This window comes from Apodemus sylvaticus, chromosome 21 (genome assembly GCF_947179515.1).
Source record: "Apodemus sylvaticus chromosome 21, mApoSyl1.1, whole genome shotgun sequence".
Classification (NCBI taxonomy): domain Eukaryota; kingdom Metazoa; phylum Chordata; class Mammalia; order Rodentia; family Muridae; genus Apodemus; species Apodemus sylvaticus.
Genome location: NC_067492.1, coordinates 31,661,326 through 31,949,683, shown reverse-complemented (window position 1 = coordinate 31,949,683; position 288,358 = coordinate 31,661,326).

The following is a 288,358-nucleotide window of genomic DNA, read 5'->3' as shown; positions in this document are numbered from 1 at the left end:
CTGTATTAAAACAGTAACAGGACCTACTTTACTAGTGTTGCTGTGATGTGATGGAGACATTGTTTTGGTTATTGTTACTGTTTTATTATTGTTATTGTCATTTTGTCATCATCATTACCACCATCAGAAAATGTGTTTTATGTTTGTAGGCATCTTGGTCCAAGATGATTGTAATTCTAGATGTGGGTATATACTCTTGTGTTTCTTAGGTGTCTGCTCCATTCCTTAAGTCTTATTTCTACTCTGTGGATCTTAAGGGATTGGATATGTGTCCTGCTTTCATCCTGGATCTTAAGAGACTATTGTGGGTATGGCTTGGTTGGTAGGAGGTGCTTTCAAATCCCTGCCAATTGTCACCACTGTGGGTAGAATGTGTTTTCAGATATTGGGAACTGATGTGAAAGAAAGGAATTGGGCTCTGGGGTGGGGCATTGCAAAGGTCCTCAAGAAGGTATAAATAATGAGGCTCTGTGAAGTCCCTAGGAAGTAGAGGCAGAGAGGGAAGGCAGGCTTTGGCATGTGGTCTGCAACAGGGCTAGGGATTAGACTGGAAACTGTAAATGGAGAACATGAAAGAAATTGAAGTCATCTACCTGATTCCCTATTGGCCTCAACCACTCCAAGGGCTTTGTAGAAGAGAATATCTCCAGGATGGTGGCTGATACAAAGAGATTGGCTAAGGGAGGAATGCTATACGAGATCTGCTTCATCCCCAGGGAATGGGGGTAGAGAAGTAGTCCTCCAGGAAATGGTTGTGAAGCATGTGATCTACTTCAAAGCTGAGATCTTAAGGATAAGATCTGAAATTGTAAGAGAGTGGGGAAAGCAAAGATTGCCATCCTGATTGCCTGGACAGAGTGGCATGGGAGTTTCTATGGAGTACCTCCATATGTTGGCAGCTGAGAGGAAGTCACAAGTACACTTTCATACATAGTGTTAATGTTTGGCACAAATTTTAAGTACTATTTTCAGATTTCTATCATTTTTAATGATCTGGCTATATATTTAATAATTATTTTCATCAAAATGCTATCTCAAATATAATATTGGTCCAATAAGCAGTCACGGTTCCCTTCCTCTTTATATCTCCTTCAGAGACTATCTAGATTATATTCATTTGAAGTTTTAAAGTACAACATTTAATGTGTTGATTTATAGGAAAGTATTTTCAACTATAATCATTAGAATAGCCCCGTCTGTCCTCCATCTGCCCTTGGTTGTTCTACTCACCAGCTTTCTCCACAGGGGTTATTCTTCCATGTTTCTGTCTCCCTCATTCTAGTATATCCTTTGGGTCCTCTGTTTACCATATGCAGGCTAACAGCTGCAAGCAGACTGCTCTACCCTATGTGCTGGCTCATCCTGGGGTTCGAGCACATGCCCGCCCTTATTCTTCAGATCAGATAGATTGTCTTGCTCTTTGCTGCTTTCTGCACCTCCTTGCAATACTCCCTCTGGCTTAGCTGCATCCTTCCCTGAGCTTCAGCTTTGTGATAGGCCCTTCATTAAATTCTTCTCAAATGAACAAATTGAAATGGACCTTATGACTTCTGCCTGGGACTAATTGATGGGTAACAAGAAATTGCAACTCTTTACTTCAATACAAGTCAACCATATAGGTGTTTAATATGTATTTGAGAACTCAAAACCATTTACTTGTTATTAATACCACATTAAAATAAAAAATAAAACTATTGAATGCGTCCAGTAACTCCATGCCCTGTTACCTCTTAATATTGCACCTACAATTTCTGTATTTTCCTGTTTTAAAAGTCAAATCTCTGGCTTACATGAAAGTTGTTGAACCAAGATGTACCCACTATATGTGCTTTTTTTCTGAAGTGTAAAAGCTTCAGGTGGAAAATAACACATTTCTTCACACTATTCTGGTTGTTTTTAATAATCCCTCCAAATGTTGTGGTTCTCATACATGCTTGATAAAGTCCTCTTACATACGCCAGACCTCTCCATCCTTTGATATAAATGACACAAGAGATCAGAGTGGCGTTTCTCAAGTATATAATATGGACTAAAGGGGAGGGCAGGAGTTTTCTAGCATCAATAAAGAGACAATAATTAATCCAGATTTAGGTAAGTTGCTTTAAGGTAGCAAGATCGAAATCGAGCTTGGTTTTGATAATCTATGTTGGTGGGTGACCAGAGATAAATGGAGAATAGAAAAGAAGAATGGTGGTCATAATGATACTTTATTTGTGTGTGTGTTAGCAATATTGAGATGAAATGATTGTTTTTATTCTCAGTAATTATTTGAAGAAATTTTCAAATTTTCAGAACCATTAAATGAAATGTGAATTCAACAGTACATATAGAAGGCTGAAAGACACATGTGTGTCCAACTTATCTCTTACAGGGCACTCAAAACATGAAATAGAGCAAGTGTTATTTTCTGTTCTAATGCTTAAGTATTCATTGTACCTGGGTAACTACACTAAATTGAATTATACCAGGAAACACCAAGGCACAGTGCTAGGTTCATTCTCTCTCTCTCTCTCTCTCTCTCTCTCTCTCTCTCTCTCTCTCTCTCTCTCTCTCTCTCTCTGTCTCACACACACACACACACACACACACACACACACACACCTAAGAACAGCATTGATCCAGAATATATACGATTAAATCTGTTTCTGTATTTTAGTTTTCATGCTTATTCCATATTTCAAGATAGAACATTTAAAAAACAGTAGAACAAACTACAACTCATGTAAGTTAATGTTTTTGAAAAATTATTTATCAATGTGAAACAAAGCATACAATATTAACTCCAGATGTGGAAGATCAGTGGATTTAACAATTTAAATTTTTGAATCATTCAGAGACGGTTGTCTCTTGTCTGTGTCTCTCTAAACTTATATACAAAATTTTATGCAAATAACAAAATAAATGCAAGATATTTCCTTGCCCTCTCCTCCTTAGTACATTAAAAAACAGCATCTTGACTAACTTCTCAGATATTCTGTTTTTGGATATCTTTCAAAGGCCCAGCCTTTGAAGAGTAATCTGTATCTTTGTATTTTCAAAATGGTTTGGATTATAAATTAATCTAACTTATACTTATTTTAAATATTAGATATTTTTAACTGAGCATTTTTTGTGAAATAGTCTAATAGGAAAATTTGAATAGGAGTAGTAATTTTTAATTTGTTTCACATGGATACCCTAAGGAAAAATTACTCTAATCTTTCTTTTCCCACTCTTCTGAATACCACGTTTAGCATTCATTTTTAAGTAGAGGTATCCACAGTTGGTCAGAGTTTTACAAAATTCACATTTTGTAAATGAATGCCACAAGGGAATTTTCACATCTGAAATCCCCTTGATTTGAGTTTTATGGAAACTGGTTCTCATGAAAAAACCCAGCAACAACAAAATAATGTGACTGACTTTTTGCTCTTTAAAAGAAATAGCATATAAAATAATTATAACATATATGTTATATGAAATAATCCTTAACTCCATATACCCCCAACTTTGCATATAAGCATTTTTATAAACGTATGTATATATAGGGAGCAATAGCATTGAGAATCCTTGGTGTTAATAGAATAAGCAATCTTATAAATGTAAAAGTGGAGATTTGGAACAACAAAATACCCAGATAGCAAAACGCATTCTCAAAAGTAAAGAACTTCCGGGAGAATCATCATCACTGAAATCAAGCTGTACTACAAGAGCAATAGTGATCAAAACCTCATGGTCTTGGTAGAAAGACAGATACAGAGATCAACAGAATTGAATTGAAGATCCAGAAATAAATCCACACACCTACGGTTGCTTGATTTTTGACAAAGAAACCAAAACCATACAGTGGAAAAAGGACAGCATTTGCAACAAATAGTGCCAGTCTAACTGGCAGTCTGCATGTAGAAGAATGCAAATTGATTCATTTTTATCTTTTTTTACAAAGCTCATGTTAAAGTGGATCAAGGACCTCCACTTAAAACCAGATATGATGAATCAAATAGAAGGGAAAGTGGGAAAGATCCTGGAGCACATCAGCACAGGGAAAAATTTCCTGAACCGAAAAACAATGGCTCAAGCTCTAAGATCAGCAAATGACAAATGGGACCTCATGAAACTGAAAAGATTCTGTAAGTCAAAGGACACTGTCAATAGGACAAAACAGCAACCTACAGATTGGGAAAAGGTCTTTACCAACCCGACACCTGATAGAGGAGCTGATATCCAAGTTATACAAAGAACACAAGAAGTTAGACACCAGAAAAGCAAATAACCCAGTTAAAAACTAGAGTACAGAGATAAAGAAAAAAATCTCAACTGAAGAATCTCTAATAGCTAAGAACCACCTAAACAAATGTTCAATAGCCTCTTAGTCATAAGGGAAATGCAAATTAAAAGAACCCTGAGATTCCACACCATTCAGAATGGCTAAGATCAAAAACTCAGGTGACAGAAGATGCTGTCAAGGATATAGAGAAAGAGAAACACTCTTCCATTGCTTGTCAGATTGCAAGCTGATACAACCAATCAATCTGGTGGTTCTTCAGAAAATTGGAAAGACCCAGCTATACCACTCCTGGATATGTACCCAAAAGATGCTCCAACATATAACAAGGACATGTACTTCACTATGTTCATAGAAACCTTATTTATAATAATAAGAAGCCTGGTACAGTTCTATGGAGGCTTGATGCTCCAGAGAAGGGGTATGTTAGAGGGAAGAGGCAGGAGTAGGAGGGTGTGTGGGTGGGAGATCACCCTGTTAGAGGGAAAAGGGAGGGGGATTGGGTGCGGAGTTCACTGAGAGAAGGCCAGAAAGGGGAACAACATTTGAAATGTAAAAAATAAAATAATTTTTTAAAACACCATTTTACTGGAAGTAAAGCAATTTATTTTTGGATTTTCTCTCTTAGAATATACAGTGTGATCTCTTTTCCAAAAGGAATTCATATCAATTCTAACAACAGTCTTCATCACAAATATGAAGAAGCATAACATTGATGCTATGAAATACCTTTTTCTTTTAATTGACAGGCTTGGAGAGTGTTCTAGCATTGATTTTGGGGGCTAATTCCTAATTAGGAATTCACCAGTAGCTCAAAAACTGCAGAAGCTTATGTATTTGCTGCTAAACTTTTTTTTTTTACTTTCTTTCTTTTTTTGAAATGTGTTTATTTATTTATTTATTCTTTATATTTATTAGATATTTTTCTTATTTACATTTCAAATGTTATCCCCTTGCCTGGTTTCTCCCCCCAAACACCCTGTAGCCCCTCACCCCGTTCACCCACCCACCCACTCCCATCTGTCTGTCACTTCATACCCTTATTTCATGAAAGAATATGGATTCTATAAAAATATAAAGGCTGTTTATGGTTACTTATCTTTCAGAAGTAATACACATAAATCACTATTTATGTTAATTTCTATTTTAGGTTTGATTTCTTATAAGAAATTTTCACTCTCAATAGACAAGATGTTTATTCTTGAAACAAATATTTTACAAGCCATAAAATCTGTTTAAGTGGAAAGTGAATATATAGCTTTAAAATATAGTATTAACCATTTAAATGTATTTGAAAATTGTTGTATTTGAAATTTAGAACTTTTCACAGTAGTCTAACTAAAGATATAAAGTGTTCAAAAGAGAAGGGGGTACAGAGAAGTGACTCATTGTGTGTGTATGAGATACTAGGAGAGGGACAGTGTTTGGGAACTAATGAATAAATAAATAGATTTAAATTAAAAATACATTGTGCTACCTGAAGATAGTAACTTATACTTACAATTCCAATATTTAAGAAGCTGAGGCAGGAGAACTGCATGTTCCAAGGCAGCCTAGGCTACATAGCAAGGATCTATGTTAAAAGAGAAACAAGAGTGTGTATAAGAGTGATTTTTATTCTCTCCTTTTTCTTATTTGTTATTGGAGTTAATTTACCAATTTATATAATGAAAAGGAAACAAAGTTTTCAAACTGATTGTCTTGGAAAAACTGCTACAAAATGATGTTTTGAAATTTCCCAAAGCATCTAAACATGGACTTATTCTAGCAAAAGAAAATAATGGGAAAAGGAAAACAAATGATATTTTCTTATTTTTATCTGTCTTGTTGAAGAACCACATTATAGAGCACAGTTATTTTTTCCAGAGGCAGTGTGTTCTTTCTTCTTCTTCCCAATTATAGCTTTGTTTTCAGGATTTTAGTGCCCTATACATACCACAAAAATTTTAAATTTCAATGTTTTATTTGTTCATCAAAGATATATTTATCCGTAATGTGCACTAGGCTTTGTTAATGCCGGGAGTGGAGAACATATGGTCAGGCATGATTGTTATATGCTGATAGTATATCAAGGAGCATAAACATTGAATCACATGTTAAAATAAGGACTGGTCCCTGGTTCTGGAGAGACTCAGTGAAACAGTATTCGGCAAAACCAGAACAGGGAAGTGGGAAGGGGTGGGTGGGAGGACAGGGAAAGAGAAGGGGACTTAAGGGACTTTCGCGGAGTGGGGGGCTAGAAAAGGGGAAATCATTTGAAATGTAAATAAATTATATCGAATAAAAAAATAAAAATAAATAAAAATGAAAAAAAATGAGTGGCAAAGGCTGAGATGGAGAAGGAATGAAAATTAAGACTCTAGGTCTGTGACAAGGATGAGGGTTTGTAGGTGTTTGTTACCAAAGTGAGATGACTAGAGCTCCATCCCAGAATTCACATGGTGGAATGAGATAAGAGAAATGTTCTCTGATTTCCATGCCTTCAGAATTCAGTTGTCCTTTGACTCTCACTAACTGAAATTCATTATATATATGAGACATATTGTTTTAAAGAACTCCTTGGGACCTGCTTTATTTTTTCAAGGGGAAAAGGAGAAGAAGTAGGTCTGAAGAGAGGAGAAGCTGGGGAGGAGACTGTGAGGAACGAAGTGAGATGAAACTTTGGGCAGAATGTAATGTATAAGAGGAAAATAAATAATAAGAATACTAGAATGATTATAGGACTTAGAAAAAAGGCTTTCCTGTGAGGACATTCATGTTTAGAACTAATATGATCTATTTTTGACTCATAAGTACACAAGTAATGGGGGAGAGGGTCATCAATTTTCTCAGATATAAAACCTCAGAGGCTATGCTATTCTTCAGAAATTACAAAACTATATATTTGACAATTCACTTATGAACACATTTCTAGTTCATTTCTGTGTGTCTATTTGAATTTTCATGAAAAGAATAGTTTTTAATGTAGGAATTAGGCCAGACACAGACTCAACAATTTACAAGTTAATGAATTATGATTCGTATTATATATTTTTGCATGTAAGACAAATGCCACAAATGCCACTAGTCATTTGAATGTTTACGGAATTCATAGTTACAATGGGAAATAATGGAAAATGATGCCAAAAATCCACGATGGTATGCTGTTATGGCAAATGTGATTCAAAGGAATGAGATTAAAAATAAAAATGCTTAAACTGCCCAGTGATTCAATGCATGACCCTGTAAGCGAGGGAGTGAACAGCTGTAAGTAGAGTAGTCACACAAAGCCTGGAGTTATTTAGAGACCAAATAAAACTGAAAAGAGCCCAGAAACATGCCAGATGATAGGCTTCCACCAGCTGAGTTTTCTTTCTACGTTGCTGAGAGCCTCTGAGAGTAAATGAACAGGATAGGAGTATAGATCATGAGTCAGTCAATGTTAAGAAAGGCAGAGTATTCAATAAAAGAAAGCAGATAGCAAGAAAGATGGTGTGAGAAAATATTTAGCAAGAAAGCATGTCACAGTTAAATCCTTAGCAACCAGGGCATCACTCAACTATCCTCTCCAATAAAAGTAATATGCCAGGTTCTAAAGATATCTGTATGGTTACTTATTATATTTATTTAGTGTTTGACTTTGATAAATATGTGTATGTTCATTTTAAATGGTAAAGGATCCCAATTTAAGGAATTGGGTTCTATTTCAGCAATACTGTAGTAGTAATGGGACATTTTCACCCAAGTAAGCTTTTCAATATTTTTCTTTCATGATTTCACTAAATTCATAGTAATGGTCAAAGATAACAATGGATGCTAACCTGGGCTCTGATTTTTAGTCATTCAAAACTAGTTTGAGGAAAATAGATAACCTTTGTCAATGCCTTTTTTACTGAATAAGGAAAATGTGTTCAACACTAAATGCAAAGCTCAGGAAAATAAAGTCACAGTATAGTTACCAGCTAATAGCTCCATTCAGAGTGTTGAAATCTGAGAACTAGCTTTAGTATTACCTACATTTGCTGTGTTTAACTTGACCTCTTCAAGATTCAGTTTCCACATCTATGAAGTAGATTATGCTGTAAGAATTAAATTAAAATATCAGGTACTTTCAATGCTTTTGGTATTAAATAGATGTCCAAGTGCAATATTCCTATTCAGAAATGTTATTGTGGTTCCAAAGTGGTTAAAACATCATAGGAAAACATCCAAACTATTTTCATTATTGAGATAGTAAATGATGTTTTGAAAAGACTAGTAGTGTGAGAAGAGAAGGGGAAAATGAAGGCAGTTAGGAGATTTACCATGTAGGTAAGATGGTAAGTTATTGGATGTGGCGTAATATGGTAGACTGAGTCCTTTTTGATCAACTGGATGGATGTTGGTACCATTCTGAGAGGAGGAAACAGCAGGAATGGATGACAACATTTTAGGATCTTTTACCCTAGAGCTGCCTGTACGTCCAAAGAGAGCTCTATTGTCAAGAAGTTGATACATAGGTCTGTAATAGATGTAGTAGTGCTGCCACCAATAAGGAGATAACAAGAAAATACCAGGGGACAATAGGGGAGGATAAGATCATGAGTATGGAATGATTGAACTGAAAGTTTTAAGTAACTCTAACTAGACTACAATATTTCCTCATTTAGTATATATATTTAGTATATAACTTACCAATTGTATATAATAATATATTAGATGTAATAATATATACAATATATAGTAATATATTAGATGTAATAATATATATAATAGATTACTATGATTTATTTTTTCTTTGAAAGAATTGAGCTATTGGTGATAATAATCTATCTTTTTCTTTTTTGATATTTATCCTCAATTCATTTATTTTCATTAATCAGAAATGCCACATTATTTTATTTTTTGCTTTTTCCAACAATGCATATCATCCTCTGAAATGTTTACATTATACTGGGTAGTAGATATTGCACTATGATATAATTTTAATTATAGTAGTGACTAAATTTTTCAATAAATCACGGAATAGATCTAAATCCTTTGCAATTGTTGACAAAAATAATTTGTGAATCAATTATTGTACTACATGATTGTGTTTATAAATCTGGAGTCATTTTTATTAAAGAGTATTAAATTTATTGATTGACTTGAGGAAATGGAGAGTAGGTACAATATTGTTGTTCTTCCAATCAAGAATCAAAGTGTGATATATAATACTTTTGTTTCTCAAGATCTCTATTACATACTTCAAAAATTTAGTTCTCTCTCTCTCTCTCTCTCTCTCTCTCTCTCTCTCTCTCTCTTTTCCTCTCTCTTCATATAGGATTTCATTCTCCTTCTCTTCTGATTGCCAATTTTTATATTTACTACCACTTTTATAGTGTACCCTTATTTTCCAAGGTTTTCAGAATATTCTACTTTATCTATAGGGCTATATTTTTAATTAAAGCTTAGGATGAGACCCTAAGCAATACTTGTCTATTTCTTTCATCTGTGCCGAGCAAAGTAAATCATCTGTATTTGCAGTTGACAGCTTGACAACCCATATGTAAGGAGCCCAGTCTTTAAAACTTGAGCTTCACACCAAGCACTATTTTTATGGAAACATTTTTTCTTTGTTAACAGTGGGCTTGGAAATGATTGTCTTGAACTAAACATCATGATGGGAATTTTATGTATTAACATGCAATCTTTTAAATATTTTCCCTATAACATGATATGGTAATAGTCTTAACACCTATCAAACACACTATAATTACCCCCATTCAGCTGTTCTTTGGATGAAATCCTAGAATGTACAACAGCATTCTTCGAAATAATATTGTGCATAATTTTGTTCCTTTCCTACCTATTCTAGCTTACCTAGATTTAATAGACTAGACTTTTGTATTTTATTAGAGTCAGTGATTTTGATTTATGTGTAGTTTTACATACTTTACATTATTTTTACTGAATTTCTGACATATGAGAGAATTACAATGTTTATGTAACCCCCAGAAAAGATGATGGAAATAATTTTGTAATTATGCTGGTTTGAATGAGCATAGGTCTCTTAGGCTCACATATTTAATTGCTTTTTCTTTATTTGGTGAAATTGTTTAGGAAGGATTAGGCTTTGTGGCTATGTTGGAGAAGATTTGTCATTTGAGTGACATGAGCTTTCCAAAGCCCCAATTGTTGTTCTCTCTCTCTCTCTCTCTCTCTCTCTCTCTCTCTCTCACTCATTTTTACACACACAAACACACACACATAATACTTTTCTTTTGTACTCTGATTCAGTCATTTAAGGAACAAAAAGCTTAAATTCTTGGATTAACTTAGAAATATTTCATTTTATTATCTATAGCATGATATGAAATTGTGTCCTTATTACTTGTCAAACACGGTAATTTATCCTTAATATTCTCAATTACTAATTAAGTTTTTCTTAGATAGAATTGAGTTGTTTAAGCCAATCCAATTTGTAAATAGCAAAAAGGACTTATATGTTTATTAAAAGTATTCATTAAATGAGTTATAGTAAAACTAAGAATGGGAAATGAGGGATGAAATTTGGCTGATACTAAAATTGTATTTTATTCCATTTATTAACTACTCAGGATTATAACAAACTCTAATTCACCTTACTCAAAAATTACAACTCTGTGATTTTAATTAATAATTTTATATAATCTTTAGTTCCTACCATATACATATATATGTATGTATAAATCTATAAATCAATCATTTTAATAACTCATACTTTATTTGATTTTTGAAGTCAAATTCATCAAACACATTCAAAAATGTGAAGAATTTTCTTTCATACAACTGAGATATAAAGAGCAAACAAAACACATTACCATGCAAAAATATATCACTTTTAAATCTCTATTATATTGCTTGAAAATGCCATATTTAACTTATTTCAAAATATGACATCTCTCTCTGGAATTTTGCCGAATCCTATTATCTTCTTTTTCAACCATTACAATTTCCAGTATAAAAAGTAGAGATGGTTTTAACACAACCACACATGCATGTACACGTGCACACATATATGTACATACAAATCAACACAAAATACTGTATAAAAACTGACCTTATTCTGTGATACTTATTTTTAATATTTGAGTTGTGGTTGAATATTTCAATCAATGCATATATTAAATTATATTTCCCCAAATGTCCAATTAAATCTATTATATATATATATATATATCAGAGTAGATACCAGGTTAGAACTGAAGTTAAAAATGTAGGAGCTGTTAGTATAAAAATGAATATATTTCAGGAAATGAACCTTATTTCTGGTTTATTGTTTTTCTATTGCTTCATAATGAGTCATTGTTAATTAACTTTGAATGATTTCCCAATACTGAAGAGAAACAGATACCTGTTCTATTTCCCATAAAGAGTTAGCCTTGTAGTGTTTCCTGTAATGAAGGTCCAAACCCGTCAGACTGTCTTTGCTAAGAAGCGCTTCAGGTTGTACAGAACTTTGTGATATGGCAAATTAGGTGACTTATAATAAAGAAGATAACATATGCATGGAAAAGGTAGGAGAATGGTAGAGAGGGATTTAAAGTCAATAGTAGTATTAAACAAGAAGAACCCAACTCATAGAAAAAGTGAGTCCCAGGGAAGTCAGACCTATTACACAGAAAAATCTTGTCTCAAACCTGTTAGAAGTGGGAATAAAATGGTCACCGGCAGCAGAGGGAGACAGGAGAGGGGATGAGGACAGCAATAAGGGGGCTCAGGATCAAGTATGGGGAGAGAAAGAGATATGGCCAGATGGCCATAAGAATATGGAAATCTATAACTGACAGGCGTAGGGGAGTGGAGAATATCTGAAGGACATGCCTAAGACCTGTAATAGAGGAGATCCCAAGAATGATCTGGGGTGATCTTAGCTGAGACAGCATTGGGGATATGGAACCTGAAGATGCCACCTGCTATAGCCAGGCAGGAACCCCAACAGGGACACTAATCAACCCACAAAATTTTGAAATGAAGTTTCAAAGGATATGAAATGAAGTTTAAGGATACTCTGTTATGCTTGCAAACAGGAGTCTAGCATGAATGCCCTCTGAGAGGATCCACTTATCAGCTGACTCAAAAGGATGCAGAGACCAACCCAAAGAGTGGATGAACCTGGAGGACCCTTATAGAAGAGTTTGGGGAAGGATTGTGGGCCCCAAAGAAGAGAAGAATTCTACAGAAAGACCAACAGTCAGCTAACCTGTACTTTTGGAGGCTCACAGAGTCTAAACCACAAATCAAAGGATATACTTGTGCTGGACTTAGGCTCTCTGCACATTTGTAGCAAATGGGCAGCTTGGTCTTCATATGGATCCTGAAGGACCATAGCAGAAGCTACTTTAAGTGTGGCATTTTTATGCAATCTATGAATATTTTGGCTGATTTGATTTGTATCTGCCCCAGTATCATATATACATAAAATTAATCTATTATGGCTCTGTTAAAATAGAAAGTCGAATGAAAAGTATTAGAGGCTATCATGTCATCCTTAATTCAAGTAAGTTTGGGTGAAGAGGATGTTTTAAACCCTGCATGTAGAGAGCAAGCAAAAACTTTATTTTTATTAGTGGGTATTTAGTTCATCATTTATCTTCTAATCTAGAAAGGAAGTAAACTTTGGGGATAACTCCTTCAAGCAGTTAGAACATTTAAATCCCTAAATTGTAAATTTATCTCTATCAGAAATGCATACAGACTACTTGCTAGCCATCTTCTGGCAGCCAGCATGGAGTTCTTAGAGGATGCAGAAGCCAATGAGCTGCAGGCTAGATAGACAGAAATGGAGCAAACAGGAAGTACGGGTATCTACTAAAGGTAAGGTGATAAACAGAAAGGGCATTAGGTAAAAACATCGAAAGACAAGAGACTCTAAGAAGAAACCAGAGAAATTCTAAATTTCGAGAAGCTGATGTCTGTAGTGTAGGTTTGTATCTCTTTTGTCTTAGGCTAGACAGAGGCTGCTCAAACAGGGAATGAATTTCTTTTGTCCTTACAAAGTGGTAATGTTATAGATGAAATTAGAGAAAATAAAATAATCAAGTAGTTACAGAGATATAGAAAATAGCAAGACTTGGTTTTATATTAAAGCCAATTGATAGTAGTAAAGTGTTATCCTATAAGACAATGGTAAATGAATTTATGAGGTTTTAATTTCTAGGAGATAATTTCTATTCAATTATTACTCATTGTAAACACTTTATTGTGTATTTTAATACTGTGGAGTTAATGAGTTTTATATTAATATGATGGCAGAAAGTTAGTGGTTTCTGATTCTTGCAAACCAGGTTAAAACATATATTTTCATTTACTTTATTAGCACAATATTCCAATAATAGCTACAAACAAAGTGCAGAACTTATTTTTATTCTCGGTAGTGTTTTAAAACATATTTCGCTGTGATTTATTTCTTCTGACATTCAATACTGTTTGAATCATCGTTACAAGAGACCCACACCTGCTGATATGTTTCAGGAAACCAAACAACACTTTATTATTAACACATCACAGACTTTGTTTGTATCTTTGTCTCTTCCTCATTGTATGAGCCAGAAGACACGATTCCATCTGGAACTGTAAATCAGACTATATCAGGGTATTCAAAGGAGTAGCAGGACTACATTACTTGTCCTGAACAATACGTTGGTTCTCTGAATTATACCCACTGGTGCCTATGGGTACTTGAGAAACTTTTATTTTTCGAATTTATTACATTCCTTCACAACTTTCCAAAAACATATGCTCTCAAGGAAACATGTTCATTTGTAATCAGATCAATCTAAGCACAGCGTAGGTAGCCAGTCCTGTGTTCCTGGTTCCCTATCTGGTCAGCAAGAGCAAAACTGGAAAAACAGCTACTGCACAGGGAGAGCCAGGTAGACACTGTTCACTTTAAGATGCATGCATGAGGTTCCTGGATCATTTAGTCTGCAGACTCACACATAACTGAGGGTGCTATTGTTGTTTGTTTGTTTGCTTGCTTGCTTTATTACAATGCAGAAATGGATATTGTTAGCATTCTGTCTAAGCTCCACCCCACAGTTACCTGGCAACAGCCAGGTATGCTCTGCCTTGGGGAGAGAGCAGGAAGGGAATGGGGAGAGAAGGGGGAAGGGAATCAGGGAATGAGCAAGAGAGGACCAAGAGACCAAGAGAGCATGGAGAGGGGCAAGCAGCAACTTTTATAGTGGGTGGGCCCACAAGGTGTTGCCAGGTAACTGCAGGGTGGAGCTTAGACAGAATGCTAACAGATGTAAATTTCTATTAGAGAGCATTGACTTAGAGTATAGTTATTTTGTTTTTGTGTGTGTGTGTGTGTGTGTGTGTGTGTGTTTCTTAGAATACTAGATGATTTTTGTTTGCCTTTGTTGTTTTATTAGCACTATTTATTTAATATGCTAGAAAGAGTTAAACTCAAAAGTAAAGATAAACACAAATGATACATATATGCCTCAGTAATTAAAAAATGGCGTGATTTTCTCCACATACAAAAAATTAATAAATTGTTGGAGCACTTGTAAATTAGATTCAATTAAGTCGATAGTAAATAAATCACTGTTTAGAATAAGATGCCTCCATTTGCTTGACAGATTTCATAAGCCATTGTGATAATTGTCAACACTAGGAAGATTTGTAAAGACTGCAGTCTTCAGTCAGTCTTAAATAGTTTATTTCGGAATTTGCGCTTGATAGTTAAATTTTCAAGCAAAACAAAACAAATATGGGGGTTTTGACAATCCATGCAGAGTAACTTGTGATTCTTCAATATTAAACCAAGTTACTTGCTATCAATGATGCCATAAACTTAATCATTTCTATTTTATGTGGTATTTAAGAGTAACATCATCAAAAAATCAAAATATCAAAAATTGTATGAGACACAAATAAGATTGGTTACATATTATCTGGTTCTAAGATTTGTATAATTATTTGCATCTTTTGTATGCATGTTTGTCATCAACAATTAATTTTCATTTCTATAAGCCTGAAATTCAGATTTTTTTATTTCAATTGATGTGGTTTCCTTTCCAAATTAATATAGTGTTTCAAGATGCAGATACTTATGATCTCATTTGAACTCAAGTTGTTTTTGAAGACCATCATGGGTTACAGGAGCAATCAAATGTTTCATTTTCAATTAGTTGATATTTAATTTCTCAAAAATAGTCTTTTTTTACTCTAGAATGATAATAATCTCCTCCACAAAATCTTCTACAGTTTATAGGACATTTAAATCCTTAAAATTCAAATTTGATTTTGTGAGAAATGTGCACAGACAGTTCCATTCTTAGGGAATACAAGAAACAAATAGATTCAGGCATCAAGCTTTCCAAGTCCCTGCTAGATATATATTTTTGTTAGCTTTATGATTTCTGTATGTAAAATATCTGTGAAAACAATTTAAAGGAGAATGGATTTATCTTGTTTCAGGGTTCCAGAAATATCTGCTGAGTGAGTAGCGGGGCAAGAATGATGGTGTATAGTTCACCTTGTCGTTTCCAGGAAAGGGAGCCAGAGTAGTAGACTGGGATATATTGGATAGATGGATGGGATGGTATGACTCACAGGTCTCTCTGTGAGCCAATTCCTCTGGCTAGACCACACCTACCAAAGTGTCTACAATCTTCTAAGATATCTCTGCTACTGCTTGTACAGCCAACATTCAAAGAATGCTACAGTAAGACATTCAATGTTCAAGAGATTATGTATTTTGCCTGGACTAAAGTAAAATAAAGCTGAATTATTCTATTTCTAAGGCTTTTAGGACATTGAGAAAATTTAAAACTGTCATGCGTATACAGTGTTTATAAAGGGATTTTCTAGGACAAACTTTTAGTTGTCTTTAAATTGAACAAATGTTACATTATTTAGCTGAATATTTAAAGATGTAGCCTAAGAATGGTTTTAGTTTTAATTTCCTAATAGATGGTTAGTGATTGTTAGAAATGTTTTCTTTTGTTTAGCTTTTCTATTTATTTAAACAGACTATATTTGCAGAGGTTTCAGATTTACATAAAATTGGGAAGCAGGTATCTATTCTATAGCTCATGGTGTTAAATAGATGCAAAAGCTTCTGAAGAAGGAACATATCACATGATAGAAGTACATTTGTTTCAGTTGAAGAAACTAAGTTGACAAATCATCATTCAGAGTTTGCATTGGTTGTCCCTGGTACTGTGTCTTCTGTAGCTTGAAGAAGTGTACAGTGACATTTATTCTCTACTATAGCATCATACAGTGTCACTGCCCTAAAATAATGTAGGATTCTGCCTCTTCAGACTTCTTTATCCTCAACAAGTTGGCAGCCATTTTACTCCTCAAATTTTTGAACGTTCTGTAATTTCACAAAGGAGAAATGATAAAACCTTCAGCATTCACATTGTTCTTTTTTATTTGATGTATACATGTAAGTTCCTTCATCTTTTTATAGCCTGTAACTCAGTCTTTTTAATGATGAAACCTGCTTTTTTTTCCAGAGGTTATTTATATGTCCATTTACTGAATATCAATCTAGTTGCTCCTAATATTTGAAAATTTTGAATAAAATATCACCTCTATGTGAGATACATTGTGTGGATGTGTTTTCAACCACACTCTGTGAATAAATGTCAAGGAACAGAATTGTTGTGTATTGGACCGTAAGTGTCTTTAGTTTTGTAAAAAACTGTCAAATATTTTCCAAAGCATTTTTTTATTCCTACCAGTACTTGCAAATCTTGAATAGCATTTGATTTTAATCATATACTGGGCTTTTACCATTGTAATAGGTATGAAGTAGGACCTTTTTCTGTTTTAAGTTGCATTCCATTGGTCTAACATATTGTTTGTTAACTTGAAGTAATGTACAGACAGGTTTTATGCTAATTTTTAGTTTCTTATTTCTGGATTTAAGGATTCTCTGTATATTTTAGAAATTTTTGAGTAAATTTTCTTCTCATCTTTTGCATCATTCATTCATCACATAATTTTCATATTTTAGATCTATCTTGTCACTTATTTCTTCCATGATTCTTATCTTACATCAAATATTACATCACTTTTGACTCACAATTTTTACATATAGGCAACTTATAGTTTTATAATGGACTTTTGTGCTTATGGTATATGTTAGTAAATTTTATGAGTGTGTTCCAGAACTATATATAGTTCTAGAACAAAATATTGAAATAATTAATGTTTGTATTTCATGGATCTCACTGTTATAAAAAGTGAGATAAGCCCATTTTTTTTTAACTTTGCATGGTTTTAATAAGCTTTCTTTTGTAGCCAAAACTTGATTTCCATTTGCTTACCTTTAACTGGTTGGACAATGTGCTTATTCATGGGATTTCCGGCAGTCTCTAGGTTATGGCAGTTGCTTCCTGGCCTGTTCCCGGACTACTATTCATCATGACCACTCAAAACAGCAAACATACATCCTACCTTTTCTGCAAATAATTTTTGACAGTTTTTTTAATTAAATAAACTTATAGTTCTACTTGTATGCTGAGATAAATATTATTATTCTATTGTTCACTGCTTCCATTTTGTATGATTTTTAGCTGTATAGTTAATAAATGGGTCTGTGCTATCCCTGTCTTTTGTCATTTGCCTCAGAAATGTAATTTAAGTGTCAGAATTTTTTATTATGAATAGTGCTTTATAATGCAATATTTAAACTACAAATAGTCTAATTTGCCTTTCGATTTAAATTTGTTTCTCTCTCTCTCTTTCTCTCTCTCTCTCTCCATCCTTCCCTTCCTCCCTTCTTTCCTCCCTTTCTTCCTCTCCCTCTCCCTTTCTCTCTTTATAGACCAGGCTGACCTTAAATGCAAAGAGATCTTGCCTGTCTCTCTTCCTATGTACTGAAATTAATAGTTTGTGCCATCTATATTTAGAATATAAGTACTTAACTTGTTAAGCTATGCGTGTATAAATTTTATTGATAATATTAATAAGAATCCATTTCTAAAGTTAGCATTCATTTCTTTCCTTATAGGTATATAGCCTTGCATACTAATTATAACTAATTTTATATATTAGTTAAATTTGAAAATCTGTTTTATTAATCTAATACTGCTCATTAGTCTTGTATATAAATTGTTTCATGTCTCTATCAACATATGAAAATAAGTTGCAGTTCATTCTTCCTAAAATATTTACCCCAATTTTATTACATTAAAAAAGGTTTTCAGTAAATTTTGAAAGGAGTATACCAATGGTATAATATTTTGTTGTTTCTGATAAGATGTTTTATTTCAACTTTCTCCTTTGTCTTTTATATTATGTATTTTTTTTCACCTGCACATGCCTTAATCATAAATATGAGTACACTCTACAACACACACACACACACACACACACACACACACACACATGCACACATACATGCACACACACCCAGAAAATATGTAACACTAAGATAATGCTATATAGTAACTGTCATATGCAGCCCCATGTATTTGTATGGTTGGTTAGGTCTTGGAAGATGGTGATGCTTGTGGTGGTCATGAGACGTTTAGGGAAGGTGGTGTGGACTGCGGATATAGATCATTTGGGGATAATCTTAGAGAGTTATCAGTTGACCTTTGTTTCTAACTAAAGCATTATATGGACTTCCCCCCTCCCTGACTTCATTCTCTAAACTGTGAACCTGAATAAAGGTTTTTATATTCTTCCTTCTCCAGTTATCTTGTCACAAATGTTGCTAGTAAATATCATACAAGTTTACACTTCAATTTAATTGACTTAATGTGTTGAGAATTAAGGTTGAAATTTCGACATTTTTTTCACTTATATTTTTGCAAATTTGCATCATGCAAATTAAATTCAGCTTAATGTGAATAGTTACCAAGTCTGTGTCCAGAGTAGTAGGCTGCGCAGCCAGCTCAAAATGAGATTACATGGCTATTGGCTGGATCATGGAGATGTACTTATATGTCAGTTGTGAAAAGGCTAATGACCAACAGATGGCTTTAGTTTTAAAGCCTTGGAACGAAGGGTTTGAATTTAGATTATCACGTGTCAAGAATCCACAGATCATTTTGTTTTTCAGCTAAAATACAAACAAAAACAAATATTCTGTGTATATTTTTGTTGTTGCTTGTTTTTTTTGTTTTTGTTTGCTTTTGTTGTTATTTTTTGAGACTTTGCTAATCACATTACAGATGTGCACTAATGTGCACAGCTTTTTACAGGGGGCTTGGAAATTGGACTTGGGTTTCTATACTTGCACTTCAAGCACTTTACTGAGTGAGCTATCCCCCACATCCTTAAGTTTTTATTTTAGATTTCAGTAATCTGGGTGTATGAATTTTAAGGATAACTCGTAATGTGTTCACCACTATTCTTGCTCTCCTTATCATTAAAGGGATTTGCAATTTTATATAGAAAGGATTTTGACTGCATAAATTGGAAGAGAGTTATTTCAAAACATTGTTTTCCTGTATTAAAAATAGAACAAATCACTACTCTTAGGGGAATAATAAAATACCTTTCATTAATAGTGACAGTGGCTTCTGTGTTCTGTTTGTCCTATTTCTTTGGCTGTTATTCTATTAACAGAAGGTGTTTTTTGATGACCATTTGTTCAGAAATTGAGAACACAAAATGCCTAATCTAATCTTTGTCTTGACAGAGTCCCTACTAATTTCATACCGTTGACACAATCGGTGCAATTGTGATATAAGCTTGCAATGAATAGTCATGAAATGAAACAAAAGTCTGTTTCATTGACCATCTATCTATATGCATTTATTGGTTTGACAAAAATTTTTAAAATGACTTTTTGTCAAACTGAGGTTGACCTAGATCCCAGCACCTGAATCGCAAAACTGACATACATAAAGAACGATAGATTATTGCAAGAGGTGGTAGAGATAGCATAGATGTTGTCAAATGTTCCTCAAGGAAAATTGAACCAAATTGCATCCTTACTGGAACTATATGTATGAAAATGTAATGTCTTAGAAATTGGCAGACTTCTAGAACCAAATGTACCTTCTAGGAATGCATCTCAGGGAAAATTATCATTAAAGTTTTTAGTTTTAGGGTCTTCTCTGCTGGGCTTTATACAGAGATAAAATCAACCTTTCAAGTGCATAGCATTGCTTAACAGGTTCTAAGTTATGAAGAAGTCATTTTATTGTTCAAAATAATTTAATTCAAACAAGTTCAAAATAATTAAATTCCAAAGAGTTTATTTTTTATTGGTTTTCTCCTTATTCATTGATAGAATACCTGAAACATAGAATATGTTTACTCTATACTATTTAAATTGTCATTAACTAAAGCCATTCTTCATTGGTATTTACATCATTATTTTGTTTGCACCATACTCAATAGCATTTGGGATAACATGAGAGCATTTATGTAGAAGCTATATGAGTGATTTTTTTGGTGACAAAGGATTATTGTTTAAAAATGAATGGCATAATCAATTATGACAATTCTTGACTCCTGGAAAAAACAGGTATAGAAGAGCTTTGAATCTGACATAAGGGAAATATTCTCTTTTATTGAAAAATTGAGGAAAAAAGAACTCTTTAATATATAATTAAATGATGTACCACTAAAATGCATGTGGTTATAATGGTTTTAATCATTTGGGCACAGAGTTAATGGAAAATACATTTTGTCCACATTGTTTAGTACACCCAACCCTCTTGCTTTTCTTTGCTACTGAGGGAGAGAAGATAATTTCTATTTTGCACATCTTTATTAATCAAGCAAAGAAAGAGAACAGATGTGGGATACTTTAGCTGTTATAGGGATAAACAGAAGGAGATTTGCAAATTTTGGTTGTGTTGTTTTAAATGATGCCCATGAGACACTGCAGCAGAGGTAGAGGCTTTAAGGTGTAGAATACTAATGCCAGTAACATTGTTTAAAGAAAAAGTAAATGCATGGTACGTCAGTTTTATCGTACATTAATTGTACAGTCAGTCGCGTATACACTGCAGCTTGTTGTTGAAAGGGCTCATGCTTCCTATGTGTTCTTTAAGTTTGTGGAAAGGTTAAATGGAGGAATAGAGTGAAGGAGGAAAAATGGGGGGGGACAACTAAGTGCCACTTGGGGCGAATCCTATGCCAGTAGGAGCTTCCTAAAATACACACATGTGAAAGAAAGCTAAATGGAGTCACTCAATAATAGGGTCACAGTGTCCCCATAGAAATTTTTTGCCACCAAATAAAACCTCCAGTGCCAGGAAAAAGTTACATCTAGTTAAAACATAGGCCAGAGGGGCAATGTGCATGAGCTTTTCTACACAGCCTCCTTGTTGCCAGAATAATAACACGGAGACTTAATTATGACTAAATGCCTAGTCCATAATCTTTGGTTCTTTTCTGACTAGCTCATAACTTATAAAAACTGCTTATTCTATTCTATGTCTGCTACATGGCTACTTATGTCTCTTCAGGTTCATTTGTTTCCTCCTTTGAGTCCAAGGAAAAATCTAGCATTTGACTCACTCCCAGAATTCTCTTTCTCTGCCAGATGTCTCCCCTTCTATTTCATGCTCAGCTAATAAGCCATCAGCTTTTTATTGACAGGTAATGCTTACACAGTACATACGAGATTCTCTGTGCAGGGCAGCACGGAAACCCCAAAATACCCCATGCTTTTGTCATGGTAATCGGTTGCTCTCCACAAACTTATGGTGAAACCTAATAGCTGAAAACAACACAAACATACACACACACACACACAAACACACACACTCATACAGACACATAATTTATATAACTTAACATGAAAATGTAGAGTTAGTTCCTAAGTAGAACCTTCTCCATGACTGAGTAGAAGATTGTACTAGAAAGTACTCTGCCATGCTACTAGAGATAAAAGGACTACCATTAACCCAGCTACAAATTTTTTTCATCTAGAATGGTGATCTATCTTTAATGTACTATAATGAAATAGAGGCATGAATATGGGTGTAACCAGCAGCTCTATTATTTTATATAAAGTTCACTAAATGGGATTGAACACATCTTTCAATAGCTGTCCAACTGCTGCTTAGTTGGCCAAGAACCTGTGACTAGAAATAAAGGTCATTGTCTTATGGAACCAAATGCTCCTATTCTACTAAGGGCTTGGACAAATAAAATAATTCCTACTAACATTTTGTTATGTCCCCAAATCTTACTTCAGTTAACTATCATCAGAAAAGATTCCTCTTGTACTGAATGATGAATTAACATGGAAATCTATGACTAAACAATGTGCAGAGTGACAGACTTGCAAACAGTCAATCCTAAATAAGATACCTTCATCAAATACCTCCTCTCAAGACTCAGAGAGATGTGACAAATAGGAAGCAGAAAGATTGTAAGAGTAAAAATACTGCTTTCTAGACACAACAGAACTGCTATACATATGAAATCTCACAGACTATGGCAGCAGAATCAAAGCTTCCACAGCTTCAAGCAGGAAGGGTCCCAGTGCTGACAGACAGAAGTAGACTAAGGATCACACTGCTAAACAAGTATCTGTCCTCAATAGTCACCTACCTGCAAAGAAAACGTTAGGTTTTTTCTAATGGAATCTCATTTTGAATATTAATTACAAATAGAGTAGGTAACAGGCAGTAGAGGGTCAGTACAAAAAAAATAGCATGTTGTACTTTTTGGTAAACTTTTTGTCTTATTGATTCTTGCTTATTTTAATTTATTTTTTCACTATTTAGTCTTAACAGCCTTTACTTTGTACAATTTGCTTTCTTATTTTGTGTTTTTATAAGTGTTGTATGTATGTTTCTTTTTTTTTTCTTTTTCTCTTGCTATGTGCACTGCCTGGCTTTGTGTGTCAACTTGACACAGGCTGGAGTTATCACAGAAAAAGGAGTTTCAGTTGGGCAAGTGCTTCCGTGACATCCAGTTGTGGGGCATTTTCTCAATTAGTGATCAAGAGTGTAAGGCCCCATGTGGGTGGTATCATCTCTGGGTTGGCATTCTTGGGTTCTATAAGAGAGCAGGCTGAGCAAGCCAGGGGAAGCAAGCCAGTAAATAACATCCCCCCATGGCTTCTGCATCAGCTCCTGCTTCCTGAACTGCTTGAGTTCCAGTTCTGACTTCCTTTGGTGATGAACAGCTGTGAGGAAGTGTAAGCTCAATAAACCCTTTCCTCCTCAACTTGCTTCTTGGTCATGATGTTTGTGCAAGAATATTTGTTTGTTTTTTGTTTGTCTGCCTGTTTGTTTTATTTGTTACTTAGGGAGAGAGAGGGGGGAGGGAGGAGAGAAAGAGAGATAGAAAGATGAAACTTCACAGGTATGTGAAGTCAGGAAAATTCTGTGAGATGAAGAAGGAGGGATAACTAATCAGAATATATTGATACATTGTATAAAATATATTAAAAAAGATTGCAAGACTCAAAAGTTGAGGAATTTTGCTATGATATTCTGCCTCCTAAAAATACAAGAGAAACTATACTCCTTATACTTTGATACTGCACTGTTAAAACATGGTCTGAATAATGACAATATCAATAAACTTGCTAACATGAAAAGGGAAAAATCTTACAGAATCAATTTCTAGACCAAGTACTATATACAACTAATGACTGCTAAGTGATAGAGAATTAATAACTTTCAGGGACAAACCTTCTAAATGGTTATCTAAAAATAAAGTAGTCAGCCCTAAAGTTATATCCACATAAGCCACACTAAATATGCTCAATAGCTTATATTTTATACTTATGAAATAATATGTAATAATAAAACAAAAATCCATCCATTTGAAAGGAAGTGAGGAAGCATACATAATAAAGGGTTTGGAAGAAAAGTTGTAATTACAATTTCTAAATTTTAATAATTTTTTATTTAAATGCCCAATTTAAATAAATGGTATTTAATAAAGCAATTTTAATCTTCAGTAGTTAAGATTAATAATCAAACTTCTGATATATATATATATATATATAATTTTAAAACACTTGCTTTTTAAAAATATCTATTTATAAACCAGAAAATGTTAATCCAGAAATATTTCACCCATGTCTCTAATTGACTAGTTTATACAGTGTTCATAGAGTGAAGGATCAATGCCAAGACAGAGCCCAAGTATTTCCCCCCCCAAAGATTATTGCTTCTGATTTAATTTCCATGAGCCTACTGATTATATGCTTTGATTATTTTTCCCACAGCAAATAGTACAAAATATGTGGTTACAATTCCCTTTCCCTCCCCTTCACTCCCCTCCCCTCCCCTCCCCTCCCCTCCCCTCCCCTTCACTCCCCTTCCCCTCCCCTCCCCTCCCCTCCCCCCCTCCCCTCCCCTCCCCTCCCTTTCCCATCTCTCCCCTCCCCTCCCCTCCCCTCCCCTTCTCTTCCCTTCCCTTCCCTTCCTTTCCTTTCCTTACCTTTCCTTTCCTTACCTTTCCCTTCCCTCCCCTCACCTCACCTCCCCTCCCCTCCCATCCCCTCACCTCCCCTCCTCTCCCCTCGCCTCCCCTCCCCTCACCTCCCCTCCTCTCCCCTCCCCTCCCCTCCCCTCCTCTCCTCTCCTTACTTCTCCTCTCCTCTCCTTGCCTTTCCTCTTCTTTTCTTTTCTTTTTGTTTTTCTTTTCTTTTCTTGACTTTTCTCTTTCCCTATGTCTGCTTTCTCTTCCTTCCTTCCTTCCTTCCTTCCTTCCTTCCTTCCTTCCTTCTTTCCTTCCTTCTTTTGTTCCTTCCTTTCTCTCTCTCTCTCTCTCTCTCTCTCTCTCTCTCTCTCTCTTTCTTTCTTTCTTTCTTTCTCACAAGAAAGTATTTAACTGGGGCTGGCTTATAGACCATAGCTTTAGTCCATTATTTCCATGGGAAGCATGCCAGCAGAAAGGCAGACAAGGATGCTGGTGAGGTAGCTGAGACTTCTACATCTGGATAAGTATGAAGCAGGAAAAGAGACTAGACTTCCAACTTTTGAAAAAATATATGAGAAACTAGCATGAAGTATTTGTTCAGTATTCCATATGCATCTCAGTATATATCAGAAAGCTTAAAGCAATAATATTCGTTCTGTGTCTTGAATATGTATAGGTATTCTTTACTGTGAAGCACAGTTTACTTGTCATTTGTCAATTTTTCTTGAGTATACTAATAACATCACAACAGAAAGCACTACTTATCTTGGAAAGTGTATTAATTTAATAACTGCTTGTAAGTGTAGACCATAGAGAAATATGTGATGAGAAGCTACCACAGATCAAGATGGTGATGAAAATACTCAACATATATATCCTGTAGGAACAAAAATATGATTTAATAATGTTTGCATTAATATTTTTCTTCCTTGTGACATTTAATCAAAGGGAAGTTCTGAAGAACAGACAGTTCTGAAGTATACTTCATTAATCTCCCATACCTTATTAATCCAACCAGACTGAAAACTATAAATAATCATTGCAGTATGTTTATAGTAATAATAGGAGTAATGATAGCTAAGATAAGAGTATCAAAGGGGGGCTGTGGTGGCACAGGCCTTTAATCCCAGCACTTGGGAGGCAGAAACAGGTGGATTTCTGAGTTCGAGGCCAGCCTGGTCTACAGAGAAACCCTGTCTCGAAAAAACCAAAAAAAAAAAAAAGAGTATCAAAGGAAGCAGAAGTTTACATGAATACATTTTTTTTGCAACTGGCATGGCCTTGGTAGGGACAGAATGACATGGTTCCTACTCCTGGGACAGGGCTAGCAGGCGTAAGTCTCCACAAGAATTAATAGCTGCGGTTGTAGACAGAAGGCTTTTTTGTATAATAATGTACATATTTTACATTCATCCTTTAAGGAATGCCCTTCCTCTTAACATTAATGACACCATGATAATCCACAGACAGCATGAGTGAATGACAGCGAGTCGGGCCTTGTGACACAAGGAGGCAAGGTGATTTGGGGAAAGTATGCTCAAGTTACCAACAATCCTGAAAATGGTGGGTGCATAAATGTGGTCTTGCTGGTTTGACAGTGATGTCATACAAGTCATTTCACTCAATATCAAAGACTACTACACAGTGTCAGGAAAACACTATTTGTGGGATCTTTCTAAACTACCAAACAGCCTTACTGCATGTGCAGTCATCAAAAAGTATTTATTAAATTGTAAAGGAAAATAAAACACTGCCCAATTTTACATTTGGTCTTTATTTGGGGGCATGATGGTTTACATGTTAATAAAATTTAGTGACTGAGTAGCAAGCAGACAAATGCATTAAGGATTAGGTATGCAGCAAGGCAAGTCTGTCATTACTTGAAAAGCCATCAGTGTAGTTGAAAGTTCCCATAAAAGTCAAGTATTTCCCATCTCATTGCCACTAATCCTAAAATGTGGAACATTTTAAACACATGGTAGTGTTTAAATTCATAAAATATTACATTAAAAGTCTGAGAGAAGGTAAATTAGATTAAAAAATTTTCACAACTTAAAAAAGACAAAAGAAAATGTGTGCTTGCTGTCTCCTAAGAACTAAGGGACTGGGGTTAAGGGATGCTGAGTCATAGGATAATCAAAAGGAAATGTGGAGTCAATAACTGGATTGTTACGTAAAATAAAAATAAAAGACTGAACTTATGATTTACAAGCTTTCCAGATATTTAGAGATTTCCAGAGAGCTGAACATAGAGAAAGCAATGTGGAAAGCTGTCTCAAGCAGAATATAGATCATCAGCTTGGAGCACAGTTTCACTTCCAATCATTTGTTTTGCTGCTCCTAGAATCACTCTACAAGCCAAGGATGCTCCTTGGCAACACTTATTTTTTTATTGAATATTTTATATATTTAGATTTCAAATGTTATCCCCTTTCCTGGTTTTCCCTCCGGAAAACCCCTATTCCATCCTCCCTCCCCCTGCTTCTATGATGGTGATCCCCCACCCACCCATTCTCCTCCCTGTTTTGGCAACAGCTATTTAGTAAGTTCATTAGAACTCCAAATTCCAGGAAGAAGAAATTCTTTCTCTTCACTTGCATATATTTTTATTTACAAAGAGAGTAGGAAGGGAAAGGGAGGGGAAGGTGAATGCAGAAAGGATGAGGAGGGGAAGAGGAAGTGAGAGGGGGAGGCTGCAGAAAACATTCTTTTTTTTATGCATCATAAATTTTTTTATTTGATATAATTTATTTACATTTCAAATGATTTCCCGTTTTCTAGCCCCCCACTTGATCCTCAACAAAGAGGCTGAAAACATCCAATGGAAAAAAGATAGCCTTTTCAACAAATGGTGTTGGTTCAACTGGAGGTCAGCATGCAGAAGAATGCGAATTGATCCATCCTTGTCTCCTTGTACTAAGCTCAAATCCAAATGGATCAAGGACCTCCACATAAAGCCAGACACTCTGAAGCTAATAGAAAAGAAACTGGGGAAGACCCTTGAGGACATCGGTACAGGGAGAAAGTTTCTGAACAGAACACCAATAGCGTATGCTCTAAGAGCAAGAATTGACAAATGGGACCCCATAAAATTACAAAGTTTCTGTAAGGCACAGGACACCATCAAGAGGACAAATCGTCAAGCAACAAATTGGGAAAAGATCTTCACCAATCCTACATCAGATAGAGGGCTAATATCCAATATATATAAAGAACTCAAGAAGTTAGACTCCAGAAAACCGAACAGCCCTATTAAAAAATGGGGTACAGAGTTAAACAAAGAATTCTCACCTGAAGAACTTCGGATGGCGGAGAAGCATCTTAAAAAATGCTCAACTTCATTAGTCATTAGGGAAATGCAAATCAAAACAAACCTGAGATTTCATCTTACACCAGTCAGAATGGCTAAGATTAAAAATTCAGGAGACAGCAGGTGTTGGAGAGGATGTGGAGAAAGAGGAACACTCCTCCACTGCTGGTGGGGTTGCAAATTGGTACAACCACTCTGGAAATCAGTCTGGCGGTTCCTCCGAAAACTGGGCACCTCACTTCCAGAAGATCCTGCTATACCACTCCTGGGCATATACCCAGAGGATTCCCCACCATGTAATAAGGATACATGCTCTACTATGTTCATAGCAGCCCTATTTATAATTGCCAGATGCTGGAAAGAACCCAGGTATCCCTCAACAGAAGAGTGGATGCAAAAAATGTGGTATATCTACACAATGGAGTACTATTCAGCCATTAGAAACAATGAATTCATGAAATTCTTAGGCAAATGGATGGAGCTAGAGAACATCATACTAAGTGAGATAATCCAGACTCAAAAGGTGAATCATGGTATGCACTCACTAATAAGTGGATATTAACCTAGAAAACTGGAATACCCAAAACACAATCCACACATCAAATGAGGTACAAGAAGAAAGGAGGAGTGGCCCCTGGTTCTGGAAAGATTCAATGAAGCAGTATTCGGCAAAACCAGAACGGGGAAGTGGGAAGGGGTAGGTGGGAGGACAGGGGAAGAGAAGGGGGCTTACGGGACTTTCGGGGAGTGGGGGGCTAGAAAAGGGGAAATCATTTGAAATGTAAATAAATTATATCGAATAAAAAAATTATGATGCATAAAAAAAAATTACTGATTCCCCCAGATTTTCTTTTGTTGCTGAGAATGGTTTTAGCTATCCTGGGTTTTTTGTTGTTCCAGATGAATTTGATAATTGCTCTTTCTAACTCTGTGAAGAATTGAGTTGGGATTTTGATGGGTATTGCATTGAATCTGTATATTGCTTTTGGCAAAATGGCCATTTTAACTATATTGATCCATGAGCATGGGAGGTTTTCCCATTTTTTGAGGTCTTCTTCCATTTCAGTATCCCTGACCTCAAGCAATACTACAGAGCAATAGTGTTTAAAACTGCATGGTATTGGTACAGTGACAGGCAGGAGGATCAATGGAACAGGATTGAAGATCCAGAAATGAACCCACACACCTACGGCCACTTGATCCTCGACAAAGAGGCTGAAAACATCCAATGGAAAAAAGATAGCTTTTTCAACGAAAACATTCTTATTTACAAGCTGACCTCCATATCATTTCAACTTTAGAGAGCTACTACTTTTAAAGTTATTCAGTATTGCTTTATCCTTTGTTGAATTTTTCCATACTCACATAATCACACTTATTCAATTAATCTGGATATGTTTCTCTTTTCCTTTATTTCCTAGAATTTTAATGGTTTCTAAATATTTACTGGTTCAAATTCAAATATTTTAGTTGAAATTCAGTATTTGAATATATTTATTAGGTCACAAAATTGCATCTACTTTTGGGACTTTAAATGATATTTTAATGCATATGTACTGCATAGTCTTCAAGTTAAGTTAAAGATGTTGAACTTAAACATCATTACTGTTTTAGAGTAAACACTTTAAAAGTACTTCCAGCTATTTGAAACATATAGTACATTACAGGGGAGCACATATACTATGTAAGATCCAAAATAGCTATGGGCTGTGCAATGAAAATTAAATTACTATTTAACTTCTAACTTCCCATCACATTTATGCCCCCAGAGTTATCCACACATCGATTTATCCAACCCTGGTGGTGTGGCTGTGAAGTAGAGCAAGAAAAATGATTATTGGTGAACTTATATTCATACTGATTAGACGGAATTGAAAGAGGTGATCATGCAGAAGAGAAGGGAAAGATCACAACTTGAGCCAAAAGCACATAGAATTTGTGTGCAGTGACTGTCAACTGGCCCTCTGTCTGAATCTACTCTACGTTCCTGAAAACAACAGTGAAATGAAGAGAACTATCAATCAATCCATCTTAGTGAATAATACTAACGGTTTTGTGTTTAACTTGGAACTCCTGTAGAATTCAGTGAGCTAGAAAAGGGGTCACTGGAGGGGGCAGGAAGATCTTAAGCAAGTATGGTAGGTAGTAAACCGAAGGCAATGTGAATGAGAAAGAACTAGGGAGTGAGGCTTTGGTGGAGAGAGAGATGGGCCTGTAGGAACAGGAGTGTGAATGATGGATAACTAACCTTAAAGATGTTTGAAAACATTGCTATGCAGCCTGCCTAGGAAGTGGAGTAATCATCTGTATACATACCTAGCTGGAACACCTATGAATCATGATGAAAATACTAGCAATGTCCACAATTACAATAATAATAGCACTTTTATATTGGGGATAATTAGGAACTGTTTAATTGTATTTGATCTTCTCTAGGATCCTCTTGAGAGAAGAAAATTCCCATTGTGTTTTGTTCACCTAACAAACTACCTATAGCTGGGGAGGTCATAAACACAAAAGAATATACACTTTAGTTGGGACCCTGCTATTCTCCTGCACAAGATAGGAAAGCCTGCCTTCTGCCAACCTCATCTTTCCCTGTCTCTAAATTTTTCAAAACCCACCCTTGAGTGCCTGCCCAAGGGCTTAACGTTTTTACCACATATAGGCATGATCCCAGCTCCTCGTTCACAAATCATCACCCCTTGTAAAAGAGCCTCCCTTACTTTAGTCTGGGTATATGTCTCCAATAACCTCTACCCTAGAGATCAGAGCTGTCTCTCAATAAACCTGACTTCATATCCTTGAATAGGCTTGAGTTGGATTATTGGTGAACAAGCCTATTTTGTAATACTTTCATTTCCTAAGCCAGTAACAATTGTGTTTGTATATACTTGTCCTTGTATGCACAGGTGCACAAAAGAAAAGCTTCACTTTGTAATAGATGAAAGCTACTGGTTTTAGAACAGACCAAATGGATAGAAAGACTACTGGTGAAAATGAGAGAATAAAGAAATGTGGACTTCCACGCCTAACCACCATTATCTCTACAACAGAACTCATAAATTTAAGGTACAATGAAAACCATAGAGGATGGGGAAGAAATATTGTATGAGCCACAGGTCCAGGAAAGCATCTGCTAGATAGTGACTTTTAGACAAGATAGAGAAAATGTAACAATGAACTTCCAATGATATAATTTTCTGAACAAGTACCTCATGACATTTGACATGTCCATATTGGCAAAAGAAATTCTACATGTTTCCACCTCTAGCTAAAGAGCTACAGGTGATCAGTGGCTGCTAAAATGGGAAGATGGTGGCTTCCATGGAGCGATTCCCACATGGAATGTCCAATGTCAAGTGACCAGCCCTGGACAAATGTATATATTATTAAATCAAAATGGATTCAATAAGTAATTCATACATTTGCATAAACACATACACAACCAAATGAACAAACAAACAGACACACACACACACACACACACACATACAAACACACACTTCCTCCCCATTTGCTAACTTCCCTAGGTCAAGATCGTGCTGTGTAGTCTGCTGGGTTGAAGGTCATCAATAGTTTCTCTCAGCTGTGTACATCATAAACTGTAAGAAAGACATGTATGACAGGCTATAGGCATGGGTGTGACAGTGTCATGAATACATGGAGTAAGCACAACCTTCTGAGTGTATCTAACTCCACACTCCACAGGAGGAAATGCATCCCTGGTAATGTAAACCTAGTCAAGAACCCATGCTGGAGGGCCTTACATCCCCAGCAATGAGTTTACTATCATTCCAATAAGTGCTATGATATCAAACTCTTCTCTATGTGATTACCTCTCTTTCCATGGTCTACTGCAGCTCTCTGACCTCATCAGAGAAGTGTCTTTGTGCACTGGATAGTGGCTCATAGAGAAATTCACAACTGATCTGCCTTAGAGTTACCATTGCTGCGATGACATACCATGACCAAAAAGCAAACTGAGAAGAAACGGCGCTTCTTAACCTTTCTCATCACTGTTTATCACCAAAGGAAGTTAGGAACTCAAGCATAGGAGGAAGCTGGAGTCAGGAACTGATACAGAGGCCATGGAGAGTGCTACTTACAGGCTTCTTTCCCATATCTTGTTCAGCCTGCTGTCTTATAGAAACCAGGACCTCCAGTCCAGGTATGGCACCACACACAATCGGCTGAGTCCTCACTGTTCACTACTTGAGAAACAGCCTTACAGCTGGATCTCATGGAGGCATTTCCTCAACTGATGCTCCTTCCTCTCTGATTAGTCTAGCTTGTGTCAACCTCATATAAAACCAGTGAGTCCAGGATCAAAAGGTCTGGCATGTATCAGTTAGTGCTCAGCTATAAAGGGACATCTGTATTACCCCTGCACTCTATTGTCAAGGCTCAGGAAAATGTATGGATTAGAAAGCAGAGGCTGCAAGAGCCAGAAAATTGGGAGAGCAGAAGAGAAACAATGAAATCATGAATATTGCCTTAACACTCTTGAAATAGAAATTATGATCTGTGGGTTTTGGAGGAGTGTCTTAGTCAGGGTTTCTATTCCTGGACTAAACATCATGACCAAGAAGCAAGTTGGGGGGAAAGGGTTTATTCAGCTTACACTTAAAAATTACTATTTATCAACAAAGGAGGTCAGGACTGGAACTCAAGCATGTCAGGAAGCAAGAGCTGATGCAGAGAGGTCATGGAGGGATGTTTCTTACCGGCTTGCTTCCCCTGGCTTGCTCAGCTTGTTTTCATATAGAACCCAAGACCACCAGCCCAGGGATGGCACCACCCACAAGGGGCTAGGCCCTCCCCCCTTGATCACTGATTGAGAAAATGTCTTATAGCTGGATTTCATGGAGGCATTTTCTCAACTGAAACTCCTTTCTATGTTATAACTACAGCTTGTGTCAAGTTGACACATAAAAGAAGACAGTACAAGGAATTACAATGAAAAAGAATATTTAATGTATTGGCATTGAAATCTTTCAAATTCATACTTCAATTAATTAAAGTACTATATTGCTTTTATGACTTGTGCTGTGTTCTTATTCATGACAATTTATTAATAATGTTTTCCAGTCAACAAGTAGTTCTTCAGTTTAATGACTAAAATATGCAATCTTATGAGTTACATGTTCATAAAAAACACCACAGTTCATAAATTGGGTAGAAGTCAAATCTTTTTTCTAGTGCCATTTTCTAATTTTCTGTCCAAATCACACTAGCTCCAAATAAGGAAATGGATAATGTTTTCTCTTTATTCTGTTAAAGAATTTCCATAAGATTTGCTTATTTTGTCTTCTGGGTTTATATGTACTTTTCTACATAAATATAGGATTTTCTTGTGCTTAGTAAAACAAGTTTACTTTATCTTGCTCATGCTAATACTAATCTAAATAAAATTCTGAACTAAATATAAAATTTATCTACTGAAGAATTCTGAAGTTGTTTGACTTAGGAAAAACATTGTAATTCTAAGAAGGCACAGAGAATTTCCCAAGGTTTGGTTTGCTTGGCTTAGTTGTTGTTCCATAATGTTTTTGTTTTCGAATGTATTTCTCTCAAATTTTGATCTGAGGTTAAAGAGAAGACTTGGTGCTAACCAAAGCATGCCCATCTATAACCTGAGGAAAGCATCTCTGTCTTTTAGTATCTGAAGGGTTGAACACATGTAGAAGATCTATAAATTTATTTCTTCAGTTTTTTTCTTCTCTTCTGTGTCCTCTCAGTAGCATCAAGGAAAACCCCAAACTTTAGCTGTGTCAAAACAACAGGCAATTTAAACTCCAAGAAAAGCTGATCTTCAAAATAAGCAACTGATGACTAAGGACCTTAAACATTTCTTTAAGTGCTTCTTGGCATTCGAGATTCCTCTGTTGAGAATTCTCTGTTTAGCTCTGTAGCCTGTTTTTTTAATTGGGTTATTTGGATTATTAGTTCCTACATTCTTGAGCTCTTTATACATTTTGGATATTGGCTCTCTGCCCCACTAGCACACTATATTAATGAAACTCTACTGTGCTTAGACAGGAGTATAACATAACCCTTCTCTGAGAGGCTCCACCCAGTAGTTTACTGAAACAGATGTAGAGACCCAGAATTAAACATTTGAGCTCAGGGAGTCTTATGGAAGAACTGGTCTAAGGATTGATGAAGGTAATAGGGACTCTACTGGAACACCAGCTAGTTAACTAACTTGGATCCTTGGTGGCTCTGAGTCTGGACCACCAATGAAAGCCATACATGGCCTGGAACTAGACCCCCCACAAATAGGTAGCCGATGTACAGATCAGTCTTAATGTAGGTTCCCCAACAACTGGAGCAGGGGTTGTCTTTAAAGCTGTGGGCTATCTGTATATCTGGTTCCCCTAACTAGTCAGTCTTGTTTGGGTTCAGAGGCAGAGGATGTTCCTAGTCCTGTTGAGACTTGATGTGCCAGGGTAGGGAAATTCCCAGGATAGAACGCCACTCTCTCTGTGGAGAAGTGGCAGGGGGGATGGTAAAAGGGGGAGGTGGGTGTCGTAGGTCATGGCTTGGAGGTGGTACAGTAAGGAATGCAGCAGTAATCCAGATGTAAATTTAATAAAAGTAGAAAGAATGAGAGAGAGAGAGAGAGAGAGAGAGAGAGAGAGAAGAAAGAAAAAAAGAAAGAAAGAAAGAAAGAAAGAAAGAAAGAAAGAAAGAAAGAAAGAAAGAAAGAAAATGGAAAACAAAGATACCAACATAAAGAACAAACAAACAAAGAAGCAAACAAAAAACAAAGCAGCTGGCCTGAGCAGCACAGCACAGCTTACTTTCCAGGCAAAGTGCACAGGCGAGCCGACCCAAGGGTGTGAGAATAGGAGAGCTGGACCCACCAGGTGGTGGTATGGGCAAGGGAGAGATGCCTTCATGACCCCTTCATCAACACCTGTGGCAGGCAGGGATAGAAGGCTGCAAGTGTGGAGTGAAAATTTGAAAGGACAGGGAGATGTATGAGGTTGGGGGTACATGTATGAAATTCACAAAGCATCAATAAAGTTAAACACACAAGCTACAAATGAACAACGATGGCAACTTTGCAAGCAACTGTGTGAATTAGACTCACCAAGAAATTTTCGGTATGTTTTTTTTTTCCTCTTGTGTCAGAGAATCAGTAGCCTTTATTTTACAAGTCATACACGTAGCAGGAACACACTGTATGAAAAGATCTAGCCAATTTAAAGTAAGAGGCTAGAAAGCAGAAGTTAAATGTCAGACTATAGATATCATTAATCTGTACATGGAAGAATCTCAAGGAATTTATGAAAAATTTCTAATACTGATTGAGCTAAAAGTGGTAGAAGATACCATATCAGCATATAAAAATTTATACTTTTATATTGTCAGAGATCATTCATGAATAATATTTATGATAGGACCAAAGAGACATGATCTATTGATGCATGGAGAATGTACATGATCTATGTCAAAATTTACAGAACCATGATGACATAAGATTAGAATAAAGATTAACTAAACTGTAACTGTAGTTAACAAAATCTAATGAATGACTTTGAATCTCATGAAGTACTCAGGAAATATAATCTGAATAAGAATAAAGGTAGAGTCTTGGAAACAATAACAAAGCAGTTTTAGATATTTATGGAAATGTAAGGGATTAGTAAAGTAGAAATAATAGTATACAAGAAATACCTAATATTTATACAAAATAACAACAAAAAAACTAAAATAAGCATGCCAATGGACTAGATATGTTAATCAAGGTAATAGATTGCAATTCAAAACAGCTAAATAGGGTCAACTATTGATGGTGGTTATCAATGTACATATCTATATCATTCGGATTGGTACTCAAATGACGATCACACAGAATTCCTTAGAATGATGAACCACTGTGTTTTTGTTTGGCCAAATGACTCTATGTACATACTGAGGAATATCTTTAATATTCAATCAGGAAATTTAAAAGTTTATCGTTGCCTTCAAATAACTCTGAGCCTCAGACGAAACATAGGTGGACTCCTCAGACACTCTTCAAAATCTCAAACACAATGCAAAGCAGGGCAGAGAGAGGCACAGCTTTTTCCATGCATGTAGTTGTCATGGTGATTGGGAACACAGACAGTTTTACAAAATCTTTTATGCTTATTTTATGAATATATCTGATAAATTCTCCAGAATTTTTTTAAGGTTTTCATTTGTTTGTTCATTTCATTTTTAGCCCACTGTTTTCCAAAGCTGTATGTACCTTCTCAGTTGTGACTAACAAATGATTTTCACACACGTTCCTAAAAAAGAAGTTCTATATCAAGTTGGGCACAGACCTTGCTGGTCTATGAAGGAGGCAGAGAGACGCAATTGAACAAACCTTCATCAGTGGAGTATTACAAGAATTCCAACTGAGTTATTTTCTTGAGTGTTTGCTGAATTTAGAGTCATTGCTTTGTGTGGTTTTTGTGGCATTGCAGGACTTTGAAGAACATAATTAAAGCAAAGACCATAAAGTTCCTCATTCTTATTAAGATTCAGTCTTTTATTTTTGTATTTTTAATCAGTACTTCCTGGATTGCAATATGTCTTTAGTCAATTTTCAGAAAACTGACGAAGTTAGTGCTGAAACCGTCTGCCCTTGTTTTTCTTCCTTTGCTGTGGACAGTATCTTAGAAAGCCTGTGGTCCACCATTTGCTTTGATGTCACTCTTTTATCTTCACTGTATTGATCAAGTTTGCTTCCCTGTTTTACTATTTTATTGGCTTTATAATGGAGATCCCAAAAGTTACATTTTAGGCAGTAGGTGAATTGAATTTATGCCTAGAATATCATTTTCTCTCTGGACAATGAAAAGTAACATGATGTGCCCACTTTGAAGTTTCATTGTTATTTTATTTTTTAATAACACTGGAGATCAGAGAAGTTTATGGCTGTTTCCTTATCAAGTGTCTCCTAAGGAACTGAGTATGAACTACATATTTGCTAAATTTCCATCACTTCCCTCCAAGTCAGATATGAAAGTTGATGTAGATGATCCCATAAAAATAGGAAAACTATGACAAGTTTCTTATCCTTATAACAAACTGGGTGTTGGAGGTTCCTCGTATCTTCTAACTAGAACTCTTCTTTACATACCAACTTACATATAATTTGTGTTACTAGTGTTTATAATATAAATGCCTGGTTATGAGAGAAAAAAGTACCTCAGGAAAATTATACAAATTGTTTACGAAAAATAGAATTCCTTCAATGTAAATTTAAGCTGCTCTTCCAACCATTCCCAAGCCAATGTGGCTCCTGAAAGGAAAGTAACTAGGAAAAATTACTCTGGGTTCTGTTTTATTTTCTCGGTTTCCTGTGCCTCTACATAGAAACAAGGCAAGTTAATATTGATGCTTCCAGCTCTAACTCTGGGGCACACTATATGACATTCACTTCTATTTATTTGCTCTTTGCATAATTTCCTCTAATGATTGCTTGTAATTGGAAAAGACCCTGCTTTATGACCATAAAACTAGAGTGTAGGAACACAACAATCCAATGTTCTTATTTGGTAAGAACCTTAGCAAGACTACATTCTTGCTATATTCTATAAGGTACATAAGATGTACCTTTAAAACATTTAGGGTCATAGAGCTAATACATATGCGCTGTTATGAAAGCCAAAGCCCAGTGTTTAATCAATACTTAACATGCAATATTGAACTAATTCTGTCTTCATCATGCAAGGATAACAAACTTCTAAGAATCAATCTATTTGAAACCTCAGTAATCTCATCTATGTCCAGGGGAATCAAGAATACAGGGTTTGGAAAACTTTGGGAGGAATGGTGTTGAAAGACACTTGAGTCATGGTCCATGGGAATATCAAACTGGTGATCATTTACTAGTACCATCTCTACTGGCTAGCTTGCATCATGTTTGAACTATGCTTGATATTGAAAGATAAAATTCAGCCACAGTCCCACCCATCTGTGAACCTTAAAGGCTAAAATAATGATGACTTTGACACAATCTATCCATTGGTGCAACAGTTGCATAAATGTTAATGGAAGTAATCCCAATCATTTTTTTTCTTGGAACAAAAGCTCACTCCATATAATGGAACCCCTAACTGGCACAGTTAATGGGGACAAGAACATGTGTCCAGAGAGGTCATAGACCCTAGAGGACATTCAATTACTATTATTCCACTAGATGGAAATAGTATTATAATTACTCCTAATTACTTAGTGCAATATCTATATATTAATGTATCTCTCAATCCTCATCAAATCTGTTTCTTCTTGTAGCAAATGACATTTAACATAGAAACCCTCAAATTGTCACTGTGCAGAGAATAAGGGACTGTGGAGTGCTCAACCACTTCCCAAAAGATGGATTGCTCATATCTAAGGAAATTCCATCATGGAGAAGGAAAGGTAGTCCCACTATTCCTATAGACATTTTATTTTTAGTTCATTTTCAATAAACTAATTTCAATATAAATTAAGATTGCATTGCAGAAAGTTGTTTTCAGCAGCCTGTGTTATGATAAGGAATGCTAGTCTTGGCTGTATGCTCTCACGTCTGCTTCTGGTTTGCCTTTTCTCTTCATATTGTGGTTGAGTGTGTGAGCTTTCAGCTTCCTGCTACCATATCTACCTGCTGCCATGCATACTTTCACTGATCGACTTATCCTTATGCCATCATAAACCCCCAAATGGTGTTTTACTACAGATAGGAAGAATTAATGAAAAATCTTGATTTGAGTAAACAAAAGCAATATAGAGTCTCAGTGCGACATAATAGAAATAAAAGATGTTCTGATGTTCTGATCTGACATTGTAATTAGAGAAGTAAACCATTAACAATCTGGGTGTGATCCATTTATTAACTAGAAAATCTCTGAAAGTAATTACTATCTTCTTATTGGTGTTTCAGTACTGTGGGTGACCTTTCCCTAAGTGGAATTTTGTTCCACAAGAAAGAAGATCTATTCTGGCTTAAAATGTTTGAGATGGGTGGGTGACCCTCATTCCTCAACCAGGGTCCGAGCCTAACCTCTGGATATGGTCTCTAAAAGTTCTCTCTCACCTTTGTTGGGTATTTCAGCTATTGTCATCCCCAGTGGGTCCTGGGAGCCTCTTGCTTTCCTGGCATCTGGGACTTTCCAGTGGCTACCCCCAGTTCCTCATCCCCCCCCCCTTGCTACATACCTCAGAATGGCTCCTGTCTGAAGGAAACGCAGGGACAAAGAGTAGAGGAGAGACTGATGATAAGGCCATCCAGAGACTGCCACACTGGGGGATCCATCCCATATGAAGCCACCAAACCCAGATACTAGCGTGGATGAGAAAAAGTGTTTGCTAACAGGAAGGTGATATAGCTGTCTCCTGAGAGGCTATACCAGTGCCTGGCCAATACAGTTTCAGATGCTTAAAACAGAGCATTGGACAGAGCATGGAGATCCCAATGGAGGACATATGGGGAGGATTGAAGGAAATGAAAGGGTCTGCAACCCCATAGGAAGAACAATAATATCAACCAACCAGATACCCCAGAGCTCCCAGGAACTAAACCACCAACCAAAGGGTACACATGGAGAGCCCCATAGCTCCAGCTGCATATGTAGTAGAGGATGACCTTATCTGGCACAATGGGAGGCAGGCCCTTGACCCTGTGAAGGCTCAATGGCCCAAGGTATGGGTATGCTAAAGCAATGAGACAGGAGTGGGTAGGTGAGTAGGTGAGCATCTGCATAGAAGCAGAGGGACAGGAGATAGGATAGAGGGTTTTTTTGGAGAGACAATGGGAAGGGGGATAACATTTGAAATGTAAATAAATAAAATAACCAATAAAAATGGACAAAAAAGGAAATAAGAGCCATGACTAACAAAATATACATGGTCATGGGCAAAGAGGTTATCTGCTCAAATCCATGATCTTCTGGCCACTGGAAGTTTCTTTCAAACTAAAGCTGGAAAGTCTGGGCCAGGGTTAAAGGCCACTCACTGAGTTATGTACAACTATAATCCATTTATATTTGTGACTTACTATATTTGTTCAGCAAGTGAAGACCTGGGGAACAAACGCATGTAGAAAGATTTGCTTAGGAAAGCCCTGGCATAAAAAGTTTGCAATATGTTTTCTGTTAAGGTATCTCCATATAGCTATATAAATAAAATATTTATAGAAAGGACTGGCATCAGCATCTTGAATTCTCTTGGAGCTTCAGTATGCTGCAGTTATATTCAATAAAAATAGTTATTACCAATATAGGCAGACATCAACTTTAAAATGTTCATTTAGTCTAAAAAAATCATTGTTACAAAGGCTTGCTTTTAAAGTTAGAGTTCATTGTTCCATAAAACTCCTGGGTAGATTAGTGTTTGGGATTGCAGACAGCAGCCCAAACCTTATTTAAACTCAATATACTTGAGGTGCTATGGCAGTAGTATTATTTCAGTTATTTATAACAGCTATTTGAAAATGGCTTCTATTTGCAACTGAATTCTGAGTTAGATATCAAGAAGCCAGGAACAGTGCACAACACTTAGAATTTAATAACAATGAAAGCACTCCACATCAAAATTTGTGTGGTACAGCTAAAGTAGTACTTGGGAAAATGGGAAGCCTTGAACACAACTGTCACAAAACAAGAATAAGTGGAAACAATTGAGCTACCACTGTATGCAGTTGTTGAAGCATCAATAATGCATAAGGCCTTCTGTTTTGTGCTGATGAGAGTATAAAAAATCTCCAATAAACTAATGAAATTCTTGTACAAAGTCCATTTTTTCCAAATGTCTATCCCTGTGGACACACTCGGTAAGATAATGAGTGATCTATAGATTTACCAAGTATAATATCCTGAGTGCTTCAGTCAGTAAGTCAAGTCTGCAAGATTGGGTATTAAGCCAAAAATGTTAAAAAGTTGTCATAACAAATTTCAGAAATCCATGTAATTATGTAATAATATATGTTGAATTTTTCAACATACATCTTGTTCTCTCAATTAAGAGAACTGGAATGTAGAATACTAAGAAAGGATTTTCTTTACAAAATCAAAGTGTACAATTTATTATTGTTTTCTGTGCCCATGTTTCCTAGCTTCTTAGGATTTATGGGGAGATTTTGAAGATATTTTTGGAATTAGAAAACCTGATTTAGATATAATCTAGACAAGTTTGTGATGAAAAGAAGGGGTGTCAAGATAACACACACTTTTACCACTTTCCTTTTGAAAAACTATTAACATAAAGGATTAACAAAAGATCAATTCTGCCTCTAATCTTGTATCTAAATTTCATCCAACTTCACATCTATTGATTCAATAAGGTAATATTCCTCAAGGTAAGAGCTGTAATTATTTTTAACTATTATTTTATGGATAATGTTAAAAGAAATAATGGACGAGTCTAGATTAAATTAGACTAAAATTTACTTTGTTTGTAAAAATGAAGGTAAAAAGATTATTCAGACCATTTATTTCAGACAAAAGAAAAAAACTGTCCAAAATTTTTATTTTATCTCAAAAATGAAAAGTCATTGGGCTCCTTCTAAAGCACTTCTTTAAGTGTTAGCAATTAACATTAGCAGACAGAAAATTATTTTTGATAGACATTATTAAATTAGTTTCCAACTCTCAATCTTTAATTTTGTAACTAAATACTGTGAACAAAGTGACCAATAGTACCTACAATCATAGCCCCAAATGCTGCTTTTTAAAAATCTTCCTTGCTTCTACTTTGGCCTCACATTTGTAAGTAGTTTTCACAGAATAGTACTGTTTTTGAAACATATATGACTGCCTTCTGTTTTACCTTCTTAACATGTTCTGGAATAGACTTTTGGAGGAATATCATTTGAATCCTCATAATGGATGGAAGATTCTTAATTCTCTCGTGCATATTTGTATTGGGGGATAGGGGGTTTGTATTGTTATTATTATTTGTTTTTATGTATCTCGGATGAATTAGACACTGTGCTTTGAAGTATGAACATACAATAATGAATGAGGATTTAAGTTCAAATTTCATCTTGGAAATACAGTTATAGAGCTTAGGGACTCCATAATATTCAGAACTTACGGATATTCACAGAGAGTTTGGGACTCTCTGAATTGATGCTGAACTTCTTAACCACTTATGCTCAGGTTCTCGTTACTAGGCACAGACATCTCTGTTTTCCAAACATGTTTTTTCAAATTTCTGTTTTCCAAACAGTTTTTTTTTTAATTCTATGAGATTTTGTTAATGCTTAGAAATCTATTTTGGGGATTCTTCATAATTCTGGAATTATAACCCGGGTTTTCTCTTTAGAAGAATAATTAGATCACATTAGTAGTAAATGTATTTTTGGTGTGGTTATTTCTGTGGTGAAAGATAATTTGATTGTAGTTACCAGACTCTAGCTAATGGTATTTACTAATCTGTTTGCTGCAAATGATAGACCAATGGAAATAATGCTGACAGAATGATATAAGTGCAAATTATGAGGAGCCAATGTACCATATAACCCATCCTCAGCTGTTTTCCTTTTCTCTTAATAGAAGAGGAAAATTCTGTAATACAGAGTGAGCCACAGTTGATCCTTGAACATATTATAGAGTTTAGTTCACCACACATCATGAACATTATATCAGATAACATTCATTTCCACTTCTTAAGGTAGATTAGTATTTACACATTAATTAGCAATTTGAATTGGAGGGAGAGGCATTGAGTTTGAAACCAGCTATCCAAAGACTTCTGTCATAAGCCTTGCTGTCACCCAGAAATATTGAACAATAACAAGCATAACATCCAAAGCTCTCCTCCTCTCCAATTAGAACCTTGGCTCTCTTAAGTCTGACTCATAAAAAAAAATGGGCTCAAATTGACCAGAAGCATTTTACATTAGTTTTAATATCACAGGATACCTGGAGCAAGTGTTACCAAACACAGTGGGAAATAAAAGCTTCAGAAGTGAAGTGCACATAGGTTTATCTATATTGTAAAATGGTAACTAAAACTTCACAACATATTATTGTGGTAAATGTGATATATCAACTCGCCATCAAAGGAGAAACAAGCATTTTGGATATAGGAAGCATTGGTTAGAATGTGAAGTCCTTACCCCAAAACTAATTAACTCCATCAATGAATTAATTCATTTATAAATTCATTATCAAATATAAGTTATTCATCAATGAATTATAATAATAATAGGTAAATAATAATGATTCTTTATAGAGCACATAGTCTTAGTTAGGACTTCTATTAGTGTGAAAAACCATCTTGGACAAAAGCAACATGTAGGAGGGTGATCATATCTGACAGCTTGTTGTCCATCATCTAAGGAAGTCAGAGCAAGACCTTAAGACAGGAACCTGGAGGAAAGAACTGAAGCAGAGACCATGGAGTAATACTTCTTAGTAGCTTCCTTTACATGGTTGCCTCTTTTTGTACACTACTCAGTACCACTGGCCTGTGGATGACACCACTCACAGTGGGATGAGACCCGCAAATCAATTATTAATCAAGAATCACCTCACAGGCTTGTCACAGCCAGTTTAATGTGTATGTTTTTTAAGTTAAGATGCTCTCCCCTTAGGTTACTTTAGCTCATATAATAGTAACAAAACAAACGACAAAAATCTAACCAGGGTAGAGCATCTGTTTTGTTTCTATAATCTTCTTCTACGTAAAACCTGGTGTACTAGCTGGTTTTGTGGGTCAACTTGGCACAGGCTGGATTTATCACAGAGAAAGGAGCTTCAATTGGGGAAGTGTCTCCATGAGATCCAGCTGTCAGGCATTTTCTCAATTAGGGGTCAAGAGGGGAGGCCCTTGTGCGTGGTGCCATCCCTGGGCTGGTAGTCTTGGGTTCTATAAGAGAGCAGGCTGAGCAAGCCAGGGGAAGCAAGCCAGTAAGTCTACAGTCTCTGCTCCTGCTTCCTGGCCTAATTGAGCTCTAGCCCTGACTTTTTTTAGTAATAAATAGCAATGTGGAAATGTAAGCTAAGTAAATCATTTCCTCCCCAACTTGCTTCTTGATCATGTTTGTGGAGGAATAGAAACCCTGACTAAGACACCTGGCATCTGTTTCTCACAATGATAACCTCATAAGATTAGATGCCAAATGTAGTCTTGGGTATAAAATGACTGTTATATGAAATAGGGCAAAGGGCATACCAATCTTTAACTATTCACATTCCTTTTCCTATTATCCAGTTCAAATTCCTCGTTAGTATGGAAGAACAAGAGTGTATTCATGAGACTGAGGCATGAAGATAGAAAAGAGTTCTTAAATATCTTGTATTACATCTTTTCCAGTTTATCCTAACAAAAACAAAATATAGTTTTTCATGCAAGAATATGTGATCAGTTAGATACCCAGCATTACTGTATGACCTTTATCCTTGTTCTAAATATCAAACCTGAAACTTATTTACATAAAACACATGCCCAAACACCCTTATAAAAACACTTGTGGTCCATGTCTGTCACTTCTCAGATTGCAATACCATAGAATGAACCTCTGTGTGGGAGTAAAAATTTAAGAAGACATAGAATTGTTGATTTTGAATTTACCAGAGTCTCTTTTAACAAGCATTACACAAGTATCCAGACAAGGTGATGTCATTCAGTTTAACAGGGATATTGAGTAGCCTGTTCTGGTTATCATTCTGTTTTCTCGTCCATTTCTTCCTGTCATGTTCTTTTCTTATATTTTTCTTTCCATGTAGTGCATCTCTTCTCCCTTAATATCATTTTCTTGTTCTAACTTGTATTTCTCCTTTATAATGAAACTTCCATTTTCCTTCCATGACTGTAGTTTCATAAGAGAGTTTGTATGTGTGATAGAAAGAAGTAATAAGACAGTAAGTAGGAAAGACATCCAGGCATCATAAAAATAACAATAGTTTTGCTTTCACCTTCAAGTCTCGCACAGCACAAAAGGTACCGGCTGCCCTTACATAGCAACAAGGGGAAAATTGGACATGTGACTTGCCCATCCTTGACACAACACTAATAATTTATGTCCATAAACTACAATATAGAAAACAAGGCAAAGAGTTCAGTAAATGCACATTAGAGAGGAAGATATTTTGTTGTGTATTCCCATCAGCAAAGTGGGCAATAATTATAATTCTTTTAGCTTTATACAGAGTAAAAATAAAGTGTTTATGTTGGTGTTCTAGTAAATGTTTAATAAATATGTGGATGAAGATTTGGATTAGCATTGATTTTTAATGTTCAGTGATTTCAATTGTGGAAAAATTGCCACTGTATCCAATTCCAAGCTCCAAGGCTGCATTATTGCACATGCTTTTGTATGGACTAACATTTGATATAATTTATCTTTATATTATGACTCTTCTAAAACTTTATTGCTCTTCCTGTGTGACTGTGTGTTTACATGTGTCTGCTATTTGGCTCACACATGTACTAAAAGCAAAGAGACATGAAGCTCGGGTCAGCAATGGGTCTCTCGAAAGATTTGCAAAGATAATTATGAATGAAAATGTTTGACGTGAATTGAAAATTTTATGTGACAGTGAACAGTTTTCTACCCCGGGTCTATGGAATGATTGGATACTTATATAAGCTAGGTTTTTTGCTCTGGAAGGTGTTCCAAGTTTGGTTTACAGCACCAAAATGGGACAACACAAAACACAAAACCAGCCTCGTGTAGCTCTATCTTCAAGGGTTCTGCCACAATCCTTTAGCACTTTAGTACATTTGGACACACATGTGCACATACAGTCAAGCCCACATACATGCATAAACATAAATTAAATGAAATGCTTTCAAAGAAACTAAAAACAATATAGGAAAGTATTAAAATGTAATAACAATGAATTACTAAGTAGAAAATTGTTAATCATTAGAAATGTCAGTCTGTGAGCCCATGTTTCTTACTTGAAGAATGATTGTTTTGATATTTGGGCTTGTTTTATTTGCTTTCAACATCTCTATCCCCATTTCAAGAAGTGAGAATAAGGAGAAAACTTTTGTTTAGACAGAGAAACGATTTTCTAAGATACTCTGCGTTTGCAGTTGTATGACACAAATACACAAGAAATAAGTGATTACTTTCCCAAGATCTGGCAGCCACAGCACAGTCTGAACTATTCAGTGAGTTTGAAATAAATGTAATTTAAGTTGACTCGTTAATTTTCAAAACAGGCAAATCTATTTTGAGAACAATTAGCATGCAAAGGATGATAGCTATAATGGTCAAGTTACATTCTCTCCCATAGTTTAATAGACTTTAAAAGAATTAACATCTTTCCATTTCACCAGTCCGTTCTATTCTCTTTTGCAAACAATATTCCTTATTTTTAAATGAATTTACCTAGTGTGAGGCTAAGTAATGAAAATTCACTCAATAATTTTTTTTTCAAAATCAAAAAAAGAAAAAAAATAAGAAAAGAAGATCTTTCCTTCCCAATTTGTATGGATTTCCCAATGGAGTAGCTTTCAGAGAATTGTATACAACTTGATGCAACTTGTTTATATTAAGTATATAAGTTTGGAATAGTTCAATGCATAGGAGAATAATTTTGCAAGGAGTGCCAAAGAAGGGTCAATCTATATAACACACACACATAAAAGATGCTAGAACTGCAAACCTGAAAGCTTCAGAACTTCAAATGGTCTCTTAAAAAGTCATCCAAAATGGGACCACGATGGACTCTATTATTTTCCTTCATTGATTTTTCAGTTGTAATGTGACCTTGAACAAGATGGCTCTCTGCTGTAGAAACAATCCTCCAAGTCTGTGATTGCTGAAAGATACTGCCTAACAGGGCTCACTCAAAACAGGCAGGGGTGCTTCAGTAAGGGGATCGTGTGCATTGGCAGCATCTAGCCCATAGTGCTCTCTATTTAGCTAAGAGGCTGGAGAAGATGTTTTTGCTCAACTGTGCTTTGCATGGGCAAACCGATCAGATCTTTTTCTTCTAAAAGAGAATACCCTATACACTAATGCTACTATTTTCTCTATTTTTGGTAATTTTTGTGCTACACTGGTCTTTTTCTTAGTGTTTACCTCATATAACTAACAAAAGAAATATTGGTATAGAGAAGTATACCTAATTTTTCAAGTCAATTTACATAGTTTAAAGCACCAGTCAGCAATTATGCTCTGTATTATTAATCATGCTCACATGACAAGCTATAGATTATTTTTACCATGGATAGTAATTTTTTAAATGCATAGGAATGATATATGACTTGCTTTATATTAAAAATATCTGTGCTTATATGTATGCACATATGTGTTTGTGTGTACACAGACACATATATACATCAAATGTCAACTGAGATAAATATCACTGTTAAGGCAATTTACATTGGCTCCTTGATTGTGAAATATGGTCGTGATATTTCATAAAGTGTCATAAACAACTACACATATATGTTGTTAAGCTGAATTCATTAGACGTATTCGATGGAGATTTTCAGATAAAGAATCTAAATCACTTCTAGAAAAAAATAATTTTTATATACACTGCTTGTAGCTAAATAACACCTAGAATATTAATGGATCTATCAGAACAATTAAAATAATTTCATGTTAAATTCACCCATTTTTCATTAGGTCTAAATACTGACACAACTGAGATACTGTATGTTCACATGAGAGGATTCCTAAGGTGCAGAGCCCCCAAGGAGGATTTTCTGATTGTTTTCTTAACAGTCAGTGTGATTCTGAAAAGACCACACACTGGGCCACCTTCTGAGTGATTTAGAGAGAGACTACTGCTCAGAGAATAGCAATGTGTTTCATATATATTAGTGAGAATCTTTTGAGAAGAAATAGACTTGTGTTCCCGTGACTGATGCAATGACAGTGTTTGCTCATAATGCCAGCAGGGGATTAAATGTCATTTTCCCTGGGCAAGAACCTTCTTTGTGTTTCAATAGGCAACACGTCATCCAGCAGGAAGGTCTTATGAAGATGACACACCTCAGAAATGTCCTCAATCACTTGCCCTCTTTTAAAGCACGCCAATTTTTGACAAAAGACAAAGGGGAAAAAGAGTTCCCACAATTTCTTCAATTCTAGAGCTGAAAGAATGTACAATTTCAATTATGTTCTGACAAATGTATGTCAAAATTATATAGCTATTCAGTGTGGTGAAAAATGTGTGGAAAATTGCCTCATTTCTTCAGATATAATATTATCATGAAGGATATATTATATAATTTTAAATGACTCAAAATTTTAAAGATAAAAAACTTTTACATACTAAAATATTTTGTTATTTTCCTATTTAGCTTGTGTTAATTACTTTTCTTGTCATGGTGAAAAAAGTAACTCAAAGGATATCCTACGAAATTCTAACTCAGAGTGTGAGGAGATATATTCTGTCTTGCCACGGAGGTCATTATGGTAGGAACAACTGCCTTTGGTAGCTGTCCCTTCCAATGTGGTGTGCTACATCTTGACAGATTCAGAATCAGCAAGATTTGCTGTAATGAGAAACTGATCTTACAGTCAAGGTCTACCTACCCACTGTGATAAAGAGATCATAAAACCAATAGGAACCAATAGGGTTCCATCATCTCCCAATACATCACTCTTGTTTGTAGATAGCCTATTGGGGTTGTTTTATATAAAAAGCATTGACTATATATTTTACAGCTGACTACTTTCCTTAAGGGCACATGCTTAATATGTAACTAAAGAATTTTGTTATTTATGAAGCTCAAGTTTCAGAAATATAGCAGAGGAACATATAAATGATTCCAAATCCATCTTAAAAGTACATTTACAATATTAAATTAAAAATACATTTTCTCTGAAGCTTCTTAATGTGTCTTAAAATCTGCATATATAAATATACATTTATATATCAAGATACACTTTAAAATAAAATATTCCATTTTCACTCCCTGATGGAGCAGAGGGGCATTACCAGGTACTGAGATATCCCGAGTGTAAGATCTCTGGGGAAGCAAACTGCTGGGGGTCTGCCTCCTCCCAACACCTGGGCAGATCTGCGGTTTGTCTGTGTGCCAGTCAGTTGTGGATCCTGTGTCCTACGAGGTGATCAGCATTTGGAGTGACTCCTGCCTCCATTTTCACCCCCTGATGGAGCAGAGGTGCATCACCAGGTACGGAGATATCCCGAGTTTAAGATCTCTGGGGGTGAAAACTGCCTGGGAGTCTGCCTGCAATCACGACCTGGGCAGATCAGCAGTTCCTCTGTGTGTGAGCTGGTCATGGGTCCTGTGCCCTACATGGTGATCAGCATTTGGAGTGACTCCCTGCCACCATCTTCACTCCATGACAGAGCAGACAGGGAGCACTAGGTACACTGAGGCAACCAAAGTATAACATTGCTTGGGGCAAGACACAGCAGGGCTCCAATGGCACACAAGAGGAGGGCAGCACATCAGCAATCTGTGCCATGGGAAACCCAGTCATCAGTGGTGCGGAAATAGCCTTACAGGTTCACAGGAGGTTGAAGCACTAGTCAGTGACAACAAGACCAACTAACACCAGTGAGAACTAGATGGCAAAAGGCAAATGTAGGAATATTACTAACAGAAATCAAGGCAATATGGTAGAATCTGAACCCAGTGCTCCAACAACTGCGAGTCCTGGATACCCCACTACTCAAGAAAAAAATTTGGATTTAAAATCACTAGTCATGATGCTGTTAGAGGAACACATGAAGAACATAAATAAATCTCTTAAAGAAATTCAGGAGAAAACAGATAAAAAGTTAGAAACCCTTACAAGGGAAACCCAAAAATCATTTATCGAAATTCAGGAGAATATGGGTCAAAAAGATATAAGCCAATAAGGAGGAAATGCAAAAATCACATAAAGAAATACAGGAGAACTTTGGTCAACAGGCAGAAGTCATGAAAGAGGAAACACAAAAATCTCTTAAAGAATTACAGGAAAACACAAACAAGCAAGTGAAGGTACTGAGCAAAAGCATCCAGGATCGAAAAACAGGAGTAGAAACAACTAAGTAATCACAAAGGGAAACAACTTTGGAGATGGAAAACCTTGGGAAGAAATCATGGGCCATAGATGTAAATATCAACAACAGAATACAAGAGATAGAAAAAAGAATCTCAGATGCCAAAGATACTATAGAAACCATGGACTCAACAGACAAAGAAAATGCAAAATGCAAAAAGCTTGTAACCCAAAACATCCAGGAACTCCAGGACACAATGAGAAGACCAAACCTAAGGATTATAGGAATAGATAAGAGTGAAGATTTACAACTTAAAGGGCCAGCAAATATCTTCAATAAAATTATGGAAGAAAACTTCCCTAACCTAAAGAGAGAGATGCCCATGAATATACAAGAAGCCCACAGAACTCCAAACAGACTGGACCAGAAGAGAAATGCCTCCTGTCACATAATAATCAAATCCCCAAATGTACTAAACAAAGAAAGAATATTAAAGGCAGTAAGAGAAAAAGGCAAAGTAACATATAAAGGAAGACCTATCAGAATTTCACCAAACTTTTCACCAGAGACCATGAAAGCTAGAAGATTTTGAACAGATCTCATGCAGACTCTAAGAGAACACAAATGCCAGCCAAGACTACTATACTCTCAATCACTATAGATGGAGAAACCAAGATATTCCATGACAAAACCAAATTTACACAAGAACTTTTCACAAACCCAGCCCTACAAAGAATAATAGGGCGAAAAATGCAATACAAGGAGGGAAACTCTACGCTGGAAAAAGCAAGATAGTAACCGTCTTTCATCAAACGCAAAAGAAGATAACCACTCAAATATAAAATTAACATCAAAAATGACAGGAAGCAATAATCACTATTCCTTAATATCTCATAACATCAATGGACTCAATTCGCCAATAAAAAGACATAGACTAACAGACTGGTTACATAAACAGGACCCTACATTTTGCTGCATACAGGAAACACACCTCTGGGTCAAAGACAAAAACTACCTTAGAGTAAAAGGCTGGAAGACAATTCTACAAGCAAATAGTCTCAAGAAACAAGCCGGAGTAACCATTCTAATATCAGACAAAATTTACTTTCAACCTAAATCTTCAAAAGAGACACGGAAGGACACTACTTGGTTGTCAAAGGAAAAATCCACCAAGAAGAACTCTCCATTCTGAACATCTATGCTCCAAATGCAACGTACCCTCCTTCATAAAAGAAATACAATAACTGTGGGTGACTTCAACATACCACTCTCCTCAATGGACCGATCAGGAAAACAGAAACTAAACAGGGACACAGTGAAACTAATTGAAGGTTTGGGCCAATTGGATTTAACAGATATGTATATAACATTTCATCCTAAAGGAAAGAATATACCTTTTTCTTAGCACCTCATTATACCTTCTCCAAAATCGATCATATAATTGGTCACAAGACAGACCTCAACAAATATAAGAAGATCGAAATAATCCCATGCCTTCTATCAGATCACTATGGAGTAAAAGTGATCTTCAATAGCAACAAAAACAACAGAAAGTCCACATACACATGAAAACTGAACAATCCTCAATGATACTTTTGTCAAGGAAGAAATAAAGAAAGAAATCAAAGACCCTTTAGAATTTAACAAAAATGAAGGCACAACACACCCAAATCTATGGGACACAATGAAAGCAGTGCTAAGAGGAAAACTCATAGCCTTGAGTGCCTACAAAGAGAAAATGGAGAGAGCATATACTAGAAGCTTAACGGCACAACTGAAAGCCCTGGAACAAAAAGAAGCCAATTCACCCAGGTGGAGTAGAAGACAGAAAATCATCAAACTCAGGGATGAAATCAATCAAGTAGAAACAAAGAGTACCATACAAAGAATCAACAAAACCAGAAGCTGGCTCTTTGAAAAAAATCAATAAGATAGATAAACCCTTCGCCAGACTAACCAAAGGGCAAATTGGCAGTATCCAAATTAACAAAATTAGAAATGAAAAGGGGGATATAACAATAGAAACTGAGGAAATTGCAAAAATTATCTGATCCTACCACAAAAGCCTATAGTCAACACAACTGGAGAATCTGGAGGAAATGGTCAATTTCTTTGACAGATACCAAATACCAAAATTAAATCAGGATCAAATAGATCATCTAAATAGACCCATAACCCCTAAAGAAAGAGAAAGGGTCATAGAAAGCCTTCCAACCAAAAAAGGCACAGGACCAGATGGTTTTAGTGCAGAATGCTATCAGACCTTCAAAGAAGATAATACTCTTCAAAGAACACCAATACTCTTCAAACTATTCCACAAAATAGAAACAGAAAAAACACTACCCAACTAATAGCCACAATTATGCTGATACCAAAACCACACAAAGATCCAACAAAGAGAACTTCAGGCCAATTTCCCTTATGAATATCGATACAAAAATACTCAATAAAATTCTTGCCCACAGAATCCAAGAACACATCAAAACGATCATCCACGATCAAATAGGCTTCATCCCAGGGATGCAGGGATGGTTCAATATATGGAAATCCATCAATGCTCTCCACTACATAAACAAACTCAAAGAAAAAACACATAGTCATTTCATTAGATCCTGAAAAAGCATTTGACAAAATTCAGCATTCTTTCATGCTAAAAGTCTTGGAAAGAACAAGAATTCAAGGCCCATATCTAAACATAGTAAAAACAATATACAGCAAACCAGTAGCCAACATCAAACTAAATGGAGAGAAACTTAAAGCAATCCCACTAAAATCAGGGACTAGACAAGGCTGCCCCCTCTTTCCAGATCTTTTCTAAATAGTTCTTGAAGTCCTAGCTAGAGCAATTAGACAACATAAGGAGGTCCAAGGGATAGAAATTGGAAAGGAAGAAGTCAAACTATCACTTTTTGCAGATGATATGATAGTATCACACTTAAACTAATAGAAAATAAACTGGGGAAGGTGCTTGAGGACATGGGCATAGGACAAAATTTCCTGAAAAGAACACCAATAGCTTAAGCTCTAAGATCAAGAAATGACAAATGGGAGCTTAGAAAATTACCTTTCTGTAAGGCAAAGGACACTGTCAAAAGGACAAAACGTCAACCAACAGATTGCAAAAGATCTTCACCAACCCTAAATTTGACAGAGGAATACTATCAAATATATACAAAAAACTCAAGAAGTTAGACCCCAAAGAACCAAATAACCCTATTAAAAAATGGGGCACAGAGCTAAACAAAGCATTTTCACCTGAAGAACTTCGGATGACTGAGAAACACCTTAAGAAATGTTCAACATCATTAATCATTAGGGAAATGCAAATCAAAACAACCCTGAGATTTCACCTCACACCAGTCAGAATGGCTAAGGTTAAAAACTCAGGAGACAGTAGGTGTTGGCGAGGATGTGGAGAAAGAGGAACACTCCTTCACTGCTGGTAGGATTGATAAGATGTTACAACCACTTCGGAAATCTGTTTGGTAGTTCCTCAGAAAACTGGACATGACACTTGAGGAGGACCCTACTATACATCTTCTATAGTCTCTCTGGAATCCCCGAGGATTCCCCGGCATGCAATAAGAACACATGCACCACTATGATCATAGCAGCCTTATTTATAATAGCCAGAAGCTGGAAAGAACCCAAATGTCCCTCAATTGAGGAATGGATACAGAAAATGTGGTATATTTACACAATGGAATACTACTCAACAATTAAAGCAATGAATTCATGAAATTCTTAGGCAAATGGTTGGAACTGGAAAATATCATCCTAAGTGAGGTAATCCAATCACAAAAGAATACACATCGATTGCAATCACTGATAAGTGGATATTAATTAGCCCAGAAGCTCTGAATTCTCAAGACACAATTAGCATATCAAATGATACCCAAGAACAGGGAAAGAGATGGCTCTGGTTCTGAAAAGACTTGAACCAGCATTGTAGGGGAGTACCAGGACAGAGAAATGGGAGGGGATGATTGGGAAATGGGTGGAGGGAAGAGGATTTATGCGATGGATGGGGAGAGAGGAACCAGGAAAGGGGAAAGCATTCGGAATGTAAACAAAGGATATAGAAAATAAAAAAAAAATAAAAAATTAAAATTAAATATTCCAAGAGGAATAGCCAAATAAAGTAAAAGATTAAAAGTAAGAGCATTTCAAAGTCCAGTGTTACAAATTTAAATGTAATATAGTACGACAAGAATGCATTTGCACCATAATACATTTATTTTCTTTATACTATCATAGATTAGTATCTCTGAGAATTCTGGTTGGAAATTACACATATTTGTTTAAATATATAGTATGTAATGCATCTTGCTAGTCATATTCTTTGAAATAAAATTGTTCTTTGGGGAAGGAATTGTAATCCAGATAATAAAGTTTTAGATTTGTGATTTTATAGCACTTAAATTATGCATGTTGTTTTAAGGATAGATCATCTCACAATGATATTTAAGAAATAATGAATATTGAATCATGCATTCTTCTCATTTTTATTGCGTGAGAAAGTTAAACTCCTTAGCAAAAAAAAATTAGCAATAACATGATATTTTGAATTTAAAATGTTTTCATAAACAGGAGCCTGATATGGCTGTTCCCTGTGAGGTTCTACCTACCAGCACCAGACCACAATACAGATACAGATACAGCCAACCATAACACTGAGCCCAGGGACTGCAATAGAAGAGGCAGGGGGAAGAACTGAAGGAGCTGAAGGGGATTGCAGCATCATACGAAGAACAATAACAATTAACTGGACCACTCAGAGCTCACAGAGACTAAACCACTAACCAAAGATTATAATATAGGGGGGAGCCAGGACTCCAGATACATATGTAGCAGAGGAAGGGCTTAACTGACATTAATGGGAGGAGGGGGAGGCTTTATGTCCCAGCATAGGGGGATGCTAGAGGGGTGAGGCAGGAGTGGGTAAATGGGTGGAGGAACACTCTCATAGAGGAAAAGTGGAGGGGGATGAGTGAGGATAGGATAGATGGGTTGGTGGAGGGGTAACCAGGAAGGGGGTATCATTTGAAATGTAAATGAATAAAATGATTAATAAAAAAGAGATAAAAAGAAGTTAGTATTTGTGGGAGTTTTCAGCTTCTTTCAGATGGCCAATCATGTTCCTTTAATATGGATAATCTAAAGTATTAAGAGAAAGAGACAGAATGCTCTGAGAAATATGAGAAAACTCTGTATCAGCCCTCTCCCCTAAGTCCCAACACACCCAGGTTCAGGAAATATCAAAGAAGATGGAGAAGAATGTGCAGAAGTGCTAGAAGGTGGGGAGGTGTAGTACAGATTGCTCTTCTTGGAACAAGACATGACTGTTGCACACATGAAATTACAACTGTGGCTACCTGTTCATGACTTGTATGTACATGATTAAGTAGGGCCTTCCAAAGGCTCCACCCAAGTCATTGTTTTCTTTAAGGATATAGACACTAATAAGTTGATGGCTTAATCCTTGTTAATGGCTAAATCCAACTTAAATCCTTGTGGATGGCTTAATACCCATGATCATATAAGCATCATTAATTTAGCTCAGTGGATTATGAAAAAAGAGGCTACATGACTTTGGAAGCATGGTGCATCGAAACTGAGGCTAGATAGAACTGGAAGGTGGTAGGAGGGAGTTGGTATGGTCAAGATACATGATACAGATGCATAGAATTTTCATAGAATAAACAAAGGTTTTAATTTAAGACATTGAAGTATTGTGACTTTTTCAAGGCCAGGATGGCCTGCAGCTAAGTCTGAGGCCTAGCAACTAATTATAAAGATTCTGTTAAAATAGAAGAAAGAAAGAGAGAGAGAAAGAAAGAAAGAAAGAAAGAAAGAAAGAAAGAAAGAAAGAAAGAAAGAAAGAAAGAAAGAAAGAAAGGAAGGAAGGAAGGAAGAAAGAAAAGAAAGAAAGAAAAGAAAAGAAAGAAAAGAAAAAGAAAAGAAAAGAAAGAGGGAGGAAGAGAGGGGGAGAATGAAAAAAGTGAGAAGAAAGAAACAAAGAAAGAAGCAAAGAAAGAAACAAAGAGAAAGAAAGGGAATTTACATTCATGAAGTCTCAACATCATTCCCTCTTAAATAAGTGGCAAACAAGAAAAATGCCAATAGACATCTTAACATGAAGGGAGAAAGCATTGCTTGTCTTCACTATTAGAGAAAGACCTACAAGCAACCAAGTAATGCTGACAGCAGGTGGAGTGAAGATTCTTCTCTGGAAATAGACCCTCTGAAAATTAGCCTGTATGAAGTGGTCATCTCTGAGATCACATACACATACCAAATTATACAACCTAAGTAGTTTGCATTTATATATTTAAGTGTTTGTGTGTGTGCGTGTGTGCATGCGTGTGTGCATGCGTGTGTGCGTGTGTGTGTGTGTATGTGACACACACACACACACAGAGAGGGGGGAGGGAGGGAGGGAGAGGGAGGAGAGGGAGGAGAGGGAGAGGGAGAGGGAGAGGGAGAGGGAGAGGGAGAGGGAGAGGGAGAGGGAGGAGAGGGAGGAGAGGGAGAGGGAGAGGGAGGAGAGGGAGGAGAGGGAGAGGGAGAGGGAGAGGGAGAAATAGAGGGAGAGGGAGAGGGAGAGGGAGAGGGAGAGGGAGAAATAGAGGGAGAGGGAGAGGGAGAGGGAGAGGGAGCTATGGATTCCAGACAGAGCACGAGGTTAGCAGTATACTTCAGAGGGAATGGGAAGAGGAAAGAGAAAGGGAAAACAATGTATTTATATTTTAATTTCACAGAACATTTTAAAAATGTCTAGAGAGGAATGAAATAACAACATAAAACTGTAAGCCTTCTCACCCATGACCAAGCAAATGATTTACTTGTCTCTCTATGCTGACTCTTTTGGGTAGAGAAGGAATAATGGACATTTCTCTAGAGGCATCAGTTTCTCTCTGCTGGTGGAATCGCAGTTACAGTAGATAGAGATCAGTTGGTGAGTCACATGCAGTTTGGTATCAGTTGCCTTTCTACATCCTGGATGTATGTAGTTGCAAGTATACTTTTTTATGTAAATGTGTGAGGAGCCATAATGAGACAAGCTCTGAAAGATGTATAAGTACTGAAGACAAGGAGAAAGAGGAACACTCCTCCACTGCTGGTGGGGTTGCAAATTGGTACAACCACTCTGGAAATCAGTCTGGTGGTTCCTCAGAAAACTGGGCACATCACTTCCGGAGGATCCTGCTATACCACTCCTGGGCATATACCCAGAAGATTCCCCAACACGTAATAAGGATACATGCTCTACTATGTTCATAGCAGCCCTATTTATAATAGCCAGAACCTGGAAAGAACCCAGGTATCTCTCAACAGAGGAATGGACACAAAAAATGTGGTATATATGCACACTGGAGTACTATTCAGCCATTAGAAACAATGAATTCATGAAATTCTTAGGCAAATGGATGGAGCTGGAGAACATCATACTAAGTGAGGTAACCCAGTCTCAAAAGATCAATCACGGTATGCACTCACTAATAAGTGGATATTAACCTAGAAAATTGGAATACCAAAAATATAATCCACACATCAAATGATGTCCAAGAAGAATGGAGAAGTGGCCCCTGGTTCTGGAAAGACTCAGTGTAGCAGTATAGAATAATACAAGAACAGGGAAGTGGGAAGGAGTGGTTCGGGGAATAGGGGAAGGGAAGAGGGCTTATGGGACTTTCGGTGAGTGGGAGCCAGAAAATGGGAAATCATTTGAAATGTAAATAAAAAATATATCGAACAAAACAATATATATATTAAAATAATAGATAGACCACTATGACTACCACAACGACAACTACTACTACCTCTCTCTCTCTCTCTCTCTCTCTCTCTCTCTCTCTCTCTGTCTCTCTCCTTTCACGCGACTTCCTCCTCCTCTGTCTCCTGCTCTCCAATTATTAGAACTTTTCCCTTTCCCCGCTTAGGATCTTTCTGTTTTTTCCCTCTTAGATAGCTTTACATAGGAAACTTTTTACAACTTAGTAATAAACTTATTAATTTAATAATCATTTCTGAATTCTATTTTTTTGTTGTTGCTTTTGTCTCCAAAATAGTTGGAGAAGTATAATGCTTGTATTTCCCCACCCCACGGTTACCTGGCAACAGGAGTGAGTCCCCGAGCCAGTTTTCCCCTCTGCCTGTCCCACCCACCTGTTTTCTGGGTCCTACGGACCTACCACCGCCCCCACTTTTTTTCCCCACACACTTCTCATCTCATTGTATATTTCTGTTGTAGAGACTGTCTATCTTTGAAACACATAAACATAAGCCACTATTATACAATCAAAGAACTAAAATGTAACAGAGGACCCATTCCATATCTCTGCTCTTCTAATTGATGTGTTTGTAATTTACCTGATTCAGTTGAGCAACTTGTCTTAGGCACTCACTATATCAAGACTAAGGAAAGAGTCAAACATGGGACACTATGACTTCTCTCAAAGGATTTTATGTTGTAGGGAATGTGAGAATCACACATGCCCATTTTATGTGGATAGATAGATATATATAGATATATAAATATACAGATATATATAGAGAGACATATAGACATATAGATATAAAGATATAAATATACATATATAAACATATAAATTATATATATGAAGGGCAGCTACTAGAGTGCATTTTAGCAATCCTGAGTCACACTGAGAAATCTGTAGTAAAATCCTCTGAAAGGGAAAAAGGAAGAAGGAGATGACACTAGAACAGGAAATGAGCTTCCGTTCCATGGTAAATTGAAAAATAATTACCAGTTCCTGCTGTGTGCTTTCAAATCCAATCCTCTTAAAAATAACTCAACAATTTTTAAGGTTAAATATAAGAAATTCTTTAATCTTCATAATATATTCATTTTGAAAATGAATATATTTATAATTGTATGACTACTGAGTATTAAATTAAACTTTAAAATATGAAAAAATAGAATAAACTTTATTATATTCTGCACATAAGAATTAAACTGTAATTAAGATTTTTTATTTTCTTCAATTATGAGATTACTGGTGAACATATTTGTCAACTGTTGCCTCTTTACTCATTATTCTTAAAGTAATAGTACCTGCAATTAAAGAAATGTATCTGAATTATTATTTTTATAGCTCTTACAAATTAGCTCAATATTAAGCAGCATAAATGCTATTTTTGTAAAAAAACTTTTGTTTTTATTCTATTTTTCAATTGATAAAAATTATTATTAACTTTCTTCATTAGAAGTTGCATAATTCTGGTGTTTATTTTTTTCAAACACATACTCTCCAAGATTCCAAGTTACTCTTTGAGGATTGTAGAATGACATGCTGGATTTCAGTTCTGAATTTACTAAACACACATTGGCATACCTATTCCCACCCTCTCTCACTGATTTCATATTAAGGAAAAGGCTTCTGTAGATCTGACAAGCTGTATTATTGGTCTTGACATTGGCAGTATATTTGTAGATAACCTGCTTAATGCCATACTATAAGAAATCAAATTTTTTTGGGTGGCCAGGAAATGAGAGAAGTAATATAATAAGATTCAAATGCCCTATTATGACTTGAAATGATGTGGCATATCTATAAGAATTCCATTAAAATTTTAACCATTTCAAGTAGGGGAAATTCAGACAAAGAAAAACATGTATGAAGAAGGGAGAAAGTATTATTTAATGATAAATATTATGGAAGGGCTGGATATTTCCATGAATTAATATGGCTACTGAGGATATACAAAGTGACTCAGAATATCCAATTTCAATGGAGGCATAATATTCTATTCTGACATAGAAAGAGATGTTTTTGAGGTCCCAGCTCCACTGCATACATAAACACAAGTTCAAACTTTTGATAAGATTTCAAATACTATAGTAAATGACCGTATTGACTGTTTGGGTTCAACATCCATGTTTTTGAGTTCGCTTTTTACATCTATCATGAACATCGATTTTAGCTTGGCAACCAAACCAGAAGACATAGAAAAAGTCACTGTTTCATGTAGCACATGTTTAATTAATTCATCTGTTTTGGAACCTTTTAGTAACTATGACGAAATTCACGATTATCGAGTAAACAACTTGTGGTGATTTGAAAGAGCTATCTCCATGTTTCAGGTCTTTGAATACTATGTTGCTGACTCTCTAGGGAGGATACAGAGCTGCAGCCATTTCAAATTCTTTCTGTTTCTTGTTTGTGACTGAGCTGTGCACACTCACCATCCATCTCTGAATACCATATCTGCCACCTGAAGTCCACACCATTAAAAACACTAAACCTCTAACACCTTAAGTCCAAAACAAATCCCTCCTTCTTTAAATTGTCTTGGACATGGTGTCTTATCACAGGGTATGAGGAAATAATGAATACGCAATTTGTAATGAGTTTGTTTTTGGATCATGGTTCTGGGTTTATGTTTTTAGTAATTTTTCCCACTAGTTTGTCAAATTACTGAATTCAAATATTATTATAGAAATTACCTGGTCAAATTTGATGGTGGTATGGAGAGAGAGAGAGAGAGAGAGAGAGAGAGAGAGAGAGAGAGAGAGAGAGAGAGAGAGAGAGAGAGGTAAACATGCACACAATTGAGAACTTTCAGCTATTAGGCCCCAACTCTTAAAGAGTCAACCAACTCCTGATAGTGTCAGAAGTGTGTGGCAAAGTATTCAGTGCAAGGGACTTTAGAAGATACTTGAGACTAAATCAGAAAGACTACATTGCAGGGATGTTAAATCTTGTAGTTACTGATTGATGGAGTAAGAGAGTCAAAGCCCCCAAGAGAATTATTGTATTGCCTAAATGGATAGGGTCAGTGATGATTACATTTGGTTAGCTTTCTCTTCACTACAATTATTAATTACTGAAACAATGCAGGCAAAGTAGTTTTTAGCAATTGCTCTTGTAGAGATAGTCATAACTCAGAACTATTCAGTCCTTGAGGCTGCCTACAGAACATAAAATCAAAGCAAGCTTTTGTAGTTTTCATGTATAAATTTTATGTACAAAATGTCAAGTGTTTAAACAAAACAAAAGTGATACTTTAAGTTATTCTCTAAAAGAAAAGGAGCAGTTTAAATAGATTTTTGGTTTTGCTTTTCAACTTCTAGAAGCTGTTTTCCTTCTGTTTTCTTTCCCCTTTGTCATACACATGCAGAGAAGCTCTGGACAACTCAGTGTTGCTTCCAATCCACCTGATGGTCTTAGCATCCTCAGTGGCTAGTTTGGAGCTCCAGGCTTCATTAAAATATCATCCTAAGTGAGGTAACCCAATCACAGAAGAACACACTTGGAATACAGTCACTGATAAGTGGATATTAGCTCAGAAACTCTGAATATCCAAGACACAATTCACATATCAAATGACTCCCAGGAAGGAGGAAAGAGAGGTCCCTGGTCCTGAAAAGGCTTGTTCCAGCATTGTTGGGGAATACCAGGACAGAGAAGTAGGAGGAGGTTGATAGGAGAATGGGTGGAGGGAAGAGGGCTTAGGGAACTCATGGGGAGGGGGGAACTGGGAAAGGGAAAGTTATTTTGAATGTAAACAAAGAATATTGAAAATAAAAAATTATTTTAAAAAAACTGCTAGATAGGCACAGAGGGTACCTGAATTATTAGAAAAGTCTGTTACATCTGGCTGGGCAGCAGTGAACACAGGATCTGGTGGTGTCCATTCTTATACCTTAGTCACTGCCTTCTCAACAAGAGCCTCTTCCTTTTCAATCTCTTCTAGGTCCCTGTATAACTACCAATCAGGTATAACCTCCAGTCTGTGCTCATTGCAGATGATGCAACACATTTGGAAAACTTCTACGCAATAGACCCATTGAGTGAGCTCCGTTTTTGTTGAATGAGATAATAATGTCCAAATGGCATGAAGGAGAAGCTATGTTACACAAAGAAATGGTGGGAAGATTGACATGGAATGCCTCTGTGAAGGGCTAGTCATCAACCTTGGGAGCAGCCACATTAAAAAACAGTAGCTGCATGAAAGCCGCTGGATTCTGTTTAGTGAAAGTCCCAGACGTAAAACAGCCAGCATTTGAAGTGTCCCCGGTGGCATCAAAGAACATCACAACATTTTGCTGTCTAGTGTTCTGAGAGGATGACATGGACAACCATAGTGCACTCACTGGCAACCACAGCTTGAGCCGTGAGCAACTGTTTCTCCATATTTAGGTTTGTGACATAGATATCATTACTTTTTCTTCATTTTATCGATACATATCTCCATCTGCAAATCAAGCTTAGTGGTATCAAAGTAGTTTCCTGTGGCAAAGAACTGAAAGGCACCCTCCTCTGTCATCTGTAGTAATTCAAGGGCTCAGGTCATTGTGCAAGTTTACCTTTAAGAATTTATGGAAATAAATACAAAGATCACATGGACCTATCCTTGGCCTACACAGAAAAAAAAAGTTATTTTATTGAAAAGTTCTCTGAGGCTGAGCATTTGTAGTTTTTCTTTTAAGAACTAGTCCCTGGTCAGAATTGCAGAATAAATTAATACATCATAGATAGATAGATAGATAGATAGATAGATAGATAGATAGATAGATAGATAAAGAAGGAAGGAAGAAAGGAAGAAACAAAGAAAAAATGAAATGAATGAACAAATAAAAGAAACAAAGAAACAAAGAAACAAAGATAGAAACTAAGAAACAAAGAAACAAGGAAAGAAACAAAGAAAGAAAGAAATAGAAGCAATTGCCAATAAACTCTGATGTAGATAAAGAGAAATCAGAATACTTATTCACTGTTAAGAGTTCAAACTGATACAAGCCTTAGAAAACTCAGTGTGACGTTCTCCAAAAAGCTATAAATAGATTTACCTTATGACCCAGCTGTACTTCTGGACATGTTCCCAAAAGACACTGTATCCTATTACAGAGATTCTTCCTCATCCATTATTCCTTGCTGCACTACTCTCCATAGTCAGGAAGTGGATATAGTGTGATTGAACATCAAGAGATTATTGGACCATGAAAGTGTAGTAAATATATTGATTGGAATACTATTTAATGCTAAAGAAAATGAAACTTAAGGTTAATGGATAGATGAAAAATAACCATTCTGAGGTAAACTAGACTCACAAAGGCAAATATCATATTATGTTGACTTAAGTAAGAATGGCCCCCATATGCTAAGGTGTTTTGATAATTAGTCCTTAATTGGTGGTTATTTAAGGAGAATTAGGAGATTGTCTATGCTGGAGGAGGGGTGTTACTGGGGGCAAAATGTGAGGTTTTAATAGCCTCATATCATTTCATGTTAGTTCTCTGCTACATGGTTATAGATTGAGATATGAGTTCTCAACTGAGTACCATCTTTCTTGTTCTGCCATTATGGGGCCATAACCAAATAAACTAATTTTTTTCCAGAAGATAACATGATTATGCTGTTTATCATAGCAATTAAAAATTAACTAATATGGAATTTGTTACCAAGGAGTATGGTTTTACTGTGAAGAATCCAGACATACTGTTCTTTGCAGGAATATGAAAGGTTTGGGAACTATAGTCTAGAAAAGGAGATGAATGTTATTAATGTTAATGAGCCATTCTTACAGTAACCTACAAGACAGTTCAGAAAGCCTTTATGTACTATAGATGCCAGATACAATAGGTTTCTGAAGGCAGAAATACTAAGAACTATATTAGAGATTGTTCTTTTGGTATTTTGCTTTTGGTATTTTGGTATTAAAAGACTGTTAGAGATTTCTGGCTTTGTCCTAAGAACTTGCATGAAGCTAAAATGAAAAGTACTTGTCTAAGTTGTTTGGTAGACAAGATTACAAGACACCCTACTGTGGCTTTGTCATGTGATCATTTGTCTTTACTTGTTTTTAGATCTACAGTGAAAGTGAACAAGGGGTCAAGAAGAAAAGCAAAATGTACAGTTTGAATAGAGAAAGAACACCAGAAAATTTACTGTCAGAACTAAGACTTATGTGAAAGAAAAGGAGATTAAGAACATGGCTGATCCACCATGAAATAAAAAGAAAGGGGACTCAGGGCAGGACCTCACCCAGGTAAGCTTCCAAATTGCAAAGATAAAATGTCCAAGAACATTTTTGTTCCTGAAAAAATTGAGGAAAATGTGATTTCAGGACAGACCACACTCAGTAGAACCATTCGCATGGTGTTCTGGTTTTAGAGTTATGAAAAATAAATGAGAAAAGTAATTGTGGAATCTTGATCCATGGCTATATAAAGGTGCTGAGGCCAGGTATTTGGCATAGAGTTCCAGAGAGAGAACCATGGGTTTACATGACTGTAAAGCTTCAGTTTCACTTGGGACACCATGAACAAGGTAAATCTGCCAAATGGACCCTGTATACAGTGAGGAGAACAGCCTGAGAAGAGAGGCATATTTTGCAGAACAAATCTGGAAGGGTAAAGCCATCTGAGCCCTTTTGACATTGGCCTTTGGGCTATAGTAGTTGTGGGGTTTTGTTTGTTTGTTTGTTTGTTTGTTTTCTTTCTGGGTTTGGTCTTATTTTATTCTATGTTGATTATCTTAATTTCTGCCCTTTGGAACAGTAATGTATATCATGCTCCATTTCCTGTTAAAACTGTGTAGTTTGCCTTTGTATTTTACAGGAAGTTTCAATTAAGGGAATCCCTCCAGTCTAACAGATTTTGAAAGCTGGACTTTTAAACATTGTTGAGACTGAAGGAATATGGGAACTTTCAAAGATGGACTGAAAGTATCCTTCAAGAGTGAAAGGATGGCTTTTAATGAGATGGTATAGGACATTAAAGTGATCGATCTCCAGTTGGTAACTGGGGAGGACAAAGAGGTATGATCATACTGGAGGAAGTATGTGACCAAGGTCAGTCTTTGGTGTTTCAAAGACTCCCCTGTTTTGAATTAACACACTCTGCTTCTTGTTCGTGAACTGAGATGTGAGCCATCATTTGTTGCTCCAGGTCCCTGCTGCTTGCTACTTCAAGGCTGCCATTCTGCACCTTTTATCTCTCTGTAAGCACAAGCTAAGCAAATGCTTTTCCTTCAATAGGCACAAAAGTAACTGAGACATGCATGTTCTTTAACATATGTAGATACTAGCTTTGAATCTTTGGACACATGTGCCTAAACTGAAGTACTCATAGAAGTTAGAAAACAAATTGTGGCACTGGTGTATTTCAAAGGAAGAAGGATAGAAAATGAGTCGCATGAAAAAAAGGGGGAATAATAGAACAAGAAGAGTTGGATTGGTAGAGGAGGACGTATTGGAAGGGGAAGTTAAGACAAAAAGCCTGTGAAATAGTCACATAGAAACCTATTGCAGAAACTCCTAATTGCAACATATTTATGCATGCATACATTCATACATACACATACATACACATACATACATACATACATACATACATACATACATACATACATGAAGTTGAAATGGAGTTCGGAGCTTCAGCTTAGCTCAGTATTGATTGTCCTTAGCCTCCAGTTGTGCCTGGAAGCCCAGAGAGGCCTTCTCTGGGAGATTTTTTTTTAAGTTATGGCTCCACAGGCAAAGGCCCTTCCCATGTTCCTCATGGTGGTGGCAGAGGAAAGAGACAGTCCTTAGTTCCAAACTGTTTATTGGCTATTCATTATGGAAAAGGGATGCACACCTACTTCTCAGGGTGGGCCTGAGAGATTAAATACCTTTGGAAGGAAGGAACATCTGGGAAGGAAAGCTTATCAGCTAAACTCTCAAGCCTCTGAATACCTCATTAGCATCAAAAACTCTGTTTTGGGTTAGGTAACCTGTGTGGGGAGCATGGCACATGTTCCAGGCCACGACCCTGGCAGGGAGCAGAGAGTTGCCTAAATCTCAGGCTTAGTCTATGTCACTGAGTCTCCAGATCTCTGGCTGATCAATCTTATCAAGTTTCTTGTCATGGTTTGCATCAAAGGAGGGAGGGGATGAAAAAGGGAGGGATGGGGTAGATGGCAGCTATCATGATGTAAAGTGAATATATTTATATTCACTTTACATCATGATAGCTGGAACTGACCTGGAAGCTTCATCCCTACTCCTTATCATTTACAGTGATAGAATGTACCACATATGCTACCAGATTGGAACAGTTATGAATCTGAACTCCGCAAGCTCCAATACCAACCTCCATTGCAAGTCCATAGTGTAATAGCAACATGAATAGGATGAGAGTGTTTTCTGATTGAGTTTAACGTATGATACATTAGATTAAACCCTTGCTTGGTACCATTACTTGACCCAAGAAGCCATTGCTGACTAGATCATAGACCATTGAAGAGAATGTACAACTATTATTCTGCCAAATGGAAATCACAATAAACTGTACCTTGATTTCTTGCCTTTAAATTCGCAGATCAAATCATGTCTTTACCATTGAGAAGGCTTTTTTTTTTTAAATAGGCTGAAATTAATACATAGACTCACAGTTCGACACAATGCAGAGAATAAGAGGTTGTGGAATGTTCAACTTTCATTTAGACACCTATATCACATAGCTTTCCTGACACCTCCAGCCTTAGGGAATTAATGATTGACCCTCTCCCTCAATCTATTAGTAATAAAAGATTTATCGGTTAAAAGTTGTGTTCCCTGCTCCCTTCCTCTAATTGAAGGTGTTCATGTTTTGAACAGCTACTGGTGTTCAAATTACTGGGAGTTCATGTTTGGCTTAAGTTATCTTGCTTTAACTGCCATAATAACTGGAAAATCAGACCAATTATATTTTACCTACTCAAAGATTCTGCAAGGAATGGGATTAGAATTTATAATGAATAGTCTAGCCTTTATGTTATGTTTTACAATCCATGGCCAGTGAATTATAAGTATCTGAGGCTTCATCACACAGTGAAACAAGATCATGTAGTTCCACTGTTTGGTTACATTATAAATTGGGTACATAAGTGTGTCAGAATGTGTTGGTAAGTGGTTAAGTGAGCGAGTTGCTAGTGTTTACTATGCGTAAATCTGTTGCAATTGAGAGCTCTGGGAAGTTCTTGAATAATATCACCAAGCATCCACTTCTCATAATGGCAGCATTAAAGAAACACCTACCGAGAAGAAAAAATTAAAACTTTCTAAAATAGCCTAATTAGCGCAAAAACCCATTTCACTTGGAACCAAAATAGGATTTTCATTTTAATCCTTTATTAGGAGTGCTATTTTATGAATACAATCAGTCAGCATAGATTTGTGCCAAGTTAGAAATTAAAAAAAAATCAAATCATTCAAGATATATTCAAAAAGCTTCAGATCTTTAACCTTTAAAAATAAAATTACTTCTACCACTCACTACCCAGCACTGCAGCTGATTGATAAGGAACCAAGTAGAGACTGGGGAAAGGAGATTGTGTATGCTAACAGTTCCTTAGGGTACATTGTTATCACTCAGTGGGCACCATCAGTTTGAGTTCACAGTCTTACATATAAAAATCAGAATCACATACTAGGGGCAAGGTGTACCAGCTTCAGGTCAGTTTCTTGTTGAAAATGCATTGTTTACTTTATCAATGTTTGTTTGCAACTGACATAATTTAAACTGAAAGCCACAGATTCCCATTCTCTTGACATGAGTTTGATGGGGTGGGACCTGCTTTTCTTTCTCAATTACCACTGAGACTCACTCCTCACAACACTACTGGCTATGCCATTGGTCTTCATGTTGTTATCTTCCTGTTAACTATTGCAATTTAAATTTCCTCTAAAAGCTTAATGAATCAAAGGCTTTGTATCTCAAAGTGACATTCTTTAGAGAAATCAGAAACAAAGGAGACTGGGCCTAAATAGAAGTCCAGTAATTAGGTTAAATGTTCTTAGAAATTAAAAAATTTAAAAAAAACAATCAAACAAAACAAAACAAATCAAAACAAAAAACAGCTTGCTCTGTCACATCATAGGCCTAAAACAACTAGATGATTACTCAGAGAAACAGCCAAACCGAATCTTTCTCTTTTTATACTGCTTATATCACATATATTGACATAGTGACCAAAAGCTAACATATATTTAGGTCTGAGATATAAGGTTCACCTCTGTATCAATTGTAAACATTGTAAACATAAAATTGTAAACAACTTTAAGCTATGCAAAAACAGAGTTACTATTTTTAAGTCTTTATTTCCAGGACTTTCCTACAATTTGAATTTCAGTTTCTTTGATAGAGGGCGAATGTGTTGTGAGTGTGACTGTGTGTGTATCTCTCTCTCTCTCCCTCTCTCCCCTCTCTCCCTCTCTCTCTCTCTCTCTCTCTCTCTCTCCTCTCTCTCTCTCTCTCTGTGTGTATGTGTGTGTGTGTCTGTATGTGTGTGTGTGTCTCTCTGTGTGTGTTTAATATCAATTTTCTGGAATCGTTAGGACAATTTTCTATGCAGTGGACCATCTTCAAAGTTCATCAAGACAAACCTAACCTTATGAGGCAGGTGTTCTGTTAACTTTCATTGTGGAGAAAGCAAATATCAGGACAGGTGATATATCAAAGAGATGAATAACTCATGTCAAGAAGAGTATACGACTGAATTCATTATGTTTCCTTAAAGGAGCATAGGTGACTCAAAGGCTGGTGTGTCACTAAAAATCCCACTTCAGCCCGGATGAAAATCTGTGTACCCTTGAATCTCCGCATTCATGGAGAAGGTTTTCCCAGGGCAGAGTCTCTTCTTGTTAACAATTGCACATTGCGTATGTCCTCTCTGGGAGAAAGCTCATGCATCTTATAGTTTTCTGTGTTTCCTGAGGTTTTTAAGTTCCCTCAGCCTCTCAGTGGCATGAGTCTCCCAATTTCCTTCCAGAGGGTATTGTTCAATTCTGGGGAAGTAACCTCACAATACAAGATCTTAGACCTAAGCCATAATCTAGTTGATGATAGGCCTTCTCACGTTTCTAGTAAAGCAAATTAAGAGTAGAATGGAAGGTTTTATCCAAAGCCTTGGCTCTTATACTTTTTTACTGAATACACTGCAAGCTTGAGTAGATAACTTTGGTTAAATTCGTGTCTAAACACCTCTTCTCATGATGAGGGAAATGCCTTGTCTTCGAGTTTTTCTTTGTCCTTCCACATCCCTTTTAATTCCAACAGTGGTTTAGGACATTCTTTTGCCTACACCTTGTCTATCTATGTAAATTTTAGGATGGAATTTTGACAGTAGATTCTTATTAATAGGCCTTAGCTGTCATTTGGAACTGCTTCAGTTGTCTTCTCATGGCATGCTGCCCTTTACTAAGACCCAGCTACCAGCCAACATGCTGGAGGCATTATCCCAAGACAAGGGCATGCTCTCGGTAGTCACGAAAACCAGGGTAAGGCCCAGTGAACAGGTAGTAGAAGTCCCTGTCAAGACTGAGCTTGCCCTATTGCCTCTCAGCACTAGAAAGAGTACTTTTTAGCAGTCCTGGGATTTCTGTCCTGGGAGTATATTCTTTTCCTCCTGGAATTATCAGAAGGAGGACTTCTAGTCACTGCAGGGAGTGTGTGAAATTTTCTGTTTAATTGATCCTGATTTCTTCTTTCCTTCTGTGAAGTTCCACAGCCTAGGAATAATAATAAGCTTGGCAGTTTTCATACATGGCCTCTCATTCTAGACATAAGCCCCAGGCCTTCCTAAACTGTCTTCTACATTGATGACCTAAATTTTTCTAGAATTTGCGTGCAATTCACCAAGCAGCACACATTCTTGACAATAGATTTTGATAAGTGAGACTTCTAGTCAGGATTACTGTACAATTTTGATCATAGATTAAAAAATAAAAATATGTGCACAGAGAGATGTGTCCCACCAACATTAATAAATACACTGCACACACACACACACACACACACACACACACACACACACACACGCAAAGTCTGTGTATGATATTCACAGGAGGGAACATCATAGAAGGAGATTTTTATGAATAAAAATCTGCAACTGTCATGGGTGAGGAGGTGGGAGGTATCTCCAGGTGGAGACAAGGAGGATCACAAGAATCAGTGGGTATGACTTTAGCTGTAACTTATTACAGTGGGGATATAGAATCTGCAGAGGCCACCTCTTGTATCTAGAAAGGAACCCAAGTGGAACAATAGAGACACCAACCTATCCACAAAACTTTCAACCTAAAATCCTGTCTACAAGTAATATAGGCACACAGGACTGAACAGAGAAAATGGTCAACCAATAACTGATCTCACTTGAGACCCATCCCATGGGCAAGTACCAATCACAAAACACTATTAATGATACTCTGTTATGCTTGAAGATAGGAGCATGCTGTCCCCTGAGAGGTTCCACCCAGCTACTGACTCAGATACAGATACCCACAGTCAATCAGTGGATAGAGCTTAGGGACTCTTATCAGAGAATATGAGGGAGGATTTTGGGTATTGAGGGAAATAGGAATTCCACAGGAAGACCAACAGAGTCAACTAACTTGGATCCTTGGGGGATCTCAGTGTCTGAACTTCCCATCAACAAACATACACAGGCTGGATTCAGCCCTCTCCACTCATCTGTTACAAATGTGCAGCTTGACCTTCATGTGAGTCCTGAACAACAGCCCCCAAACTGTTGCCTGTATATGGGCTATATTCTATTGCCAGACTGCCTTGTCTGTCCTCAGTGGGAAAGGACACATGTAGCCTCTCCAAGACTTGCCAGGGTAAGGGAAATACAAAGGGGGGCCCTAGCCCCCACCCACCCAGAGGAGAAGGGGGAAGGGTTGAAGGATTGTGGGAGGTGGTGACCAGGAGGGGGGCAGTGAGTGAATAAGTAAAAAAAAAAATTAAAAATGGAGATTTTAATGATTAATAATATTTCACAATAAATCGTATAGTGTGTGTTAGCGAGTATTCAAACATACGTCCGATATTGAAAACTCTGTGTAGGGCATGGCAACAGTGAATAACAGCAGAAAAGTTGACATCTGAGGAGTCTCTGACACTCAGTTTAAGAACAGCACCAGGAAATTGTCCAATATGGCAGTACTTCTGAATGCTGGTGTATGTAGCACTGAGGGTTTCGCATTTCAAAGCATTTTGCAAGTAAGTACTAGAGGAGCTGATTAGGACCTTCTTTAGGCGTTTGGAAAAGACTTCTACTGGGTGTTACCCTCTGTCTTAAACACAGCCATTCCAACAAAGAGCAGCACGTGTAACTTGAAATGACCTTTCACTAGTATCAGGAAGTAAATGAGGTTTTAATTCCAATGAACGCCAGCGTTTGAATACAGCTGAAAGCGGAGGAGAGCAACCAGCTGGACGAAGAGCTCCTATTTTCTCAAGGTGCTTGGTTCAAGAATTCTACAAATTAAAGCGGAAGCAATCTAGTTAACTTTAAGGTATTTTTGAAGATTGCAACCCTCTTATCTAGGTGCCTCATTTGGTTGAGAGTATTCTTTACAGTTTCGGCATCTCTACCTAGCATTATGATATCTAGTAGTATGCAGCTAGGGTTGAAGAATATACATAAGGATGGAATGCCTGTAGCCCCCATACAGCCTCAGCTACTCATGGGGATCTCATTTTATTTTTGTTGTTCATATGATTAAAGTTGTTGCCAAAGCTAAGTATTTACATGGATATCCCTTGTAGACTTGACATTATGGTCTGCCATGAAGGTATTAAGTGTGCCCACTACACACATGGTCCATCTAATGCAATAATAAGTTGGCTGTCAAGGATGTGTATGAAATCATATTCTCCTGGCTCTTTTATCTCTTTTTTCCATTGTCCCCCTTACCACAGTCTCAGAGACCAGAGGATAAATACAGGATATTCATGTGCAACTGTAGATGACATGAGTGATTTCTAGTCTGGACTCAGCTGTGCTCTCTAGGCTAAGCTGAGAGATGCCAAGGAATGGATTGTCACTGTGTCTAGCATCTTCATTCACTGCCATTCCAGAATGAGCTACCAATTGGTATGCTGTACCACTTCTCTCATGCTGCAGTCCCTTCTAGATTGTCCAAAGGATGCAGAGGTTGGTAACTGGGCTAAATATATTGTTCTGAAGTAAGCTAACAAACCGGGCAATAGGATTCTGTTTTGAAAGTTTTTATTACTAATGTGCCAGTAGGCATGGGATGTTTTACATAAACACACAGACACACACAGACACAGACACAGACACACACACACACACACACACACACACACACACACAGAGAGAGAGAGAGAGAGAGAGAGAGAGACTCAGTCTCATACATTATGTGTCTATCTAAAGTCATACATATGCTTCTAAGGATATAAGGCAGAGGACAAGTTTGTGTAGATGATTCTTCTTCTCCACCTTTATGTTTATTCCAGAGCTACAATTCAGGACAAAAAAACTTGCATGACAAGTATGCTTACCCATAAAGCCTTGGGAATCTTAAAATCTAAAGTGGTCACCAACCTTCTTCCTTCTTTGGAATATCTATCAGTGATCAATTTCATAGCAAAGAATAAAGGGAGAATAGAAACTATCAGTGGGACATTAGGCACAATGTATTTTTAAATAAAAAGAAACTTGAGTTGTGGTTGTGGGTTCATCAGAGCGATAGAAAACCATAATCCAAGTAACCTCTGGGCCAAGTCACCTTAAATGGGTCCATCTTTTACACTTTACGTTATTTAAAAAGTATGAAAATACATACTTGGTAGGGAGTACATTGATTTGCTTGTTGGCTTGTTTGATTTTTCATAAGCCACTTTTTTTCCTCTTCCTTAAAGTGCAGTTATTTATAAAAGAGTGAAACAATTTTAAAAGCCAATACATGATGGTTTTGATACTATTTATAGAGTTTGATGTTGACTAATTAATTTAAATTAACACTACTTTCTCCAATTAGCAACATTGTGCACAGGAGAGTCAAATGGATGTTTTCATGTCACTTGATCTTTCTGTTTGTGTTCACTTTAGTTTGCATTCTATCTCAGCTGCCCCTAACAGTCTGAGGACTTTGAGCAAATGATTGTCAGTCAAAACAAGCCCAGGTAAGTCTGACAAGCAATGCATCTGGCTGCCTCCTTCTGTTTTCTTCAACACAATGGCATTACACATTATCAGAGCAAGGGTTCTGGAATAAGGCAACATCTATAAAAACCTGATTTCTCATATGTTTAGTTCTAGGATATCAGGAATCCTGAGTTGAATTATTCTAACCTTTTATATTGTCGTAATGGCATCTTACCTCCAAGCTGTGCTGTGAAAATTTAATGTGCCACTACAGAAAAATCATATAGTTTAAAAATTGATGCAGATTACATTGTCAATTGATTGTAGATATTGTTAGGAATGGGATGAAAATTACCTTAAAAAATGTACCATACTAGGAGAAAACCAACCAACCAACCAAACAAAAACAAAACAAAACAAAACAAACAAAAAAAAAACCAGAAGGGTTCTGACTGGTCAGCACTTGAAATTATTAAATATTCTTAATACTTCCTGTATATGTACAGGTGAAAACAGAAGTATTGTAACAAAACTCTTTTCCTGAAGGGACAGACGTTGTAAGGGAAAAGTAACCTGAATGTAGAACAGCAAATAAGTGTTGCGCTGTTCAGCACGGCAGATGATCTTTTGCTTCACTTTCAGGATTTCTGCACACGTATTACTGAGAGAGGATAGAACACAGCGGGCATTTTTATAAGAGCCCAAGGGAGAGGTAGAGGAAGGAGTGGAAACAGTCAGTGAACTGGGCACTCAGGAATCAAAGCATAGAACAAATTTCCAACTGAGCTTTGAGTTACGATCTCAGGAGGGAGTCTGGAATGAAAGATTAGGTAAGAAGGCCTGACTCTTGATGAGCTTTTAGGATCTTTGCAGCTTGGCCATGTTCACTTTTCTCTATTTCACCACATTAACCTTTTGGGTGACATTTTGTAATGTTCTGGAGTTTGGTCCTACCCAGGTCCCATACAGAAATAAATAGAATAGATCCTCATCTCTATTGTGGTGGTATTAGAATATATGCTATTTTGGAGGTGTTTAGGACAAACAGCATAGCTGTCATGAACTAGTCATCTCTTTTAATATGTTGGTCAACACTGAGACGTTATACATGTATTGGGAAATAGTCTCTGCTACAGATACAGACTCTGTTATTAAATTAAAATCATGCTTCCTAAATAATAGAACACAAGGCAATGAATACACATTAAAACTCTACATTCTAAGATATGTTTTTATAGAAGTACAACAGGATTAAGGGGGTACTTATTATTTCTTAAAATGCCTTGGATATAGTATTAAAATTGACTCCTAAGTACTTATCTCTATATCTGTAATACATTACTTAACCATCACCAAAAAAGCTCCTTTTTGTTGTAGTGATAAACACAGACACTCATAATTGGTCCATATACATATATGCAGATAATTATAGCATGTGTAGCCTTAAATGATAAACCTATATCAAAGACCCTCTTTCTGGGCTTGATATCACCATGGATAAGAAAAGAGAGACTTTAAGAACCATAGGTATTGGGCTGGAGAGATGACTCACCAGTTAAGAGCACCGACTGCTCTTCTGGAGTTCCTGAGTTCAAATCCCAGCAACCACAGGGTGGCCTCAGACACCCCTTCTGGAGTGTCTGAGGACAGCTACAGTGTACTTACATATAATAATAAATAAATTAATTAAAAAAAAACAACTGGGCAGTGGTGGCGCATGCCTGTAATCCCAGCACTTGGGAGCCAGAAGCAGGTGGATTTCTGAGTTTGAGGCCAGCCTGGTCTCAAACTGGTCTACAGAGTGAGTTCCAGGACAGCCAGGGCTATACAGAGAAATCCGTTCTTGAAAAAACCAAATCCCCCCCAAAATAAAACAACAACTAAATAAATAAATAAACAAAACACCCCCAAAAGAGCCATAAATTGTGTTTTATGGACATGATAGAGTACATGAACATACACCTGAACATATCGTAGTTGTGGCTACATGTACAAGATCTACACAAGATGAAGGCAGACAAAATCTCAGCATGGGTAAGTGAAGGAGTCATAAAGTTGATACCATTTGATTATAAGATATTTTTAATTGATGGCTGCTCAGAGAAAATGGGAGTAAAATAAAAGGTAGGTTTGATTAAAAAAATGAAATAAACCACCACCAACAACAAAAAATCCTGATTACCCGAATGTATAGAATTTTCAAACAATAAATTAAAAAAACAAAAAACAAAAACATGTTGAGTATTTATGCCTAGTCCCATTTTGTCCTGTGAGGCCATGTTTAGTTGACATCACTGGAAGGCCTGCTCTTTTCTGAAGGAAGACAGAGGAGCGCTGGACCTTGAGGAAACAGAAGGTTTTGGGAGACTTGGAAGGGGAAAGTGGGGTTAGGCAAAAGTCTGGATCTATTATATGAGAGAATAAAGAAAAAGAAAACATGAATTTTGGCTTTGGATGTGGTTCAAAGTTACTTTGGTACTCCTGATATCTGGGTTAGTTTGTATGCTTTTAAGTCCTCACACACACACACACATACACAAACACACACACACACACACACACACACACACACACACACACACACAAATATTCCATTTTTTCTCAGAACGTATGTATGAGAGGGTTGTACATAACTATATTGCATGGTTGGAAAGAATTATCCAAGAGTGGCATCCATCTATTTTAAAGTAAGGCATCCACTTTGAGTAGGAGAAAACATAATTATATTAAAAGCAAGAGAGGAGGGGAGTAGTGAGGCAAAATTGAAGCATATATGAAAATTTGCAAGGGAATGAGAAGGGAAATGATCCAACTCCTAGAAGCTGGTTAAAGCTTCTCACTAGCAGAGACACAAGAATTACAACATAATTAACAAGGGTGACTTGAGACCATTATCTCTTCTGTCTTCTAGTTTCCATTGCTCTGAGTAGACAGCATGAGCATGGAAAATTTGATACTGAATGATACTTAATTGGGGCTAGCTTACAGATTCTGAGGTCCAGTCCATTATCATCATGGCAGGAAGCATGGCAGCATCTAGGAAGGCATGTAGCTGAGAGGTCTACATCTTGTTCCAAAGGCACACAGGAGAAAACTGACTTCCAGGCAACTAGTAGGAGAGTCTCAAAATTCACCCACAAAATGACACTTTCTCTGCCAGGGCCACACTTACTCCAACAAGGCTATACCTCCTAATATTGTCATTGCCTGGGACAAGCATATTCAACCCACCACATCATCCCAGCTATAAATTGAAAACTTTGTAAGAATCTCACTAGAAAACCCCTCTACAGTAAAAGATATATCCTAAACACTTTGTACAATAATGATGATACGTTTTACCTTGACAATTTATAATCAAGGCACCTCTAGACTCATCCCGCAATATCATAAAGTAATAAAAGAGAAAGAAAAATGTTTTGTACCATTGTAAGATATAACTTGAAGGGCATAAATATTTCATATCTGGACAATGCTTACAGTGAGCTAAATGTAAATTAAGGGGAAGTTAGTGTCTATACAGTCTTTACAAACAACAGTAAGATAACTGACAGTAACCAGGACACAAAAAAGTCATGCTTATATGAATTACTGGAAAAGAAGAAACATGGCCAGAGCATCTGGGGAAAGCTTTAATATAAGAACTATGGACTGCAGCCCAAATCTGGCAAAGTAATGTATATCAAATAGAAATTTGAAGACTGGAGATTGGAGCTAGATAAACGGGTGTTGTAGAGTCTAGTGTTTCCAAATCCAAAACAGGACTACATACACACCTTTTTTCTCTTTTCTGGTTCCCCTGTTTTCTTCCTCCTCTTCTCCTCTTCTTTCCCCCTCCATTATAGTCTGCTCTCACCCTTCTCCTCCCTGCTCTCACCTCCTTTTCTACTCTTCCCTTCCTGTACTTATTTTCCTTCCCTCCCCTCTCTCTTCCCTTGCCTCACTTCTAATATCTCTTTCTTACTCCCCTTACCTTCTCCTTTAAATTTTGTTTTCCTTCATCTTCACTCTTTCTTTGCATTCATAATACATTCTATGTATTTTGAAGGTCTCAGAACTTCTGACACTTTTATAACAAATTCCTCCAGAAATCACTTGTCATTTATAGAGGAACATACTTTGTCATTTTTGTCTTCTTCGCTTCATTTATAGAAATTACATGGATGTTTTTTTAAACCCTAAGGAAGACAATGCAAGCTATTCTTTTAAAGTAGTATGAAAACATTGATGCATTATCATCTGTGTTCCTCAATAACACAAAATATCAATGTTCTATTTCTTAAAAGCTGGAAGCTTATTTTTATCCCTATATGTTGCTTAATGAATATGCATCATCCATTTGGAAAACAGAATACAACAAAGGTTTTTTATCTCACCTATGGCATCCATCTTTTATAAAAATATGTATTTTGGATAATTGGATAATGTAGTTGAATATCTAAGGTTTGAATTCCTTCCTTCTAGTTTAAGAAATAAACAATCAGCTCTCGAGGTTGCAAAGAAAACTGTATATAATTCCATATAATGTACAAAACTTAAGTATGTTTGTGTATAATAATTGCTCAGTGAATGGTAACTATCTCTTTGTAATTATCTAGACAGATTTTTTTCCTTGAAGGCTTACCTAATGGCATGGAAACCTTTAAAGAAAATTTCTTTCCCACAAGCCATTCTAAATGAAAACACTTTTGAAGTTTTACAAATTCCTTTTGTTATACTCTCTGAGGTTAATGTCAGTGGATGGAGAGAAAAATAATGACTTTAAGTTTGTGTAACTCCCTGGTGACACAAAATCAATCAGTCAGCTGGTTGAATGGAGTCTTTCACCTGCTCATTATACATACTGATAGAGCTAGACAGCTATTAAAATCTATTAACCTGATATTCCTCTTTAAATTGAGAAATGTGTCTAGAATGGAGGATAAAAATAATATGTAAGAAGAAAGCATAGCAGAGTTCAGATGGCCACTTGCCTCTGCTTTCCTCTCTCTCATCAGGATACATTTCTTTCATTGACATATTAAGCATTGCCTCCAGGAAAGAGGCGAATTAATTGCAGTTTCCTCAGAGAATGGCATGTGGAGTCTGGAGCTCCTCAATGTGGTTTAAACGTTCCTCCGGGTGATGTCCTCCAATTAAAATAAGTTGTTTAGAGAGTTCATCGGAAACATTTATTTATTTATTTTAAATTACCCAGTAGCAAGGGCCTCTTGGGATTCTGAAATTGAATTTGAAGAGATAGATTTATAGAAAGCATATCTTACTTGTGAGTTTTGCTCTAATATCTCTTGGTTAAACTTGTGGATTTTGTCCTGATCTATTATTATCAACTAATACATTCTTCTCAGATTTGGCATGTGTGATTTTTATGGCAGACCACAATAAAACAGATTTTGTTTTGTACGATGTATGGACTTCAGACTTGATTGACAATTTCTCTATGATGTCAGGCAGTAAAGTCTCTGAGATAACATATAGAGCAGGAGAGAACTTGAGATAAATAATCAAAATAAAAAAGATATATTTTCATTTGGAAACTGATGGAGCTTAGAGGTGTTAAAGTGGATGCATAGAGCGAAGTGATTCTTGGCAATAGGGGCAATGGAAAATAAAACCTTAAGCTGACTGTGATAAAAAAAAGATCAAAAGAAATATACTTTCATCAGTGTGAGAAAGATGTATAAAAGGTTGGTTTGTAAGAAATCTAACCTCATTTACATTTTCCACGATGACATCCAAGTATACACTGGAATCAAATTATAATTTTATTACTTGCCACTGAAAGAAAATATAACAAAAATTTATTAAAATAAATAATAACAAATAGATTTCAGAAATATTATACTTACCAAAAAGCCTGACCAAAAAAGATACAAATTCTTGTTTTAATTTATATGGTTTTACAGAACAAACAAGAACAATTATTGGTGTCATAGTTCAGAATACTAGCTGCCATTGGAACTAAGGAGAACAGCATCTTCAATATGGTGTACTGATTGTACTGTGCTGTGGGGGAAAAAAAGAAATGGGGCAGTGGTGGTGGGTCCCGCATAGGACAACTCTGTCAGGCAGACCCTGCATAGGGGAATGGGGGACAGTATAGCTTGTTCTTCATGTGGGTCCCGAACAAGTGAATCCCAAAAGATGTTGACTGTATGTGACATAGTCTTCTAGCTGATCGGCTTTGTCTGTCATCAGTTGGAGAGGAACCACCTAGCCTTGCAGAGACTTGAAATGCCAGGGAAGAGGGCTACCCAGGGGTACTCCAATCCACTCAGAGTTGAAGGGCAATGGGGATGAAGGAAGGATTGTGGGTGAGGGTGAGTGAAAGGAGGGCAGTGAGTGGGATGCAAAGTGGATTTTTTTTAAAAAAAGAAACACTCAATAAAAGAACTGCCTGCAGAATCACCATCCCAGACCTCAAGCTATACTACAGAGCAATAGTGATAAAAACTGCACATTACTGGTACAGTGACAGAAAGGTAGATCAATTGAATAGGATTGAAGACCCAGAAATGAACACTCACACCTATGATCACTTGATCTTTGACAAAGGAGCTAAAGCCGTCCAGTGGAAAAAAGACAGCATTTTCCACAAATGGTGCTGTGTCAACTGGCAGTCAACGTATAGAAGGATGCAAATTGATCCATTCTTATCTCCTTGTACAAAGCTCAAGTCCAAGTGAATCAAGGACCTCCACATAAAACCAGATACACTGAATCTGATAGAAGAGAATGTGAGGAAGAATCCAAAGCACTTGGGTACATTGAAAAATTTCCTGAACAGAACATCAATAGCTTATGCTCTAAGACCAAGAATTGACAAGTGAGACTTCATAAAATTGCAAAGCTCCTGTAAAGCAAAGGAGGACACTGGCAATAGGACAAAATGGCAACCAACAGATTGGGAAAAGATCTTTACCAATTCTACATCTGATAGAGGGCTAATATCCAATATATACAAAGAACTCATGAAGTTAGACTCCAGAGAACCAAATAACCCTATTAATAATGAGGTACAGAGATAAAAAATTCTCAACTGAGGAATACTGGGTGGCTGAGAAACACTTAAAGAAATGTTCAACATCCTTAATCATCAGGAAAATGCAAATAGAAACAATCCTGAAATATCACCTCATACCGGTCAGAATAGCCAAGATAAAAAACTCAGGGGACAGAAAATGCTGGAGAGGATGTAGAGAAAGAAAAACACTCCATTCCTGGTGGGATTGAAAGCTGGTAAAACCACTCTGGAAATCAGTTTGGTGGTTCCTCAGAAATTTGAACATAGGACCTGAGGACCTAGCAATACCACTCTTGGGCATATACCCAGAAGATGCTCCAACATGTAATGACACATGTTCCACTATGTTCATAGCAGTCTTATTTATAATAGCCAGATGTCCCTCAACAGAGGAATGGATACAGAAAATGTGGTACATTTACACAATGGAGTACAACTCAGATATTAAAAACAATGAATTCATGAAATTCTTAGGCAAATGGATGGAGCTAGAAAATATCATTCTGAGTGAGGTAACCCAATCACAAAAGAACACACACCAGCATGCACTCACTGATAAGTCGATATTAGCCCAAAAGCTCAGAATACCCAAGATACATCTCACAGACCACATGGAAAACAACAAGAAGAAGGAAGACCAAAGTGTGGTTACTTTGATCCTTATTGGAAAGTACATCAAAACACTCATGGCTCACAGCCAATCAATAGGGCAATGGAGCAGCTAGAGAGAGGACCCAAGGAGCTAAAGAGGTTTGCAGCCCAGCAGGAATAACAATAATATGTACCAACAAGTACCCTCAGAGCTCCCAGGGACTAAATCACCAAGAAAAGACTACACATGGAGGGACCCATGGCTCCAGCTACATATGTAGCAGAAGATGACCATTCCAGACATCAAGTAGAGGAGAAGCATTGGTCCTATGAAAGCCCTATTCTCCAGAATAGGGGAATTCAAGTCAGGAAATGGTGGGGAGAGTGAGTAGGAGGAGAAAGGATAGGATAGGGAGTTTTCAGAGGGGTACCACAGAAAGTGGATACCATTTGAAATATAAATAAAGCAAATATCTAATAATAATAATAAAAGAAAAATAAAATCAGATAAAAGAAAAAAAAGAAACAAAGGCAGTTTCAATTTTAATTTTTCATGAGTGCTCCCTCACTGATATACAATCAATTAAGCTACTAATTGCAAGTAATTCTTATTTACTCACTGAACAAGGAAAACAAATGTTAGACCTTGGCAAATTTCAAAGTATACTAGACCTGGACAGTATGATGTTTTTTAAATAATTTTCTTCTCAAAGGAACTAAGTGAACAAAATGAGATTGACTTATGCTTAAAATCTCATGCATAGGAGTGGACTCTTCTTTTCTACAGCAATGATGCCCAGCAGCCAGTTTCACTACACTTGCTATACACACACTCACATATAAATGCACACACACAAAGAAATACAAATATACACATACATGCACACATATACACATATACACAGAATACACATAAATACACATGCACATATACACATACATACAATACACATACATATGCACATACACACAATACATACATGCACATATACACATACATACAATACACATACATATGCACATACACACAATACAGACATGCACATATACACATACATACATACAATAGACATACATATGCACATATACACATACACACATGCACATACACATAATACCTGCATATGCAAATATACACATATATGCACATACATGTAACAATATACACATACACTCATGCACAAATACATGCAACACACACATGTACTTATACACATATACACATGCACATATACAAACACAATACACACATATGCACATATACACCTACACACACATAAACATATACATATACACACATAATACACACATACACTTATGCACATATACACATACATTCATATGCACATATAATACACACTTATATACTACACACATTCATGCATATATGCATAACCACACTCTCTCTCTCTCTCTCTCTCTCTCTCACACACACACACACACACACACACACACACACCTACCCTGATGACTGGCACAAAGAAGAATGAAGACTGTTATGAACCTTGCATAAGAAGGCATGTGCATTTTTGAAACATCCAAGATTTGGAAAGCACTAATGTAAAAACCAGGCATAAATATATATTAAAATGCTACTTGAACTAAAAAAAAGAAAAAGAAAAAGAAACACTCATCCTGTTTGCTGAAATTTGTACAATATTTCTTGAAAGAAAAATTGTAGACTTGCCTCTGGGGGTTTTAATACTAAAGGGCCCTGTGGGCTCATATATTTGAAAGCTTGGTCTTTTGGGAGTGGTGCTATGTTTTGTTGGCATAGATGTGGTCTTGATGGAAGAAGTAGGAGTTTTGAGCTTTCAAAAGCTCCAGACAGGCCCACTGTCTTGTTCTTTCTTCTGTGTGCTGGTGTGGATGTAAAATTCAGAGCTATTCTCCAGCAACATATCTGCCTGCCTGCTACTGTGCTCTACCATGAAAACAATGGACTATACTTCGGAAACTGAAAGACAGCTCCAACTAGACGTTTTTTTTGATAAACATTGCTGTGTTATAGAGTCTCTTCACAGCAATAGAGCACCGAGCAAGACACTTCGTTATCAGCTTCTCAGCATCGGTTTGTATTTTCTGCTTGGAATGTTCTGTGCACTCATCTACTTTTCTCAACTTGGTACCCAAAACAAACTTTCTGACTTCATAGATTTCCCTCCTCTCTCTCTCTCTCTCTCTCTCTCTCTCTCTCTCTCTCTCTCTCTCTCTCTCTCTCTCTCTCCCTCTCCCTCTCCCTCTCCCTCTCCCCCTCCCCTTCTCCCTCTCCCTCTCCCTCTCCCTCTCCCCCTCCCCTTCTCCCTCTCCCTCTCTCTCTGTACATATATATGTAGATATAGAGAGATAGATATAGATAGATATAAATATGTGTGTGTGTATAACTTGTGATATTAAAAAGAAAGAACAGAGAATATGCAAATAGTTATTATAAAACAAATATTTTTTCTCTTATTATAATTGTAGGATAAGATAAATCGTACCAGTTTTGTTCCAGATACAAAGGAATAAGTGTGCTCACACAGAACCTGGACTAAGACTCTTGTGGTGGTTTCTATGGATTAACAATTCCCAGGTATCCCTCAATGGAGGAATGGATACAGAAAATGTGGTATATATACACAATGGAGTACTATTCAGCAATTAAAAACAGTGAAGTCATGAATTTTTTAGGCAAATGGTTGGAACTGGAAAATATCATCCTAAGTGAGGTAATGCAATCACAAAAGAATACACATGGAATGCAATCATTGATAAGTGGATATTAATTAGCCCTGAATCTCTGAATGCTGAAGATACAATTAGCATATCAAGTGATTCCCATGAAGAAGGAAGAAGAGGGCCCTAATCCTGGAAAGGCTTGATCTAGCATTGTAGGGGAGTACCAGGACAGAGAAAAGGGAGGGGGAAAGATAGGAGAATGGATGGAGAGAAGAGGACTTATGGGACATATGGGGAGGGGGGAACTGGGAAAGGGGAAAGTTTTTTGAATGTAAACAAAGAATATAGAAAAAAAAACAATTGGATACAACCTAGAATTCCTCAGGAGAAGCAGCCTCTGTGCATGCCTGTGAGGAATTATCTGAGAGAGGTTAGTTTGTAAGTTGGTCACTGAGAGATTTTCTCATTTAAATTAATGGACATAAGGAGACTCATCTTTATTGAACACACCAATACATGGTCTGGCTCCTGGACTGATGAAACTAGGAGATCAGAGAAGTAGAAATCATTTCCCTTGATCCTAAGTTTGGATGCAATATAACCAGTTACCTCTGACTCATGTGACAAATAAATAAATAAATAAATAAATAAATAAATAAATAAATAACTTCCTTTCTTAAGATGATTTGGTCAAGATTTGTTGTCACAGTAGTAGGAAAAACAACTAATTTAATTCCTTGATCATATAGGTTAGTTGGAGATATACATATAAAGAAATACTGAAGAATTTTTAGTTTGCCTACTTTCTTATGCTCTGCTTATTTAATCTTCACAATGATATTTGTTAGTACATTTCAAGAGAGTCACTTTGGAATCACTTTCTACCCAGTGTTCTGTTGTCTGAGGAATACTCATCATGTGTAGTGTTTTTAAGGCTTATGGGCACTTGGTCTCACTTTTTAGCCTAGCCCATTCTCAGTAGAAAATTACTGCATAGTCCAGACTGCCCTCAAAATTTGATCCTTATGAATCTGCTTTCAGAGTGCAGGGATTTTTAAAATGCATCTTAATATGCATTCTTGCTAAAATTCTTAATTATTATTTTTTTAGTCTACTAAGCATATAAGCTAAAAGGCATAAGAGCCTGCATTGATCTTTTGCACAGACTCCTGGAGTTGGAATTTAGACTTATTTGATTTCCTTTCAGACAAAGGGAGGGAAGGATGGAAGAGGGGGAAGAATCGTACTCAAATGCACGAGGGAAGCCTTGATGAATGCGTAAGAAAGGTGAGGGGGTGATGTGCAATTCAGAATGGAATAAAAAGTGTCTTCTGAATAAAATTTCTTCCCTTTGAACCCAAAATATTTTAACTTTGCCTTGGAACATCTACATCCGAAGCCTCATTACTTCCTAAGACATCCAAAGTGACCTACCTCAATACTCCTTAAGATAGTGTTTCGACTTTCTCTTGAAGTCATTGAAAGCTGGGTGGCCTGTGTCGGAGGACATGGTGTGCCCATTCACTAGCAGTTAGATCAGTTAGGAGGGAATCCTTCTCCACAGAGTCCCCACTGGTGAGTGAAGAAGCATCAAATAACTTGAGTTTAAATTCTTTTTAGGTCTATTCCCTCCTAGACCTTATGTGAGCTATAGGTTGAAAGCAAACATTTCATATGTCAGTACCCCAATCATTTAGGCAATAGTATCCTTCTTTTAAAATATGGTTAAGGAAGATGTAACCTAACCTTTTCTTATTGTTCATTTCTTAAGGATGTCATCTTCCCCTCAACTGCATTAATAAGACCTAAAATTTAAATTGATGAAGTTAGATTATTTTCCCCCAAATCAATCAGTAATTATGTAAATTATCTCATAGAAGCTCCATTCTATCATTCCTCCTGTATTAGGAATATTGTATGTTCTGTCTTTGTATTCACTTTCACTTAGTATATAGAATTAATGAAAATCTGTTTTTAATTTTATATTTTAGACATAGAAGGATTCGTGTTATAGATTTGGGATTATTGCACATGTGAGTAAAATAGAAAATACTGAAAGCACTGCAAGACCATTCATTAAACACAAAGAAATGCCTATAATACCTCAAATAAATTTATTTCTTGAAAAATGAAGATGGGAAGATGGCAGTGATGTGTTAAGCATCCTTTTCCTACAATGCCTTAGACCACAATGATATGGCAGTGACCACTCCTGACAGTATATCCTTCTAATGTACATGAACATCTATGTTAATTCCTATGTATTTGGGTTCTTTAGGATGGACAATATTGAGAGGGATCTGGGCTATCAGTATTGACATTTCTGTAGTGAATCAATTAGACATTGGAAAAAATACTTTCTGAGATTTCAGCAGTTAGATGAGAATGACATTACGAGTTTTCTACAGAATTGTGGAGCCTGTACCACACAACAAAACCAGATATTCATTGAGACATAACAACACTATCTAAAGGAATATAAATACATGGTAAATATAAAAGTAAAGTAAAAAGTTAATAATAGCAACAATAATAGAGTGGTAAAATTCAATATTTGATTTTTGATGATGTTATTCATCAAAACTGCTATTGATAACACTGCATTGAAGATATTTTCCTCTTGCTTAAAGACAAAAATATCAAAATTACATTTGTATTAAACTCATTATACATATTCCCCTAGCAACCCCCATCATAAGCAGAGTGCTTTCTTTTCTAGGGAAAAATTATCAGGAAAAAAATGGCTTGGCACAACTGAATCCTATAGCTACAGATGCTCAATGAAAAGACAAATTATTTTCTGCTGAATGTTCTCACGGTTTGTATGCATGTGTTGGTGTCTCCAGCATAAGGTATCAACAAACAGTGACCTTATTTATTCTGTCAAAATTCAGAATGTGTGTTCTATCATTGGATATGTAAACATTGCTAACATACGCTGCATGATTTGAAAGGAAACAAAACAATATTTCATAAGACAGAAAAGCTTCATTTTTATTGAAACAGCACTATGGAAATTGAATAATCAAAAACCAGGGATCTGCATAGCTCGTGTGTTGTGGAGTGCATGTTGCATCCTACCTGGGGGTCTTATATAGCCTTCTGTGTAATCTGAAGCAGGCCAAACACTAGTTTCCCAAAGAAGACTACCTGGAACCAATTGACAAGGACTCTGTAGACTAAGAAAGGAGTGGCGAAAGCTCATTTAATTCATCTGGCGAGTACACACAAAGTGTTTTCACTTGCATTCCCTCATTGCCCATACCCCAAGGTAAAGTAAGGAAATGAGTGGTCCTTCCAGTCTCTAAAGGGTTTGTTTCTATCTTTTTGACATATTGTTATTTCTTGTGAAAAATAATTAAATAAAAACAAACACTTTAAAAACATTTCCATGAAGCAAGGGGTACAGCATCTGTGAAATTCCAGTTATTAATGAAAGAAGTAATGAAAAAGATATCTCTTAGAAGTTAAGGATCCTTTATAGAACAAACAACTTTGCTTATCTTTTGGTAGAAGGTTTTTCTGTATACTATTTTGAAAAATAAAAATTCCTGTTTTTACATATTTCTAATATATGTGGAAAATTTTCACTTAAGATCAAATAAGAAAGAACAAATGAAGAACAATTCTCACCTTTGAATATTGATAAATGAGTCATTTCAATAAACCACACTTTTAATTCTTATATCTTAATATGTATATATATATATATATATATATATATATATATATATATATTCATGTATATATGTGTGTGTGTGTGTCTGTGATGTATATATATATCACCTGGTATGATAAAAACATCAGTAACAAGAATAGTGTCTCTTTTTAAGTCACAGACTCTTAAACATTGGTCTTATTTATCCGATAGGGCTTGATGATAAGTCCCTATTTCCTTTTGTATTGGTTATTTTGTTTGCATTTCAAATGCTATCTCTGTTCCCAGTGTCCCCTCCGTAAACCCCGTATCCCATCCCCCTAACCCCTGCTTCTGTGAGGAAGGTCACTCACCCACCCACCCACTCCTGCCACACAACCCTAGAATTCATTGGAGCATTGAGTCTCTACAGTACTAAGGGCCTCCCATCCCACTGATGCCAGATAAGGCAATCCTCTACTACATATGCAGCTGGAGCCTTGGGTACCATCCATGTGTACTCTCTGGTTGGTGGTTTAGTCCCTGGAAGCTCTGGGGGTCTGCTTTGTTGATAATGTGATTCTTCCTATGGAGTTGCAAACCCTGTCAGCTTCTTCATTTCTTTCCTAATTCCTCCATAGTGGTCCTCATGTACAGTCCTATGGTTTGTTGCAAGCATCCATATATCTGTATTGGTCAGGCTCTAGCAGAGCCTCTTAGTAAACATCTATACCAGGCTACTATCAGCAAGCACTTCTTGGCATTAGAAAGAGTGACTGGGTTTGGTGTTTGCAGAAGGGATGGATTCCTAGGTGGGGCAGTCTCTGGATGGCCTTTTCTTCAGTCTCTGCTCCACTCTTTTTTTTTTTTAATATTTTTATTTTCTATATTCTTTGTTTACATTCCAAATGATTTCCCCTTTCCCGGATGCCCCCTCCCCATATGTCCCATAAACCTTCTTCTCTCCATCCTTTCTCACAACTTTGGGTTAATATTTTTTGAGATTGGTGGGCAGCCCCATCTCTCAAACAATAGTCGTGCCTAAGCTCTGAATATGATCTTTAGAGGTGCTCTCTTCCCTTTCTTGGGTATTTCAGCTAATGTCTTCCCTGTTGGGTCCTGGGTGCCTCTTGCTTTCCTGGCATCTGAGACATTCTAGTGGCTACCTCTGGTTCCCAAACCCCGACTTCTCCCCAATGGACATGAAAATCCTTCAATTTACTGACCTTCTGTACTTCTCCCCTCTCTCGTCCCACACTTGGGAGTAGGAGGTCTGGTGGGGTAGAGGGTTGGCGGTGGGATGATCCTCATGGAGACTGGGGTGGGAGAAGGAGGTATGGGATGTGGAAGAGTCGAAGGGTGGACCAGGAGAGGAATAAAATCTGGAGTGTAAAAAAAAAAAAAAAAAAAAAAAAAAGATTAAATAAAATTTAAAAAAAAGAAAAAAACAAAAAAAAATCCCAAAAAAGTAATAAAGTCATTACTTAAAATAGAATGTTTTAAATGTATTGTGGCATTACAGTAAATGATTATACAGATACCAAAATTTCTTCACACTGGAAAATAATGAAATATTTGACATGTTTCTATCATCCCATAATACAAAATATTTTGTACTGCTGTTATGAGAAAATAAATTTTAATTCTTTATTTTTCATAGCATTTCAATCATTGGCACATAAAAAATAAATATAAACTTCAAGGGACAAGCTGGTTGCATTAGCTGAACATAAATGTTGAATTCTTTTTAAGTGAAAATAGACTTTTCTCTCATATAGCACGTTCCAGCTACCATTTCTGCTCCAAAATTTAATGATACCAGCTTTGGATACAGGTACATAATAATGTCTTTACATTGAAGCCATCATTGTTTTTACATTGAAGCCATCATTAACAAACTTTTGGTTTTCAATTAGGCACTCTATGTGTTCACAACTACATACATAGTTAACTAAAATATATTCTATTAATACCTAGAGTTTTATTTAATAAATGAATATTATCAGTTATAATGAATGTAAATTATGCATTCTTTTGGCATTCATGCTTAAGAACAAGACCATTCCCTTGAGATTCAAATGATGATTTAGATGGATGGATTGCTATATCTTAAGTATAAATAATTTTGTCTGTATGATGCCAAACACATGATTTAAAAATACATAAAAATTTTAAAGTTTAAATAAATATCAATATAATTTAGATTTACATTATCACTTTTCAGATAGAAATTCTTGTGAGTTAGTATCCTAAGGAATAAGAAGGGATATAGCGTTTATCACACATGTCTTCAGTGCTTTATTTGACAAGTTATGGTAAATAAACAACATGTAAAAATATAAGAAAATCTGTGAATATGAGATTCTTTTGTAGTAATGAATGAATAAATTATAAAGGAGATTTAAAAGAAAGGCTTTAAAAATTAATGGTGGCCTGATTGATTATACTGTGTGTGATCTGATATAGAACTATTTAATTCTGTTCATAATAAAGGTATAAGCACCATTTATGTTACCACAAAGTATCTGATAACAGCCTTTGCTAACAGTATCAATGCATACTACCCATATTTGTAACATATTTTTTCAACTATACCTCAATGGATAATAGATAAATGCATTTTCTAATAAAAACTGCCCAATATATCATTCTGATGATCTATTAAAATGACTTCCTCACTATTCCTATATTTTCCTCTCTCTTAATTAAGAATTACAAAAAATTTTCTGTAGGGAAAATTTCCTTGAAAAACTTCTAGTGAACATAATTGAATTAAACATTATGATGCTGTACGGTGGTGGTGCACACCTGTAATCCCAGCACTTGGGAGGCAGAGGCTGGTCGATTTCTGAGTTTGAGGCCAGCCTGGTCTACACAGTGAGTTCCAGGACAGCCAGGGTTATACAGAGAAACCCTGTCTCGAAAAAACAACCAACCAACCAACCAACAAACAAACAAACAAACAAAAAACATTATAGATGTGGGGACTGGATAGATGGCTCAGCATCCAGGTGGTGGCCTTCAATTATCTGTCACACTAGTTCTAGAGCATCTGATGTGTCTAAGGCACCAGATAGACAAATAGTGCACATTCAAGCAAAACACTCCCACTTATAACATAAAATAGATAAATCTTTAAAAAGGGTAAATTTTGTAGATATATCTCTTTTATCCCTAGCCATTTCTGGTCATTTACATAAAAGAATGCTTGATTTATTAAAGACCCTTTCTGCATCTAGTGAGATGATAATATGTTTTTTTGTCTTTTGGTTTGTAGATGAATAGTGTTTCCTAAGCTAAAATTTCCTAGTCATAGTTTTTAAGTAGATAGATAGATAGATAGATAGATAGATAGATAGATAGATAGATAGAGAGAGAGAGAGATAGCATGGGGCCTACTCCTGGTCTGTTCCAATACCAAACCACAAGATGAATGTGGACTTTCATCTTGTGGTTTGTATTCATAGAACTTTATTTGAGCACATATGAATATTCATATTTGAAAATTGTATTAAAATTCTGTTAATAATATAAATACAAAGGGCATTATTTTTTACAGTGTTGGAACTGTGAGAGAAGGGAATGAGTGGCTAAGTTGAAAATTGAATCTGAAAGTATTTATTTTTATTTGACTATGATAGTAAGGAAAATTATTAAATTTTTTTGCCTGGGTCACTTTTGCAATTTTACATTTTGTTTTGAACAATTGCTATGTTTGATTGAACACTCTCAGTAATGAAAGTAAGAGCAGAGAGTGAATTGCTGTGTACCTGTCCAAACATTGTATTTTTGATCATGCTTTGATATTGAAAATAAATAAGTCAAATCCATTTGTGTCTCTCGTCTATCTCTTGAATTCCAACTATTTCATTTTTCAGCTGTCTCGAATGAGAATTAATTTTTCCTCCGCTTTCCCATAGACTGGGGATAGAGTATCTTCATGCATGAAATTTCTTCAATTTTTTCCAGAGACTCCATCTTATTGCTTCTCAGATCTAAAGGCTTTGAAGGAAGGAAAGGAATGTTACAGAATCAGCAGAAACTTCAGCAGGGGAAATACTGGGATTTTTAAGTATTCTTTTAGAAAAGAAACAATGTGGGGCTTTTTTAGTATGCTAAATTTAAATGAACAAGGTGCATATTCATCCAATTAATACCAAAGTTCCTGATAATATGTAGATTATATCAAAATCATATAAAAGAAAGTTCAATATTTCAAATAAATAGTTCACCATTTCTTCCTAGACTTCATCTTCATATATGTGTGTGTGTGTGTATGTGTGTGTGTGTGTGTGTGTGTGTGTGTGTGTATAAGAAGCATTACTTTGTATCTCAGATGTTTTTAAAAAATGTATCTCCTAAGACTTCCACTAGGAAGTAGAAACTTTTAAAAATGAATTGTAATATAGTAGTCATTGCTTCTGTTTGGAAATTTTGTGAGTATCAAATATGTAAGTAGACTTGTCTACCATCTTCTATAGAATCAGCTGTCAGATTGTTCAGAGTTCTGATCAGTCAAATGGGGATAAAAGTCTTATATAGTTTTGTTCCTAAGATATAAAAAAAAAAAACAAACCAGCAGATTAGAACATAGAATTTTACTCTTGTTCTCCTGTCTTTTTGTACTTACAGCTCAAAGCCAGGGCTGCCTATCAAAGCACAAATTAAAGACACATATAGTAGAATTGTAATGAGGAAATGTAACCTACATTACTATATCAAAGTGAAGAATTTAGGTCCAGTTCAGTAAGTATCCATCAATGACAGTCTTGATGCAGGAGTTCACTGTCAGATGTTTGCATTGTAGGATTCCTTAGCAAAGATGAGAGTGGGGTAGGCATCATTTGAAAAAGTCTCAAAGCTTGTAATCAGCTCCAGAACGTATCAGAATGATGACATGAGGATCAAGAACTACAGCAGCATGGGGTTCTTTAACAGAAGACTCGAAATTCCTGTAGAGTCAGTGGCAGAGGTCAAGAGATAAGTACACATGGACAGAAAGGAACATATCACGTGCTCAGAAATGATCCTAAAGAAGGGTGCATTCATGACTAACAAAAGCATGTGTTCTCAAAGTGTATCCTTAGGAGTTTACCATGACCATCACTTTCACAATTTTAGGATTAACAATGACTTTCAGTACATCTATTAACATCGAAATCAGATATCCCAGAATTATATCTAACTAATTAGATGATTTTAAGTGAGGCAGAACATGGAAAACTGCTAGTAATAGAATAACAGCCATCAATCAAGATCAGCATTCTTCAATGACACACATTTGAGGATGTCTAGAATGCAATTTTACTTACAGTTACTTCTTTTTGTAGGATCTACCATGCAATTAAGGTGGAAATATAAAATTTGTACACATGTTTAAGTTATGACTCAATTAACTAGAAATGGAACTTTTAGATGTATGACTTACCAATGGTTTGTTGGCTACCCTGATCTGGTCATCACTTAAGATATATATGTATGGAAATGATACTGTGTTCTATTAATATTTATAATTAGTGTGTCAAAATTATTAATATGCTAATTTTAAAACATGCACTACTTTTGGAAAAATAACAATTTTGAACAGAAGATATTTTGTATTTTACATTTTTGTCACACATAAACACACCCAAAGTCGCATTACATTTTAATCATTCTTTTAAAGATATAGCTACAGTTAACAACTTTAGTTCAACAAACAACTTTAAAGTTACTGGGCTTGGTATAATTTGCTCCTCCCATCTAACAGTTTTATTCCTCCTCAAATGTAAATGCTATATGGTATATGCTATGTGTTTGTGTGTATGTGTGTGTATGTGTGTGAGAGAGAGAGAGAGAGAGAGAGAGAGAGAGAGAGAGAAAGAGAAAGAGAAAAAAAGAGAGAGAGAAAGAGAGAGAGAGAGCAGGAAACGAATATCACAGGACTCTTATCAGTGAAAACATTGATGCATTAGTATAAATAACAAGTTTCTGAATGTGTGTGTAACTGTTGAAAGAACTTCAATAAAATGCTTTGGGTCTTGGCAAAGAGGAACATACGGTGGGATTTCTGACATTTATCACATCCTTTGCACAAACAGGGATGCATCTGACTCAGGATTAATGTAAGGTATGGTTACTAGTGCTAAAAATATTGGATAAAAGCAGATAAATCTGCCATCTGATTAAGGTTTGCCCACCCATGGTTTTCCAAATCTATGCCATGAAAATGATTTAAAAAATCCCCATGATTTAAAGACTCAAAGAGATGAGATACTAATACAGTGCAAGAAGTGGCTGTGAAAGGTAGTGCATGATTTCACAGATATCTGTTTTAGTGATCATTCAAAAGAAAGCATTAATAACTCACATTTTCTTATAAGCCAAAGCTAGGGGAAGGCACCTCTAGTGAGAAGCTTAGAGTAGATATAAGAGGATTGTAAATATGGGTTGAAAAGAGAATTTGAATCCCACATTGTAGCTCCAAGTTCTGCTTCTTCACCTCAGGGTGTCCAGGCACCCTGTACACTGAATAGGAAAGGATGAAGCCGAGCCCAGGAGGAGTGGGACAGCAGGAACCCAGAATAAGTCGGTCAGCAGGAGCCCAGAATGAGTGGGTCAGCAGGAGCCCAGAATGGCTAGGTCAGCAGTACATTGGTAGGCTGTGAGTGACAGAGGGGCAGAAAATGTTTCTCTGAGGATTTTCCTTTTGCAGCCCCTTTAGACAACAACTCTCTTGGACAATGTTCAGGGAATCAGCTTGGAGTTGTGCAAGTGTGTGTGTGTGTGTGTGTGTGTGTGTGTGTGTGTGTGTGTGTGATGTAAACACACATAAAATTTGGGGTGAACAAGGACGTCTTATACCTTGGGGAAGGGGTTATTCAAGTGAATTCGCATTGGCTGGGTCTTAAGGTACTGGGAATGCCACATTTCTATGGAGTGGCATTCTAGGTGCTTGCCAGGTAGGTTCTTACTGGGAGAAAGTTAGTTGAACCTGTAAATTTGCATGAAATAAGTGATATTTCTCAGGTAGAGGATATGGGGGCCAGGTTCCCCAGATAAGCTCAGATAGAAAAGAGGAAATCCAGCTGGAAGAGGGAGTCCTCTGTTATGCACTGAGCTCAGGGAGCTCTCTGGTGATGGTAAACTACAACTGTAATAGCAGGATTTCCCAACATGCATGCTGTGCATTATCAATTCAAGGAGAACATTAATATTATTTTGTTGCCTCTTGAAAGTTTGTCCATCATGTTTTCTTTTAAGTTATCAATAGGGGAATCATTCTAATGTGGAGGTTTTTTATGTTACTCTCTAGTTTATATAAGATTTCACTATTAGTAGCCCAGATTATAAACTCTCCCTTGACATTAAAGCCCTTCACAGGAAGAACTCGGCCAGAACTGTGTCTGATCTTTGGTATTGTACCATGAAATAATGTCCTATCTTTAATTTAAACTATGTCAGTATTTCATCAACTACTGCACACCCTCTAGTGCAATGTTTGTAGCACTAAAAGATACTTCTTCATTTTTTCAGCATCCAATTTTTAGAGATTAATAATCATAGATTATTTAGAAAAGTTAATAAAGTAACACAAGTGATTCTTGTTCTTATTAGATGTGTGTGTATATATATATATATATATATATATATATATATATATATACATAAATATATTTGGTATGATAATTATATATGTTCCCATGTGCTTCCATTTAAGTTTGATGGTTACATTGTCAATAATTGGTAACAAACACGGGTGTACAACTAAACTTGATTAGCTCTAACAATATCTTAGTCTGTATCACCTGGAAAGCACTGTAGAATTGAAGATGACTTTAAGTCAAAGTCAGAGATCAGTCAGATATAAAATGGTATTAGGAGCAGGAAATGCATCCAAAGTGAATCCAGTATTTTAAATTCTCATTCCACCTATTTTTTTTCTCACCTGAATTGAGTTTAGTCTGCAGAAAACACTTTATGAAATATACATAAAAATGAAGAATTGTTTTTCATTAATTTTAAAAAGAGGTCAATTTTATACTATTAGAAACCTGGGTTAATTAAGAGAGAGAGAGAGAGAGAGAGAGAGAGACAGAGAGAGAGAGAGAGAGAGACAGAGACAGAGAGACAGAGAGATTATAAAAATAATTCCATATAGACTTTGCCCATGACATTAAAATAAAATAATAACTAGTACATTTTTACATATTATTGACATAGATAAAAATATAATTTAATTAAAAAGATATAAAAATATACATGTTAGTACTTCTTGTTAAGATTCAGAGAATACATTTCAGAGTAACTTTTTATTTGTTTGCAGATAAGTGACTACTTCTCTGAAAGATTTCACACTTTAGGGCAATGAAACAAATCTCAAATATTGAATATTTCAGTGTGATTGACTATAAGCAAGGAAACATCAACATTCATCAAAATATCAAACTGTATATGGAATATTTTGACAAATATAAGATGAATGAAATAAAAATGAACTAAATAACAAAAAGCATTCTTGTCTTGCATGTTTAAAAGAAATGGAAATAAATATATATATATATATTAATTTCATCATATTATTACATATATGATGGTACATCTGCATATACTATAATGGAGGAGAAAAAAACTGATATTACCAGAAAAAGTAGTAGTTTTCATATAAATAGAAGTGAATTTTAAATGAATAGTTATATTCATTTAGCTGCAGTGTCAATCAGATTCTGTGTGGCATCCATATGTTTGCCAGACAATCACATATACTGAAAGAAACATAAGTAGTATCTTCATCGCTCCTGAAGACATTACATGACCACCATTAAATTAGCCATGAGAACATAAATGACAATAAAACATATGTAAAGTCATAAGTACTAGCCTTGATTTGTAGTAAACCAATCTTTTGTTTTGTTTTGTTTTTTAATTTTTTTTATTTCATTCGATATATTTTTATTTACATTTCAAATGATTTCCCATTTTCTGGTCCCCCACTCCCCGAAAGTCACATAAGCCCCCTTCCCTCCCCCTATTCTCTCACCCAACCCTTCCCACTTCCCGGTTCTGGTTTTGCCTTATACTGCTACACTAAGTCTTTCCAGAAAAAGGGACCACTCCTCTGTTCTTCTTGTACCTCATTTGATGTGTGGATTATGTTTTGGGTATTCCAGTTTTCCACGCTAATATCCACTTTTAACACCAAAAGAATAAAGAGAAAATGAGTAATAATATGTTCATTCGAATTTATGCAGTAGAAGTAGATCAGGATTAAGGTCTGACAGATTAGGCTTCACTCTGGTACACTAAAACAACCATTCATTTTTCTGTAACTTGGATCAATTCTGACATTCCCTTTAATTTTCAAATTTCTCTGTTTGAAACTAGGATAAAGGAATTGATTTGGCAGAATTATTTTTAGATTTGTAATTAAGATCTACACAAGATATAACTAATATATTGTCTGCTTTAATTCTTTTCAATTCAACAGTCAATGTATTTAAGGATTTTAAACTAGTCATTTAACAATTTTTAATATGTTTCATCTTAATTCTTTTTTCTTTCAAGCATCATGCTTTATCATTTAAATGGATAAAAGGCGAGGCTTCCCAACGGGGGACTGCAGTCTTCTTAGATGTTTTGTTTCATAATGGTGGGTTATTTCTACAGAAAGAAGATTAGCTAGGATGAGGTAGAATATTGGCTTAGACTTGGAGCTTCCAAGAAATTGTAAGAATGTAGTAATCCCCACTATTTTCATCTAATGTCATAGATTCAGAAATACCTTTTAGAATTTTTTTGCATTAAATCATGCATTTGTTGTAGAGTGGGTTTTTTCCCATTCACTCATTAAAGTGGTATGTAACATTATCTTGAACTGAAAGAAAAATGGCAACATAATAAATTGCCTGAGGATGTTCCAGGTTAGCAAGCCTAATTACATCTTCTACTTGACATTTTGTTTATGTAAATGTTATATTAGTTCTTTTTGCCCCATCCTAGTCCCTATTTCCTATGTTGACAATGTTGAGGGAAGGCACTCATGAAAAAAATGTTTAAGAATAGCTTGTGCAATAATCTGATCTTTTGGCTCCAAATGTCCCTTTTAAAACTATCTATTAAAAGTCATAAAACATGTAAGAAAGGTTTATACTAAATGTTGATATTAAAAGTTTACATTAGAATATATATTTTATATGTTTATATTAATTATATTATATACTTTATATAGGTTTATATAATTATATACTTTATATATGGTCATATTAAGTTTATATTAAAGCATATATATGTATATATATGTACATATATACATAAAGTATATATACATATATATATATAAATGTATATATATATACTTTATATATGATATTATATCTCCACAGTTTATATTTTCTCTTCAGTGAAAAGATAGAGCCGTGACAGGGTTAAACACAACAAACCTCATTTGAACTGCATCATTTTATCCTCACCTCACCCAAAATGCTAGACAACATAAGAATACAACAAAAAATTAAATATCACAGATGCTATTATTAGAATTATCTTTTTGTTCTCTTCAATTTCTTCCTGCTTAAGTTTTGTATTGAAATATCGTGTTTTTTTAATTTTTTTTATTCGATATAATTTATTTACATTTCAAATGATTTCCCCTTTTCTAGGCCCCCCACTCCCCGAAAGTCCCGTAAGCCCCCTTCTCTTCCCCTGTCCTCCCATCCACCCCTTCCCACTTCCCCGTTCTGGTTTTGCTGAATACTGTTTCACTGAGTCTTTCCAGAACCAGGGGCCACTCCTCCTTTCTTCTTGTACCTCATTTGATGTGTGGATTATGTTTTGGGTATTCCAGTTTTCTAGGTTAATATCCACTTATTAGTGAGTGCATACCATGATTCACCTTTTGAGTCTGGGTTACCTCACTGAGTATGATATTCTCTAGCTCCATCCATTTGCCTAAGAATTTCATGAATTCATTGTTTCTAATGGCTGAATAGTACTCCATTGTGTAGATATACCACATTTTTTGCATCCACTCTTCTGTTGAGGGATACCTGGGTTCTTTCCAGCATCTGGCAATTATAAATAGGGCTGCAATGAACATAGTAGAACATGTATCCTTATTACATGGTGGGGAGTCTTCTGGGTATATGCCCAGGAGTGGTATAGCAGGATCTTCTGGAAGTGAGGTGCCCAGTTTTCGGAGGAACCGCCAGACTGATTTCCAGAGTGGTTGTACCAATTTGCAACCCCACCAGCAGTGGAGGAGTGTTCCTCTTTCTCCACACCCTCTCCAACACCTGCTGTCTCCTGAATTTTTAATCTTAGCCATTCTGACTGGTGTAAGATGAAATCTTAGGGTTGTTTTGATTTGCATTTCCCTAATGACTAATGAAGTTGAGCATTTTTTAAGATGCTTCTCCGCCATCCGAAGTTCTTCAGGTGAGAATTCTTTGTTTAACTCTGTACCCCATTTTTTAATAGGGTTGTTTGGTTTTCTGTAGTCTAACTTCTTGAGTTCTTTATATATATTGAATATTAGCCCTCTATCTGATGTAGGATTGGTGAAGATCTTTTCCCAATTTGTTGGTTGCCGATTTGTCCTCTTGATGGTGTCCTTTGCCTTACAGAAACTTTGTAATTTTATGAGGTCCCACTTGTCAATTCTTGCTCTTAGAGCATACGCTATTGGTGTTCTGTTCAGAAACTTTCTCCCTGTACCGATGTCCTCAAGGGTCTTCCCCAGTTTCTTTTCTATTAGCTTCAGAGTGTCTGGCTTTATGTGGAGGTCCTTGATCCATTTGGATTTGAGCTTAGTACAAGGAGACAAGGATGGATCAATTCGCATTCTTCTGCATGCTGACCTCCAGTTGAACCAGCACCATTTGTTGAAAAGGCTATCTTTTTTCCATTGGATGTTTTCAGCCTCTTTGTCGAGGATCAAGTGGCCATAGGTGTGTGGGTTCATTTCTGGATCTTCAATCCTGTTCCATTGATCCTCCTGTCTGTCACTGTACCAATACCATGCAGTTTTTAACACTATTGCTCTGTAGTATTGCTTGAGGTCAGGGATACTGATTCCCCCAGATTTTCTTTTGTTGCTGAGAATAGTTTTAGCTATCCTGGGTTTTTTGTTGTTCCAGATGAATTTGATAATTGCTCTTTCTAACTCTGTGAAGAATTGAGTTGGGATTTTGATGGGTATTGCATTGAATCTGTATAGTGCTTTAGGCAAAATGGCCATTTTAACTATATTGATTCTACCGATCCAGGAGCATGGGAGGTTTTCCCATTTTTTGAGGTCTTCTTCCATTTCCTTCTTCAGAGTCTTGAAGTTCTTGTCATACAAATCTTTCACATGTTTGGTAAGAGTCACCCCAAGATACTTTATACTGTTTGAGGCTATTGTGAAGGGGGTCATTTCCATAATTTCTTTCTCAGCCAGCTTATCCTTTGAGTATAGGAAGGCCACTGATTTGCTTGAGTTGATTTTATAACCTGCCACTTTGCTGAAGTTGTTTATCAGCTGTAGGAGCTCTCTAGTGGAGTTCTTTGGGTCACTTAGGTAGACGATCATGTCGTCTGCAAATAATGATAGTTTGACTTCTTCCTTTCCAATTTGTATCCCTTTGACCTCCTTATGTTGTCGAATTGCCCGAGCTAGTACCTCAAGTACAATATTGAAAAGATAAGGAGAAAGGGGGCAGCCTTGTCTGGTACCTGATTTCAGTGGGATTGCTTCAAGTTTCTCTCCATCGTGTTTTAGTCTTCAATACCACTCCATTTTTTAATATAAGAAAACGATCATAGATGTTAGATAATTTGCCTACTACTGAGAATTTATAGAAAAGGTAGATATTTCTCAGGTTCTTCTATAAGATGAAACCGTACCTGAAAATTGACTTACAAATGAACGTAGGTATAGGAAGCATAGATCTCAGGATGTGGAAGATGAGGTTTTAATTCTTAAGAATAATAACATTCTTAAGAGTGCTTTGAATAGAGGAATATAATATAAAAGCAGAGGCTCTGGAGGAAAGTGACAGAAAGGAACAGAAATGAGTGTCAAACCCCCAAATATCATCACTTAATAGTCTCTTTTTAGCAAATAACTATAATAATCCTTTGCTCTGATTCTTTATAATTTGGAAACTGTTCTCATATATATGACCTAATGTAATACACAAGCTAATAAATAAAGTAATACAATCTATAAATAAGTATTAAAAAAGAAAAGGAAAAGAATCAATGAAGAAAGAATAAAGTAGCATTGTGTGCAATCATAAAAGGAGAACTTTTATTTCTTTAGTATGTTTAATTTCATACCAAGCAAATGACAGAAGGTGTCATAGGAGATGGAGGATGGCCTCTGAGAAATGTGAGTTCTGTTAGATCTACAGAAATGGAATTCAGTGTATTTCTTAATTACCTCTATATTATGCCTGTTTTTATAGAACAGTTTAAAGCAATCACCATATCTCACTGTGATGACAGGATTGTGTCTTCAGTGGGTGAAGAAATTCTTCTCATTCTTCTCATAAGTGAAGATTTCAAAGGATTCAAGGGAAAGCAGTTTGCATTAGCTGAACACTATATGTTGAATTCTTTTTTAATTGAAAACAGATTCTTCTCTCATACATTTCAACTAGTTTTTTCTCCAAATTTTAATGGGACTGGTTTTGTATACAAGCACATATATAATTTTTTTATATTTGAATCCACCAATAAGAAACTTGGAATTTTCAACTAGGTGCTATGTGGTTGCAACTGCATACCTAGATAACTAAATGTAATTATATTAGTACCTAGAGATTTATATAATAAGTGAATATTATTAATTATAGTGGTGGAATATAATTTATGTATTATTTTTACAACTTTCTTTATCCTCTTTTGTTTCTTCTCTTTCTTCTCTTTCTTTTCTTCTTCCCTCCTTCCCTTTATCCCTCCTTCCCTTCTCTGTCTCTCTGTCTCTGTCTCTGTCTCTGTCTCTGTCTCTCTCTCTCTCTCTCTCTCTCTCTCTCTCTCTCTCTTTGACAGAGTCTCACTCTATAGCCCCATATGGTCTTCAACTCATTGTGTAATCCAGACTAGCCTCTGAGCATTTAGCTGGTGTCTCAAATGAAAACTTAGTTTCTGATTATGCCTTTACCAAGATGATCATGCCTAATTATGAGCACTTCACAGAGAAATAATTGGCGGGTATTCTACATTACTTAAAATTATTTCTGAATATTGTTAATCAGTAAAAATATTCAGTAAGAAGCAATCAATAGATGATAATGATTTTATTTTAATATTTCTTAAATGTTCTGATATAGTCTTGAAAATACACCACAGAAAAATTTTATTTTCTATTTCTTAAATTCATTCCACACAAAGCAAGTTATTGTGTGCCTCCTCCATCAGTTCCCCTTCCATGTTGCAGGCCATTCTTTTGCAGTCATTTTAGCCGAGTCTTGCAGTGTTCAACAACTGCACGTCTGTGGGACACTGCTCTAGACACTAGGAAACAAAACAGAGGAAAAGCTATAAGGCCACCATCTTCTACTTGGATAATTAAAAGTGACTTGGTGGACATTGAGGACAATGGATAAGTAAGGGGTCTGAGCATAAATTGAGCTACACTTTGGAGAGACAATTTAGAAAATGCTCATTACAAAAAGGGCCAAAGTGAATACTTCTCTAGCTATGAAAAGCAACATTTGTTCTATCTCTGAGTTATTACATTTGTCTTGTCAGAAAATATAAAGTAACAAAATAAGAATCCATTAACTCCCTAGAGCTCCCTGACCCTACAAAATCGGGTTTCCTTGATCTTTAGATATACTTGATTTATAAATAAGACAACTGGACTCACATTAAAACAGGAAAAAACAAACCTCATTTTCTATAGATCTGTTTGAACTTTTCTCTTTGTAAAAATGGAGGAGGGCAAAGAAAGAGAGGGAAGTATCAAATATAAAAACTTTTTTCATTTATAAGTATCTCTGGAAATTTAGATTCATTTGTTTTAAATTGTGGTGAGTTCTCAAGAAGACGAGAAAACCATATTATACACTCACAGAAAAATATCAACAGTGAACCACACATGTAAAATCTCTGGCTCTGATTTCTGCAACACAGCTCCTAGACTATATCATTTAAAGAGTGCAGCAGCAGCATATCCAATTCACAGGCCTCCTCAGATCTCTGTTCTTCTTCTGTTTTGTGTAGATAAGTTTAAAAATTTCCAAGATAAGGTTTGGCTCTGAGCTTCTAAATGTTCATCAAAGATAACATCAAAAAAATTCAATTATGCTTCCTCTTTTTTTTTTCATTTGCCCCAAAAGGAAGAAAACCTTGCCATAATCAGTGCAGCTATTTTTAAATTGCAGGAGGGCACAGACGAAGGTACAAATTAATGAGCTGATGTCATATTAATGTAGTCTTTTTGATCTTGTAATCATGAGCTCTTTACAAATCATGTTTAGTTTCAAGATTCTGATTCGAGACTCCTGGTTGCAGACGTATAATTTAAATACCATTAAAGGGAACTCCAGATGTTTCAAGGAAACGTTTCTTGTATTTAAGAATGAAAGGAAATTTAGAAATGCTCCAAAGGAAAAAAAATCTTACTAAGTGTGCTTTCGTGGGCAGTTTGCTTCAAATTTCAAGACCTTAGATGCTCTGTTTTGATTGGTAGATTTCTTAGCTTCTTTCAGCCTTGGCATAATAGGAAAATTATACATGGTTTATAAATCTACAAAAGTAAGTCATAAAATAAAAGACCTCAGAAAAAGCTCAGGTGACAGCTTCCCGAACCTTACTATAAACAGGTTTGAGACTACACGTTTATTTTCCCTGTAGAGCCCACATCTTTCATTGTACTTCAGTCAGACATGGACTCCATGCTAATGTACCTACCAAATTAGAATTGAAACCTCACAGTGCAGGCCCTGCAGCTCTGTGATGAGTATCTACTGGCTGGTTCTCTGATCACTTCTAAATTGCCGATTCCCTCAAAGGTGTTTCTCCACAAAGCATGTTCTGCTAAATGTAGAGAAACAGAAAGAAGATAGGGAAAACTAACCTAAAAACCAATCAAAAGAATGACATTTGAAAATATTCTCCACTATAGAAAAAATCACCATAAAATGGAATTTTATACAACAATTAGGTCAAATAATAATACAGTCAGGAACTGTTCCCAGGAAAGGATACCACACATACTTGGTGAAAAAATGGAAGAGGAGGAAGAAAGAGAGAAAGAGAGAAAGAGAGAGAAGAGAGAGAAGAGAGAAAGAGAGAAAGAAAGAAAGAAAGGAAGAAAGAAAGAAAGAAAGAAAGAAAGAAAGAAAGAAAGAAAGAAAGAAAGAAAGAAAGAAAGAGAGAGAGAGAAGAAAGAAAGAAATACAGACAGGAAGGAAGGAAGAGAGAGAGAGAGAGAGAGAGAGAGAGAGAGAGAGAAGGAAGGAAGGAAGGAAGGAAGGAAGGAAGGAAGGAAGGAAGGAAGGAAGAAAGAAAGGAAGAAAGAGAAAAGGTGCTTTGTTCTCTGAATTTTCTTTATCGGGTAAGCACTGTTTATTTATTGAAGATCAGAACTTTTAGCTTAAGTGGTAGAACACTGTGTGTGTGTTTGGAACACACATTGTGATTTCTTCAAGGACCACTCAAGAAACTTTTCCCCTGTTCCATGGTGGAATTTTTCGACTATGTATGATTACAAATAAGATTATAATATTATCACAACACGAAAACACAATGTTTTGTAGCAGCCCTAGAATAAATTGCATGTGTTTTTGGAGAAAACAGAGAGATATGATGGAGAACTAATCATCTTTAAGGTCTATGAGAGTGGATATTTACTTGGATCTGTTTGAACAGTATTCAATTCAGTAGTTAGGAATATATGGTTTTTATTACCATCTCTCTTTCTTCTCTCTTTCTCTCCCCCCTCCTTCTCTCACTCCTCCTTTTGATTTAAGCTCCCATACCTTCATTTATTTTTGAAAAATATATATTTAGTAGTGAAGACCACTATTTCTTTTATATATAGTCTGTTAAAAGTTTTAGGCAATGGTCTTCTCTTACTACCAAATGAAATTGTTTTCATTCCAAATGTAAATTAAAAATAAATCAAGAAGCTAAGCATTCTTTGTAAATTATTAGACAGAATCCTAAATCAGCTCTACTGACTCACAGTTTAAAAATATAAAGGCACATGCCATTATATACACAGGTATTATTTTTTATTTATTTATTTTACTAATCATTTTGTTTGCTTACATTTCAACTGATATTCCCCTTCCCGTTTACACCTCCACAAACACTCCCATCCCCCCTCTCTCTTCCCCTTTGCCCCTATGAAGGTGCTCCTCCATCCACTTACCCATTCCCACCTCACCCATCAAGCATCCCCCTACATTGGAGCATCAAACCTACCTCCCCTCCCACTGTTGTCAGATAAAGCCATACTCTGCTACGTTTTATGGAGAAAAAAACAATAATAACAATTTTCAGCAACTTCTTCTATCGGAGGTAATAATATTTCTGTTCTACTTCCTGGTGTCTTACAAAAGCACCATTAGTCGTAGCTGATAGTTTTAAAAGAAATTCATTCCCATTTGAAGATGTGAGAATTGATCCTTTATGTCAATGATAACCAAACTACAATCATAAATGCAGAGTGATTAAGTATATATAGGGAAGACAAATATGATAGATAGCTATGGATAGATGGGGGAGGGGCACTGAAATAGTAGTATCAAGTTGTAAAAAAAGGTGGGGAAGAGGGGGATGATATGTGGATAGAAAGCTAAACTTAAAGGCTAATTGGAGGGTTGTATGGAAATATAATACAGTAGAATCTTCTTAAAATATTTATGAAGCCTTTAGAAATGCAGTCACAAAATAATGTAGAAGGCAGACCTCCAACTGGACATCTTTTATTACTAATTGAAGTTTAGAATACTGAGATCCAGTTACATCAAATTGAGTTGTTTTCCAAAGATGTCCCAGGGGAACATCCAAACAACCTCAACTGAAGCCAAGATTATAGATTGCATTCCAAAATCTGTAAGGCCCAGTTCCTCAAGACAATACATATAAAAATCATCAAACATGGAGAAGTCAACCTTGTACCTACATGGTGTTTCATCTATATGTGCTTGTGTCTTACATACATGGAATACTCTACACTCTACAAAGGGTAAAACATGAACCCCCCACCCCAGCCACAAACCATTTGATTTACCATAATGTCCTGTCTGCATGATATGCTTGGGTAATGGTGGCACAATGCTTATGGGAGGAACCAACCAATGTGTGATGTGATTTAAGGACCACTCTCCAAGATAGAACTCATATTCAGCATTGCTTGGGTGACAAAGGACCTGAGGCAAGATAAATACTATTGTCAAAGAAAGCAAAATACAACAAATCATAGGAGCAGTAATGTGACTCACAATCTGTTACACTCATAGATGCTTCCCTTGTTCAGATATCATCAATGAAGCTTTCTCCTACAGCAGATCAGAACAAATACAGAGACCTATAAATAGATATTATGCAGAGAATGAGAGGTCTTAGGACACTCAGCCTTAAAATGATTATCTTCATTGAATCTCTCCCCCTTTGGCCCAGGAAACTACTATGGAAAAGGAGGCAGAAAGATTGTCAGACCCAAAGGGGATGGAAGACACCAAGGAAAGAGCCTTTCTAAACAAAGAAGGCCTGACACACCTATGAACTAAAAGGGACTCACAGAAATCACGGGGCCCACATGAATTTTCACCAGATGGTTGTCTTGGGCTGAAATGAGTAGACACATGATCCCATCCACAATCCACAAGCAATATCCAGTTGATAATTACTTGTAAATGAAAATTTAGCTCCTCCAAATGATTATAACTGAAGGAATAAATTACTCTTAAGGGCAGGCTGTATGCTGAGCAGTGGCCAACAAAAAATGGATCCAACAGCATCATTGGAGTTTCCTTAACTTGTAATGTTGTTCCAGGGATTTTTCTATTACAAAATGATATTAATTTTTATTATATAGATAGTGATATGCATATACAGATAGATATAAACATAGGCACAAACATAAAGACAGAGACATAGATACCTAGACATAGAGAGATAGCAGTTCCTGGGTGTAGAAATCCGTGGAAATCTGCACTAATATGTTTCTTGTATCATTTCTTGGGCCCTTTTCCTTTGTTTTTGTTTTGCTTTGTTTTATTTGGGGTTTGATTTTGATTTTTTTTTTGTTCTGATTCCTACATGCTAGGTTTGTTTGTTTGTTTTGTGGTTTTGTGTTTTTTGTTTGATTTTTTTTATAATTATCATATAGAGACCAGTTTGTTTTCTAATGAGAAACAGAAAGAAGTCCAGATTGAGAAGCAATCAGGAATAATTGGGAACAAAAGAGAAAGGGAAACTGTAACCAGGATATATCATGTGATAAAAAAAAAAACATTTTCATTAAAAGGAAAATAAAATAAAATTAGATTTTCTCATAGTAAATTCTTTAATTATATATATGTACTAGATCCCAATAAATTTTGTCTATTTGTTTTATTTGAAATTTTATTTATTATAAAAAAGTCATCTAATTAAAAAGAGAAAATAATGTCTCTAATTTGATAAGGCAAGGGCAAGTATCTTGTTTGTTTAGCATTTGCAGTAAAATATTCAATACCTTTTCTTGAAATCAGCAGTATTTTTAAAAATTAGTCCTCATGCTCTCTTGAGGCGTAATATGCTTTTGTTCCTGTCCAATTTGTTATGTCTCCTAGTGTTGTCTTTCTTCACTTCATGTTTATGAACATTAATATTCAATAGTACACCATAGTTAGGCACTGTACAGTTGTGCGTCTGTGGCATGAGCAGTCACCTATCTTCATTATATTAGTCAGTACTCTCGCTTCCAGACACAAGATGGAAGCAATCCTTCAAAAGGAGAAACTGAGGAATATTAAAGGGAAGAAAAGGGGAAAGACTAATACTTCTCTTACTTGAAGATGACACTATGTCATCTTTACCATGAGCATTATGGTGCTCATGTATGATAAAAATTCAAAAGCATATTCAGCCAGGTGTGATAACATAGACCTATAATTCTTGTGCTTGGGAGATGGAGGCAGGAGATTTGTAAATCCAAGGCCAGCCTGAGCTTCAGTGATAAACCTGCCTCAAAAAGAAAAGAAAACACACACACACACACACACACACACACACACACACACACACACACTGTGAAAAAGAGTGGCACAAATAAAAATTAAAAATAATGCCTTTTTCTTTTTTTCTTTTCTTAAGATTATAATATACTTAAATCATTGTTCCATTTATTTTTGTCCCTCCAAGCCTCTTCATATATCTTCTTTCTTCAGTCCATAGCCCTGTTCCAGTAATTGCTGTTATGCATGTATGTATATGTATATAAACATATATTTCTCAATATACCCTGCTCAGCCTGTATAATGCTACTTGTGTGTATGTTATTTGAGGGCTGACCGTTTGGCATTTGATAACCAATTGGTATTTTCTAAGACTTGTCCTCCTGCTCTCTAGGTCTGAAGACTTATATATAGGCTTTTTCCTGTTCACTTTGATCTGTTTACTAATGGTGTCTTTGTTGTGGATGTGCCTGGGCTTGTATTTTGATCCTAATTCTACTCTTCTGGAGGAGCTGCAGATGAGGAGCTGCCTTGGGAACTTCTCCCCACCTTAACTTTTCAAATAAAGGCTTGAGCCAATTATTGGGCAGGAGGAGGGGGGAGGAACAGAGAGTTTGGGGGAGGAGAAAAGGATTGCCTGGGGAAGACGGAGGAGTTATGGAGGATTTTGGATGGAGATGTTGCAGAGACAGAAGCTCATGGCCTGGAGAAACCGCAAGTTATATGGGATGATATAGATGGGAATAGAGTAGTGTAGTGGAAGATCTGCCCAATCTTGGCTTATAGATCGTATTGTTACTGATTGAGTTAAGATTTCTTTTACCGGGTAATTGGTTATGTTTATAAGTATTAATATTCAATGTGCCTTAAGCATTGTACAATATTTTTCATTCCAGGTGTACCTAATATCTTGTTGGTTTATTAATTTAATTAACACTGTTCTCTTATTTGAAGTAAATTATATAGACAGACAAACTATCAAATGTATAATAGTTTGAGAATTAAAGCAACTTTGGGAAGAAGTTAATTATAGTGGTGGAGTCAAATCCACTGGACATAAGGAATGATGCTAACCCCTGGATGTTTTGTTTTTCTCTTTCTATTTCCTCATCTATTTTTGTCCATCTTTGCCATATTTAAAATTTTAAAAGCAACTCATATCTTACTGATCCATTATTCTTTTGTTACTTAGTCATGGTTCTTAAAATCTTTGAGAATAAATAAAGTTTGATTAGTAAACATGTCAGTGAATGATGGTTGTCTGTAAACAACAAGACATGCATGTCTCTCCCAAGGATTTACTCAGTTAGCCCCGAATTTAGGATGTGAGACTGCTTCAGAAATAATGTTCATTCTACACATGGGCAATTTACAATTTAATTAAAGTTCTGACAGTACCAAGTTATCAGATAGCTGAAAATGTAATCTCAGCTAAGACAAAAAACAATATTTACCAGAGTTTACTTGAATGGCTTCTTCCAGAGAAACTGTTAAAGTCAGTTATGATAAAAAATTTCAGCAGAGCTAGTCTGATTTCCCAGGAGGAAATAATTTTTACTAATCTGGTCTGGTGGAGAATGAAGGGATATGCATTATTATTAATCATTCCAATAATCTCTGCTTCCTTTAAAGTGAAATTTGATGAGAAAGATAGATCCAAAAAGAGAGTTAAAAATCCATTATATGGAATAGAATAAGACAATTGCTTACAGAAACTTTTAAGAAATCGCATCATCACTGGATCCTAGACAGGAGCATTTCTATTCCTGGGCACCCTTTAACTGTATTCCCTCCACAGAAGAATGGATACAGAAAATGTGGTACATTTACACAATGGAGTACTTCTCAGCTATTAAAAACAATGACTTTATGAAATTCGCAGGTAAATGGATGGAAATGAAAATATCATCCTATTATAAATAGGGCTGCTATGAACATAGTGAAGCATATATCCTTATTACATGCTGGGGAATCCTCTGGGTATATGCCCAGGAGTGGTTTAGCAGGATCTTTCGGAAGTGACATGCCCAGTTTTCTGAGGAACCACCAGACTGATTTACAGAGTGGTTGTACCAATTTGCAACCCCAACAGCAGTGGAGGAATGTTCCTCTTTCTCCACATCCTTGCCAACACGTGCTGTCTCCTGAGGTATAAGGTAAAATCTCAGGGTTGTTTTGATTTGCATTTCCCTGATGACTAATGAAGTTGAGCATTTTTTAAGATGTTTCTCTGCCATCCAAAGTTCTTCAGGTGAGAATTCTTTGTTTAACTCTGTACCCCATTTTTTAATAGGGTTATTTGGTTTTCTGGGGTCTAACTTCTTGAGTTCTTTGTATATATTGGATATTAGCCCTCTATCTGATGTAGGGTGGCGAAGATATTTTCCCAATTTGTTGGTTGCCAATTTGTCCTTTTGATGGTGTCCTTTGCTTTACAGAAACTTTGTAGTTTTATGAGGTCCCATTTGTCAATTCTTAATCTTAGAGCATAATCTATTGATGTTCAGGAACTTTCCCCCTCTACCGATGTCCTCAAGGGTCTTCCCCAGTTTCTTTTCTATTAGCTTCAGAGTGTCTGGGTTTATGTAGAAGTCCTTGATACATTTGGAGTTGAGCTTAGTACAAGAAAACAAGGATGGATCAATTCACATTCTTCTGCATGCTGACCTCCAGTTGAACCAGCACCATTTGTTGAAAAGGCTATCTTTTTTTCCATTGGATGTTTTCAGCCTCTTTGTCGAGGATCAAGTGGCCATAGGTGTGTGGGTTCATTTCTGGATCTTCAATCCTGTTCCATTGATCCTCCTGCCTGTCACTGTACCAATACCATGCAGTTTTCAGCCCCTTTGTCGAGGATCAAGTGGCCATAGGTGTGTGGGTTCATTTCTGGATCTTCAATTCTGTTCCATTGATCTGCCTGCCTGTCACTGTACCAATACCATGCAGTTTTTAACACTATTGCTCTGTAGTATTGCTTGAGGCCAGGGATAGCCAGAAGCTGGAAAGAACCCAGGTATCCCTCAACAGAAGAATGGATGCAAAAAATGTGGTATATCTACACAATGGAGTACTATTCAGCCATTAGAAACAATGAATTCATGAAATTCTTAGGCAAATGGATGGAGCTGGAGAACATCATACTGAGTGAGGTAACCCAGTCTCAAAAGATCAATCATGGTATGCACTCACTAATAAGTGGATATTAGCCTGGAAAACTGGAATATCCAAAACATAATCCACACATCAAATGAGGTACAAGAAGAACAGAGGAGTGGACCCTTGTTCTGGAAAGACTCAGTGTAGCAGTATAAGGCAAAACCAGAACAGGGAATTGGGAAGGGGTTGGTGAGAGAACTGGGGGAAAGAAGGGGGCTTATGTGACTTTCAGAGAGTGGGGGGCCAGAAAAGGGGAAATCATTTGAAATGTAAATAAAAAATATATCGAAGAAAAAAAAGAAAAAAAAAAGAAAATATCATCCTGAGTGAGGTAACCCACGCACAAAAGAACACATGATATGTACTCACTGGTGAGAGGATATTAGCCAAAAAGAAGCTTGGAATACCCTGGATACGACTCACAGATCATATGAAACCCAAGAAGAAAGAAGACCACACCAAAGTGTGTAAGCTACAGTTCTATTCAGAAGGGGGAAGAACATAATCTTGGGAAGTAGAGAGAGAGAGGGATCTGGGAGGGAGAAAAGAGGGGGAGCCAAAAAAGAAGTCTGGTTCATATAAGGGAGGAGATGGGAAAGAAGTATAGAGGGTCAGGATTTTGAAAGTAGGTATGTTGCAGTGGAGGAGGGAAAACTGCGTGTAACCACTAGAAAGTTCCTTATTCCAGAGACCCAAGAGATTCCCAGGACCCAACAGGGATGTCATTGTCTGAAATACCCAACAAAGGTGAGATGGAGCCTGCTGAGACCATAGCCCCTGTTTGAGAAATGAAGCCACCCACCTCAAAATATTAATCCAGAATTTCTCCTGTCTAAAGGAAATGCAGAGACAAAGAATGGAACAGAAACTAAAGGAAAAGCCATCCAGAGACTACCCCACCTCAGGATCCATCCCATCTGCAGACACCAAACCCAGACACTATCTATTGCTGATGCCAAGAAGCACTTTCCTGATAGGAACCTGGTATAGAGTGACCAATACAGATGTGGATGCATGTAGTCAAACAACAGACTGAGCATGGAGACCCCATTGGAGGAATTAGGGTTAAGAACTGAAGGAGTTAAAGGAGTTTGCAAACCCATAGGAAGAACAACAATATAAAGAAACCACCCCCCCCCAAAGCTCTCAGGAACTAAACAATCAACCACAGAGCACACATGGTGTGTGTGTTGGGGGGAACCCATGGCTCCACCTGGATAAGTAGCAGAGGATTTCCTTATCGGCATCAATGGAGGGGTTGGCCCTTGATCCTGCGGAGGCTCTATGACCCAGTGTAGAAAATGCTAGGGAGCTGAGGCAGGAGTTGGTGGGTGGATGGGTGGGTCATGTAGGCTGGTATGGGAGATAGCATAGGGGGGTTGTGGAGAGGAAACTTGGAAGGGGATAATGTTTGAAATGTAAATAAATAAAATAATACAAATATGGAAAAAATCTTTTTGACCTTTATGAAAAGTCAAGAAGCAAAGAATTTTATTCAAATTATTTTTGAAAACATATATTCATGAACAAATGTAAATAGACACACATAGACATACACATGAGATAAATGATGTGGGAGAGTTTTAATGATAGAGATATGGATATAATATAAATGATATAGTGTTAGCTTTGTTTCTTTCTTATCAGGACCTAGACTAATATAAATAATATAAATAAGATATATTTTAGTCTTATTAAACATTTATAAAACCCAATTATAGGTGGCTGTAGTGTGTGTGCGTGTGTGTGTGTGTGTGTGTGTGTTATAAAATAAAAGGGGGACATATTGTAAGTGGTCATTTTTCCTGCTCTGCATAAATAACATATTGATGAATGATTTGAGAAGAAATATAAAATAAAAAAAGAAAAGGGGAGGGAGTTGGAGAGGGAAGAGAAAAAGAAGAGTAGGGAGAGGGAGAAGAGATAATGAGAAGTGGGGAAAGAAAGAGGGAGAGAAGAAGAGAGAGGAGAGGAGTGGAGAGGGAAAGAGGGAGGAAGGAAGGGAGAGAGAAAGAAAGAAATCTATTCTCCCCCAGGCACCAGAATCCCTTGTTTCCTCTATCAGGTGATTGGACATTCCACTTTTTCATAACCTAAGGAATTCCTTTCGATATAAGGAAAGAAAAGTCAATTAAAAAAATCAATGGTAATCTTATTTTTCCTGTTGTTCTGGTTTCCATGCAAATAATCCATGATGTTCTATGGCAACGCAGACTCTGACCTGCACTGGCACACAGGTGAGACAAAGCAGCTCACATTTAAATTGTAAATATGCACAGTTGACCACTTTTGTTAGTATGATTTAGCTTGTAGAAGCTCAGAAAGTCCCCAAACTACAGATCAAATACTGTCAGATGCGGATTTGGTCATCAGCATTATTAATTTAAATACTTGTTCTTTTCCAGTAAGTATCATGGCAATTATTTTTGACTTTTGACCAAGAAGTATTCATATCAATTTTTGACTATAATTAATTCATAAATGAAAATGTTCACTTAAAAATAATCACAATATCTTTCCTCTTTCCACAATTTCAAATAATCAGGAAGATAACCCTGTACATGAATTACTAAACTATTTACCCCGGTGAAAGTAAAATGGCTGGATTTACCCATATACTACATCCTATGATAGATTATTGGCAAAAGCTTGGTCAGTCCATCTCATCACTATAGTTTTCCTCATTTCTATTTAACTGAACTTTTTTGATTAAGAAGTAGCATATAGTTCTGCAGTCATTCAATTTCTTTGGTCATTTTAAGGTTTGTTCTAATGCATTAAATATAGTGCTCAGTATACTGTGACAATTTCAGAATTCCACATTTTCTTCCCCATGGAGGACTTACGTATGCAGAGGACAAGGCCATCCTTAGTTGGCCAAGACACTTGTAGAAACATTTTGTGAGAAGAGAAGCATGACTAAAATCATCCAAGTTTCACAAAAATGAAACCTGATTATATTAACATGTGTTCTTTCACCTTTCTAGAAATGCAATAAAATAGATTGAAAATAACTGATAGAAATCTCTGCTTTCTTACAACAACATATAGTATAAAATTTAAAAGTAGAGTCAGTATCGTTTTAATGGAGATCTTTGACTCTGTCACTATCAACTGTTAGAATTTAGCTGGCTATTTCAACTGGTTCCATTTTACTGAAGTGCAACAAGAAAATATTTGAAAAAGGTTTCATACAAACTAAACATGCACAAATGTTCTTTCCATCATCTCTCTTAATGATATGTTATTTATATAGCATTTACATTATGTTGTGTGCTATAAATAATCTAATGTGATTAAAATGTATAGAAGGCTATAAAGTATATGAAAATACAATTCTAAATTATATAATGGACATGAAATTTTATGGGTTTTACTTTCAGGAAGTGGTCTTGGTAACAAAAGTTGTGTACACCAGGCAGTGAGTACATATAGCCTCTTAGATTGTCTATGCAATTTAACTAAAATATTACTTTGAAAACATTTATATTTGAGTGAGCTGTATTATTTGTCTCTATTTTATTTGTTTAAAATAACTTACCTCTCTCGGAATCACTGCAGTCATTGCCAGTTCCAATGAGGTTACCTTTAACAAAGCTGTAAGAAAGACAGTGATGGGATCTTTCTTAATATAGTTTTACTCGAGGTTCTTAGATACATATAAAATCATCCTTGTTTCTGGATCCATAATTGATGCTATGAGCCAGTTCCCAAGTGAATTTCACAGATTGCTAGTGTGAGCTGGAACATGAGTAGAATATCCAGGAACTCCAGATCATTAGCCATTTCATGGAGAGAAGCAGATGGCTACCCTAGAAGAGGGAGTTTTCACCTCCCACAGAATTTGGACACCATTACACCAAAAGGCCTAATTGTTCACAGAGTTATGTAAGAACAACTCTCAAATTGAATCTTCTGCAACTTTTCTTCTTCTCCTGATGTGTACATTCTTACATTAAATGTACTTCACCACAATGGCTCCCAACTGTAATATCATTATATCATCAAAACAGGCTGTTATCTTTGCATCTTCTGATCAGTGCTAAGTAGTATGCAGATTCCTTAATCTCTGTTGTTGTCCGGAAGTGTTCTAGTGAAGAAAACAGCTTATATGCTAGTCACTCATAATTACAACTAACTTCTTGATCTTTGAAATGATTGATATTTCAGGCTCAATACTTTGATAAGTTTTACCTTCTTATATGCTTGCAGCAATACTAACCTCTTCCTAATAAATGCAAGTAACCCTTCCTCATTTGCAAAAATCAAAATGTCTTCAAGAATCACCAAACTGTTCATTTGCTGTTCTTGGTTAAAATTTATTAATATATAAGCATATCAAGTACAAACTAGAAAAGAACAGGTGCTCACAGTATTCAAAATTTAAGAAAAAGCTGTTAGCAAATATAGAGCCAAAGTTAATTTTCTAGATTAGTATACAATAGTATTCTTTAGTATTTGCATCTGTGTACAACCTGTCAAAGTTGGTTCAGGTAGACTCTTGGTTCTTTCACCAAGATGAACATATATCATTCCAAGATATATCATGAAATATAAATTGTCCCTCTTTTGAAAAGCAATACAACAAGTAGTAGAGAAAAGAACTAGGTGCTGTATTTAAAGGGAGTGTGATTTTGGCAATTTATATTGGTATAGCAAATGATACTATGAAATGGATTATTAAGTTTTAAACTCTGGCATCCATCACTATCACACTGAATTATATTGGAAAGTGTGCGTCACACTGTCTTGGATTTTCAGGACAACTATTACAAAGGTCATGGACTGTGTAGGCAAATAAAAGGAATGGAATTTTTGTTTCTAGAATTTTGCAACTTTAGATTCCAAGATGAAGTTTGGCTAGGTTTTTTTTTTTTTTTTGAGTCCTATTTTCATTTACTGTCTTCACAACCTCTCCAAATTAAGTCTCTATGTCCTAACTTTTTGTTATAGAGCACCAATTTATCCATCCTTTGAGTGACTTTGTGTGATCTCAGCTAACAAATTAAAGTTCCTCTCTCTCCAAAAATAGTCATATTGTGAGGTAATGCATATATGAACGTAGAATGGTCTCTAACTCACATAGTTTCTGAATTATGTGATCAGAGGTGTGTACCACAAAAATGCCCCTTTATATAGCTCTTATTTGATTAAGTCAATATTATCAAACCATTCACAAGGTAGAGTTTGTGGGTACAATGAAATATGAATTATAATGAGCCTTAAAGAGGAATGATGACCTATACTTTGAATCTTAGCACTTAGAAGACTGATGCTGCGAGGTCAAAAAAACAAAGCTAGTCTAAGCTACATAGCAACTTCCAGATAATTCTAGATTATACAGTATGATCCCACCTCGAAGTCAAAACAAACAAATAAGGAAGTAAAATCTAGATAAGAGGAAGTGTGTGTACACATGTTTGTGCAAGTGCACATGTGCACACACGCACACGTGTGAGCATGTGTGTGTGTTTGTATATAAGGGAACACTGTAGAAAAGACTTGACTTTAAGAGATTTTATAGTACCTAACAAAAGAGTTTCTTTCTGGTTTCTTGTTGTGATTTCTAATGCATATGACATTACTTCAATAAGTACTTTATTAATTAATTAACTAACAATTTACCTATGAAATGCATAAAGCTTAATTACACATAACTTCCAGTCATTAATTCTCACATCTGTATTTTAAGAAACTATGTGAGTTAGAGACCATTCTACGTTCATATATGCATGCATATATATATTTATGCATATATATATGTAGATAGATAGAGAGGGATAGAGATAGAGATAGAGATAGAGATAGAGATAGAGATAGAGATAGAGATAGAGATAGAGATAGAGATAGAGATAATGATCCAGGATAGCCAATACTACACAGGAAGACCTTGTCTCAAAAATAATAACTGAAGAGAATTCTTCCTTTTGTACATTTCGACCAATGAAGTACTACAGACAACCTCCCTCCAAAAATCATAAGCCCTTGCAGTTGATTTTTGGTCTCCTCTAGAAATGAGCTGTAAGAACCTGTTGCTGAAGGCTCCACATGTTTGAGTCATAGACCATGATGAAATAATTCTCTTATAGTATGGAAGTGCCATCCATCATGGCTAGCTTTTATATTTCTGGAAGGTACTGTGCAAACTATTGAAAGAAAAGGATAACTGCAAATCATATTTTTCTTGAATCAGTGACTGGACTTGAAAGCAATGGCATAATAATGACAAAAACATCATGGGAGGAACAAGACACTTTCTTCTTAGATTTAACATCTGATCTCCCAGATGAAAACCATGCTTATCACCATTTTGGGGCCAAGAATCCATGGGAAGACAAGATATAGGCACTATGGTACCACGTAACTTTATTGTGTATTTAGATGGACAAGATATTAAAATGACTATGAAGGAGTTATTATTATAATTTATATAAATTATTATTATTAAATTTCTGAACTATAATGGGTGAAGCTTCACTTTCCATAGATGATAATCTATATAGAGATCTATAAATGGCCAAAATGCAAAGAAAAAGACTACTGAATGTTCTTCCCTGAAGGGAAAATGAATGTCATACAGCCCTCTAAAAGCTCTAGGATCATTGTGATGTAAAGCAAATACTGTAAGAACCAAAATCAGAGGATATCTCAGAAAACATCTTCTGGATATAGCAGCGGAACAATACACATGAAATCACCACAACTGCAATATTATAAAAAACCTTAAAGAAGCCCTAGGGAAACCAAACCCAACCATCAAAAAAGAAATTTTGAACACAGTTACACCCCTAGTTGTGGAGCTAGTGACATTATTAGCTGCAAACAGAGGAAGGGACAATTTCCTATAAGAGTACTACTGTACCTGTTTAAATAAACTACTCTATAGTGCAAGACCAAGAATATCTGAATAGAAAAAAAACTGTATTGAAAGATTTGTTTTTAAGACAAAAAATTGTGAGTGTAGTGAGAGGATAGATATAGGAAGAGTTGGAGAAGTAAATATGATCAATATACATTATACAAAACCCAAAATTGTAAATGAACTAATGTTTTAAAAGAAATTCATTTTATATACATTTAATAATTCAATGTTTTATGCAGTTATGTTTCTTAACTTCCCTGATTTAGTGTCTTCCTTTTTATAATATGGAAATCATATGTGATATAAAAGTACTTATGAATATTCAATACAATAATAAATTAGTGAAGCATATGCAGTATAGTGCTGTAGTGGTCTCCCAATACTATCATCTCAGCATATTTGTTGCTCCCCTCAACCAAGAGAATATAAATAAATATCTAATCATACATAGGAATGGGGAGAGATGCATTTTCACATAAACAAGTTTCTGATAATTTATTATAACTTAAGGACAGAATTTTTATGGAGACAGACATATTTTAAATTATAATTTGATTTGCTATAGCCTAGGAACCCTAAACAGATCACAAACTACAAAAACAAATATTTACAAAGACAGATGCACACAAGTGTTTCCATTAGCACTGTCTGTCCCCAGGGGACTCACCTGACCTGGAAAGGTTTCTATTCATTTTGAAAATGAAAGAAAACATACGAATTTTTCTCCTGAAGGTATTTGAGAAAACATTTCCAAAATGCCTCATTGGAAAAAAACCAGAATCCAGTCCATTGGTGTTGGGGGGCTATGTACTGTGTTGTGATAAAAGTTACGTCAGAGATGCAGACTTCTGCATACTATGCAGCAAACTGCAAAATACATTTTGTAAAGTGTAACCAGCAAGTGACTAGCAATGGAATGTTCTAGAGTTGATCAACTTTGATCCACTACTCCTTTGAGCCACTTTGTTTTGTTTTGTTGCTCAGGTTGTCTATCCAGACTTTCAGCAGTTAATTGGGCATGTAGTAGCTGCAATAAATATTGATTTAAAATAACTAAGTTGACTTCGCTCTGGTTACCTAATATGATTATGTTTCTAAGTGTCCCAAATATAACCCTGCTCTAGTTTGCCTCGTGTTGCTATTGATAAACACCATGTCCAATACAGATTTGTGGAGGAAAAGTTTTGTTTTACATTATACATCCAAGTAACAGGTCATCAGGGAGGGAAGGCAGGGACAGAGCTAAAAACATGAATGTGGAAGAGGAAATGAAGTAGAGACCTTGAAGAAATGCTACTAACTTATTCCTGCTAGTTTGCCAGTTTACTTATAAATATCAGAGCCACGTGGTGAGGAACTGCACTACCCACCGTAGGTTGAGTAGTCCAACACCAATTATCATTTTTAAATTTAATTTAATTTAATTTTTTTTTTTTTACTCATTCACTTTACATCCCCTCTCCTGATGACCCCCTTTCACAATCCTTCCCTCATCTCCTCTCCCCTTCTCCTCTGAGCAGGTAGGGGGCACCCTGGTTATACATTGACCCTGGCACTTCAAGTCCCAGAGAGGCAAGGTGCTTCTCTACCACTAAGGCCAGACAAGACAGTCCAGCTTGAAGAACATATCTCACATACAGGCAGAAGCTTTTGGGATGGCCCCTGCTCCACTCGTTCAGACCCACATGAAGACCAAGCTGCACATCTGCTACACATGTGTGGGGAGGCCAGGTCCAGCCTGTGCATGCTCTTTGGTTGGTGGATCAGACTCTGTTGGTCTTCCTGTGGAGTTCCTATCTCCTTCAGGACCACAATCCTTTCTCTAATTCATTTGTAAGAGTCTGCAAGCTCTATCTACTGTTTGGGTGTGGATATCTGCATCTGAGTCAGCTGCTAGGTACAACCTCTCAGAGGACAACATGTTCCTGTCTGTAAGCATAACCAAGTACTGTTAATAGACAACACCAATCATTAATCGAGAAAATTCCCACAAATGGCACCCACAGGCCGATCTGAGGAGACATTTCTTCATCTGAGGTTCTCTCTTCCCAAATGACTGTAGTTTACATCACACTGACAAATACTAGACAGAACAAGACTTCTGTGCTCATGACATTGATTCTTCCTCTTCAAAGCTATCTTAAATAGCTTTGTAAATAGGGCTGTAACAGTTTGGTTCCGAATTAGAAAACTTATCAGCTTGCAATGCTTGTAGCCTTGACTTTATAATATATAAATATAGACAACTCAATGACCATATTTCAAACATCTTTCTGCCTGTTTAATTGACTGTGTTCTGGTAGGAAATCACAGAATAATGGCACCTAGATATGATAAATTATAAAATAGATTTTGAGATCAGGTAAAATGAGGCTTAAAATATTCAAGCAACCTACTAAATTTCACGTTTTAATTGAGATGGTGCTATGCCTCACTACAGCACCTTCAACATTTCTTTTATTAGCAACACAAGGCTAAAAAGCACAAAGAGAAAACTGTGTGTTCAAACATAGAACTGCATCCCAAAGGTGAAAGTTTGATTGCTGATCCTTCCTAGTCCCAATAAGAATGACAAAGGGGGTCTTTAAATGTCCATTAAGTTTAAAAATCTATATGTAAAACTACATGGCAACAACAATTTGTATTTGCATTTATTTAAGTCCATCTCAAAGGATTTTCATGTGAAAGTATATGCCAAACATAAGTTTGGACGGAATATTGAAGAAGAAATGAAGACACATTGGTAGAGAAAGAGGCTCAAAATTGAATTGTGCAGTACAGTCTCTGAGTTCCCTTCCTTAATCGTTCTGTCTACTCTTATTTTTCATGATTTGTCCTGCCTAGAAAGCCTTTTAGAATCCTCTGTGGCAGTGGTGTTATTTCAATAGAGACATATCCTATATATAACAATATTTCTGAAGATCAAAGAGGTAAGGAGAAAACTGTAGATAGCTGGAGGAGAGTGATGAAGGTAAGTAGCCTGGTGGGAGAACTTATTGTGTGATTCTGTTTAATGTCAATAGACTAGGGTGAAAATGGACTTCTTTTCTTTGAGCATACATATAGGTTGATGTGCGGTGGTAACTAAAATCCATAGACGCATGAGAAACCACAGCATAAAGTAGCATTGGGAAGCAAGAAGAGAGTTCCTCTGAAGAATACAAGACTGGAATGAACCAGGAGTCAAAGATAAGTCCATGAAGTTTAAAAGTATGACATTTATCAATAAAAACTGCTACAAGATGCAAATTAAAACCGTGAGCATTGCAGATACTATCACTATATGTTTTTTTTACCCATACAGTGATTCTCTGTCCAGTGATAGCATGATCCTTTTTGAGCAACTGCATTTGTCTGCCAAATTTCATTCACACATACACACACACACACACAGACACAGACACACACACACGTGTATATATGTATATATATACATATATACACACATGTATATATATATATACATATACATATATATGTTCTTTTTCTGACACTTATGACTTTCACATACTGCTTTCCTAGAACCTACTTACATTCTATATAATCTACAGGCATTCAAAGTTTACTATATTCTGATATTTTTCTTAGACTCCTCCAGGCAGATATAAAACCCTAATTTCCATATTCTCAAAATATTTGTATTAACCTCATTTATAGAACGAATAGTGTTAGTTACAATGAATATGAATAAAACAGAAAGATATTTCTAATGTATGTGCATTTTAACCATAGAAAATGTTGTCATAGTCCTTATAAAAACAAATGGTCTGTTTGTCTCTGCATCAGATCATAGATTACTTCCAGGCAACATTGTTTTTCAATTTTCTTCCCTTTTCCTGGGACAGGCATCAGTAATCTATCGAGCGCATTTCTATAACATCAATGCAACATTTAAGTCAGAAGTCTCAATCCATAATAAATTACAAACTAGTGAAGAATAAGACTGCTGCCAGTTTCAAAAAATAACTAGCATTAAAGAAATGATCAGAAAGCTATCAGAGACTGTCACAAAAAGTAGACCGTTATTACTTCTGATTGTTCATCACTAGATGGTAACTTCCTATTGCTGAAGATATCATACACTTTGGATACAGGAAAAGGTCATGAACTGACCCCTCTTGATGATAAATTAGATGTAATATGGAAATAACTATTTGTACCCCTAGTTACTTTAGTCCATGCTTTATCAAAGCAGCAGGGAAATAAACTAATACTGTCTGCGTCTTAATAATACAGTGTCTCCATTACCTGGAAAGTGGAAAGTTGCTAAACTACAAAACTTTATCTTTTATTGAGCAGGGAGAAAGCATCAGTGTTTCTAGAGCATTATGGAAGTAAAGGATGTTTACAGTATATGTAAATATTCTTCTTATTGGTCCATTGAGATGACATTTTAGAATCTGTATATGTTATAGTGAGTACCTAAAAGGCTTGTGCATAGTGCCTATGATATAAGTGCCCTGAGCCCCAATAACTAGTCACAGTAGGAATGCATTATCCCCAGACAGTATCTTTTCTCATTTCCACACAGAAGTAGCTTTGCCCATCCATGTCTGTCCTATTTTATGGTAACTAACAATACCAAATAGTGACAAAATTCATCTACACACGAATAATGACCACCAATAAAAGCTCTGCAAAGAACAGACTTGAGGTGTAATGCAGACACATTGCTTGCTCTAATCAGTGAACCCGTGATTCTTCTAATTCCCATTGGTGCTTTTAAGGTAAGATAAAAAGATTACATTCACCACCGATGAAGTATAAAATCTCCTGGAGACTATTGCCTTTCACAGAGTAGAGAGTTATTCTCTCTCTCTCTCTCTCTCTCTCTCTCTCTCTCTCTCTCTCTCTCTCTCTCTCTCTCTCCCTCTCTCTCTGTTTCTCATAAAAGTGAAGATGATTGTTTCAGTTTTAAAAATCGGAGTTGAGAAGATTATTTTTAAGTACTAAGTAAAACCAATGAACAATTTTTTATCCTGTTATTCTAAATAGTTAATTCCAACTGAGGCTGCAAAATAAATAACGGGTAGGTACTGCCTTTTAACTTTCTGAGACATTAAACTATTCATTGACCTAGTTAAGCACTTAGCAAGGACTCTGAGAATGTGCTCTAAAATCATCCATGTTTTTTTTGGGGGGGGGTGTTTTGTTTTGTTTTGTTTTGTTTTGTTTTTTCTCTTTTTTTTCCAAGACAGGGTTTCTCTGTAGAGCCCTGGCTGTGCTGGAACTCGTGCTGTAGACCTGGCCAGCCTGAAACTCAGAAATCCCCCTGCCTCTGCCTCCCAAGTGCTGGGATTAAAGGCGTGCGCCACCACCACCCTGCTCCATGTTTTCTTTTGTTTTATTTCATTTCATTGTATTGTCCTTTGATTTGTCCTCTAACATCACTTAGTTATAAAGTGAAGAGGGCAGTATTCTTTTGCTTAGAAGAAAATATAGAGGCGCAAAGCTGAAATTACAACCTGAGAACATGTCTTAACTCCTTCTATGGGTGCTGGTTGTGAGATCTGCCATAGCAAAGCAACATCACAGACTCCTTTGCATGAAGGATGCCGTCTTTGGCTCTTCCCAATATTCCCCTAATCCATCAACCATCTACTTCTTAAACTTGCACTGAGTTCTTATTTTCAGTAATTGGGCTTTATTCTGATTTACTCCTTAACAGAGTTGAACTATTTTCAGTTTCGTCCAATGTATTTTTTTTTTGTTAAAAAAAAAAAAGCAACTAATGGTTTTGATAGTTGTGCCTTTTTCTATGACATAAAAAGTGATCAGTCAGATAAACACGATCACAAAATTGAAGAAGGCAGGCAGAGACAAATATCTCAGAACAATAATGTAGAAAATTCTATTATCTCTCAAAAAGTATAGTAGTGCACCCTTGACAGATCAGTGCACCCACAATGATTGACAGAGTAGAAATTTTGGATTTGTCCCTCACATCAATTCCAGTGGGTTATACTTCCTCTGATTACTGCCTGTTTTTATTTCAGCAACCTTTCCATATGTAATTATAAAGATAATTCAGCAGAGTCACTGTTACATCTGCCAGTTAATGAACAGCAGGTATCCACAAGGTATTCCACAAGCATCCACACCCAGCAGCCAGGCACTTTCATACATAGACATGGGAGATTATAATGCAACATGGAATGAGTGACCCGAATACGTCTTTTTCACTGCACTGAGGGTTTTATTCGTGGAAAGATTTTTTTAAGAGGTGATATTTAAAAGACTATTTTAAAGGAAAGCCTGGAATATTATTTAGTCTATAGCACAAGAACAATTGGTATGCTGAATTTACAAGAGTTATTAAGCTGAAACAGACAAACATTAAAGAGTGTGAAAGCATAATATCCTTGCAGAATGCTGAACGTTAGGAAAGATCAGGCAATAATGAACAGTGTCCTCAAAATATTTATTTATTTTTAATGACATAAGCAAAGTTAGAAGAATAGTCACATTTTCCACATATATGTACACATATGAATATCTATATACATATTTGTACTATATACATAGATGTAAATGTATTATACATATATGTATATATACATATTTATTTATAGACATGTGTGTTATATATATATGTATGTATTACACACACACACGCACACACACACACACACACACACACACACACATATATATATATATACACACACACAAACATACACATAACAGAACTTGGAATTCTAATGCTTTTAAAAGTTAATTTCCTGAGGGCTAGAGAGATGGTTCATCAGTTATGAGCACTGTATCCTCTTCCAGAGGACCTAGGTCCAATCTCAGCAACCAATGGTAGTTTGCATCTGCTGGTAGTTCAGTTCCAGGAGATATGAATTCCTCACACATGCATACATACATTCAGACATACATACACAAGTGTACATGACATAAAAGTAAATAAACCATTTCACAAACATTAAAATAGATTGAAATTCCTGAGGGAAAGAAAGAGTGGCACCAGCAAATGCTTGTTGAAGATGGAAACCCCACTACAGAAGACTAAAGACTAGGTGTCAATCACAGCATGAAAAATTTGAAGTATACCCTCTTAGACATGAATTCTGGAAGAACTACTCAGGAAGACAATAAATTAATGTGCTTTATGTGTTGAGACTTATATGGAGGGTGTTTCTTTTCCATTCTAGAGGTCACCAGCTCTTTCCCATCCCAACACCATCACTGTACAAAAGTGCTAAACATCTCCTAATTATATTCTTAAATTTACCAAGTTTCCTCGTAGCAAAATGTACCACTCACCCTGCAGAGCAGAACTGTTAAAAATTTCATCTGTAGGGGGTGTTATATAATAATTAGGATTACACAGAAAGACCCTGTCCCCCCAAAAAAATAAAAAACAACAAAACAAAACCAAAAATCAAAAACAAACAACAAAAATTAAAACAGCCAAAAAATCAAAAGACAAAAAAACCCAGAAGAACCCATGGTTATATGAAGTTGGCTACAACATGAGTCAAGTGGGTACAAAAGCCCAGTAGGCCCATGACTAGAAAGATGAGTGCGGAAAAGAAAGTATGTGATTTTGAATTATAGTTTTCTTTAGCATCAATTTCTCCAGTGGCTGGAAAGTATAAATAGTTATCTTTGTAAGTTCTGGTGTGGGGCAATAATGATGCTACTCCTCTGCTTTCTCAATGCTTAATGTATTTTTTTTGTATTATTAACCCACAGAAAATGCAATTCTCTGAATGCAAGTATATTTGAATATTGATTAGTTTTATTTTATTTTATTTTGGGGACTACTTTAAATTGTTTCTTCATATTAAGAAGATGCTGTTTTCAGTTTAGACACTAAAGAGTCTGCCAAGAGGTATGAAAGTATTTAATGCTCTTTCCATTCAAATGTACTTAGTCATCGTTAAAGTCATTGGATGGCTTTTAAAAGAAGTTTAGTTGTTGTGATGATTGACGGTTTTCTGTGCCTTTGACAACATCTTATGAAATATGCCTGGGTGGTGTACAACAGTGACAATTACTGAGATTCATAGAGTGTGATTTCTAAAGGAATATAATATGATTAAGTTGAAACCTCTGTTTTCAGGAAATGTGTTACTATATACCATTATGTAAATAATATTGGCAGATGGTCATAGTTTTTACTAAAATTCTAGTGTTTGTATTACAAAATAAACACTAATATGGTTCTGAAGGAGGAAATATACTGACAAACACATATTTTCATCTTTAAAAGAAGTATTAAGTCACTAAATAGCAGGTCTTCCAAATTCATCGAGGAATGAGAGTGGAATAAACATTAGCCTAGTGTCAAAGTTCAAATCTTTCTTATCAGCACTGGATGGCTTTTTGCAAACTTTTTATAGTTCTGATTTTCATCTAATAAGTAGAGAAGTATATTTTCTCTTGTGTCAAATTCTTCATGACTATAACAAACACCTTCCAAAAGCAACTCAGAAGATGATGGGGTTACCCAGGCTTAGCATGTCTTAAGCTGCATCAGCCCATGGTGAACAAGAGATACTGTGAGGGAGAATGTCTTGGAGGAAGGGCATGAAAGAGCGAGCTGCCCACCCAATCAATGCCAGGAAACAAATGTCCTAATGTCTAATTAAGGCAGAGTCTAAACAATCACCCAAGTCCAAATAACTCTGTCATAATATTGTCTCCAAAATCTCTGGAATTTACCCAATGAGCACTTCTGAGATCAGAGGATCTAGTCATTCCAAAATTCTATCAGAGCCAAAGCAAACAAAACAAAGACCATAAACAAGCAAGCAAGCAAGCAAACAAACAAACAAAAAAATAGGCTTCAAATTGTACTTCCATAAGAAAGTGAAATGACCAAAAAGGGATTATGAAACAAAATTTTCTGCATTAAAAAATAACTTTATGAAAGAAACAGCCAAACTGAAGTTCATTAAAAATGCAGCAAAGCTTTGATGAGGAAAGTTGCACCGAAGTTGGAGATCATTTTGAAGACATTTAAGAGAGAAACCATAGAGATGGTCACATGAAGTATTCAGCAGAGTTACTAGCACTCACTCTGCCTAAAGAAGCAGTTGTTCTTACAGGCCCTGTTCCAGTCAGCCAGAATGTTCCCTAAGGCCAGGAACAAAGCCAGCCTGACACCTGAGGAGAAGATCATTAGCAACACTGCAGCATCCATTCCGAGTTCTCCATGTAGCGCCTACGAATGCTTCAGCAGTTGTAGCAATCATGTGCTTCTCTTAGGTATGCAGTGCGCATTCCAAGTGGATGTGTGGATACACACCTGTCAAAGTTCTAAGGCCCTTGAGACAAAATTACTTCCCCAATGTTCAGCATAGTCATGATATCCACATGGCACTGGCTGGATCAAAGGAAATGTTCTACGTTCCTACGTGGGTGGCACTGAACATCAGAGGAAACTCACCTTTTATAAATGCATATTTGTTATTATTTTAAGCTTCTGGAGAGAGAGGCCTTACAATAGAAAAGAAAAAGAAACACCCAAATACCTATTTAGACATGATTCTTGGCTTTAAATGAACGTGTTATAAAAGTAATTATTATACGATATCTTATTGTAATTATTTATTTGCATTATTTCATTAATTTAATTAATAATTCTGTCTAAATGCACTTACTCTCGGAACAATTACAAGATTACCAGAGACACACTTTGCTAGTGTTAGGAAATGTGCAACAGAATAAGTTCATTTGCACATAGTTGATCCATTCTGGACACTGGCAACCAGTGAGGCTTTTGATGCCTTAGTGGTATTTAGGCATCTGTTCAGCTGTTCTCGGCTTGCCCTTTATTCTTTTCCTTCTCAAGTCTTTACTAAAATCTCTGTTTCTCTCATCTTTGTCTCCCTCCATCCCTCCAAACCTTCCCTCCTTCCTCTTCCTAAGCCACGTACTACAAAGACAAATTCAGTCACAATTGTTTCCCCATTTATTCAAAGGTTGAAATGCTGAATGTACTATTTCCCAAAATGAAATAAAATATTTGGAATCAGGAAATCATAAGATTTGTAATTAAAATAAAGGAATTACTTTTTGGATTCTAAACTCATAATGGAAAATGTGTAAGCATTATGCTTTTAAAAGAGTTTATTTTAATGACTAAGGGAAAGGGGAATACGTGAAGATAGTGGTGTCATTGATTGTCATGCACCTCCCAGAGAACTCCAAGACACTTTGATTCCCCCTCCCCCACCTTGTGGAGTTGGCCCCACTCCTACCATGATCAATTCACAGGATTTGAGCTCAATCAACCTTGCCAGTTCTTCTCACATCCTTCCTTCCTTCCTTCCTTCCTTCCTTCCTTCCTTCCTTCCTTCCTTCCTTCCTTCCTTCCTTCCTACCTTCCTTCCTTTCCTTTCCTTAAATTATTATTAATATTTTTTTACAGTCCAGTTGTTATTCCCCTCTTGGTCTGACCTCCAACAGTTCCTCATCCCATTCCTCCTCTCCACCAACCCCCCCCCCCTTTCTCCAAGAGGATTTCACACGCCCTACCACCCACCACCACCATGCCTGGCCTTCCTACTCCCTGGGGCCTCAAGTCTCTCAATAGGTGTATCTTCTCTCATTGAGGCCAGACCAGGCAGTCCACTGCTGTATATGTGTCAGGGGCCTCATATTAGCTGGTGTATGCTGCCTGGTTGGAGGCTCGGTGTCTGAGAGTTTTCGGGGATACAGGTTAACTGAGACTGCTGGTCTTCCTATGGGGTCACACTCCTCCTCAGCTTTGTCTAGCCTTTCCCTCATTCAACCACATGGTTCCTGACTTCAGTCCATTGGTTGGTTCTAAGTATCTGAAACTGTCTTGGTTAAATGCTTACTGGACCTCGCTTTGATTTTTTTTTTTATAATTTTTTATTTTCAATATTCTTTGTTTACATTCAAAATAATTTTCCCTTTCCCAGTTCTCCCCTCAACATAAGTTCCCTAAGCCCTCTTTCCTCTGCCCATTCTCCTACTGACCCCCTCTTAATTCTCTGTCCTGGTATTCCCCTACAATGCTGTAACAAGCATTTTCAGGACCAGGGATCTTTCTTTCCTCCTTCTTGGGAGTCATTTGATATGTGAATTGTGTCTTGGGTACTCAGAGTTTCTGAGCTAATATCCACTTATCAGTGACTATTCCATGTGTGTTCTTTTGTGATTGGGTTACCTCACTTAGGATGATGTTTTCCAGATCCAACCATTTGCCTAAGAGTTTCATGAATTCATTGTTTTGAATTGTTGAGTTGTAGTCCATTGTGTGTATATACCACATTTTCTGTATCCATTCCTCCTTTGAGGGACATCTGGTTTCTTTCCAGCTTCTGGCTATTATAAATAGGGCTGCTATGAATATAGTGGAGCATGTGTCCTTATTGCATGACAGTGAATCCTCTGGATATATGCCCAGAAGTGGTATTGCAGGGTCTTCTGTAAGTGTAATGCCCAGTTTTCTGAGGAACAGCCAGACAGATTTCCTGAGTGGTTGTACCAACTTGCATTCCCAGAGTGTTCCTCTTTCTCCACATCCTCGCCAACACCTACTGTCTCCTGAGTTTTTAATCTTAGCCATTCTGACAGGTGTAAGGTGAAATCTCAGGGTTGTTTTGATTTGCATTTCCCTAATGACTAATGATGTTGAAAAATTTTTAAGGTGCTTCTTAGGCATTCGAAGTTCTTCAGGTGAAAATTCTTTGTTTAGCTCTGTACCCCATTTTTAATAGGTTTATTTGGCTCTCTGGAGTTTAACTTCTTGGGTTCTTTGTATATATTAGATATTAGCCCTCTGTTGGATGTAGGGTTGGTGAAGAACCTTTCCCAATTTGTTGGTTGCTGTTTTGTCTGCTTGACAGTGTCCTTTGCCTTACAAAAACTTTGCAATTTTATGAGGTCCCATTTGTCGATTCTTGATCTTAGAGCATAAGCTATTGCTGTTCTATTCAGGAACTTTTCCCCTGTACCCATGTGCTCAAGGGTCTTCCCCAGTTTCTTTTCTATTAGTTTCAGTGTGTCTGGTTTTATGTGGAGGTCCTTGATCCACTTGGAGTTGAGCTTAGTACAAGGAGATAAGAATGGATCAATTTGTATTCTTCTGCAAGCTGACCTCCAGTTGAGCCAGCACCATTTGTTGAAAAGGTTATCTTTTTCCACTGGATGGTTTCATCTCCTTTCTCAAAGATCAAGTGACCATAGGTGTGTGGGTTCATTTCTGGGCCTTCAATCCTATTCCATTGATCTACCTGCCTGTCACTGTTCCACTACCATGCAGTTTTTAACACTATTGCTCTGTAGTACTGCTTGAGGTCCGGGATACTGATTCCCCCGGATGTTCTTTTACTGTTGAGAATAGTTTTAGCAATCCTGGGTTTCATCAAGCCCAAAAGAAGATTTTTTTTTAATAGAAAGTTGGTCTTGAAAATAGCAAAATTAGGCAGGAAAATGAACAGCCTGAAATATTGCAAAATTCTCAGTTTGGAATTACAGCAAAATATTTAGTGGAAGCAGGAGCTTTTGTGAGGGTCCAGTTGTTATAGAAAGGTTCCATTTTGTTCTGTTTGCACAGAATAAAGTTACTCTAGAGATACACGCAACTTTATAGATCTGAATTTTAAACAGTTGAGATTCTTATATCTTGGATCTGACAAGCATCCCCACACACAATCTCCCTTGAAAGCAAATCACTCACTGCCTCTAATCCAGGGCAAAGCCTCATAGGCATCAGGAATGAGAAATTCTGTTAAGTAAAATGTAACTTTGATTATTTGTATTTCTTCTAACATAATATTATAATAAAGAGAACACCATTCTATACTTTCAGCCTATCTACCAAGATAGCGAATATACCTGTTCTTCCCTTGTCTTAAGCTGGCCTTATGATTTATTTTGAATATGGTAGATGTGATATTCCTTGATGTTCAAAGATAATTAAATTAAAAAATAATCAATTAAACTGTGATGTTTTCTCTTCATGACCATCATTCAGTGAAAACTACTGAGACAAGAGACCATATCCAGACAAGGATTCTGCAATTTTAACCATTTTTCTCCCTATTTCAGTTGACATGAAAACTTTCTGAAACAAGCCATCTTAGAATGCCCTGCTGGGACCAAGAAATGAGTTGAATGAATGATGTGAATAAGTTTTTTTGGGACCATCAGGGTAACTTCCCAGCCTCTCTTCAATGGATGTGGGTATACAGTTCCTGGTACTTTTGAAACATTTTCTGTTTGAATAGACTTAATACGTGAAGGGAAAATGAAAATTATCTTCAAAATTAACTTAGTTAATAAACAACATATCTTAAAACATGGACAAGATTTACAGAAACTGTAAGGGCACATTGAAGATAAAAAAGTTTTAGGTTCTTGATTTTATAAGCCTCTTTCTTAGAGATTAGACAGGAGATGAAAACACACACTGGCAAATGAAAATTGGGACAGGATTTTGACAGAAAGGCTTTCATTAAAAAGTAAATGTACAATCACATGCAGCATGCATATTCATTTTCTTGCCATACCATAAATGTATATAGATAGCTATGTTCTAACTATAAATATAGGATGTTTTGACAGATGAGACACATATATACATATATATTTATTCCTATCAATGTTTTTAAAGCTGCCGTAGTGTCTATTGGTTACATTTCATTATCTTTTCATCATGGCATATCCTAAGAACAAATACATCTCATTTTTAAAATAAGCAAACCATTTTGCTTTCTTGTTAACCTCTGACAGTGCAAAGTAAAATGATTCATTCAGTACACACACTATGATTATTTATGAGATGCTAAGTAGATGTGTGATGTGCTAATTATTAAGAAAATGTACATTTGGAACCTGCCCAGATGTCTCTTTCATTCCCTCTTTCCCCCAGGTATAGTTGTGAAAGAACTCCAGTGTATTAGACTCTGTCTGAGTTATGCTAAAAGAAATTTGAGAGTAACACTTAAGAGAGAAGTAGCTGATCACTTGTTTAATTCCAGAACTCAGAATGCACATGCAGAAGAACTGATGATACATATTCAAGGCTAACTTTATCTTCATAGTGAGATTCTTTCTTGAAGACAAAAATGCATTATAGATTTTAACTGAGAAAAAAAATATTAAAAATAAAGTAGTGAGAATAAAATAATGTAAATTTTAATATCATGGCACAGAAATGTCCAACACTGTTTTAATGAAGAAAATAGTTTACCACCCAGTGTGAACTTTAAACACCACCAATGTGAACTGAGAACTTGACACTAATGTTTGAAGAAACCAGAAAAAAGGTTCAGCAAAGGAAGGGACATGCTATATCAAAATAATTATATAGCAATTAATTTCTTACATTTTTGTTTTTGATATATTTCACATTTTTATATGAAAGGGATGCTTTGAAATTAAAATAAGTCATTCATCTATGAGTTAAGAAACACATATTAGGTTTTACCAAACTTCCTCATGAAGGCTGCATTCTCTTATTTTTGACAATAGCCTTCATGGACAAATAACAGCGATTATAGGCAATATTCCAGAAATGTTGCTCAAAGCTTTATTTTTCCCCATGCTTGCCTGAATCCATCCTGTTTAATCTATTATTTCAACAGTTCCTATTGTGTTCATCTGTATCCAGCCTTGATCTCCAATCATTTTAATGCTTGGTTGATTTTTCCAAAACAGTGTCTTAATCATTTCACTCATTGTTTCAAAAAATGTTTGAATCTTTTGGTATCAATCTCAGAATCAAGCAAAAATCCTTCCAAGGTATTTCACAGAACTATATTTGATGTGTTTCTGCAAGCTCTATACACTTTCTTATTATATTAATGTTTTCTCATCCTGACAAGCATTGGAATTTCCTCAGGCCGCACCAGCCTACCTAAAATTCCAGTGTGCCCTGATATGTTTATATTTATTTTCCTTAGCTTGTAATTTTCTTTGTTAGAAGAGTACCTATTTGCATATCAAATCTAGATAAATGATGTTTTTTATAAAGTAATCTACCATGATTGTCATAACTTTCTAAAATTTATGTTAGACACTCTTCTGAGGCCTTCATAATTTCATTTGTAATACACTTAATTTTGTTAGAGGAGACATTATCTTTTAAGTGCAAATTTGAAGAGAGGAAGCACACATGCCTTATGACTAGCAATAGATGACCCCACACTGACATGCCATCATTGTCCAATGTGTGTTGCTGATCTTAGCACAGACTCTTGGTGCTATGCATTCTATGAACCTGGGCAAGCCTGCAAGATATGCTTCTAGTACTATTATATGGAGGATTGTCACTCCTTAAATATTTGTGTGTTATCTGCACATTGGTTTGCCCCTTCCATCTAATACTTTCTCATTGCATTAACTAGGTAGAATTATATGACATCTATGCATATACTTGCCCTGATATTGATCTGATTTTGAGAGTTCTGAGTTTCTTATTACGGAATAGGATAGTAGCTATAGAGAATTTGGAGAAGTTGCTTTGCAGATAAAAGAAGTTCTTTACATCACTAGTTCACTGAGAGTATTAATATTTCAACAGTAAATATTAAGATATAGTTTGAAGTGTTGATGTCTCTTGATCATATATAGTATACTAGTATAGTATACTATACTATGATCAAGTATAGTATACTAGTATAGTATACTAGTTTGCACTCTATAATGTTTTTTAAATCTAAAACTTTGAAATGCACTTTTAAATAAACATGTATCTATTACATATATTTTTCAAAATATTTATTTGATATGTAATTATACCACTTCCCTCCCTACTCGTCATCCTTCTGGGCCATATCAGCTACTCTCTCTTGAATCCCTACCTTCATAGCCAAAGTTTATAGCCAACCATTTGATTCTTACAGTTCATTCCAAGTATTTTTTTTTAAATGTGTTCAGGTACAAAGAGAAGGCTCCGAGATTAAGAACTGACTGAATTCTCAAGAGACAAGGAACTGAGTTCTCAGCTCAACTGGCTCATGGAAACTCAAATCCATCTGTAACTAATTCCTAGTCTGGGATGATGATGTCTTCTCTTTTTCAAGTGCACCAGGCATGAACATGGTAGAGAGAAATGTATGCTGACAAATTATCCACACACATACAAAAAAATTAAAAATGTTGCACTTAGGGAATTATTTAGGATGACTGTAAATGTATGGGTGGTAAATAGACGTTCAAACCAAATTATTATGATCAGTATACATTTTCAAAGACATGGAAAAGAAAAGAAAGATTTGAAATAAAAAAAAATTAAATCTGTATATAGACATCAAGTTTCATTAAAAGTAGATTAATTTTGTTTCCCACAAGTTATCCTTCACCCTGGGTTATAGATATAGAATATAATACTTGTAGAGACAGCAAACTGTGAAAGTGAACCTGAGACATCTGTGACTCAGAGGCCAGGCTACACATGTGATCCCTAACAGTCTGTGACCCCTTCAATAGATTCCTATTTCCCTGATTTAGACAGAGTAATTAAAACATCCCGTTATTTGATCCAGTTGAGCAGTAGATTTGGTAAACTATGAAACCTTGCAGCCCACATGGTTGTCCAGCAGAATATTTCAGGATTTAACCAGAAGAATCTAACAGAAAAAAAAAAAAACCAACATTCTCTGAAAAGGTCCATCTTTTTCATAGAGGATCAGCAAAAACAGTAAGAGACAGCCTTCAGTTTGCCTTTTCTCTTACCCAGTAAAGGCCTCAGTTGTACTTCCTTCTAACTTTCTTTTCAAGCTCTAAACTTACTGGGGAATAAAACTGTGGACTTTTGTGCAAATGGGCTCACCACGGGTGGTAGGTAGGAAGAGAATTAGCTATAAAACCATTTCTAAACTTTGGATACATGAAAGCTAATTTGTATTATGTAAATATTTTTAAAACAGGAAATTACCCAAAGCACAGTTTATTAGACCAAAACAAGTTCATAAGGATGGTTACATGCAGATGTTATGACTCTTAAAGTACTTTGATGTTTGAGATCTATATGTGTTCTGAGAACAAACTGATAAGCTCTCAGAGAGTTATATTTACACGTGAGTTTAAAGATTTGAGACTTGAGAAACTTCATTGACTTTGGTATTCAGACAGACATAAACTTGCAGGTGTTTTGGAAAACTTGAACTTTTGAGGTCAGAATGTCAATTCAGTTTCCATTTTATTGGAACACAGTCAAAGGAATGACCCATTGGGTACATTATGAAATAGTATCCAGGAAAAAAATAAAAGAATGAAAGAATAAAATAAAAATAAAAAATTGCAGAAAGCCCTTTCCTTCAGGTGCATTTCATTCTCTCTATTGTAATCTTAAACTTGATTTCATGCCTCATGTGACAAACATTTACATTCAATTTACTTTTTTTAATTGGATATTTTAAGTATTTACATTCAAATGTTATCCCCTTTCCTGGCTTCCCCTCTGAAACCCTCTATCCCAACGCCCCTCCCAGTGCTTCCATGATAGTGCTCCTTCTCCCACCCACCTTCTCCCACATCCCTACCCTCTCATTCCCCTACAGTTGGGCATAAAGTCTTCACAGGACCAAGGACCTCTCTTCCTATTGATACCAGACAATGCCATCCTCTGCTACATATGCAACTGGAGCCATAGGTCCCTCCGTGTGCACTCTTTTGTTGATGGTTTAGTCCCTGGCAGCTCTAGAGGATCTGTTTAGTTGATATTGTTGTTCTTCCTATGGGGGTGTAAGCCCCTTCATCTCCTTCAGTCCTCTCCCTAACTCCATGAATGGGGACCCTGTGCTCCGTCCAGTGGTTGGTTGTGAGCATCTGCCTCTGTATGCCTTTGTCAGGTTCTGTCAGAGCCTCTCACAAGACAGCTCTAACAGGCTCCTGTCAGGAATTTATAAGACAAGTTTATCCTTGTTGGTTGTCAGAATACAGCTATAGAACCCAATCTCATCAATGAACCCTGAATCTGGATACAGCCTTCTGCTTTGCTGTCAACCTTTCCCAGAAAAAGTCTATAGCAGGTGCTGGGCAATTGTGTTTCAATTGCTCTGTCCTTAGAAAGTTCTGGAAAAGGGCTGCTCTATTAATATCAAGTATGTACTTACTGGGTTTTATTTACATGTTTTTTCTGATCATGTTTTCCTAAATTGAAACAACCTTCCTTAGGTCATTGCTTTCTTTGTTAACATTGATGTAGAAAAATACAATGAAACTTAAGTAACTTTGTCAACAGTATTAAACTGTAAGTTTGGAACTTGTCCAGTAGACAAGATCTGCACAGATCAGCTCAAAAGTCAACGCTCATTTGTTATCCATGCTGTTATGGACAATTATTAGTTCTCTCTTAATTTTAATTTTTTCATTTGAGAACAGGAAATGATACATTTGTAATGATAATGCTCTGCACCACAGACATTGGTGGCCCCTGCCTTTAATCCCAGCACTTGGGAGGAAGAGGCAGGCAGATTACTGAGTTTGAGGTTAGTCTGGTGTCCAAGAGTGAGTTCCAGTACAGTCAGGGACAGAGAAACCCTGTCTCAAAAAACAAAAACAAACAAACAAATTCTCAGCATCTAAAGCTCTGGAGGATTTAAAAATATTTTCATAAAAGACACACATATATTTATAGCAGCTCCTACTTGTGTAGATGTTTAAGTCTCAGGCAGAAACACTCTACAATGATCCCTGTTACTGATCATTGCCACAGGCCTCTTCTCTTTTCTTTTAAATTGGATATTTTATTTATTTACATTTCCAATGTTATTCCCTATCCCATTACTCCTCCTCCTGCTTCTATGAGGGTGCTCCCCCACCTACCCAGTCACTCCTGCCTCCCCGCCCTGATCTTCCCCTACACTGGGACATCAAGCCTTCCCAGGACCAAGAGCCTCTCCTCCTATTGATGCCTGACAAGTCTTTTCTCTGCTACATATGGAACTGGAGCCGTGGGTCCCTCCATGTGTACTTTTTGGTTGGTGGTTTAGTTCCTGGGAGCTCTGGAGGCCTATTCTAAAGTCTTGTTTATACCCCAGAATATTATTTCTAGAATGCAGTCTTCAATGAATGGCCTGATGGGAATCAGTGATGAAATACCCAGCTTTTCTTTTCCCTCAAGTCAGATTCCATCAAGTCTGTCAAACAGTCATGGGCCTGTTCCCCATGGAGACAGCAGTTAACACATTCAGGCATCATTCCCATATAAGTGTCCTGTCTTCCCACCTATTTTACAGTCCTCTGCTAGTATTTACAGAGATCAGGTCTCAAAATCTTGCTTCAATTCCAGTGTTTGTCTTGTCATCTGGTTAAAGGAAAGTTTAGATAAAGAGACTAGTTTATGAATGTTAGCTGTCTGAATTATTTTTAGAATAGGATTAAGATCTGTTGAAGTACTATCTATATAAATTACCCAGCAAATGTAGGTACTAGTCAGGTAAGGCCACTTGTGATCTTACGAATATAATAATTATTTGAAATATGGTTAAACATGGTGTCTAAAAATGTATTATGGTTTTATTGTGTGTGTGTGAGTGTGTGTGTGTGTGTGTGTGTGTGTGTCTATGTGGGTGATATTATAAAAACTGGAATGAGATAGTTCGCCTTCAGACAGACCATATGCTCTTTCTGATGCTGCCTTAAGTAGCATATTATCCAATTTAGCAAGAACAAACTACTATTTAACACTGCACTTGTTTCAACAAAATCCCTGGGGATTTTCTTCTCCAGGAGCAGTCTGGATGACAATTAGGAGGTGAAGAAGTGTCTTTTATATTTATAATAACAAATGGTTTTGTTTGCATCTGAATTTCTAGCATCTTAAGAAATGCACACACAGGAAAGTGCACAAAACCATTTGCTAAGTGAATGACTGAAGCAATGTCATACACCTTCTCTCCTGTTTGCAAATTCAGTGGAATAGCCAAACACTATAGCAAATGAGGAAGCAGTCTGCTGAGAGCCTCACTGCAGCCTTCTTTTCTAATTTTTCCAGATGTGAAACACAAAGAAGGTTTCGATCTCTACGATTCTGGCAGAATAACTGAAGAATCATAGAAATAACAGGACATAGCAACAGGCTCACATTTCCTGTCATATATGCTGAATTTCTGATGACTTGGGACAGTGATATGATTTCTACAGTTTTTCTTCCACATTTTGGTTACATTTTCTAAGCAAAATGAAACTAAAAATTTGAAGGTAAGAGAACCATATTTAAGGGATGTCTTTATTTGATTTAAAAGAAGTCTGTAGCTCTTTTAAGCATCACATAAAGAACATTCTTCTTTTTTCCCTTATACTGGGAAGTAAAATGAAGCTGACAGATATTACCGGACTGTTCACATTTAGGTAGTTATGAAATAGTGGATCTAAATAGAAAGAACAAAAACACCAAAGACCTCTTTCTCTGACCTATATCTTCAATAGTATTCGTAAATACTTTACTTAACTAGAAATAGATGTCCATAAAATAGTAGACTATTATGAATGACTTTTCCAAATTAACAATTTCATATTACTCTCTTTAAAAATATTCTATGACTAGAAAAAATGTTTAAAAGTAAGCAGCAGTATTTTTAAGCAATATCAGAATCCAGTATTCTATTAAGAAGGACAAATAGGAGGGTGAATGAAATGAATTTAAATGAAGGAAGGAAAGGACCAATCTACAAAAGAATCAGGCTTTCATAATGAAAACAGGACATATTTCACCTGAAGAAATTCGGATGGCAGAGAGGCACCTTAAGAAGTGGTCAACATCATTAGTCATTAGGGAAATGCAGATCAAAACAACCCTGAGCTTTCACTTCACACCAGTCAGAATGGCTAAGGTCAAAAACTCAGGAGACAGCAGGTGTTGGCAAGGATGTGGAGAAAGAGGAACACTCCTCCACTCCTGGTGGGGCTGTAAGATGGTACAACCACTGTGGAAATCAGTCTGGAGGTTCCTCAGAAAACTGGACATGAGACTTCCAGAGGACCCTGCTATACCTCTCCTGGGCATATACCCAAAGGATTCCCCGACATGCAATAAAGACACATGCTCCATTAGGTTCATAGCAGCCTTATTTATAATAGCCAGAAGCTGGAAAGAACCCAGATATCCCTCAAAGGAGGAATGGATACAGAAAATGTGGTATATTTGCACAATGGAATACTACTCAGCAATTAGAAACAATGAATTCACAAAATTTTTAGGCAAATGGTTTGATCTTGAAAATATCATCCTAAGTGAGGTAACCCAATCACAAAAGAATACACATGGAATGCAATCTCTGATAAGTGGCTATTAATTAGCCCAGAAGCCCTGAATACCCAAGGCACAAATTGCATAACCAACTGACTCCCATGAAGAAGTATGGAGAGGGTCCTGATCCTGGAAAGGATTGATCTAGCATTGGAAGGCAATATAAGGACAGAGAAAAAGGAGGGAGGTGATTGGATAAGGGATGGAGAGAAGAAGGTTTATGGGACATAGGTGGAGGGGGGATCCGGGAAAGGGGAAATCATTTGGAATGTAAACAAAGAATATAGAAAATAAAAATATTGAAAAAAAAAGAAAACAGGACATACATGAAACAAGAAGAGGAGGATGAAAGGAGGGAAAAATAGGCAATTAAGTATCTTACAAAATCCCTGATGTGCTGTGTAACTTTACATAATTATATATGTAATCAGTTGTATATGGCAAATAATTCTGAATTGAATAATTGTTAGAAATAACAATGATCATGGGAGTGTAGTAAAGAAAACACACAGAACTCAATGCAGAGAGACAAAGGATTATTGTTAAAACAAAAATTTTGGAACAGTAGGAGGCTACTGGAAAATTTCAAATTGATCTCTCAGATAATTTAAAGTTTTTTAAATGGAAGGAAATGGAGAAAATAAACTTAAAAATGGATTTAACTTTTGATATCATGAATGAAGGAATGTATTGGAATTAGGATCAGAATTTTAGAGAGTACCATGAAGTATAAGTAGAAACTGTATATATAGTATGCAAATATATATGCACATACACACATACATATACATAGATAAATTTATACATATACATGCATATGTATATGTATATACACACACATGTGTACATATATACATCTATATATTTAAAATTAAAAATATTTTTATGCAATCAATTCTGATCAAAGATTCATTCCTCCAGATTTCCCTAGATCCTATAACTACTAAAATACCTAACTCCTTGCCATTTTTTTCTCCTTAGAAATAAAACATGCCTCTCCGCTTCTGGATCCAGATCACCCTGGGCGACAACACCATATCTCCAGGTCCTTCAAGATGCAAGAGGGGGTTCCGGGCGGCCAGCGGGGAGAAGTCTGTGTGCTCCGGGGAATCCAGCAGGCCCCAGAAGGAGCCTTCAGGTGCCTGCTTTGGGATCTGAACATCCTGGGCCACAGCACTAGGTCTCCAGGAAGTGCGGGAGACCTGGTGTGCACCCAGAGGCAGTCTGGGAGCTCACAGCACAGCTCATTCCTGTAGCACAGAGCTTAGGCTTCAGTCCTGAGGCCTCTGGCGGGAGCCCTCAGACCTCTCTGCTTCCAGAACCAGATCAGCCTGGGCAGCAACACCACATCTCCAGGTCCTGCAAGAATCAAGAGGGGCTTCCGGGTGGCAGGCAGGGAGAAGTCGGTGTGCTCCGGTGAATTCACCTGGCCCCAGCAGGAGCCTTCAGGTGCCTGCTTTGGGATCTGAACAGCCTGGCCCTCAGCACTCGGTCTCCAGGAAGTGTGGGAGACCTGGTGTGCACCCAGAGGCATTCTGGGAGCTCACAGCACAGCTTGCTCCTGTGGCATGGAGCTTAGGTTCCAGTCCTGAGGCCTCTGGCAGGAGCCCTCAGATCTCTCCACTTCCAGATCCAGATCAGCCTGGGCGGCAACACCACATCTCCAGGTCCTACAAGAGGCAAGAGGGGCTTCTGGGTGGCCAGCGGGGAGAAGTCGGTGTGCTCCAGTGAATCCAGCAGGCCCCAGCGGGAGCCTTCATGTGTCTGCTTCAGGATCTGAACAGCCTGGGCAACAGCACCCTGTCTCCAGGCAGTGCAGGAGGTAAGCTGTGCACCAGAGGCCACCTGGGAAGTGGCAGCTTGCACTGGTGAGTCCAGCATTGACAAGACCAACTAACACCAGTGAGAACTAGATGGCAAAAGGCAAACGCAGGAATGTCACTAACAGAAATCAAGGCAATATGGCATCATCTGAATCCAATTCTCCTTTCTCAGCATGTCCTGGATACACCATCACACCAGTAAAACAAGATTTGGATTTAAAATCACTGGTCATGATGCTGGTACAGGAACACATGAAGGACATACTTAAAGAAATTCAGGAGCAAATGGATCAAAAGTTAGAAGCCCTTGCAAGGGAAACACAAAAATCATTGAATGAAATCCAGGAGAATACAAAAGCCAATAATGATGAAATGCAAAAAACACTTCAAGAAATACAGGAGAACTTTAGTCAACAGGCTGAGGTCATGAAAGAGGAAACACAAAAATCTCTTAAAGAATTACAGGAAAACACAAACAAGCAAGTGAAGGAGCTAAGCAAAAACATCCAGGATCTAAAATCAGAAGTAGAAACAACTAAGAAAACTCAAAGGGAGACAACTTTGGAGATAGAAAGCCTTGGGAAGAAATCAGGGGACAGAGATGCAAATATCAACAACAGAATACAAGAGATAGAAGAAAGAATCTTAGATGCTGAAGATACCATAGAAACCATGGACTCAACAGTTAAAGAAAATGCAAAAACCAAAAAGCTTGTAACCCAAAATATCCAGGAAATCCAGGACACAATGAGAAGACCAAACCTAAGGAATATAGGCATAGATGAGAGTGAAGATTTACAACTTAAAGGGCCAGCAAATATCTTCAATAAAATTATGGAAGAAAACTTCCCTAACCTAAAGAGAGAGTTGCCCATGAATATACAAGAAGCCTACAGAACTCCAAACAGACTGGACCAGAACAGAAATACTTCTCGTCACATAATAATCAAAACACCAAATGTACTAAACAAAGAAAGAATATTAAAGGCAGTAAGAGAAAAAGGTCAAGTAACATATAAAGGAAGAACTATCAGAATCACAGCAGACTTTTCACCTGAGACTATGAAGGCTAGAAGATCCTGGGCAGATCTCATGCAGACTCTAAGAGAACACAAATGCCATCCAAAACTACTATATCCAGCAAATTTCTCAATCACCATAGATGGAGAAACTAAGATATTCCATGACAAAATCAAGTTTACCCAATATCTATCCACAAACCCAGCCCTACAAAGGATAATAGGAGGAAAACACCAATACAAGGAGGGAAACTTCACCTTGGAAAAAGCAAGATAGTAACCTTTCATCAAACCCAAAACAAGTTGAGCATTCAAATTTAAAAAATAATGTCAGAAATAACAGGAAGTAACAATCACTATTCCTTAATATCTCTTAACATCAATGGACTCAATGCCCCAATAAAGAGACATAGACTAACTGACTGGATATGTAAACAGGACCCTACATTTTGCTGCTTACAGGAAACACACATAAGGGTCAAAGACAAACACTACCTTAGAGTAAAATGCTGGAAGACAGTTTTACAAGCAAATGGTCTCAGGAAACAAGCTGGAGTAGCCATTTTAATATCAGATAAAATTGACTTTCAACCCAAAGTCATCAAAAGAGACTCTGAGGGACACTTCTTGCTGGTCAAAGGAAAAATACAACAAGAAGAACTCTCAATCTGGAACATCTATGCTGCAAATGCAAGGGCACACTCTTTTGTAAAAGAAACTTTATTAAAGCTCAAAGCACACATTGCACCTAACACAATAATTGTGGGTGACTTCAACACTGCACTTTCCTCAATGGAACAATCAGGAAAACAGAAACTAAACAGGGACACAATGAAACTAATTGAAGCTTTGGACCAATTAGATTTAACAGATATGTATAGAAAATTCTATCCTAAAGCAAAAGAATATACCTTTTTCTCAGCACGTCATGGTACCTTCTCCAAAATCGACCATATAATTGGTCACAAGACAGACCTTAACAAATATAAGAAGATCGAACTAATCCCATGCCTCCTATCAGATCACAATGGAGTAAAAGTGGTTTTCAATAGCAACAAAAACAACAGAAAACCCACATACACGTGGAAACTGAACAATATTCTACTCAATGATACCTTGGTCAATGAAGAAATAAAGAAAGAAATTACTTTTTAGAACACAATGAAAATGAAGACACAACATACCCAAATCTATGGGACACAATGAAAGCAGTGCTAAGAGGAAAATTCATAGCCCTGAGTGCCTCCAAAAAGAAAATGGAGAGAGCATACATTACCAGCTTAATGACACACCTGAAAGCCCTGGAACAAAAAGAAGCTATTTCACCCAGGAGGAGTAGAAGGCAGGAAATCATCAAACTCAGGGCTGAAATCAATCAAGTAGAAACAAAGAGAACCATACAAAGAATCAACAAATCCAGGAGCTGGTTCTTTGAGAAAATCAACAAGATAGATAAACCCTTAGCCAGACTGACCAAAGGGCACAGAGAAAGTATCCAAATTAACAAACTTAGAACTGAAAAGGGAGATATAACAACGGAAACTGAGGAAATCCAAAAAATCATCAGATCCTACTACAAGAGCCTGTACTCAACACAACTGGAGAATCTGGAGGAAATGGACAATTTCCTTGACAGATACCAAATACCAAAATTAAAACACAACCAAATAGATCATCTAAACAATCCCACAATGCCTAAAGAAATAGAAGGAGTCATAGAAAGTCTTCCAACCAAAAAAAGCACAGGACCAGATGGTTTCAGTGCAGAATTCTATCAGACCTTCAAAGAAGACTTAACACCAATACTCTTCAAACTATTCCACAAAATAGAAACAGAAGGAACACTACCCAATTCCTTCAACGAAGCCACAATTACGATGATACAAAAAACACACAAAGATCCAACAAAGAAAGAGAACTTCAGACCAATTTCCCTTATGAACATAGATGCAAAAATACTCAATAAAATTCTTGCCAACCGAATCCAAGAACATATCAAAACGATCATCCACCATGATCAAGTAGGCTTTATCCCGGGAATGCAGGGTTGGTTCAATATACGGAAATCCATCAATGCAATCCACTACATAAACAAACTCAAAGAAAAAAACCACATTGTCATTTCATTGGATGCTGAAAAAGCATTTGACAAAATTCAGCATCCTTTCATGCTTAAAGTCTTGGAAAGAACAGGAATTCAAGGCCCATACCTAAACATAGTAAAAACAATATACAGCAAACCGGTAGCCAGCACCAAACTAAATGGAGAGAAACTTGAAACATTCCCACTAAAATCAGGGACTAGACAGGGCTGCCCCCTTTCTCCTTATCTTTTCAATATTGTACTTGAGGTACTAGCTCGGGCAATTCGACAATATAAGGAGGTCAAAGGGATACAAATTGGAAAGGAAGAAGTCAAACTATCATTATTTGCAGATGACATGATGGTCTACCTAAGTGACCCAAAAAGTCCACTAGAGAACTCCTACAGCTGATAAACAACTTCAGCAAAGTGGCAGGTTATAAAATCAACTCAAGCAAATCGGTGGCCTTCCTATACTAAAAGGATAAGCAGGCTGAGAAAGAAATTATGGAAATGACCCCTTTCACAATAGCCACAAACAGTATAAAGTATCTTGGGGTGACTCTTACCAAACATGTGAAAGATCTGTATGACAAGAACTTCAAGACTGTGAAGAAGGAAATGGAAGAAGACCTCAAAAAATGGGAAAACCTCCCATGCTAATGGATCGGTAGAATCAATATAGTTAAAATGGCCATTTTGCCAAAAGCAATATACAGATTCAATGCAATACCCATCAAAATCCCAACTCAATTCTTCACAGAGTTAGAAAGAGCAATTATCAAATTCATCTGGAATAACAAAAAACCCAGGATAGCTAAAACTATTCTCAGCAACAAAAGAAATTCTGGGGGAATCAGTATCCCTGACCTCAAGCAATACTACAGAGCAATAGTGTTTAAAAACTGCATGGTATTGGTACAGTGACAGGCAAGCGGATCAATGGAACAGGATTGAAGATCCAGAAATGAACCCACACACCTATGGCCACTTGATCCTCGACAAAGGGGCTGAAAACATCCAATGGAAAATAGATAGCCTTTTCAACAAATGGTGCTGGTTCAACTGGAGGTCAGCATGCAGAAGAATGCGAATTGATCCATCCTTGTCTCCTTGTACTAAGCTCAAATCCAAATGGATCAAAGACCTCCACATAAAGCCAGACACTCTGAAGCTAATAGAAAAGAAACTGGGGAAGACCCTTGAGGACATCGGTACAGGGAGAAAGTTTCTGAACAGAACACCAATAGCGTATACTCTAAGAGCAAGAATTGACAAATGGGACCTCATAAAATTACAAAGTTTCTGTAAGGCAAAGAACACCATCAAGAGGACAAATTGGCAACCAACAAATTGGGAAAAGATCTTCACCAATCCTCTATCAGATAGAGGGCTAATATCCAATATATATAAAGAACTCAAAAAGTTAGACTCCAGAAAACCAAACAACCCTATTAAAAATGGGGTACAGAGTTAAACAAAGAATTCTCACCTGAAGAACTTCAGATGGCGGTGAAGCATCTTAAAAAATGCTCAACTTCATTAGTCGTTAGGGAAATGCAAGTCAAAACAACCCTGAGATTTCACTTTACACCAGTCAGAATGGCTAAGATTAAAAATTCAGGAGACAGTAGGTGTTGGAGAGGGTGTGGATAAAGAGGAACACTCCTCCACTGCTGGTGTGGTTGCAAATTGGTACAACCACTCTGAAAATCAGTCTGGCGGTTCCTCCGAAAACTGGGCACCTCACTTCCAGAAGATCCTGCTATACCACTCCTGGGCATACACCCAGAGGGTTCCCCACCAGGTAATAAGGATCCATGCTCTACTATGTTCATAGCAGCCCTATTTATAATTGCCAGATGCTGGAAAGAACCCAGGTATCCCTCAACAGAAGAGTGGATGCAAAAAAATGCGGTATATCTACACAATGGAGTACTATTCAGCCATTAGAAACAATGAATTCATGAAATTCTTAGGCAAATGGTTTGAGCTAGAGAACATCATACTAAGTGAGGTAACCCAGACTCAAAAGTGAATCATGGTATGCACTCACTAATAAGTGGATATTAACCTAGAAAACTGGAATACCCAAAACATAATCCACACATCAAATGAGGTACAAGAAGAAAGGAGGAGTGGCCCCTTGTTCTGGAAAGACTCAGTGAAGCAGTATTCGGCAAAACCAGAACTGGGAAGTGGGAAGGAGTGGGTGGGAGGACAGGGGGAGAGAAGGGGGCTTACGGGACTTTCGGGGAATGGGGGGCTAGCAAAGGGGAAATCATTTGAAATGTAAATAAAATATATATCGAATAAAAAAAATAAAACATGGAAATAAATAAAATCAAACAAACCAGAATAAGAAACAAAACCCACCAAACAAAAGTCATATAAAGTATGTGCGTGCACACACATAAACACCATAAAAATATTAATTGGTTTAAAAAAATCAGCAAGACCTATCAGGTTGTAATGGTTCATGCCTTTAATCCCAGCATTTGGGAGGCAAGAGCATGTGGATCTCCATGAGTTTGAAGTCAGTTTGTTCTGTATAGTGAGTCTGAGGCAACCAACATTACCAAACCAAATTGAAAAAGAAAGAAAGGAAAAACCAAGCAAGAAAACAAACAAAATTTAAAATAAAACAAGCAAAAACAACAGTAAAATGATGAGACCAAAAATATCTAAACAAGGCAATATGAAATAAAAGTCTACAAAATTACCATTGAATTTATATTGCTTTTGGCCATCCACTTGTGGGCATGAGAATTACCCTTTTTTTTATTCGATGTATTCTTTATTTACATTTCAAATGTTTTCCCCTTTTCTGGGTCCCCACTCCCCGCAGGTCCCATAAGCCCTCTTCCCTCCCCCTGTTCCCCCATCCACCCCTTCCCACTTCCCTGCTCTGGTATTCCCCTATACTGTTGCACTGAGTCTTTCCAGGACCATGAGCCACTCCTCCGTTCTTTTTGGACATCATTTAATATGTGGATTATGTCTCGAGTATTCCAAATTTCTACGTTTATATCCACTTATCAGTGAGTGCATACCATGATTGATCCTTTGAGACTAGTACTAAGCTCAACTCCAAATGGATCAAGGACCTCCACATAAAACCTGACACACTGAAACTAATCGACAAGAAACTGGGGAAGACCATGGAGGACATGGGCAGTGGGGAAACGTTCCTGAACAGAACACCAATAGCGTATGCTCTAAGATCAAGAATTGACAAATGGGACCTCATAAAACTACAAAGTTTCTGTAAGGCAAAGGACACTGTCAAAAGGACAAAACGTCAACCAACAGATTGGGAAAGGATCTTCACCAACCCTAAATCTGACAGAGGGCTAATATCTAATATATACAAAGAACTCAAGAAGGTAGAACCCAGAGAACCATATAACCCTAATAAAAAGTCGGGTACCGAGATAAACAAAGAATTTTCACATGAAGCCCTTCACTTCGGAGGGCTGAGAAACACCTTAAGAAATGTTCAACATCATTAATCATTAGGGAAATGCAAATCAAAACAACCCTGAGAATTACTCTTGAGTGCTCAAAAATATGAAACTAGATAGGTCATGATTTTCTACTGTGGTATGGGTAGACAGCAGTCATAAGAAGTCAGTCACATAGCACAGCACCTGGAATTCTAGCTCATGCAAATAGAACATCACAAGCATCTTAATATCAGTCAATAAAAAACAGCTGCTGTTCAATTCCCACTCCACTCCCCAAGGTCCATACAGTCCCAGCCCACAGTGAATAAGACACAAGTTATTTCACCATGGATCCTTTGAGCCTGGCTGTTCTACTGAGCTCTAATACTTGGCTTGAGACTATTTCTCACAGTAGTTCTCACTGTTGGACCTTTAGTCCCACCTGCCTGGCCAGGCTCAAAGCTCTCAAAGAAGCTAGCATCAGAGCGCGGTCCCCAGACATTACCACAGCTGCCACAGTCACTGTAGGACCCTGGCCCCTCATGCCCTGCACTGACAGCAAAGCCTTTTTACTTTTTCCCCCTAAGATTGTAAATCTATTTTGGCTTTTCAGGCCTTATCAAATTTCTGTGGTCAGGGACCCCATTTATCCCAGACTCTGTTTTGTTCCTCCTTGCCTGCCATACAGCAGTGTCTGAAGCCCTGGAAAAAGCAGACTTCATGCCACACCCATTCTGGACTTTGCCCTGTCCTCTAGAATCTGGTGTACCACAAACATCCAGATACTGAGGAGAGAAAAGGCCAAACCTGGAACCACATTCTGCTACTAAATATTACCTGTCTTAACTTCTTGTGTCAGGGCAATTGCAGAGGGGGTAACCTCAAGCAGGAACCTGACATTAGGGAATGCTAGGGAAGTTTAGGCAAGTAGGCTATAATAGGGAAGTTGGTTAAGGCAGGAATTTAATCTTAGGGTGGAAGGAAAGAAGCAGGCTTCAGACAAGGTTTTGGGCTTGGCTAAGGAGGTGGGCTCTGGTGTTTTGGTCATTCTTACACACCCTTGGAAACAACTGTCACTGTGAAGTAATACTGGGACGTTGCTTATGGCCTTGACAATTTTGTGTTTACTGTCTTGCTTATTTCTCATTGTACTATTATCGATCTTAATACCTGCATGTAATTAAATTGGAATAAAAGTGGATTGGAAATTATTAAACCCACCTTTAGTCTCAGAATTGACTGGGATCATGCTGTAAAAAAAAAAAAAGAAAAGAAAAAAGAAAAAGAAAAGAAAAAAAGAAGAGATGAGCTTATTTTGGCTTACTCTTCAATGGGAAATAGGTCATCATGGCAGAAAGGGTTGGCAGCAGGACCATGGTTATTCTCATATACAGCAATCAGGAAGCAGAAAGTTCACAGAACGTGGGGTATGCCTGTAAGGGCTTTGAAGGCTATCATCCCTAATGTCTAACAACTCCATAGTACTAGTAACATACTTCCTGCAGTGACGATTAAGTTCCTATTACTTCTACAAGTTTCTTGGATATAACTACCAGCCGGTACCAAATGTTTAGACACAAGAGGCTATGGAGAGCCTTTCACATCAAGCTACATTATTTTATGGTTAAAAAAGTTAAAGCTTTAAGGGGTAAAACAGCTACTAATTTCCCATTAATGTAAATAGGCTGCAGTGCCTGTCTTACAACTGTCAGAATCAGAAATGATTAATTGCTAGGTCTGTGGGAGTATGATACTAGGTAGTAAGTATGCTTTCATGCAATACAATATTCACTGAAGAATAGCAATTTAAGCCAGATGTGATTCAGCTCAGTCTTTGGGTGGTGGAAAGAAGAGAATCCTAAGAAGTTTCTCCAAAGAGTGGATGCTCCAGAGTAAGCCAATAAAAAAAATTGTATATAGAAGTATAGATGTAAACCCAAATCATTAAAACTTGGAAAGCACCATGAGATAATCTAGAAAACGTTAAGGTGATACATGATAATCAGACAATTCTATGGTATATGTTAGGTTCAAATATACAAGCAATTATATAGCATTCTGATACTTCTAATGCTAGAATAGAATATTAGATTAGGATCACTAATTAAGTCAAATTGTCTGGGTAGAGTTTTTTCCCAGATACAATGTGTTACTATGAAAAAACATTTTGCAAATAACAAAAGAGAATTAGAATAAAGAGGTAAAATCTTCAACAGTCATTAAAAACCTTCAAATCCCACAGAGACAATACTAAAAGTATACAGATAAAATTTAGGAACAAAATAATATAACACAGATAATAGATGTGAAATTTCCATAATAACTGGAAAAATTGAGTGCTTGGACTTATAAGGTAGTATTGTCTTATACTTTATGAGAAGTAATAAAATTTATCCATATAAAACACTATTGTATGTAAAGTAAGGAAAAGAATATTTGCTGCAGTATTTTATCAAGTTAAAAACACACCCAAACACCTGTAATACTCATATACATACTTAATAATGGTCAAAAACAGTATGGTAGTATTACCTGAATATAGGGCCCATAATAAAAATTTTACTATAGAACCATAGAAATTAGTAATGAAAAATTTAATGAAATACAGTGACTGTACCAAAATTTGTTCAGAGTTCAGACACTTCATTCTGTGTGTTCAAGTATGTTTTTCTCCATGTGTCATGTTTATGCTTGTGTGTATACTTGTGTGTCAGTGTGCATATATAAATATATCTATATATATGTATGTATATATACATACATACACACATACACATATATGCTTCTATTGTGTATAAACATTTGTGGAGGAGGAAAATATTATTTTGTTTGAACCTTCAGTATATGGCTCCCCTGAGACCAGGACACATTCCATAATTAGTAATCCAAACCACTTGTCTGAAAAGTGAGAAAACCAATATGCTAAACTCCTCTCAGTGTGTGCATCACAGACTAGAGATTGTTCCGCCCTCTGCTCTCCCTCCTTCTGCTCCAATTACTCTCCACAGCACGGTCCTATCAAGTCCTCTACTCATGGAGTCTTGACAATCACACAAACTCGGTTTGCATCTGTCAAGCTTTGCTTGAAAAACTCAGAATTCATGCAAATGCTGCCTATCAGGCTTTAAAAGGGAGAGGACTCTGATTCAACAGATGGCCAAATAGACATCTCTAGCCTGTTGTTTTCCTGTTTCAGAAGAAAGTGAATTTAGCCATTTCCTCTTCAAAACCACTTAATATTTTTTTTTATTTTTACCTTAATATTTTACTTATACTCCTTCACATTTTATCTATTTTGATAATGCTATCAGTACAGATCAGATAATTTGTTAGACAAAAAGCATTTTTCCCTATCATCTTTAATGGTATTAGATTACATCTTAAACCTAAGGTGATGAATCCATACTTGTAAGGTTGGAAAACTGCTTAGTTTGCAAGCGACAGCCTCTTCACCTCTTTGGGGCCCTATGTGATCCTAAGTGGTTAGTCACATAGACTTTTTTTCCCATGATCCCCTTTTTGTGTCTCTATTTCTGCTTTCATCACTCAAATTTATTTCCATGTTGCTTACTGCCACAGCACTTTCAGGAACTCTATTCACAGTTAAGATGACTCCCATTCCTAACATTCTATCACAGATAATATCTGCACTTCAATGAGATCGCATTGTGGTAGCAATATCCTTACTAATGAAGGAAATTCCTGCTGTAATTGCAAAGCAACAGTCCTACCATAAGTGCTTTTATCTCTGTTTTTATTTTATTCAAGTCTGCCTGCCGAGCAAATAGCAATGTAAGGCTTGAAGTTTACAGACCCTGTTTATTTCAGTTACATTGCCTTGATACACTACAGACCCTGTCACAAAATTCTGCAGTAATTCAAAAACCATATAATGCCATCTGGCTTTTACTAGTTGAATATACTGAAATTATCTGCATAAATGGTTTATTTAATGTTTCTTCATCAAAAAATTGATTCATGAAATTTTGAATTACACTCCAGATCTGAAAAGCACTAACGGGGATATGTATATGTGAAGTATTATTCCAAATATCAGCCTGGTCCACAGTCGCCATAAGTATCAACGTCGCCCAAAATACAGCATGTTGAAATGTACTTAGATATACTCACCTGAGCTCATATTTATTGCCTTTTGCCCATTTTGAAGAGAAGAGTTTATCATCTTCTTTGTCTTTTTTATCTTTCTGGTTTTGTGAAGCAAATTGCCGCCAAATACATAACACAGACCATCCACTCAACAGCATTTCCTGTTAAGATTCTATATATTGTTGAGTAAAGAGATACCTTGGTGGTTGAGGCCATCTGTTGCTCATCTAGAAGACACATCACAGCTGATAGTCCCACTTGTACCTCCCTTTTTAGAGAATCCCAGATCCTTTTCTGACCTCTGTGAACTCCACACATGCATGGTACAAGTTTGTATATGCAGTGAAAACATTCATATACATAGTATAAAATACACTTTAAGTAGTATTCTGTTTACCAAAAAATACAAGATAGAGGATTCCATTCCAGTTTGCTATGTAAGCAACATCAGCAGAAATCACAACTGCAGAGAGTGATTAACTCCACGTCTAGTGTACAGTTTGGAGTTATCTGAATGCTGAAATTTCTAGCAACACAAAGTGGCTTTTATATAGAAATTAAGCTAGAAATTTCTCCATGAGGTTGTCCATAAGATTGGTCAACATGAGGAGAGAGGTAGAAGAAGAGTGAAGGAAGAAGGTATATGGGAGCTGAACTGAAGGTTAAGCCAGAAAGACATAGACAGGCATACAGAGAGAGCAAGTGTTCATGTGAGGGGAGGGAGGGAGAGAGAGAGAGAGAGAGAGAGAGAGAGAGAGAGAGAGAGAAGGAGGGAGGAGGAAGGGAGAAAGAGAAGGAAGAAGGAAAAAGGGAGGGAGGGAGGAAGTGAGGGACAGAGGGAGGGAGAGGGAGAAAGGGAGGGAGGAGAGACAGAGACAGAGAGACAGATACAGAGAGCATAACATACTTATTTCAGTAAGAGTCATCTCCCAAAGTGTCTATAATAACATCTCAAGAGCAGCTCCACAATCTGGAGACCAAGATTTCAAACACAAGTCTGCAGGAGACATTTTATACTCTAACTCTAAAAGACTTCAAATGCTGACTTTCATTAAGTAAACAGGCACAGTACCTAATTATTACTCCTTCAAAAACCTGTGCTTTTATTTTCTTTAATTTTTGCAGTTCACTGGAGCCTTTAGAATGTTTATTATTTAAGGAGATCATTAGAGAAAAATAAATAAATATATATGTCACTTTCTTTCTGTAATAATCTTTTATTGGCAAAATGCCACCATTGAATGGAAAAAAATTCAACTTGATCAGAGAGGCAAAATAAACCAGAAACAATGGAGAATGATTAACAAAACCTAAACAATCCATCCACAAAGTCTTACGGTGTGGAAGCATCTTCCTGGCCACAAACTCACAAAATAAATGTTGGCTTTGAAACCTTAATGGATGCTTGAAATAAAATCGAGGAAAGCCAAGAACATAGACAACCCAGACTAGTGAATTAAAGCCATAAGATTCTCAAATTGAAACCATTAGTTTAGCAAAAAGCTCTAAAAATAATAAACTAAATAGGCATTTTCTTCATGCATTGAGAGAGTTATCAGTAGCCTGCATATGTAAGAAAAACATATATATTGTGAATTGGAAAATATTCACCTGCCCATGAATATTCTTCCTCCACATTTTGGTTTCTCCATTTCCCAAATGAAATGGAGAACACACAAAGAGCTCTATCCTTCAGTAGTGATGTTTAATATTATTAATATTTCTATAAAAGCTAACTTCATTTTTAAGAGGTTAAGAATTCCCACATGTTGAATCTGTGTATTACTTGAAATACTATATATACATGAATCTGTAATGAACTACAATGCACCAATTTGAATGGTCAAGACAACTTTATGTAGACTTACCTTACTTGTCTAGGACCACATTATACTACTATTTCTAACTATAGACAATGTGTAATTTATTTTTCACAACATTTTGCAAGATGACTCACCATGTATTTGACTCTTTGTGCATTTAAGAATTGTCCCCACTCCCACCCAACAAATATTTTAGCAATACTCCTTTTGTTAAAAAAATATGTATGGATTATGTGTAATGTGCAATTGCAAGCATATAGAGATAAACTTCAAGTGCACAGAGGCTCATAAGACAGTGCTTATGAAACATTCAGAGTGCATACTAAGTAAAATTATAAAATAATTTTCTTGGACTTTTCTTTACTGTTTCTACTTCCTAGAAATCACTCAAAACAGCAACATTATTATTGCCAAGGAATTATTAAAAAACAATCATTCTTAAGTATAATATGCTATTTATTGTCTGTGGTAGTAAAATTTGATTTTAACACATATATTAAACACCTGGTAAATGATATTGACCTTGTAGTATCAGAGATATATGATAAATATCACATTCTATCTATTTGCAAATTTTGTTAATTCTTACATATTGCTTAGAGATTCATTGTGATATATTATCTTGAACTATTAAATAAAACATATGTTGTTTTGATAAATAAGGAAGAATACTTTGATATACCTACTAATTCAACATGTACCTAATAAGTGATTCAATAAAATACAAACTAAATAGCAATTTCTAATTCTGGATTGTTTATATTTTTCAAACATTGAAGGGTTGTTTGCTTTTGTATATTTAAATATGTATTGTATATATTTCAATATGCATATTTATAGTAATAATATAATCTTTTGCATGAATTGGAAAATATTTAATTATAAAAGAAGATATCTGTTTGGTCTTAACAATGTATTACATCTACTGTAAATATTGGTATAAAATATATTTTAAGTGTTTAAGTCTGAAATAAGTGTATTTAGAAAATAGACCTTTGAGAGACATTTCAGTCAACTGAACTGTTTTTATCCTATAGAAATCACTGTAATTTGGAATATTTAAAAATTGAATCCTATGACAGTGTTACAGTATACATAAATTTATTGAAATAGGTAGCAAAGAAAAATTCAATATTTATTTTGTTGATGTGAATAGGATGAAGAATTCATAATTTCAAACTATCTGTATTTAATTCTAATTACCCATTCTAAAAGAATACAAGACACACAAATGTACATTAAGAATTTTTATGTACCATCTGCTATCGATGAGTCTATGCCAAGCATGATTTTTTGTGTGTGATCATTTTAGAGTGTTTTTTTAGCCTCTGATATAAAGCACTGATAAATGAAAAACAGATCATTCAAGATCATAAAACTAAATTATTCCTAAGCTAAATGTATTTTATATTTTCCAGCTATTTCTATTCACTGAAGCTGTGATACACAGTCTGAAACTTTTTTTATTAAATATTTACTTTATTTACATTTCAAATGATATCCACTTTCTGAATTACCCTTCCCCAAACCCCCTAACCCTACCCCCTTCCCCCTGCTTGTCCTGCCTCCCAATTTCCTGACTTGCATTTCCCTATTCTGGGGAATCCGGCCTTCATAGGACCAGTCGCCTCTCTTCTCATTGATATCTGAAATGGTCATCTTCTGCTACATATGTAGCTGTAGCCATGGGTACCTTCATGTGTAGTTGTTGGTTGGTGGTTTAAACTTAAATTCTTTCTGAAAGAGTTTTTTGGGGCAGGAATTTCTATATTCTCCATTGCACCAAAGTACAGTCTTCTGTTGGCCATAACAGAATTGAAAAAGAATAGCTTTAGCCCACCACACCTCTATTCATATCATAACACTGACTATCACCAAAAAAATTGAGCAAAGCATCTCTAAAGAGGATGGTAAGCATCTACTTAGACATGTGGTCAAGCCTGATACAGATCTCCCCCAAAATAAATATGTGCGCTCTCTCTCTCTCTCTCTCTCTCTCTCTCTCTCTCTCTCTCTCTCTCTGTGTGTGTGTGTGTGTGTGTGTGTGTGTGTGTATTTACATGTCTGTGGGGACAAGAGATCTAAATGGAGACTTTTTCAATAGCTTTCCATGCAATTTTCAGACACAGAGTGTTTCTCTTAACACAGACCTCAGTAATTCTGCTGGAATGCCTAAGCGTAAGCCCCAGGAATCCTCCTCCCTCCATGGTCCAGATATGGAACTACATGTACTGCTGTGTTAAGCAGTTTTCTTAGATGTTGCACATCAAACTCAGATTTCCATTCTTTTCTAGCGAGCTCTTCGCCAACTGAGTCATCTTATCAGGCTGTGATTAAAGAATATTTTCTCTTCTTACTGCCCCACAGTGCACTCTTCATGGTGAACCACATTTCAAGTTCAAAGAGAAGGATTTCAACAGCAAAACAATAACTACTCTCAGAAACCTCTCTTTAAAAAATGTCCAATTAAAAATTTTAAAGGAGGTTTCCAGTAGCAAGACTGGTTTATATAAAATTGAGTTGTTAGCCAATCAGGTCCCATGGAAACCACCACCCCCCAGATATTTGTGAAGAAAATAGGATACTATTCAGAAACTGAGAGTGTGGCCACATTGCCCAAAAGAACACACACACACGCACACACACACACACACACACACACACACACACGCGCGCGCACACACACACACACACACACACACACAACTCACTGAACACAGAAACACCAAGCTTTCACCTACATGGACCTTCGTCCCTTCATTCTAGTTCTAGTGTCTTTGGTGTGGGAAGATACTTATGGAGGTGACCACAAGGGAAATATAAAAATCAATCCAGCCACAAAATGGTTGACCTATAATGTGTCATTCCTACAAGACATGCTAAGAACAAGCATGGTGAAAAAGTACTGAGAGTAGCCACTCAATATCTGACTTAACTTAACACACATTCAACAAGTAGGAACCAACACCCTTGGTATGGTAAGTAAGAACCAGAAACAAAACCCAATACTGCTTCTCTAAAGAATCAATAAAATAGCTTCTAATGATATGCTATACACATAGATCAGTGCTTTATTAAGCCATCCTCAGAGAGGTGTAGCAGAGAACCACAGATGCAGAGACCCACAGCCAGATGATTACCTAGAGAGAGTCCCTGGAAGACATAGTTCTAATGAGATGTTTCTATAAAATCCCTTTCCCATCCCCTCCCCCTCAGGAGCCCAGGCAACCCTGCAAAACTGGTGGGAAAAAGATTGTAAGATCAAGACAGGATGGAGGACAGCAGGAGAACAATGACCTCCTCATCTCAGCAAGGTTCATATAAACTCACAGAGGCAGAAGGAGCGAGAGCAGTGCCCACACCAGCTGTACCCAGTCCTCCTTATACTTAATGCACTTTTCAGCTTTGCATTTTTATCAGATGTTGATTGGGTGAAAGAATGAGTCTTTGATTCCTGTGCTTGTTCTTGGTTTTCTTTTCCTTTCTTTTGGCTTAGTGTGTCTACCCTCAATGTGATGTTTGTTGCTTAATATTATGAAGTTTTATATTTTTCTTTTTGTTTATTATCTCTAAGAAGCCTGCTCTTTTCTAATGAGATAGAGAAAGGAAGTGGAACCAGAGTGGAGGGAGACAGGGTGTAACTAGAAGGAGTAATTGGAGAGGAAATTGTAATCAGGATGTAGTGTTTGAAAAAGGAATCTATTTTCAATAAAAGCAATGTTATGGAATAACAATCTAGTAAGTTATGCTTCTTCACACTAGGAAATACTTTTATATAATATCATGTAATTATATTGCACAATTCTGTACTTCAATTCAATAATTGGTAAATTATGAGTTATAAGCATCTTTTAATAGTACAAAATACATATTAATAATTACATTAATGTCTTTATAATTCTTTCAGTAGAGACATGTATAACTACTCTCCATATTTTTCTTATATATTGGTTTAACTTTCAAGTTAGCTTAAATTATTACTTGCTTGAGAAGAAATAAGGTCAAATTTAATTATAACCTTTCATAGCAGTTAGAAAAGAACATTAAACTTATATTTAAATTATTGAATAAAACAAATTCAATTTTAGGCATACATTTGTATGACCTTATGAGAATTATGTTAACTTTTTAATCCTGTTTTTATCTATTATGCAAGAATTTAAATAAGAAAGTGTAAAAATTAATTGTGTTACATTAATTATAATATATAATACTCATATATTATAATGTATGCTCATTTTATAAGCAAATGTATTAGATTTTTTTGTTTTAATAGTATACTAAAAACCATATAATTTTTTGAAAAATAATCACATGAAATAGTGTTTGTTAGTAAATTTAAAGACTGTATTTTACTATTCTTTACACTGACAACATCGTATGTTTGTGATTGGCTATATCATTAATTATATACAAGTTAAATTAAGCAATTCCTGTTAGGATTTGAATGATTGGGTTCACAATGAAGAAAAATTATAATATTAGTCTGATAATCATACAATTAATATAAGCACAATATGTATAATCATAGAAGTGTTTCTCTTCTCACCTTACCACAATCATTTTAATTTCTTAGGATTATAAACTTTCTCATGGATGACAGGATGCTGAAGTTAGTGCTTTTAGACTTCAGACTGAAAAATAGCTTGTAATGAGCATTAAGAAGGTCAGGTGAAGTCAAGGAGATCCTTTAATGAAATTAATTAAAACCCAGATAATGAGCAGCTTTTTAATACAAGAAGATGGAAAATGATCATATCTTCAAGCCTCTATTTTTATTCATTTTATCACTTTGAGGAAGAACTGGTTAAAAAAGTTATACATATCACTTCAAGTCTCTAAAACAGTTACTCTGCTCCTATGAAAAGACAAGTTTGAAAATATTCAATAATGTTTCACAAACTGATAAAGGTTTTCTTTATTAACTTGTACCATTAAAGAATTAAAAAGAAGAGAATTCTAATTATAAGAGGATTTTTTCTCATATTGGATATTTTCTTTATTTACATTTCAAATGTTATACTGTTTTCCAGTTTTCCCTTTTGGAAATCTCCTATCCCATTCCATCTCCTCCTCCCTCAGCTACTATGAGAGTGCTCCCCTACCCACTTATAAATGTTTTAATTTCAATAGTTTTCAAATGAAGCAAAAATCTACTAACCAATATCTATAATAGCAAACATAAACTGCAAATGTAACTCCCATTATTCTAAAAATCAAAATTTTAAGCCATAAGAATACCTATGTCAAATACTTTCCATATAACACTAAGTTTTTGCCAAGTGAAATGTTTTATAAATATTTTCAAGTTTGCAAATTGTCTTATTTGCTCTGGGTTGCTGTGACAAGAACCTTGACCAAACCATGTCAGGGAGGAAACATTTATGACATCTTTACTTCATGCCATAGTGCATCTTTGAGGGAAGCCAGGCAAACATCTTGAGGCAGGAGCTATTAATCTTAAATCTATATAATCTCTTACAGATATGGCTAGGGTCCATCTGATTTAAGCATTTCTCTAACTGACATTTCTTCTTTCAACCTGATTCTAGGTTGTATCAAATAACAATAAAAATGAACCAACACAAGCCACCTCTTTCCACTTGACACACACACACACACACACACACATGGCTTTTAAACTATCATGCTTCATTTACTATTTGTTGCCAAGATCTTGGGCTAATAAAGCATAAATATAGGAAAACTTAAAACATTTCAGAGTCTTTAAAAATCCATTTTCTCATTAATAATCCAAAATGTTTTTCTGTAGACTGCTGTGAAATCAAAAACATATTAAATACTTTTTATTTTATGTGGTAATGACCAGGTCATAGTTAGAATAAGATTAAAGCAAATCCAAAATCCAAAAGTAAAAAATTCTAAATTCTATACTTCCTTATCCAGCATCTTAAACCCATTCATAATCTTCTGGGTTACAAATATTTGGTGCTGTGGCTTGGATCAAAATGACCATCGTAGGCAATATGATTGAATACTTAGTACCTAGTAGGTGGAACTATTTGAAATAGAGTAGGAACTACGACCTTGTTGGAAGAGGTGTATTAATGAGAACAAGAGGAATAAGCTTTGTGGATTCAAAAGCCTCCTACCTTTCCCTATGTACCTCTTTAAATGTTCAAGATTGTGATTAAGACTTCAACCCTCAGTTCTTCCTTTGTTCCACGAGTCACTTCTCTATCTCTATCATCCACAGCACGCACCACAAATTACCTGTTACAGTCAGGCCAGCTCCACTCCACTGCCCCCACTCTCCTTAAAAGATGGTTTATGGTCTTTGTCTTCACTGTGGCTGTGGCTTTCTCTTCACCAGGGGTCTCTCCTGGTCTCTTTTCAAAAACTCTGAACTTGCCACATGGTACAGGTTTCCCTTGCCTGCAATGCTTTCAACATTTTCTATCATCCGAACTCCCATAGCACAGCTCAATTATCTCTGAACACTCATCAGTTTTCTTTACTCAAATTTCAAAATGCTTCCACATTCCTTTTCCAGAATAACTTAGTTGAGCCTATCACAGTGAAACTTCACTTGTCATCATCCCTATCTCTGTTCTAGGTTGCTTTTCTATGACTGGGATACACACTTATAGCCAAAAGCTACTTACTTAAAGAGGGAAAGGTTTCATTCAAACTAAGGCTTCCAGGTGATAGCATACCACAAAAGTAAGTCAGCATAATTAAATAGGAGAAACTGGAGGAAAAAATTAGAATTTGGCTTACTGTCATGGTCACAAACTCATGCCTATTTAGCCTAGATATAAAGTCCAGTATAACTTGCATAGTGGTTGTGCAGTCCACCCCATACCAATTAACTATCAGTTTCAATTGACCATCAAGATAATGTACTGAAAACTTGAAAACAGACCAATCAGATATGGAAATTTTGTCGGCTGAGGGTCCCTCTTCCCATGTGACACTAGGTTGTATCTAGTGCATGCTAAAAAGCTAATCAACAAAACATATCACCATCCTAGAACAATAAGAATACTTTATAATCTTTTTTACTTAAGTGAAAAAAATCTTTGAAAAAGCCATAGCTTTTATTTAAATAGACCAATGTAATAATAAAAAAGTTGTATGCCGAAATATGAACTAAAACTTAAAATCTTGCATCCATTTTCAATTTAACTATTTAATTCTTCAAAAATACATGAAGAAAAATGTTTTATAATATCACACGTTTAAGCACTTTCAAAGAGTAGATAATTAAACTGCATTTTCATTTCAAATCTCAAATTAATCTTTATAGCTGCATTTGTATATCTTTCTATTAATATATTTTAAGACATTAATTTATATATGTGTTTTTGTTTTTATTTTAAGTGCTTTTGATGCTGCCATTTTTGTGGTACTTCAGTAGGATTGTTTTTAACTGTGACAATCAGCAAGGTAATTTTGGTTATATCAATATGGGATCTCTCCATCAAAGTTGTTCATGCTACCTGAAGTCCTCAGATACAGCAAGATTAAGATTCACTTAGCAGTTCACATTTGTGGTAGAAACCACAGTTTATTTTCAGTGAGTCTAAATGCTTTCTAAAGTGCAGTATATGATGGTTCAGTCTGAATAAAAAGGGTGCTCAGTAGAAGATGCATCAACAGTGATCTCTGTGAAACTGTGACTTTTGCGAGGGAGTGGTTTCTTTGGAATCTCTTGGCACTGAGCCAAAAATCTTTCAGGAGTTTTTAATCTACCATTTCTTCCTTCTCATTGGTGGTTAATTATTCATTTCATGTTTTTAAATGTGTTATTGTGAGGCCAAACTTCAAATAGTTTGATCCAATGTTTTATGAGGCAGATCCAGTGATCGAGCCATGTGTGGTGGTTCCCTGCATTTCTAGGTGCTATAGAGGAACAACAGAAGAATCGGTTGACCCCATGAATTGGAGTTAATGCTGGGCAACAGAGCAAAATAAATCCTCAGATTCAAAGCCACAAACAAACAAAATTTAGAGATGTGATTTTCTGACATTACTGAAAATACTGGTAAGAATGATTCTTTCAGGTTAACAACAATGGACCCCACAATGTTGAGAATGAGAGGAGACTTTCTAAGTTCCAGCAAAAGCAGTGGCTCACATCTGTCTTCTTTGCATTTCCAGTATATTCCAAACATATTGTAGTGAACAATCAGAACAGAGAATATTCCAATATTCCAAACATGTTGTAGTAAACAGTCAGAATAGAGAAAACAACAGTACTCTGAATCTCTTCTATAATAACAACATGGCTACTCATCTAAGAAACACTAGCAATTTAATACTTGGGTTTTTAAAATTATGACATACTAAACAAAACAGACTTATGTTAACAATATATGTCACTGCTCATCCATAGTATAGTGCTTAGGAATTCTTGTCTACATTTAGTACTGTACAGTTTTTACATTATGTGATAATGCTTCTTAGGTTTTATTGCTATGAAGAGACACCATGACCAAGGCAACTCTTAAAAACACAAAAATTACATTGGTGCTGTCTTAGAATTTCAGAGGTTTATTCCATTATCATCACCATGGAAATCATGGCAGCATGTAGGCAGACTTGGTGCTGGATGAGCTGAGAGCTCTACATATTCATCCACAGGCAGCAAAAGAGGACTGTCTTTAGCCAAGAGGCAGGAGGACGTTCTGATTTAATACTGGGTGGAGCTTAGATACAGGAGACCTCAAAGAGTATTCCCTCAGTGACACACTTCCTGTAACAAGGCCACACCTCCTAATAATGCCAGTCCATGTGGGCCAATCATTCAAACACATAATTCTATGAAGCCAACCTTATTCAAACTACCATACTTTTAAATATTTTCTAACATTTTGAGATCCATGTAAAGTAACAACTTCCATGTGATTTTTTTAAGTTGTAAAGATTTATATTGTTCTCCCAAACATGTTAATCTTTCAGTAGTTTTTTAAATAAATATTCCAGGAGAATGAAGGCAGAACACTTAGGTATTCTCATGTTCTTAATTTCTTTATTGGGCAGAGAATGTCTTGAGTTGGGAATTCTTGCCCAGATCAAGAAAGCAGCTAAAGTGATGCTGCTGACAATAAATCTGATGTGTTGTGTTCCATATTTATTTCATAAGAACTTCAAATTATTAATAAGAAATAGTATTCTACTTTACAATCAGATTATCTGAGTTTCCATGTTCTAAAATCCCAGTTCACATGAAATATTTTGGCACTGATGCTGATGGTAGGAGACTTGTCAAATAGGTACAGTATAACATTTTTAAGAAGCACAATCTCAGTTGCTGTTAACCTATTTTGTAATCATTACACATAAACCTGGCAGAAAAAAAGTTGGGATAATACATTTTTCTAAAAATACAACATAAATTTGCCCCATAGTATAACAATCTGTTATACTTAATGTTTTATTGATGACATACTTATTGTGAGCTCTATACCATACTTTTTCAAAGTTTATTAAGGTTTAAATCTTGTTCCAAAGTTGACTAAAGATATAAACAATTCAAGAACCCAAGGGATAGAAATATGCAACCATCCATAATTTTTTTGTTCAACCTTCCATGGATTACATATTAATAGTTTTAGAACAAAAATATTAAATATTGGTGACTTCTATTCTAACCATATTTCTTTCTTTTATATTCCTATTTTCTCCACTGTTGATATAAGATTGTCTGTACCAGTGTGTGTTTAGGTTTTGCATGTTGACACCTGCTGGCTTCACTGTCCAGGACTACTAAATAATCAGTCAAACTAGAGGAAGTTGTTTATTCTTACCCACTTTAGAACCATGTCAGTGAATAGTGCTAAATATATACCACTTCAATATGTCAAAAGTCAGGGGCACATTACTTTTTTTTTTCTTACATATATTTTTTTCTATATTCTTTGTTTACAATCCAAAAGCTTTCCCTTTTCCCAATTCCCCCCTCCTGATATGTCTGATAAATCCTCTTCTCTCCATCCATTCTCCAATCATTCCCCCTCCCTTTTCTCTGTCCTGGTACTCCCCTACAATGCTGGATCAAGCCTTTCCAGGATTAGGGCCCTCTTCTTCCTTCTTCATGGGAATCATTTGATATGCTAATTGTATCTTCAGTATTCAGAGCTTCAGGGCTAATTAGTATCCACTTATCAATGATTGCATTCCATGTGTATTCTTTTGTGATTGCATTACCTCGCTTAGGTTAATATTTTCCAGTTCCATCCATTTGCCTAAAAAATTCATGAACTCATTGTTTTTAATTGTTGAATAGTACTCCATTGTCCATATATACCACATTTTCTGTATCCATTCCTCCATTGAGGGATATCTGGGTTCTTTCCAGCTTCTGACTGTTATAAATAAGGCTTCTATGAACATAGTGGAGCATGTGTCCTTATTGCATGCTGGAGAACCCTCTTGGTATATACCCAGGAGAGGTTTAGCAGGGTCCTCTGGAAGTGTCATGTCCAGTTTTCTGAGGAACCGCCAGACTGATTTCCAAAGTGGTTGTACCATCTTACAACCCACCAGCAGCGGAGGAGTGTTCCTCTTTCTTCACATCCTCTCCAACACCTGTTGTCTCCTGAGGTTTTACCTTAGCCATTCTGACTGGTGTGAGGGGAAATCTCAGGGTTGTTTTGATTTGCATTTCCCTAATGTCTAATGATGCTGAGCATTTCTTAAGGTGCTTCTCGGCCATCCGAATTTCTTCAGGTGAAAATTCTTTGTTTAGGTCTGTACCCCATTTTTAAATAGGGTTATTTGGTTCCCTGGGGTCTAACTTCTTGAGTTCTTTGTATATAGGCACATTACTTTTTATGCCAACCGTTTCCTTTCCCTTTCTAAGAAGTACTTTTTTATTTTTCATTACATTGTAATACTTTGCTATTTAAAAAGCAGAAAAATCAATTATCCTGGGCATGAACTTTAGGTTTCGTCCATAAAGATTGGGAAAAGGAGGTTTCAAAAAAAATCAATTGTTCCTCTAGAAAAGGGAAAGTCATATAATTTGATAGGCTGCCCTTGGCTTCCTAGACTCCAAAATTGTCTTTCTCCTTTGTATTGTTGAAACCTTTGATGCAAAAGCAAAAATTTCATTGCTATCTTTTGTCTTTCCTTCTTTCTCTCCACTCTTAATCTTTAGCTCCCTGACTAATGTTATCACAGTTGTTGAAAATTCTCCAAGGTTTGACTTGTGTGCCTAATATTTTGTGGCAACTCTTGACAAAATACATTTTTAATTATTAAGTTCAAAAAGTTTTACTTAATTAACACCAAAAACTGAAAGTCTACCAAAAGAGAAGAAAATAATTATTTCTCCATAGAGCATATCTGCCATAATGTATGTTTTTTGCTAAAATTACCACTGTCATGCAAACTGTGAATTCTTCCACAAATGAACTTCTCTGGATGGAAGCCTATTAATAAAAATAAACAGATCACAACAATAAAATCAGAAAGTATGCCCTATTGGATAAGGTCTTGGAGTCTATTTCACATGAACTCCTTTCTCTAGTATATTTCAATGCATGCACAAACTTCAAAACTTTAATGGAACTTAAGAGTGTGTGAACCTTTATCTTGACATGGCATTAATTAGCACTAAATATTTGTTTGTGGAATTGTGTGTTGACTATGATTTACAGGGGATCTCATAAAATAGTGAAGAAACAGCCATGAACATGTGTCAATCATATTAAACACTGGAAATTCCATGGTGGAAGAATGAAAGAGGCTTTGGTTGACCAGAAAAATGGAATGTTCAGTTCCTTCCTTAATACCACTTAAGCACTTGTGGGGGAGGTGAGGATTAGCCACATGGGAGCTCAATCAGCCTCTGCATCTTTTCTGTGTGTGTGGAGATTATGCTGTGGTGACATTATTCCTTTATATCTTCATTCAAAGGCTCAGGGCTCATTTATTTGCTTGATTGAAAGGCAGCAAGAGATTGTGCATGCACACCATGGAAGAAAGCTGGGTCTGCCTGAAAACAAAACAAACAAACCCAATGAAACTTGAAAAGGAAAGAAAGGAGGAAATAAAGAGTCTTACAGTGGACACAAAAGCTTAGCTCTGCGAGAAGGTTAAACCCTATTTCGTTTCTTAGCCACTGAATTTCAAATGAGAGTGAGGAAGCATGTGTTGAGAGGAATGAAGCAATTTTTAGTGACAGAGTTCAAAGGAGGTGGTTATGCCTTTCTAAACGGACTCCCAATCTCCTTTGAAATATTTTTCCCTTAGAAATAAAGTTGAGTCCATCACCTAAACCTTGAAAAAAATGGTCTGTGCAGATGAAGCATTTTATTTCTTTTTTTTTTTAATGGAAAGCATCAATAATAATAATTACAAGCTCTATTCATGTGGTATTCCTCAAATGTTTATTGAATGCTAAAGTATACTAAGATCTAAAGGAACCAAACATGATATTTTCAAAGACATTTATATGCAATTTGTATTGTGAAATACTATATATTACTAAATATACTAACTTCAAATCTAAACATGCTAATAAGTTTAATTTTAAATTTAACTGTCTGCATATGTGTTTAACTTACAGATCAGAAAACAGATTTGTTAGGTTGTCCCATAAACTATTCTTTTACACAGAAAATGGATACAGAAGATTATCTAAATTAGGGATGTTGACTAGGAGATTTGACTCAGTTGTTATAATCGTTGCCTAGGATTCTTAAGTCATGGGTTCAAAACCAAGCCTTACATAAATTACATGTGGGACATATGTCTTTAAGTCTACTACTCTGAATATTAGCATGTACAGGCAGAAGTTTACGATTCTCCAGAATGTAATGACTTCAAGGCTAGCCTGGTCTAAAACTTTCACAGTTGTACCTCTCTCCCCCCCAAAAAAACATGTTAGATGCAATTTGTGGTTGAAGCTCCAGAGAAGAGTGACATAGAAGCTGAAGCTAAACCTATCCTTATTCTACTTTGGATTAGACAAGACTCAAACAGCTCTGAAAATAATCTCCACCTCCCTTTTGATTAAAGATTGAAAAGTTACAGAGACTTATACCATCTTTTTAGTGAATTTAGAATAAATTGCTAAAACAACATAAAAATTATATTCAATAAGTTGATTGTGATAATATTTTGAATTCAGTCACATAACATATACTCACTGATATTTTCCATACAGTGTTATAAGCAATGGGAAGAGAGGTATCTTAGTCGGGAGTTTCATCTTTTCATTTTTATGATGGGTTGATGCCTTACAGAACAAGACAGAACTATTCCTTTTGTAGTTAGCTAATTTTCAGAACTAATTGTCAAATCCTTGTCTGTGAATGAGAATGTGCATTTGCAAACCAACTAATATTATGTTGCTATATTGATGTCCTTTCTTTTGGTAGGCCTCTGTAGTCCTGGACCACTGTTGATATGTGTTGATACACCAGGACCATAATTAAGATATCAAAGAGCACCCTTATTTTCAGGAGTCTGAGCATATCATATAAATCAACCAATTCCAAACTTGCTCCTGTACTGACCACACTTGTCTTGTTCCTTCCCTGATATTTCTTTGTGTAGATCCATGTGACCAGGCAAATTTCTTCCCCTTGGGAACTGTGGTTTACAACCTGTTTTCCCTTTGGCTGCATTCTTGAATCACTGGTTTTTTTCATATTGCAATAAAAATAAGAACCTGGGCATGTTCTGATAATCAATTCTGGATATGTTGTCTATAAGGGTATACATTGTGTTTAAATGAGCAAAGGGTGTTAGAAAATACTAAGAAAAATAAACCTGATAATTAGGAGAGGAAGTGGAGAAGTGTTAATTGAACATAGGAACAGTTGTCAGGAGGTGGGGTATATTGAATGGACAGAAATATAGAGACACTCTGCTATGGAGATGGGGGATTTTCATATGACCTGATACATTTTCATCTATGTGTTTCTTTATGATTTTTGTTTTTAGGCTCTCTATAATATAAACTAAATTTATAGAGATACTCTCTAATACTCATTTCTTACCTCAGATTTCGAGAAGAATAAGCAAGCATTCTGATTACTAAGATGAGTAGCTAACTATGATCATATATCGTTTAAGTAAAGTGTTTGAATTCATTTATTTGCTTAGAAAATTAAAATTGATGTAGCTAACTATCAGACTGAAAACTTATCTGAGTGGTGACATAGTTGCTCTGATATGCTATTCTGCCTGATTACCACTTCTGTTCTCTTACAAAAAGAAATGAAGTAAGGTATCAGGAAAATATGAGTGACTTCTTTCCCTCCTTTGATTTTAACAAAACCATCTGATGAATTTTATCCCAGTCATCTTACAAAAGAAAATTAGATGCTGGCATCACTGCCTGTGGCAGCAACCCCTTTTCCTAATAAAATAGCTTTTCACGTAAGGCTGAATAAGAGTATATTTTACCAGCCTGAGTTTTTGCTTTTAAAGAGTCATAGACTTGAGTTCAACAGAGGATTCAGAGCTGGTCACAGATGCACATACCAGAGTGATTTTGCCTCATAATGAGAACAGCTCAATGTAACAGGAAAAGCAGAACATGATTATTCTCTAGAAAATGCTCAGACCATTATTAAAAATAAAAATAAAAACCATTACCCAGAAAATGTAGAAAGTAGGAGAAAAGATGTCCTGAATCACAAAGCTTTTGTAAGACTATCAGATTCATCCTTGATTATGAGCACTGTAATGACAAGCCCCATGATGACATATTTGGCTAAGAAATTGGGAAAATCTTGTTTGCCAAATTTTACAAAATAACATAATAATGTCTTAGCCCATTTCACCCATTGTTTCAGAGAATTTCTTCCCATTATTTTCAGTTAAAAAAAATCTGATCAAAGTTAAAACATTACCTATAAGCTATCAGATCCTCCAGCCATAATTATTAACCCAGGTAAAAGAAAACATAGTCACACAAAAACATATACATAAATTTCTAGACTAAATTCATTCACAAACCTCAGAGTGGATGTTAAAAACTCAATGTCCATCATCAGGCAAAAGAGAAAACAAAATGAAAAATATCTATTTGTTCTCAAGGTATCAGAAAATATGTATCAGCATACTCTACAATAGTTATATAGTTAATAAAGAGGAAGATTTTTGCTAGTTAGTTGAAACTCAGTTATATTTTTACCTTAGCCACTCTGACTGGTTTCAATGTAAGTTTTAATTTTCATTTATCTCATTGCTAAGCATGTTCAATGTGATTTATACATTTCTTGGATATATTTTATTTCTTCTTTTGAGACCTTCCTTTTTCAGATGTAAAATTGGGTCATTTGTTTTCATGACCATTTATTTGAGATACTTTTCATGTATTATAGGTATTAATCCTCTTCAAGATGTATGTTAGGTCATTCATTCTGTGTCCATAATTCACATGCATACTGAGGTTTTTTTCTTTGTCACTATTTAGGTTTTTGTTTTTTGTTTTGTTTCTCGTTTGATAGGCTTGCTCTTTGTCAGACTTTCATTTGTGAACAGATAAAGCTTTTCTGTCCCTCTGTGTTAGAGGCTTTGGTTGTGTTTTCTTCCAGCAATTTCAGCATTTGCTGTTTCACACTGAGATCTTTTATAAAGTAATAATATAGAAAATAGAAAATTAAAATAAAACTTTGGAGTTTATTTTTGTGCATAGTGATAGATATGTATCTAACCACATTCTTCAACATCTAATTAGACATCTAATCTTCCCAGTACCACTTGCTGAAGACTCAATCTTTTCTCAAATGGGTATTTTGGTATTGTAATTAATTAGGAGATTGTTGTAAAAGCATTAATTATGTTTCATATTCTATTTTGTACTGCAGACATACTTTTTTTAAAAAAATGTTACTACGCTGATTTTATTATGATATCTCTGCAGTATAGCTTGAACCTTGTGAGTTAATCCCTCCAGAATTTCTTTTATATCTTTACTCAAAGAATATAATGGAAAATTGGAAGTATTGGATATAAGAAGTGGTTTTGAGATGTTTAGGCTGAGTGAAAAACAAAGAAAGGGTTTCATGAATAGGAAATACATACTAATTTGTGATGAATACGTATAGGTGAACAATTTTCTGTGGCATCAGCAAAGCAGGAGAATATTGAAAAGGTATATATCAATAATTATTATTATAAGAGATAGAGATAGTCAGGACTTCAAATGTTGTGGAGATGTTACTAGCACATCGAGACATAAATTGTTATCAAGTGGATACAATTATTTTTAACTATAGTCTTCTGGATTTAAATATATGTAAACTACTTTATTGAAGCAGTGATAAATTAGAAGAAAGGATGTAGTCCCTGCTGCTTAAAATTTACAGGGAAGAAGACATGAGCAGAGTCTCCATTAAGCAGCTGAGTCTACAGTAGAATTCTGATTTTGTTTGTTTAATTTCATTTTTCTACCCCTAAATCATTATCTCTTTCTACCCAATCTTTTGCAGGGAAAAAAAGATTTTTTTCTTTGCACTTGCAGAATTATAACTATTTGCGTAGCATTTATTATGCTATTAACTTTCATATTTGGACATTTTTCAGGTTCCTTACGGTGCTATAACTTTTAGGTTGGAGACATAAAAATAAGACATTTATTTTGAAAACTCATCCGACAGGAAGTCTTCAAATTTTATGTGTGAATTTTTAGAAGAATCTGCTGGAGAGACTCATATGATATAAATAAGATATGTCTTGTTTCATATTGGGCTGCTAGAATTATGTCAAGCATGAATTGAATTTCCAGGACATCTCAATAAGTAAGTTGAATGCGTGGTTTTCATTTTCAGTAGCCTCAGTAGTGACTGAGTATTCTCATGATACCTTTCATAAGGCATATGGTTAGCCACACAATGATCCCAACGTGCTACCTAATCTTTCCATGTTATAAATCTACAAAGACTGAAACCACACAAATTTTAGCAAAGGTTTCAAATGTTAAGATATTAAGTAGCAAGCATATGAATAACTGCATAAATAAGAAAAGGATATTCTGATGTTTTCTCAGCCACAGGGAAATTTTTAAGTAACATAATCATTTATATGACAGGTGGTTTTGAGATAACTCTTGTAGTCTTTCCTTCCAATTGGCATTTCTATTATGTAGTGTGTATTGTTACCTCATAAGTTTATAGCTAGGCAGTGAATCAATGCACAGGCAACTCAGATTTCCTAGTAAGGCTTTCTTGCCATTCTGAATGGTAGAAACAGATGAGAACTAGGACAAGACAAGGAAACCAGAAGAGGATGACTGGTAAATGGGATTTAAGTGAAAGCAGTACCAATTATCAGAGCAATGGCTAACCTTGCCATGACCTGCCCATCTTAGAGGCAAATCCTATCCCAGTATTATACTCCACTCGAATAAAAAATATGGTGACTGCAAAAAATAAAACTATAATAACAACAAAAAATGAAAGAAAGAAAGAAAGAAAAAAAGAGAAAGAAAGAAAGAAGATTTAGTAAGTAAAAGTTCCTTCTGAAAGTAATATTGATCATATCAATGTAAGTTTAGTAGTAGAAGCTTAGATGAGAAATAAAAAAAAAAACCTCTATGAAGCTGTGACTTCTTTTACATGACATTATATTTAAGGTAAGTAAATTTCCATTTCTATTACAGCTCATGTTCTCATTAGATGTACATCATTGGGAATTTAGCACAAAATATTTAAATAAGGGAAATTTTCTTTTCTCACACAGTGTTAATACAAATGGTACTCACTGTACCCTGTTGGCTTTATTAGGTCGTTTGAGACACATTGAGTTTTAAATATCTTTCTATTCCCTGGCAACAGATAGTTAAGTATTTATTTAACGTACTAGTTTAAAAGCTATGTTACTATCATCAATGATAGAAATGTGTACTCACCGGGCAGTGGTGGCGCACGTCTGTAATCCCAGCACTCTGGAAGGCAGAGGCAGGTGGATTTCTGAGTTCAAGGCCAGCCTGGTCTATAGAGAGAGTTCCAGGACAGCCAGGGCTACACAGAGAAACCCTGTCTCAAAAAACAAACAAACAAACAAAAACCAGAAATGTGTACTCTTTATGTTATATTTTCACTTTAAACATTCTTAAGCTATAATATCCTATCAGACTTATAGTTGAAATTGTACCTTGAATTATTGAAAGGTAAAGAAAAAAAGAAACAGCCCCCTAAAAAACAACAAACAAACAAACAAAAAAGCTGCTAAATGATTGGTCTGTGTGTAAACATAAAAAAGATTTCTTTTATTTATTAGATATATTCTTTATTTACATTTCAAATGTTGCCCCCTTTCCTGGTTCTCCCCCTCCACGTGCCTGGAAATCCCATAACCCACTCCTTGCCCCCCGCCACCCCCTGCCTACTGTGCTCACCTCTCTACCCACTCCCGCTTCCCTGTCCTGACATTCCCCTACACTGGGGCATCTAGCCTTCTCAGGACCAAAGGCCTATCCTCCTTTTCATATACAACAAGGCCATTCCTCTGCTCCATATTCATCTGTAGCAATGGGTCCTTCCATGTGTACACTTTGGTTGATGGTCTGGGTTTTGTGACTGGGTATGGGATGGATCCCTAAGTGGGGCAGTCTCTGGATGGTCTTCCTCTCAGACGGTAGAGAGCTAAACAAGAAATTTCCAACTGAAGAATAGCGAATAGCTAAGAAACACCTAAAGGAATGTTCAATATTCTTAGTCATCAGGGAAATGAAAATCAAAACAACCCTGGGATTTCACCTCTCACCAGTCAGAATGGCTAAGATCAAAAACTCAGGAGACAGCTGGTCCTGGCAAGGATGTGGAGAAAGGGGAACATTTCTCTACTGCTGGTGGGATTGTAAGCTGGTACAACCACTCTAGAAATCAGTTTGATGGTTCCTCAAAAAATTGGGCATAATACTACTGGAGAACCCTGCTATGCCACTCCTGAGCATATACCCAGAGGATTCTTCAGCATGTAATAAGGACACATACTCCACTATGTTCATAGCAGCCTTGTTTATAATAACCAGAAGCTGGAAAGAACCCAGATGTCCTCAACAGAGGAATAGATTAAAAAACTGTGGTTCGTTTATACAATGGAACACTACTGAGCTATTAAAAACAATGAATTTATGAAATTCTTAGGCAAGTGGATGGAACTAGAAAATATCCTGAGTGAGGTAACCCAATCGCAAGAGAACACACATGGTATGCACTCGCTGATAAGTGGATATTAGCCCAGAAGCTTGGAATACCCAAGAGACAATTCACAGAACAAATGAAGCTCAAGAAGAAGGAAGAACAAAGTATGTATATTCTGGTCCTTCTTAAAAAGATTTCATTCTTAAGGACCTGTTGTCTACTATGCAAATAGCCTATCTCCTGGATTTTTTAGGACAAAATATTCTGATCTCCTGGATGCACTTCTGTTAGTCAAACTCAAACATAATTTGCACTGATATTGTGATTCTGGCTGTCCAAAACATTTAAGTCAATTTCACATGTATAATATTAAGGCCATATTTTGCCTATCCCATTTATCAGTGTCAGTTTATCTAAAATTCATTCAAATAAGAATTGTTTGAAGACATTTCATAATATGGGCTTGTTCTTCTGAACCAAATTAAATTTACTTATGAGCAGCAACTTATCAAAATTAGCAATACAACTAATATTTCTCCTTCTGTGGTTTCTTTCTACCTTTGCTCTGTTACAATTAGAAAACATCCTTCGACATTTTAGACTCTGCTCAAGTCCTCTTCCCTGAAACACTTGTCTATTCTACTTACCATACTTTTTATGTTCCAAAGTGGTCAGTTGATCCCCAAAATGGAATATGTAATACAGAAGACAATTTGCAGCCAACATGGGCTGTACCTCAAGTTTCTGTGCAGTCTGAAGCACCTAAAGACACCTTGATTCCAGATTGCAATATGCCACATCCTCCCCAGGACTGATTTCAATGATCCGGCAGCACTGAGAAAACAAAATCATGCTTTTAGTGAACAGATTTTGCTGTCTATTGCAAGAAAAGCTGAGCTTCCACTGGCTTTCTCAGGTACTTTAAACTTTTACCTGTACATACCACTGAGTTCACAGAGAGAAATAAGGACCAAGCATAGTCATTTTTTTAATAAGTCATACAATTTTTTCAAATTGTGGAGAAAAAAAGTAAAGTAACAGATTATCCTATGTCTAAAAGGAAGGAAATTCACAGCTGCACATTTATTTGTGAGTCTTTACAAGGAATGTGAGGAGACTAATATTCTGGAAAGACAATACCTTGGCTGAGTCTGAGTAATGTCTTCCCTTTCCAAAAGCCAAAACTGCACTTTTGTCCTCTTGACACAGGCTGTGTACAGGGACTGTTTATCATCCAACTTTCCTCATTGCATTTCCGATCATTTTTCTGACTCCTTTCACATTTTAAAATTACCTGTCTACTTCTTGGGACCTGGTGATGACAGCTGAGATTTATAAACATAAGCTAATATAACACTGTCCTTTTCTTCACACAATTAACACAGTCATACACATTTTATTATCAGTCTTTCTCACCAGAGCATTCTGTCTAAAATTGGCAGTCAGCCTCATTTTACTCATGATTTGTCTCCTAGTATGATAAAGGAGTCTTGTGAGTGCCTTAGTAACTATCTATCTGCATGAATGAAAGTGAACCCTTCACATACTTTTTAGCATTTGTGATGTACATTATGATATCATTCCCTATCTTATATGATAAAGAAATGTCATGAAATTTATAATAATCTATTCAATGTCAATAGCGTAGTCAATAAGTATCTGTACCATATGTGCTCTGATGATGATTACTATTTTTATTTGTAGTATCATAATGGAGCATCCTCCTTGCACAGTTAATGTCCAAATTAAGAACATACAAGAGGACAACAATAGTCACCAAGCCAACATTTCTCTACTTAAACAAACAATGATATAGATCTAAAGAGATGAGTATACATTTAAATGAAAAATCAACTCATTTTAAGTGTCAGGCTATATAAGTGTCAAGTCACAGCTACAGAGAAAAATTTTGTAAATTTGTTATAAATATGTAATATATGTATGCACATATACATTAAATTAATAAAATGATGCATTGCTTTCTTCAGAGCCCTAAAGGCTGAGTACTAAGAAAGAGTTGCATGATTTAAACTAGTTTTCCAAGGGAAAGTTTCAGAAAACAAATATAATAATATACAAATAGGTATATGCACAAATGCAATCATACACAAATACTCAAGTAGCTAAATGTATGTGAATATTCTGAATGCTCATGCACTCTTTTCAGAACATAAGACTGGCACACTATTTTCTCTATGGTTGGATACTGAGTTGCTATGGTTACACTGACTAATTATGGACCTTTTGATTACAGATTTCAACTCCTCAGGACTTGGGGCTTTGGCTGTCCTCCACCTGTGCATTTAATCTTGATGAATAAAATTATATGATGTGATGAAATATTTACAAGTCCTATTTATTCTTATTTCCAACTATGTTAGGCTTTGATTAAAAGAAATCTTTCCCAATTCATTCAACTTATATGCAATTATATAAAAACTAAATTAGCTATTTGAATATAAACATTTTCTACATGTACTAAAAATTGTCTTGTTTTCCTAATTATGTAGAAAGAGTATTATTATTTTACTCCTTTATTTTTAATGTACATCTCATAAACTTCATTTCATTATTAGAAATGGAGTTATTAGAGGGAAACCGAAAATGTTATTCTTTGAATAAACTTATGACTTATTAGTATAACTAAGGATAACAGATAAGATATCCATAGCCAGAAAAAAAAATGTTCCCAATGTTAATGTAAGAATTCCACGCCTGTAAGAACTATAATGAGTTTGATGGTTTTATAATATGCATTTTCTCTATTTCACCATTTGCAATGATGAATCTTCTGCTACAGTCTCGGGCAGACTATATATAAAACTTCTATTGAAAAAATCAGTTTAATAATCAAATTTTGACATGTATCTTCTCATTCCGCAGCAAAGGTAGAAGAACTTTGTAATCAACATAATCTTTGAAAAAAATTTAAACAAGCATTTTACCCTCTGAGGTAATAGGATTTTATGATTTCATCATGTTCAATGATTCCTTGTTCCCTGCTTACTAGACCACAATCAAGAATATAAACTATGTTCTTACTGTCAGCCATTTGTGAACTAATGCCCACAAAATTTTCTCTTGAGACATAAATGCAATTAATTATTTATTTATGCATAATAATTACTATGTATAAATGCATATTTATATTATTATTTTCTCATAGTTGTTTAGCAATCAAACATGGCTAATGATGTGAAATCTCTATTCCTGAAGTGGATGACTCCTGAATCCCACTCTAAATACATTGATAGCATTAAAATCACACACATCTCGTATCTTTGTAGCATTCACAATTTGCTGCAATATGTGTTTTCTTTTATGGGCTTCAGCAATATTTTGTATTTACAAAAATCTTGCATTTAATCAGTAATTTAAGTGAATGGGTGATGGACAAATGCAGTACTTTAAATGATACTACATCTCATGCAATCAGACTCTAATTTCACTTTTTATTATAGAATATATGAGAGGGGGATGGAGTGCTTTATTTAAGTGTGAATTCAGAATTTTTTGACATTACTCTTAAATGAAAGCTCACTATATAAAGAAAAATGAGAAAGTCACTCTTATAAGTTTGACTTTCTGTTAACAGGCACTTCTATAAATTGTTTTTCTGTAAGATTTTTTTCAGAGAGTAATGGCTGGTTACATAGAATGCTCTATAAGCATTGCTACACATCTTTGAATTTTGCTCCTGTTTCAAAATCCTTTTCTGAATATCAATAAGGATTTGAACAAACAAAGAAGCAGAAACTGCCTTAAAATTCATGCATCTAATGTTCATATCTGAGTACCCCTTTGAAATATCCATCTGTTTCCTTTTTGACATCTCAAGGAAACATTAAATCATATCATTAATGCATTTAAACACAGGGCAATCTGGCTTCATTCATCTAGAATGCCATTAGTAAAATAATTTAATCATCCTAAAAGTTACAATTAGCTAGCTTCACTTTGTCTGCTGTGACTAAAATAGTCTATTATTCTCTTATAATTTCACTGGATTTTTGTCTCTACCATTGGCAAAGCATGGTGATTATATTGATAGGTTTTAATATACAATTAATGAAACCTGTTAGAGGAGGAAATGAAGTAAATGTTAGAGTCAAGTGGGAGTCTGAATCACAAATGCTGCAAATATTATGTGGCCATAGAGAAATCATTGCGTTCTTACTTGGAAAACGACAGGGAGATACAAGGAAGGGATGCATTTGATATACTAGTCTGCAGGCACATGTTCAAATGTTTTCAATTTGAAATGTAAAATCATGATTTAAAATGCATCTTTTCATGCCCAGATGACCTTGCTATACCACTCCTGGGCATATACCCAAAGAATTCCCCGGCATGCAATAAGGACACATGCTCCACTATGTTCATAGCAGCCCTATTTGTAGTAGCCAGAAGCTGGAAAGAACCCAGGTGTCCCTCAACAGAGGAATGGATACAAAAAAATTTGGTATATTTACACAATGGAGTACTATTCAGCCATTAGAAACAATGAATTCATGAAATTCTTAGACAAATGGATGGAGCTGGAGAACATCATACTAAGTGAGGTAACCCAGTCTCAAAAGATTATTCATGGTATGCACTCACTGATAAGTGGATATTAGCCTAGAAACTTTGAATACCCAAGACATAATCCACATATTAAATGATGTCCAAGAAGAAAAGAGGAGTGGCCCCTGGTTCTGGAAAGACTCAGTGCAGCAGTATAGGGAAATATGAGAACAGGGAAGTGGGAAGGGGTGGATGGGGGAACAGGGGAAGGGAAGAGGGCTTATGGGAGTTTTGGGGAGTGGGGAGCCAGAAAAGGAGAAAACATTTGAAATGTAAATAAAGAATATATCGAATAAAAAAATAAAATGGATCTTTTCAGCTGCTGAAACATTCTAGTAGCTCAAAGTAAGACAATGATCGATGTAAAGCTGACTGAATTTGGAAACCATTGTAGATTTTTATGGTACATTATTTTGAACTGACAGTAATGGGATGTGGTAAACTAAGAAAAGAGCAGGGTAACCCTCAGATTCTAATACTTCCCTGTATCCACTCTCTTCTGATCATTCTCTGGTTCGTTCTCTTGAGGACAGGTCTGGTTCTCTGACTCTGATATTAGCCTTTCTATTTCACACTTCAGGCAGGGAGACATGGATGAGAAAGAAGACATTGGCACAGGAATTCTAGAGTTCTGCCTGCTGATGATTTGAGAATTGTAGATAGAGAATTCTTCATCTCTAGCAGAATTACATTTTAGCAGCATCTATCTGTGTCCATGTATAATGTAGGCACATATACACCAAACCTACGTGCCTATGCTAAAGATTCACGTGCTGGTGACCATTACATATACTGTGCTTGCTGACTTATAAGCCATGACATGATTCCAGTAAAACATTTTGTACTGAAGAAATACTAATTTAAATGCTTTACTACTTATCTAGTATTGGCAATGACATTTGGGATTACAAGCCCTGTGCTAAATTCTCCACAGTTTTAAATAGCATGGAAAAACAATAAGCACATTATATATTATTTTCAGGAAGTTAGATATGGTTTTGCAATTAAAAAATTAAAAGGATGTCTTTAGGCAATTAAATGTACATGTGCTCAGTTAAAATATCTTTTTTTTTTTTGAGACAGGGTTTCTCTGTGTAGCCCTGGCTGTCCTGGAACTCACTCTGTAGACCAGGCTGGCCTCGAACTCAGAAAACCACCTGCCTCTGCCTCCCAAGTGCTAGGATTACAGGCGTGCGCCACCACACCCGGCTTCCAGTTAAAATATCTTGAATGTTTTTCTTTCATGCTAAGCAAGGTAAGTACAAAAGAAATAATATTTTTGTCAGGAATGAGTATTAATTGTACTCTTATGTTAATGAATACAATAAGTGAAAAATGAGACTTAACAGATAATTCAATCTTATGATAACTCATCCTTTTGTTGTCTTGATTAAATAATATTCCTTATTTAACTTGGACATAATGTCAATTTCACACGTGTCAAGAATGAAAGGATAAGAAAAAATGAGGTCAAATAAAGTTGACATATGTGAATGTTCGTGACATTAAACAAATACTCAAAATTTATTCTTTCATATGATCAAGGTATTTACCTGAAAGATCAAGTTTTGAAAAGTATCCTATGAAAATAATAAAGTGTTTTCTTTTATCAGCTTTTGAATTTTACACTAATATTTAGCTGCTCTGTATAATAAAAAATGAAGATCCTTTCACTTGACATACCACAGTATGTCATTCAGAAAGTTTTGTAGGGTGAAATCTCAGGCTTGTTTTGATTTGCATTTCCCTAATGAGTAATGATTTTGAGCACTTCTTAAGGTGCCTCTCGGCCATCCGAATTTCTTCAGGTAAAAATTCTTTGTTTAGATCTGTAGCCCATTTTTTAATAGGGTTATTTGGTTCCCTGGGGTCTAACTTCTTGAGTTCTTTGTATATATTGGATATTAGCCCTCTATCAGATGTAGGGTTGGTGAATATCCTTTCCCAATTTGATGGTTGCCATTTTGTCCTTTTAACAGTGTCCTCAGAATGGCTAAGGTCAAAAACTCAGGAGACAGCAGGTGTTGGTAAGGATGTGGAGAAAGAGGAACACTCCTCCACTGCTGGTGGGGCTGTAAGATGGTACAACCACTTTGGAAATCAGTCTGGCGGTTCCTCAGAAAACTGGACATGACACTTCCGGAGGACCCTGCTATACCTCTCCTGGGCATATACCCAAAGGATTCCCCGGCATGCAGTAAAGACACATGCTTCATTATGTTCATAGCAGCCTTATTTATAATAGCCAGAAACTGGAAAGAACCCAGATGTCTCTCAAAGGAGGAATGGATACAGAAAATGTGGTATATTTACACAATGGAATACTACTCAGCAATTAGAAACAATGAATTCACAAAATTTTTAGGCAAATGGTTTGATCTGGAAAATATCATCCTAAGTGAGGTAACCCAACCACAAAAGAATACACATGGAATACAATCTCTGATAAGTGGATGTTAATTAGCCCAGAAGCCCTGAATACCCAAGGCACAAATCGCATAACAAATGACTCCCAGGAAGAAGTATGGAGAGGTTCCTGATCCCGGAAAAAATTGATCTAGCATTGGAGGGGAATATAAGGACAGAGAAAAAGGAGGGAGGTGATTGGCGAATGGATGGAGAGAAGAAGGTTTATGGGACATATGGGGAGGGAGGATCTGGGAAAGGGGAAATCATTTGGAATGTGAACAAAGAATATAGAAAATAAAAATATTAAAAAAAAAAAAAGAATTCTCACCTGAAGAACTTCGGATGGCGGAGAAGCATCTTAAAAAATGCTCAACTTCATTAGTCATTAGGGAAATGCAAATCAAAACAACCCTAAGATTTCATCTTACACCAGTCAGAATGGCTAAGATTAAAAATTCAGGAGACAGCAGGTGTTGGAGAGGGTACGGAGAAAGAGGAACACTCCTCCACTGCTGGTGGGGTTGCAAATTGGTACAACCACTCTGGAAATCAGTCTGGCGGTTCCTCCGAAAACTGGGCACCTCACTTCCAGAAGATCCTGCTATACCACTCCTGGGCATATACCCAGAGGATTCCCCACCATGTAATAAGGATACATGCTCTACTATGTTCATAGCAGCCCTATTTATAATTGCCAGATGCTGGAAAGAACCCAGGTATCCCTCAACAGAAGAGTGGATACAAAAAATGTGGTATATCTACACAATGGAGTACTATTCAGCCATTAGAAACAATGAATTCATGAAATTCTTAGGCAAATGGATGGAGCTAGAGAACATCATACTAAGTGAGGTAACCCAGACTCAAAAGGTGAATCATGGTATGCACTCACTAATAAGTGGTTATTAACCTAGAAAACTGGAATACCCAAAACATAATCCACACATCAAATGAGATACAAGAAGAAAGCAGGAGTGGTCCCTGGTTCTGGAAAGACTCAGTGAAACAGTAGTTGGCAAAACCAGAACGGGGAACTGGGAAGGGGTGGGAGGGAGGACAGGGGAAGAGAAGGGGGCTTACGGGACTTTCGGGGAGTGGGGGGGGGCTAGAAAAGGGGAAATCATTTGAAATGTAAATAAATTATATCAAATAAAAAAAAATTGCCTTCTAAAAAAAAAAAAATGAGGTTGCTGTCTTTGAGTCATTTGTAATCCTCTAATTCCCCACACCACAGAACCTGTAATACCCTCAGTAAATCTCATTGGTTCATCAATTGGACTTTGGTGATATACTTCCTTTGGTCTTCTATTGATTCCCTATCTGGGATGAGTTGACATTTCCTCACTTCTTCTAAGGCCTAGTGTCATACATTATTAGAAAAGGCCCAGTCTTTTCAAAAGTGCTAAAGATTCAGTCTTTAGCACTATAACATTTTGAAATTAAAATAACAAAAGTTAAAGTTATGTCCAACATCATCATTCTTCCCATGGGGCTGCAAATCCCTTCATTTCCTCAAGTCCTCCCTCCAACTCCTCCATTGGGGACCCTGTGCTCAGTCCAATGGTTTGCTGCTAGCATCTGCCTCTATATATGTATACACCTTTTATTACACTATTATTAATGATATTGCGAATAGAATTGTTCTTAGAATTTCCTCTTAAAATTTTTGATGTCAGCATATAGAAATGTATCTAACTTTGATGTTTGACTGAGGATCCTATTACAATGATGAATTTATTTATCTTTGCCTGTCTCCCATGCAGTTTTCTTCATAGAAGACTTTATGATCTGTGAGCATGTGCTATCTTCTTACTAATAATTTTTAAAGTGATTTTTGTCATGAAAGAGAATACATTTTAACAAGTACTTTTCAGAAACATGTTATTAAGTGTTTTTATTTATTTTAGAAGATTGGTGAATGACTGGAGAGATGGCTCAGCAGTTAAGAGTTAATGTTCTTCAGTTCAATTCCCAGAAGCCACATATTGGCTCATAACCATCTGTAATAGGACATGACACCCTCTGCTAGATGTCAGAAGACAGCTACAGTGTACTTGTATACATAAATTAAATAAATAAATCTTTAAAATATTGTGAATTGCCAGATAAATTTTCATGTATGTTGCTACAAATGCTGGATGATTTCTGCTTGCTGTAAGACTAAGTCTTTACTATGTTGCTAAATCCGGTTGATAATACTTGTCCAATTTCTTTTTCTTCAGTGCTCTAAGCATAAAATATTGATCTGTATTTTCTTGGTTAGTTATTTATAGCTTTGATATCAAGTTCTATTGCTATAAATAGACTAAATTTGGGAAATACTCTAAGAGCTTCATTTTTTTTGTAGTTCTTTAAATGTTTACGGCATAACACCAGATAATACATACTGCTTTACGTATATCATATGATCACTTAATATCATTAAGTAACCATTTCTAGTTATAAATTTGTATTTAAAACAGCATTGGCTTGCATTTCCCTGATAACTAAGGATGCTGAAATTTCTTTAGGTGCTTTAGAGCCATTCAAGTTTCCTCAGTTGAGAATTCCCTGTTTAGCTCTATACCCCATTTTTCAATAGGGTTATTTGACTCTCTGGAGACTAATTTCATGAGTTCTTTGTCTACATTGGATATTATCACTCAATCAGATGTAGGGTAAGTAAAGATCTTTTCCCAATTTGTTGGTTCTGTTTTGTCCTATTGACTGTGTCCTTTGCCTTACAGAAACTTTGCAGTTGTATGAGGTCCCATTTGTTGATTCTTGTTCTTAGAGCATAATCCATTGGTATTCTGTTTAGGAACTTTCCCCCCTGTGTCCTGTGTTCAAGATTTGTCCCCACTTTCTCCTCTATAAGCCTCAGTGTGTCTGGTTTAAGTATAGATACTTGATCGACTTGGCCTTGAGCTTTGTACAAGAAGATAAGAATGGGTTGATTTATATTTTTCTGCATGCAGACCTCCAGTTGATCCAGCACCATTTGTTAAAAATGCTGTCTTTTTTTCCACTAAGTACTGCCACACAGAGACTGCCATACCTGGGCATTCACCCTATAAACAGTTAACAAACCCTGACACTACTATGGACAACAAGAAGTGTATACCAAAAGGAGCATGCCATGGTTGTCTCTGGGGGGTGGGAGGGCCCTGCCAGAGACTTACAAATACAGAGGCAGATGCTATCAACCAACTATCGTACTGGGCATGGGTTCCCCAATGGAGGAGCTGGAGGATGGTCCAGAGGAGCCGAAGGGCTTTACAGCACCATGGAAAGAACAATGATTTCAGCCACCCAGACAACCCAAGACTCCCCAGGGACTGAACCATCAACCAAGGGGCACATATGATTTCAGCCAAAAATGTGACAGAGGAAGGCCTTGTTGGGCATCAGTGGGAGGAATGGTCCTTGGTCAGGTAAAGGCTCAACAGAGGCCCCGACAAAGGGAAACCGAGTGGGGGGAGGTGGGAATGTGTCAGGTGAGGGGTATATACACATGGAGGCAGGAGAAGGGAGGAAGGAGAGGGGTTAGGGAGTCTTAGGGAAGGGGGGATATCTGGAAAGGTTTTACCATTGGCAATGTAAATGAAGATGGTATTTAATAAAAAAAGAGAAAAATAAAACAGCATTAGATTTATCCCACATATATTTTTTGTGGGTCATGATTTAATTTTTATACATTTTGAAGCTTTTTCCAATTTTTGTCAGTTTTTCTTTGATCCATTGGCTGTTAAAATCCAGTTGTTTAGTTTACATCACTTAATGAATTTTCCAACTTTTGGTTATTGATATATAATTTTACCCTGTGTTTGTCAGAGTACATTACTAATGAAACACATATTCCTTGAATTCTGCTGAGGAAAATTTTTGGTCTAATAGATAGTATACTTATAAAGTGTCACAGTGCACTAGAACTATGAAATAGTAACTTTGCATTGTGTGGAAGAGTTGTCAATTATATCCTAATCTATATGGCTTATCACTTTTTTAAGGCCCCCTTTTATCTTACCATCTGTCTAGTGCTTCTATACATTATTCAGAGCAAGATATTAAAATTCCAATTATTAGCATAGTGTCTATCTCTGCATTTTGTAAGTTTTGTTTCCAAGTATTTTATTGCTTATTATTAGGTCTATAAATGTCATGAATTTTATGTTTTCTGCTTATATTGAAACTTCTATTAACAGATAATGACTTTCTTCACTGACTACATTTTTATATTTAGTTTATTTACATGAATTGCACTGTTTTATACTTTCAAACTGTTTGATCTTTGGTTCTAACATGATTTCTGTAGAGGGCACACAGAGAGTTATTGTGTTTTTATCTGTTCTTCCTATCTCTGATGTTGGCTTAGGGCAGGGTTAATACCCTTATTTGTAAAATGCTTACACTAAGAGGATCTAACTTGTCTCATTTTATATTTTATTTATATTATTAAGTATAATAGTTATTTATATTTTCTATACGACATACTGGCTTCTTTCATCCTTAGTTCATTGTTACAGGGTTTAATTTTTTTCATATCTAGCCCAACAGTACCAGAGAGACAACATCAAGCAACTGATGGAAACAGATGCCGAGACCCACAGCCAAATGTTAAGCAGAGCTAGAGCAATCCTACTGTAGATGGGAAGGAGGGATTATAGGAACAAGAGAGGTCAGGGACACTACAAGAAGCCCCACACAAAAGCTCTAGGTTTACAGGGCTTCACAGAGACTGTACCAACAACCAGGGAGCCTGCATGGGTCTAACCTATGCCCTCTACACATATGTTCCATTTGTGTAGCTTGTTCTTAGAGGACTCTTAACAGCAAGATTGGAGGATGTCTGTGAATATTTTGCCTGTTTTTTTAGGACCATTTTCTTCCTTCTAGGTTCAAGACTTAATACTATAAGAGATGCCTAGTCTTACTGCAACTTGATATGTCATGTTTGGTGAATATCCATGAGGGGCCTGCCTTTTTCTGAAAAGAAATAAGAGGAGGAGTAGATGTGAGAGGAAGTAAGGAGGGACTGGTGAGAAATGAGGGAGTGGGAAACTGTGGTCAGTATATAAAGTATGAGAAAAAATTTAAGTTAATATTTTTAAAATGTTTTATTTGTCTTTACATACTTTCTGGTGTATTTTGCTTTTGTTTTTGTTTTGTTTTGTTGTTTTGCTTCTGATTGTTATTTACATTTATGAAATTGCATGCTTTCTATTTTGCATAGAATCAATGGAAGTATCAGAAAATACATCATAGCTTTATGTTTCTGACCCTATTTTTTAAGTGGCCTTAAAGGTTTTGTTTTGTAATATTTTCAGTTAAGTTGTGTTCCTTAAAAAACTTAGTATTAAATAAAAATGCTACAGGTAAAAATAGAGAAAAATGGAGATGATAAACAGAGACTAACTTTTAAGACTCTTTTTGATTAATTAATTAACTTAACAACCAAACATACATGCCCCCTTCCAGTGTCTACCCCCAGAGCCCATCTCTCCATCTCCCCTCCTCTTCTCCTCAGAAAAGATGGAACCACCTTGGAACTCCACTATTGGGTCTCTCCAGATCTTGGTATATCAAATCTGTGCAGAATTAGAGGCATTCTTTCTTACTGAGGCCAGACAAGGCAGCCCTTTTGGAGAACAGATTCCTCAGTCAGGCTACAGGTTCACAGCCAGCCAGCACTCTATCTAGTTGTTGGGGGACAACACATGGAGACTGAGCTGTGCATCTGCTACCTTTGTGCCATGATCCTCAGTCCAGCCTGTATATGCTCTTTGGTTGATGGTTCATTCTCTGAGATGACTCTGTCTTCCTATGGAGTTCCTACACACTTAAGCACCTTCAGTCCTTTCCCCAACTCTTCCATAAGAGTCCCTAACCTCCTTCCAATATTTGTCTGTGAGTATGTGCATCTGTTTAGTCAAATGCTGGGTAGAGCTTCCCACAAGACAGTTATATAAGGCTCCTGTCTGCCAGCACAATAAAGTATCATTAATAGTGTGAGGGATTGGTGCTTGCCTATGGGTCTAAAGTTGGGCCGTTATTGGTTGGCCATTACGTCAGTCTCTGCTCCATCTTTGACCCTGCATTTCTTTTACACCAGACAAATTTCAGGTTCAAAGTTTTGTGGGTGGGTGTTGTCATTATAGCTCCACTGGATGTCTTGTCTGGCTACAGGATGTGGCCTTCTCAGGTTCCATGTCACCACTGTTAGGCATTTCAGCTAAGGTAAACCTCATTGAGTCCTGGGAGCAACCCCAGTCCAAGGTTTCTGGGACTTCTTAGAAATACCCGCAGCTACCCCCTCAGCTTCACATTTCCACTCATTCTATCCCCCCTTTGGCCTTCTTTGCTGTTTCTACACACTCCAGATAGCTTCCCCATTCCAATCCTCATTTCCTCTCCTTTCTTCCCTCCTTAGGCCTCCCGTGACTATTTTGTTTCCCCTTCTAAGTGATATTCAAGCATCCTCACTTGGGCCTTCCTTCTTGTTTACATTCTTTGGGTCTGTGGAGTATATTATTGGGATCTTGTACTTTATGGCTAATATCAGCTTTAAGTACATACCATGCATGTCCTTTGGGGCCTGAGTTACCTCACTCAGGATAATATTTTCTAGTTCCATCTATTTACCTGCACATTTCATGATGTCCTTGATTTTAATAGCTTAATAGTATTACTTTGTGTAAATGAATCACATTTTCTGTATTGAATCTTTCGATCAGGCTCATCTGGGTTATTCCAGTATCTTGCTGTTACAAATAAAGCTGCTATGAGCATGATCGATCACATGTCCTTTTGAAATGGTTGAGCATCTTTTGATAAGATGCCCAGGACCTGTGTAGCTGGATCCTCAGGTAGAACTATTTCCATTTTTCTGAGGAAGCACCAAATTGATTTTGAGAGTGCTTGCACGAGTTTGCAATGCTCCAAGTAGTGGAGGAGTGTTCCCATTTCTCCACATCCTTGCCAACTGTTACTTGAGTTTTTTTTCTTAGCCATTCTGATTGATGTACAGTTTTGATCTGCATTTCCTGATGACTAAGGTTGTTGAACATTTCTTTAAGTGCTTTTCAGCCATTTAAGATTCTACTGTTTAGAATTCTCTGTTTAGCTCTGTGCTCCATATTTTAACTGGGTTATTTTGTTTTTTGGAGTCTAACTTCTAGAGTTTTTATAGAGTTTACATCAGCCCTCTGTGAGATATAGGGTTAGTAAAGGTTTTTTCCCAAACTATAGGGTGCCATTTTGTTCTAATGACTGTGTCCTTCACTTTACAGAACCCCTTCAGTTTTATGAAGTCCCATTTTCAATTGCTGATCTTAGAGTCAGAACCAGTGGTGGTCTGTTCTAGAACTTGTCTCCTGTTCCAAGATGTTCAAAACTATTTCCCAATTTCTCTTTTCTTAGATTTAGTGTAGAAATTAACTTCTTCTTGGATTATGGGTCGGAGACTTTTGTGCATAGCAGATGTGTATATCCAGAAAACATAACCTGCTAGTTGCAGCTATGTAGTCAGAAGAAGTTACAAAAAAGCCATTTTATTGAAGAACAGTGTCTTTTTTCTACCTATCTCACCATAGCTGCGTGTAAGGTGCTCCAGACATGCATATATGACTCTCTGCAAAAGTTCTGGGACAAAGGGTGTAGGTCTAATATGTTTGGATGTCAGGATAATTAAATTCACTGACATTTTCCCCCTAATCCATCTTCAGTAATTTTAAAGAATTTGCTATACTTTCACCAAATCAAGAGTTTCAAAATGATTATATGACATGGATTCTACCAATAACAATTTGTCTAGGAGAGGAATAATAACTCTCATAGCTCTCTCCTCTACACTCCTACAGTGATTCATCATTGTTTGTACAACCACCACTTAACATGTTCAAAAAATGATTTGTGGATATCCCTGTCTATTCTAATATAAACAAATAAACCAAAACCACAAGAATTCTTTGGAAAACTCTTGTATTGACATTTCTATTTTTTCACCATCTAACTTGCATTAGAAAGGGATTGCTTGGGCTGGAGACATGTCTCAGCAGTAAAGACGACTTAGAGCTCTTCCAGACGTCCTGAATTCAATTCCCAGCAACCACACTATGGCTCACAACCATCTGTAATGGGATCTGATGCCATCATCTGGTGTGCCTGAAAAGAGTGACAGTGTATCCACATACATCAAACAAATAAATAAACCTTAAAAACAAACAAACAAACAAATCGCATTGCTAGAATGAGGAGATGTGATAGGATGAGGCAGCAATGGGGATTTAAAACAAATAAATGAATGAATGAATGAATGAATGAACGAACGAGCAAATAAATAAATAAATAAATAAATAAATAAATAAATAAATAGGGGTAAAGGGCATTCCTCAGTCCAATGTGGTCTAAATGAAGGCATGTTTGGGTTTGAATCACATAAATAGATAGTAGGATAGATAGATAGATAGATAGGTAGATAGATAGATAGATAGATAGATAGATAGATAGATAGATACTTGTTTTGATATCACTAGTGAATAATTATCAAAAACAAAATGAATGAAGCTTAAGGGTTTTAACGTAGCAAATGTTAATATGCTATTATAGAAGAAACTATGTTCTTGGGTCATAACAGTTGAAACATTCAAACTGGTACTGAGCTCAAAACCTCTTTTCTATTGGATGACTTTCAAAATGCTGGGATGTGTTGGACAGTCTGTTAAGGGGAAAATCATCAGCAGTCTTATGCTACTGTGAGTCAAGAACTACAGTAATGACTGGCTTTTCAAGATATACTCATTGGTGTATTAATGGTATGAGCATAATAGAAGTGTTCTATGTTTTTTTTCTGCTTTTGTGAAAAACTTTCTGACAAAAAATAAAACTACTATCTTAGGGGATGAAAGGATGTTTTTCATCTTATATTTCCAGGTCACAATACAGTGTGGAGAGACATCAGGGAAGGAAATCACTGCTAACTAGGTCAGGGTATATAAAACCATTTCCAGAATAGGTTCACTCCATAATATAGAACTTATGCCTGATAATATATAATCATTGCCAAGATCCTAATACTGGGGAGATTATATACCATAAGGGAGAACCCTTTACTTTTAATTGGAAAAATGCATATAATATCAAACTGCCTTCCAGGAGCTCTTCTGTATGCTATAAATTTGTGAATCTTGTTATTTTTAGTACAGAAACTTTTTGTTTCTTCTTTTTTTATGACCTACAATAAATATAGTAATTATTTGTATAGGGAGTAATATAATACAACCTGCCAGAGTTCAGAGAGCAGATTAATTATGGAATTACTAACCTTAAATGAGGTTACTTTATAACATCCTCACCTCATGTGACTCAATAAAAATTGTGAAGTTAGGGAGGAAAGATGTAAATGCCAGAAGATGTGGAAGACGGTTGGGAAAGGTGTCTCTTAGACAAGGCAATATCATTGCACTCATTGATTCACAGATGCTGTGGTTGGCTGCACAAGACCTATGCAGAATAAAGCAGTCAAAACCCAGACAGAGGACAGGGAAGAACTCATGAAGACCTGGCTGAGAGCTTTGACAGTTGAAAGCTGCTATGGTAAGCAAAGTCAGTTTTCCTCAGGGAAGAGTCCTCTGTTAAGTTACCCATGCTCCAGTGGATATCTTGCCTTAGATTTAATTGTAAAGTTTTCTCAGCCTAGGGTCATCTGAGAGGATGGGCTTTATCTGAGGAATTTCCTAGATTATACTGGCCTGTAGGCATATCTTTCTAAAGGGGATTTTCTGTATTATTAATTGATGCAGAAGTACCCAGGCTCCTGTGGCTGGAAATGTGTGTGTGTGTGTGTGTGTGTGTGTGTGTGTGTGTATGTTTTAAATAAGTCTATAAATAAGTGGCATGAATCCATGTTCACTAACCTCCAGGTTCATGCCTTGTGTTCTTGCCCTGAGTTTCTAGGATATTGGATTGTTACCTGGAATCATACTCTTTATTTCTCAGTTGATTTGGGGTGAGAGTGTTTTAGCATAGCAACAGAAAAGAAATTATAGCATGAGTCTATACTTTTACACATAAGGCAGTTTTAGCTTGGCTCAATGGAGTATGAAAAGATAACATGAAGTTGGAAGTGGGTTGTGTTTAACAATGGGGAGATGAAGAAGACTTCAAGTGAGAGTTGATATGATAAATGCAAATAGTATACATATGTGAAAATTTGAAGAATGAATTATGTATGCATATATATGTAAAACACAATGAAAATTTTAAATGTTTATAGTTCTGTATAGTGAGGCTTAGAGGAGACCAAAGTATCTAGTCTCACTAATGGAACATAAACATGAATGACAATAATGTATACATTAAAAATAGTGCTAAACAGGTTTGACAAGATTGATCTGTAGTTAAAAGAAAGTGCCTCTGTGCCTGACTTACCTGAGTTTGATGAGCACAAGCCATAGTAGATTGATGACTTACACACACACACACACACACACATACACACTCATGAACAGTCACAAACACACACACAATATAAAACCTCAATACATAGATGACAGATCATATATAGGTATATGATAAATATATAGATAGATAGGTAGGTAGATAGATAGATAGATAGATAGATAGATAGATAATGGGAAAGAGAGATAGTGATATAGATGATGGATACATGCTCATAAAAAGAACAGTGATAATCAAACTATGATAATTTAATGGCCAAGGACACTTACCCCAAATTGCAAGGCTCAGAGTTTGATATCCAGCAAAACAAGATAGTTATTATTAAGTACTTCTAGAAACACACAAACTGCATATAAGAAAAAATTTAATTTAAAAACAAGGCAAATGGTTTAACTTAAAAGATAGTCATGTGAAAAGGCACAAATCTTGAAGATGATATGAAAAATTAATAGTCACTTGGCTAGAATGAATGCAGTGTTTTTAAGTATCATTCTCTTGGAATATTGCTTTTATAATTAAAAATTAAAAATTACTGTCACAAACACTGTAAGCGCTATCCTGAAAAACTAATCATAGAACTGTAAATCTATGTATTTTACAAGGCTATTTGTTGCAATTTTGTATTAATGAAAAATCGAGGACATCTTAAATGCCCAACAGTACATGATTAGTTTGACAAATTAATGCATATTTTAAAGGATGGATGCTATGTTGGCTATAATAGCACGACTACAATAGATTAATTGTATTAGGAAGGAACGTTAAGTATGAGAAAAGCAGATGTAGAATGTAGAATACATCATTACATGCTCAATCAGTGAAGAATTGCTGAAGTACTTAATGTACAAGGATTAGCAGAAGCAATCTCTGGCCAATGTATATTATTTTACTGCTATTTATTAGTTTGATTTCTTGTTTAATGAAATGTTATCACATTTAATGCAATAACAAGAAACAAGTTATGATAAACTATTTTACCTTACTGTATTTTTCATGTTAAGCCCGTGTCAGCTAAAACAGTTCCCCAAACCTTTAACAATACTACCTACCACTGCAATCCATTAAGTGTCTTAAATGTTGGCAGAAAATAGATTGACAAGATCCTTTTCATCTTTCTTCTTGTTTTTTCCTTTTCTAAGATAAGGAGTAGGGTATTCCAGGGTAGCCTTGATCTTTCTATGTAGCTGAGGATGTGCTTGAACTTCTGGTCTTTATGCCTGTATTGTCAGTGTTAGTATTCCAGAGCTGTATGCATCAGCTAAATGTAGCCCATGCTGGGAAGGTAAACTAGAACCTTATAGACAATAGGCAAGAATTCTACCATCTGATCGCCATCTTCTTCATTCTTGAATGTTTCTTAAGCAATTTAAAGTTAGAAATGTCAATCCTTTAGTAGCAGCATTGCCTAATGTCTATACAATTATTCATATTATTTTATGAATTATTGCAAATTATTTGTGTTTGGATCTCTGGCATCATCTCCCTTATGATAGTGCAGATTCTTCACATACTCTATAATTTTTTTTTATTAAAAAGTATTTTCCATTCTGTTTTGGGGAGATTGTAATATAATTTAAGCCTTTTTTAGACATGACCTTTGTCAAAATGAAAAAGTGGTAGATGCCAGGAGCTTAGCATTTGTGACTAGCTATCTTAGCTGTACAAAGTTGAATAATGAAAATTTCTGTTAGCCTACGTTTAAACATAGCACATGAGGCCCTGGCAATATCTGGCAACAAGGAAATGTCCAGGGAAGTGAGAGGAGGAAACACCCAGTACAGTGTTTCACCTGTTATAAAAGCAGAGAGAAGAGAGTAGGAACATAGTGATGACGTATGAAAAATAAGAGTTTGAACTTCTAATAACGTTTTTGTTCAACAATATGTGTTGTCTTACACTTTGTGGCTCTATGGAGTGGCATAAGAAGGATATGAGAAAAATAAAGTGTGAAATAATGATATAAAAATGAGCTCATCCATATGGGTGAGCCTAGAACCCCAGCATGGGCAAGAGTGATGCAGGAGAGTTTCTGGGAATTTTAGTCCAATCTGTAAGTTCTATAATTCACTTTTATTGCATAAAAAGAAAAAAGATGGAACAAGAAGGAAATATAAACTCTATTCTTTAGAAATGATTGCAGTAATGATTTTTAGTTAAATGGTAATGAATACACATTGTGGACTTACTTTAGTAATACAATAACAAATTAGCATATGGATTATAATTGACTAATGCTTTTCTTGACTTATAACTTAAAAATGTATCATGTAGGCAATTTCTTGAGTAGTATTTGAATTATATTATTTCTTTTTCAATTTTTGAAAGCATAAAGAAGAAAGATTTTTCTCCTTTGTTGTGAGGACTTTAGAGGACAAGATTATAGGAATTATGTTGTAAACGACTTAAAATATTAGCATAATTCTATAAAATGAATTTTAATATCACAGAAAGTTCAATGTTTTTGATATTCAGTGTATTAATGGAATTATTAGACATTTCTTTAATATTTTCACCCAAGCTTTTATTCCAAGTGCCAAACAAACTTAGTCTTACTCTCCAAAGAAACTTGTAGCCTGAGGTTGGATTTAGTTTTCTAAGGAACAGTAATCCAGTGAAAAATCTACCCTAGCATGCACCATGCCTCATTCGTTTTGTCTGTATGACTGAGCTCCAGATGTATTTAGTACAATGTGGGAGATTCTGAAGGACATAAATGAAAAGACCGATATAAATCAAGACAGAAAGTTTATCCCCTCAATAAAGTTGCATCCATCAATCTGTGAAGTTGATTCCTAAGAAAGCAAATTATAGGAAATGTCCAAATTTGAATGACAATGCATTATTTCAATGATGCACCAACGTGAGGTTTTTGAAAAAATTATTATGGGACTTAAAAGCTACTTTTTAACTCCTAGCTGTGCAAAAGATTTGAATAGAGAAAATATGTATCAGCATGCTCTACAATAGTTATATAGCTAATGAACAGGAAGATCTTTGCTAGTTAGTTAAAACTCAGTTATATTTTTATCTTTGCCACTCTGACTGGTTTCAATGTAAGTTTTAATTTTCATTTATCTCATTGCTACGCATGTTCAATGTGATTTATATATATTTTATTTCTTCTTTTGAGACCTTCTTTTTTCAGATGTAAAATTGGGTCATTTGTTTTCATGACCATTTATTTGAGATACTTTTCATGTATTATAGGTATTAATCCTCTTCAAGATGTATGTTAGATCATTCATTCTGTGTCCATAATTCACATTCATACTGAGGTTTTTTTCTTTGTCACTATTTAGGTTTTTGTTTTTTTTGTTTTGTTTGTGGTTTGGTAGGCTTGCTGTTTGTCAGACTTTCATTTGTGAACAGATAAAGCTTTTCTGTCCCTCCGTGTTAGAGGCTTTGGTTGTGTTTTGTTCCAGCAATTTCAGCATTTACTGTTTCACACTGAGATCTTTTATAAAGTAATAATATAGAAAATATAAAATTAAAATAAAACTTTGGAGTTTATTTTTGTGCATAGTGATAGATATGTATCTAACCACATTCTTCAACATCTAATTGGACATCTAATCTTCCCAGTACCACTTGCTGAAGACTCAACCTTTTCTCAAATGGGTATTTTGGTATTGTAATTAATTAGGAGATTATTGTAAAAGCATTAATATGTTTCATATTCTATTTTGTACTGCAGACATACCTTTTTTTTATAAGCTTTGCTCCCAGATATTTTCTGTTTCTATGGTTGAATCACTTCTGCAGAAATCATTCACTAGTTTTCCAAAGTTCCCGCAGCCTTATCTTGCCACTAAAATATGCATAAGGTTTTTTCTCCTTTCTATTTTTTTTATTCGATATATTTTTTATTTACATTTCAAATGATTTCCCCCTTTCTAGCCCCCCACTCCCCGAAAGTCCCTTAAGCCCCCTTCTCTCCGCCTGTCCTCCCACCCACCCCTTCCCACTTCCCCATTCTAGTTTTGCCGAATACTGTTTCACTGAGTCTTTCCAGAACAAGGGGCCACTCCTCCTTTCTTCTTGTACCTCATTTGATGTGTGGATTATGTTTTGGGTATTCCAGGTTTCTAGGTTAATATCCACTTATTAGTGAGTGCATACCATGATTCACCTTTTGAGTCTGGGTTACCTCACTTAGTATGATGTTCTCTAGCTCCATCCATTTGCCTAAGAATTTCATGAATTCATTGTTTCTAATGGCTGAATAGTACTCCATTGTGCATATATACCACATTTTTTGCATCCACTCTTCTGTTGAGGGATACCTGGGTTCTTTCCAACTTCTGGCAATTATAAATAGGGCTACTATGAACATAGTGGAACATGTATCCTTATTACATGCTGGGGAATATTTTGGGTATATGCCCAGGAGTGGTATAGCAGGATCTTCTGGAAGTGAGGTGCCCAGTTTTCGGAGGAACCACCAGAATGATTTCCAGAGTGGTTGTACCAATTTGCAACCCCACCAGCAGTGGAGGAGTGTTCCTCTTTCTCCACACCCTCTCCAACACCTGCTGTCTCCTGAATTTTTAATCTCAGCCATTCTGACTGATGTAAGGTGAAATCTCAGGGTTGTTTTGATTTGCATTTCCCTAATGACTAATGAATTCTCACCTGAAGAACTTCGGATGGTTGAGAAGCATCTTAAAAAATGCTCAACTTCATTAGACATACCTTTTTTAAAAAAAATTGTTACCACGCTGATTTTATTATGATACCTCTGCAGTATAGCTTGAACCTTGTGAGTTAATCCCTCCAGAATTTCTTTAATATCTTTACTTGAGTCACTAGCAAGAGTAATAACATATGAAAAGAAAATTAATAAAGGATATGTTAAAGTCAAAATATTCCCCTTTGAGATCATATTTTTATAACAGAAAATCCTATAAGCTCTATACAAAACATCTAGGAATTATCAATACATTCACTAAAGTGTGACGATAGAAAATTAACTCTCAATATATCAGTAGCCTTTCTATTTATAAGTGATCAAAAAGAGATCATGGCCAGACTATCCTTCATAATATCATAAAAATGTATACCAAATAATCAAAACATGAAACTTAAACATGGCAATCCTTTGCTACATATGTACTAGGGTGCTTGAACCAGCCCATATATGCTCTTTGGTTGGTTGCTTAGACTTTCAGAGCTCCCAGAGGTCCTGGTTAGTTAATACTATTGTTTTTCTGATGGAGTTGCAATCCCCTTCAGCTCCTTCAATCCTTCAACTATCTCTTCCATAAGGGTCCCAGACCTCAGTCCAGTGCTTAGCTGTGTCTGCATCTATCTCAATTAGTTGCTTGTAAATACTTTCAGAGGACAGTCGTGCTAAGCTTCTAACTGTAAGCACAAAATAGCTCAGTCAGTAATTTTCTCAGGGATTGATGGCTCCTGAAACACAGGTTGTTTGTTTCTGGTCTTAGTAGGAAAAGGGGTGTCTAATCCTACAGCAAATTGATGACCCTGGGGTGAGGGGTGAGGAATGCTGAGAAGGCACTCTCTCAGAGGCAAAGGTGGAGACATATCCAGGGAAGAACTCTGGGAGCAAAGTGTGGCGGGGGGGGGGATCAATATATGTGATGTAAATAAATAAAATAATTCAGAAAAGAAAAGCAGTATATTAAAATGAGATATCATGCCTAAAACCTAATTTAAGCTTTTGATGTTTTTCATGTAAAAGAGTGTTGTTGACGTTTTCCTACACTGAAAAGTATGTTGGCATGTTTTATAACCTTTATTAGTTTTTAGTGTTCCTTCCAATTCTATTTTTGCTAGGATCCTTATATAAAGGGTGTATTGAATTTCTCAAAAGCTGCTTCTGCATCTAAAGAGATTATCATGATCTGATTTAAATTTTGTGTGAACATCCATTTATATTATGTGTTACATTGATTCATTTCATCACATTTAACAATCTCTGCATAAAGGTAAGTTGTTTGTAGTGCATTTTCTTTTTACATGTGTCTGGATTAAATTTGCAAGTTTTTAAATTGAGAATTATTTTACATCTATGATCAGGGATATTGAAGTATAGTTCTATGTTTTGGCTATGTTTTGATGTAACTTCATTATGTGGCTTTTTATTAAAATAATACCAACTTCATAAAATGAATTTGAAGATTTTCCTTGAGTTTCTAGTCTTTTGGAATAATTTGAGCAGTATTAGCTATAGTTCTTCTTTGGGAGTTGGATAGAATTCTGTAGTAAATCCAGCTGAACTTGGGTTTTTTTGTTTTGTTTTGTTTTGTTTGTTTTGTTTTGTTTTTTTGTAGCTGAATGGTTTTTTACTACCATTTCAACCTTCTTATTTGTTATGAGTCTGTTTAAGTTGTAGGTAAGTTAAGTTGCTAGTTTAACTTTCACTGTTTACCTGTATCTAGAAATTTATCTCTTATACATATTCATTTACACATCTATTTTTTCTTTTTACTCTAGAACCTGGTAACTTAGAATATGGAACACTTGAATACAGGATTTTATGTATTCTCACAATATTCTTCTCATCTGTATCAACAAGTAAGATGATTAGAGAGAAAAAACATATCTAATATACAAGAACCAAGCGTGCAACACCTTAAACTTCAGGCTAGTGTAGAAGCCTGTTGTGATGAATTCAAGAAGACAAAAAAAAAAAAAAAAAGACAGAAACATTTTTTCAAGGAATAAATTTTTTATTGATATATTTTTATATACATTTCAAATGATTTCCCCATTTCTGGGTCCCCACTCCCTGCAAGTCCCATAAGCCCCTCTTCCGTCCCCCTGTTCTTCCATCCACCCCTTCCCATTTCCCTGTTCTGGAATTCCCCTATACTCTTGCACTGAGTCTTTCCAGAACCAGGGGCCACTCCTCCATTCTTTTTGGACATCATTTAATTTGTGGATTATGTCCTGGGTATTCAAAGTTTCTAGGCTAATATCCACTTATCAGTGAGTTCATACCATGATTAATCTTTTGAGACTGGGTTACCTCACTTAGTATGATGTTCTCCAGCTCCATCCATTTGTCTAAGAATTTCATGAATTCATTGTTTCTAATGGCTGATAGTACTCCATTGTGTAAATATACCACATTTTTTGTATCCATTCCTCCACTGAAGGACACCTGGGTTCTTTCCAGCTTCTGGCTACTACAAATGGGGCTGCTATGAACATAGTGGAGCATGTATCCTTATTGCATGCTGAAGAATCCTCTGGATATATGCCCAGGAGTGGTATAACAGGGTCCTCAGGAAGTGACATGCCCAGTTTTCTGAGGAACCACCAAACTGATTTCCAAAGTGGTTGCACCATCTTGCAATCCCACCAGCAGTGGAGGAGTGTTCTTCTTTCTCCACATCCTCTCCAACACCTGCTTTCTCCTGAGTTTTTGACCTTAGCCATTATGACTGGTGTGAGGTGAAATTTCAGGGTTGTTTTGATTTGCATTTCCCTAATGATTAATGATGTTGAACATTTCCTAAGGTGTTTCTCAGCTCTCCGAAGTTCTTCATGTGAAAATTCTTTGTTTAGCTCCGTACCCCACTTTTAATGGGGTTATTTGTTTCTCTGGGTTCTACTTTCTTGAGTTCTTTGTATATATTAGATATTAGCCATCTGTCAGATTTGGGGTTGGTGAAGATCCTTTCCCAGTCTGTTGGTTGACGTTTTGTCCTTTTGACGGTGTCCTTTGCCTTACAGAAACTTTGTAGTTTTATGAGGTCCCATTTGTCAATTCTTGATCTTAGAGCATAAGCTATTGGTGTTCTATTCAGGAACTTTTCCCCTGTGCCCATGTCCTCCAGGGTCTTTCCCAGTTTCTTTTCGATTAGTTTCAGTGTGTCAGGTTTTATGTGGAGATCCTTGATCCATTTGGAGTTGAGCTTGGTACAAGGAGATAAGAATGGATCGATTGCGCATTCTTCTGCATGCTGACCTCCAATTGAACCAGCACCATTTGTTGAAAAGACTATCTTTTTTCCACTGGATGCTTTCAGCTCCTTTGTCGAAGACCAAGTGCCCATAGATGTGTTGGTTCATTTCTGGGTCTTCAATCCTATTCCATTGATCCGCTTACCTGATATTGTACCAGTACCATGCAGTTTTTTATCACTATTGCTCTGTAGTAGAGTTTAAAGTCTGGGATACTGAATTCTCTTGAAGTTATTTTACTGTTGAGAATAGTTTTAGCTATCCTGGGTTTTTTTGTTATTCCAGATGAATTTGAGAATTGCTCTTTCTAGCTCTATGAAGAACTGGGTCAGGATTTTTATGGGGATAGCATTGAATCTGTAGATTGCCTTTGGCAAGATGGCCATTTTAACTATATTAATCCTGCCAATCCATGAGCATGGAAGATTTTTTCCATTTTCTGAGATCTTCTTCGATTTCCTTCTTCAGAGATCTGAAGTTCTTGTCATATAGGTCTTTCACTTGTTTGGTTAGAGTCACCCCAAGATACTTAATGCTGTTTGTAGCTATTGTGAAGGGGGTCATTTCCCTAATTTCTTTCTCAGTCTGTTTATCCTTTGAATATATAAAGGCTACTGATTTGCTTGCATTGATTTTGTAGCCAACCACTTTGCTGAAGTTGTTTATCAGCTGTAGGAGCTCTCTAGGGGAGTTTTTTGGGTCACTTAGGTAGACTATCATGTCGTCTTCAAATAATGATAGTTTGACTTCTTCCTTTCCAATTTGTATCCCTTTGACCTCCTTATGTTGTCGAATTGCCCGAGCTAGCACCTCAAGTACAATATTGAAAAGATAAGGAGAAAGGGGGCAGCCTTGTCTAGTCTCTGATTTAGTGGGATTGCTTCAAGTTTCTCTTCATTTAGTTTGATGTTGGCTACCGGTTTGCTGTATATTGCTTTTACTATGTTTAGATATGGGCCTTGGATTCCTGTCCTTTCCAAGACTTCTAGCATGAAATGATGCTGAATTTTGTCAAATGCTTTTTCAGCATCTAATGAAATGATCATGTGTTTTTTTTTTTGTATGAGTTTGTTTATGTAGTGGATAGCATTTATGGATTTCCTTATATTGAACCATCGCTGCATCCCTGGGATGAAGCCTACTTGATCATGGTGGATGATCGTTTTGATGTGTTCTTGGATTCAGTGGGCAAGAATTTTATTCTTGCATCGATATTCATAAGGGAAATTGGCCTGAAATTCTCTTTCTTAGTTGGATCTTTGTGTGGTTTTGGTATCAGCATCTAAGAGTGGCTTCGAAGAAGGAGTTGGGTAGTGTTCCTTCTGTTTCTATTTGGTGGAAAAGTTTGAAGAGTACTGGTGTTAAGTGTTCTTTGAAGGTCTGATAGAATTCTGCACTGAAACCATCTGGTCCTGTGCTTTGTTTGGTTGGAAGCCTATCTATGACCCTTCCATTTATTTAGGGGTTATGGGTCTGTTTAGATGGTCTATTTGATCCTGGTTTAATTTTGGTATTTAGTATCTTTCTTAGAAAATGTCCATTTCCTCCAGATTCTCCAGTTGTGTTGAGTACAGGTTTTTGTAGTAGGATCTGATGATTTTTTGAATTTCCTCGGTTTCTGTTGTGATATCTCTGTTTTCATTTCTAATTTTGTTAATTTGGATACTTTCTCTGTGCCCTTTGGTTAGTCTGGCTAAGTGTTTATCTATCTTGTTGATTTTTTCAAAGAACCAGCTTTTGGTCTTGTTGATTTTTTGTATGGTTCTCTTGGTTTCTACTTGATTGATTTCAGCCCTGAGTTTGATGATTTTCTGTCTTCTCCTCCTCCTGGGTGAATTAGCTTCTTCTTGTTCCAGGGTTTTCAGTTGTTCTGTTAATCTTCTAGTGTAAGCTCTCTCGAATTTCTTTTTGAAGGCACTCAAAGCTATGAGTTTTCCTCTTAGCACTGCTTTCATTGTGTCCCATAGATTTGCGTATGTTGTGCCTTCATTTTCATTAAATTCTAAGAAATCTTTGATTTCTTTCATTATTTCTTCCTTGACCAAGGTATCATTGAGTAGAGTATTGTTCAGTTTCCATGTGTATGTGGACTTTCTGTTGTTTTTACTGTTACTAAAGACCACTTTTACTCCATAGGGATCTGATAGGAGGCATGGAATTATTTCAGTCTTCTTATATTTGTTGAGGTCTGTCTTGTGTCCAACTATATGGTCTGTTTTGGTGAAGGTACCATGAGGTGCTGAGAAAAAGGTATATTCTTTTGCTTTGGGATGAAAAGTTCTATATATATCTGTTAACTCCAATTGGTTCAAAGCTTAAATTAGTTTCATTGTCTCCCTGTTTAGTTTCTGTTTTCCTGATCGGTCCATTGGTGAGAATGGAGTGTTGAAGTCACCCACAATTATTGTGTTAGGTGCAATGTGTAATTTGAGCTTTAGTAAAGTTTCTTTTATGAATGAGGGCGCCCTTGTGTTTGGGTCATATATGTTCGGGGTTGAGAGTTCTTCTTGTTGGATTTTTCCTTTGACCAACAAGTAGTGACCTTCCATGTCTCTTTTGATGACATTAGGGTGGAAGTCAATTTTATCTGAAATTAGAATGGCGACTCCGGCTTGTTTCCTGGGACCATTTGCTTGTAGAATTGTCTTCCAGCCTTTTACTCTAAGGTAGTTTGTGTCTTTGACACTGAGGTTTGTTTCCTGTATGCAGGAAAATGTAAGGTCCTGTTTACATAATCAGTCTGTTAGTCTATGTCTTTTTGTTGGGGAATTGAGTCCATTGATGTTAAGAGATATCAAGGAGTAGTGGTTATTGTTTCCTATCATTTTTGATTTTAATTTTATACGCGTGTGGTTATCTTCTTTGGGTTTGATGGGAGAAGCTTAATATCCTGCTCTTTCCAGGGTATATTTTCTCTCGTTGTAATGGTGTTTTCCCCCTATTATCCTTTGTAGGGCTGGGTTTGTAGAAAGATATTGTGTAAATTTGGTTTTGTCATGGAATATCTTGGTTTCTCCATCTATAGTAATTGAGAGTTTCGCTGGGTATAGTAGTCTCGGTTGGCATTTGTGTTCTCTTGGAGTCTGCATGAGCTCCGCCCAGGATCTTCTAGCTTTCATGGTCTCTGGTGTAATTCTGATAGGTCTTCCTTTATATGTTACTTGCCCTTTTTCTCTTACTGCCCTAAGTATTCTTTCTTTGTTTAGTACATTTGGGGTTTTGATTATTATGTGACGGGAGGTATTTCTGTTCTGGTCCAGTCTGTTTGGAGTTCTGTAGGCTTCTTGTATATTCATGGGCATCTCTCTCTTTAGGTTAGGGAAGTTTTCTTCCATAATTTTGTTGAAGATATTTGCTGGCCCTTTAAGTTGTAAATCTTCACTCTCATCAGTGCCTATAATGCTTAGATTTGGCTTTCTCATTGTGTCCTGGATTTCCTGGATATTTTGGGTTACAAGCTTTTTGCATTTTCTTTAACTGTTGAGTCCATGGTTTCTATGGTATCTTCGGCATCTGAGATTCTTTCTTCTATTTCTTGTATTCTGTTGTTGATATTTGCGTCTATGGTCCCTGATTTCTTCCCAAGTTTTTCTATCTCCAAAGTTGTCTCCCTTTGTGCTTTCTTAGTTGTTCCTACTTCTGTTTTTAGATCCTGGAAGTTTTTGCTCAGTTCTGTCATTTGCTTGTTTGTGTTTTCCTCTAATTCTTTAAGAGATTTTTGTGTTTACTCTTTCATGACTTCTGCCTGTTGATCAAGGTTCTCCTGTATTTCTTTAAGTGATTTTTGCATTTCTTCCTTATTGGCTTTTGTATTCTCCTGAATTTCTTTCAATGATTTTTGTGTTTCCCTTGTAAGGGCTTCTAATTTTTGATCCATTTTCTCCTTAATTTCTTTAAGTATGTCCTGCATGTGTTCCTGTACCAGCATCATGACCAGTGATTTTAAATCCAAATCTTGTTTTTCTGGTGTGTTGGGGTATCCAGGACTTGCTAATGTTGGAGAATTGGGTTCAGATGCTGCCATAATGCCTTGGTTTCTGTTAGTAACATTCCTACGTTTGCCTTTAGCCATCTGGTTCTCCCAGGTGTTAGATGGTCTTATTGTCACTGGCTGGTGCGTCAACCTACTGTGGATCTTTAAGGTTATCTCTGCAACACTGGATGACTGTGTTTCTTCTGGCACAGATTACTGATATGCTCCTTTCCTGTTTTGTGCCTTTGGAGCTCTTCTCTGTCTTGCCTCAAGCAATGTTATACTTAGGTTGTCAAGGTTAACCAGGTGTTCTCTGTCTGCTCTATTATGGAGCGAAGATGTTGTGGTCACTCCCTCTGTTGATTCTCACATAGGACACAGGTCCTGTGATGGACTGGCTTGAAGATGAACCGCCTATGTGCTTAGTTCCTGAGTGCACGCAGACCCCTGGTGGTTTGCACCACCAGAAATCTAAAGCTCAGGTTGGTAGAGTACCTAGTGATCCTTTTCTGTCCCTGGCAGGCAGCAAATATCGACAGAAACATTTTTACATCAATTAAGTTTTACCTAAATTTATAAAAATATCAAAAAATTATAATATATAACATTCATATATATGTGACATGTAGTGGCTTCATTTAATATATATTCATTACAAAAATATATTTGAAAATTTTAATAGTAGTATTTGAAAATTATTTTATAATGTAATAACATTCAAGTTATTTCCCTTGTAAAGCCTGCTATAATAACAGTTATTTCTGCCAGTTATGGTGGGTGAGGCGACATCCATCTAGTAAGTGGAGGACAATAGAAGCTAAAATGTCCCAGTAGACAGGCTCAAATGAGTCATAAAATTTAAAATAAGTTTCAGCAGTGCTTAGGACTTCAGGCATCAGCTTAGGAAGGATTTACAACCTGTCTGAACAACAGGGACCTCCTGCCACTGGAGATCCATTAAGTCACTGTGGGAACTCATTGTGCTTCCCTGGGAAAGGAGTGGATGCATGCCTATATTGTTGCACTGATGAATTTGGAGGTATAGTATCTTTTCCTAATAGTAACCCTAATATTAGTGACACCATAAATACATATGGATTATTAGACAGCTTCTGGGTTTGATGTCTCACTGAAACCATTTACAAAACCCTCCTGGGAGTGATTTGTTTTATAGTAAATATCTTGTGTTTTCTTGTAATCTTTTGCTCTCCTTGTTTAGGGTTAGATTCTGAAAAGGAAAACCACTAAATAAATAATTTAAACATATGCAGTGTATAATTGATAAAATGTGGTACAATGAAACAAAAGTATATATTTTATGTAAAAAGGACAATGACTAATATATACATATATATTAAAGTTTTACATATGCTAAATTACCTCTTAACTTGTAATCCTGGTTTCTTGTACTCAGATAAAGGATCAGGATTTGTGTTTAGTTCATGTTACTCTATCCACATTTGAAAGATAGTATATATTTTACGGGGTTCTGACTTATGGTTAAATATGTGTGCACCCTATACACACCACATGATGTCGCGGGGTTTCTTTAAAGTATGCCAACAAAAAGTATAAAAATTTCGGGTCCCTAAGCTAACATTCAAGTGGGAGATAATATTTTTTCAAAAATACTAAATGCTAACAACAAATATATGAAAGTGTTATGAGAGTTATTGAAAATGCTCTCTGAATAGAGAATAGATAAATTTTGTTGTACTAAATTGATGTTACAAGGCTGGCCTATTATTGGCCTTTCATTTATATACAATATCCTTTTGCTGGAAATATTTGAAGTCATAAGTGAATACAGTTAAGGATCAAACTTAGGGTCAGTGAAACCAGAACTTCACAGGTAAAAGAAGACAAGCTAAAATCCTTGAAATTAGAATGAACTCAACATGTTTTAAAAGACAGAAAATTCAAGCCTATAAAACAATATAATAAAATCATTTGAAATGTAAATAAAAAATATACCGAATAAAAAAAATTAAAAAAATAAAATTAAATTAAACAATATAATAAAGACAGTGTTAGAGGCCAAAATAAAAAATCATGTGGGGCCTTTTAAGTGACTTAAGGAACAAAATACTTAACTATATCTTCAGAAGAAAAGCACGCTTTTGCTTCCCCCATGAGAGAATATCTCTGAATTGCTCATATTTCTCAATTTTGCTGTGTCCCCTCTCAGAAACCAACAAAGTTGACTGATTTCATAAGAAGGTAGAGCTTACTTGGAAAGGGCATTTAATTTCCTAGGGGTGTCTAACAATCAATATATTAGAGGCTTTGTTTAAAACAGTCCTTAATAAAAAATTTAAATTATGGCTTTATTTTCTTTCTGTAAGCCTGATGTTGTAATTCAAATTGAACCATTCCATAACATGAGAATAAAATAAAACAGAATCAAACATCAAGTGTGGCCACATTCACCCCTATCTCCACCACTATAAATCATGATGCCAGGAGGTATCATAGCCATGAACCTGGTTTCAGGTTCAGTATGAAATTCTTTAACAAAGGAATATGGCAGATAGTGATAGAACAAGACACTCTATCTGGACTCCACATGGGCACACAGGTGACACACCTGCTTATACATGTGCACAGATACCACACAAACATAAACCATAATAACAAACACAAACATATACTGTTCAGACATGTACATGCACAAAATAAATAAAATTATTTTATATTAACATATAATCAGATAGTATTATTTCTCTTTTTTACTGAATTATATCAAATTTGCGGCATAAAAATAAATTCAAATTAAACAACACTAAATCATATTAATTTAATCAATTCTGTAGGTTCCAATAGGCTTAATTTTTTTTTACTTTCTATAAATTTTCCATTAAATTATTTTTGCTTTTGCTAACTCTGTATAATTCTGTAAGGTTTGAGTTATTCAATTTATATCCCTAAAATCAATTTTGTTTATGAAGTCATACAAGAGCTTTTTCAATTAATTTACTAGAGATGGACACTAATTTATCTCACTTAAATCATTTCAATACTGTATGACCCACAGTCCTGACAAAAGCCAATTGGTAAATACCATTGGTAGTTTACAATTGTTATCCAGCAAGACTCCTGCCAATTTCAGATCCTCTGACAGAAACATTTGGTCTTAACCTGTGGTCCATGCAGGGTAACTCTTCAAATGAGTGGTGTGGCACCAAGTTATGGTGAAACAAAAGGCTTTTGAGGAAATCTGGGTTTTGTATCAAGTCTCTATCACTTCTATACATTACCTGGTGGTAAATTGTTCAACCTGTAGTGGTTCATGTTCTTCTTTTTGGTTTAGAGTATCCTCCTCACAGGACTATTAACTGGAAATGTAGGTCTTAGAAAGCATTTGACTTACAGAGGTTCTGAGTTTTCATTGTTGCTACTCCTATTGGTTACTACAACAACACAAGTATAGTTGCAAAAATGTCATGTGTTTTAAGCATCAACAACATGGAAGAATCATTCTCTGTGATGAAGCTTGCCTACCATTACATCACATAATACATAAGAGAAGCTCATAAAAGATGGTATTTTTCTTGGTCAGTTGTTGGGTCAGTCTTGGAAGCTATTTAGAATTGTATTCAATTCTAAATAGAGCCCGAACTTACTTGATTGGTTTCATGATGTCAGTCTTATTTATGACGATTGTTGTAAAATCTCAGTGTTATATATGATCACTCCTACCTTGGTACATAGCTAACAACAGTGCAGAAGAACTGGTTTAAAACAAAAATACATTTTTCGTGGAAAGTTCCCCATCATTAAGATGAGGAAAATTAGTTGTTTTGATCAACTTTGGAGATAAATCCAATATAGCAAAGCACAACTAAAATATTTAAGTCAATGGAGTTAATCACAAGAAATTGGATGGAAATGGAAATGGTTATCAAATCAGAGCAAACCAGGAGTCAAATGAGAAGAATCCTAAACATGGTCTTCACTCATTCTTGGTCCTGTGGTTTTTATCTTATTTACTGCTAGACAAAAATCAGATGTTCTGATATACCAATAACTTAAGATGAGAATCCATTTGATCACAAATATTCAGGAAAACCCATTTGTCTTTACAAGCTTTAATTGGTAGGCAAACTAAGCCTGAAACTTATGTAAGACTAATGAACATTTGTGAGCTATTTGAGTGAAGTGTGTGGATGTGCAATAATACGTGTTAGAGGTTGGTTTTGTTTTTAGTTCTGTTAATTTTTGGGTTTTGTTTAATTTTAATGAAGAAACATAAAGAAAGGAAGATCTGACCCCTGCATTTAAAGAAGTTACAGGATTGTTCTTCCTCTCTTTACTCATTGTTAGCTGATAAAGACAAACAGGTGTTCTTGACAATTACTCTGAATAAATATATGCATTATGCATAGAACCTATTTCAAATTTCCTTTATGGAGGCAAGAGAGATGATTCAGTGGGTAGATATACCTGATTCCCAAATATGTATGCTTGGGTTTAGATCCCTATTGTCCATCTGGGGAGCAGGCCATACCTGCATTGGTACCTATAAAACAAGACCTAAGGGAAGCGAGCAGAACAGAAGAATGAACAGGACTTTCTAGCAAAAAGTATAGCTCTAGTTTCAGTGAGAGACACTGACACAAAAGGATGAGGTTTAAAGGGCCCATAAAGACACCCAACATCTGCCTCTGGACACTATATACACATTCACAGGTACCAAGGCACATGAATACATAGAAACATGCATGCACACATTCATGAAAAAATACGCAATCTCAAGCACACACACATAAACATTTATCAAAAGAATGTAAATATTCATTTACAATTTTTTGGAGGTTAAAAATATTAATGTTCATCAGCAATGATAACATGGAAAACAATTTGACTGGCTACTTTGAATGGCATTAACATACTGAAGAAATTAAAATGAAAAGGAGATGATTTCCATATTGAACAATAGTGATTATGATTTACTTTTGTAATTTTAGTTTTGAAGTAGCTATAAAAAGAAGAAAATATCTGTTTAATTAGCATAAAAGGTAAAATGAGCATGTTTAAAATAATAGCATAAAGTCCCAAATCATCATTCTTTCATGAGTACAGTCATTGTAGTAAAGACATCTTTACAAAGAGGGTTATTTTCTTTATAAAAAACAAAACCCTATAATTTCCATTTGTTATTATCCCTTCCTTATGTAAAATATAATGTGTCTTGAGAAAGATTAGAATGCTAGATGAGAGATAAAAATCTCAAGATTACCCTTTGCAAAAAGTATCACATCAACTCAGAATATATTCTAAGAAGAATATTTAGAAAACAAAACATCCAAATGTAAATCAGAATTTGAAACCTTTCTATCCTTACTCATAATTCATCTAAATTTGTTTCATTGCAAAGATTATTAACAAATGACTTCTTCTGCAATTTGTCATCACTTACACATCTATGACCTATGACATTTCCTAAGTCTAAGACCCTGTCCATCATAATATTCCAAGAGATTTAATTTATGAGGGATTTAAGATTAAATACCTTAGTCAGTTGTTGACAAATAGAAGTGGCATCATGACATTTTCAGCGAAAAAAAAAAGGTTTCCAAAATTTCTCATGAATTTCAAGGCAATGCTAGAGAATTTGAAAATAATTATGATGAGGGAGACAAGGATTTTCAGAAGAAGATGTGATTTGAGGTTTGAATATTAAGCAAATAGTTAATAGTAAAATACTCAATAAGACACTCATTGGAGGCTAATACATCAGTCCACTTTTATAGGGACCATCTGCCCATCACTAACTGTAGCCATTAGCAAACAAGAAACAAGTCAAAGGGTTAAAAGGAAAGAGAAGGAAGCCAGAATGTGGGATGAGTACTGAAAGGAGGAATTTAACATAGTCATGGAAGAATTAACTATCGTGAATTCATTTCTTATCCCTGCAGTACATATGCTTGTAATAATACCTTGAGTGAGATTAATTTTTACACCTCTGCTGAGATTCACTAATCCTGTACTGCTCTGGCCTGTTAAAGCTAAGTTTTGTACTAAAAAGGATTTGGACTCACTTACTAAATGCAAACCATTTGCATTAGGTCCAGTGTAAATAATTCGAGTCTCTTTAGTGTACCTGTCAAAAGCATGAAGGAGATTTGAAATTTATGTATATGTGTGTGAGAGAAGGAGAGAGATAGATGACCTCTCCATCCTATGCTGGCTTGCAGTCACTGATTATAACCAGTATTTCTCACCATGAGAGAAAAGTAAATCCATATTGATCTCTAATATCTCCTGAGCATACTTAGGGATAATGATATTTATTCACGGAGGACTTACCCATCAGTAAAGAGCACAGATGGTTTGTTTCAGAATGAAAATGATTGTGTAGTCAAAATATATTGAGCTATGGAGCAATTGTTTTTGCTTTATTTTTTGTGCTTTCATGAAACTGCTGATTATTTTTATTTAAAACACTATTCACTCTCATATTCATATAAAACCTATGGCATCTTATTATATAAAGTAGTCACATGTAGCAAAACATAATCTATATCTATTGTCTGGATTTCCCAAGGGATTATAAAAGTGTTTTGTTAGTTATGCTCTACCCCATATTCCAGTGACTCTTCAAATGCATGTCACAATATGTTGGTGAGCACAAGGTGTGATAAATATCAGTGTGTGTTTGATAAATGCCTGAAAAGTTCTTTTCTTATATTAGAAAGACAGCTAGTAATGTAATAATTATATGGGATGATTGAGTCCAACTGCATTTATTCTTTATTGTGAAGCAATTCCACATTTTTCTCAAAGGATGCGGAGCATAAAATACAAATTAACAAAGTTCATTGTGTTCTATGGAACCTGTGTTCCCATAGGAAAGTAAATTCTCTGGATTTCAATCATCTCTCCAATCTCTACGACTAATAATCTGGGACTTCTATTTGTTTTCAGCATTCACTTATACTGGTGCCAGTAAAGGATCTGTTACTAACAAAAACAATGCCAACTAACTATATGGGTTTATTTGACTCCTGTTAACCTTGTGGACTTAGGGAAAAATAGAAACTAATCTGTTTGTGATAGCACATACTAGTTATGACAGTATCTCTAAGGTTAAAGTATGAAGCGCATGAGTCCAAGGCTGCTTTGAGCTACACAGCAAATTTCAGGACAGGCAGTGTTTTATAAAAATATACCTGTTATAATAAAGCTAAGACATTAGAACTAATTTCAATGTATATTGTCCTATGCTTGGGCTTTACTAGTTAATTCATCAAAATGCAGATATGTTTTCAAAACACTATTTTTTAAATTCACATTAAGTTTGCAGAGACATTTAATCCATATGCTTCTTACTGTAACTCATCATTTTGTAGGCGAGAATAGGTCTAAGTTCAGGAGTATTTTTTGACTAAGACTCTTTGCGTGTTTTTAATTAACATTTAGAACTTTTTTTAAAAAAGGCAGGAAGTTATGTTTGACAAAGTTAAGGCCAAACACCAAAAGGTTAGTGTTTTGTCTAGAACTCAGCATACATGAATTTTAAACTTGCCTAAAATAAGCTGTCTCACCCTTTGAGAAAACTGATGGAGAATAAGAAAGTTTGGCTTATGAGTGAGTATTTAATAATAGCTAGAGTTCAGGGAATGTAAATGGAACAAAAATGATTTATTAGAGAAAATAAATTCTGTATACTAAAAATTAGACCATGCACATCTGAATAATTTTGTTTCATGCTTCTAAGAAATTTTATATCCTTAGACCATGATTTGTCACAATTAAATTGAATTAAAATCTCCTTGTGAAGGTGCTTGAAAAAGTGGGGTAATAGCTAGATAGAAAAAAGACAGACAGACAGGGGGCAAGGGGAGGGGCACAGAGACAGGATGATTACATCATATTCAAAGTTGGAGAAAACCTTTGAAAGTTTAAGATTGAGAGCATCCTACAAGCTGTGGAATATTAAGACATGGGAATGGTTCATGACTGTACATTATGAAGAGTAAATAGCTAATGGTGTGAGACCATGAAGAGAAGGAAGATAGTAGAATAAAAGATAAAAACAATGGAGAAGAAAGACCTTTTGTGAACCAGAAATAAGCCAAAGTGTTTGTGACAGCTAGCCCCCTGGAGGTCCTCACTGATTCCTGTCCATGGCCTGTAGCCTTTAAGTTATACCTGTACTTCTAGGATCTTGGGGTGTACCTTTGTTTCATTCCATTTCTGTAATATAGAAGCTTGTCAAAATGAAATTAATGGAGAAAGGGGTTTACTTCAGGTTACAGTTCCAGGTAATGGTCTACCACTATTGGGACATCAAAGCAGGAACTTGAAACAGTCATATTCAACCTTTCGTCAAGAGCAGAGTGAAATGAACGCATACATGCTCAGCCGGTTTGTTGAATGCTTGCTTGTGTCCTGATTAATATCTTTATGCTTACACTGTTTCATTTCAGGAAGCCTAGTCTAGATAATGTTGCTACCCTTTGTGGGATGAGTATTCCAATATCAATTAATTTAATCTTCATAGACATGCACATAGGTCAACCCAATATAGCTGTATTGAGATTATTTTCCCAGAGGATGCTGTGTTTTTCTAGTTGATCAAGTTATGGTTATCATAGGTGGCAACTTCACCCATGGGTCAATGCTGTTTCGGTGACTACTCACACATTGCAGAATGATGGTGTATAACTGCTGGGACTGGAGCGTGAGGAATTAGATCTTCTTGTGCTGGCATTCCCTGTGCTGTGCAGATAAATAATCAGCTCCATGTAAAGGAGAGCTGATATGCTGCATGGTACACTATGCTAGGATCCACTGTAAACTCCTTCGATGATATTTAACCTCTTTGGAATTTCCAAGTATCAGATGGAGCTCCACCAGCACATTATCTTAGGGTCATGACAGCTCTTAAGCAAAATCACACAACCTAGTCCACATGGCTGAATGATGCAGTGCTAATCACCAGCCACTACTACCATTGTAAGATATAAGTATTGTATATTCCTCCCCTCATGTTTATGGCTTAAGATATAACTCCCAGCTTCCTGGTCCTGCCTCCATGCCTAAACTTGTTCCCATACTTCTCCTTAAGGATGGACTTCTGTTGACCTTCATTCCTCTGAAACCACAAGCCCAAATAACCTACTCCTTTATGAGTTCCCTTGGTCATAGAGGTTGGTCACAGCAACAGAACTAGAACTAAAAATTATACATGTGTTTATGTGTTCCCATATCTTGTGCAGATCAGAAAGGTAACAACATTGTAGAAGGCACTCTTACCCCAGAAAATTTATATTCCAATGACGGCAAGAAACTTTCTGCCATACTCCACATGGAAGGTTAACAAATAAATACTAAAGTAATTAAGGCATTCCTTAAAAGGAAGAATAAACTATTTAAATGAGAAATTTTAATGTATTATAATTAGTGGCAAAATTAGGGGGAAGATTGTCAGAAAAAAAGTGCATTTTGCCGTCCTTCTGGAGAACTGCCAGTCACAATGGGGACAAGAAGTCTGAAGACTGAATCATGCATATGTGTCAGAAATGAGGACTAGTGTGCATTAAAGTCCCACCCCCCACTCAAACATGGACACAGGGGTAGACTGTCGTATGTGTGCCGAAAATAGCAGAGGCAGTGATAATGTCCATGTATAAAGAAGGAACATAGAAAGCATGACATGGAGTTCACCAGAACACACAGGCCATACAAATAAGCTAGGCCATTTCATTGGGATAGAAGCAGTAACATTATGAACCAATTCAATTAATGACGCTCATAAAAAAAAAGTTCCTTCTTTTTTTCTTAGAACAAAATGTTTCTGAAGAGGTTGAGTATTTCTGATCATAATTCAGGGGATGATGCCTTCCTATTATGCCTTGAAAACAACAATCTTTATACTTTTTGAAGTACATTTGTTCAGGAGAGAATTCTGAGGCAAAGTTTTACAAATATTTGAAACAAAGTCCTGGCATAGAAACTAGTGATTACTACTTTGGGAGAATTGGCTATCTCCAAAGGCTAAGCATCTTAGGGCTAGATTGTATATGGGATGATATGATGGCAATACACAGCAGAATAATTCTGAGGAATATTGTGGGTCTAAGAGATGAAACAGCTTCAAGATAAAGATCTGCTGTGCTGTAGGCTACCTATTCCTTGTATGGTTAAGAAAAATGGTTCTCTATAACTTTGTTTCATCTCAGTATTCCAATGACATCACTGGTATTTTGGTAATGTTATTATCTGCTTCTCACATAAAAAAGCTTCAAAATTTCGTGAACCATACATGTAGAGACATGATTCAACATCATGCAATGTTGCATTAGCAGTCACAAAAAAAAAAGCAAACCAAACCAAAAAAAAATGCAATTAAGATTTGCAATTTACTAAAACTCAAACACCTCTATTACTTTAATAGTGAATATTCAGCTTGAGTTTTACATATTTTTCTAAAAGTGTTGAGTGTCAACTCAAATTCAGTAATTTGCATTTTTTTAAAAAATATGTTTCTCATCAGGGTAAAGTAGTGTCTGTCACCTGGCAGGTAATAATTTCATACCCTAGTTCTCAGTGATAGTGAATACCTCCCTCTCCAAAGAATATATTAAATCAGAGAACACAACATTTTATGCTAATGCAATCTTTGTAAAGGCTGAGATAAAATTCTAAGTACCGATAATTATGAAAACCAAATAAGAGGATTCTAGAAAAGTTGGTTTCTCCTAATCATGTGGATGTTATACTCTAAGAAGAGAGATGGTTTTACATTTTGATTCCCAAAAGATTCATTCAAGTGTTATTTTTTTTCCAGGAAATACTTTTGTCAAGCAGACCATTGGGTACATTCAATAAAGAATTATATTTTAGAGAATGTATTTGAAAATTATTTGCCTTTGGGTGAGTGTAAGATATTGAAGCTTAAACTTTTAGGTTTTGCATTATGTAGTATTTGTATGTAATTAAAATGTCTTTTGAGAATTTCTCACAGGAATGTTATATTTCCTTCATCCTTGCTTCCCCTTTTCTACTTCCATTCATCCCATGCATTCAATTGTTGTTTTTGACTTCCCTGTCCACTTCCCTACTCCATAATCTCTCATATGATCCTCCCCATGTCCCTTCAAATTCATGTCTCTTCAATAATTATTATATGTTTATACCTATTTCTATCTCTCAATATGTATGTTTATATATCCATATATATATATATATATATATACTAAATATAACATTTATATATTTATAAGTTTGTTAGTATGTGTGTTTTCATGGCTGACCATTTGTCATTGCATATTAATTGTGCTCTTCCCTTGGGAAGAATGCCTCTCCTTCTCCAAGTTTCTTCAGCTTCCTACTGTTCTTTGCACAGAGCTAATGCCCTGTAGGGTTTTCCTGGCCCACTTTCTCCTGTCCTAGTTCATTTCCTGTTTGTAAACATTTGGATTTTCACCCACAGATAAACTTAGTCTTCACCTCTCTTTAAAAATACAAACAAACTTTTTTTTCAAGAGATTGAAAGGAGTATAGAAATCACTGCTCAAATATATCTGTGTTTAGAACTTTATCACTTGGGACTGAGTAACACATCAGGGATCTCATTCCTGGAAAACACTGGTTCTCTGCAGTAGCAATTGATTGCCTGACAATAGTTCTTCATCTAAGGATGGGACCCTGTGGGATTTCCTTCATCAAATTGACATGCCAATTGTCATCAGTACAGAGGTCTTGTTTAGGCAACAGTGTCATTTTTATATTGGAGTTAAGCAATAGTACACTACTTACACTTAAAATCTTCTCAATTTGAGGGAACTCATACCTGTTACTATAAATTTAGCCGACTACTAATACCTGAAGGAGTCAGTTTGTTGGATTCCAGAAACCAACAAACATCTGACACTTTCCAAAACCAGTATAATTTCTCTCTCTTCGAAGTACTTATCCTATTTTCACAGATAAATTAACCTTTCACCCCTCATCAAAGAAACTAGTTTTAACAGCAGTAGGAGACTTTACAGAAATCTGTATCTAGTTCAAATACATAGGAAGCAAAGAACAACTGACCTTTGTATGCCTAGACATAAGTATTCACAGCACAACTCCTAAAGCTCAGACAGCATCATGGATGATGGGTAGAAAAGATTAAGAGAGTCAGAAAACATATCCTTGTGTACTGTGCAGATATTTCTGATAGGTATTTCAGAGTCTGGAAGAGAATTACCTATCGCTTACAGCAGAGAATTGTATGACTTCATGTTGGTGCTGAGGAGAAGCTCAGGTACACTACAGAAACAACTAAAGTTCTTACCCAGTGAATCATCTCTCTAGCCTTTTCAAGTTGAATATTTTAAATCATCAAATAAATTTGATGAAATGCTTATTTAGCACCCATATTATTTCAAAATTGTGTCAAACTATGGGGATACTAAAAACCAGTCTTCTGAAATAGCAGGTATTTTAAAGTATGCATTTCAGATTTAGGAGAAATCTGTGAAGCTAGCATTTGTTAAAACTTTCTGAAAGGAAGGAAACCTGCCAGGAGGAGGTAGTGCTTGAAGTGGCTTCAGAGGCTGCACTGTAGAAGCATAGAAGGACCTCATGGAAAGGAGCAAGTTTCAGCTGGTCAAAGAAGACATGCTGCATTCTAGAAACATAGCTACTAGCCACAGCTTGATTACAGACTATTAGTATATCCAAATATGTCTGTGTGAGTCACTAGCACTTAAAACAAACTTTTTGTGGTCATTGATGCTTTGGAAATTTTAGATACTATCATTTATTCTAAACAATCAAAACAGAGGACTGTAATACCCATGATATAACCATTTTACATGCATGTTTTCATTAATTAATTAATTTATTTATTCATGTTACATTCTGGTTGCTGACTCCTCCATCCCCAGTTGCCCATCCTTCATCCCCCCCCATTCTCTTCTGCTTCTCCTCCAAGAGGATTGTGACTCCCTTCTACCTCCTGCTGGGTGTCCTACGTCCCAGGCATATCAAGTCTCTGCAGGTCTAGGCCATCCTCTCCCACTAAGACCAGATAAGGTAGCCCAGACAGAGGAACAGATTGTGCAGACAGGCAATGTCATTAGGTGAAGCAAACCCTTTATAGGAGGGAATATTTACTTTGTTCACAATTTTAGAGATGTCAGTCTAGGGTTCTGGACTGAGGTAAGGCAGAGTAGTATGGTAGCCAAAATGTGTGGTAAGAGAGGATGGTTATATCAGAGAAGGCAAGACAATGACAGTAACACTAAGATAACTTCGAAAACACACTGCAGTGAATGTCCTTCACCTTGTCCCTTTTCCCCAGTCTCTATCAGATCCCAGAATAGAACCATCTGATGGTGAGCAAATTTTTAAGATCTGTACTTAGACTAGGTTTTTCTAGTCTTGATCATAACAGTGGCAAGAAATACTGAAGGAGAAAGAGAAAAAAAATAGATGGGCGGCAAGATTAAAATAGGCCTTAATTGCTTTGCTTTAGGACTTTATTAATAAGGCATAAGAACATTATGGCTATATTTTTACTCATATCTTAATGCTTTTATTTTACATATATTTACATTATATATTGTATATATGTTTTTAGAATGACAATTCTTAAATAGATTTTAAAATAATATTTCATGAATTTTTTAAAAAAGGATATCTTTAGTTGTGTTTTTCAGGGCTGATATTGTCTTAACTCTATCTTAAAAAGAGGAACTCAATACCCTAATACTTGCCAAGGTGGCTTGTGTGTCAACCTTAGAGAGCAAAATCCTTAATTAAGGCTCAGATCAGCTAGAGTAAAGCAGCAATCTTTCCCATATTGATCTGGATAAACTGCTTAGGAGAGTGAAAAAGGCTTTGTCTCTGTTTATTTTCCTTACACAGCCAGAAGTTGAATTTTCAATGCTTGAGTCTGCAGCAAAACAAACGGGTTTCATTCCACAGCACACAGAGATCGCCAATCACCTTCAGTCTTTATTCCTGAACATTGAATAAAGCGACAGCCACTCATCAGACAGTTTCTCAGATTCAGCATGTTTTCCTTGGCCAATGTCTCAGGAGACCTTGGTGTTACAACATTGGGTCAGAAGGTGCTCTTGAGGATGATATAGAGATAGACAATTAAAGTTCTGAGTCAAGCAATTGAAGAGATGAACTGTGTTGCTGTTTGGGGCATAAAAGCTAATGGTAAAAGTGCCAGAAGAAATTTCCCTTGCTGGGTGGTGGAGGCGCACGCCTGTAATCCCAGCACTCTGGGAGGCAGAGGCAGGCAGATTTCTGAGTTCGAGGCCAGCCTGGTCTACAGAGTGAGCTCCAGAACAGCCAGGGCTATACAGAGAAACCCTGTCTTAAAAAAAAAAGAAAAGAAAAGAAAAGAAATTTCCCTGCACACCCACACAAACTGTCATGACCTGGATATTTAGTCAAAATTAAACCATACCAAATATTTTGCATCTGTGAAAAAGTTAACAAACCTCCTGGTATTCAGTCAAGTAATCATGAACTGCTTTTAACAAAACTACAGGGACTTTAAATTGGATTAGAGATTATTTCTAATATATTAAAAGTGTGGGTTTTTCTTTCTCAGGAGCTAAAACCCACATTAAAATAGTATTAAAACTTAAGGAACAGTGGAGTAAAGGTACCAAAAGTGTTAGTTACTCTTCTGTGGCTGTGACAAAAACTTCATAATCAGAAATGACTCAAAAATGATTCATTTTTGCTGATTTTTTCAGGCTGAGAGTCCATGGCTATGTGGGTGGGTGCAGAGAGCATTGCTACTGAAGCACGAATCTGAGAGTTCTTTTTTTCTTTCACTTGCTGAAAATAGAGTAAACTGGAAATGCAATAAGGCTAGGAATTCTTATAGCCTTACAGCATGACTGCTGCATTTGCCAAACAGTACGATCAACTGGAGACCATACTGAGCTGATGGAGAAATTTCTCATTCAAAATACCACAGGCCCATTCTACATCTTAGGGCAGGTTTCTAGTTTCAGAGTCTAAGAAGAGGACCCTCAGTAAAAGGAAATGAAAAATGAATCAGTCTTAGTGCTTGAGGTGTGCATATGTTAAAACTATCTCCCTACTTCTTGTTCCATTCACTTCCCAATTCTCCTATCAACTGTATAGAGGATAGTTTCAGCTAGATATACAGATGAGATCAATAGTATAAATTAGGCTTACACTATGTCATTGCTTAATCGAATCCTCCTATTCTAAAATCTGCCAGTTATTGGTTCAGCATCTTAAAGGAGCTTTATATTCCAAAACACTTTTAACACCTTTTTTTCCAACACCATTACCCTGAAAGGATCTCCAAGAATATATCTACAAATATCCGCTTTTATGAGAAAAAAAAGTCATAGTAAGAACAGCATAAGAAGAGTTAATTCAAGAATGAGCTTATCAAAATTCTGTAGTTCCAGCAGTGAAATTATTTAGAGTTAGTATATTTAGTTGGATAATGGGATCATAAATTCAGTTTGATTAAAAGTTATGGATAAATGGAATGATACCAGGGCTGTTCTTAAAATTTATGCCATGTAGGCTTGGTAACTTTAATGTGAACATCACCAATTTCAAAGACCTTGGTTTATGGAGATAGTTAGAAAGATTGGAGTATTAGTAATTCTCATCACAGGTTTAGAGAGTTGGGGGCCTTCATGATGAAGATCTTTGTGATAACTCTCATAACTGAATTCTATTTTCAGTTTTATTTCAAAACAGTGGGATGAGATCCAAAGATACTAAACAGATTCTGCCTTATGGAATTTAAAAAACAGAGTGGTACACACATATGACTCTGCCCTTCATGACTGGTGATGATAAGATTGTTAATTCACAGCAGAGTCTTACAAACAGGAAGTTGTGTTTGGTTAGGGTGTGCATCCTTCTTCAAAATTACCCACCTACCTTTGGAAATAACCTGCATCTAGCAGAGGTTTTAGTGTGATTTAAACTATTGCCTTCAGGGCTGGAGAGAGATGGTTCAGCAGTTAAGAGAAGTGACTACTCTTCCAGAGGTTTTGAGTTCATTGACCAATAGCCACATGGTGACTCGCAACCATCTATAATGGGATCATATAAATTAAATAAATAAATCTAGAAAACAATCTATTGCCTTCATTTGGCAGTACTGAAAGATTATCCTATCTTCAGAGGAATTTGAAAGATTGATTCTCTTTCAGGACAGCACTACCACCTTTAGCTTCTCTCTGCTCCCAATTCAGCATCTCTCCCTTCTTGGTGCTATTACAATGGAGCCTGCAATAAACATTTAGTCATATATTGGAGCTTTGGGAGACGTAAAGAAAGAATATTAATTGCACAAAGTTCCAAGTGGGAGGCTGAATGTCAGTTTCAGCATGTTGACATTTCAGAATCAGCATGGAAACTAGCAAACCTCTGGTCGGTTCTCTTATGAATTTTATAAAGTAGGTTTCTTAAGATAGGGAATCACCCAAACATGGGCAACATTATTCCATTGTCATTAAGAGTGGTAAAGGGAGAATAGTAATTGAACAACAACACGACAACATCCACTGCTCCTTGCTTCTGACTGAGGAGGAGACAGGAACAGATGCCATACCCTCCTGTTGTTAGGACTTCTCGACTATGACTGACTGGAGTCAAAACAAACTCTTCCTTCCTTAACACTGCTGTCCTCACATGTCTTGTCACAGAGACAAGAGCACCAGGAAATATGCACTGAAAGGCACTTTATTTTTATTAACATTCTGAAACACATATATCATAAAAGTCACCGTCACTCCTTTTAAGTAGCACATACTGTTATAATTTCTATTTTTTATTCTGACTAAATAACATTAGGTTACATGGATCTAGAACCTACTGTTTATTCATTCATCTATTTTTAGCTTTGACGAATAAGAGTGCTGTGATAAACGTTACTATGTAAAGATTTATTAGGCCTTTTGCAGGTCATTAACAGACATGGTGTTTCTGAGTGACATAGCAACTCCACTTTTAATTCTAACTTCTCTTTATTGAGAAATAGCCCAGAAGGTTTTTACAGTAATAATATCACTGTAAATTGCCATGTGTAATAAGTAAGATACTTCCACCACTTAACTATCAGCATTTTGAAGATTGTTCTTCTGATGGTAACATAGTATCTTATTGTGCTTTAGATTAATTAGTAGCTCCATTTTTTCCACATATTTTATTTCATTTGTATAGTATTTTTGGATCTTTGCTCATGTTGAGTGTGGGTTTTTCTCTTTTCCCATGTTATTATGTTTTTTTTAATTTTTTATTCAATATATTTTTATTTACATTTCAAATGATTTCCCCTTTTCTAGCCCCCCACTTCCGAAAGTCCCATAAGCCCCCTTCTCTCCCCCTGTCCTCCCACCCACCCCTTCTCACTTCCCCGTTCTTTTTTAAAAATATATTTGTTGCTGTTGTTTTATTTTTCTTTCTGTTTCTTTGTTTTTTACATATCTGGACTATATTATATACTACCTAGCTACCAACAAAACTAAACATAAGTACCTTTTGACAACATCCAACCTACATTAAGAGTGCAAAATATTAAAATTGTCACATATGTGAAATAAAATAGAATAGTGGAAGAAGAAAATGGTCAGGAACAATATCTTAGTCATTTGAGAGGTTGTAGAACTCTTCTAATAATAAATATAAAATTATTATATGCCTTTTCCTGTACATAATCAATGTTTTATGAAAACTGTAATAAAATGCAAAAGTAAGTCAGCAAGTAAAAGCAAAGGTACCATTTTTAGCACCCACATGATGCTCACAAGCTAGTCCAGTTCTTTTACCCTCTTCTGGTCTCTATGGGCACTGCATGCATATACTGCACAGACACACATGCAAGCAAAGCATTCATGAACACATAAAGTAATAAAAACTATTTTAAAGTAAATTGAAAACTCAAGGCCCTGGGGAAATAGCTCTTTAGGACCTGAGTTCCAATACCCAGCACCAAATAAAAATTTGAACAAGTCTATCCATCTCTGAAACCCAAACACTGGGAGGAGACAGATCAAGAGAGCTCAATAAAAAGACATAGTGTTCAAAATGGTGAGTTCCTGCTTCACTGGGTGAACAAGTCTCAAAGCAACAGGGAAGAAAATGATGGAGTAAAACACCTGACACACTCTAGCCTCAGAATACATGTCCAAAGAAACATATATGCATATCCTTCCAAGTACCATTAGCAGGGAGAGAGTGAGGATGGTGGGGAAGGGGTGATGAGAAAGGGAGGGGAGGGGAAAGGGTGGGAAGAAGGAAAAGGGTGAAGGGTGACAAAGAGGGAGGGAGGGAGGGAAAGGGAGAAAGAGGGAATGGAAGAGGGAAAGAGGATGAAATTTAAAAAAAAAAAAAACGGCAGGGGTGGAGCAGAATCCTTGATTACTATTAATTACCAAGAGAGTCCCATCCTTTAGACTAGTGATTCTCATCCTTGCTAATGCTGGGAGCTTTGAAGACAGGCCTTTATATTGCGGTGACTCTCAGATACAGTTATTTTGATGCTACTTCATGACAGTAATTATGTTACTGTTATGAGACGTAATGTACATACCAGATATACGTGACATCTGATATTTGACTCCAAAAGTGTTGTGACCCACAGGTTGAGGACCACTCTTCTATAAGCTCGGCTCAGAAAAAAAAATAATGCCAATAAATTTAATTGTAGTTGCTCCCAGAGTTTCCAACTTCATAATTCAAACTAGTATGCTATGGCAAAGTTAGAATGCTGAATGTTAGGTAATTAGGGTGATGAGATATGGATGAGAAATGTAAATGTCAATTCAGAAGAAGAGTCAAATCTCCAGAATTCCTTGAATTGTATTTTGGTCACAGATGATTTTTACTTCTCCTAAACACTGATAGCATAGAGAATATCCACTTGGCAGAATTGTAAGGTAAAACCCTGTAGTTCCAGAGACAGGCCATACAACCATAGACAGAAAGCCACAATATTGTATAAAATAGTCTCTGGTATGATGATTCTTCCTAATCAGACAGATTCACTGACCATGGGCCTTGATAACAAGTCCTCAAGTAACTGTACAATAATTCCAGAGTTAATAAAATTTCTAGGGTTTTATACTATTAGACGCATTAGAAGGAATCCTTTCATGGTTGAACCTAAAGGATCTAAAACGTACACATAGGGAATAGTTGAAAGTGCAAGAAAATGTCATCCAGTGCTGTGATAAAACTCCACTCTAATTAATACATGATCATATTGCTCCATGAGCACTTTTCTCAGCTTGATCTGAAGTACTGTGGAGAAGCCTATGGCAGCGGCTGGAGGAAGTGCCCATGTATGCTGGCTCCTTAAGATAGAAATCTAACTGTTAAACATATTGTCATACTATAATCGTGTTTAGGATCACTTTTATCTATTTGGAGGCAATGAATCCCCCTCAGAGCCTAAGTTTAGAATTTAGGAAGGAAAAAATACCTACAGCTAAGATAAATACAAGCAAGGACCGTGGTGTTGTATATTTGCTAATCTAGAATTGAAAGACATGGATCTATGAAGGCATCAATAGAGAGGGGCCTATGTCATTGAGAGTTCACAAATGGAGCATGAGAGATGCACACAGAGAAAGAAAACTGACAGCATCAGTGGATATAAGTTTTAGATTCTGGGTATAAGCTGAAAATTTAATGAGGTAACAGTCATGATGGCTCATGATTTATGGGAAATAGTCAATAATTAGAAGTTTCCAAGATTTTGTCCCAACCACCCTAATTCACACACAAACACAAAGTGTGGGGGTGGGAATCATGCACAAGAGCACAAGAGGCAGAACTGTAAAATAAACCAAAATAAAAATACTCACTAGTAAAATAACAATGGTTTTGAAATTTATAGCATTTAAATGCTTTTTAAATTATATATATATATATACATACATAAATGCATAGATGGATGCATACATGTGTGTGTATATGTGTGTGTGTGTGTGTGTGTGTGTGAGAGAGAGAGAGAGAGAGAGAGAGAGAGAGAGAGAGAGAGAGAGAGAGAGAGGGAGGGAGAGAGGGAGAGACTGTGTGCCACCTAATGTGGGCTCTGAGATGCACACTCCCTTACTCTGCAAAAGCAGCCTCTAGCTTTTCCAATACATTTCAAATCACCTATTTCCTTCTTAGCACATATTATTCAATGTATGCTTTTGTAAAAAAACATATTTTATATATCTTTTTTTGCCATTTATCAGGAATTAAACCATAACTTGCTAATTGCATTTCAATGCTAGCAAATTGTACCCAAGTATAGAGTTTTTCGTTCATGGTTTAACCTTTGGCAATACAGCCTAAGAAATAAAACTTAAATTTCTTGTAATTGTCAACATCATTTCATAATTGTACAAGTGGATTTTTATACATATGAAGTATATGAAACATTACTAAAATATAGACAGCATTTAAAATCCACAAATATGTATGAAATATTTCTCAGTTAGAGATAGATTAAAATTTTCTTAATAAGTCTTACTTGGTTTTTAATCGAGATAGAAATGTTTTTCTGAATAAATGAGAAGATTTTAGTTTTTCTCCTTTGCAAAGTCTCTGCTCAGACCTGCTTTTTCTGCTTTACTTCTTGAATTCTGGGTGTTTTCTTATTGATTTATATAACTTTTCTATATTAATAAAGACTTTGTCAGTTTGTCACATTTGCTGGAAATACTTTTGGCAGCCCTTTTTGAAGTCAACTTTTTATAGCTTTTTGTTGATGTGTTGCTTTGTGATGGCTTCTTTATTTCTAAATTTAAAACTGTATCCACATGTCAGAAAATTTTTCCCACAGTACATTCCATTTTCTACTAGTTATCTATGCTTTCATCTTAATACTGAAATATTTTCCTCCTGAAATATTCTCTGCTCTAAGATACTAAGGTAAGAGAGAGAAAATAAAGGGGCTAATCTCCCCTTTAGCCTCCTCTCTCCTCTCCTTAACAAAAAAGGATTCCAAAAACGTAGTCTGTCTGAAATTCTACCACGAAATCAAATGATATTTTGCATAAATTTTAGGAAAGATAGCTTTATTTGATCAAAAACTATATATAATATTAAAGAGGAAAAGGGAAAAACACCTACCACGCAGCTACATACTTCAATCATGTTCTCTTTAGCCTCCAGCAATTAGACATCTCCTTCTTTTCTAAGTTCAAGGCATCATATTTATTAAGCAAATATATGTGCATCTCGAGTGACTCCTGGGATATTAATAAGATGACCAGCTAAATCAGAAAAACTACTAATAGATATACAGCTCACTTTTCATACATAATTTACTCAGAGTTGATAGGCTACAGATTCAGGAGGACCAAATAATGTATTCAATATTACCTTAATGGGAGAAATATGAGGAAATCAACCGGGGAGAGAAAGGAGAGGGAATGATGTGATTTTTTTTTAATATCCTGTATGTCAAACAGCATTTCTCACACCATTATCAACACCATTTGAAATTACTCAAATGGAGTCTTATTTGTTCGAGAGGAACCAGCAGGTCTGCTAACAGCTGTGGGGACCCCTATCTAATTTCTCTTTGAAGACTCGAAACTCAGCATCCTATTCTCTGCTAAGACTTCAATGCACTGTAGGATTAAAGTAAAAATAAAATGTGAAGATGGAATGGTATTTTAGAGAGAAAAATGATTGACCAATCCAGACATTAGATCATTCATCTTTATTCTTCCAAGGTAAAAATGTCTTGGATTTCATAGGAAAAAAGTTGACTATGATAGGAAGAATTTTATCCATATCTTGCTGCAAATGATAAAAATCCCTGCAAGAAAAAGTATTGGGGATATCTGTTTAGCCAGCTAAGCTTAGCACATTACACAGAATATGCCCCCTTTAGGTACCACCAGCTCTCCTGAGGATACAGTACTTTTTTGAACATGAAGATTTACCTTAGATTTCTTTAAAACTCTCAGTACTGAATGGAGAAACTTCCGATTTCCTTGTCCTATGAACACTATCAGTTTCCTATTGTTGTAATTAAACCTAATTGAGAGGTATTAAAAATGAATTTGTAAAACAAAGTAAGTTGTTTTTATATTTTTTGGTTATCTGATTTATTTATCTTAGTGTTTTAAGATTTATCATAATTTTATAAGATTGTTTTAGATTCTGTGTTATAATTAAATTAACATTCACTTTTATTTAATAAATAAAATCTCTAAACAACAAAAGTTTTTCAAGAAAATATATGAATTTGTTTAGTAAAACCAACAACCAACTCTGAAAATTCTGGCTAATTAAAACTAATAGTAGTAATATATCAATGAAATATAAATTTATATTATGACCTAAGAAGTGAATTAAAATGAACTATAGGAAATATGCTGATTTCAGATATCAGTTCATGTTTTTGATATGGCAAATAATAATTAATATTCTGTGTTTTAAAGAATGCATTTTGCATTTTCAGAGTAGGAAATAACATATCCTCACAATAAAATTAAAAAACAAGGAAATTCTCAATTATAAGATAATATTCAAACATCCATAAGGTTTATACCAAGTAATAACAATCTTAAAAGCACATGGTATCAATTAAAAATCTCCGGGAAAGTGTCTTTATTATATTCAGGCCTTTGGATATAACTGAAATTTTAAATGGTTTAATTTTTTTTAACTCTTTAATATCTACCTGAGTCTCTTTTCCTATTGTTCTAATAAAATATCCTGTCCAAAGCAACTCCAGGGAAAACCATTTTTCTTTCAGCTCATAACTGAAGACAGGGATATGAAAGTGACAAGAGCAGCTCATGCCATTACATTTACAATCAGGAAGCAGAAGGTGATGATTGTCCATGCTCAACTAGGTTTCTCTCTTTTGCACAGCCAGAGACCACGACCAGGAAGTGCTATTCACTTGCAGTTTGCATTTTCTCAGCTTAGTTGACTGCACAGTGGAGCCCAGTGTCTAAAGCCCACTGAGAGTTGTGGCTAGGAGCATTTCTCCTTAGTAAAGATCCTGTCAAGTGATAACATAGCAATAGACACTTCATTATGGTTTGGGTCCTAATAATGTGATTGCCACATTATTTTACTTACATATATATGTATATATATATACATATATATATATATATATATATATTAAACTTGACACTGTGCTCTAATATATACCCACAATAAGATTATTTTTCTTTAAAATCCTATAAGGCCAATTGCCAGTGTGCAAATTCCATGGATTTATTTGAAAGACAAAAGTTTTAAAAACTATGAACATCTTGGGCAAACCCAGGAATGTATTTTTCTTGGCATGTGACCATAACAAAATAGATTTTACCCATTTATAATGAAGAGCACAAGGTTGGTGAGGTTTGTTTGTGTTCTTCAGCATATTTTACAAATAAGAATGTTTTAGGTGATGTTTAATGTAAATGGACATCGAATGAGATTTTATTGGGAAACGTTCTTTTTTGGACAGATATCTCCTTCTTAATAGTTAATGAAATTGTAAAAAGTATCAGGAGTTGCCTAATGTAATTGTCTGCACAGTGAAGGACAACTGGGTGTTTTCTGAATTGAACACAAACACTGTGCACATGTGGACACACAAGCAAGTCTATATGAGCATAATTATTCATTCCCCATGTGTGATGCAATGCACAGACTTGGAAGCATTTTCATGATATATCACAAGAAATTGCCTTTATCATATAGCCTTGTATGCATATCTGCGGGGAGTATTGTCTTGATGACTAATTTATGTAGCAGTGGACAGAACACTGTAGGCAATGCCATGCCTTGGGCAAGCAGGTCTGGGCTGTATAAGGAAGCCAATGGACCAACTCAGAAAGCAGATTTACTTCATGGAATGTTCATTACTACTGACCTCTTGATTTCATCCTTGAGTTCTTGTCTTTCTTTTATGATGCACTGGAAATTTTTTTGGCAAAGGAATAAACTGTTCCTCCTTGAGTTGCTGTTAGTTATGGTGTCTATCAGAGCAACAGAAAGTCAACTAGTATATTTTGTTTCTATTTGAATACTTTTATATGTACTAGACTCTTATAGTAGGTTAAATAGTGCTATAACTAATATACTCCTTGATTGCAATCCCTGGATATATTAATCATGTTCATATATCTATCTCTATATCTATAGATCTATATATAGATCTATAGATATAGAGATAGATATATAGATATATTGTCACTGAATTTGTTTTTTAAATGTCTATCAATACAATTATGATATCAAACTAAAGGAATCACATTAAATATGCATATTTTAATGCAAAGATAAGTGACAGTCTAAGAGAAAAATGAGGCAGATTCAATGGAAAAGGAAGGGAATTCATAGAAGAAACATGGAAATTTGTAAGAAAGGCAAAAGGGGAAAAAGTACAAAACACAGCAGTTAGGGAAGACCTCTTAAAGACTCGGTAAAGAGAATGCAGTTCCTGTTGATATCTTTGTCTTTCATTTCTGACTTTCAGAACAATGGGAGAACACAGTTCTAATGCTTTGCTACTAAATTGCTGTCATTTTAATAGAGCAGTCCCAGGAAGCAAGTCAAAGAATTAATGTCATTCAACACATATGGAAGAAAAATGAGAGGTAAAATGTGTCACCCAAGGTTAGGAAGTCAGGAAGAGGCAAAGCTTTGATTGAGACCAAAGCCTCAGAAATTCAAAGACTTTTCCTGCATACTGGTTTTACTTTCCTTCTTGATGTGATTAGGGTTTGATTGGCATTAGAACTCTTTTGCTTCACATTGTGGATTCAAATTCCTGGCAGCATAGCTCCAAGAAAAATAATCTGCCACCATTGCTACATTAAAGAGCTACACATGGATTATAGAGACTTGAAGCACCAATTTCATTCTGCCCCATTGTTTCATGGTTAAGGTTTGGGAACTTATTGGATGCACAGTTTTTCTCCTAATTTAGCAATGACCTAGAATCAGTTTAGTTGTTCTGGGTTGGGACTGGGTTTCTGATGTGTCTCCTAGGGGATTTTCTGTTCTCTCCAGTGATGAAAGTTCTTCTACAAGAAGTCTATCCTGTAATATAAATTTTTCATAACTGTCATAAATTTCCAAGAAAGAAGAACTGATTTTATGATGAAGGCTGAAGTTAAATATGTTTCTGAGGTATTTTGTTTATCAGAAACTAGTTCAGAATAAAGAGTTGGGACAGGTTATTTAATTAAAGTTAGATCAACATATCAATTGTTTAAGTAATGAGTTCTCCTTATGATATTTTCATATCTTTATGTAATATTGTGGTTGTATTTGCTCACCATTACCTTCTCTTGACTATTTCCCAGGCATGTTTCCTTTTTCGAAGACATTTATCCTGATTATATATAGAGAGGATGATAGACTGGAAGGAAGAATAAAAGAAAATAGAGAAGGAAGAAAAAGGAACTAAGTAGTTTCCTAGGGAACATTATTTCCCCTCTTGATTTGTAAGTGGCACATATTTAAATAAATCAGAAACTAATACAAGTTTAAAAGCAAGATTTCTTTTCTTTATGGAAACCTTCACAGTGCAAATATCATTGGGAGAACTCATCCCATAAATATTAGTTAACATTTGCTAGCTCTCATATTTAAAATAATGACTATTAGGAATGTCCTGGTAGCCTTCACTAACTATGAAACTGGAGATAACTATGTTGCTGGGTGAGAACATGTAGCAAGGTATTATGCGCTATGGTATACATATTATTTCTATGTATTAGTTTAGAGAAATATAATGCATAGGAATACTAAAAGATAGTGTCATTAATAAACACAAATTTATAAAATACTTACAGAGTTTATTTTAAGTAATTTATCTTGGTAGCCCTAAAAATTATGGCCAAGAAACTTGAGACAAGAAACAGAAGAACATCAATAAAGGTAACTAATGAACAGGAAAAAGGACAGCAAGGGTTAGTTCCTCCTATTACTATCTGGTATCGACTAGACTGTGTAAATACACTTCAGTAGCTTCAATAACATTTGGTTATTCATATGATATCTCTGACTTCTTATTGGTCTAGTTTTGTCATGGAAGCATTAACCAACTGGCATTGGAAGTTGGTTCAATTTATAGGCAAACCATGCTTCTGCAGTCAGGAAAATCTCAAAAAATGAGGCAGGGAGAAGCATGCAAAGAGCTGAGGTAAGAAGTAATTAGTGCATCTGGGAATTGTCCACCAAGATGTGTCTGGCCTCCAGGATGTCAAGAGTGTGATGAATTGAGCACACAAGTTTCTCCAATACTATTTTGACTAATTCTATCATTTTTGCACCCAAATGTGTTGTTGTACATAATCTCTAGAATGCACGAACCCATATTTGAGGCCTAAAACAAAAAGATTCTAAGATGTTTATGGGCAAAGGATGAATTTTAATGATCTCTGCGTTCATCCTCCCTATGCCTAGCAGTATCATGTTCTCATTATATATGCTCAACCAACTCAATTTTGGTGTCCAGATGGAATATCTCATGTTTAAACAGTGATACTCTTTTTAGTTAGTCATAACTTTATTCACTCAAATCCCTTGGCTTGGGGTCTGGCATCATTATGGAATTAGCTTTCATTCATTTTCAATTTAAATTAATTTTCAATAGCAAACCAATGACATTTTGAGACTAGGAAACCAAAGAATACTTTCCAACGTTTCTATTTAAGTCATCTGAAAAGCCTGCATAATTGAATGCATTAAGGTTTTAAGGGTCCGCCTAGCATACCGAAGGCCTGTATAATCATGTAGCTGGTGAATAAATTCTTGGCACTCTCATCTAGCTTACTGTAACAAAAAGAATAGACTTCTTTCAGGAATAAACCAGGACCACTCAGGCTAATGGGAATCCAGTTAGGTTTTTTTTTTTTTTTTTTTTTTTTTTTTTTTTTTTTTTTTTGCCAATCTCAAGAAACATCCATTATCAACAGATGCTGGGAAAATGATATTAGAAATAATGGTTTTAGAGACAACATAGAAAAGAGCCTGAAAGTAAGAGAAAACAGAGTCCGTGATAGTATTAGGATTGATTTTTGCAAAGAAATAACTCTGGATGCTTAAATACATGAATTGCTTTAACATATTTTAAGCTTTTAAGATGGGAGATTATTGATGTAAAAGATACTAAAGTATCTCAGTGACTTTTGGTTCATATATAAATGCATATTAAGAGATTACTTAAAATTCATATTATTGATGAAATCGACCACAAAGCTCCAGGGGAGTCATTGAACATTTGGTAAATAAAATATCAGGCAAAGATTAGGTCAGTATTCACAAATTCACATGTTCATTTCTGGATTTGAGTCCAAAAGTAATTGAAAAGCAGCATAAAGGACCTGAAGGGAGGATAGGATAAGCGCCACTGTAGGCACATATATTTCATCTAGCTAAAGACATTTAGCTATCAGTTTTATATTAAATATTAAAAATCAGCCATTATATTGTTCATGACAGAGAGATATCACAACCGAAAACAAAGCTTTATATAGTCATCATGGGTTATAGTAATTGGATTTAATGTCAAATCTTTACCCTTTTCTCATTGTCGTATTGTATGAGAAGAAAAGCAAATACATGTTTCAGTTTTAAAACCTCAACTTAGAATACTGGAAATTACTATTATAAAAGAAGTATAGAATAATTGTGACTCATTAAATTTTCTCTAGTAACTGAGTGATTTGTCACATGATCTGAAGACAAGATGAACTGGAGGTATTAGAAGTACCATTTCAGTTCATAAAAGAGATTGGGCCATTTAGATCACAAGTTGAACTTCAAAAAGGATCTTCGAAATGATTTAGTGTTTTCTCCTAAAATCAATCCTAAAATTGTAATTCTACTCTAATGCAAGGAACTGTAAGTTATTAAACAAATTAAGACATACTTTCCATAGTATCCCAAATGAAAACTGGAGTTGAATTTATAAACGAAAAAAATGTCAAGTTATTTCTGAGCCATCTTGTCTCTAGTTGTGCATCCATGAGTTACAAGGAGCTCAGACTAAATGAGACATCCCATGAACAGTTGCAAATTCAACCTGGAAAATGTGGTTTAGACCTCGTCTTTAACAGGCATACTATGGTCTGCTTGAAAAACGTAATTGCACCACATGGTGAGAAAGAAATTTACTTTATTGCCAGTTAGTAACATTTACCTCTTAACAAAACTCAAATATTGAAACTAATGAGGAACTTACTTTTAAAAGCAGTTTACTGGGACATTCTTGTCAATCTATTGGAATTGAGCAAATATGTTTCCTTCCTCATGACCAATAAACTCGGTGGTAAAATAAGAAGTAGGGATTAGATCTTGAGGGAAGGAGTTACTTTTTCTTTGTTTTGTTTGTTGATATGTTTTTATCGAGCCAGTTGTCAAAGGCTAGCAGTGTAGTGCTAGTATGACATAATGCAGACATAATGAGAATGAATGACATTGTATCATCTATTGACATCAGTATAGCACATAGGGTTATTCTCTCCCCTTGCCTCTAAATCTGTCAAATAGAAATTTGTCATCATAGCTTTAGATTTCATAGGGAAATGGAGCTCTTTTGATCCAAACAGAAATGCTTTAAAAGGCATACCTCTCTTTTAAAGTTCAAAGTTCATATTTGTTCTAGAATGGACATATATTCAAAATCAAAGTATTGAGGGATATTTTATGTGTCTATTTTGAATTATCCTTTGAAAATTGTATACAATATGTGTTTTAGTATTTGCCTGGGTTCTCCCATCTACTACTGCATGCACCTTCTTCTGTAACCAGTCAACTCCCCCTCTACTTTTTAGACAATGTAGCCCATTTGTGTGTCCATGTATTCCAAGGTATGCAACTTTTGCCTGTATCTTTTGACCAACCAGAAGTCATACTCTAAAGAAAAATGACTCCCTAGCAGGTATGAGTTAGCAAGATCTTCTCAGTTACTCATGTGACTTTGTGTCCATCCCCATCCTCTACTCAGGAACTTTCATCTAGCTTGAGTTTCTGTAGGTCTTGTGAATACACTGTCACAAATGCTCTCAGTTTATAGTTTCAACTGTCCTTCTGTTTCTCAAAGCATTCTTTCCTTGCAGTCTTCTGCCACCTCTGACAATTATAATCATACCACCCACACTTCACAATGATTCTTGGGTGTTTGGAGAAGTGGGTGAGATGCAGACAACTTCAGTCTCTTCTCTATATTTCAATAATGGGTCTCTGAATAAATAACTATACACTAAAGAAAAAAATCTCTCCTGAGTGTTTAAAAAAGTGTTAATCTGAAGGCATTACTATAAATAACAGTTGTAGTAGAAATTTAGCAGAAAAGTTGTCATACTTTATCCCTTATGGTCTATACGCTGTCTAGTAATAGGCCTTTTGACCCCAATAATGGTATAGATTTGGCCGTAATTCAATCAAGTGGTAGTTATTAACTCCCATAGTGTTAATGCCACTATTTTACTAGGTGGCATGTCTGGCAAATCCAGTTGTCATCATAGCTCTAGAAGTTCACGATTAGGTAAGATTTATTGATGATTTTTCTCTTCTAGAATATTTTATAGAAACTTCTAGCTTAATAAATATGTCAGGGATTACTTTTCCATGTAAATATTAGTCTAATACCCACCAAATTCTATGATTCAAATGTGTATTGCCATCAGCAGTAGGGTTTTACTATCAGGGTCTACATACGTCAATATTAGAGATTAGAAATAGTTTATAATATGGTTTAGAAACCAATGCCAGATTAGGATCAAACAAATCCCTAAGAAGTAATCAATTCTTCTCAGTAAGAGTCTTATTTCTTAGTCTCTGGAATACAGTAGGAAATTTATAATTGAGTACATGAGTATTTTAAGGAAGTTCTACCATAGTAGATTTCAAATGACCTTTTCAAAGACATTTAATTTTAATTATCCCTATGTTCCATTTATTACCCTGTCCTCCATCTTCCGGCCCTGTTTCACTTTTTTTAATTTGATTATTTCCCTTTAATCCTTTGTGCTTTCACTCCATTGTAATCTTACCATCCAGTATGACTCTACTAATTTCTTGATTTCTATAGATAATTAATGCTAATAACACATATTTGACTTTTGAAAATTATTATCCACCAATGAGGAAAAGTGTAGGCTTAGATTTTTCTATACTTTATTTGGTCTTCTTGAATGCTGTATCCGCCCTTTTAGCCTACCAACAAGAGGTAAAAAGAAGGTTTATAAGACAAGAGGGCTGTGAACCTGTTTAGAAGTAGTTCTTTAGAGGTAGGTATCCATCAGTCAGGATACCATCAGTCCAGTCTAATAGCAAACACCAAATGCAAATCAGTAACAGGAGTTCAATCCAGCAGAAACCATAAGGTGCTGCTAATCAGCTTGAGTGAGGAGCAAGAATAAGCTGGAATACCATGAGAAGTTCTTCAGCTCATTACTTTCTGTGAAGACCAGAAAAGGCTAGCAAACAGTTGCCCTGCGAGGCAATGCAAGAACATCATTTACTGTCTGTGGGGTTCTCATTATACTCTTTCCAAACATCACATGCCCTCTCAAGTGTCCTCTCTGACAAAACATCCTATGGCCTGTAACAAGCCTGCTTCAGCAAAACATCCTCTCACAAAGACAGCTTCCAGAAAAGCATTATGTGACAGAACTGAGTGCTAAGGAAATCAGAAAATTTCACTTCAGAAAACTCTGTGATATTTTATTACTTATTCTTTTTTTTTAAATTTTTTTATTTCTTTATTATATGTAAGTACACTGTAGCTGTCTTCAGACACCCCAGAAGAGGGCCTCAGATCTTGTTAGAGATGGCTGTGAGCCACCATATGGTTGCTGGGATTTGAACTCATGACCTTTGGAAGAGCAGTCGGTGCCCTTAACCACTGAGCCATCTCTCCAGCCCTTTATTACTTATTCTAGGTGACTTTATTCTGAATGATTGCTTCCAGTTCCATCCATTTATCTGAGTATTTTATAATTTTTTCTTTTTTTTAAAGATTTATTTATTTTTATGTATATGAGTACAATATTGCTCTCTTCAAACACATCAGAAGGGGGCATTGGATCCTATTATGGATGGTTGTGAGCCACCATGTGGTTGTTGGTAATTGAACTCAGGAACACTGGGACTGCAGAGAATGCTCTTAACTGCTGAGCCATATCTCCCGTCACTAATTTAATTTTTTTAGATAATTGTGTAGTCTTATAATATATGCATGAACAACAGTTCTATTATCCATTTCTCAGTTGAAATTTAAATTATTTCCTTTTCCTGAATACTGTGAATAGAGCAGCAATAACTATGGGTGAATATGTAACTCTATAATAGGATATAGAATCTTTTGAGTATATGTCCACATAGTGGATATATTTCTAGTTTTTTAAAGAACACCCATACTGATTTCCATGGTAGATGGACACCTTCGCATCTTCTCCAGCCTTGTATGTTTCCATTTCCTCTTATTCACTCTTGAATGTTTTGTCTTTTCTGTTGTTGTTGGTGGTGGGTTTTTTCTTGTTTGTTGTTGTTATTTTGGTTAGTTGGTTTTGGGGTGTAGGGTGGAGTCAGTCGTTTCTTTGTTTTAGTCTTTCTGAGTGGAATAAGTTGAAGTTTCACCTAAGTTTTAATTTTAATTTTCATAAAGACCAAGGACTAAAGCATTTTCAGCCATAATACTTAGTATATTAAAAAATATGTAGTATGCTTTGCCCCATTATAACATAATGGTTTTCTTGATATTTAATTCTTTAATTATTTATATATACTAAATAATAACCTTGTATTGGATAATTAGCCAGTAAAGATATTTTCCAATTTTATAGGCTTCCTTTTCACCTTAAAGAAGGTGCCTTTTTGGTATAGAAACTCTTGAGATTTATGATGTCACATTGACTGTTGGTCTTAAGGTTTGTGCTCTCAAGGCTCTGTTATAAAGTCCTTTCTTATATCAAAGAGTTCTGCCATATTCCTTACTTTTGCTTATATTCAATTCAGTATATCAGGTTTTATGTTGAATTCTTTGATTCATTTTGTGTTGGCTTTTGTACACCAGGATCTTTCATTCTCCATGTAGCTATCTAGTTCCCAAAACAATTTGATTACTATACTGTCATTTTTTATCCATTGTTGATCTTTATGTCAAAAATCAGGTGTGCATATGCCCAGATAACTGTACATCCTACTGCAAACCTGCTAGTTTAACTATATCCCTTGCTATGTTCACCTTAGCTAGGAAATGAACACAATCTAAACATGTCTCACATTGATCGGAATAATGCAAATGTGTTATGTATACACTATGTAATATTATTCAGTACCCAGAACACTGAAATGTGCAGGAAGTATTTCTAGACAGGAAAATAGAAGAATTCAAGTGATGTAAAGGGGCAAATGGGAAAATGGAGGAGTAGCAATTGAGGAGTAGGAGGGATTTTTATTTTTTGGAGAAGTACATTTATTGATTTTGGTTGTGTGTCATTGCTGCTGTTTATTTCTGCCCTGGGATTTGCACATCAGTGATTTGTTTGTTTGTTTCATTGTTATTTTGTTGTTGTTCTTGTTGTTCAAGTCATATTTCTTCTTTTTGAAGAAGCATTTGCAATGTTCTAGGGACAATTTCATAGCAGTGATAGGTTATGCATACATCTGTTTGTCTGATGCTTTGGAAGACAGCTTCCACCTCAGATGCTTTACATGTCTTAGTACCCTGAGCATCTTGATTGAAAAACTTAGAACAAGTTTCTCCTGCTAGAGTGAAATGGTCTTTGCATCATGGCCACATACTGGAACTAAAGAATTCCCCTCATCAGCTGGCAGAGCTCTGGGTCTCCAAGACACTTGTGGCATCTGAGCAGTCCTTTGTAGATGGTCGTTTAAAATCTAAGAAGCTCAGTAGAGACCAAGAGGAGGTGGCAATCACTGACAATCAGCCAGAGGGCTTGACTAATCCAAATGGAGGCAAGCTGGGAGAGGAGTGTTCTTTGCCTACCTGGATCTATGTACCACATGGAAAAGTTAGCGAATCCCTAGTGGGAAAAGACTTAAGATTTCATCAGTTCTATGAGACTGAAGAGCTTGGAGAAATTTTACTTTGCCTAGAACAGTTCTTATATGATCCCCCAAATAATATAAGGCATAACATATTTTTATTAATATCAATTAATCTTGTCTATATTATTCATAACCCCTTGGTACTATGATATATTTAGAAGGAACACAACCTTAAACAGTTTAGAGTTGCATTAGTGAGAATCAATTTCAAGGACAATTAGTAACAGCTCAATACTGCTTTGTACCAGCGGCTGACAATTAGTCATAGAAAGACAGCAGAAACCTAGGCATTGGCTCTTATTGGATACTCTACCGCAGTTAAAGAAAATGCATCTCAGATGAGATGACCTCATTCCACTTCGGCTCCACCATTTACTAGGTATGTGCTTGCGACTTTGGGTAAATTCCAGTTTATTTTTTAAATGTGGAGAGCTTTACAACTCTCAGTTTATCATATTGTTATAGAGATACAATGAATTTACATAAATGTTTAAGGAAATTTCTGCAAAATTGCCTTACAACTGTTGTTGTGTCTAGTTATTGGTTATATTAGTAAGAGGATAAGAAGTGCTAATTCATATTTTCCTTGCCATAATATTAGTGATCAGAAGAGCAACAGGGACTCAGGGAGAAAGAGAAGCAATGAGGGGCACCAACAAATATGCAAAAAGGAATGTAGGTGGCATGTGTGGCCTTATTCTTCATGGCCTTCTCTTTACTTTTCTGACACTTTGACATTATGTTTAAAGAAAACAAATTTTTTAACATATATGTAAAACTAATGGATAGAGAACATTTTGGCACTACATTCATGAGTGCTATCTATTTATTATCAATAAAAATACTGTCATTTAAGACTTAAGAAGATTTTTATCCAGAGATTGTAGCGAGCATGTTATTAGTTCCATAAATAAAATGCTTACAAAGTATGAGCTATTCTCTTTTAAACAGGAAACTATTCTGCATATGGAGTGTGTAAATCTTGCACAGTGAAGCTTAAAACGTAAATACAGTGTGATATTGCACAAACCTGTTTTCTCTCACCTACATGGGATTTGATTTAATGTGAGGGGAAAAAAGCAGAGAACATAAGAGACTCTATGGAAAACCTGGATAGGCATCCATGTTTGTGAGTGCTTGGCTCGGAATTAGTGCCCACATCTCATGTTTGGGAAGCTTGTTACCAGGTTGAAGGTGAATATATGGGAAGGCTGTGGGGTCCCATGATGGAATGTGGGACAACAGAGGCTGTTCCCACATTCCAGGATAGGATGTTCTATCCTAGATTGTCTCTGGTGCTCTGGCCAGTTATTTTTTTTTTCTGACATGACATGGACTGTTTGCCACACTCTAATAGCAGGAGGGAGTGGACTCTAGCAGGCTGCTTTCTCAACTATCATCAGTTATAATCCCTGTACCACAGAACCAAAATAAATTATTTCTTCTCTAAGTTGTTACTGTCTGGATGCCTTCCACAGTAAGGCAGAGATGACACAAAATTCACAATATTACACAGTACCTCTGTTAAATCTGTGAGTTTTTTTCCTTTTTTTTCTTTTTTTTAATATTTTTATTTTCTATATTCTTTGTTTACATTCCAAATGAATTCCCCTTTCCCGGATCCCCCCTCCCCATATGTCCCATAAAACTTCTTCTCTCCATCCATTCTCCAATCACCTCCCTCCTTTTTTTTTTCTGTCCTTATATTCCCCTCCAATGCTAGATCAATCCTTTTCAGGACCTTCTCCATACTTCTTCATGGGAGTCATTTGTTATGCGATTTGTGCCTTGGGTATTCAGGGCTTCTGGGCTAATTAATATGCACTTATCAGAGATTGCATTCCATGTGTATTCTTTTGTGATTGGGTTACCTCACTTAGGATGATATTTTCCAGATCAAACCATTTGCCTAAAAATTTTGTGAATTCATTGTTTCTAATTGCTGAGTAGTATTCCATTGTGTAAAAATACCAAATTTTCTGTATCCATTCCTCCTTTGAGGGGCATATGGATTCTTTCCAGCTTCTGACTATTATAAATAAGGCTGCAATGAACATAATGGAGCATGTGTCTTTATTGCATGGTGGGGAATACTTTGGGTATATGCCCAGGAGAAGTATAGCAGGGTCCTCTGGAAGTCTCATGTTCAGTTTTCTTAGGAACCGCCAGACTGATTTCCAAAGTGGTTGTACCATCTTACAGCCCCACCAGCAGTGGAGGAGTGTTCCTCTTTCTCCACATCCTCCCCAACACTTGCTGTCTCCTGAGTTTTTGACCTTAGCCATTCTGACTGGTGAAAGGTGAAATCTCAGGATTGTTTTGATTTGCATTACCCTAATGACTAATGATGTTGAGCACTTCTTAAGGTGCCTCTCGGCCATCCGAATTTCTTCAGGTGAAAATTCTTTGTTTAGATCTGGACCCCATTTTTTAATAGGGTTATTTGGTTCCCTGGGGTCTAACTTCTTGAGTTCTTTGTATATATTGGATATTAGCCCTCTATCAGATGTAGGGTTGGTGAATATCCTTTCCCAATTTGATGGTTGCCATTTTGTCCTTTTCACAGTGTCTTTTGCCTTACACAAACTTTGTAATTCTATGAGGTCCCATTTGTCAATTCTTGATCTTAGAGCATAAGCTATTGGTGATCTGTTCAGGAACTTTTCCCCTGTGTCCATGTCCTCTAGGTTCTTCCCCAGTTTCTTTTCTATTAGTTTCAGTGTGTCTGGTGTTACTTGGAGGTCCTTGATCCACTTGGAGTGAAGTTTAGTACATGGAGATAAGAAGGGATCAATTCGCATTCTTCTGCATGCTGATCTCCAATTGAACCAGCACCATTTGTTGAAAAGGCTATTGTTTTTCCACTGGATGTTTTTGGCTCCTTTGTCAAAGATCAAGTGGCCATAGGTATATGGGTTCATTTCTGGATCTTCAATTCTATTCCATTGGTCCACTTGTCTGTCACTGTGCCAATACCATGCAGTTTTTAATACTATTGCTCTGTAGTATTGCTTGAAATCAGGGATACTGATTCCCCCAGAATTTCTTTTGTTGTTGAGAATAGTTTTAGCTATCCTGGGTTTTTTGTTATTCCCACTGATTTTGAGAATTGCTTTTTCTAACTCTGTGAAGAACTGAGTACGGATTTTGATGGGGGTTGCATTGAATCTGTAGATTGCTTTTGGCAAGATGGCCATTGTAACTATATTAATCCAGAATTTACCTTTTTCTCAGTACCTCATGGTACCTTCTCCAAAATCAACCATATAATTGGTCACAAGACAGACCTCAACAAATATAAGAAGGTAGAAATAATCTCATGCCTCCTCTCAGATCACTATGGAGTAAAAGTGGTCTTCAATAGCAACAAAAACAACAGAAAACCCACATACACGTGGAAACTGAACAATATTCTACTCAATGATACCTTGGTCAAGGAAGAAATAAAGAAAGAAATTAAAGACTTTTTAGAACTTAATGAAAATGAAGACACAACATACCCAAATCTATGGGACACAATGAAAGCAGTGCTAAGAGGAAAACTCATAGTCCTGAGTGCCTCCAAAAAGAAAATGGACAGAGCATACACTAACAGCTTAATGACACACCTGAAAGCCCTGGAACAAAAAGAAGCTATTTCACCCAGGAGGAGTAGAAGGCAGGAAATCATCAAACTCAGGGCTGAAATCAATCAAGTAGAAACAAAGAGAACCACACAAAGAATTAACAAAACCAGGAGTTGGTTCTTTGAGAAAATCAACAAGATAGATAAATGCTTAGCCAGACTAACAAAAGGGCACAGAGACAGTATCCAGATTAACAAACTTAGAAATGAAAAGGGAGATATAACAACAGAAACTGAGGAAATTCAAAAAATCATTAGATCCTACTACAAAAGCCTCTACTCAACACAACTGGAGAATCTGGAGAAAATGGACAGTTTCCTAGACAGATATCCGACACCAAAACTAAATCAGGATCAAATAGATCAACTAAACAGTCCCATAACACCTGAAGAAATAAAAAGGGTCATAGAAAGTCTCCCAACCAAAAAAAGCGCGGGACAAGATGGCTTCAGTTCAGAATTCTATCAGACCTTCATAGAAGACCTAACACCAATACTCTTCAAAGTATTCCACAAAATAGAAACAGAAGGAACTCTACCCAACTCGTTCTATGAAGCCACAATTATGCTGATGCCAAAACCACACAAAGATCCAACAAAGAAAATGAACTTCAGGCCAGTTTCTCTTAAGAATATTGATGCAAAAATACTTAATAAAATTCTTGCTAACTGAATCCAAGAACACGTCAAAACAATCATCCACCATGATCAAGTAGGCTTCATCCCAGGGATGCAGGGATGGTTCAATATAAGGAAATCCATCAATGCTATCCACTACATAAACAAACTCAAAGAAAAAAAACCTATGATCATCTCATTAGATGCACAAAAAGCATTTGACAAAATCTAGCATCCTTTAATGCTAAAAGTCTTGGAAAGAACAGGAATTCAAGGCCCATACCTAAACATCATTAAAGCAATATACAGCAAATGGTAGCCAACATCAAACTAAATGGAGAGAAACTTGAAGCAATCCCACTAAAATCAGGGACTAGACAAGGCTGTCCTCTCTCTCCATATCTTTTCATTATAGTACTTGAAGTTCTAGCTAGAGCAATTAGACAACATAAGGAGGTCAAGGGGATATAAATTAGAAAGGAAGAAGTCAAGTATTCACTATTTGCAGATGACATGATAGTCTACTTAAGTGACCCGAAAACCTCCCCCAGAGAACTCCTACAGCTGATAAACAACTTCAGCAAAGTGGCTGGGTATAAAATCAACTCAAGCAAATCAGTGGCCTTCCTATACTCAAAGGATAAGCAGGCTGAGAAAGAAGTTAGGGAAATGACACACTTCACAATAGCCACAAACAATATAAAGTGTCTTGGGGTGACTCTAACCAAACAAGTGAAAGATCTACATGACAAGAACTTCAAGTCTCTGAAGAAGGAAATCGAAGAAGACCTCAGAAAATGGAAAAATCTGCCATGCTCGTGGATCCTGAGTTTTTTTTTTCTACCACACACACAAAAAAAATGTATCTAGGGAGACAATTTAGTGGACAAGGCATTTGCCATACCAGCATGAGAATGAAATAAGAGTTGCTATCCTTAGACCCTAGGTTAAAATAAAGCCTGGTGGGAGTTATGTTGACTTATTCCATTGTGTAAGAAGCCACAGGGAATTCCTAACACAATCTGCCACATTAACCAAAACCAGGTTCCTGACTCAGTTTCTATATAAAAAGTGGAAAATGAGAAAAAGATCAAAAAGAAACCAGTAGTTATTGAATAAAAAAGCCCCCACCTTCCACCCCACACATTGATACCATAATTCCAAATATTTCCCCAGCTGCTGTAACTTATTTGAGAAGGATTAGGAGGTATGACTTTGGTAAAGTGATTGTACCACTGGTAGCATCTTCAAAAGCCCACCAGTGGTATGGCATTCTCAGTTGGCGTTCTTTGCTTTATGCTCAGAGATCAATACATAATCCCTCAGGGCTGCTTTAGCACCATGCCTGCTTGCCTGAGTGCTACTATGTTCTCTGACATGATAACCAGGGACATTCGTTTTAAAATTGTAAGCACCCAATAAACTCTTTCTTCTAGCATTTGCTTTGATCAGGACATTGGATGCAACTAAGTAACTTAGTTAGAAATTATTAAACATGTACTAGAGTAACTAAGATGGACAACTTTACCAAGAAGTGGACTGTTGCTATGACAGATCTGACTGCTTGTTTCTTTGGAGAAATGTGGAAGATTTTGAGATTTTGCACAAGGGAAAGAGTTGAATGTTGTATGTAGGGGTTAATGAAGCATAGAATACAGTGCTGAGAGCAGTGTGGACTATGGAAGCGCACATTTAGACATTCTGAAGAAAACCATTAACAGCTGGGATTGAGTACATTCTTGAGATGTTTTGTAGCAGAATATACTTAATCTTGTATTTGTTCTAGGAATCTGCTTGAGGCTTGAAATGAAAGATTTGGATTGATTCTCTTGGCTGAGGAAAATTTCAAGATAGCCTAATACTATGTAATATGGTTGCCAGTAGTCGTTCCTATACAAGTCTATAATGAAAATGACAAAAAGAGAAAGAGAAAAGAAAAGAAAAGAAAAGAAACAATTTGAGAAGAAAAAGTGCATCAGGAAATTAAATGTTATAGCTAAGGCTTGTAGTCAAAGAGATGAAAATATTGATGCAAAGTGGTATAATTTAGCACATCCTGCCACGTGTTAGAGACAAACAACAAAAAGAGATAAGTTTTATGTTCCTAAAAAGCAATAACACATCCAAGCTTATAGGTGTGTACTTTGAGGAAGGAACATGTTTCCATCTCAAGAGAGCAGAGAACTCAGCAGCAGCCTTTATATAGTTCTGGATTTGGACTCATGATAGATTCCAAACTAAAGGGTTGTGAAATTTTCCTCCATGAATAAGTAGAGGCTCTGTGGTGGTTCTGGCAGGGGGTGGTGAGAGTTTTCAATGGCCTTGGAGTTGCTATTGAATGAAAGTGTGAAAGTGAAGGCTGTATTGTATTGGCGATTCCACATTAAAGGCATCAGAACCCTTTTGCTAGATGTTAGAAGATGTTTGCTAAGAGTGAGCTGCATACAGGAGTGAAAATTGCCTAACGTAGAGAAGTGTCTTACCATCACCAAGGCTGTAAGAGAAGAGCTATTTTAACCCTTTGACATCAGACATAGAAACACAGGATTTGGAGATTCCCTTCTGGGTTTCACTCTTGCTTGGTTTCAATATTTCATCCCTATGATCCCATTCTTCTCTTTTGGAGTGGTAAATGTATATTCTGGTCATTTTATGCTAGAAGTGTGTAATTTACATTTCTATTACACAGGATGCTACAATCAAGAGTTTGCACAGAGTGTCAGAAAAGGCTTTGGTCCTTAAACCAGTGTTGAGATTGTGAAAGAAGAAATTATACTAATCCATTTTGCATTATAATGTGTCCAGGAACCTTTGAGAATCAGGGAGTGAAATGTGGTGATTTGATTAAGAATGGTTCCCCTAGGGTGTTTGAATACTTGGTTCCCAGTTTGTGAAACTTTTTGGAAAGTATTAAGATAGGTGCACTTGTTGGAAGAGGTGTGTCACTGGAAGAATCTTTCTTTCTTTCTTTCTTTCTTTCTTTCTTTCTTTCTTTCTTTCTTTCTTTCTTTCTTTCTTTCTTTCTTTCTTTCTTTCTTTCTTTCCTTTCTTTCTTTCTTTCTTTCTTTCTTTTTCTTTCTTTCTTTCTTTCTTTCTTTTTCTTTCTTTCTTTCTTTCTTTCTTTCTTTCTTTCTTTCTTTCTTTCTTTCTTTCTTTCTTTCTTTCTTTCTTTCTTTCTTTCTTTTCTTTCTTCCTGGCTTGCTTGCTTTCTTGAAGAGCATACAATTCCCATTTAGCTTTTTCTGCCTTATGCTTGTGGATCAAGATATAGCATCTCAGATCCTGCCTCAGTGCCTTGCCTGTCTGCCTGATGAAGTCTTCCTGAACCATGACGGTCATGGTTGCTCCCTCTGTAATTGTAAGACACCCAAAGCATCGTCCTTCTAATAGTTAAATCTATTCCCTCGCTCCTCATTCCCCTCCCCCACTCTCTCCACCTGCTCATGGCAAGCCTCTACTTCTCTTTCTCTTTCTTTTTCCCTTTCTTTTTCCCTTTCCCTTTCCCTCTCTTTCCCTTTCCATTGCTTTCTCTTTCTCTTTCTTTCTCTTTCTCTTTCCCTTTCTCTTCCCCCCCTCTCTCTCTTCTTTCTCTTTCTTTCTCTTCTCTTCTCTTCTCTGTCTCTATCTCTCTATCTCTCTGTGTGTCTCTGTCTGTCCATGTCTGTCTGTCTGTCTGTCTGTCTGTCTGTCTCTATCCCTCCCTCCCTCCCTCCTTTTCTCTGTCTCTATTACCCTCTCAGCTTCCCTCCCCATGCCCTGAATAAACTCTATACTATACTATATGTCTCATAGCTGGGCCCTCAGGGGGAAGGGTCACATCAGAATGGGCCCATGAAGGCACTCCCTTCCCCCATACCTGACTACACATGCCATATACATATTTCTTCTTCCCCTTATTTATTTATAAACACATTACCTACATTCATTATTAAAGTAAATATTTTGGAATGAACACAAAAACCAAATATTTAGGATTTTATTACACTTGTTCAGAAGTATTAGAAACTACAAATTTTGTGAGATGACTTGGTACCTATTATTCCTTGAAAGCAGAATTAGAGGTATAGAGGATCAAGGTATTGTACTTCTTCCAGAGCTCCATATTAACCCTTCCAACTGGTTCACCTCTTCAGCCAGAATTATTCTTCTAATCTCTCTTTCCTGGGAGTTCTATAAGGACTCAGAAAGTTCTTAACTATTTTTAAGAAAAAGTTTTAATTCCATTTTTTTTCTAACTCTAATCTGAAGAGTAAACATTTCTTGAAATTTTCTGTTAGACCCATTTAGGTAAGCACCTTTGAAATAAGAATCTGATTTGCAAAGCATCCTGTGGAGGAAGAAACATTTCCTGTATAAATTTGATTGCATGCAAGAAATTTACTAGTATCTCAGGCGTCCAGAATTCTCCAGAGCAATTATCACAAACCTAAAAGACTTGTTAAGTATAAGACTCTCCCTAATCAGGAATAATTTGTGGTGATCTTTGTCAGTGTATTTGATGCCTGCCTCGATATTAATTGCAAGAATTTCAGGCAGGATTAGGCAGAATACAAGAAAAGTCAGCCAGACCAGGAGGAAAGGTTTCTTAAGCTATTTTAGCTGCTTAGAAGTAAATCATAAAATGTCAAGCTAAAGAAATAGGCTCCGATAAATATGATTTTAAGCTTTTATCCTTTTTGAACACTTTCAGTCAATCCTAAAGAATTTAAATGCCAAGCTTAATATTGAACAGTTATGCTACAGCGCATATAGGAGATTGAAAGCAGCAGTTATTCTAAATATGAATAAGGTATTTTATCTTTATTTAAACCTCCAAATGAAAGAAAGTAACTGTTGGGCAAGAAGATTACAAGCAAATGAGTACTTCTAAAGAGACTAAGTCCTGACCACCAAATGGGAAAATATAAATTATAACAAAAAGCATAATCATCCAACCAAGTTATGAGGATAGGATATGCTTCATTCTCAACCCCTTAACTTCATCCAGGAGTTAATATGACTGGCATGCTACAAGGGAATAGGCAGTTCTAATTGTAATTTAATTTTACATTCTTATTTAGTGGAAATTTAGATTTGACAATGACTCTAAAAATTGCCTGCCAGCTGTCACTTGGTTTCTGTTCCAGTGTGGGCTTTGTTCGATGCACATGAGTAAATCACAATAATACTGAAAGAACTTGTGCACAATAGGATATTTGATATTTCTGGTGCTTATATTAGAAATATATTTCCTGGTTAAAATAGAGACACACTGCATTTTTCTCAATTTTGCAAGTTTCCCAAAGAAATGTTATCAGGATAATTGACCACCAGATGCTGATTATGAGAAGTATTAGATAAATCCGCCTGGGATAGTAAAATTACATTAATTTAGAATCCAGGAGTCTAGAACCAAAGACAATGTTCACCACACATTAGCTGGATACCCTTCAACAAGTGGGTAATCTTTCCAAGATTTATTGACCTTGATTTGTATCAGCTTGATTTAAACAGCAGCTCTGAATTCACAAAGCTTGTCATATCTGTAGCCTCATTTGTAGTAGTTTATGAAAGTTTTGTGAGCAACTGATATCTTGAATGTATAAACTCTTGTACACAATTAATTAACTAGCACAATTTATTATTTTTGCAAGCTGAAAGGAAGTATTTAGAGTGACATAAAATTCTGATGTATATTTTCTTTTAAAAAAGCAAGCATTCTTTACCCTGGTTATTTTATTAGGCAATTTGTAGCTTAAAGTAGAAATTCAAAACTTGTCTGGAAATATGAAGAAATCAAATGGGTTATTCTTTGTTTAATGTTCATAGAAGTCTACCAAATGGTGCTGTTTGTAGTGAAACAGCTGTTGTTTTATTCCCAATGACAATATAATGTTTCAACAGTTTGTTAGGAAAGAGCCCATTCTTTGCTTAGTGGTGTATTTTTCCAGAACTCATGTCAATACAGATAAGTAAAGAGAATACCTCAGAATCGTGCTTGCCTTTCCCACTGGTGTCAGAAATCCCAGGTCTATTTCTTTGTATTCTCATTTCGTTTGTTTGTTTTTAAGTATGTTGGAAAAAAATAAAGGCATCCATCAAAAGAAAATATGCTTTAATTTATTAACTATAGTTGGTTTCATTGTGAAATCCTCCAGATTCTCAACTGAAGAGCAGTGTTTGTCAGGTATTTAAGGGCATTTAAAAGAAGAAAGAATTTAATTCAGAGGTTTGAGCCCAGGGTGAGAGAACTCTACTTTTTCTGGACTCTACAATCTAGGACATCTCTGGACTGAGAGCTTGAAGGGTCGGTGATGTGATGCAGCCACTGTTACATTTGCTCAGTGGCCTGCTTCTTCTGATCTGACTGACTCTATCTTTGAAAATCACTGTCACCTCCCAATAATACATCATAACAAGACTATGTGATAGACCAAACCATCTGCAAATGTCCAAATCCTTCCACTAAGTTAGAGCCTTAATCAGCAAATGACTTCGTCACACCCTTAATTCTAAACACTACTTTCATTGAAACAAAGCATTCATTGCATATATCTAGGGTCTACTTCATGATCAAATCATAAGTAGAATATTTGCTTCTGGAATAATTGCCAGAAAGGCAAATAAGCTTAAAAGAAGAGAAATAATTTGAAATTAAACAAAAATACAGTCTTTGCAGTAAATTTTTACTATGAATACTTTTAAAATTTCCAGATTCAAATTAGAATCGAAATATTTATTAACAATTAGCTCATTATAAATTACTTAAAAATTAATATAAATAAATTCATGTATTTTGCTGTTAATGTAGTATCTTTATCTCTGAACTTTACAAAATTATATATTTAACACAGCTGGGTGTTGTACAATTTTATTATTTTTAAAACTCAAGATAGCAATGGATATTGTTTAGAGTTTACTAGAAAATTTAGTAATAAACTCAAATTTACGTTATGTTATCTATTTATTAATTTTGTTTAATACAACAGTAAAATGTTATATTTCAAACATTGTCATCTATTACAATGCTTAACCTCCTAGTTCATATATTCTATGACCTTCCCAAGCTACATCTTTTCTTGAAGTAAAATACTAAATGCCTAAATATTTGCTTCAACTAGAAGAAACCAAGATACCTCTGTAAGCAGATATATAGCACTTTACCAATGGGGAAGCAATTTGTAGACTGAGCATTTTGATACAAAACTTTTTTTTTAACTCCTTTTTTTATATTTTTATTTTCTATATTCTTTACATTCTAGAAGCTTTCCCCTTTCCCAGTTCCCCCCTCCCCATATGTCTCATAAGTCCTTTTCTCTCCATCCATTCTCCTATCTTTACCCCTCCCCTTTCTCTGTCCTGGTACTCCCCTACAATGCTGGATCAAGCCTTTCCTGGATTAGGGCCCTCTTCTTCCTTCTTCATGGGAATCATTTGATATGCTAATTGTACCTTCAATATTCAGAGTTTGAGGGATAATTAATATCCACTTATCAATGATTGCATTTCATGTGTATTCTTTTATGATTGTGTTACCTCGCTTAAGATGATATTTTCCAGTTCCAACCATTTGCCTAAAAAATTTCATGAATTCGTTGTTTTTAATTGCTGAATAGTACTCCATTGTGTATATATACCACATTTTCTGTATCCATTCCTCCATTGAGGGATATCTGGGTTCCTTCCAGCTTCTGGCTATTATAAATAAGGCTGCTATGAACATAGTGGAGCATGTGTCCTTATTGCATGCTGAGGAATCCTCTGGGTATATGCCCAGGAGAGGTATAGGAGGGTCCTCCAGAAGTGTCATGTCCAGTATTCTTAGGAACTGCCAGACTGATTTCCATAGTGGTTGTACCATCTTACAATCCCACTAGCAGTGAAGGAGTGTTCCTCTTTCTCCACATCCTCGCCCACACCTGCTGTCTCCTGAGTTTTTAACCTTAGCCATTCTGACTGGTGTGAGGTGAAATCTCAGGGTTGTTTTGATTTGCATTTCCCTAATGACTAATGATGTTGAGCATTTCTTAAGGTGCTTCTCAGCCATCCAAATTTCTTCAGGTGAAAATTCTTTGTTTAGATCTGTACCCCATTTTTTAATAGGGTTATTTGGTTCCCTGGGGTCTAACTTCTTGAGTTCTTAGTATATATTGGATATTAGCCCTCTATCGGATGTAGGGTTGGTGAAGATCTTTTCCCAATTTGTTGGTTGCTGTTCTGTCCTTTTGACAGTGTCCTTTGCCTTATAGAAACTGTGTAATTTTATGAGCTCCCATTTGTCAATTCTTGATCTTAGAGCATAAGCTATTGCTGTTCTGTTCAGGAACTTTTCCCCTGTGCCCATGTCCTCAAGGGTTTTCCCCAATTTCTTTTCTATTAGTTTCAGTGTGTCTGGTTTTATATGGAGGTCCTTGATCCACTTAGATATTATATGAAGACCATTTGTTACTTAATACAATTATTTAGAAGAGTGTACTTCTGAAGAACTTAATTCAAGTAGCCCGGCAGGATCCTCAGTGGAGGGATAAGTACACCAACCCACTCACAAAACTTTTGACCCAATAATTGTCCTGTCTAAGGAGATAGGCATAGGGACAAAGATGGAGCAGAAGGAAAAGGAATGAATGGTCAACCAATTACTGGCCCAATTCAAGACCCATCCCAGAGAAAAATAGCAATCCCTACCACTATTAATGATATTGTGTTATGCTTGCAGACAATATCCCAACATAACTGTCCTCTGAGAAGCTCTACCCCGTAACTGACTGAAACAGACACAGATATCCACTGCCAAATATTGGAAGACAGTTGGGGACTATTATGGAAGAGTTAGGGGAAGGATGGAAGGCCCTGAAGGGGATAGAAACTCCACAGACTGACCAACAGGGTCAACTCCCTCAGATACCTGGGAGCTTTCAGTGACTGAATCAACAACCAAGAACATAAATGGGCTGGGCCAAGGACCCAGCACATATGTAGTAGATGTGCAGTTCAGTCTCCATACTTGCTTTGTCTGGCCTCAGTCGGAGAGGATGCATATAACTCTACAGAGACTTGATGCCCCAGGGTAGGGGTAGAGAGATACCCAGAGAAGACACCATCCCCTAATTTGAAAAGGGGAATGGGGAAGAGGGAAAGAGAATCTGTGAGGGGAACACCAGGAGGTAGGACAGTGTTTGGTATGTAAATGAACCAATACATGAAAAAGAACTGAATTCAAAAAATTTCCTCAGTAAAAATTCAGATTTGTTCTCATAAATTTTGTTTTTCTGAGTTATACATGGCACGTTATGCTTGATCAGTGACAGTTAGCTCTGGTTTTGAAACATTCAACTCCTGATGGTTTCATTGAAGGCAGAATTATTTAATAAACTTTATAATTTCTGACTTCAGTGATAGAATTGATTTCCCTGAAGCATTCCTCAAGGTCCCAGCAGTTGTATTCACATTCTCCCAGTCATCTTATTACAGGGGGTGGTGGTGGGGAAACAAATATTGACTTGGAAAGGAGAACTAAAAATAGACAGTAAAAACATTTTTGTTCTCCAGATGTTTTAGAAGAGAACTAATCCCTCTCACCCCTGCTGTGTTTCTACATGGATTACTGAAATTCTGGCTTTCTTTTTAAGTCTTCAAATGCCCACTGTGAGTTAGGGGAAACAGATGAAATGACTAGTTATGACTCACTAAAATGTTACTACTTAGAATCTATAAAGGGAACTAGTGTTCAGTGTACTTAAAGATGGAACTTGACAAGTCCAGCTGGCTAAGATTATGTCATGTTCCAGTATTTTTAACAGCAAATACCTTCCCATGTAAGAGATTGCTAAGGCAAGCAACTTAACCATGTTTGGAATCTATACGAAAGTTAATACATTCCTTATAATTAAGTAGGGTTACTCAGTCGGAGAAAGCATTTTTTTTTTTAAATCCTAAAACTAATAGCATACCATACTTTTATGACTTGCATTGTCCTCTTATAGACTTATAGACTTTCTTATCTAAAGCCAGGAAAATCCCAAACAAACTGGTAGGAATTAGTTGACCTGAACTACAAAGTTTTGAAAAGTAGAGGTAACAAAAAATTTAGGATCACAAATAACAGCAATCTAGCTGTTGGAGGTGAGATTATGCTCAGAATAGAAAGGATGTATGAGATGGTAGTCTCAGACTCATCACCTCCAGTATTAGCTTACTTCCCGTCCAACTTGGTTTATTGAAAAATAAAGGTATGAGTGCAATATGACAGAGCATCAAACTATCCATAGAATTTAGAGCAAAATTTCAATATTTTTAGTATAGAATAGAGTTAACTCAGGGCATGGGGAGTGGAGTTAAGAGGGTAGTAGAGGCAGAGAAAGGCAGAGAGAGAGAGAGAGAGAGAGAGAGAGAGAGAGAGAGAGAGAGAGAGAGAGAGGAGAGGAGAGGAGAGGAGAAGAGAAGAGAAGAGAAGAGAAGAGAAGTAGAAGAGAAGAGAAGAGAAGGAGAAGAGAGAGAAGAGAAGAGAAGAGAAGAGAAGAGAAGTAGAAGAGAAGAGAAGTAGAAGAGAAGTAGAAGAGTAGAGGATAGAGCATAATTGAAAATGTTTTACTCTCAGATTTTCACCCAGGAATTTAAGTGAGTAGGTTATCTCATAGTTATTTTTCCATGGTCATTTAACAATATTTTTAAAAAATAGACTTCACAATGCGCTGTTTATTTTCTGGCTTACTATATTGAAAATAGGAGCCAGATATATGATTAGATGTAAGATTTTGTTTAAAAAATGTCCAACTTTGTTTTTATCTATATAGACATTTGATGAATAGTATCATCCTTAATTTTCTGCGGTTGCTCTTTGTCATGTCTTTAAGTGTCTATTGATGTATTAAATTTCTGATTTTGCTTTTCAAATAAGCAAGTAGTGATATGGAATGTCACTGTTTCATAAAACAAACAAACAAACAGAGATATAAAGGCAATTAAATATATTCATTCTGCATTAGAAACTGAACCCATTATATCTTCCAAAATAACCTTCTTTTCCTCCTGGAGCCTTTCAGATTTCAGAGTCAGAATGCAAACATTGATGTTTAAAGACTTTTCAAACATATACTACCAATTAACACAGGAAAGCAGTAGATAATTGATTGATTGTTGACCTTTGAGAACTAATTTAGGGAATAAATATGGCTGTTGATTAAAGGGTCAAATCCAAATTCAGCACTAGCAAGCAAGACTTTGCAGTGCTGTATTTTGGGAAAAATAAAAAATATAAAATCATACCAGTAATTACATAGAAAAGTGATCTTTCAAAGAGTTCTTGGATGATTTGGAGACTGTCTTGTCTATTTTCTTTGCTTCATTGACAGGGTAAATGATGCAAGGACCAGAGAAATGTCATACCCCAAATTACATTAGTATTTTTTTCCTGAGATTTAGTTCCTAAATTAACACAGAACAAAAATTGATAAAAAGTCCTCTTAAAAAAACCTCCTGTTCAATTTCCTGAAAAATTAAGTACCAAACAAATAGAAGATTTATAGCATGTAAAGGTGTTTTTTAATAGTCATCACCATAAATTTTAATAATTTGCTATTACTTCTTTACCTTCTCACAAAGTAAATTACCACTAATCTTAAAATTTCTAGTGAAGGTGTTTTTATGTGTGCTTGTCCATGTGCTCGTACGTACATATAGGTGAATTTTTTGTAAGGCAGAAATATTTCTTTAAGATATTATGCTGAGTATTTAACAAGTCAGGCAGTATTGACTGAATTACAGATAGCTAACTTTTTACATAAAAAACAACATAATTTAGGGAAAATGATGATTATGCACGCAAAACCAGGAGTGACATATAATTTAATACAAAGCAATCACAATGAGCCTTAGAGGTTAGAATTGATCATGTGAAATCAAGAGTTATAGGACACAGTTGAAAAGACTGAACATTAAAGTAAGTCATAAAAATATATAAAAAACATATAATAGCTACAGAATTCTTAGCTCTTGATATCATCCTTGTCAAGAATGGAGGATATTATGAGTAAAATGGCAGGCAAATTTGAAATTCCTGGATGTTCATTGAATGGGCAAAATATCTGGCATGAATACTGCTTTGATTCCAGGAACTCAAGTGATGGGAGGAGAGAGTCTAAGAAGTTATATCCTCTGAGCTCAACTATGAGTCAAGTCATCACGTATGCACAAACTTTCTTCAGACAATAAAGTAGGTAATTGAAAAAAAAGGTACTATATGCCATGTTAATTCTATCTTAACTCCATATTTGCATGTCAGCAAGCCTGTTTTTATTCGATTTTGCAATTAACAATACTCATTTCTACTCTATTTAATAGAATAATACCTTTTATTCTGAATTACCATGATTTTGAAGTGATGTAGGGCAAGCATCAACTTCTAATACAGAATGTAGCACAGAAACGTGAGAGAAGTTTTGAAATATACAGAAGCCATTTATTGTCTTCATTACTGGTCCACACTAAGCTCTGTACTCCCTGTCCAGGTTCATTATCTACCACACCCATATTGACCTCTATTATAATCACAGTATTTATTCAGTTTCATAAACATTGAATCTACATTTATTTCATGGAAGTTCTCCAACGTGAAGGGTCATTCTGCTAAAGTCTAATTTACTTCCTTATACGCAGCTCAGTTAGAAATTTTCTATTCCCCATGGTAGCAATCCATTGATGTCTCTACTTTGTAATAATATGTGTTTTAATCTTTCTTGTATTCTAGTTTTGCATGGACCTGTTGGCCTTCTCCTAATATGGATTCCTTCAACATTGTGACCATAGTTATAAGGTAGTCTGTGATATTTCAGAAGTTTGACCTGCCATACAGATTTAATACGTATTTATTGCCTTAAAATATTAGCCAAAAAGGACACCATCAAGAGGACAGATCGGCAACCAACAAATTGGGAAAAGATCTTCACCAATCCTACATCAGATAGAGGGCTAATATCCAATATATATAAAGAACTCAAGAAGTTAGACTCCAGAAAACCGAACAACCCTATTAAAAAATGGGGTACAGAGTTAAACAAAGAATTCTCACCTGAAGAACTTCGGATGGCGGAGAAGCATCTTAAAAAATGCTCCACTTCATTAGTCATTAGGGAAATGCAAATCAAAACAACCCTAAGATTTCATCTTACACCAGTCAGAATGGCTAAGATTAAAAATTCAGGAGACAGCAGGTGTTGGAGAGGGTGCGGAGAAAGAGGAACACTCCTCCACTGCTGGTGGGGTTGCAAATTGGTACAACCACTCTGGAAAGCAGTCTGGCGGTTCCTCCGAAAACTGGGCACCTCACTTCCAGAAGATCCTGCTATACCACTCCTGGGCATATACCCAGAGGATTCCCCACCATGTAATAAGGATACATGCTCTACTATGTTCATAGCAGCCCTATTTATAATTGCCAGATGCTGGAAAGAACACAGGTATCCCTCAACAGAAGAGTGGATACAAAAAATGTGGTATATCTACACAATGGAGTACTATTCAGCCATTAGAAACAATGAATTCATGAAATTCTTAGGCAAATGGATGGAGCTAGAGAACATCATACTAAGTGAGTTAACCCAGACTCAAAAGGTGAATCATGGTATGCACTCACTAATAAGTGGTTATTAACCTAGAAAACTGGAATACCCAAAACATAATCCACACATCAAATGAGATACAAGAAGAAAGCAGGAGTGGTCCCTGGTTCTGGAAAGACTCAGTGAAACAGTATTTGGCAAAACCAGAACGGGGAACTGGGAAGGGGTGGGAGGGAGGACAGGGGAAGAGAAGGGGGCTTACGGGACTTTCGGGGAGTGGGGGGGGGCTAGAAAAGGGGAAATCATTTGAAATGTAAATAAATTATATCAAATAAAAAAAAAGACAAAAAAAAAAAAAAAGAAGTTAAAAACAAAAAAAAAAAAAAAAAAAAAAAATATTAGCCAAACAACTTTCAAGTAGACCTTCCTCTGTGGGTGGGAGAAAAATATAGAATTTGAAAATACATGTACAGAAAAGGTTTTTTTGCACTAAGAGAGCTGGCATAATTTTGAATATAAATCAGTAAAGGCCATACTTTAGTCTTTCATTCTTATGGATGAAAATGAAGCTTATTATATACTATACACCTATAGACACTTCTAGAATTACTTAACAATAACACGCTTCTGTAGAAAATGTGGCTTGTAATGTTCAAGTAAATGATGTTTCTCTCACATTATGTTATTCAGAAACATTTGAAGACAAACATGATATGAAATAATAGCTTCTATATAATTAAAGAGTATTTTAAAAAATCTCATATGATTGTTAAATGAAGACAGGTTTTTCTCTTTCTCTGTTAAATAATATTTTGTCCTTGTAACATTTTTTTTTCTGTAAGGCATTAGCTTTCTGCACTTGTCTCTTATCAAAGTAGACAAACCTTTACAACATAATTGAATTTGGGAAGTACAAAGAATGAACTGACTTACCAAAATGTGTGAGGTAGCTTTAAAACTATGAACAATGTGAATGAGATTGGCCTGCCAGCTTACTTATACCAGTTGAAAAACAGGTATAATGAAAGAACAGTTTCATTAAAGATAGTCAGTAAAGATGAGATTATATACACAATGAAATTTAGAATAATAAATATAACATTTTCACATTAAATATATACTTCATATATATTATATTTTTAATATTCAATTGTAAAGTATTCATTGGTACAGTGACAGGCAGGAGGATCAATGGAATAGGATTGAAGGCCCAGAAATGAACCCACACACCTATGGCCACTTGATCCTCGACAAAGAGGCTGAAAACATCCAATGGAAAAAAGATAGCCTTTTCAACAAATGGTGCTGGTTCAACTGGAGGTCAGCATGCAGAAGAATGCGAATTGATCCATCCTTGTCTCCTTGTACTAAGCTCAAATCCAAATGGATCAAGGACCTCCACATAAAGCCAGACACTCTGAAGCTAATAGAAAAGAAACTGGGGAAGACCCTTGAGGACATCGGTACAGGGAGAAAGTTTCTGAACAGAACACCAATAGCGTATGCTCTAAGAGCAAGAATTGACAAATGGGACCTCATAAAATTACAAAGTTTCTGTAAGGCAAAGGACACCATCAAGAGGACAGATCGTCAACCAACTAATTGGGAAAAGATCTTCACCAATCCTACATCAGATAGAGGGCTAATATCCAATATATATAAAGAACTCAAGAAGTTAGACTCCAGAAAACCAAACAACCCTATTAAAAAATGGGGTACAGAGTTAAACAAAGAATTCTCACCTGAAGAACTTCGGATGGCGGAGAAGCATCTTAAAAAATGCTCAACTTCATTAGTCATTAGGGAAATGCAAATCAAAACAACCCTAAGATTTCATCTTACACCAGTCAGAATGGCTAAGATTAAAAATTCAGGAGACAGCAGGTGTTGGAGAGGGTGTGGAGAAAGAGGAACACTCCTCCACTGCTGGTGGGGTTGCAAATTGGTACAACCACTCTGGAAATCAGTCTGGTGGTTCCTCCGAAAACTGGGCACCTCACTTCCAGAAGATCCTGCTATACCACTCCTGGGCATATACCCAGAGGATTCCCCACCATGTAATAAGGATACATGCTCTACTATGTTCATAGCAGCCCTATTTATAATTGCCAGATGCTGGAAAGAACCCAGGTATCCCTCAACAGAAGAGTGGATGCAAAAAATGTGGTATATCTACACAATGGAGTACTATTCAGCCATTAGAAACAACGAATTCATGAAATTCTTAGGCAAATGGATGGAGCTAGAGAACATCATACTAAGTGAGGTAACCCAGACTCAAAAGGTGAATCATTAATAAGTGGTTATTAACCTAGAATACTGGAATACCCAAAACATAATCCATACATCAAATGAGGTACAAGGAGAAAGGAGGAGTGGCCCCTGGTTCTGGAAAGACTCAGTGAAACAGTATTGGGCAAAACCAGAACGGGGAAGTGGGAAGGGGTGGGTGGGAGGACAGGGAAAGAGAAGGGGACTTAAGGGACTTTTGGGGAGTGGGGGGCTAGAAAAGGGGAAATCATTTGAAATGTAAATAAATTATATCGAATAAAAATAAATAAAAAAATTATCCTAAAAAAAAAAAGAAATATAGATGCATCTCTGAATGTGAAAACTCAGAATATTGCAATGTATATAAATAAAGCAGTTTAAGTGGAGCAAAAGAGACAGCAATCTATAAGCATGAAGCTGGGATCCATGTATGCTATCATTTGGTAACGTTACCTAAGTCTTTTCATATTACTAGGCCTTTAGCTTGCTCTGTAATTAAACCAAATATCTTTCTAATCCAAGTGACTATTTCTAATCCACTGACTATTCTGTCTTAGTGAATCATATTGGAAATTAATGAGTAGCTATAGCCTGGGGAGCAACTGAAGACATTCATTGTGCCAGGATTCTTAGAATAACATATAACATTTATATGCCTCACTTATCTATCTTTCTATCTTCTATCTATCATCTATCTATCTATCTATCTATCTATCTATCATCTATCTACCTATATCTTATTTGATTTTTGAGATTATAATAGAATTATATCATTTTCTACTTCTCTCTCCTTACTATAAACTTCTCTACATACACTTGTTTGCTGTTTTTAAATTCATGGCCTCCTTGATTATAATTTATTATGAGATTGACTATATACCTAAAACTATAGATAGTTTATATATAAATATATGGTTGTATATAAATATATATTATATATAATATATATTTAATTTATATATATCAAATATATTATTATTTGTTATATATAAATATATTGTATATGTTTTATATATTTATGAATATATATATAATATTTTTAAGACTTGCTCAACCAGAGGAAAAGCATTCCTGGTATTGGAGACCTAGCTAGATAGTAGAAGCTAGTGAACTTAGAACTTAAAGATCCATATCTTGGAGTTGAAACTACAAATATTGCGCTACTAAATCAACAGAATCTCTAACTTCATTTATATATATATATATATATATATATATATATATGTATATATATATATATATATATATATATATATATATATATATATAAAATTACTAAGTACATCTTCTCAGTCTAATAGTTTCCTTCTGGGATGAAAGGGGCAAAGAGGAAGAATTCCTGACAATTCTGTTTTTAATATGTTATAGTTTTTGTAATAATCCCAATACATTGCAAAGGGAAGTTTTCTTGAGTTAAAGATGTAGTCCTCCCTAAAGAAGAGCATACCAACGTTTGGGGAGTGGGGGGCTAGAAAAGGGGAAATCATTTGAAATGTAAATAAAAATTATATCGAATAAAAAAATAATATTTAAAAAAAAAGAAGAGCATACCAATCAGTTTTCTAATACCAAATGGTGAGCACCAAAATGTTTATATTCAAGTACTATTATAGGTATCAAACAGCATTTCATGTTGATATTTCAGAATGCTCTGCAACTCTCTCTGTATTTCTACCTCTGTTTTTGCCTCTGTCTTTGTCGCTCTAGCTCTACTACACACACACACACACACACAGACACACAAATACACAAACACACACACAAAACAATAACAAGAAGCTATATATCTGAAAACAATCAGTTGAGTGTGTTAAATGGAAAGGATTAGAGAGAGGGAAGAAACAACAGGAAAATATTTCATTATAATATCAAAACATTTTTAATAATTTTAAAAAGAAGTAAATATTTCTATTTGACCCATGATTTATGATTGCTTACTTTTTCTTTATTATTTGCCTATTTATTAAATCTTTATCTAAATAATAATAAATACCATTAAGACTTTACTGTTGTCATCCAGAAGTGACCTTTTATTATTTGCATGTATCTAAGTGTGCTAATTTCTCAACATCAGGAATCTTCTATTGTTCTGTCATTGGAGGCAGGGTCATTCAATCAAATCCAGAACTCACAAATCAGCTAATTTGCCTCTCCATTTTGTTTGGTAGATCCTTTTTCTCCTGTCCAAGGTTGAAATTTAAAGCACCCACTATCTCTATCCAACATTTATGCATGTTCTAGACATCTGAACTTTGGACTCTTGCTCACATAACAAATGCTATAACTGCCAATCTATCTTCCCAGCTTCCCAGAACAAATATAGCATGCTATGAATGGACAAAATTCATATATTTTTATGGATACCAACAATTCTCAAAACATTATTGGATTTTGCTAATTTACTTTGATGTCTTTCTCAAAATTATTTTAATGTATGATATCTGTCCATATCTCTCTTTGCTTTTTATTCTGATGAAATGACTCTTATATATAATGTAACAAAACAGCACCGTCTAGATTACTGTTTGTGGTGGTTTGAATATGCTTGCCCCGTGAGAAGTGGCAATTAGGAGGTGTGGCCTTGTTGGAATAGGTGTGGCCTTGTAGGAGGAAATATGCCACTGTATAGGAAGTTTAGCACTACTAGTGCACAAGTTCCACCCAGGCTGGCAGACACCCTCCTCTGGCTACTTGCAGAAGCCAGTCTCCTGCTGCTGCCTTTGGATAAAGGCATAGGACTGTCAGCAACTCCAGCAACACTTCTGCCTGAAGACAGCCATGCTTTCTGCCATGATGATAATGGATTGAGTCTCTGAAATTTTAAGCAAGCCCCAATTAACTGTCTTCTTTTATGAGACATGTCTTGGTCAGAGTCACTGTTTGCAGCAATAAAACGCTAACTAAGACACTATTGCTTCCTAAGTCCTGCGATTGGCTCGTGTATATATTTACACTTCTCTATTTATTTTCAAGATTTCATTGACTGTCCATTTTGCTTGTCTAGTCCTGAATAGTGATTCCATAAAAATGAATATTTGAGTTTCCTTAGAAACAAAAATCTAAGAATGACATCAGCAGACTTTAAGTCACAAAGCTGAAGCCAAGGCTTCTACTAGGATTGTGCTATTATCTGGAGGCTATAATCATCCTGTGTTCCTCAAATGCTCCCATTTCTTTCTTTGAAAGGATCCCTTGACAACCTCAGGGAAACCTAGTATAATGTGTCAAGTTATGTGTCTTTTAATTTTCAATGTTCAGTAATAAGTCTTGATTACATCCTTAAAACGGTTTCTCTATCAGATAATGCAATAGGCACAAATGCATGTAGTCTAGAGTCTTCATGGTCCAGAACATATTCAAGGTTTGAAATTAATGAAAGCCACAAAGAGGTACAACTTTCAGATTCATCTTAGTCTATTACATTAATTTATGTTTATATTTTACAATGAATTTTATTTATTTTTCAACCTGTAGATCAGCAGAAATGTAATTTTCTACTAAGAATGTTTTCAACTTATACTTGTTGAATATTTGTATATGTGTAATAGTTCCACTTCTTGAAGCTTTTATCTGCTTTGTCAAATTTGTTTTCATTTTGGTGAGTTTCTAAACTGGTAGTCATTTTTAAATGAGCCTTCACTTTCAACACACTTTTAGATCATATTAACTGCTGTAGTGGAATCAACTAATATTATTGAGAATTCATATGTTTATATGTGATTCATTCTGAACAGAGCCTTTAGTTCAATTTAGTGGTCTTTTCCACTTCCTTGATAATTAGAATTTTATTTTTCTTAATAATATAGTAAGCCAATAAAAAATCATTAGAGCTTATGTCTAAGCTTATATATGTACATATATATATTCATATATATATTCAATTTATATAATGGTTTCTCTTTTGATAATAATATACATACTAATTTGATCTCTATATCAGAACTGATGGCATATATGGCTTAGAAGTGGAGGTTTTATGTGTGTGTGTGTATGTGTGTGTGTATAAATGTGATGGTAATGTAGTAGTGAAACTTTTCAAATTAATATTTAGTGAGCTAGAATTGCATTATATTTAATTTGGTTCCTATTATCAGTAAAGCTATCTAAGATAGTTACCTATATTAATAAAGTGAATGGATAATACAAATTATTAAGGAGAATTCTGTAGGCTATAAGCAGATATTGAAACACAAAAATTATATAGAGAAAAGTGAATAGAGATAAGCCATATATTAAACCCATCAAGACTATCAGTTCAGACTCAGTTCAAGATATTTTACTATTCACATAGCCAATCAGACACAAAGATCTTTCTCTTGATGATATGAATTTGTATTAATTTAAGGCTACATCTCCCAAGTGCTTGAAATTAAGTGAAAGTTATCATCAGAGAGGAAATGTATGTGGACAGCAGAACTGAGTAGAAATAACTCAGCTGTGTTTTCTTCCCTCTATAAAGCACACACACACATACACACACACACATTATATATATATATACATATATGCATTTTGACATGTTGAAACACTAAAAAATATAATAGAGATTGTAAATGTTATCAACCATGATGATAATAAAGAGCAAAATGAATATTAAAGAGATTTCAAAGCTAAAATCAAATGAAGATCAAGTTCAAGATACTTAAGCACTGCAAAAACAGGGCTTCACAGCTAGATCCTGGTGAATCAGAAGACAGAGTTAATGTCAAATCTTGCAAACCAACTCTGAAACAGTATACTTGAAGCAATCCTACTAAAACTGGGGCCAAGACTATGATACCCACATACCCCATATCTGTTCAATATAGTGCTCAAAGTTCTAGCTAGAACAATAAGACAACAAAAAGAGATCAAGTAGATACACACTGGCAAAGAAGAAATAAAGGTATCACTATTTGCAGATGATATGATACTATACATAAATGACCTCAAAAAGTCTACCAGAGAATTTCTCTAGCTGAAAAACAACTTCATCAAAGTTATGGGTTATAAAATTAATTCAAATAAGTCTTCCTTTATTCAAATGATAAACAGGCTGACAAAGAAATTAAGGAAATAACTCCTTTCACAATAGCCACAAGTAACATAAAATATCTTGGGGTAACTCTAATCAATGAAGTGAAAGATCTGTATGACAATAACTTCAAGTCTCTCAAGAAATTTAAGAAGATCTCAGAAGATGGAGAGATCTCCTATACTCATGGATTGGCAGAATTAATATAGTAAAAATGGCCATTGTACCAAAGGCAATCTAGAGATTCAATGCTATCCCCATCAAGATCTTAACACAATTCTTCAAACACTTGGAAAAAGCTATCCTCAAATTCATCTGGAAAGGCAAAAAATCCAGAATAGCAAAAGCCATTCTTAACAATAAAACAACTGCTATAGGAATCACCATCCCTGACCTCAAGTTATACTATAGTGCAATATTGTTTAAATCTGCAGGGTATTGGTACAGAGACAGACATGTTGATCAATGGTATAGAATTGAAGACACAGAGACAAAACCACATACTTATAGACACTTGATCTTTGACAAAGAAGCCAAAAATATACAAAGGAAAAAGGAAAATATCTTCAATAAATGGTGCTGGTCTAACTGGCTGTCTGTATGTAGAAAAAAATGAAAATAGACCAATATTTGTCACCTTGCACAAAACTCAAGTCAAGGGGATTAATAATCTCCATACAAAACCAGATACACTGAATCTAACAGAAAAGGAGATAATTTCTAATGAAGAAGGATTAAGGATCCTTCTAAAAATTGTTTGACCATCCTATGTATCTTTTTCATCAGAATTTTAGTTATCTTAGAAGCATAAAGATATTCACAAGTATGGTTAGTTATCCATGAGATAGAAGTAAATTAAATTAGTTAATTCTACATAGCTTGATACCAGGACAGCATAGACTAGACGCTATTCTACAAATTTCCTGGTTTTCTTCATGTAAAGAAGTATCATTGCATGTAGCTCAGTTGTAGGACTGTCCTACTCTGTAAGGAACTCCCTTTCATCAATGTTTTTTCATTGAATAAAACAAACAAAAAGGAAGAAACAACTGATGATTGAAATGTGATAAAGCGATAAATCTTCTGGCGCAAACTCTGATACAAAGCAAGTGGCAGACTTCTTATTAGGGTAATATATAGTAATGATAACTCCAAAATGAATATTTATTGCTGACCGAGATCATAGTAAATGTGTAAAATTACAATCAAGTTCTGTAACTGTGTCATCAAAATCACTTGTAATGCTTATTTATTGAATTTACAGTTAAATTTACAATTTTGTTAAAGAAATCCATGAAATTTAGAATGGTTATTGTAAGAGGTACTTTCATTCTCTCAACAGGAAAACAAGCAAGTTATCTCCAATTTATGCATATACAAGAACAAAATTTCTCCAATCTTTTGAAAGTAGTTGGAAAACATTTTCTTCATTTTTCTCTCCTCAAGCAATTTCAGCAATGTTCATCACTCTATATTTTGTTTGAGAATACAGTTTCAAACTACCAATAGGTTGTGTGTGTGTGTGTGTGTGTGTGTGTGTGTGTGTGTGTGTGTATAATGTTTATGTTTATAAAATGAAATACTTGTAAACTTGTATACATAATAAGTTTTATGCACACTAAACTTAAAAAACAGTTCTATATCTGATAATTATAACCCCAATAATTCATAAAGATGAAATTAAAGTAATTAATGTATTATCATTGGAAGAAAAGAAAATAATTAAAAATATTTGCATTTATGTTGAACAAATAATTGAACATGTAAGTATTTTAGTGTTTTCTTAGTTATTTGAATTATGACTTTTCAAAAAGAACATGATTCAAACCAGATATAGTGGCAGAAGCCTTTATTTCTACCACTCAGGAGGAAGAAGCAGGCAGATTTCTGAATTCAAGGTCAGCCTACTCTACAATGAGAATTCCATGACAGCTATGGCGGTTACACACACACATACACACACACACACACACACACACACACACACACAAACCTCTCAAAACCTGAACCATGAAAGAAAGACTATTATTGCTAATTTAGAGAATTTGTTTAAATGGCCAAATACTAGGTTGTTAAACTTAAGGAAGCAGATAACACTCCTCTATTTTATAACTGCTGTGGCAAAACTTCAGGATAACACATGGTAACTAGTTTAAATAAAAATTGATTTTAGAATGAGTAACACACATGAAGTATCCATAATTTTAAAGAAAAGTGTAAGAATTTTGAAGCATTTGGAAAGAGAAAAGGAAAAAAGTAATTAAATTATTGGCTCAAAAATAAAATAAATAAGAAAAAAGTGAAAACAGTTAGGAATAGTTTTAATTCCACCAGTCAATGAACGTGAGAGATATTTTAATCTTTAATGTCTCCTTGAATTATTTCCTTCAATATCTTAAGGTTTTATTATATAGACATTTCACTTGGTTAGTGTTATCTCAAGATATTTGAGGCTATTTTGAAAGGTAATCTTTCCCAAATTTTTTTCTCACTTTCCTTGTCAGTAGTAAATAAGAAAGCTATTGTGTTCTGTGTCTTAATTTTACAACCTGCTACATTTCTCAGAGTGTTTCTCAGCAGAGGAAGTTTCATAATATATTTTTAAAGGGTCTGTTAAATATTAAATCATACTAAATCATGAATCATCAAATATAGTTTGACTTCTTCTTTTCATATTTTTATTCCCTTAAATTACTTTAGTTGTCTTATTACTCTAGTTAAGACTTCAACTGTTACATGGAGAAAGCAAGGGGAATGAAGACATTCTTGTCTTATTCCTGATTTTAATAGAAGTGCTTTGAGTTTCTTTCTACTGAGGTTGATGTTGGCTGTATGAAAGTACTGAAATTTCTCTTTATTTGGAAATGTTCCTTATATCCCCAGACTCTTTAAGGATATCATGAAGTAATATTGGATTTTGTGGAAAGATTTTTCTGCATCTGATGAAATGACTATATGTTTTTGTCTTCCAGTCCATTTATGATGTAGATTATATCCATTAATTTATATATTTTAAAATATTATTGCATTTCTGGGACAAGGTCAACTTGATCATGGTGGATAATCGTTTTAGTATGTTCTCATATTCAGTTTGCAAGTATTTTATTGTGATTATTGCACTCCTGTTCATAAAAATATTTTTATGTAGCTTTCAATTGGGTTGTTGTGTTATTTTGGTATCAGGTTAATAGTGGCTTTATAAAAATAATTAGGAAATGTCATTTCAGTTTATAATTTGTGGAATAATTTGAGAAATAATTTTGTGGAATAATTCTTCTTCAAAGTTCTGGTATAATTCTGCATGAACTGGACCTTGTTCTTGTCATTGTTTTTTATTGAGGGGGTGAGATTTTTAATTACTTATTGACTCCTGATGAGGGAGAGGGTATAAACTTTTATGGTCATGTTGGAAATCAGTGGTTCTGCAGGATTCTGAGAATTAATATACTTCAAGATACAGTCATACCACTGTTGGACATATACCAAAAGGATTTACATCCTACTACAGAGCTAGCACATACATATTTACTACTGTTCTACACATAGTATCCAGAAACCGGAAAAGGTACAGATATTCATTAGCTGAAAAGTCAACAATGAAAATGTAGTATCTTCATCCAATGGAATATTGTTCAGTTGTTAAGTTAAACAACATTTTCAGGTAAATGAATGTGCCTAGAAAAACCAACTCGAGTTAGGTAGCCTCACCCAAAAAGACAAATATATGTTGATGTTAGCTTTTAAACTTTCAATGTGTTTGCCATATTCTGAATAAATGAAGAAGTTATGCACCTGTTAAGGGACCAGGTGTTTGGATAAGGGGATTACTCCAAGAAGGGGAAATAGAATATAGTGTTATGATGAGATGAGAGGAAAATGAGAATGAGAGGATTAAGCAGGGAAGGTATAGGCAGAAATGTAAGGGAGAGAATATGGAAAGGGACAACTAACACTAAAGGTCATTTAAAAACCATACTGATGCATACCACTGGGGAAGCTTCTTAAAATATACACATTGCCCAGCTAGACAGTATATGCCATCAAGTAAAACTTCCAGTGCCAAAAATAGACTACAACTTGTTGAATTTTTTGCCAAAGTATTATGGACAAGTCAAGCCAGTGCCTAAGTATAATGTTCACCCTACTGACTAGCAATCATGGTACTAGATCTGCCTAATGTTAGAAGAGAAAGGGAATGATCAAATCACACAGTTATAAACTCTGTGATCTAAAACAGTTATTTACCTGAAAGATATGATTATGCAATAATGGCATAAATGTAATGGGGGAAAGAAAACAATTTTGAGAATACTGGATTTAAGGGCCACTCTATAAGATGGAACTCACAATATCTAAATGCTAAAGTGTTCATAAAACTGAGAGTATATCATGAGCCTAGATATAAAACCTACTACTATTATTATGCAAAATTATCATAGCATAAACCTAATAGTTTACTGCTATACACATTGATCACTGAATGTCTTTTACAGCTCACATCTATGATCATTTTTCTTGGAGACAACCAGAATTAATATGTAACCTCACACCTGGACAACAAGAAGAAAATGAGTGACTTTGTAGCCATCAGGGATAAATGTGATATCTTCATCAAATCCTTCCTCTCAAAGTTCAGTTATCTATTTAGAAGACAAAGCGCAAAGGTTGAAGGGTCAGAGAGCTGGATGACTCCAAGGAAAATGTATTTTCTTGATTCAACAAGACCGATGTACATACGAATCTACAGAGACTGTGGGTTCAGTGAGGCTGTTTCTTACATCACTATCATACACAATAAAAAACAGAGGAAGACAAGAGGAAATCTATTGTTAGTTTTTAAGACAGAACCCTTTAAGAGAAAACTGGTTATGAATGTAGCTTATGGACAGAGTGATTCCCTACTATGTGCAAATATGAAGATTTGGACCATAGCATTGACCCAAAGAAGAAAATGTGGACTTGGGCATAATATATAGTCAGTAGGGCATACTGCCTGAAGCTGTTCATTTGTGATACAACTAGTCAACTGTAATTGATTTCTTCTTTTATATACAACCTTGTTGGGTTCCAAAAACCATAACCAACATTAGAACCCAAGCATTCAATGGAGTGATTAGAGAAACATCATTCTCCTTGCCTTACAAAATTCTGATTTACGTTTGTTTATTTATAAAGTCAGTACATGTACATTTCTGGTTCTGTATAATCATTTCAGATGTACAAATATTTATGAACTTTGGTGTTATTCCACATACAGCTCTTTTACTATCAAGAAGCAAAGTAATAGTATAATGGTATTGAGGAACCCCTCAATACCATTTGTCATTTGATGCATATATTTAATTTTTTAACAAAACAAGTCATACTGAAATGTAATATGTTCTTAATATGTCAGAAAGTTCAAAAGAATTATTTTTTGCATCTGTAAAAGACATACCTGTCACAAAAATAAACATATTTCCCAGATTTTGAATAAGATAATGGAGTTCTCTGTAAAAGACATACCAGTGACTAAAATAAACATACTTCCCAGAATCTGAATAAGATAATGGAGTTCTGCAATGTGCAAAAAGGAAGATTTGTACCATTTGCCTTTTATGAGGGAAAGTGGGGAAAAGGAAGAGCTAACCCTTAGATACTGTGATAAAGGTGTTCTGGAAAGTACTAAAAAGGTTCTACTCATGTCCCACTTCAGTTGTTTGAAATCTTGTCCATCTATCAATAAAGTGGAAGTTAAAATTTATACATACACATTAGACAAAAGGACTGATATAAAACACATGTATGTGTGAGAAACAGTGAAATAGAAAAAAGACAAACACATGCACATGAGCAGAGACAGACAGGCAGACAGACAGACACACAGAGATACTCTTTCAAGTCCCTTAGTTTAGAAAGGTGTTCCTTTTAGGCTGAGAGTAATAAGATTGTGGTAGGAGCCTCATGGAAGCTGTGAGGTAGTGGAAGGTTAGCAATGGAAGCACAGGCATGTTTATTGCACATTCTCTCTTTCTTAACCCTACATGAACACTTTGTACTTAACCCTTTTTTCACCATCATAAAGTACAACACATGATAAGCATGATTTTTTAAAGCAAGATATAACTCAAAATTACTTAAAAAGAAGAGGACATTGTTCTGTGTTGTCATAGTGAACATCAAGTCAAATATTCTAACTCAGGTATTTTTGATTGCCCTTCTTTTATGAGATGTCGGTACTGTAGCTGCAGTACACATCCCAATACTGACAGTCTTTGTCTCTTAAGTATACATATGAAAAGACATATCAAAGACTTTTTAAAATCCATCTTCACAATACAGCCTTTTTAGACAATAACAGTTCTGATGGCAAAAGGGTGCCTTTTATCTTCAAGAATTCTCAAATGGAATAAAAATACTGTCATTCATTAGAAATGTTTCATACAATTCAACGTATTTTTCAAATTTTTGTACTCTCAAAAGTATTTATGCCAACACTGAAAGGGAAAAAGATGAAAGTGTAATATACACTTTGAAATAACTGAAAATATTATTTGAATAATAATAATTTTTAAATTAAAATAATATATTCATTTTACAAATTAATTATAAAATGTCCTATAGCAATTTTCACTTTTAAAATCACAATAGATTAATCATTATGACTTTACTAAAAACAAAAGTTGGTAGGATAACTCATAAGGTAAAGATATATTAGGCTGCCAATTCGGATGTCTTGAGTGTGACCCCCAAATCCCACATTGTTGAAGGTGGAGGACTAATTTCTGCAAGCTGTTCACACATCTGTAGAAAGTAAAAAATTTAATTTAAAATAAAATAAAAACAAATAATAGGATGTATTAAAAAATAAAAATATAAGCCGGGTGGTGGTGGCACATGCCTTTAATCCCAGCACTTGGGAGGCAGAGGCAGGTGATTTCTGAGTTTGAGGCCAGTCTGGTCTACAGAGTGAGTTCCAGGACAGCCAGGACTACATAGAGAAACCCTGTCACCCTGTCTTGAAAAAACAATATATATATATATATATATATATATATATAGTGTTCTGTGGAAATAACATACTTATATAAATGAATTTATTTAAAAACATCCATGATGAATCTATGATATTTTTAATGCAGAAATAGACATAAAATTTTAACAGTCCTTACATCTTCTATACTAAGTTGTTATTAAGGTCATAATTACTATATATCACTTTATTTTATGAAGAGTAAATGTTTACAATCATGTTTCTAAGTTATAATTCTAAGATAATAATATATTTATTATTATATAATTAATAGCAACATGCTAAAATGTACATAGACATACCTGTCATATGTTATTTACTTAGACATGTGAAGTGGAAATTTCTGGTTGCATCCTGTGGTGCATCATGCAAAGTTTTGCTAAAGCTGCCTCATGTGATGCTTTACTGAGGCAAGACCCATGAGAGGACACATGATATTTGGAGAGAAAATAAGTAGGAATTAAAGACAGTGAGTAGGTGCTTGCATATATATCTGTGCAATACATCACTTATCTCATGTCTTCACTGACCTTCCCTTCATTGAGAGAGGCATCATAGGGAGCTCCTGGCATTCTGTCTGGTCCTGGTTGCTCCTGCTGACTTGTGCCAATTCAGTTCAGCAGAGGCCTGGCTGTTTCTGCTGGAGCATGCTGCCATTGGTGATTCATGATTGGTGATACTGTTGAACTGGACTGTTGGTATCCTGACAATGGAGACTGAAATCACTCCTGATGAACCACTTCTAAACTGGTTGATATCCCTTTACCATCTTTCTCCACTACCTCTGAATGGGTGGACTAGAAATGGGTTCAAAGCATTTGATAACCCTTATTAAAATAGGTTTTGAAAAATCTAAGCCTACAGATATGGTCTGTAATTCTTATGTATGTAAAATCTTGCTAGATTTACTATAAATATTTGTTTGTCACCATGTAAGAAATGTTAGTGTCATTTAAACGTCTTTGAGATATAAAGTAAAATAAACAAACTTTTAAATACTTTATTGGTCACTTAAACTGTACTATTCGAAGGCAAATATTTCAGTTAATTGTTCAATGACTGTCAAATATATAACATTTTCCAATTTTGCCTGTTAGAACAAGAAATTTAATAATAACAATTTTTGCTTGCCATATGTTTTCTATCATTAGTAAAATAAATTTAAGTTAGTTCTAAGAACAGTAAAAGGCACATGTAGGTCTCTGTTAGTATTAAATAATTTTGCCTATTTTTACAGACAAGACCATTTTTTCCTTTTATGTGTCTAATGTTTACACTGACTTCTAGTTCTGACCCACATCCACCATAGTGTGAAACACAGCTGTGCTATAAGAAAAAATATCACTGATTTGTTTAATTGTTGAAGAATAGCATAATAGATTTAGGAAGTTAATTCTTATTTTTCATTCTTATAATTCGCAACTTATATTAATAATCAGCTAATTAGATTTTGGAAAGGTAAACATATTCTTTATGCCTGTTAAATGTGATGCATAAGATAGAAATGAAAATGCATTTGTCAGAATTCAAGAGAGAAGTTAAAATTGAGACATAGACAAAAAGGTGACATCAACTTTTTATGTGTACTTTCAACAAAGTTTGATAGAGGTATTATTCTTTGTCTCAGACATCAAGTCATATTTCTATCCTTCTCCTCAACATAATTCACTTTTGAGACAAATTCTAGGAGCAATGAAGCCATCAGTAGGTTATTGAGGCTCATGGCAGGCATTATTCCTGATGTATTTTTCTTCCCAGCTGTCTCCTGAGAGGCTCTGCCAGTGCCAAACACATAGAGAGGTGGATGCTCTCAGCCAACCATTGGACTGAGAACAGGGCCCTCAATGGAGGAGGTAGAGAAAGGAACCAATGAGCTGAAGGGGTTTGCAGCCCCATAGGAGGAACAACAATATGAGCTAACCAGTACTCCCAGAGCTCCCAGAGACTAAACCACTGAGTGAAGAGTACACATGGAGGGACCCATGACTCAACTCCCATATGCAGCAGAGGATGGCCTTGTTGGTCATCAGTGGGAGGAGGGGCACTTGGTCCTGTGAAGACTTGAGTCTCCAATGTAAGGGAATGCCAGGATAGGGAAGGAAGAGTGGGTGGGTTGGTGAGCAGGGAGAGGGAGGATAGGATAGAGAAGGAAAACCGGGGAGGGGAAAGCAGAAAAGAGGATAACATTTGAAATACAAATAAAGAAAATATCTTATAAAAAGAAAAAAATCTAAGGCTACAGGATGTATCCCAGCATGCCAAGAACAAGTATATCAGCAGAGACATGAGGAAGCTGGTCATATTGTATCAAGTCAGAAAACAGAGAGATGAGTGCTGGTATTACTGTGTCTTCTCCTCCCCAACTCAAGGGATGTTGCTGCCCACATTCAGAGTGGGTCTTCACTCCAACCTTTCAGGAAACATTGCCTGAAGTTGTATCTCCTAGAGGATTCTGCGTCCAATCAGGTTGGCAATGAACAGGAACTACCAAAGAACTCAAAGAAAACTGCTTATGATAGAGATATGGGTTCCTAATTTCATGTGAACCTTAGTTTAATGTCAAGGTACTGTGGATGTGACTGATCCCAAAGCTGGGAACCAAAGCTATCATAGAATCAGCTTGAAATACAAAGAATAGAGTGAGTGATGTAGGGTAAACATGGAACAGATAGTGTTCAGCAGAACTGAGTGACACCAGAACTGCTTGGGCTAAGGGCTTCATGCAAAAACTAAATATATGAATGTTTATTTGATGGATAACACACAAGCATAAAAATAACTACTTTGAAAGGGGGCCATGAAAACTATAGTAATTTAAAGCAATGGTCCAAAAAATAGCATGCGTTAACCTGATGCTAACATCCTAGTAAATATCTTGAACACATAATCAAAAAACAAAAAAAAAAGTAAAAAGAAAACAAAAGAAAAGAAATGAAGAAGAAAGTTTCTTATCAACAAAATGAGTGTTCACGGTGATTTTATTTCATTTCATTTTGTTTTATTTTATTTTTTTTTTTAATCTGAGAAAAAGTCCCCCCTTCCCTTCCTCCTTTTTGCTCCAGTCCCACTCACTCTGGCCTTTATTTGTTTCTCATGATAGATGATTGTGAGCCACCATGTAGTTGCTGGGGTCTGAACTCATGACCTCCAGAAGAGCAGTCAGTGCTATTGACCACTATGCCATCTCACCAGCCTGAGCAAAAATGTTTTAATAACACATGCACATATATTCATACTCTCATGGTAGTTTTATAATGTGTTGTTAAGTCTCTTGTTATATGTGTTTGGTTAGTACCTGAAGTGATTTAGGGGAGTGATTTTATCTTCACACAATCATTATATTTGTTCACTGAGTGATTCTAAGTATCATAATTTAAGGCCACCAATTGACCTATGGTGCCTAACTGTGTGAATGAAGAAATAAGTTGTTGAGTTCCCGTCTTTGTTGTGTTGATTCCCTTTAGTTAAGCCTCATTGCTGTGATTCTCTCTTCTAAGACCCAGTAATGGTACCAGTTTGACCTACAACTGAAACATATGAACCCATGAGCAGAAGTAAATCCTCCCTTCAATTTTTTTTCTTTCAGCGATTTGACAAAGCAATACAAATCCTGTCTAATATGGGAAATACCCCCAATGGAACTCTCTAAATCCAGTTAGTCTAAGATGTTTCACACTGTGGAATACCAACACAACAATGTTGGTTTAAGGAGAGCTACTGCAGTTTGGTTTGTTCCATTCTTCATTCAGGAAGTGTGAACACAGTTTCTAGTGGTTATCAACCAGGCTGCTAGCAGGACTCTGCTTACAACAGAACTTGTTACAGAGAGGAAATTAATACAACTATCAGGAAGACTGACTAATAATATGACTGGATATGAGCAGCTTTAGGTAGAATACGGAAACAAAAGATTGCTCCAAGGATGGGATATGTTGAATATTCTGATATTTATGACAATAAAAATATGAAACTATTAATATCTGTTATATAGCAGAAGGGTATGATTACACATGCATTTTGAAAAGCTTATAATATTCTAAGAGGGTAGTCATGGATGTGCCATAGTGGAGACTCAAGAAGACAAGAAGAATTTGGAGGATTAGGTATTGACATTGACAAGTCTTGCTGCCTTGTCAATGTGCCTCATGCAGTGTTCTTATCTGATGTTCTGTTATCCACGTTTTCCCTTTCTCCACCTCTGTTTTTACATGTGAGGCTGATCTAGATAGAGCAAACCCATAGCTCCTTAGTCTTGGCTTCTGATTAAATGCAGCTAATGCTCTCTGATGGGACAGTAAAGTCAGACTATTTAATATCTTGGCTACCTACCTGCCAGAGAACTTAAAATTTATCTATACCCAATCAAAGCTACTGTTTCTATGAAACTCTATTGGAACCTCATTTTCATGCTTGTGGTAGTAAAGAAACCTAAGATATTGCATTGTTTCTTGAGGTATATTTACACATTGTCTATGCTCTACATAGGCACACGCGCACACACACACACACACAAACACACACAGAAAGAGAGAAAGGAAGAGGGAGAGGGATGGAGAGGGAGGAAGAGGGAGAGGGAGAGAGAGGGAGGGAGAGAGAGAGTTTCTTATTATTAATACATTCTAGAATTATTAAAATACAAGTCTATCTTCTGTTTTCTTGTCATACCTTGACTGGTTCAGTGGATAGATAAGGGAGATTAATTATGAATATTGACTCTGTTTATCTAGGTAGAATGATGATGGTATAAGTTAGTGAAATTAGAAAAACATGAAAAGGACTAACAGAAGGAAAATAAGATAAATAATAAGTTTTAAAGTTGCTCCTATCTTACACATCCATGTGAATATGCTAAGTAGTCTGTGAAGACCAGTACTTTGTAAGAACTTTTAAAAAATTAATCATATTGTATGGGTCCTAAAGAAGGGATCGAAGCTACGTACTATAATGCACAGTATTTACAGGAGCAAATAACAATCATTTCTCTTCATTTTATTTCCTTTTACCAGTTCAAGTTCTCAGTGGGGAACAAAATATTTCTGTATGATTTCATAATTTATCTCTTACTACCAAGCATTTTCTGCCATTCATATTGCTTATGTGGTGGAAGTCATCTCCCAATACCATGCCTAACTTAAAGTAGTTGCTATGTAAGTGCTATATGAGTAAATGAATTCCATATTATATGTGGATTTTAATTACCCACAATGCAAGTGAACATAGAAATCGCAGAGAAAGCATTCCAAATAACACCCAGCAGGATTAGAAACAACTTTAAATGTGTCTTTAGTGTCCTGCTGGAGAACATTACTTCACATTTCTGCCTACACTGCCATTCCAGTCAGAACATACTCATAAAACCAGAGAAATCTGGTCCAAGTTTCTAGTGCATAGCTGAAAGCTGAGAGTCTTTATAGTTTAGATTCTTTTATTTCACATGAACAGTAATTGTTGAAGTCACCCATTCACAGGAATTAGACAAGATGCCAGAATGGTGAATAAAAAGGATGGTAAATTCTGTAAACCGAATGTATGTAGGTTTGGTTTTTAATCTTTTAAAATTCTTGGTTTTAGACATAGTATTAAACAGTTCTGTGTGTTCATTTTAGGAAAAAGAAAATATTGGAACACACGTGAGGGGGGTGAAAGATAGGTAGGTAGGAAGGTAGATAGATAGATAGATAGATAGATGGATGGATGGATGGATGGATGGATGGATGGATGGATGGATGGAAGGATGGATGGACGGACGGACGGACGGACGGACGGACAGACAGACAGACAGACAGACAGACAGACAGACAGACAGACAGACAGATAGATAGATAGATAGATAGATAGATAGATAGATAGATAGATAGAGTTATAATAGTCTCATCGTATAGCAAATGATAAGAGGAAAACATATCCTGAAAAAAAATGTTCATAATCTAATCTTTCAGCATCTTATTGGTGTTAATAACAAATGCAACTTTATAGAAGTATCTGGGTAAAATACTTAATATGGCAGAACTTTTCTTTAGTATCAGAAAGATCTCAATATAATAATGAGGTCATTTAAAATGGAAGAAGATTGCATTCCATGTGTATTTTTTTGTGATTGGGTTACCTCTCTTAGGATGATAATTTCCAGTTCCAACCATTTGCCGAAGAATTTCATGAATTCATTGTTTTTAATTGTTGAATAGTATTCCATTGTCTACCACAATATTTATCCCACAATTTTTGTATCCATTCCTCCATTGAGGGGCATCTGGGTTCTTTCCAGCTTCTGGCTATTATTCTGGAATGCAATCATTGATAAGTGGATATTAATTAGCCCAGAAGCTCTGAATTCTCAAGACACAGTTAGCATATCAAATGATACCCAAGAATAGGGAAAGATAGGACCCTGGTTCTGAAAAGAGTTGATTCAGCATTGTAGGGGAATACCAGGTCAGGGAAATGGGAGAGGGTGATTGGGAAATGGGCAGAGGGAGGAAGGCTTATGAGACTGATGGGCAGGGGGAACCGGGAAAGGGGAAAGCATTTGGAATGTAAATAATATAGAAAAAAATAAAAATAAAAAAATGGAAGAAGATTGAAAGAGAAAAGGCAGAGGAGACTGAACTGGAGATGGGATGCTATTATCCCCTAACTGTCCTTCATGTTCTCATGGTCAAAGAAGGAAAATGACCTATAGCAGCTGAATAGGGACAAGAGAGTGATCCTTTTCTAAAGACTTCAAAAAGAATTGTCCTCTGACATCTTGAATTCTGCCCCCATGAAACCCATTTCATATTTATAGACTGAACGATTTAAAAATTCATTGTTGGTGTTTACCACCCAACGTGTGGTTATAATTGTTCCAAAATTACTTTAAGATGTGGGCTCTTAAAGCCTGAGAAACTTTCCCACCTGCAGAGTCCAAAATGTAAGAAAAGGAACAGCCACAATTTGAAACCTTGATTTACATATCTCTACTTGTTAAACTACAAAACTATATTTCTTTTTTTACATAGAATTACTCTTTCATAAGAATGTATCATATGGTATCATTTATCTGGTAACTATTTTCTTAATCTTTGACTTTAGTTTAATTAAGTTCTATTCATTTTTTCTATAAAGTGCATTATTCATTAAAATGGATAATGTAGAATAAATTATTGACTAATCCACAAAAGTTATTAAATGAAGCATCAAGTAAATATTTGCTTACTATGAAAATGTTTTGCTCAGTTTACATTTTTTAAATTATTTTTTCTTTCTTTTTCTTTTTATAAATTGTTTTCTTTTATTCTATATATTCTTTTTTTAATTTTGTTATTGATATATTTTTTATTTACATTTCAAATGATTTCCCATTTTCTGGGTCCCCACTCCCCGCAAGTCCCATAAGCCCTCTTTCCTCCCCCTGTTCCTCCATCTACCCATTCACACTTCCCTGTTCTAGAATTCCCCTATACTCTTGCACTGTGTCTTTCCAGAACCAGGGGCCACTCCTCCATTCTTTTTGGACATCATTTAATTTGTGGATTATGTCTCGGTTATTCAAAGTTTCTAGGCTAATATCCACTTATCAGTGAGTGCATACCATGATTGATCTTTTAAGACTGGGTTACCTCACTTAGTATGATGTTCTCCAGCTCCATCCATTTGACTAAGAATTTCATGAATTCATTGTTTCTAATGGCTGAATAGTAGTACTCCATTGTGTAAATATACCACATTTTTTTGTATCCATTCCTCCGATGAAGGGCACCTGGGTTCTTTCCAGCTTCTGGCTACTATAAATAGGGCTGCTATGAACATAGGGAGCATGTGTCCTTATTGCATGCTGAAGAATCCTCTGGATATATGCCCAGGAGTGGTATAACAGGGTCCTCAGGAAGTGTCATGCCCAGTTTTCTGAGGAACCACCAGACTGATTTCCAAAGTGGTTGCACCATCTTGCAATCCCACCAGCAGTGGAGGAGTGTTCCTCTTTCTCCACATCCTCGCCAACACCTGCTGTCTCCTGAGTTTTTGAGCTTAGCCATTCTGACTGGTGTGAGGTGAAATCTCAGGGTTGTTTTAATTTGCATTTCCCTAATGACTAATGATGTTGAACATTTCTTAAGGTGTTGAACATTTCTAAGCTCTCCGAAGTTCTTCATGTGAAAATTCTTTGTTTAGCTCCTTACCCCACTTTTTAATGGGGTTATTTGGATCTCTGGGTTCTACCTTCTTGAGTTCTTTGTATATATTAGATATTAGCCCTCTGTCAAATTTAAGGTTGGTGAAGATCCTTTCCCAATCTGTTGGTTGACATTTTGTCCTTTTGATAGTGTCCTTTGCCTTACAGAAACTTTGTAGCTTTATGAGGTCCCATTTGTCAATTCTTTTTTTTTAATTCTTTTTATTCGATATAATTTATTTACATTTCAAATGATTTCCCCTTTTCTAGCCCCCCACTCCCTGAAAGTCCGATAAGCCCCCTTCTCTTCCCCTGTCCTCCCACCCACCCCTTCCCACTTCCCCGTTCTGGTTTTGTCGAATACTGCTTCACTGAGTCTTTCCTTCTTGATCTTAGAGCATACGCTATTGGTGTTCTATTCAGGAACTTTCCCCCTGTGCCTATGTCCTCCAGGGTCTTCCCCAGTTTCTTTTCTATTAGTTTCAGTGTGACAGGTTTTATGTGGAGGTCCTTGATCCACTTGGAGTGGAGTTTAGTACATGGAGATAAGAATGGATCAATTCGTATTCTTCTGCATGCTGACTTCCAATTGAACCAGCACCATTTGTTGAAAAGACTATCTTTTTTCCACTGGATGCTTTCAGCTCCTTTGTCAAAGATCAAGTGACCATAGGCGTGTTGGTTCATTTTGGGGTCTTCAATCCTATTCCATTGATCCTCTTGCCTGACATTGTACCAATACCATGCAGTTTTTATCACTATTGCTCTGTAGTAAAGTTTAGTCTGGGGTACTGAATCCCCCTCAAGTTCTTTTACTGTTTAGAATAGTTTTAGCTATCCTGGGTTTTTTTGTTATTCCAGATGAATTTGAGAATTGCTCTTTCTAGCTCTGTGAATAACTGGGTTGGGATTTTTATGGGGATTGCATTGAATCTATAGATTGCCTTTGGCAAGATGGCCATTTTAACTATATTAATCCTGCCAATCCATGAGCATGGGAGATTTTTCCATTTTCTGAGATCTTCTTCGATTTCCTTCTTCAGAGATCTGAAGTTCTTGTCATATAGGTCTTTCATTTGTTTGGTTAGAGTCACCCCAAGATATTTTATGCTATTTGTAGCTATTGTGAAGGGAGTCGTTTCTCTAATTTCTTTCTCAGTCTGCTTATCCTTTGGATATATAAAGGCTACTGATTTGCTTGTGTTGATTTTGTAGCCAGCCACTTTGCTGAAGTTGTTTGTCAGCTGTAGGAGTTCTCTAGTAGAGTTTTTAGGGTCACTTAAGTATACTATCATATCATCTCCCAATAGTGATAGTTTTACTTCTTCCTTTCCAATTTGTATCCCTTTGACTTTCTTATGTTGTCTAATTGCTCAAGCTAGGACTTCAAGAACTATATTGAAAAGATATGGAGAGAGGGGACAGCCTTGTCTAGTCCCTGATTTTAGTGGGATTGCTTCAAGTTTCTCTCCGTTTAGTTTGATGTTGGCTACTGGTTGGCTGTATATTGCATTTACTATGTTTAGATACGGGCCTTGAATTCCTGTCCTTTCCAAGACTTTTAGCATGAAAGGATGCTGAATTTTGTCAAATGCTTTTTCAGCATCTAATGAAATGATCATGTGTTTTTTTTTTTCTTTGAGTTTGTTTATGTGGTGGATATCATTTATGGACTTCCTTATATTGAACCATCCCTGCATCCCTGGGATGAAGCCTACTTGATCATGGTGGATGATCGTTTTGATGTGTTCTTGGATTTGGTGGGCAAGAATTTTATTTAGTATTCTTGCATCGATATTCATAAGGGAAATTGGCCTGAAATTCTCTTTCTTAGTTGGATCTTTGTGTGGTTTTGGTATCAGCATAATAGTGGCTTCGAAGAAGGAGTTGAGTAGTGTTTCTTCTGTTTCTATTTGGTGGAAAAGTTTGCAGAGTATTGGTGTTAAATCTTCTTTGAAACTCTGATAGAATTCTGCACTGAAACCATCTGGTCCTGTTCTTTTTTTGGTCAGAAGCCTATCTATTACCCCTTCTATTTGTTTAGGGGTTATGGGTCTGTTTAGATGGTCTATTTGATCCTGGTTTAGTTTTGGTAATTGGTATCTGTCTAAGAAAATGTCCATTTCCTCCGGATTCTCCAGTTGTGTTGAGTACAGGTTTTTGTAGTAGGATCTGATGATTTTTTGAATTTCCTCGGTTTCTGTTGTAATATCTCCGTTTTCATTTCTAATTTTGTTAATTTGGATACTTTCTCTGTGCCCTTTGCTTAGTCTGGCTAAGGGTTTATCTGTCTTGTTGATTTTTTTCAAAGAACCAGCTTTTGGTTTTGTTGATTCTTTGTATGGTTCTCTTGGTTTCTACTTGATTGATTTCAGCCCTGACTTTGATGATTTCCCATCTTCTTCTCCTCCTGGGTGAATTAGCTTCTTCTTGTTCCAGGGCTTTCAGTTGTTCCGTTAATCTTCTAGTGTGTGCTCTCTTGAATTTCTTTTTGGAGGCACTCAAAGCTATGCGTTTTCCTCTTAGCACTGCTTTCATTGTGTCCCATAGATTTGTGTATGTTGTGCCTTCATTTTCATTAAATTCTAAGAAATCTTTGATTTCTTTCTTTATTTCTTCCTTGACCAAGGTATCATTGAGTAGAGTCTTGTTAAGTTTCCATGTGTATGTGGACTTTCTGTTGTTTTTACTGTTATTAAAGGCCACTTTTACTCCATAGTGATCTTATAGGAGGCATGGGATTATTTCAATCTTCTTATATTTATTGAGATCTGTCTTGAGACCAACTATATGATCAATTTTGGAGAAGGTATCATGAGGTGCTGAGAAAAAGGTATATTCTTTTGCTTTGGGAAGAAAAGTTCTATATATATATATCTGTTAACTCCAATTGGTTCAAAGCTTCAATTAGTTTCACTGTCTCCCTTTTTAGCTTCTGTTTTCCTGATCAGTTCATTGGTAAGAGTGGAGTGTTGAAGTTACCCACAATTATTGTGTTAGGTGCAATGTTTGCTTTGAGCTTTGGTAAAGTTTCTTTTATGAATGAGGGCGCCCTTGTATTTGGGGCATAGATGTTCAGGATTGAGAGTTCTTCTTGTTGGATTTTTCCTTTGACCAGCAAGTAGTGACCTTCCATGTCTCTTTTGATGACATTAGGTTGAAAGTCTATTTTATCTGAAATTAGAATTGTAACTCCGGCTTGTTTCCTGGGACCATTTGCTTGTAGAATTGTCTTCCAGCCTTTTACTCTAAGGTAGTTTTTGTCTTTGACATTGAAGTGTGTTTCCTGTATGCAGCAAAATGTAGGTTCCTGTTTAAGTAGCCAGTTTGTTAGTCTATGTCTTTTTATTGGGGAATTGAGTCTATTGATGTTAAGAGATATCAAGGAGTAGTGGTTATTGCTTCCTATCATTTTTGATTATAATTTTATACGTGTATGGTTATCTTCTTTGGGTTTGATGAAAGAGCCTTAATATCCTGCTCTTTCCAGGGTATAGTTTCCCTTGTTGTAATGGTGCTTTCCCCCTATTATCCTTTGTAGGGCTGGGTTTGTAGAAAGATATTGTGTAAATTTGGTTTTGTCATGGAATATCTTGGTTTCTCCATCTATAGTAATTGAGTTTCGCTGGGTATAGTAGTCTCGGCTGGCTGGCATTTGTGTTCTCTTAGAGTCTACATGAGCTCCGCCCAGGATCTTCTAGCTTTCATGGTCTCTGGTGAGAAATCTGGTGTAATTCTGATAGGTCTTCCTTTATATGTTACTTGTCCTTTTTCTCTTACTGCCCTAAGTATTCTTTCTTTGTTTAGTACATTTGGGGTTTTGATTATTATGTGATAGGAGGTATTTCTCTTCTGGTCTAGTCTGTTTGGAGTTCTGTAGGCTTCTTGTATATTCATGGGCATGTCTCTCTTTAGGTTAGGGAAGTTTTCTTCCATAATTTTGTTGAAGATATTTGCTGGCCCTTTAAGTTGTAAATCTTCACTCTCATCAATGCCTATAATCCTTAGAGTTGGCTTTCTCATTGTGTCCTGGATTTCCTGGATGTTTTGGGTTACAAGCTTTTGCATTTTGCATTTTCATTAACTGTTGAGTCCATGGTTTCTATGGTATCTTCGGCATCTGAGATTCTTTCTTCTATCTCTTGTATTCTGTTGTTGATATTTGCGTCTATGGTCCCTGATTTCTTCCCAAGGTTTTCTATCTTCAAAGTTGTCTCCCTTTGTGCTTTCTTAGTTGTTTCTACTTCTGTTTTTAGATCCTGGAAGTTTTGTCTCAGTTCTGTCATTTGCTTGTTTGTGTTTTCCTCTAATTCTTTAAGAGATTTTTGTGTTTACTCTTTCATGACTTCTGCCTGTTCATCAACATAATTCTTTATGTGATTTTTGCGTTTCCTCCTTATTGGCTTTTGTATTCTCCTCAATTTCTTTCAATGATTTTTGTGTTTCCCTTGTAAGGGCTTCTAATTTTTGATCCATTTTCTCCTGAATTTCTTTAAGTATGTCCTTCATGTGTTCCTGTACCAGCATCATGACCAGTGATTTTAAATCCAAATCTTGTTTTTCTGGTGTGTTGTGGTATCCAGGACTTACTATTGTTGGAGAATTGGGTTCAGATGCTGCCATAATGCCTTGCTTTCTGTTAGTAACATTCCTACATTTGCCTTTAGCCATCTAGTTCTCCCAGGTGTTAGATGGTCTTATTGTCACTGGCTGGTGCTTCAACCTACTGTGGATCTTTAAGGTTATCTATGCAACACTGGATGACTGGGTTTCCCCTGGCACAGATTACTGATAAGCTGCCTTCCTCTTTTGGACCTTTGGAGCCCTTCTAATTCTTGCCTCAAGCAATGTTATACTTAAGTTGTCAAGGTCACCGTGGTGTTCTCTGTCTGCTCTATTATGGAGTGAAGATAGTGTGGTGGGGGTCAGTCCCTCTGTTGATTCTCACATAGGACACAGGTCCCACCATGGACTGGCTGGCAGATGAACCGCCTATGTGCTCAGTTCCTGAGTGCAGGCAGACCCCTGGCAGTTTGCACCACCAGAGATCTAAAGCTCAGGGTGATACAGTACCTAGTCATCCTTTTCTGTCCTGGCAGGCAGCAAATATGGCTGCGGGGCTTCTCTCCTTCTGCAGCTCTCTGGGCAGGACAGGGGCCTGGAGCTGGCGGGCTGGCAGACTGCTCAGTTTACTTTTTTGCACTTAAAATACTTATTTATTTATTTATTTATTTATTTATTTATTTATTTATTGTTTTTTTTTTTTGTTTTTGTTTTTTTTTTTTGAAACAGGGCTGTCCTAGAACTCACTCTGTAGACCAGGCTGGCCTCGAACTCAGAAATCCGCCTGCCTCTGCCTCCCAAGTGCTGGGATTACAGGCGTCTGCCACCACCGCCCGGCTTATATTTTATGGTTGTGAGCCAAGCCTTTAACGGCTGAAAAGGGGAAATCATTTGAAATGTAAATAAAAAATATATCAATAAAAAATATTTAGACTACATGAAGTATACTGTAATAGTAACAATAGGCAAAATATATTTATTTAAGATATAATTTTAATTAATTCAATAACAAGCTTTTTCACTGGTTCATAGTTATCTTGCAGTATGATACACACACACACACAGACACACACACACACACACACATATATATATATATATGGGCATTTTAAAATCAAATAATCTTCTATATATTGCACTCATATTCTGGTTATTAGCACATACTTTGAGATTTTGTTTTTTGTTTTTTGTTTTTTTTTAAATTTTTTTTATTCGATATAATTTATTTACATTTCAAATGATTTCCCCTTTTCTAGCCCCCCACTCCCCGAAAGTCCCGTAAGCGCCCTTCTCTTCCCCTGTCCTCCCACCCACCCCTTCCCACTTCCCCATTCTGGTTTTGCCGAATACTGTTTCACTGAGTCTTTCCAGAACCAGGGGCCACTCGACACTTCATGCTAGTTTCTCAGATTTTTTCCATTCTCACAGTGTTATAAATTTGTATGCACAGAAATACACTGAACAACAGCAATGGCAACCTCAGGTCATTATTTTAGGTATAAATTGATTTAACTTATAGAATTTTCATTTTAACTACATGGCATTTTCCTATTCATGAATTAAAAATAGATCTACATTTACTTGTCTCTTTTTATGTACCTCCAAAAAGCTTAGTTTTATTTTTTTCAGAAAGAGCATGTATATTCCTCATTTGATTTGTTCCAGGATATGCTTTATTTTTAGGCCTGTTATGAATGGTAAATTTTCTCCTGCCAATTAACGTGTAACCTAGGAAAGCTTCATCTTTGCCATATTGACTTATTGGCTATTCCCAAGTCAAAAGTCTCTTATTATTTCTAAAAGTATCCCTTATCATGATATTTTACTATTCTTTTCAAATCTATTTAGACAAATAGATTTATATTTTTTCTTTTAGTCACTCATAAACATTTGTCTTCAAAGTTGTTTCTTCAATAACTACAGATCAAAAATACTCTGGCTTATGATAATCAACAGACATATAGTGAATTTGTGAGGAACAGTTATAATCAATATATAATACAATTCACTGTGTGGCTGTTCTCTCAAGTCGTTTATAAATTTACCTGGAATCCAAGTGCATTGTTTTATCTCTTTAATTAAAGCATTCAGGATGCTGAGGAAGTTGAATCTCTGAATTTTAGGCCAGCCTTGTCTACATATGGATTATGTGCTAGCCAGGGCTATAAAATGAGTTCCTGTCTAAAAGGAATAAATAAGCAAGTAAACAATGTTACCTTGTGTGCGTTGCTACTGAAAGGATTTCTAACTTAGTAAACAAAATGAACAGGGAAATTTTGTCATGTACGCATTCATTTTGATTCACATTAATGTGCTTTTCATGTGATTTATTTGTCCATACTGCTATATGAGAGTCAATGAAACTTAATATTTGTAGAATTCATGGAAACTAAAGGTAAGCAATGATCAGTTGCCTCATCTGAAGAGTCATAAAAGTGCCAAATCTCTTGTCACACAGTAATGTAAGTGTTTTTATTAAAAATGATTGCAGTCTTCTCTAGCTGACTTACAATAATAGAGCAATAGCAATAAGATTGAGTTTTTATGATAGGTTTTTTAAATAAATACAAATATCCTGTAATGCATTCCTAATCTAATTGCTAGATTCACATGTTACAACAATGTCTTAAGTGGGAGTGAATAATAAATTGAAACCTACCCACATGTTCCTATATTATTTTGTCCATGCAAAGATTTTTCAGAATTTCTTATACCTGTGTAGTATTTGGGATTCCATCTTCTTTCTCTCACCCTATTGAAGAAACTGTGGTTTGAATACTTATTGCTTATTATGTTCATACACTTGTGACTAGAATACATGATTTATCCAGCAGCCATGTTCTATTTATTACTTAAATAAAATGTTACTCACCATTGTTAGTTTTGAGAATGTGCCTGTTTTCTCCAAGAGAATTGTCAAGTTTTGACTTAAGTCTAAACATAAATAGGTGTCATTTATATCAGATTTAGAACACTTGGAAAACAGCATTGATTTCATATTTTATTCAGAGTAGTTATATTGCAACTGTAGATAACTCATTTTCTTACACTTCACTATTTGACAAATAATTATGAATAAGAATGTAAGGATGCAAAATTCCTTGCAGAATATTTAGGTACTGAATAAATATGTTGTGTCTGTCTTTGAATGAGTATGAGGAAAAACCACTATTGTCTGTTGACTCATTTTCCACCTGTCATGTATTTGAGGCTAAATATGTAAGCCTCAAAGAGTAGAATATTTTTCACAATAGCACTTATATATAATTTTTATTAGCTTAATATAAGACCAAATAATTAACTACACTACCACTATTTGGTTTCTGTGCATGGGTATCCTTAACAGTTTGTTAAGGAGTTGGGACACAAGTCCTGTAGATTCCCTGAGCATCTCCAGAACTTATTCTTAAATATAAACATTTATAGTCAACCTTCCTTATCTGCAAATGTTCCATCTGTGGAATGTACTACACTCTATTAAAAATATTCAGGAAAAATTTACTTCTGTGTTTAATATGTAGATACTTCATTTCCTTATCATCTACCAGAATGCAGTATAAAAATTATTTAAACATCATTTACATTGTGTTTTGTATTATATTCAGTCTAGAGATGTCATAGAATCTACAGGAATATTTATATAGGTTATATGCAAATATCATTCCATTTTACATTATGGCTTGAGCATTCTTGGATTTTGGTATTCAAACCTCAGAGGTGTAAGATCAAGTCATAGATACTCAGGAAACAAATCTAATTCAAAACTGGAACCATTTTTTAACTCCTACTATGGCATAATTTTATTCATGTTTTCGTTTGAAAGACTACAGTATTTCATGTATAATAACCCTACAAGTCTGCCTATGCTCACAAAGAAGTTACTTTTATATGCACACCTCCCTGTAAAACTGTATGAGAGTAATATCCAAAGTAGTCTTCTTTCTTTGGTTATTAAGGATTATAAAAAATGCTCACCAGTAGTAATCATTAACACAAGGTGATTATCTTTTAAATGTAATAAAACTGTATTATGGGTATATAGACAACATTTTTTTCAGGGAGCTATATGTATACTTCCTGTTCTATTTAAGGCATACAAGTATGTTCAGAATTAACAACCTTATTCTTCTATCTTTGTAGAAAATCCTCCCAAGTGGATACCTCTTAATTATTCTATTTTTCTAAGAGTGAGCACATTAGTGTAAAACAGATTGCATTTACACAATTACACTCACTTACAAAACTAAGTTTACCTGCATTCTAATATATGATAAATTCCAGAGATTCTTCCCAAAATGCTTATTTATTATGCATTTCTTCTAGTTACATAAGTATCTTACATGTAAAGAAAAACTGTGGAGATGCAACAAGGTTTTGTTGGGTATGTTAGGCATACAGCTAAAATATTTGGAAACATTTTAATGGAAATACCATGAGGCTAAGGCCATCACCAACAATTCAGCACTGGTAGTAGCAATTGAACTGGAGAGGATAACTGATTAGCAGGAATCCATGTCTGAGTGTAATGCATACAAAGTCGAGGCAGAGTTGCTGAGTTCTACACAGGCACAAAAACAGAAAGAAATATTATACTTGAGATAAATCAAGGGAAACCTTTTACAAAATCAATAATCACCAGGGTAAGGAGATAAGAGAATACAGAGAAGTGTATGGGAGGGAGAAAAATAGACAGAGACATGAGAGGAGGAAAGTCAGAAGTCAGGGAGAAAGGCTTTTTTCTCATGGAAGTCTGCCATTTTGTTTTGTAGTTAAGGAACTATCATGGCTTCTACTTGGAAGCAATCTGTTAGACTTCTGATCATCTAAGCATGATTGGTTTTGATGCATGTTAACTAGCATTGTTTCACACTTCTATCAGTATTTCCCTTAGAGACACCTGTGCTCTATTAATCATATTAGTAACTGGTTTGAATCTGGCCCTTCTGGTTGTCATGGAGGATTTATTGCATGCATGATAACTTTGTAGCTGGGATTTTGCCACGTGATCAGGTAACAACATATGCTGTGTATTCCTTTCTAGATGACATCATCCTACTCAGGTAAATAATGAATAGTCTTCAGTGGGAACTTTTATTCCCATGCAGATTGGACATAAGAGCAGACTCCATGGGTCTCTCAATGATGCTGCTTCTGTCCTTTGTAGTACATATTTTGTCATATCAGCAATGTGCCTTCTAGAATCTTTGGTTAGGAATTTAAAGGGACTCCTCATTGTGTATAAATTTCAATATACAGCAATACATTTTTCTGAATCATTTTATATTTATCTTCTTCTTTCTGCCATGGATATTCTAGGAAATAATTCCCCGTCTGCTAACAGAAGTCATCTCGGTAACATGTTAATAAGTTATCTTAGTATACTTGCTGCAGTGTGCTAACCTTTGCATTCTTCGAGAATCCTCCCAAGTGGAAACTTCTCCATTATCTGGAAACATCAAATCCATTTCGGTAAATATTTTTCAACTCTAGGCAACATATGTTGATTGATCTTGAAGCTTCTTTGGGTCCTGCAGACACAGTGCCTTCCCACTTCAGTAATGTTGACATTTGAATTTAGCTATCTGTCTGTAGCCAGGAAGGATGACAAGGTTACCTCCTCAGGGAAGGTATGTCAGCTTGTATGGCAGAAAGGTGCCTATTAATCTTTAACCAAGGGCCAAAGTGTGCAGGCTTCTATAATTCAGGCAAAATGACCCCTGTAGATCCAGAGTGCCCTGGTAAATCTGGAGATCATGTGCTATGAGTACACCAATTTCATGGTTTTGTGTATGCCCTTCACAACCTCCAGATCTCAGAAAAGAGCTGGTAGTTCTGAGCATTCAGCATTCTCTGAAGCTGAACACATATATATATGTGTGTGTGTGTGTGTGTGTGTGTGTGTGTAATATATTTTAATATTAAGAACAGAACAACAAAGCCTTAACAAAATGCATGCTTTGTGCTGGGAGGTCACAGGCAAATGATAAAGAAAGAGTATATCAGATCTCTCAAATTGGAGCCATAGGTACTTGGGAGCCACATTGTTGGTATTGGAAACTCAACTCAAATCCTATTCAGAAATATCCTATTGTTCTTTACTACTGAGCCATCTCTCCAGTTATATTAAAATTAAGCTTAATTCTTGGACCTTGGATTTTATAGCATGTTTTATGATAGTAAATAAGCAGAAGAATTAAAAATAAAACATTTAGGAAGAGAGAAAGAAGAAAAAAGATTAGAAAGAGATACCAGGAAATATCTAGAATGATTGACATGTTCATTGAATGGGCTTAGAAATTGGTGCATAGAAAAACTATATATTTCTTAAATATCAAATATAATTATACCTCAAAAAAGATACAAAATGTATAAAAATGTGGTATTATACAGAAATATTCAGAATACAACTTAGAGTATAGAGGAAAACAAATCTCTTTGCGGAATAAAAAAAGATAATCGTTATATAGTGAAAACAATTTATCAGTCTTTGACATGTTTACAAGCCCAATTCATAACAGAAACTGGAAACATTGCTTAATTGCTGTTTTCTATTTAGGTAGCTGAAGTAAAGCAATAATATGTTAAGTGAACCATAATAATGTAAATAGAGAAATTACAGGATAAATAAATACTAATTTTGTGTTGATTTGTTGCTTCTTTCCTAGAATAGGAATTGCATGTCTTGTTCATTATTTATTAGGTCATTTAATAATAGATCCTTTATTTATGTTTTCTGGTTTCCAATATAGTTTCTGTTTATACTGAAAAAACTTTTTCTAAAAATTTATGCCATAAGGAAAAACAAAAACCAGCACAACCAACAGCATTAAACTTTTCTTATCCTAGTTTCCCAGCTTTGTCTTTTTAGGATCATCAATAAATGGAAGAATTTTTCTGAGAAAGAAGATACACGCAGATAAAATTTTTGAAAAAGTGCAAGACAAACATACTAGGCCATTTTTTCTTTTTTTGCTAATTGATATTTTCATCTTGATATCCTACACATACTTAAAATATCAACGCTGAGGAACTTGAAATCACTATTTCAATGTTTCTCCCTTAATGATGCCTCTACATACACAGTCAGCCAGTAGCATACTATTCAGTAATACCTCACCACACTTCAGCATTTTCATTTATGTAAAAGAGATTTCTTGCCATTCTAAACATTTCTAATAATCAAAAAGAAACTTGAAGACAAGAAACAAAACACTAATTTTATGTCCTATTGATGCTTTAAATGCATTAAACATGAAAAAATATTGTTATTGCACAAAGAACACAGGACTCCATCAGTTCTCTGTCTACTGAAGAAAATAAATGCCAAGGTTCAACTGTGTCATAAAACTTTTAATTAAGACATCATTCAGCCGTATGCTGAGTAATGTTTTTTATATATATTACAATAAAAATCACTCTTTTCTCTGATCGGTTTAACTTAGGATTTGTTACCTACCACAAGATTTAGTCTTTCACTCATTTTCTTGTTCTAAGTAGTTTGAGAGTCATTGACAGGCATCCAGAGACAGGCAGCAATAGAAGAGAACAACACACATCTATAGCACAATGTTACTTCTGTTAGCAAGCTTTATCCAGAAACTTAGGATAATATATAAAACATATATATTATTACATATTATATACTATAATATATACTATAATATATGTAGCAAATATAACATTATATATGTTATATATAACATACATAGTATGGGAACATATAATATATGTATATATATGGTATGGGAACACTGTACGAATATGTATACCCACACATACACACACACATATTCAACTTACATGATTATGAATACTGGAAATTTAAAATAACAACAACAACTACAGTTGACTTAAGGTCCTAGAGATCCTGGAGAGCAAAGGTGCCAATTATTTCAAGGCAGTCTGTTTGCTGTTTTCTTTGTTCTCAGAGAATGGTGTTTTGTTCTCCTCAGGCCTTCCATGGATCAACTAAGCCTCCCACACCCTATGAAAACCAATCTGCTTTATTTTGTGAGCACCAATATAAATTTAGCTGCATGTCTTCAAAGGGGTTTAGTATATGACTAAAATATGGTTTTGGTCATAAATACTATGTATTTTTCCAGTGAAAATTCTGATATTTCATCACTTTGATGATTATTTATCCAGGCCTTGAGTGGGATCATGAAAATATTCCAAGCAACTGATGCCAGCAGAAGTCAAAGAGGATGTAAAATCCACAGTGTGACAAGAGAAAAAGCAACAATTTCTTGTTGGCCACAGGTTACATTCTGGTTAATCTACAAACATGACTCTTCTAAGTTTTCCTTAATAAGAGAGATCACTAGCATGCCAGAGTCCTGAACACAATAATTGCAAGAAACAGTAGATTTGAGAAGCCAAAGGAGAGGACTGTGGTTTCACAGTGCATGAGTCTTCTTTCTCTTTTGATCAAGTTGGCTTGCTCCTCCAAGATGTTCAAAACTCCAGAGCAGTAGGATGACCCTCTCTGCTTTCAAATCAATCTAACAACAGTAAGCAAGGATAAATGAATAGATGTCACCAAAGTCTGTGCCTTGTTTCAAATACTGAAAAGCACTATATTCCAAAAATGATTGAACTGAACTGATTTAAGGTTTCAGTGCAAAATAACTTTAACATACTGATGGAAAACACACACACACACACACACACACACACACACACACACACACACACAAACAGAAGAAATGGAAAGAAACAGTGACAAATGAGCTTTGACTATCAGAGGAATTTCCAGACAAGGAATAGTTGCATGCTAAGTATAGGTTGTTCAATTAAAAAAGAAAGTAACTTTGCAAGAATACCGTCATCTCAGTTATTGTATCCTCTGTTAGCATTTCGTCTAAGCTCCGGCCCACAGTTACCTGGCAACATCCAGGTGTGCTTAACTCACTATAAAAGGGCCTGCTAGCCCTGTCTGCTCTCTCTTGCTCCTGCCTTCTTGCTCCTGCTCTGTCATTTCACCTTCCTCTCTCTCTCCCCAGTCCCGTCAGCCTCTCTCTCTCTCTCCACATGTGCATCACTGGCCTCTACTTTTCTACTCCTCTTCTCTGCTCTTTCTCTCTCTGACTTTTGCTGTCTTTACTACCTTCTTAACTCCTCTCCTCATGCCCTGAATAAACTCTATTCTATACTATACTGTGTTTAGCTGGTCCCTCAGGGGAAGGGATGCCGCATCATGGGCCTAAGAAGGCATGCTCTTACCCCATACCTCATCGCAGATCTACCAAAACATATTCCTTCTCTCTATCTATTTATATATATAACATCCTCCCTGTATACAAGATGAGGCACTATCTTCCACATGGAAAACAAAAACAGTATCAGAAAATAAACAGCTTGAATATTAGGGAATGTTAGCATTTGTCTGAGGCAGTAAACTAAGATTAATGTGCTGTTCTAATATAAGTATCATGTCTGACCTGACATTACAGTAAAACCAGAAGTTTCAATATCCATAAGATTTCTAGTGCTGATTTTCTGTAACATGAATTTTTTTCCTGTGGCTTCCTGCAATGACACTGGCAAGACCAGGAAGAAATGCTAAATGTCTCAGTCTTCTCTGGTGTCCCTTTAATGCTGAATTTGAATTAAGGAAAAAAATCACCATTATCTGTATCTCATAAAATTTCTTTTACTTACAATTTGATTGGAATAGCTATATTCTAAGCTGAGTTTTCAGACCAAAAATTAAGATTTTCTAAAACTCTTAATATGAAAATCTTCAATCAAAATCTATAAGAACCATTTAATAACATGTAAGCACATACTTTAGGTTACATTGGAGGCTAAGCAAAAGACAACCATAGCCATCTGAGATGACAATCACTACTACTCCACATTAATACCTTAATATTTAGATTGTTCCTCTCAGCAGATACTATTCCCTCTACAAAATACTTTGGTGCTTTGTGTCCTTTAAAACTTACACATAAACAATGAA